The sequence below is a fragment of the Balaenoptera acutorostrata genome, chromosome 13 (genome assembly GCF_949987535.1).
Source record: "Balaenoptera acutorostrata chromosome 13, mBalAcu1.1, whole genome shotgun sequence".
Classification (NCBI taxonomy): Eukaryota; Metazoa; Chordata; class Mammalia; order Artiodactyla; family Balaenopteridae; genus Balaenoptera; species Balaenoptera acutorostrata.
The window spans coordinates 83,845,373-84,054,618 of NC_080076.1; the positions used below are offsets into that span (position 1 = coordinate 83,845,373).

Here is a 209,246-nt window from a genome sequence, read left to right on the forward strand (position 1 = left end):
AACTGTCATAAATGTGACTTGTTAAGGATCCACCACGTAAGAAAAAGCACTGAAGCAACTCCCCGCTCCCTGCTTGCGCAGTGAAGTTGTACTCATCAGAAGGGCTGAGAAAGTGATTTAAACAGTCAGCCAGTAGAATATGGAGAACTTGGCAAATCACAAATGAACAACCTTCTGTCATCACTTGGAAACCCCTCTCCTAGTGCAGTCGGGATACACAAGCTACAAATACTATCCATAAGATCTGGCTGCTCTGCACGATGCCACGTTGCTTGGGCTGGTGGTAGATTTTAGCTTGTTGTGATAAAGTCCATGGGCTTATCTAAAAATGGAAAGTCACTTTTAAAACATTTGAGGAAAGCTATTTTGTTTTCTCCAGGATAAAGCTGATTTATGTCGTGGTCATTCTGCTGTGTTACTTCTTGGCAGTAGAAGGGAAATTTTTCAGGAATTCCTTAAGACCCAGCTCCTGCTCTTCCGTGGTGCTGGGGGACATCTCAACTACCCAGAGACCTGGCCAACACCTGAAGCAAGTTTAGGAAGGCACCAATTGTTCTCTGGCAGGCCTCTGCTGCTGGCCAGTCCTCATTCTTGCTCGTGAAAATTCCTGAAATGGGAGTCCTAGAATTCTGCAACACATGTGGCTTTTAAAGTTAAAATTTTTAAATGACAGAGTGAAGTCGTAATAGGGAGAAAAGCCTTTCCCTTTAGGAACCCTGAGTTTTACCCCAGAGCCAAAGCCGAGTGTCTCCTCTGTGATGTGAAGTTGATTTCCTCCCCGCAAATGCAGTACTGTGGTCAGCCTGCAGCATGCAAAAAACATTCTTTGCATTTGTGCATTAGGAGACTTAAGGGAAGTTATATAAGACTTATTTTTTACTTTTTTTGTGGGGGACGGGGAGTGTGGCCTCTTTATCCTGATTAATGTCACAATCAACTCCTTTACATCCTCTTTGTATTTTTTAAAGGTAGTGGTAACCATTTACCACTTGATGGTAACCCTTCTTCTTGCATCCCTGAAACTCACGTGCCCTCCCCGGAATGCTGTCATTTACGATAGCAGTTTCGATCAGACATGAATTTTGAAAGCTGTACTTTCAGAGGCCAAAACCATTTCAGCATCATTTTAGCTAGTATACTTTTCGTGAACATCGAGTAGTCTCTCAATGTAATTCTGAAAGCTTACGAGAGCCCGAAAGGGGCTCTGCAGTTGGTTTTTAATCTGGATTTTGAATTCTTACTGCATTAAAGAAGCCCAGGAAGAGATGAACAATCTGTTGTTTTATACAGGATGACTGTGGTCTTTGGGGCCTAATATTGAACTGCTTCGGGTCAGAAACTTCTCACTGGAATCAGCTGCAAAATGTGGTTTTGGTACTTGGCACGGAGCTGCGCTGTTGCGGATAACATTTGTTACTCCAAGGCTAATTACCAAGCACGCGACGTGAACTAAAGAAGCTTTGCTTCTTTTCAGACCCTGTTCTAAATCCCCTGACCCAAAACTTTCAGATCCAGCCTCTCGAAGTAAATGCAGAGAAGTTTCTCCAGTAGGGAGTGGGGGGAGGGGTCCATCCAAGAGTGCAATCACCTGCAAGGTCTTGGACCGTGAAGGTGTACAACGCCCAGAATGAATCTACCCTAGTACTACACTATTGACGCTGCGATTCTTTTCAAAAGATCAAAGTGAGCCTATGGCACACTGAGCATAAACGTTGAATAGGAAAAACAGTTCTGACTTGGCCTCTCTGGAGATGTCTTTTGCCATCTTCTGCCTGGAAGAAGCAGCAAGTCCCAGACCAAACTTCCTTGTTCAGTTGTTTTCCTCACTTAAAAAGAAAGAGCAACTGAGATCCCTCCAGCTGTATCGATTTTTGATTCTAAATTCTCAGTCCCTTGGTTATGGCCCGATGGGCCAAAAATTCCGACTTTCGCTAGAGGGCTAGAAGAAGGCGGGTGCCATTAAAAGGAGGTGTTTCCACCACTTGAGAAACGTGCTTGTATCACTTTACATCATTACCATCGTGCTTCACACCAAAAGGCTGCGGCGCTAACTGAAAAAGAACGCAAACTAATTTCTGGGCAGAAGAACAAATCACGGAGAAAGACCTATAAGTGAAGAAGAAATGGAAAATTTCAGAAGGAATCAGGAGAGTTGCTTGCTTGGAAACACTCCAGTGGAGAGTGAATTGGGACTTATTACACACAGCCAGCGGGTCCTCCAGCAGCATTTTCCAGGAACTATCTTTCGTGAAGGACCTAGCCCTCACCGTAGCTATGCCCACTCACATTCTGATGAGTTTATGCTCACTCGGAAACTATGAGCCCAAAACCGTTTGCCAAAGGGACTGCAACAGAAGAGCCACGTCACAACTCCCCCACCTGTCCCTGGGGGAACAAATGAAAAGCCTCCTTTCAAAACGCACACCTCAGGAAAACAGCCTTCGTTTCATTTGTTTCCAGGCTGCGCAAAATCAACACTGACTGGCTTTGATCCCAAACAGGGCCAACTGCGGACGCCGAGATTCTGCAGCCTCCGGCGCCCTCCCCCCAGCACATTCAACTTCAATTACGTGGGAACAGGCCCAGGCTGGGGGCTGCCGCCAGATTCTCCTGGCCCGGTTGAGGAGGCCCCGTGCTGTGGCCCAGAATCTTTCCTAAAAGTCTATACAGGATCTCTCGGTTGCTGCCAATGCTGCACTTTCTCTTTGGCGAGATTCCTGGCTCTGCTTGGCCACAGTCAGGCTAAAGCTCTCTCCTGTTCCTTTTTTTTCCTGTATGCCGGGATCTCCTCTCCCTACGGCCCCACTGCCCCTCACAGTTGTAAATAAGGATGTTCTGCTGCTTTTCAGAACCAGAATAATCCCAGAAAGATAAGCCCCACTAAGCAGCGTCTCTCTTCTCCGTTAGCTCGCAGGAAAGGGCTGCCTTTTTGGTGAACTCTTAAAAACACTTTTCTTTCACCTTCTGAGAGAACATTCTTGTGGGAAGGGAGGTAACTGACACCAGAGAACCCTGATTGGATTATTGTTTGCTTGTGTGAACCCAAGTAGACTAGAAAAAAACCTAAAAGAACATCCCCTTGAGAGACCTCTTTTCCAGCCCTGGTTACCTCAAGTACACAATCCAGAGGGGCAGACCCCAGATCTCTGTTTTCTTTGGTAGGACCCAAAGCTGATAGAGTCACCTTGCTCTTGCCAAGAATTAGAAGCGGAAGCAAGTCCTGTCTTTGTTGAGGCGTTTGATTCCAAGGCAAGTTCGCATTTGTTGAATTCCAAACAACGTACCAAACTACATACAGTTACTGCGCTGGGTGCTTTCCTTGTACTCAACACCAGTCTGTAAGGTAGGTAGAGGTATCCCATTTTACAAATCAGGAAACGAAGGCTCAGTGGGGGATATTTCAGCACTGACTTGAGGTCACGTAGCTGAAATATGTGAAAAGGGCAGCGCCCCATCTCAGCATTGTCTGACCCCAAAATCTGGTCTCCTCACCACTCCGCTCTGCTGCTCCCCTAACGTTGGAACTTGGGAACAAAGGACACAGCCCCCAGTTCCTGTTTTGTGATCTCTTTGGGAAAAGAGCAGAGTACTGAGTTAAGATTACTTTTGTGTGAGGACAGCAGTTCTGCACGCCCACCCTCTGCAAGCCTTCCCCTCTCCTCATGGAACTTTCTGACTTCTCCCTGGCTCTCTCCCACTTTAGCAGGGCCTGAGCCAGAGCTGATAAAGAAGGAGGAAGAAAACAATGCCACTGCTTCCCCTGCTACACCCGAGGGCCGGCTTTGGGAAATTGTCTGTCGTGGCCCTTCACCCTGGGGGACTCGGGGTCCAGCCCACACCAAGCAAGTAAGCTGACATCTCAGTTCTTTTATATGGAGCTTCATGGGAGCCGAGGTGCTTCCCCAGCTGGAAAAGTTGCTTCTGGAACAAAACTATCTAGACCCTAAAGAGTCCTTTCTTTGAACGTGTAGACTCAGTTACTGCCCCCAAAGGCACAGTCAAACAGGCATAAGCAGGCTAACTGGAAACTTTAGATTCTGGAGGGATCAGCTTAATTTGTGGTTTCAATTTATTACAGAATAAATAGGGGAAAGAGAAAGCCTAGAACAAGATTTTTATAAACTACTGAGGGATATTATAAAGCAGTGTTAATTTGGCAGGTATAGACTGGTATATGTGTCTGTGCACAAATATTTCCAAGAGTTTCTTGTGTTTCGTTTTAATTGAAGTATAGTTGATTTACAATGTTGTGTTAATTTCTGGTGTACAGCAAAGTGATTCAGTTATACACATATATATATTTTTAAAATATTCTTTTCCATTATGTTTTTTTAAATAAATTTATTTATTTTATTTATTTATTTTTGGCTGTGTTGGGTCTTCATTGCTGCATGTGGGCTTTCTCTTGTTGTGGCGAGCGGGGGCTACTCTTCATCATGATGCGCGGGCTTCTTATTGTGGTGGCTTCTCGTTGCAGAGCATGGGCTCTAGGTGCATGGACTTCGGTAGTTGCAGCACGTGGGCTCAGTAGTTGTGGCTCGCAGGCTCTAGAGCACAGGCTCAGTAGTTGTGGTGCATGGGCTTAGTTGCTCCACAGCATGTGGGACCTTCCTGGACCAGGGATTGAACCCATGTCCCCTGCATTGGCAGGCAGATTCTTAACCACTGCGTCACGAAGCAAGTCCCTCCATTATGGTTTATCTCAGGATATTGAACATAGTTCCATGTGCTATACAATAGGACCTTGTTTATCCATTCTATATTCTTATATTCTATAAGAGCTTTTTCTTTATTTCTTCTTTTATATTATCACAAGTCAAACTTAGTTTGTTTATTTATTTATTTATTTTGGCTGTACCAGGTCTTAGTTGTGGCACGTGGGCTCCTTAGTTGCAGCACGTGGGCTCCTTAGTTGTGGCATGTGAACTCTTAGTTGCAGCATGTATGTGGGATCTAGTTCCCTGACCAGGGATCAAACCTGGGCCCCCTGTGTTGGGAGCGCAGAGTCTTACCCACTGGACCACCAGGGAAGTCCCCAAACTTAATCTATGATAGAGATTCAATACCAATTTTTGTTATGTAACTCACATCTCCACTTATTTCTACTTATCCTATTTACAATTATATATTCTAACTGCTGTACAACAGTAGTAGGAGCTTTCTCTTTTAAAACACATGAATAGGGGACTTCCCTGGTGGCGCAGTGGTTAAGAATCGCCTGCCAATGCAGGGGACACGGGTTCGATCCCTGGTCCAGGAAGATCCCACATGTCGTGGAGCAACTAAGCCCGTGTGCCACAACTACTGAAGCCTGCGCACCTAGAGCCCGTGCTCCTCAATAAGAGAAACCACTGCAAGGAGAAGCCCGCACACCGCAATGAAGAGTAGCCCTGCTCACCACAACTAGAGAAAGCCCGTGCGCAGCAACAAAATTTTAACTTGATCATCAGGGCTTCCCTGGTGGCACAGTAGTTAAGAATCCGCCTGCCAATGCAGGGGACATGGGTTTGAGCCCTGGTTCAGGAAGATCCCACATGCTGCGGAGCAACTAAGCCCGTGCACCACAGCTACTGAGCCTGCGCTCCAGAGCCCATGAGCCACAACTGCTAAAACCCAGGAGCCTAGAGCCCATGCTCTGCAACAAGAGAAGCCACTGCAATGAGAAGCCCGCACACCGCAACGAAGAGTAGCCCCCGCTCACAACAACTAGAGAAAGCCCGTGCACAGCAACAAAGACCCAACGCAGCTAATAAATTAATTAATTAATTAATTAATTTTTTAAAAAAGCCTTTAAAAATAATAATAACTTGATCACCTCTATAGAAACCTTATGTCAAACCAGGCTACATTTTGAGGTACTGGGGTTAGAATTTCAACATATGAGTTTGAAAGGGACACACTTCAACCCATAGCACGTGGTTTTGACTTGCCCAGCTTTTCCCACCTCTGCACATGCTGTTCTCACTGTGCAGAAGGCCCTCCCCACACCTTTGAAGGACTGGGGCCATCCCTTTCTGTCCCTGTCCTCAGAGAGGCCATCCCCTACCCTTGCCTCCAGCTGGATAATGAGTGCTCCTGAGCTACCCTGGGCCCAGCCATTTGCTTTATTCTTTGTCTCAACTCTGTTTCCTTCATAACATGTAAGACAACCTGCCATAGTTTTATTTCTCTGTCTGTATATACATTTTTCCTGTCTCTTTCCAGCGACTGGAAACTCCCTGAAGCCAGGCTTCATGCTGTCTCCTCACTGTGTCCCTAGTTTTCTGGAGAAAATGACTGAATAAAAGTAAACTTTACCTCGTCACACCACAGAGCTAGAATCAGACCCCAGATCTCTCGCCTCCAAATTTCCATGGCCTCCCACATTCCCTGCCTAAGAAAGTCCCTTTCCAATTGAGCATTACTACGAAGTGAGCCTCCAAAGAAGCTGTTTTGCATAATCATTACAGATAAGTTATTAAGCATCTGTGCTACCTGGGTTCAAATCCCAGCTTCTCCCCTTACCAGCTGTGTGAACTCGGTTCAATTCCTTACCCTCTCTGTGCTTCAATTCCATCTCTGTAAAAGGCAGGTAGTAATAATACACACCTGTTAGGGCCAGTATGAAGATTGAGTTAAAGTCTGTAAAGTCCCTAGCGCGAGCTCAGTAAATGTCAGAAGAAACAGGAGATCTCTTGAGTCAATATTAACATTCAGGAAATAATATTATCTCCTTGAATATTCAGCTAGTGCTCTCTAAGTGCAAGGTGCTCTGGGGGACACAGACGAGCAGCACAGGGTCGCTGCCTTCAAGGAGCTCACTGTGGATGAGCAGAGATCTGGTAAGTAGGCCACCGAGCCTGAAGAGGCGGTGTGGTGCAGAGCTTATGTGCATGGGCCTGGAGTTAGCCTGTCTGGGTTCAAATCCTAGCTCAGCTACTGTCTAGCTGTGTGATCTAGGGGAAGTTACTTGACATCTCTGAACAGTGATTTCATCCCCTGCAAAATGGATAATAGTGTCTGCCCCTTACATGACTTTTGGGAGGATTAAAGGAAGTAGGTCTTAGCTCAGTGGGCACTTTCTTTTTTTTTCTTTTTTGGTTGCGTTGGGTCTTCGTTGCTGCACGCGAGCTTTCTCTATTTGCGGTGAGCGGGGGCTACTCTTTGTTTCAGTGCACGGGCTTCTCATTGCGGTGGCTTCTCTTGTTGCAGAGCACGGGCCCTAGAGCGTGTGGGCTTCAGTAGTTGCAGTGTGTGGGCTCAGTAGTTGTGGCTCGCGGGCTCTAGAGCGCAGGCTCAGTAGTTGTGGTGCACAGGCTTAGTTGCTCCATGGCATGTGGGATCTTCCTGGACCAGGGATCGAACCTGTGTCTCTTGCATTGGCAGGCGGATTTTTAACCACTGCACCACCAGGGAAGTTCTCAGTGGGCACTTTCTGTGGTCTCTGTGTTAGAGCTTTCCCCACCCCTATTCTCCTCCAGGCTGTGTTAGGGGGCCCCATCCCGCTCCCTGGTGGCCGGGCTAGACAGCATGCATTTTGGAGGTGGGGACCATTTTCCTTCATCTGCACAAGGCCTGGCCCAGAGAAGCCCCTCAGCACAGGACTGTTGGGAGCAATGATTGAAGGAATGAATGAACAAAGGCCAGGCAGAGTAAACCCAAGCAGACTTCGCACAGCTGAAGGCAGGCACCGGGCGTGTTCACCCATATGATGCTGGCACCTAGCTCCTCCCCAGGAAGGTACAGTGCTTTAAGAATCCAGGACGGGCAATGAGAAGAATGCACAAAAATGCTGTGGGATTCAGAAGAGGGCAGGATGACTGTGACTGGGCATGCCAGGAAAGTCTCTAGGGACAAGGCTGCAGTTGAGAGGGACCTTGGAAGGACAGAGCCAGCTGGCCCGCCATGTGCCCTCTGTCTTTGGAGCCCTAAGGCAAGTGTGGAAAGTATTGCCTCGAGCAAATTCTGCCTGCGTTAGAGGATAGTGAGGATGCCTCCAGCTGCAAGTAATAGAATCCCAACTCAAAATGACTCATACAATAAGGGGATTGATTATTTCACAAAACAAGAATGGAGTTTGGTCAAGTTCTGGATTGGTTAAATGAGCAGCTCAACAACCTCACCAAAGACCTGGTACAGAAGCCCTCCCAGAGACTTTCCCCCACATTCCATGAGGACGATCATGATTCACCTCCCAAGACTGGGGATGGGACTCACCAGCCCAGAAACTCAGAGAGGGTGAATATCTGGACAGCTGTGCTGCTCTCTTAGCAAAGAGGTGAATCATGATTGGTCATAGTTGATCATGTCAATCCTATTCCCCTGTGCAAGAGATTGGTCAGAGATGGTCATGTGACTTTATTTTGTCCAATGAGATGGAGAAGGAAGTCTGCTGGGGATTTCTGGAAAAGGTTTTACCCCCTGAAATGAAAAACACGAAAATGAGAAAGCTGTTTTTGCTCCTGCCCCCTTCCTTCCTTCTTTCCTTCCTTCCTTCTCAGAATGCCTCTAGGCATTGTGAGGATATGATGCTTGGTGTCACAGCAGCCACTTTGTGATCCAGAGGGACAATGTTGCTGACATGCTAAGGATGGCAGAGCAGAAAGAGAAAAAGAACCCGGGCTCCTGGCATGCAGGGAGAACCAAGCTTGGAATTACTTATCTCCAGACAACTAATATACGCAATAAATAAACCTTTATCATTTAAGTCCCATCAGTAGGGTGTTCTATTACTTACACCCTAAAGCATTTCTTTGTTTTTTTTCTTTCTTTCTTTTTCTTTTTTTTTTGATGTGGACCATTTTTAAAGTCTTTATTGAATTTGTTATAATATTGCTTCTGTTTTATGTTTTGGTTTATTTTGCCACGAGACATGTGGGATCTTAGCTCTCTGACCAGGGATTGAACGCGCACCCCCTGCATTGGAAGGCAAAGTCCCAACCACTGGACCACCAGGGAAGTCCTAAAGCATTTCTAATTGATAGAGTCTCCAACTCTCTATCTAACCTTACTGCCCTCTACATACCACACATTCCTTCTTTGCTGGTAACAAATACATTTGAGGCTGCTGGTGACCATCTTTTCTCCCATGTGGGAAGAGACCACCCGAGAATAAAATCAATGCAGAAAAATGCAGAGGAGAGAGATAGAAAGGGGCCAATCCCTCATGTCATTGTCTGAGCTTCTGGATCCAGCTATGCCTGAAGTCAGACCTACTCCTGGACTTTGCAGTTACACAAGCCAATACATTCCATCCCCTTATTTATTTATTCTCTTAATCCAGGTTCTCTTGATTTTCTGTCACTGAAAGAGTCTTGATTAATATACTGTGCCCCAAAGTGCCACTTCAGGGCCTTCCCTCACATCACAGATCATCATAAAGTATTTGTAAAGGAGATGAACTCACTACTTTCCCTCCTCATTCCTGCTTCCCAGACTTTTGAATGCTACCTCTATCAGTATCATCAGTATCACTCCCTCAAGAGAGGACAGGAGAGGTGAAAGGAGGAGACCCCTGGCACTTCAGGGCAGTGGGAAGGCACCATTGCTGGGTTTCCATAGTGCGCGGAGCGTTACACCATGAATCCTTACAAAGGTAAAACCTGTATTAGTCAAGATTCATTCAGGCACAAGTGTCAGAAATCCAACCCCAACTGATAGAAGCAGAAAAGAGAATTGCTTAGCTCTTACCAAGGCCAACTTCAGGGGTGGAGCTGGCCTTCAGGACTGTTGTCCCACATCTACCATCTCACTAACTGCCCAGAGCTCTCTGACTGCTGGAGAGCTTCCTCCAGGTGGAGGGGGATGGGAGCCGCAGGCCCCTAGAGAGCCCCAGGCGCTGCTCACACGAGCTGGGGGGCTCCTTCTCTCTCCAGCCTCTATGGAAAATCCCAGGACTTCATTCTCTTTAGCCCGGTCTGGGCCACACACCCCTATCTGGGATGACCACTCTGGCTCTGACTGGCCAGGCCTATGCCATGTCCCAGAGCGCTGTGGCCTATAGGGCCACGTAACCACCTTGTGTGGGGAAGGGGAGTCCCCAGAGGAAGGATGGACGGGACCTGTTATGCAAACAAGGGGGTCAGGAATGTCCACCGGGCAAGGTGACGCAGCTGACATCCACCGTAAAGCCATCCCTCTACAAACTGGAACTTAAGAAATCTTAATGCATTTCACTAACAGTTGTTGGATTCAGCACATATTTTTTTGCACTCTATTTAATGCCACGAGCTATGTGTTGGGAGCCTGGGGCAATAAAGATGATCAAACAAAAAAGTTTCTACTCTAAAGACTTCAAGTGATCAGATCAAGTGATCAAACAAGTGATCAGATAATGTAAACCAGCTACTGTGATTCATTGTCATAAAATGCTAGGCTCTGGGAACAGGAGAAAGGGTGTGCTTCATTCTACCTGGTTTGGGGGTTAAGGGAAGCTACGAAAGAGAAGTGCAATTTGAGCTAAGCCTTGAGGAAGTGCCTCGTGGATCCTGAGAGCGGCAGGGGATGCCCAGCTGCCTAGAGCAGCGGTGTCACATGTTTGAGTGACATGTAGGGTGATGGACCCTCAAAGATGTCCACGGCCTAACCCTCTGAACCTGTGCAAATTACCTTATTTGCTAGGTACTGTTATCACCTCCATTTTACAGATAAGGAAACTGAGACAGAAAGAAAAGTGAGGACTTCCCTGGCGGTCCAGTGGTTAAGACTCTGTGCTTCCAATGCAGGAGGCACGGGTCTGATCCCTGGTTGGGGAACTAAGATCCCACATGCCGCACAGTGTGACCAAAAAAAAAGAAAAGAAAAAGAAAAGTGAGATAACTTGCCCATGATCACCCAGCTAGCAAAGAGTAGAACTGGCGTTCAACCCAGGCAACCTAGACTTGGGAGTGAAGTGATGCTGGCCAGGAGGAAGGGTAATGCATGTGATCTTGGACATGCAGACCTGAAGGTTCTGCAGGACTTCTAGGTGGACATGAATAGCAGGCAACTGATGGGATGGGTCCAGAGCTCAGAGCAGGAAAGATTGGGGGATTCATCATTGTACATGTGTGGCCAAGGCTATGGGTGTAAGAAAGAATGCCTGGAAGAGAGTGTAGATGTAAGACGACGTGAAGGCTTAAGACAGAGCCTGGAGAACAATGGCAGTCGGGCAGGAGTGAAAGAAACAGAAAAAGAGCATCCTGAGAGGTCAGAGGAGGGCCAGTTGGGAAGATGTCCAGAAACCACTCTTATCAGGGGAACAGGAAATGGTGGTTAGTGGTTTAGTATGTAGGCAAGAGGCCAAGCAGGATAGGGACAGAAGGAAGGCCACTGCACTGGGTGTTGGGTCACTGATGGCCACTGCTGGAGCACTTTGAGCGGACTGGTGGGCTGGAAGCCTGGTTATCCAGGAACGAGGAGGGCGCGAAAAGTTGGGAAATGGAGCAGCCTGTGTAGACTAGAAGTTTGGCAGCAAAAGGAAGGAGAGTGATCTGTAGAAGCTCAGGGGAGACGCAATTGTTCTGTTCTATTTGTAGGCTGGAGGAGACTCGGACATGTTTATAGGGAGCAGTAAAAGATGTTGCTTTCACTTTCTCCTTCTTCTAAGCACAGTTTTCCTTTGGGAAACTGTCTTTCCCCCGGTCCTTGATCTATAGCCTGCCCCTACTCTGGAAGTAGTCATGTGACTCAGGCCTGGCCAATTGGGACATTCTGACTCCCCAGCCACAGTGATAGGTTCATGAAACAACATGGGACAGTTCTGCCCAATGAGCGTTGGCCCCAGGACTTATTAAAAAATATTTATTGACTTATTTGGCTGTGCTGCGTCTCAGTTGCAGCACATAGGATCTTCGTTGCCTCGTGCAGGATCTTTTAGTTGCGGCATGCGGGCTCTTAGTTGCAGCACGTGGGCTCTAGTTCCATGACCAGGGATCAAACCCGGGTCCCCTGCATTGGGAGCGCCCACTGGACCATCAGTCCTGGCCCCAGGACATTTTTTTTTTTTTGGAATTTTTGAATTTTATTTTATTTATTTTTTTACACGGCAGGTTCTTATTAGTTATCTATTTTATACATATTCATGTATATATGTCAAGCCCAATCTCCCAATTCATCCCACCACCACCACCACCCCCCCCGCCGCTTTCCCCCCTTGGTGTCCATACATTTGTTCTCTACATCTGTGTCTCTATTTCTGCCCTGCAAACCGCTTCATCTGTACCATTTTTCTAGGTTCCACATATATGCGTTAATATATGATATTTGTTTTTCTCTTTCTGATTACTTCACTCTGTATGACAGTCTCTAGATCCATCCACGTCTCTACAAATGACCCAATTTCGTTCCTTTTTATGGCTGAGTAATATTCCATTGTATATATGTACCACATCTTCTTTATCCATTCCTCTGTTGATGGGCATTTAGGTTGCTTCCATGACCTGGCTATTGTAAATAGTGCTGCAGTGAACAATGGGGTGCATGTGTCTTTTTGAATTATGGTTTTCTCTGGGTATATGCCCAGTAGTGGGACTGCTGGGTCATATGGTAATTCTATTTTTAGTTTTTTAAGGAACCTCCATGCTGTTCTCCATAGTGGCTGTATCAATTTACATTCCCACCAACAGTGCAAGAGGGTTCCCTTTTCTCCACACCCTCTCCAGCATTTGTCGTTTGTAGATTTTCTGATGATGCCTATGCTAACCGGTGTGAGGTGATACCTCATTGTAATTTTGATTTGCATTTCTCTAATAATTAGTGATGTTGAGCAGCTTTTCATGTGCTTCTTGGCCATCTGTAGGTCTTCTTTGGAGAAATGTCTATTTAGGTCTTCTGCCCATTTTTTGATTGGGTTGTTTGTTTTTTTAATATTGAGCTGCATGAACTGTTTATATATTTTCAAGATTTGTCTGAGGGTTGTCTTTTCATCTTGTTTGTAGTTTCCTTTGCTTTGCAAAAGCTTTTAAGTTTCATTAGGTCCCATTTGTTTATTTTTGGTTTTATTTCCATTACTCTAGGAGGTGGATCAAAAAAGATCTTGCTGTGATTTATGTCAAAGAGTGTTCTTCCTATGTTTTCCTCTAAGAGTTTTATAGTGTCTGGTCTTACATTTAGGTCTGTAATCCATTTTGAGTTTATTTTTGTGTATGGTGTTAGGGAGTGTTCTAATTTCATTCTTTTACATGTAGCTGTCCAGTTTTCCCAGCACCACTTATTGAAGACACTGTCTTTTCTCCATTGTATATCCTTGCCTCCTTTGTCATAGATTAGTTGACCATAGGTGCGTGGGTTTATCTCTGGGCTTTCTATCCTGTTCCATTGATCTATACTTCTGTTTTTGTGCCAGTACCATATTGTCTTGATTACTGTACCTTTGTAGTATAGTCTGAAGTCAGGGAGTCTGATTCCACCAGCTCCGTTTTTTTCCCTCAAGACTGCTTTGGCTATTTGGGGTCTTTTGTGTCTCCATATAAATTTTAAGATTTTTTTGTTCTAGTTCTGTAAAAAATGCCACTGGTAATTTGATAGGGATTGCATTGAATCTGTAGATTGCTTTGGGTAGTATTGTCATTTTCACAATATTGATTCTTCCAATCCAAGAACATGGTATATCTCTCCATCTGTCTGTGTCATCTTTGATTTCTTTCATCACTGTCTTATAGTTTTCTGAGTACAGGTCTTTTACCCCCTTAGGTAGGTTTATTCCTAGGTATTTTATTCTCTTTGTTGCAATGGTGAATGGGATTGTTTCCTTAATTTCTCTTTCTGATTTTTCATTGTTAGTATATAGGAATGCAAAAGATTTCTGTGCATTAATTTTGTATCCTGCAACTTTACCAAATTCATTGATCAGCTCTAGTAGTTTTCTGGTGGCATCTTTAGGATTCTCTATGTATAGTATCATGTCATCTGCAAACAGTGACAGTTTTACTTCTTCTTTTCCAATTTGTATTCCTTTTATTTCTTTTTCTTCTCTGATTGCCACTGCTAGGACTTTCAAAACTATGCTGAATAATAGTGGCGAGAGTGGACATCCCTGTCTTGTTCCTGATCTTAGAGGAAATGCTTTCAGTTTTTCACCATTGAGAATGATGTTGGCTGTGGGTTTTTCATATATGGTCTTTATTATGTTGAGGTAGGTTCCCTCTATGCCCACTTTCTGGAGAGTTTTTATCATAAATGGGTGTTGAATTTTGTCAAAAGCTTTTTCTGCATCTATTGAGATGATCATATGGTTTTTCTTCTTCAATTTGTTAATATGGTGTATCACATTGGTTGATTTGAGTATATTGACGAATCTTTGCATCCCTGGGATAAATCCCACTTGATCGTGGTGTATGATCCTTTTAATGTGTTGTTGGATTCTGTTTGCTCGTATTTTGTTGAGGATTTTTGCATCTATATTCATCAGTCATATTGGTCTGTAATTTTCTTTTTTTGTAGTGTCCTTGTCTGGTTTTGGTACCAGGGTGATGGTGCCAGCCCCAGGACTTTTGATGGACTCTTGTCTTCTGGGACTGCCAAGCTGGTCAGAATGGAAGCCTGGGTCTTTAAGGGGCCATCTTTGCTACCATGGAAGAAGGACCTACCTGGGAATGAAGTCAACAAAGACGATAACAGAGCTGAGAAATAGAGAGGAACTTAAGTCCCAATGACATCGTTTGAGTCCCCAAGTCTAAAACATTCCTCAACCAGTTTGTGCTAGGTTTTTGTGCCACTTAAAACAGAGAGTCCTGCCTTAAATAGGGAAGAGGGGTATGAGTTGTACTGGATAGGGGTGACACCTGTTCTCAAGCTCACATGTTTGTTGGCCTCATTTCCTCACTGGCTGTCGCAGGCGGCTTTGGCTCCTTGCCATGTGGGTATGTCCACAAGTTGTCTGAGTGCCCTCATGACACGGCAGCTGGCTTTCCCCTGAGTGAGTTGTCTGAGGAAGAGACAACCCAAGATGGAAGCCACAGTCTTTTTAATAACCTAATCTAGGAAGTAACATACCATCACTTCCATCATATCCAATTTGTTTGAAGCTAGTCACTAAGTCCAGCCCAGTCACAAGAGGAGTAGAATTAAGCTCCACTTCTTAAAGGGAGGCATATCGGAGAATCTGTGGGCATATTTTTTAAACCACCATACCACCAGTCAAGCTTTCCCCTAACATATCATTCATGAGATTTGGGTCACATGGTTATACTTGAATCAGTCACTGGTAAGGGGAATAGATTATTCTAAGATTAGTCACTTCTGGGGCTGGGGACAGCTTCCTGGAAGCGCAGAGCTGTGTGGGGGAAGGGAGATGCCTGAATGAAATCTGGGAGAAAGAAAAGAATAGATGCTGGTGAGGAACCAACAGTGAGTGTTGTAGGCAGTCTGCTGGGAGTGAGTAACTGTGATAGGGAAGACGTTTCAAAGAAAGAGGAGCTAAATTTAATACTTAATTAAGTCCCAGATTCTTTAGTAGTATATATTTAAGAGAAGAAGGAGAATAAGATGAATGGAGTTTCCTTTCTGACTTGGAACTCTGTTTTGTCCCCTCTGCCCTAGAAATTTTGTAATTTGTGTTCTCTACAGAGACACACAATCCTTTTTATCACTGGGTCGTTGCAAAAATGCTAACTATTTCATAATGAAAGTCAAGGTTATGCAAATTAAAGGATCTAACATGAAGCAAAGACAGGGTTTTTTTCTTTTAATTGAAGTGAAATTCACATAACATGAAGTTAACCATATTAAAGTGAACAGTTCAGAGGCATTTAGTACATTTACAATGTTGTGCAACTACCATCTCTGTCTAGTTCCAAACCATTTTCATCACCTCCAAAGGAAACCCCGTACCCACTAGCTGTCACTCCCCAACCTCCCCTTCCCCCAGCCCCTGACAACCACCAATCTGCTTTCTGCCTCTATGGATCTGCCTATTCTGTATATTTCCTAGAAATGGAATCATATAATATGTGGCCTCTTTTTTTTTTTGGCCGTGCTGAGTGGCTTGTGGGATCTTAGTTCCCTGAACAGGGATCGAACCCAGGCCCTCAGCAGTTAAAGCTAGGAGTCCTAACCACTGGACCGCAAGGGAATTCCCAATACGTGGCCTCTTGTGTCTCGATTCTTTCACATAGCATAATGTTTTGTTTTTTTTAAAGGAAGGTATTTTATTTATCTATCTATCTATCTATTTATTTATTTATGGCTGTGTTGGGTCTTCGTTGCTGCGCGGGCTTTCTCTAGCTGTGTTGAGCGGGGGCTACTCTTCGTTGCGGTGCGCGGGCTTCTCATTGCGGTGGCTTCTCTTGAATTGTGGCTCAAGGGTTCTAGAGCGCAGGCTCAGTAGTTGTGGCGCACGGGCTTAGTTGCTCCGCAGCATGTGGGATCTTCCCGGACCAGGGATTGAACCCATGTCCCCTGTGTTGGCAGGCGGATTCTTAACCACTGCGCCACCAGGGAAGCCCCGCATAATGTTTTTGAGGTTCATTCATGGTGGTATGTTTCAGAACTTCATTCTTTTTTATGATAGAATAATATTCCATGGTATGGAATGCTACATTTTGTTTATCCATTCACCCAATTATGAACATTTGAGATGTTTCCACATTTTGGTTTTTGTGAATAGTGCTGTTATGAACATGCATGTACATATATTACTCTGAATACCTGCTTTCAATTTTGGGGGTTTATACCTAGGAATGAAATTGTTGGGTCATATGGTACTTCTGTGTTTAACTTTTTGAGGAACTGCCTAACTGTTTTCTAAAACATCTCCACCATTTTACATTCCCACCAGCCACGTACAAGGGTCCCAATTTCTCTACATCCTTGCCAACACTTGTTATTTTCCATTGTTTTCAATGTAGCCACCCTAGTGAGTGCAAAGTGACAAGACAGATTTTAGAGGTGCCCATCATTTTCCTAAATATTTATTTCAACAGGGTCAAAATCTTGCATTTGATTTTTCTAAAAAGAAAAAAAAATGCAAGGAAAAAAAACTAGGCTTCTACCTTTCATCCATTCCAATAAGGCTTGGATTTTGAACAATTTGAGGCTGGAAATACCCTCATAAATGCCCTTATGAGGTTAAATTCACTGAGATGTGCTTAAAAACAAAAACCAACAAAAGAAGAACAGTGGAAACCTATACTGACAACTTTGAACCCGGCTCCTAAGTAACTATCAGAAAAGTGGAAAGAATTGTGATATCCTTGTTACAACTGAACAAAGCAGAAAAGAAAAGAAAAAATCCAGAAGCCAACCTGCTACATGTATTTGTATTAATTTGACCATGATCAGAAGAATTTAATGGAAATGGACTCAAATATATCTAAAGTGTATATTTATCTGCCTATCTATATAAATATGGATACATATAAATATAGATGCAGATACAGATATAGCTATATCTGGGTCCATTTCCATTAATCCCTGTGTGTTATCTGTATTTATACAGATAGATATAGATAAATAAATATATCTTTTTTACCTTGTCAATCATTTTCCTGGTTCTCTAGGAGTGCATTCAAAAAGCACAGCCCACATACACACACACAGAACTCCATTTAAAATCCATTAATTTAAGTATTCATCAACTCAGTAAAGTATTTGTTGAGGGGACTTCCCTGGTGGCGCAGTGGTTAAGAATCTGCCTGCCAACGCAGGGGACATGGGTTCGATCCCTGGTCTGGGAAGATCCACATGCCGCAGAGCAACTAAGCCCGTGCGCCACAACTACTGAGCCTGCGTTCTAGAGCCTGCGAGCCACAACTACTGAGCCCACGTGCCACAACTACTGAAGCCCATGCACCTAGAGTCCATGCTCCTCAACAAGAGAAGCCACTGCAATGAGAAGCCCGTGCACCGCAAAGAAGAGTGGCCCCCGCTCGCCACAATTAGAAAAAACCCCGCACACAGCAACGAAGACCCAATGCAGCCAAAAATAAATAAATAAAATAAATTTATTTTTAAAAAAATTTGTTGAGCATCTCTTAAGTGTCAGGCAGTGTTCCAGGCACTACAAGCAGTAAAGTTCCTGCTTTCTAGTGGGAGGCAACAAATGATAAAGAAACGACCTAATATATATTTAGTAGTGATAAGTCGTATGAAGAAAAATGTAGCAGGTTAAGGGGGTACAGAGTGATGAGGTGGGTGCAATTGTATTTAATAGGGGGCTCAGGGAAGACTTCTCCAGTAAGAAGAACCCAAAATGAGGTCAAAGATCTGAATGAAGGGCATGGCCATATGTATACCCGAGGGAAGGACATTCCAGCCAGAGGGAGCGGCGCATGCATAGGCCCTGAGGCGGGGGTGGCCTTGGCAGGTTGGAAGACACTCAAGGAGGCCGGTGTGTCTGGGCTTAGGTGCGCAAGAGGAAGAGTGGGAGGAGTGGCAGATTGAGGAGGTAGTGAACGTTCAGATATTGAAGACCTTGGAAGTCCACGTGAGGCACGCAGCACTTACTGTGACGTGGGAGCCATCTGAAGACTTATAGCAGAGGAGCCACGCGCCATGGCTCGTGCTTTTAAAGGATTGCTCTGGACATTATTTGGAAAAGAGACTTATTGAGGGTAGGAGTGGAAGCAAGGAAACACGTCAGGAGACCCCAGCAACCATAAGGATGGGAGATAATGGTGGCTCGGACTAGGGTGTGAGTGATGGAGGTGGGAGGAATAGCAGATCCTGGGCATGTGTGGAGGTGAGCCAACAGGATCTGCTGAGGCACTGGAGGTGGGGATTGAGAAAAAGAGGAGCCAAGGACAGTCCATTGGTGGTGGTGGTGGTGGTGTGCCTGCGCGGCTGAAGACTGGTGGTAGAGTTTCCTGAGGTGCGGGAACCGGGACGTGCAGAGTTGAGCTCGGGCGACATGCTGAGTATGAGAAGTCTGTTAGAAATCTCAGTGGGAGATGTCAAGGAAGCAGCCTGGAGTTCATGAGCGGTCGGGGCTGGAGGAAACAACGCGGGAATCTTCAGGGACTTTGTGGTACTTGAGGCCTTAAGTGTGATTGGATGAGAAACCATCTAGGGCGTGTGGAGGGGCTGACCCGAAGGTGTGTCCATGCTGAGAGGTCAGGGAGGTGAGGAGGGACTAGTGAAGGAGATGGAGAAGGAGCCACCAGTGAGGGATGGGGAGAACCGTGGGAGAGTCAAGGCCAGGGAGCCAGGTGACCAAAGTGTCTCCAGAAGGAGGAGTGATCCATAAACTAAAAAAAATTTCATCCACGTTGTAGCCTGTGTCAGAATAGCCTTCCTTTTTAAGGCTGAATGTTATTCCATTGCATGGGTAGACCACGTTGTGTCTATCCATTCATCCACTGATGGACATTTGGGTTCTTATTGCTACTTTTTTCACTTAAAAAAAAAGTAATACTTGGGCTGTGGGATGGATTACAAAAGGGCACAAGGAAACTTTAGAGGGTTATGAATATGTTCATACCTGGATTGTGGCGATGTTTTATAGATGTATGTATGTCAGAAGTCATCAAATGAAACACTTTAAATATATGCAGTCTGTTGTATGTCAGTTATACCTCAATAAAGCTGTAAGAAAAGGCAGTATTTAAATAATTCAAATAGTTCCAAAGGGTACCCAGTAAATAATAGGTCTCCTTTTTTCTAATCTCCAATCCTCCTTCCCAGGGAGCAACCAATGTTAACAGTCTGTTGCTTTCCAGAGGTAGTCTAGGCACACGTGAGCTTATGTTTATGTTATTTCCTGCCCTACCTTTTCGAAAACCTTAATGTTAGCAGCCCGCACTCACTGTTTTTTTTTTTTTTTTTTTTTTTTTTTTGTAATTTTTCAAGGTTTGTTTTTTTTTTTTTTAATTATTTATTTATTTATTTTATTTTTGGCTGTGTTGGGTCTTCGGTTCGTGCGAGGGCTTTCTCCAGTTGCGGCAAGCGGGGGCCACTCTTCATTGCGGTGCAGGGACCGCTCTTCATCGCGGTGCGCGGGCCTTTCACTATCGCGGCCCCTCCCGTCGCGGGGCACAGGCTCCAGACACGCAGGCTCAGCAGTTGTGGCTCACGGGCCTAGTCGCTCCGCGGCATGTGGGATCCTCCCAGACCAGGGCTCGAACCCGTGTCCCCTGCATTAGCAGGCAGACTCTCAACCACTGCGCCACCAGGGAAGCCCACACTCACTGTTTTGAACCTTGTTTTTTCCTCTTGATAACATCCTAGAGACCCTTCCTTATTTATCTAAATACAGCTGCTGCATTATTTGCCATGTGTGCATCCTATTAGGCTGTTTGGGTATCTTACACTGCATCTAACTGGTCCCCTGCTGATGGGCACTGAGGGGGTTCCTGGTTTTGGTTATTGCAATGCTGCAGGAAATATCTTGGTGCAAATGTCTCTCTGTACATGGGTACAGAGGAGTTCAGATCTGAAACTCAGCATTCCATAACCTTTCTGCGACTGAGTTTTCTCCTCTGAAATACAGGGAAATAGTGGGTTGTGATATATACACAATGGAATATTATTCAGCCTTAAAAAGGAATGAAATTCTGACACATGCTACAACATGGAAGAACCTTGAAGACATCATGCTAAGTGAAAGAAGCACGAAGGTCACATACTGTATGATTCCACTTATATGAGGTCCCTAAAGTAGTCAAATTCATAGAGACAAAAAGTAGAATGGTGGGTGTTAGGGGCTTGGGGGAGGGGGAAATGGGTACCAGGTGTCAGTTTGGGATGATGAAAAAGTCCTGGAAACAGATAGTATTGATGGTTGCACAACAATGTGAATGTACTTAATGTCACTGAACTGGACACTTAAATATGGTTAAAATGGTCATTTTTGGGGACTTCCCTGGCAGACCAGTGGTTAAGACTCTACGTTTCCACTACAGGGGGCACGGGTTCGATCCCTGGTCAGGGGGAAAAAAAAGTCAATTTTTTGTATACTTTACCACAATAAAAAATAAAAAGAGTGGGTTGTGGAGATTAAATGACATCATCTAGGGACTTCCCTGGTGGCGCAGCGGTTAAGAATTCCACCTGCCAATGCAGGGGACATGGGTTCGATCCCTGGTCCAGGAAAATCCCACATGCCGCGGAGCAACTAAGTCCATGCGCCACAACTACTGAGCCCACGTGCCACAACTACTGAAGCTTGCGCGCCTAGAGCCCGTGCTCTGCAACAAGAGAAACCACCGCAATGAGAAGCCCGCGCACTGCAACAAAGTGCAGCCCCCGCTAGCCGCAACTAGAGAAAGCCCGCGTGCAGCAACGAAGACCCAATGCAGCCAAAAATAAATAAACAAACAAATAAATAAATAAAAATAAATAAATGACATCATCTATCTGAAGTACTTAGAAGGGAGCTTGGCAGAGCATATCAATATAGATCAAAAGAAAAACACTTGTTATTTGTTGGATGAATTCCTAGTGGAGGATGGTTCTGTTATTTTGTGCTCCCTTATCCTTTGCAATGAAAAAGGCCGGCTACAATTTCTGTATATTTTTGGTCATTCTACTCCAACATTAGTGCAGAATAGATAAAGGGGGTAGAGGCAGTAGTGGGGAGCACCCAGTCGAAGCGAATGAGGCTGTCGCTATTACAAAGAACAACCGACAATATGTGAACTTCCCTGCACAATGCTCGGGTCAGCCTAGTCAAAAGCAGTCCACAGAGGCTGCTCCCCAAGCTGGAGCAGCTCACGAACACCAGGCTTTGGATGGGGGTTGAGATTTTTGAACCCGCCTCCTCAGTCCTGGCTACGTAGGGCTTTCCCAACAGGCCAGTTTCACCTGAGTCACTCCTGTCTACCTGCAGAACATGGAACAAAACACTCAGTGCTCTGAATGCCAGGATACCCACAGCCTCCTTAGGCCTGAGGTGGGTAAGGTCAGAAGGGCTTGGCCCTGAGGGAGACATGCAGGCACAGGCCGCTCCGTGCCCCCGTCATCTCTCCCTTCCCCACAGCCTCTCCTGCGTTACTCTCTCCCTGGGCCGTGTAGGATACAGAGGTGTAAGCTCAGCCTAACTCTTAGTTTTCGTTTGGAAGGAGATGGAGATGAGTGTGAATTAGTCCATTACTAGAGGTCAAGCTAGAAAAAAATCACTCTCAAACCTTGGTATAACTCCAAAGGGTTACATACTATATGATTTACAGTATGTATGTATGAAATGACAGGCTTGTAGACATGGGGAACAGACTAGTAGCTGCCAGGGATAAGGGGACCATGGGTGAGGTGTGGCTAAAAGGGGCAGCATTAGGAATCATTGTGGTGACGGTAAAGTTCTGTATCTCAACTGTATCAATGCCAACATCCTAGTTGTGATTTTGTACTATAGTTTTACAAGATGTTACCATTGGGGAAAATGAGCAAAGGTACATGAGATCTCTGTATTCTTTCTTACAACTGCATGTGAATTTACAATTGCCTCAAAATAAAAAAGCAAAGAAACAAAACAAACAAAGAAAACCTTGGCATAATATAGCCTGAGTTAAAATGTAGTCTATCCACACTTTGGGGAATGATTCAGCCTCAAAAGACAAAGAAATTCTGACACCTGCTACAACACGGATGAACCTTGAAGACACTATAGTAACTGAAAGAAGCCAGACACAAAAGGACAAATACTGTATGATTCCATCTATATGAGGTATTAAAGCAGTCAGAGTCAGAGACGGAAAGTAGACTGCTGGTTACCAAGGGCTGGGGGAGGGGGAAATGGGGAGTTAGTGTTTAATGGGCAGAGAGTTCAGTTTGGGATGATGAAAAAGTCCTGGAGGTAAATGGCAGTGATGGTTGCACAATAATGTGAATGTACTTGATGCCACTGAACTGTACACTTAAAAATGGTTAAAATGGTAAATTTTATGCTATGTATATTTTACCACAATAAAAAGAAATAGCCCAAATGTCAGAAAGTAGTGGTTCCTAGGGGCTGGGGAAAGGAGGTAATGGGGAGAGATTGCTAATGGGTATTGGATTTCTTTGGGGGACAATGAAACGTTCTAAAATTATACTCTGGTGATAGTTGCACAACTCTCTATATACTAAAAACCAGTGAATTGTACACATTTATTTATTTATTTATCTGTATGATTCCACTTTTTGTTTTTAATTGGAGTATAGTTGCTTTACAATGTTGTGTTAGTTTCTGCTGTACAGCACAGTTAAGCAGCCATACATATACATATAGCCCCTCTTTTTTGGATTTCCTTACCATTCAGGTCACCACAGAGCACCGAGTAGAGTTTTCTGTGCTATACAGTCTGTTCTCATTAGTTATCTATTTTATACATAGTAGTGTATATATGTCCATCCCAATCTCCCAATCCATCCCACCCCATCCTCCCGTCTTGGTATCCATATGTTTGTTCTCTACTTCTGTGTCTCTATTTCTGCTTTGCAAATAAGTTCATCTATACCACTTTTCTAGATTCCACATACATGCGTTAATATACGATATTTGTTTTTCTCTTTCTGACTTCACTCTGTATAACAGTCTCTAGGTCCACCTATGACTCTGCAAATGGCACAATGTCATTCTTTTTTATAGCTGAGTAATATTCCATTGTAGATATGTACCACATCTTCTTTATCCATTCCTCTGTTGATGGACATTTAGGTTGCTTCCATGTCCTGGCTATTGTAAACAGTGCTGCAATGAACATTGGGGTGCATGTGTCTTTCTGAATTATGGTTTTCTCTGGGTATATGCCCAGGAGTGGGATTGCTGGGTCTTATGGTAGTTCTATTTTTCTCTTTTTAAGGAACCTCCATACTGTTCTCCATAGTGACTGTACCAATTTGCATTCCCACCAACAGTGCAAGAGGGTTCCATTTTCTCCACACCCTCTCCAGCATTTATTGTTTGTAGATTGTTTGATGATGGCCATTTGGACCGGTGTGAGGTGATACCTCATGTAGTTTTGATTTGCATTTCTCACTTCTCTTTTTTAAATTGAAGTACAGTTGATAGACATGTGGCCAAGTTGTCCTTACCACCTGCAATTGACATAGAGCCAACTGCCAGACATGTCAATGAGACCATCCTAGACCATCCAACCCCAGTCAAGCCAGCCCAGAATGGAAGAATTATTCAGTCAACCCACACAATTTTAAGAAATTTTAAAAAGTTAATTGTGTTAAGCCACTATGTTGGGGGTGGTTTGTTACACAGGGAATGCTGATGCACAAATACTCAGAATGTTCTTTAAAAGGCTTGTGTAACTTAAAAAAAAAAAAACAATGTGTCTAGATCATTAGAAATTGCAGTAATAGGATTTCTGAGTCATTTCCAGGATACCAGAAGCCTATCAATTGCTTACTGCTGCATGAAGACTTGTCCTGTATTGACCCTCTGAGGACAGAAATGAGCCACATGTGCAATGGAAGAGAACCCTGATCAAAGGAGAGTGAAACCAACTCTCATAGGGACTCAGCTCCGACCTCCTTCAAGCCTGCACAAGGCTGGTGACTTAGAATAGTTCCCCAAAACGCCCCTCGTGGTTTCTTGGCTCCAGTGCCTACAAGACCACATCACAAGCTATTAACTGCATTCATCCAGTGGGTGAATGCAAACTGGGCAAATCACATATGATGGAGACATGTGGGTAAGGAAGGCTAGCTGTTCAACTGTCCCCATTACTGCCTGGAAATGCTTGGGTCATTAGGGGGTGACCTTGATGTTGGCCCCATCATTGTGGCCCATGGCTGGTAGCCATCAGCAGGTCTGAATAGGAAGCATATGCCATTTCAAGCTCAAAGAAGCAAATGTGTATAAACTGAGAGTTAGTCTCTGTCAAATCAAATCAACTCAAGTTTATTAAGTGCTTACCACATACAGATGGACTCTGTTTGGGTGCTGGGAGTGAAGGGTTCTACCTGTTTCTGCAGCTCCTATATTTGACCAATATGGCATTTCAGCAGAAAACAATACAAACGTGGCAGAAAGGGATTCAGGGGTGAAAAGTTCCTGAAACAAGCCTTTCTTTTCCATTTCTATGTGACCTAGGATTGACTGCTTAGAGTTTGAGAATGGCAGTTTGTGGCTGAATAAAACAAAATTAGAGTGGTAGAGATAGTAATTGATCTTACTTTGGGAAATAAGAAAGGGCAGTACCCAAGGTCAGCAGCGAGTGACCTTGGATAGCTCATGCCACTTTTCTGTTCTGGTGTTGCCATCCCTATAATGGGGTCAGTGCCAAAGGAAACAATGCAAATAAAAGGGCTTTGTGGGAGTTCCCTGGTGGTCCAGTGGTTAGGACTCGGCGCTTTCACTGCTGTGGCCCTGGGTTCAATCCCGTAAGCCTCCCACAAGCCACGAGGCATGGCCAAAAAAAAAAAAAAAAAAAGTGCTTTGTAAACCACGAGGTGCTATACAAATATTAGTTATTCCTACTGATGTCCTAACATGTTATTTTGTTATTTTTTTGGAAAAGGTAATATACAAGGTATAAAAGGCATGGTAAAATAAGTTTTCAAACAGTGTAAAGGGTCCCTAGTTCCCTAGTGTGAATTTTTTGTGCCTCATTTAGAGATATTCTAGATGTATGCATATATACACAGTAAAAAAAAACCCCCCACACACAAACACACACACACTCACACATACTTCCCTTTTGTTTAACACAAGTAGGTGTATACCATACAAAATATTCTACACATTTATGTTTTGTTGTTTTGTTTCATTTTTTAATTTTCTGCTTTTTGGCTTAACAACAGGTCTTTCTTCCCCTCAGCTTTTTTGAGGTACAATTGACAGATAAAATTGTATATATTTAAAGTGTACAACGTGATGGTTTGATATATGTAGACTTTCCAAAGTGATTACTGCAGTCCAGTGAATTAACACATCCGTCACCTCACATAGTTACCTTTTTTCTTTTTTTTAACAACAGGTCTTAAAGATCCTTTCAGATCAGTGTAAAGATCTACGTTGAACAGCTGAGAATATTCCATATTCCATTGTATTTGGGACACCCTACAAGGCATTTATCTGTCTGCCACTGATGGAGTTTCTATTCTTTGTTCCAAACAACACTGCAGTGATTATCCTTGTACATTCATCTTTTCACCCTTATTGGGCCAAGGGGAAGGTGCAGTGTCACTTTTGATAGGCACTGCCAGCTTGTCTCTTGCAGATGGTGACTTTTACAATAGTCAGTTATTTCTCTAATCAGGAAACAGGCAGTAATCTGTAGTGCCAGCTCCCTAGAAGATTGCATTTGATGAAACCAAGGAGATTAGTTTATTTTTCCCAGAGAGCCAGCTTGGGCCATCACTATTTCAAATAGCAAAGTGGTTTAGAGTCCAGATGTTGGAGACAGACTGCCTGGCCTCAAATCCCAGCTCTGTCATTTAATGAGTCTAAGTTTAGGCAAGGTGACTTACACTCTCTGTGCCTCAGTCTCCCCATCTATCAAATGGAAATATAATAATCCTGTCTACTTCATAGGGTGAATGCAGGGTTTCTCAACCAACCTCAGCACCACTGACATTTAGGCCTGGAAAATTCTCTGGTGGGGGCTGTCTTGTGCATTGTAGGGTGTTTAGTAGCATCCCCGGTCACTACCCACAGGATGCCAGTAGCATTTCCCCTTCAATTGTGACATCCAAAAATGTCTCTCAAGATTGTTAATGTCCTTTAGGGCGAGGCAAAATTCTCCCCTCCCGACAAGAGTCAATGGATTGTTGTGAGGATTAAATGAGTTATTATGCAGAAAGAACATAGAATAGAGCTGGCACACGGTACCTGCTATAGAAGGGACTGCAATTATTATCATCATTAACATTCTCAAGTCCTGGCTTACCTTACAGAAAAGAAATAGTTTTGGTAATATGGGAGCTTAAGTAAGACAACGGGTATTGTTAAGTCTGTATGTGTTCCACTTCCAAATAAGAATCTAAGTCCCTCTTCTAAGATCATAGGTCAGCAATGTCAGTATTAATTATAGTCTGATCCCTCTGGGGTTCCACTGTAGGGCTCACAGTATCCTGTAGCAAACTAACAAGATCACATGCTAAAGGCCAGCTCAGCTGTCACCGGTGCTGCACGCATCCATTTTAAATCCCATCCTGCATTCTCCAAATGGTGCATACCTCACATCTTTGGCTTTCCATAAATCTGTGGACCCTGAAATCACAGGCTGCCCAGGAAATTCACCTCCCAAAAAGAGGGTGAATGAAAACAGAAAGGGAGAACCAGGAAAAACAAATGGCTGAGTTTCTTTAAATTTCTGGCTCTGCACAGCACAAGCATTTCCAGTGAAAAATAAATAATTCTTTCTTTTGTGTCTATTTCAGCCGGCATCCAGCTTTTGCCTTGTGAATAATGTCACCGCATCATTATTCTGTCCCACAAGGTAAAACAAAACGAGCAACTTAACAACCAGAAGTGTGCTTGTGTGGAGGAAATGGCTCATTTAAAAGCTTTTCAAATAATGTTGCTGTGTTCCCTATTTTGTCACACCCTCCTCAGTTTTTTCAAACCTATGGGAACGTCGTTACTTTGCACACAAGGTGTGTAAATAATGCCCTCCTGGAAGCATCATACCACACACTTTTTCTTTTTCTTTCTTTCTTTCTTTCTTTTTTTTAATCGCCTTTAGTCTTTTGGGATTCCTGGAGTGTCTACAAATAGATTAGCCTCTAAGAATTCTGAGTAACCATGGTTAGAAAAAAAACACTGGTTTAATTAGTGATGGTCCTATTTTTGAAATTACATCTGCTCTTTTTTTTTTTTTCAAGTCTATGCAAAAACTTGAAGAGGATGGGTTTGGGGGGTGCACGTTAGTTTTGATTTGAATTAATTTTCATGCTTTTGAAAGAGAAATCAAGAGTATTGAGTGAATAATGTATCATCATACATTAAGCATGTTCAAATGAAGACAGCTGAAAAGAAATGATTGCAGAAAAATGAATTGCTGGAAATACTGGATCATCTGATGTGTGCTGCTGTACTGAGTGATCACAAATCACTCTTCCCATTTCTGTTTTGCATGGCTACATCACTTTTTCATCTCCAAATCCTCAGACTTGATTACTCATTGCTGTGATGAAAATTAAAGGGCCGTGTGGCTCATTGAAGGGTCACTGAAAATCAGAAAGCAAGTATAGAATCCACAGGACTGGATTCCCAAGTTTGAAAGTCTTTCTCTATATGGTTTCTCACTTGATACTTCTTTCATTTCTGAAATAGTGGTTGAAATGGCCACAGCTATTTTTGAAGTATTTGAGCAATACTTCTCTATATCTGAACTCTTTCAGGACAATGTTCTTCACCGTCTTCGATGACAACTCCCCAATGACACTTGTTGGTTTTGTTTAAACGGCTACCTGAAAATCATTTGGGGTGGGGGAAGCATTCAAAAATTCAACTTCTATTGGATACAATGTTAGTTCCTGACTTCAGCATTTGTCTTTAAAGAATTCTGAATGTCTGAATGTACACAGAAATCATAGGAAATGCACTTTTTTGGGGGTTGTGTGTATTAGTTATCTATTTAATTAATTAATTAATTTATTTTTGGCTGTGTTGGGTCTTTGTTTCTGTGCGAGGGCTTTCTCCAGTTGCGGCGAGCGGGGGCCCCTCTTCATCGTGGTGCACGGGCCTCTCACTGTCACGGCCTCTCTTGTTGCAGAGCACAGGCTCCAGACGCGCAGGCTCAGTACTTGTGGCTCACAGGCCCAGTTACTCCGCAGCATGTGGGATCTTCCCAGACCAGGGCTCGAACCCGTGTCCCCTGCATTGGCAGGCAGATTCTCAACCACTGCGCCACCAGGGAAGCCCATGTTATCTATTGTTGCATAACAAATTATTGCAAAACTTAATGACTTAACAAGAGTTAGGAGTCTGGTACAGTTTAGCTGATTGTCTCAGGCACAGGGTTTCTAACAAAGCCTAATAAGGTACATTGACCAGGGCTAGAGTCATATCAAGGCTTGATTGGAGGATGATCCTCTTCCAAGCTCACTCACATGGCTTGTTGGTGACCATCAGGTTCTCACTGTGGTTGGAGACATCAGTTCCTTGCCATGTAGACCTCTCCATAGGGCAGCTCACAACATGGCAGCTAGCCTTCTTCAAAGCAAGTGAGAATGGGCAATCCAATACAAAAGGCACAGTTTTTGTAACCTAATCTTGGAGTGAAAACCCATAATTTTTTCCAACTTTTTGTTAGAAGGAAGCCACTAGGTCTTGCTCATATTCAAGTGGAGGGAATTTCACAGGGTCTGAACACCAGGAGAACAGGATCATAGGGGGTCACTTTAACGGCTGCCTTCCACACTATTTTGTCTTTTTTTGGGGGGGGGTGCGGGATTAGTTCCCCGACCAGGGATCAAACCCAGGCCCCCAGAAGTGGAAGGTCTGAGTCCTAACCACTGGACTGCCAGGGAATTCCCACACACCATTTTGTCTTACGGTGCATTATCCTGGCATTTTCATCTAAAGCTAAAGCCCTCTGACATCACAGTTGTTGTTAACCATGTCTTCAGAGATCCAGAATTCAGATGAAGGGTTTGCAATAAGTGATATTCCTTCATTTTGGGTGGTGATCCTCCTTCCACAAAGAAAAAAAGGGGGCTGTATAGAATAGAATCAACAGTAGAGGTTCCCTTGGTTTCTATTTTAATATAAAAACAAATCAAATTTTTTTTGTTTTTGGCCACGCCACATAGCTTGTGGGATCTCAGTTCCCTGACCAGGGATTGCACCCGGGCACGGCAGTGAAAGCCCAGAATCCTAACCATTAGGCCACCAGGGAACTCCCGAGAAATCAAATTTTAATGATAAACTCTCAAACATTCCAGGTGTGGATGTATTATAAAATGGCACAGTCACTTTGGAAAAGAGTTTGACAGTATCTTTAAAAAGTTAAATTTAAATTTACCATATCACCCAACATTCCATTACTAGGCATCTGCTCAAGAGAAATAAAAACATATGTCTACATGAAGACATATGTTTACAAATGTTCATAGCAGCATTATTCATAATAGCCCAAAACTTGAAACAATCAAAATGTCCACCAACTGGTGAGTAGATACACAAAATGTGGTATAGTCATCCCTCAGTATCCTCAGGGGATTGGTTCCAGGAACCCCATGGATACCAAAATCCGAGTATGCTCAAGTTCTCTGTATAAAATGGTGTAGTATTTGCACATAACCTATATACATTCTCCCGTATACTTTAAATCACCTCTAGATTACTTATAATACCTAATACAATGTAAATGCTATATAAATAGTTGCCAGAGCTTGGCCAATTCAAGTTTTGCTTTTTGCAACTCTTAGGAATTAAAATTTTTTGGGGGGGAAACTCCCCGGCGGTCCAGTGGTTAGGACTCAGTGCTTCCACTGCCAGGGGCCTGGGTTCGACCCCTGGTGGGGGAACTAAGATCCAACAAGCCGCACAGCGTGGCCAAACCAAACAAACAAAACAAAAAACAAAAACAAACCAAAAAAACCTGTAAGAAAAAAATTTTTTTCGGGCTTCCCTGGTGGCACAGTGGTTAAGAATCCTCCTGCCAATGCAGGGGACACAGGTTCGAGCCCTGGTCCGGGAAGATCCCACATGCCGCGGAGCAACTAAGCTCGTGCGCCACAACTACTGAGCCTGCGCACCTAGAGCCCGTGCTCCGCAACAAGGGAAGCCACCGCAATGAGAAACCCGCGCATCGCAACGAAGAGTAGCCCCCGCTCACCGCAACTAGAGAAAGCCCGCGCGCAGCAGCAAAGACCCAACGCAGCCAAAAATAAAATAAATAAAATAAATAAAATTAAAAAAAATTTTTTTCGATCCATGGTTGGTTGAATCTAAGTATATCCATACAATGGAATACTATTCAGTGATAATAAGGAATGAAACCCTGATACATGCTATGACATGGATAAACCTCAAAAACATGTCAAGTGAAAGAAGGCAAAGAACACATTGTAAAATCCCATTTATATGAAATGTATACAGCAGATAAATCCACTGAGACAGAAAGTAGATTAGGGGCTGCTGGGGCTGAGGATGTTCCGGGAGTAACTGCAAATGGGTAAAAAGGATTCTTTTGGGGTGATGGAAATGTTCTGCAATTAGTTGTGATGGTTGCACAACTGCGCAAATTTACGGAGAATCACTGAATTGTACACAAAATGGGTGAATTTCATAGTATGTAAGATATATTTCAATAAAACTGTTAAAATATAGTTTCAATAATAATAAACTTCAGCTCTCTCAGCATAAATGAAATCAAGTTCAGCTATATCAGCTTCAGGCCTTCTTATTCTACTTTCTTTTTTCCTTCTATCTGTGTGGAATTTGGTCCTAACATTGAATTTTGGGACCTTGGTCCCAGATATGGCTGTCAAATCATTAAACCAGAGAAAGTTGATTGTATTTCTATTATGGTCCTTCTATTTTTTTTTTTTTTTTCCTCATCCAGTTTTTTAGTCTGTTTCCTTTGGGTTAATTTTTCAAGGATTTTGCAACTGTTGGCTTAAAAGAATGCTCTTTCCCTCCTCAACCTCCTTTCTACCTCAGATGGAAGATGAAGTTGATATCCCACTTTTCAACTGTTTGCAGAGTATGATAATCATTTTTGCCCAACTATCTAGGAGATTTTCAATTTGGCTACTGGAGGCTCATGGCTTAATCATTTTCTAAGTTTCTCTATGTCTTTACCTTTATTTGACAATTCTGGGAGACTGAGGTACATGTTGGTGTTTCCTCCCTATCATTTCCTGAAGTAATTTCACTTTTTAAAAAACTAGATTCTTCACCAAGGGAAACAAAAGTTACCTAATCGCTTCCAGTTTAATTGCAACACAGTAAAAAAAGACAAAGAAAGAAAGAAAGAAAGAAAAGAAACACGGATTACTGTGCTGGCTACAAAACTAAGTTAAAGTAAAACTTCTAAAGGGGCCAAGGTCTAAAGTTCGCACATTCTTGTGAGATCTGTTCTGTCTCCACCGAAGGAAACCCCATTACCAATAGCTCTACCAATCATGTACACTTCTTTTTGAGTCTCATGAAGGAGGAAAAAGAAGTTCAAAGTGAGGGAACATGGGTTCAGATGAAGGTCAGATACCCAAAAGAGTTTTCTGGTCAGTGGTGCCAGGGTTGGAAAAGCGGGGAAAAGGTAATCAGATGTGGGTGGCCCCGGGAGGTTGTTCGATTCCTACCCTGTTGGTCTTGGCAAGGAAAGACAGGACGGCCTGTCTTTGACACCTGGCTGGCACAGTGAGAGCCTACTGTGTGCCAGGTGTCGGGGATACAAAGAAAACTATGGGAGGCTTGTGTTCCAGGTGCTTTATATGTAGGAAGACAGTCTCCGCCTTGAAGACACTCGCAGTCCATTTTCGAAGTTGCATCAGGTGGGGCAAACACGGATTCTCCTAGCAGCCTGAGAACGGTGAACGCTGCGCCGGTGAGGGGCACCCAGAAACACTGCGCTTGGGTTCTCTACACTAGGCCGGCCCTGCACGCGAACACAGACACTCCCTCTCCGAAGGGCAGACCCGCCTCGAAGAGGGCGGATCCGGGCAGGGCCGGCCGCCGCCGGGCCCTCACCCGACCCCAGCGAACGCAGCCCTGCGCGGCGCCCGCTCCTCACGTGTCCCTCCCGGCCCGGTGCCGCCTCACGTTCTGCTTCCGCCCGACCCTTCCGACTTCCGGTAAAGAGTCCCCATTCCGCACCTCCGCGCCCACCCGGCGTCGCCGCGCGGCCCTTCTGTGTGTCCGACCCCTGATGCGCTCGGCGGCCGCAGCTCCTCGGGCCCCCGCGGCGGCCATCGAGCCTCGTCGCTTCGCCGCGGCCGGGTGGCCCGGGAGGCGCTCGCTCCCGCGGCCGGCGCGGCGGGGCGGGCGGGGCGGCGGCAGCGGCGGGGCTTCGACACCGTATCCCTCCGCCGCCCCTCCCCCGCCCGGCCCCGGCCCCCCTCCCTCCGGGCAACGCTCGCCTCCCTCCGCCTCAGACTGTTTTGGTAGCAACGGCAACGGCGGTGGCGCGCCACAGCCCGGCTCCCGGCGGCTCCTCGGTTTCGGCGGGCCTCCCCGCCCATTCGTCGTCCTCCTTCTACCCCTCGCCGGCCCGGGTGCCCCCCCCGCCGCGCCGACCCGCGCCTCCCCGCTCGGCGCCCGCGCGTCCCCGCCGCGCTCCGGCGTCTCCTCGGCGCGCCCGGCTCCCGGCTGTCCCCGCCCGGCGTGCGGGCCGGTGTATGGGCCCCTCACCATGTCGCTGAAGCCCCAGCAGCAGCAGCAGCAGCAGCAGCAGCAGCAGCAGCAGCCCGCGGCCGCCAATGCCCGCAAGCCCGGCGGCGGCGGCGGCGGCCTTCTCACGTCGCCCGCCGCCGCGCCGTCTCCGTCCTCTTCCTCAGTCTCGTCGTCCTCGGCCGCGGCTTCCTCCTCCTCGGTGGCGGCGGCGAGCGCAGGCGGCGGGCGGCCGGGCCTGGGCAGGTGGGTGTCGCGCCCCAGCCCCCTACGCTTAGGGGCCTGGACCAGCCCGGGCCTCGCGTCCCCTCCCCCGCGGCCCGCACCGCGGTCCCCGCCCCGTGACTGCCTGGGCTGGGGGGCGGGGTGGGCTGGGGGCCTCCAGCGGGGGTGGCGCTCCCGTCTAGAGCCTGGTGCGGTAGGGTGAGGGGGCGCCGCGGAACCCCTCTGGGAATGTCAGGCGGTGTCCATCCTCCTGCAACATCCCCACCCCCTCTCCCAAACGGTCAAGATGGAAGGACTCGGCAGCCTCCCCCTCTCCATTTAAGTGTTCGGGAGGCTTCACAGGTCTCGGCGATTGTCAGCCCTTGATCACCTTCTTTAAGGCTCCTCCGCCCCCAGTGGGGGGATGCTTGGGCAGCGCTCCCACCTCCTTTAAATATTAACGTGGAAGGGTCTTGAGGTTTAGGTTGTCTCCCGAAACTTGCCAACTCCCCCGTTTGGGAATAACGAGGGAGGGGGGGAGAAAGTTAGGGCAGTGTCCCCCCCCGCCTGTTAAAGGGGCAGCCACAGTCTCAGCTGGAGTCATGAGGGTCTGTGCAGTCTCCTTACCCACGCCCTTCCCTGCCCAGGGAGAGATCGAAGGACCGGGTGGAGGTGGGTGGGCAGTGACCCCCGCACCCCTTCCCATTTAAGTCTGAGGCGGCGGCGGGGGCTCCAGAGCTCCGCGGGAATCATGGGGCTCTGTGCAGTTTCCCGCAGCGTTCCGCCCTCCCCCACGTGCGGAAGGGATGGGGGAGTGCCCGATCCCCTCCCGGCCTCCCTCCTTCCCCCGCAAGGCCTCTCTGGCGCGGGTGGCGGCCGAGCCGCATTGCTGTTCCGAGGCCGCGGAGGAGAAGGCGCCTTTGAATAGTGGTGGGCGAGGGCCGGCCCCAGGCGCGCGGCAGAAGCTCAGGCCGGACCGGGGACGTAGCGGGTGTTGGCGGCAGCGGGCGGGCACGCTGTGTGTTTTTTCCCAGTCCTTGCCCCGATTTATAAATTTCCAGAGGAGAGGGATGTCAGCAGGAGGCACGGTGGGGTTCCGGAAGGCAGAAATGCGGTGTTTACTTGCGTCGTCTCCCCCACTTCCCTCTGACCCAGGTTTGTGGTACAGACTGGGGGCTCACGTCGCCTCAGCCGACCGGGTCTGGCTCTGGAGGCCTGGTGCGGGGTGCGTGGGGGGAGTGGGGGGTTGTCAGCATTTCGCGAACTAAGAAAATGCTTAGTGTTCAGACGGGGCAGCAAATGTCAGTAGATTGCATTCCATTGTGGCCAGTGTCCTTAACTTGGGGAGTGCCGCCAGAGATCACCAAGGGCAGGCCAGTCCACTTCCCCTGTGCCCCGAGCCCATCCGTGTTGCCAGCACTGCCGTGCCTCCCCTTAGGCCTAGGCAGGGTTGGCAGGCTCGGTGATGAGTCCTCCTTAAGTAGACCTCCTGGCTTTAGCAGGTGGTGGGATAAGGGTATTTTTTGATGCAGAGTTTTCTCTTTTTCTTTTTCTCTTTTTTCAGAGTTTTCTTTTTGAAAACAGGTTTTTAGCAGGCCATTTCCAAAGAATTATCATTTATGGCAGGATAACTTATCCATCAAGATGATTCAGAGCTGATTTTTTAAAAATAAATTTTAAAATTTTATTTATTTTATTTTTGCCGCGGGCGGGCTTTCTCTAGTTGTGGTGAGCGGGAGCTACTCTTCCTTGCGGTGCCGGGCTTCCCATTGCGGTGGCTTGTTGCGGAGCACGGGCTCTAGGCACACGGGCTTCAGTAGTTGTGGCTCGCGGGCTCTAGAGTGCAGGCTCAGTAGTTGTGGCTCACGGGCTTAGTTGCTCCGCGGCATGTGGGATCTTAGTTCCCCGACCAGGGCTCGAACCCGTTTCCCCTGCATTGGCAGGATGATTCTTAATCACAGGGTCACCAGGGAGGCCCCAGAGCTGGTTTTTTAAGGAATTCTGCCTTAAGTGTGCGACAGTCAGGAACATTGGTTTTCTTGACTTATACCCTCTTACCACCACCCCCCCCCCCCGCCCCCAACTCTCAGTTTCGCCTTTGAAGCATCTACAATTGCTACCTATCAAAACTAGTTCAAATGAAGTGCTTATTTTCCCAGCTCTGTCCACATACGATTCTGTAACTTCAGTTCCCCTTTGCAGTGGCATCCATAGTAAAAAAAAAAATTTCGGAAAAAATTTAAATATAATTTTTATAAAGAAGGATGCACTGTTTTTTCCTTTTTGGGATCAGATAGAAATCTGGCAGATATATTTAACTTGTTTAAATAATTAAAAATGAAAACTAAGGCTTTTAGGTTGCATCAGTTTTCCTTAGGCTTAAAAATTATAACAGAATTTGTTCCAGAGTGGCTTGAGTGATCAAAAATATTTGGAATGTTTTAGTACCACAGATCTTTTTTGTTCCTTGAGACTTCACAAACAGTTAAGATTAGATTCTTGCTTGCTTTAAGCTCTTTTCTTTGAGTCATAAATTGTATGTAGCCCTTATTCTTTTTGATGAATATGCAAAGTTTCGTTTAATGTATTGGATTCATATAGTGTGAAATTTTGTTTTTGTACACGTTCTTTAGTTAATGTGCTTGTAGAATTCCTTTCCATTTTTAATCACTGTTACTGGGTTCTTTATAAACCAATTACAGTTTCTAGAGTTTCTTCACTTATGCTTGTGTGTATCAGCAGTTCAAATGTGTTTCTGGGACCAAAGGTGAATAAAAAAAAATGCAGCATTAGGTTTGCCATGTTTAGAGACAGCAAAATATTCTTGAAAGTCTAGAAATTCACATGTCTGCTTTAAATAATACAACATTTCATCATATTTGACTTTTGTTGTTGTAAATAGTGGATTTTCATGGCTTTCAAAAATTTATTGTCTTTAATTGTCATATGCTTTAGAAGGTGGCTGTTTTCTCTTAGATTAATGTAAACACAGTGTTAAAGTGTGAACATAATTTTACCTTAATCCAATTCTTATTTTTGCTGCTTTGATTTTTATGTGGTTTTAGTGATTGTGTATGTTATTTTGTGTTCAGCTTTTTTCTTCTTAGCACTGCATTATAAATTTTCTTTTTAAAGTTTCTGCTTAACCATTCTATTGTGGGGATTTGGGTTTACACATTTTTGCTATTATAGATGGTGGTGCAGTAAACATCTTTATACTAAGAGTTTTTTGCTTCAGTCTAATTATTTCCTTAGAGAAAGTTCCCAGGAGTGGTTTTACTGGGTCAGAGGGCTTCAAGTTTTTTATGGCTCTTGTTAGCTGTGCCATAATACTCTTCAGGAGACTTGTGTTAGTTTCCAGTGCTGAAAAGGTGGCTCTTTTATAGAACGGTTTTTTGTAGTTTGTCAAACACTTTGGGGGATTTTGAAGGGAAGAGTTGCATTTACTGTCAAGTGCATACATAATTAAGTGCTTTTATTAGTTACCTGTTTATCTTTCAGTTCGGTTTCTCTGAGGATTTAATAAAATAATGAATGTGAAGGTGGTTTGAAAACTGTAACTGTTAATACTAATGAGGATACATGGTATATCTATTGTGCTGATACTTCTACTAAGTAGAGGAATGAAAGTCCTGAGGAACTTATTGTAAAACTTTGTTTTGTTTTTGGTTAACCTTCCTCGTTCATCTAAAAGTATTTTTTATTAGCTGCTAGTATAAGATCAAATTATTTTTTGGTACCTTTTTTTGTAATTTCATGGCACTATTGGGAATTACCACTGGTTAAGCCGTATCTCTTTCTGTTCCATGTTTCCTTGTTAAAATATATATATATATGTGGTGCATGTGTATGTATCCATAGATAGATAGATGTAGATACAGGTTTATAATCCTATTACTGTATTCCAGACCCTAAAATAATACAGTATTAGAATTTCTTTGGATACAGGATTAAGTGTGAATGAAAACTTTCTTAGTAATTTTCAGCTTAGTACTTTCACTGCTCTTAAGGCATTGCAATTTAGAAATTATGCTGCAGTTCATTGTTATTGTTCATCATGCTTCCATTTAAATATTGGTGAGATTTTTGTCTCTTTAAATTAAGTTTCTTACAGAAGAGCCTAAAAAAAAACTACATTCATTCAATACATAAATTTATTGAAAATCTATGAACAACGGAGAGGTAGATGCTTGGGATATATTAATGAATAAAAGGAAAGATAGCTGCCCTCCGGTCGTTTACATTCCGGTGTGGCAATAAATGAGACATTAAATTAGCAAACTGTATATATTAGCAAACTGTACATATTAGTTAAGAGCCATAGGATTAGAGGAGAGCAGATTAAGGATATGATATGGGAGTGTGGGGGAAGGGAGTGGGTTGCAGTTTTAAATGGGTTGGCGGAGGCCTCTTGAAGAGATAACATTTGAGCAAAGTTTTGAATGTGAGGTAGTTAGCCATTTGCTTTTAACCTAGATTAATTAATCATATAGCCCCATTTGTAATTTATAAGGTTTAAACTGCATCATCCCTTGCTAATTCATTCTTTTATGTGGTTATTGATGATAGTCAAATTTGAAATTAATCCAGAGGTAAACTGTAGATGGCTGTTAAAAGAGGTACCTTTTTGTGTTTCTGTTGGGCTTTTTAATTTTACCTAATCAGTTTAATTTTCATCCCAAGTACCTAAAGAAAATATATGTTAAAAAAATTTTATTGGAATATAGTTGATTTACAATGTTGTGTTAGTTTCAGGTGTACAGTGAAAATACGCTGTTTAAGATTGGGCAAAAACCTACAACAAATTGCTTATCTTTGACAAAGGTAAAAGTAAGCCTATAGTTGCTTAAAGATTTTGCATTTTGAAAAGTCAACGCATTGCCTGGTATCAGTCATGGTGTTTCTTTTTTGGTTAATTGTAAACTTGTATTTTCTGTGTTTCTATACTTTTTACACAGGGGATGTTAACTCATATCATAGCTATTTAATAGCCATATGTTTCAGCTTTAAGGAGGTTTTTTTTTTTTGTCTAAATAGCTACAGCTGTGTTAGTACTTATTTCCACCATTGCAAAGTGTTTACCTTGAAAAGGATTTTAAGTTTTTATAAGATTTTTTCCCTAGAATTGTAATTTTCTATTTTGGCTAGATAATAATAGTATTTTGATATCATTTTAAAGAGTTAAGCCTAAACAAAACTCTCTCTTTGTAGCTATTTCAAATGATTGTGACTTCAGTGGAGATACAGTTTACTAACAGGCCTACCTGCTACTGTATTTTTTTAATTGAAAGTACTTGCCTTTTTTTTTTTTTTTTAAAGCCTATCTGGGTCATCTGTGAGTGTTAACCATACCAAGATTTAAGAGGTCCATATTTTTTAGCAAGAGTGTCATTAAAATAAAAGTAGATTGCTCTTTCTTCTTGAGGTCTTTTTGCCTCCTTAGATGTTAGATTTCAAAAATAAGGATGTGTTGGGACTTCCCTGGCAGTCCAGTGGTTAAGACTGTGCTTCCAATGCAGGGGGCACGGGTTCTATCCCTGGTTGGGGCACTAGGATCCTGCATGCCGCGGGGTGGCCAAAAGGGAAAAAAAAGGGGGGGGGTGAGAGTGTTCATCAGAAAATTTACTCATCAGTGAATATGAAGCTGGTATCAAGCTTTTGAAAGATTGTAGCACCTAAATCTAGAATTTGTAATGTAGACACTTTTGATCCCATAACTTTACTAACATTACTCATGATTAGAAACAGGTTGACCTATATCTTTTTTTTTTTTTTTAAATTAATAGCTACTCTATTTATTTATTTATTTATTTATTTATTTTTAGCTGTGTTGGGTCTTCGTTTCGTGCGAGGGCTTTCTCTAGTTGCGGCAAGCGGGGGCCACTCTTCATCGTGGTGCGGGGGCCACTCTTCATCGCGGTGCGCGGGCCTCTCACTATCACGGCCCCTCCCGTTGCAGGGCACAGGCTCCAGACGCGCAGGCTCAGCAGTTGTGGCTCACGGGCCCAGTTGCTCCGTGGCATGTGGGATCTTCCCAGACCAGGGCTCGAACCCGTGTCCCCTGCATTAGCAGGCAGATTCTCAACCACTGCGCCACCAGGGAAGCCCATGGTTGACCTATATCTTAATGTATTTTTTTATATCTTTAAAGTATACTTTTCTACTCAAAACTAATTTCTTTTATATATGTGTGTGTGTGTGTGTGTATGTGTGTGTGTGTGTATGTATATATATGTATATGAAATTTAACACTTTGGGGCATACAGACATGTATAGAATGTGGTCCACACTGCTTATATTATAATAGAGATAAGAGCTGTACTTAAACCAGTGTCCAAAACAGATTCTTCCTTCAAATTAATAAATTGAGAAAGTCTTTGTATAAGTATTACCTCATTTGTATTTGAAAGTTCTGTCTTTTATAATTTGAAAAACAGTACGCTTTAAATACTTAATGTAGAAGAGTGCACAGAATTAAAAAAAAAAAAAAGCCCAAACTCTTTTAAAATTAAAATCTCCCACAGTCTTTCCTTTGAGATAACCACTGTTAGAAATTTGGTGAACATTTTTTCCAGACTCTATGAAAATGAGATCATATGGTACCTACTGTTTTGGATTCAAGAGTATATATTGTCCTTTTAAAGATTTATTTTTTCCCTAAAACTGTAGAATTTTAGAGCATAACAAAATAACAAAGTCTTGTCTTAAAATAGAAGGGAAAAAATTTTAAGCTTTGAGAGGTGAGGGGACTTGCCCAAAGCAACATATTTGTAGAATTTCGTTACATCCTTCCCTTTAAATAAATGCAGAGATAAACAAGATCATACTGTTTGGGACTTCCCCGGTTGTCCAGTGGCTAAGGCCCCAAGCTCCCAATGCCTGGGGCCTGGGTTCGATCCCTGGTCAGGGAACTAGGTCCCATGTGTGCGCTGCAACTAAAACCCAGTGCAGCCAAATAAATAAACAAATAAATAGATCATGCTTTGTATTTTAAAGAAGACACAGCCACAGACAGTCCTTGCCCTTCAAGATAGCTTTTGTAACCTTGAGTTTGGCTGGATAAAGTAGAATGTCTGGTTCCTTATCTTTTTTTTTTTTTTTTAAATTTGTGCTTCTTTTTTTTTTTTTTTTTTAATTATATTCTTTTCTTTTTTATTTATTTATTTATTTATTTATTTATTTATTTATCTATTTTTGGCTGTGTTGGGTCTTCGGTTCGTGCGAGGGCTTTCTCCAGTTGCGGCAAGCGGGGGCCACTCTTCATCGCGGTGCGGGGACCGCTCTTCATCGCGGTGCGCGGGCCTTTCTCTATCGCGGCCCCTCCCGTCGCGGGGCACAGGCTCCAGACGCGCAGGCTCAGCAATTGTGGCTCACGGGCCCAGCTGCTCCGTGGCATGTGGGATCTTCCCAGACCAGGGCTCGAACCCGTGTCCCCTGCACTAGCAGGCAGACTCTCAACCACTGCGCCACCAGGGAAGCCCTGGTTCCTTATCTTTTAAAAAATGTATATAATTTTGTACATATGTGGTGTGAAATCTACTTAAATATGAAGTCCTTGGTTTTGTTAGTTGTAATTGTTGAGTATTGTTGTGGATCTGGGGGCTTTATGAAAATTTGTCACAACTATTAACCTTAGGTTTTATTTGCTAAAAATTATTTGCAGTTGTATTCATGTGAAAATTTGAAATTCCCTTTAATTTAAAATAATACTTAATGTAAATTGCTTGTACTTTAAGCCTTGAAATTGAGTTAAGTGGCCATACAGTAACAATTTCATGCCATGATTAGTAGCTAAATGCATTTTGGGAACTGGATAAAATGGCATGCTGTAATGGAGTCTTTGTAATTCTCACCAGTTTGTGGTATGTGGCTTTTTTTTTTTTTTTAATTTTATTTTATTTTATTTTTGGCTGTGTTGGGTCTTCGTTTCTGTGCGTGGGCTTCCCCCAGTTGCGGCAAGTGGGGGCCACTCCTCATCGCAGTGCACAGGGCTCTCACTGTCGTGGCCTCTCCTGTTGCGGAGCACAGGCTCCAGACGTGCAGGCTCAGTAGTTGTGGCTCACGGGTCCAGTTGCCCCGCAGCATGTGGGATCTTCCCAGACCAGGGCTCGAACCCGTGTCCCCTGCATTGGCAGGCAGATTCTCAACCGCTGCACCACCGCGGAAGCCCCGGTGTGGCTTATTTTTATTAAGAGTTTCAGAACTTTAGAATGTTGTCCTCTTGAAAGTATTACCTTGAGAGACTTTAACAGTGTTGTCAATGTCAGATATTTTTGATTGCCACTTTATGTTCATATTGCTTTTTATAAGTCATATGTTAAAAGATACTCTTAGCAATAATTGTTGTAAATGGAGTATCTTGATTATAGTTTTATTTTTATTTATTTTAAAATTTTATTTATTTATTTTTAAAAGTTTATTTATTTACTTACTTGGCTCTGCCGGGTCTTAGTTGTGGCACGTGGGATCTTCATTGTGGCATGTGGGATCTTTAGTTGCGACATGCATGTGGGATCTAGTTCCCTGACCAGGGATGGAACCCGGGCCCCCAGCACTGGGAGCGCGGAGTCTTAGCCACTGGACCATGAGGGAAGTCCCAGTTTTAGTTTTAAAGAAAGAAAAGGCTGGTTTTGAATCAAATCGTGCATTCTTCTTTTGGGGCTCATAAACATTTTTTGTGGACCTTGTGTAGTTACCTCCCTTTCATTCCTGAAACACACTTGAAAATCAGGTAGAGAAAAAAACTTAAGGTTGAAGCTTGTGCAGATTACAGAAAGGGGAGCGCTTCGGGGCCTTTTTCACTTTATACGTGATTCTGCTTAGCTTGCTTTTTTGATTTACAGATTGCCAGCAAGTAGAAAGGTAAAACTTTTAGGGGCAAACACACTGGTAGCGATGAGAAGTAATAATAGTATGATAGAAAGTTAAGAGATGGGAAAATTATAAAAAAACACACAAGAGCTCAGAAGTTTACCATCAAAGGCTGTAAGTGTATATAGCTCCATGCCTTAGTAGACCCCAGAGGCATTACTGTTTTATGGCATAATATATTTAATTGATGTGCTCATAATGGTGACTCATAAGACAAGGTTAAATTGTTTTTCATATCTTTCAAAGAAGTTATTTTTCAAAGGTTAGGTGATGACCCCTTAGTAGATTGTAAAATCACTTTAGTGGGTCATGACAAGCATTTTTAGAAAAAATGAAAAAAGAATAGAAGATATTACAGTGCATTGCATTTTAAGGGTAAGAATTGTTTTAAGGAACTTCTGTAATGTATATATACTGTGTTGCAATTTAAACTAATTTTTCATTGGTGTAGTCAAAGTCACTGATTTAGAGGCACCAAGATGCAGTAAAAGGATTGAGGAAGGGTTTTGCAGTTTTTTTCTACGCTAGGGTTGCCAGATTTAGCAAATAAAAATACAGGATGCCCAGTTAAACTTGCATTTTTTTTTTTTTTTTTTTAAGAATAGTTGATTTACAACGTTGTGTTCATTTCAGGTGTATGGCACAGTGATTCAGACGTATGTATTCTTTTTCAGATTCTTCTCCCTTATAGGTTATTACAGAATATTGAGTATAGTTCCCTGTGCTGTACAGTTGGTCCTTTTTGGTTATCTATTTTATATATAATTTAATTTTAATATATAATAGTGTATATAGGCTAAAACTCGCAAACTCGTAATTTATTCCCCCCTCCCCCCAACTTGCATTTCTGATAAACGACGACTGATTTTTTGGTATAAATAGGTCCCAAATTGCATGGAACAAAATTATTATTTATCTGAATTTCAAATTTGACTGGGTATCCTTTATTTTATCTGGTAACCCCAGTCTGGGCTAGAATTGGGATTCACCCCCTGGTGACTAAAATTTAAGCTCTGTGAGGGCAGGAACTTCATTTTGTTCACGATTGTATCCTAGTCTACTGGAACAGTGCTTGGCACTTAGTAAGTGGTCAGATGTTTGAGTGAATGAATGGGCAAGTTACTCTCAGGCTCAGTTTCTGTACTTATTAAAAGGGGGAAATAATACCTTCTTTAAAAAGTGAGATACTAAATTTTTATTACATGTCATTCTTGGCACATATTAAGCTCTCAGTATTTGTTTTGGCGCGCCACGTGGCTTGCGGGATCTTAGTTCCCTGACCAGGGATCGAGCCGGGGCCTTGGCAGTGAAAGCGCGCAGTCGTAACCACTGGACCGCCAGGGAATTCCCTCAGTGTTTTAGAATTATACAGATCTGGAGTTGGAGGTGGCTCTGCTGAGTTTTTACTTCTCATTCTCTTTACTGATGAGGAAACTAAGGCCACAGAGATATTTGCCAGAGTTCTCCCATCATCTTTGGCTGCATAGCTGGCTTTGGAATCTTGTTCCCTCTTCTTTGTAATATGTTTCTTAAGACTTATTTTCAAAATCTGATACTCATATAGTAATCTAAGAAAAGATCCACCTATCCAGAAAAACATTTTCTAAGTATTTCAATTAGCAAAGGGTCTACTCTGCTATTTTTTAAAAAATTTATTTATTTATTATTTATTTTTGGCTGTGTTGGGTCTTCATTGCTGCATGCGGGCTTTCTCTAGTTGCGATGTGCTGGGGCCACTCCTCGTTGCAGTGTGCGGGCTTCTCACTGTGGTGGTTCTCTTGTTGTGGAGCACGGGCTCTAGGCACTCGGGCTTCAGTAGTTATGGCATGCGGGCTCAGTAGTTGCGGCACTCAGGCTCAGTAGTTGTGTCTCATGGGCTCCAGAGCGCAGGCTCAGTAGTTGTGGCGCACGGGCCTAGCCGCTCCACAGCATGTGGGATCTTCCCGGACCAGGGCTCAAACCCATGTCCCCTGCATTGGCAGGCAGATTCCTAACCATTCTGCCACCAGGGAAGTCCCCTGCTCTGCTATTTTTTGTTTTCTGTCACATTTAAGTGGAAGAGTGTCTCTTTAGTCCTTTTAACTTAGGAACTTGAATCCAAAATGAAATTCCTCTGTTTCTACCAGGCATTCCTTTCCTCTGTGACTATCCTTTCTTAATCTTTAACCTAGCTGGCAAATAGGTTTCACTTTATCTGGTAATTATGATTGATTGTTGTGTTGTTTGGAGGATTCTGAGATTTTGTTTGGCTTTAGAGAAGAGATGTAGGTAGAGAAGGGAGTGGGTTGAGTCTTTATCATGGGCACCGGAGGGATTTGCTGACTGTAGCTTAGCAAACTTTCTGATTGGTCTCTTTATGCCTAGATACTTCCTATATACGCTATAGCCATAAGAATCCTCCCCCCAACCCCGCCCCTAGCAAAAAAAAAAAAAAAAAGAATCTCCCCCAAACATCTTTCATTGTGTACTGTTTCTATTAAGAAACTTTTAGTGGCTCTCATTACTAGCTGAATCAAATTGAGACTATTCATGAATAGTTTTAGTCAAGTCTCTCCACAGACTGTGCATACTGTATTCTCCAGAATAAATCAAATTATGTCAATCTAGTCATCTTGCCCTCTTAAGCATAAGATTTTGAAGGCTTAGCAAGATCTTTTCTTGCACAGTCTCTCACCATATTTACCCTAGGAAAATGGGATTCTTCCTGTGCCCCTGTAATTTTTGGCAAGTATCATTCCTGTGGCATTCAATGTACAGTGTCTTTTTTCCCCATAAATTTATTATTTATTTACTTATTTATTTTGGCTGTGTTGGGTCTTTGTTTCTGTGCGCGGGCTTTCTCTAGTTGCTGTGAGCGGGGGTTACGCTTCGTTGCAGTGCAGGGCTTCTCATTGTGGTGGCTTCTCTTGTTGCAGAGCACGGCCTCTAGGTGCGCGGGCTTCAGTAGTTGTGGCTCACGGGCTCTAGAGCGCAGGCTCAGTAGTTGTGGCGTACAGGCTTAGATGCTCCGCAGCATGTGGGATCTTCCCGGACCAGAGATTGAACCCGTGTCCCCTGCATTAGGCGGATTCTTAACCACTGCGCCACCAGGGAAGTCCCTCCAACGTACAGTGTCTTGCATTTAAGTGCAGCAGCTCCTCTACTTACAAACTTTCTCCTTAGGATGAACTCTGAGATTAGGAGCAGAGCTACACCACAGATCAAAAGTGGGTTCATCCCACCAACAGATGGCCTTTTTTTTGTTTTGTTTTTTCCTTTTTTGGGGTGGTTTATGGTCATTTTGCAGTCAGCCATTCTTGTCATTTAAAAATTCTCTATGTGTTTACTGTGTTTGAGCTTGTTTATCGTTGTTAAAGCTGTCATTTTCAAAAAGTGCAGCAGCAGTGAGTACTGATAGTGCCAGTCAGAAGAAATGACTTAATTATGGTAGAAATGAGAGATTTTTAAAAATTATAAGTAGTAGGAAAATGATGGCTTGGGATGGGACGAATTATTCTGAAGGACAAAGAGCAAAAAGTACCATGCATATTTACTCAGTAATAATCAGCAAAAGATAAGGAGAATTAGTGGATGAAATGGAAAAACTTGGAAGTTTGCAGCTAGTGGTGTTAATTTGGGAGAAGGCTAAAGTAGTTAAAATGCTATTGCTGAAATTTTTGTCAAGACCTACAAACAGTGCTACAGGTTCACAGTACTTTGAATAAAGAGTCTAAGGCATCTCCAGTGACGTTGGAAAAGATTATTAAGAGGTTGTCTTTTGGGAAAAGATGCCAAATAGAATGTTCGTATATTGGGTCTATGAGCGTTCAAACTTCCTCCTGTCCATTTTGGACTTAGGATCACATGGATGTACAGAGGAAACTTTAAAAATTTCATTGTTCAGTGTGCCGTGATTTAGCTTAAATTGCTAGACAGTTACTGTGATAGACTGTATTTTAATTAGACATATTGAAATATAATTTACAAAAAGTAAAGTTCACCCTTCTTAGTGTATAGTTCTTGAGTTTTGAAAAACGTACAGTCTTACACCACCACCACAATCAGAGTATCATCCTATAAATTTTCCTTGTGCCCCTTTCTCCAAACCTGGTAATCAGCATCTGTTGCCTAACATTATAGTTTTGTCTTTTCTAGAATGTCATATACATGGTATTATACAGTATACAGCCTTTTGTGTTTGGCTTCTCTCATGTAACATAATGCTTTGAGATTCATTCATGTTACTGCATGTTAACAGTTTCTTCTTTTTTTCTTGCTGAGTAGTATTCCATTGTGTGCGTGTACAATGTTTGTTTATCAAGTGATGCACTTTTTTTTTTTTTTTTTGAAATTCACGTTCTTTTATTTATTTATTTATTTATTTATTTATGACTGTGTTGGGTCTTCGTTTCTTTGCGAGGGCTTTCTCTAGTTGTGGCAAGTGGGGACCACTCTTCATCGCGGTGCGCGGGCCTCTCACCATCGCGACCTCTCTTGTTGCGGAGCACAGGCTCCAGACGCGCAGGCTCAGTAATTGTGGCTCACAGGCCCAGTTGCTCCGTGGCATGTGGGATCTTCCCAGACCAGGGCTCGAACCCGTGTCCCCTGCATTGGCAGGCAGATTCTCAACCACTGCGCCACCAGGGAAGCCCAAGTGATGCACTTTTAAGGTTAGCAGTTTTGGGCTATTATGAATAATGCTGCTGTGAATATTGATGTACAGGTTTTGTGTGGTCATAACAATTTCATTTCTCTTGATTAAATACCTAGAAATGGAATTGCTATGTTGTATGGCAAATGTTTATTTAATTTTAAAAATAATTGCCAAACTGTTTGCTAAAGTAACTGATTTCTAATTGCTCTAATTTCTTGGCAACACTTGGTATGCTAGTTTTTAATTTCAGCCGTTCTGGTGGCTGTGCAGTGGTATTTCATTGTGGTTTGAATCTGCATTTCCTTATGCCTAATGATATTGAACATCTTTTCATGTGCTTGTTTGCCATTTGTTTATCATCTTTGGTGATGAGAAACTATCAATATTTGGGATCTAACTTGTTTGAAAGTAAAGGAGCTTCTGTATTTGCATTACCTGCCTTCTAGATTTAGAACATCTTGAGGACAGGGACGAGTGCTTTGTACCACTTTGTATACTTAGTAAGTGGTAAATTCTTTATTAACTGCATGAGCACTGGTCTCATTATTAAGCAGACGAGTTTACCCTGCCAAGGAAAAGTTGTCATCTCAAATGGAACATGGCATTTATTTTATAGGCATACCATAGTTAAACTTTTTGAGTACCTCCTGTTTGCCAGGCTCTGGGGACACAGTGGTGAAGAAGCCAGATGAGGTCTTTCCCTTCCTGGAGCTTACGTACTAGTAGGGGAGACAAGGCAGAAAGTTCACACCTTTGCTTCCCCTTTTAGCATGCTTCTATCTTACACAATATGGGAAGTCTTCTAGATGAAGGGGGAAAAAAGCTTACTGCCTTATCAGAAGATAGGTCCTCTTACGAGTAGTCTAGTATGTTGCTAAGGGTCTTATTCCTTTCAATGCTTTTGGGATAGCCACTCACTAGTCACAGAAATCAGTATGTTTGAGAAGCCTCCTCGTCTAAGCTTGTGAAAGCTGACTAGGGTCATAATTGAAAGGGAGAGGGAAAACTGTATTTGAGTGGACCCACCATGAGTTTGTTCTGCTAGGGCATATACATACATTTTACATATATATAATATATATACTTTCTTTCTCATTTGATTATCACACAGTCCTGTTAGATAATCTGTTGCCCTATCGCATTTTACCCATGAGGAAACTAAGGCCCAGAGACGCTAAGTGACCTGTTTTAACTTTACTCAGCTAGAAAGTGGCAGAGATGGAATGACTTACTATTGTTGTATTTAGGATCTCTGAAAAGGTGTATGCAAGTGAGAATAGAAGAAAACTGGTGATGGATTTAAGGAATGTTACAATTAGTTTCTTACTTTAATTGACCAGAAACCTGAGTCACTAGCTTCCCTGGGTGAAGGAATGTAAGTCAACAGGCTCCTTAGGATGAAAAGTGGAAAAGAAAATGAGGAATTTGCATTTGTGACAGATAAGGAATTTAGTTATTCATAGTCTGTAAATGTTATATAGGAAGTCTGCATTAGTTTTAGCCCAATCTAAAAGGTTAGAGAATAAATGAGAATTCTTATTTATTATTAACACCTTTTTTCCTGTGGAAAACATGTTAGAAAAAACTAGCATTTCTGAACCAAATGGAAGCCATTTTTCTGAAAAAAAAAAAAGTTTAGATATGTATGTATGATGTGAAAACAGTTTATGAAGAGCTTTCTGTTTATATAATGATGGTTACCATTTATTTTGTGCCTGTTAGGTTTCAGGAACTGTGCCAAGTGCATTACTTATATATCCTTTAATCCTTACAACAGCCCAGCCTGTCAGGTTGGTAGTGCCATATCCATTTTAAAGATGAGGGAATGGCACTTCAGAGAAATTAAGGAACTTGCCCAGGGTCAAAGGGCTAGGAAGCGATGAAGCTGAGATTCTAACCCTGTAAGACTTCAGAGCTTTTGCTTTTTAGTAACTGTGCTCCACTGCTTCTGGTTAAGCTCTATGGCAAAACAAAAGCAGATAAAAATCAATGAAGAAAACAATTCAGTCATCATTGTGAGCCATAAAATGGCTTCCACTACCCATGCCTTAATCCTGGCAGTTCTATTTATAAATGAATCTGGTTCCAAAAGCTTAAGATTTTTATTTTTAAATGTGTAAACAATGTTATAAATGGTGGCTAGTTTTCTGCACCTATTTTATCAGATAGTTGTTACCCATAATTAATTTGAACTAAGTAGTAGCGTACTGTATTGTGGGTTAAGAAGGCATTTTTGGCTTGATCTAAGAATTCCAACACCACTTAACGATGTTTCTGTAGGAGAATTACAGTGCTAGAACCCATTTCTCCACTCTCCCTGTCTTAGTCAAGTTGGAGGCTATATAGCCCTGGGGCTAGAAAAACACACTGAATAAGACTTCAGCAGCACACATTAGTCCTCCAAAGAGAAGGGATTAAATAGTTGAAGAAATGATGCCTATATTTTGTGGCTTTAGGGAAGTTCCTGGCTATGCTGCAGTTATTTCTGTGGGCCAATCATGTTAGGCAATCATACATTTTATTCTTTTTTTAAAAATATTTATTTATTTATTTATTATTTTGGCTGTGCTGGGTCTTAGTTGCGGCATGTGGACTCTTAGTTGCGGCATGTGGGATCTAGTTCCCTGACCAGGGATCGTACCTGGTCCCCCTGCATTGGGAGTGCGGAGTCTCACCCACTGGGCCAGCAGGGAAGTCCCCATTTTATTCTTAATTTTTGCAACACATTAATTTTGCCCACCTGTTTAACCTAGCCTTCCTTTTGCTATTAGATTTAAACTCTACTTTTTTTGGGTAACCCCTCTGCTCAAAAATCATCCTATTCCCAAGCCTAAGGTCCTTTTCACTCTCAAGGCTTTCCATGATCTAACCCAGGGGTTGGCAAATGTCTTCTGTAAAGAGCCAAATAATAAATCTTTTAGGCCTTGCAGGCCACATGTAGTTTTTTTGCATATTCTTCTATTTAAAAAAAAAAAACTTTTTAAATGTAAAAAGCATTCTTAGCTCTGAGCCATATAAAAACAGGCCACAGGACCATGGACATTTGCCAGCCCCATTTTATCTTTCTGGTCATGTTTTCCATCAACTCTTCAAAACGTGACCTCCATTTAAATCAACATGGTCTCCTTTTCTCATTGCCTCTGCAGGTATCAAGCTCAGGCTCTACTGCCTGCCTGCCTGCTCTTCCATCAGTATTCTCCTTTTCCACATCCTCATACTTATCCTCTAAGATCTAGTTCAAATCTTCCATAAAGCTAATTCTCATTTATTTTTCTTTTTATTAACTCTTGTAGAACTTAGCTTGTCCCATATGTTAGCTTTCTTATTTGAGAACATGTTCCATGTTTTTTCATAGTAGCTTGCTATAAACTACAAGAATAAAAAGATTCACATTTTCCCTCAAACAATTTTCTGGTGAATGTCTAAAGTTACTATTTCTTTTCACAAGACAGTCTTCCTTCTATGTGGCATCCTATACTCCTCCGCCAAATCTGAATTTTAGAATTGGAAGCTTGCATTTGAGATCATCATGACTCATCCTCTTTATTTTGGACAGGAGCAGGAACTTTAAATGACTTGTCCAGAGTCGCATACAATTTATTTAACACCCTAGGCCTTTTCTTACTTAGTGGCTTATAGCAGATTATTTCATTTGTGCTTGAGTTTCTTCCTCTGTGAAATGGGGGTGATGAGGATTAAATGAATTATATGTATAAAGTGCTTAAATCAATGCTTGGCACGTGGTAAGTGCTTAATAACTTTCAGCTGTTACTGTTAGCATGTTTGAAAATCAGTAAAGGGCTTCCCTGGTGGTGCAGTGGTTAAGAATCTGCCTGCCTAATGCAGGGGACACGGGTTCGATCCCTGGTCCGGAAAGATTCCACATGCTGCGGAGCAACTAGGCCTCTGCCCCTCAACTACTGAGCCCGCGCTCTAGAGCCCGTGGGCCACAGCTACTGAGCACACGTGCCACAACTACTGGAGCCCATGTGCCTAGAGCCCGTGCTCCGCAACAAGAGGAGCCACTGCAGTGAGAAGCCTGTGCACTGCAACGAAGAGTAGCCCCTGCTCGCCACAACTAGAGAAAAGCCCGCGCGCAGCAATGAAGACCCAACGCAGCCAAAAATAAATAAGTTAAAAAAAAGAAAATCAGTAAAAACTACCTGAGCAAATTAAGGCTGAAAACTGCTTGTTGATGGGTTTGGGGTAATGCTATATTAGTAGATACAGTTTAGCATTTTGTTGAGCTTGTATGCATACTGTTGATTAATTCAGTAAACGTTTGAAGCTATCAGAGTGGGATAGTTAAAAGATGAATGAAGCATCTCTGCTTCCAAGTTAACCAGTGAGTGTAGTGGGGGAGGGCAGGATGCAGGTAGTATAAACTGGTAGCACTGAGAAGCGAGTAAATGACTGACTGCTTTGGGTGGGTGGTGAAGAAAGTGGTGAGTATTGAGATGGATCTTAAGAAATGATAAGCAGTTTCCAATGAGGCCGTGGAAGAGAAGAGGAAGTTCCAGGCAGGGAAAAGTTTGTGCCAAATTACAGAGATGCTTGTAAACATGGTTGTGGGTTGAAAAATTTGGTTCACGGTGTGGTAGAAGAATTGGAGGAAGTAAGTATTGAAAGCAGGGAGACAGATTTGGAAGCTCTTGTAGTTAGAGAAGAAACGAAGTGAGCTTGAAACAAATGCTAATGAGAATTTTTTTAATAAGAATTTTTTAATAGAAAATTTCAACATAGATAAAAATAGAACAGTTTAATGAGCCTATGTATCTGTCACTCAGTTTCAACCGTTATCAGTGAGTGATTCATCTTGTTTCCCCTTATTCCCCTCTTCCCCATTATCACTTGTAGTCTTTTGAAGGGGAGTGAAGTTGTTTTGAGGCCCTAGGAAAGATTAATGACCAGTGGGTAAAACCATTGGGAGAGAGAGTAGAGTTCACTATAAGGAAGCACTCTTGGTGTATTAGAGGGGATTGATGCTTTGGAAGGTAGATAGCACCTACTCTTGGAGAAGCTCAAAGAGAGGACTGGAACTGCACTGTCCAGTATGGTAGCCACTATCCATCCATATCTGGCTATTTACATTAAAAAAAATTTTTTTTAATGTGGCCTGCATTTTAAATTTGATTAATTAATTTATTTTTGGCTGCACCACACGGCATACAGGATCTTAGTTCCCCCACCAGGGATCCAACCCGTGCCCCCTGCAGTGGAAGCATGGAGTCTTAACCACTGGACCTCCAGGGAAGTCCTGCTATTTACATTTAGAATTAAGTTAATTAAAATTTTAAAAAAATCAGCTCCTCAGTCACACTAGCCATATTTCAAGTGCTCAGCCACCACATATGCCTAGTGGCTACCAGATTGGGCAGCATGGATATGGAACTTTTTTTTTAATTCATTATAGAAAGTTCTGTTGGACAGCACTGGACTTGAGCACCCAGGATTCCTTTTTATCCGAATCTTCCGGAGCTTTTGGTATGTCTAGGTCGTATCTAATTGTGCATGGCTTTATGGCTAAGCCCCCTTATCCCTTCCTCGAAGTAAAACTTCATTTGAAGAATTGTCCCTGCCCCCCGCCCTGCTGCACAATTCTAGTGTGTGCTGTAATATGAGGAAAATAATTGTATTAGCTAACAATTATTAAGCAGTTAATAATGTGCCAGGCATTGTTCTTAAGCCAAGTTGTCTATATGGAATATCATTTAATTTTCACAACCTAATGAGAAGTTATTATTATTTTTTTTGAGAACGTACTATTTTTGTCACCATTTTGTAGATCTTGAAATTAAGACACAAAGAGCTGAAGTCATGAGGTTAAGGTCACAGAGCTGGGAAGTGATAGGGCCAGAATTCGAACCCAAGGAGTTTGCAGCAAACTGAAATAAGTTCTTGTGGGGATGGTTCTTGAAACATTGATTCTAGATGATTATGTGGCTGCATTAATCTGGCGGTTGTTCTGTGTGAATTTAGAGTTGCCAGCCCTCAGTTTGCTAAAAAAACTCTAGCTTTTTATTATGTTTGGGTTGTCATGACCTGCTCCCTACTGCCATCTTGTTTGACTCATCTTTTCAGTGAGGAAGTAGTTATTCAATAAGTATTATAGAATTTCCCTTTCTAATAAAAAGACTGAAATGGGAAGAACAAAATGACTCACCTAATTGAGTTAACTTTAAGAACTGGAATTAGATTTCTAGTTTTTAGTTAATTGTCCTTTTCTCTTGACAGCTGTAGTTTTTCTGTACTATAAAGAGAAATTGAATTAGTCAATATTTGTCATAATTCACATAAATTATACTATATACTTAATTTATTCAACAATTCAGAGTACTTACTTTGTGCCAGGCTCTGTTCTTTTTTTTTTTTTTTTTTTTTTTTTTTTTTAATTTTATAGCTACTTTATTTATTTATTTATTTATTTATTTTTGGCTGTGTTGGGTCTTCGGTTCGTGCGAGGGCTTTCTCTAGTTGCGGCAAGCGGGGGCCACGCTTCATCGCGGTGCGGGAACCGCTCTTCATCGCGGTGCGTGGGCCTTTCACTATCGCGGCCCCTCCCGTTGCGGGGCACAGGCTCCAGACGCGCAGGCTCAGTAACTGTGGCTCACGGGCCCAGCTGCTCCGTGGCATGTGGGATCTTCCCAGACCAGGGCTCGAACCCGTGTCCCCTGCATTAGCAGGCAGATTCTCAACCACTGCGCCACCAGGGAAGCCCCAGGCTCTGTTCTTAAGTCCTGGGCACTCAGTGGTGAATGAGACAGAAGTGTTTGCCCTCATGAGGTATATATTCTGGAGGTGAGGGATGGACAGAGACAGAAAGAAAAAAAAGGAACATGTAATAAAATTTCAGTTATTAAGTGCTGTAATATACAAAGTATTAGTTACTTAAGTACTAAAACAGCAATATAATAGTAGTTGGGGAGCTACTTTTGATGGGTTGGTCTGGATAAGCCTCTCTGAGGAGGTGACATCTAAGTAACAAGAAGCAGTCAGCCATGTGAATATTTGGGGGAACAACATTATTACAACTCTATTGGAAGGGAGTTTGAGGTATGTCGTATTCTTACTATGTCAAAGAATATCAGTTGTATCCATACAAGTAGTCTGGTTCTAGAAATTTGGATCAGTGAAGTATTTTGACTGTGTACATTTGTCACACAGGCTTGTTCAAATAGTTGTAGAAAATGGTGAATGACATGTATAGGTGCCGTGTTGAAAGTGGTGACGAATGACCAGAATGGTGAAAAATGAAAAAGTAAACAGTTCTTCAATTACATTGTCTGTTGGGAGTACCAGTAGAAATTGCATGTGTTCCCCCCCCCACCCCCGGCCCCACCACAAATTTTGAAACAATAATGGAAGGGAATTTTATTCTTAGATTATTTAATGTGTTGCAGTTATCAGGTGTGCTCTTGGATTGTTTATATATATTTTTTATTTGATAATTCCAGTGGTGAATGAGACAGGTACAGTATACATATGAAAATATGTTTTTAATTTTCTGTCCTAGACATAACCTCTGAAGTGTAAGCAGCCGAAGGCAAGGCTGTGTTCATTTTGCTTAGTCAGTAAATATCTGTTAAATGTGAAGTTTTAAAAAGCCACAATTTTTGAGTGCTTCCTCTGCGCCAGACTCTTTGTTTTTAAATTTTACAACCTTAATGAGGTATAATTGACACACAGTAAATCCCACATTTTAAAGAGTACAATATAAGTTGTAATAAATTTTGACCAAATGAACGTGTATCTTTTGCATATTATTTGATCCTCAACAACCTTGTGACCTTTCTTATTATTTCCATTGTACAGATAAGCAAACTGGGGGCCACAGTGGTTAAGTAATAACCTTTCTGGGGTCACAGTAAGTGGCTGAGCCAAGATTTGAAATAGAGTTGTCTGAAAAGTGGCCCTTTGCCTTTTAGTATGCTCTCTGTTTTTAAGCACTGCACTCTGGAGTCCTAGTGCTTTCGGTTTCCCTTAGTCAGGGAATGTCTGAAATCTTTATAATTTATCCACAGTCCCTTCTTACTTGTTTCTTTTGCTCTTGGTGTATTGATGTTGTCATTTGCAGCAAAAAAGAGTTTTAAATCTTGATCTCAAGTCCCGTTTATCTATTTTTTCATCTGTTGTTTGTGCTTTTAGTGTCATATCTGAGAATCCATTGCCAAATCCATTGAAGATTTATTCTCATGTTTTTTGCCCTAAGAATTTTATAGTTTTAGCTCTTACATTTACATCTTTAATCCATTTTGAGTTAATTTTTATATATGATATGCAGTAGGGGTCCAGATACATTCTTTTGCAGGTGGATATCCAGTTGGACCAGCACTATTTGTGAAAATACTAATCTTTCCCCATTGAATTGTCCTGGCACTTTTCTCAAAAATCAGTTGACCATAAATGTAAGAGTTTATTTCTGGACAGTTAATGCTATTTCATTGATCTGTATGTCTGTCCTTACGCCATTACCATGCTGTCTTGATTACTCTAGCCTCCCTAGATGATTTTGAAGCAATTCCTGACATCATGACATCTCTTCTGTAAATATTTCAGTATAGTATCTAAGAGAATGGAAACCATTATCACATTTTAAAAAATTAACATTAATTCCTTAGTATTTTTTAATGTCCCATTAGTTCAGGTTTTCCCTTTTTTGTCTCTTAAAAGAAAAACAAAACTCCTTTACCGAGGTATAATTAACATACAGTAAAATTCACCAATTTTAAGTGTATAATATAATGAATTTTTAACTTCACATTTATTTGGTTATAATTTACATACCATCAATTTCAATTTTTTTTTTAATACTATATTTATTTATTTATTTTTGGCTGTGTTTGGGTCTTCGTTGCAGTGCATGGGCTTCTCACTGCAGTGGCTTCTCTTGTTGCAGAGCACGGGCTCTAAGCGTGCAGGCTACAGAAGTTGCAGCATTGCGGGCTCAGTAGTTGCAGCACGTGGGCTCTAGAGCGCAGGCTCAGTAGTTGTGGCGCATGGGCTTAGTTGCCCTGCGGCATGTGGGATCTTCCTGGACCAGGGATCGAACCTGTGTCCCCTGCATTGGTAGGTGGATTCTTAACCACTGCACCACAAGGGAAGTCCCTCAATTTTTTTTTTTTAAGTTTAAGTTTTAGGGTTTCTTTGGATCTGCCTTTAGTTTGGGGGGTGTGTGGCAGGTTTTTTGAGGTATAATTTACATACAGTAAACTCATCCTGTTTAAAGTTCTTTATAGTTTTGACAAATGTGTATAGTCATATTGTCAATAACACAATTAAGATATACTACCCTATAAAGTTCCCTCTTGTGCCTTTATATTAATTAAATCCCCTCCCTTGACCCTCAGCCCTTAGAATCATTGATCTGATTTCTACATCTGTAGTGCCTTTCCAGAATGTCATGTAGATGGAATCATGAATTATGTAGCTTTTGGTGTCTGGCTTCTGCTTAGTCAGTAAACACAATGCTTTTGAAATTCATCCATGTTGTGTGTAGTATGTATCAGTAATTTGTAACTTTATAACCGAGAAGTATTCCATTGTTAAGGATATGCTACCACAGTTCGTGTATTCATTCACTAGGGTAGTGGACATTTGGGTTGTTTTCAGTTTTTGGTTATTATGAATAAACTAGCTACTAACATTCATATTCATTCCTCTTGTATAATTACCTAGGAATGGGATTGCTGGGTTTTAAAAGTATGTTAAACTTTATAACAGACTGCCAAACTCTTTTCCGAAATGGCTGTACTGTTTTCCATTTCCACCAGCAGTGTATGAGAGTTTCAGCTTCTTGGTATCCTCACTAGCAGTTGGTATTGTCAGTCTTTAATTTTACCCAATAAATCTTATTTGGTTAAATGACTGTATAAGCCTTTTTTGCCCATTTATTGGGCTATTTGTCTTTTTAAAAAATATTTATTTATTTATTTATTTATGGCTGTGTTGGGTCTTTGTTACTGCGTACGGGCTTTCTCTAGTTGTGGAGAGCGGGGGCTATTCTTCGTTGCGGTGCATGGACTTCTCATTGCAGTGGCTTCTCTTGATGCAGAGCATGGGCTCTAGGCACACTGGCTTCGATAGTTGTGGCTCGTGGGCTCTAGAGCACAGACTCAGTAGTTGTGGCGCACGGGCTTAGTTGCTCCGCGGCATGTGGGATCTTCCCAGACCAGGGATCGAACCCGTGACCCCTGCATTGGCAGGCGGATTCTTAACCACTGTGCCACCAGGGAAGTCCAGGCTATTTGTATTATTAATAAGTTTTTTGTATATTCTGGGTTAGAAGTCCATTATCAGACATATTTTGCAAATACTTCCTTGTCTGAGGATTGACTTTTTATTTTCTTAACAGTGTCTTTTAAAAAATTCTTTATTGGAGTATAGGGGTGTTTTTTTTTTATACCGATAACATACATTTTACCATCCTAACCATTTTTTTTAAATTAATTAATTTATTTATTTGGCTGCACCGTGTCTTAGTTGCAGCACTAGGGATCTTCATTGCTGCATGGGGGATCTTTTAGTTGTGGCATGTGGGATCTTTAGTTGTGGCGTGCAAACTCTTAGTGTCGGCATGTGGGATCTAGTTCCCTGACCAGGGATCGAACCCAGGCCCCCTGCATTGGGAGCATGGGGTCTTAGCCACTCTACCACCAGGGAAGTACCCCAGAGTATAGTTGATTTACAATGTTGTGTTAGTGTCAGGTGTACAGCGAAGTGAATCAGTTATATTAAATACATATACATATATCCACTCTTTTTTAGATTCTTTTCCCATATAGGCCATTACTTAACAGTGTCTTTAAAAGCACAGAATATTTTAAAATTTGATGAAGTCTGATTTGTCAATTTTTTGCTTTTATGGTTTATATTTTTTCTGTCTTCTCTGAAACCTTTGCCTAACCCAAGATCATAAAGGTTTACAACTATCATATGATCCAACAGTTCCACTTCTAGGTATTTATCCAAAGAGAATGAAAACACTTGAAAAGATATATGTACCACATGGTCATTGCAGCATTATTTACAATAGCCAAGATATGGAAACAATCTAAGTGAAATATATGTATACAATGGAGTATTACTCAGTCATAAAAGAGAACGAAATGTTGCCGTTTGCAACAACATGGATGGACCTCAAGAGCATTATGCCAAGTGCAATAAGTCAGACACAGAAAGATATTTTGTAGGATCTCTCATACATGTGGTTATCTTAAAAAAAAACAAACTAAAAAACCAAGCTCACAGATACAGAGAGCAGACTGATGATAGCCATAGGCAGGGGGTGGGGGGGTGGAAGAAATTTTTTTTTAAGTTTTATTTAAACCTTTTATGATTAGATCATTGATCCATTTTGAGTTAGCCTTCTAAGCTTTCTTCTAGTAGGGTTTTTTTGGTAGATTCTCTGCATAATAATCGTGTTGTCTTTTATTAAAGACAGTTTTCCTTCTTCTTGTCCAAACATTGTGCCTTTTATTTCTTTTTCTTACATTATTACGTAAGCTAGAACCTCCAGTTCGAGTGTCTCATCATTTTATTTTTCTTTTACAGTTTGTTCTAATGAGGGCTCACATGAGGTTCACAAGTTGTTTGCTATGTCTCAGGTCTGTTTTAATCTACAGTTTACCTTACCTCTTCATCATTTTATCCTGGGTGCTTTTGATTTGGTGGTCACTACAAAGTCCTTGTCTTTCTGGAACTTGCTCATAGTATTGTCATCAAATGTACATTAGTAAAATACCTTAATTTTTTTTTTCCCCAATAGGTGGATCGACCTCAATTGAATTGCATTGTAAGACCTAAATATAATTAAATGAGAGCAAGAGTACTTTCATGACATTTCTCAATTATGTGTACATTAAACTTTTGTTGAAAGTATATAGTGCTAGTAAGTTTCTTGTAGAAGTACTAGTTTGTGTAAAACAGCAGTAGACTTTATTTTTTATTTTTTTTATTTTTTAGTTAATTTATTAGGCTGTGCTGGGTCTCCATTGCGGCGCTCGGGCTTCTCCAGTTGCGGTGCAACGGCTGCAGAGCGTGCAGGCTTAGTTGCAGTATTGTGGGATCTTAGTTCCCCGACCAGGGATCGAACCCGGGCCCCCTGCATTGGGAGTGCGGAGTCTTAACCACTGGACCACCAGGGAAATCCCCAGTAGACTTTATTTTTAGATTGCACTTATTGACATTGCAGCCACATTTTTTCAGTTCAGAGGTCAGCAAATTCTGCTTGTAATGACCCAGATATTTTAGGCTTTATGAGCCGTGTAACTTCTCTGTTGCATATTGTTCTTGGCTTTTTTTTTTTTTTTTTTTAACGCTTTAAGAACTTAAAACCATATTCACTCAAAGCCCAGACAAAAACAGGTTTGTGGGCTGTAGTTTGCTGATGCTTGATTTAGAGAATTATTACAGATGGTCCCTGACTTAGGACAGTGTGAAAGCAATAAGCGTTCAGTAGACACCCTACTTCGAAGTTTGAATTTTGATCTTTTCCCAGGTTAGCTTTATGTGGTATGATACTCTCTCATGATGTTGGTCAGTGGCAGCGAGCTGCAGCCACACGATTACAAGTGGTAAGCACTTACAACCATTCTGTACCCATATAATCACTCTGGTTTTCACTTTCAGGACAGTGTTCAGTAAATTACATGAGATCTTCAACACTATGATAAAATGGGCTTTGTGTTAGATGGTTGTGCCCAAGTGTAGACTAATGTAAGTGCTCTGAGCACATTTAAGGTAGGCTAGGCTAAGCTATGATGATCGGTAGGTTAGATATATACATGTATTTTCGACTTTCAGCTTACACCATAGGTTTATCAGGACATAATCCCATCATAAGTTGAGGAAGATCTTTACTTTGAAAGCTTTCATGTTCATTTTTTTCTTTCTTCTCTGACTGGGCTTGTTAATTCGTTAAATATTTATTGTGTATATCATATGTGAAGCACAGTTCCTCTGTGCTAATTTTGGTAGATGGTAAAAAGATGGACAAGATCCTGTCTGCCAGTCTTGGTTATTTAGCTTTCATTTCATCCAAGAGCTCCTGATTGAGGCCACAAATGGGTTTTGAAATCCAGGAGTTTCTTTGGCTACGTGATGTGCCTTTTGGGATGGCAACTGTTCTGGTACCGCCTAATTTTCTCAAAGGCGTTGGCTGCTGACCACACGGTTTTCTCTAGTGTGGGGCTGTGACTCCCTGGAGGAGCCATCATTATCTGCTTTGCACAAAAGCACCATGTTGTCAGGTGATGGCCCTGAGTAGTGGGCATATGATAGGTTCACTGGTAACTATAATGCAGAGCAGATTATGCTAAATTCCAGTCTAGAGAGTTGAAGAGAACACCATGTATTTGATTGGGATGGCATAATCCAAGGAAGGCTTCTTGAAAAGGTGGCATTTAAGGCTGGGCAAGTTTTTTTATTACAAAAATTTAAAGATATTTTGGACAATAAAGTAGATGGAAGTTAATGAATCATTCACAGTTCCTAATTTTAAAAAATTTTGTTTATAAATAACTTTAGAGTTATAGAAAAGTTGCAACAATTGTACAAAGAATTCTTCTATACTCTTCACCTATATTCTTCAAGGAACTTTTCACTCCATTTTTTCATTTTCTCTCTCGTTAAAATTAATACATACATACATAATTAACATAAAATTTAAGTAGTTTTATTAAACATATGAGAGACGTGCCCCTTAGTTCTAAATACTTCAGAGTGTACTTCCTAATAACAAGGATATTCTCTTACAAAACCACAGTACAATTGTCAAAATAAGGAAATTAATATTGTGCCAAATTATTATCTATTGACCTTATTCAGATTTTACTAATTGGTCTTCTAATGTTCTTTACAACCCCCGCCCCGCCCCCCCAAAAAAAATCTGGTCTAAGAACCAATCCAGGTTTATATGTTAAATTCAGTTGTCATGTCTTGTTGGTCTCCTTTAATCTGAAGTAGTCCCTTAGTCTTTCGTGATTTGACACTTGGATATTGCAGGTTATTTTGTAGAACTCCCTCAACTAGGGTTTGTCTGATGTTTCCTCATGATTAGATTCAGTTTATACATTTTTGGCGAGAATACTGCAGAAGTGATGCATGTGTTCTCATTGCCTGAGAGGAGGTGAATGATGTACATTTATCCCATTGCTCATGCTGTTAGCTTTGGTCACTTGATTAGGATGGTGCTGGGCTCCTTTCCTACAAAGTTATTTTTCACTTTGTCATTAATCAGTATCTTGTGAGGAGTTGCTTTGTGATTATGTAAATATCCTGTTTCTACTTTACTAGATTAGCATCCATTGGTGATTTTTGCCTGAAACAGTTATTACTGTGGTGGTTACCAATTGGTATCCTTCTAATTCCATCATTCCTTCTACATTTATTAGTTGGAGTTCAGTTGTCAGGTTGATAGTATGACAAGGAAATGGAGCATGAGACAACTCTCTAGGTGAAGGAGCAGGGCTCTGGGTCAGGATGGTACAGATAATTTCTGTGAAGAGTTCATCTCCATTGACCCAGGACTTAGGTGAAAATGGCACACAGAGTCCAGCTGGAATGCCTCTTCCTTCTTCCTGATGAATTGACCTTTTTATCATTATAAAATGTCCCTCTTTATCTCTAGTGATATTTTTTTTTGTATTAAAGCCTATGTTGTCTGATATTAGTATACCCACTCTAGCTTTCTTGTTTGATGCTATGTCTTTTTCCATCTTTTTACTTTCAATCTATTTATATCTTTCAGTCTAAAGTATCTCTTTTATAGACAGTTTGTAGTTGGATCTTCTTTTTAAATCAAGTTAGCCTATGTTAAGCAATGATTTTACCAATTTACTCTCAGTTGCCTTTGACCACAGTCTGCACTGTTTCTGAGAGCACCCTTAGGCATGAACTTCTCTACGCACTGTTGCAAATGAATTTCATTTGGAGCTTACCTTTTTTTAAAAAATTTATTTTTTTATGTTTGTTTGTTTGTTTATGGCCCCTGTGTGACTTACGGGATCTTAGTTCCCTGACCAGGGATTGAACCTGGGCCCTCGGCAGTGAAAGTGCAGAGTCCTAACCACTGGACCGCCAGGGAGTTCTCTGTTTTTTTAAATTGTGGTAAAATATACATAACACGGAAGTTACTGTTTTAACCATTTTTTTTTTTTTTTTTTTTTTTTTTTTTTTTTAAATTTTATTTTATTTATTTATTTATTTTTGGCTGTGTTGGGTCTTCGTTTCTGTGCGAGGGCTTCCTCTAGTTGCGGCAAGCAAGGGCCACTCTTCATCGCGGTGCGCGGGCCTCTCACTATCGCGGCCCCTCCCGTTGCGGAGCACAGGCTCCAGACGCGCAGGCTCAGTAATCGTGGCTCACGGGCCTAGTTGCGCCGCGGCATGTGGGATCTTCCCAGACCAGGGCTCGAACCCGTATCCCCTGCACCGGCAGGCAGATTCTCAACCACTGCGCCACCAGGGAAGCCCATTAACCATTTTTAAATGTGTGGTTCACTGTCATTAAGTACATTCCAGTTGTTGTACTACTACCACCTCTATTAAGTTCTAAAACATTTTCACCCCCAAAGGAAGCCCTATACACATTAAGCATTTGCTTCTAATTCCAACAGTCCCCCAGCCCCTGGGATCTACCATTCTACGTTCTATTTCTATGAATTTGAGTACTCTGTGTATCTTACATAAGTAGAATCATGTAATAGTTGTCCTTTTGTGTATGTCTTATTTCACTTTGCATGTCTTCAGGGTTCATTCATGTTGTAGCATGTATCAGAACTTCATTTAAGACTGAATAATATTCCATTGTATGGATGGTACCACATTGTGTTTATACATTCGTCAGTGGACATTTGGTTTTTTCCCACCTTTTGCCTTTTGTGAATAAAGCTGCTCTGAACATTGGTGTACAAATATATGTTAAAATCTCTGCTTCCAGTTATTTTGGGTATACATTCAGAAGTGAGATTCCTGGATCATATGATAATCCTATGTTTAGTTTTTTGAGGAACTGCCATACTATTTTCCACAGTAGCTGCACAGTTTTGCATTCCTAGAAACAGTGTACAAGAGTTCCAGTTTCTCCACATTTTTGTCAACACTTGTTATTTTCTGTTTATAATAGGCATTGTTTGTTTGTTTATAATAGCCATCATAGCTCATTGTGGTTTTGATTTGTATTTTCCTAATTACCAGTGTGATTTGAGCATCTTTTCATGTGCTTGTTGGCCAACTGTATAAACTTCTTTGGAGAAATGTCTATTCAAGTCTTTTGCCCATTTTTGAACTGAGTTGTATGTTTTTTTTGATGTCGAGTTGTAGGAGTTCTTTATGTATTCTAGATATTAACCCATTATGAGATGTATGCAGGTATTTTCTACTGTTCTGTGGGTTGTCTTTTTACACTCTGATACTGTTTTTTGCACAAAAGTTTTTAATTTTGATGAAATCCTTTTTATACATATTTTTTCTTATGTTGTATGCCTTTGGTGTCACAGTTAATAAATTATTGCCAAATTCAAGGCCATGAAGATTTTCCCTTTTTTTTTTCCTAAGAGTTTCATAGTTTTAGCTCTTAAATTTAGGTCTTTGGCGCCTTTTTTGGGGGGGGGCGGGGCTGCGTTGTGTCTTAGCTGCGGCAGGTGGGATCTTTCATTGCAGCGCGCAGGCTTCTCTCTAATTGTGGTGCATGGGCTACGTTGCCCCGTGGCATGTGGGATCTTAGTTCCCCGACCAGGGCTCAAACCCGCGTCCCCTGCATTGGATGGTGGATTCTTAACCAGTGGACCACCAGGGAAGTCCCCAGAATCATTTGTTGAAGAGACCTTCCTTTGAATGATCTTGACCCCCTTGTTAATAATCAATTGCCCGTAAATATGAGGGTTTATTTCTGGGCTCTGTATTCTATGCCATTGGTTTTTATGTCTGTCCTTAGGCTGGGACCACACTCTTTAGATTACTGTAGCTTTGTGATGAGTTTTGAAATTGGGAAGCCACACTTTGCTTTTGATTTTTGTGTATCTTTAAATGTATAATAATTTTTCCTGCATATTTTGTTTTCTTCACATGCCATTATTTGTAGAAGGAACTGTCATCTCTTAAGTCAAATTTACCACATTCTGGATTTAACGGACTTGTAACCTCATGGTATCAGTTAATTTACTCTTCTACCCAATGTTCCCTGTAAATTGGTAGATCTATACACTTGATTAAATCCAGGCTTCCATTGTGTCATATCCGAAGGCTTTTTTTTTTTTTTTAAAGATTTATTGATTGATTGATTGATTGATTACTATGTTGGGTCTTGGTTTCTGTGCTAGGGCTTTCTCTAGTTGCGGCAAGCGGGGGCCCCTCTTCATCGCGGTGCGCGGGCCTCTCACCATCGCGGCCTCTCTTGTTGCGGAGCACAGGCTCCAGACGCGCAGGCGCAGCAGTTGTGGCTCACGGGCCTAGTTGCTCCACGGCATGTGGGATCTTCCCAGACCAGGGCTCGAACCCGCGTCCCCTGCATTGGCAGGCGGACTCTCAACCACTGCGCCACCAGGGAAGCCCAGGCTTTTTTTTTTTGACTTAAGGAAATTGTATAAAGCAAGAAGAACGATATAATGAACCCCTGCACACCCATCACCTGGCTTCAGCAGTTACCAACTCATGCCAGTCTTTTTTCATTTATAGCCCCATCTATTTTCTCCCTCCTGTATTATTTTGAAGCAATATGAGCTCTTTATTATTATTTTTGTAAATTTCTTTATATTAATTTGACTAGCATTTTGAATCACATTTTAACCTCATGTTCAGTGGTTATTGGAAATTTAGAATCCTGGATATTGTTGTTTTGCTAAATCTGATCTGTCACATTATAGGTATATTTAGGACTAAGATATGATCTTAGCTTTTTTTGAGAGTCTTTTTTTGTTTGTTTTTTACTGTATGAAATATTAGAATGCTTTTCCTGAAATACTAAAGGAAAAGAGTAAAAGTCAAGCATAATCTGAGTGGATCCAAAATGAAAAAAACAAGAATGAACGTGGGCTTTACCAGTTTCAGAGAATGTTACTGTGGTATGCTAACATTCCCTTTGGGTGTCCACCCACCTCGTAGATCAGTGGAAATCAGTGGTTTCTATACTGATTTTGTACCACTTTTATATCACTCTGAGTCTTTTATTTTCCTTACTGACCAGTTTGTTCTACTAAGTAAACTGTATTGTTGAAACAATTGCTCTTTATTAGTCAAAGATACAACTGTACAATCAATAAAAAAATAATGTGACTTCTGTAACGGAGTTTTATGTTTTACATTCTTTTAAATAGTATTGTGGGGATGCTGCATAAGTTTAAGGGCACTTAATTCGTGTCATTTGTTTAAGTCTTTTAACTGTGGCATCACAGCAACCACTAGGATAAGATAAAATGGCAAGACGTAGCCATTATTTTATAGTCTTTGACGGGACTTCCCTGGTACTCCAGTGGCTAAGACTCCATGCTCCCAATGCAGGCGGCCATGGTTCAATCTCTGGTCAGGGAACTAGATCCCACATGCCGCAAGTAAGAGTTCGCATGCCGCAACTAAAGATCCCACACGTGGCAACGAAGATCCCGCATGCCACAACTAAGACCCAGCGCAGCCAAACAAATAAATAAACAAGTAAATAAACAAAATCTGTTTGTCTTTGGCTGCAGACTACAAATAAATAGAGAAACAGTACATTCAAATGGTATTTGAAAGATGTAGAAATTGGGTTAGGCTTTATTGTCAAGTTTATTCCTTGTGATACGATGTCAGAAAGGCAACATAACCTAGAAATGAAAAGTCTATACTTTGGATCACCTGGTTTAAATACCAGCTCTACTACTCTTGAACTGGATGATTTTGGTCAAGATATTTAGCTGCTAAGGCACAGTTTCCTTACCTGTAAAGTAGGGGAGAGATTTGACATAATGCTTACCATAGTGTCTGGTTTGTAATGTTTTATAAATGATAAATTATTGGTCATATTCCTTAGACTTTAGGAATTTCTCTATCTGTCCTGTGTGAGAGGTAGAATGTTAGAAGTGGAAGGAATCTCAGGTGATTTGATTGAAGACATTATTTTCTTTCTTTCTTTCTGTCTTTTTTTTTGGCCATGCCACATGGCACGTGGGATCTTCCCCGACCAGGGATTGAACCCACGCCCCCTGCATTGGGAGCACGGAGTCTTAACCACTGGACGACCAGGGAAGTCCAAAGACATTACCTTCTAGATGAGAGAAGGTAGATGAGGGTTGGAGACAAAATCAGCTGACATCAGAGTGCTAATATCAGTCCTGCTTTTCTGAGAATTGGCACCATTCATACTGCTGGGCTTTTTCACCTGAATTGTGCTTCTCTTTGAATGTTTGAAGTTTGTGGCTTTATTTGAGTGTTGTGATTATTTTATTAGAATGAGATTCCAATACTGTTACTCAAGAGTAACTAATTTTACTTTATTAATTTTTTTTATCATTTCATAAAGGGCCTGATTTTTTCCATTGGAGCAAGCCTTACAGTGTATTATGTTTTCTAAGTTCACTTGAAAATAGAGTTCATGTTACTGGAAATTACTTGACAACTGATGTTGGTGTACTGCACTATTTCAGAGGGAGGGGTTTGGCAGGGAAAGGCACTTGTTATATAGATCCTGACAGGCACTTATTATTTAAAGTGAAAGTTTTTTGAATGATTCAACTTATTTTCAAATGTCTTTCTGCAGTTGTAAACACAGTACCTATTTTTAGAGGTGAGGGAAAAATATGGGCAGTAACTTGATGTTAGTCAAATATGTCAGTTAAATCAGGAATATAATCTATATTTTGCTCCTGGGTAGCTTTTTATAACAGAGTGAGTGGTTACTTTTGGAGTAGAGATTATTATATTTGGTATTGGTTATTTCTTTAAATAGGTTGTTTTTATTTTTACTTTATTTCATTTTGATTGTGATCACATTTCTTTCCTCCTTCCTCCCTCCCTTGACCCCTACCTGTTCTGGGCCTCTGAGCCAGCAAAGCGCAGCGAGAGTCATACTTATGTAGCCTTTATACTTAATATTAGATGAGCCCTCCCCACAGATAGCCTGTGTGTTTTTGGATGGAATTATAAGATATTTCAAATTTGAAAAAAATTTTTAGCTTGTTTAGCTTGTTGAATTTCATAAATATAACATTTAATCTTTTCAGAGGCCGAAACAGTAGCAAAGGACTGCCTCAATCTACGGTGAGTAACTTTAATGTTACTTGTTTGGAAAAATTGATAACTAAAATGTGATTTCTAAACCACAGACCAAAAGCCAAGGCCAAAAAATAAATAAATAAATTGCCTTCTAGCTCAGATAACCTTTGCAGATTAATACAGTTAGCTGTAAGACCATTAGCTATATCTGTTGGGGTTTTTTTTAATATAAATTAATTTATTTATGGCTGTGTTGGGTCTTCGTTGCTGCTCACAGGCTTTCTCTAGTTGCGGTGAGCGGGGGCTACTCTTCATTGTGGTGCGTGGGCTTCTCATTGTGGTGGCTTCTCTTGTTGCGGAGCACGGGCTCTAGGCACGCGGGCTTCAGTAGTTGCAGCGTGTGGGCTCAGTAGTTGTGGCTTGCAGGCTCTAGAGTGCAGGCTCAGTAGTTGTGGCACATGGGCTTAGTTGCTCCGTGGCATGTGGGATCTTCCCGGACCAGGGCTCGAACCCGTGTCCCCTGCATTGGCAGGCGGATTCGTAGGACTTCCACCTGCCACCAGGGAGGTCCTATCTGTTGTTTTTTAATGGTGACTCCATGTGTAAAATGCAGAATTATCTGTAAATTATATTTTTATTTTTCATGCTTAATAATAACAACTCATTTGTTCTTTTATAAATGACTAAAGGCAAATATAAATGATTAATGAGATAAATGGAACACTAGGACTGGAGTTTTCAAAACTTTGGGGTTTTGTTTTTGAAATAATGTGCTATCTTTTATTTCTTTCATTTTTCTCCCTGGAAAAGGGCCTTCTGGTTTTAAATTTTGGAACTTTATCAGTGAAATTAAACTGGGCACAAAGGACAGAATGTGCAAGTTCCACAAGATGCAAGAACTATAAATGAGAAGTTGTCACTATTTTTTGAGACTTCGCCTTTATTGTGGACAGATTTTCTTCTTCAGAATCAGGACACATGCTTATGTAGTGTGTAATAAGGAGTGATGTGGTTTATTATACCTTAGAGCAATATCATTGATTCAGATATGCTAAGAGAAGATAGTCAAGGGTCTTCTACAGAGGTTCCCCTTCCACCCCATTTATTTTATTTTGTTTTATTTTTTTTTTTAAGCATAGGATTGATTGATTGATTTATGGCTGCATTAGGTCTTCATTGCGGTGCACAGGCTTCTCATTGCAGTGGCTTCTCTTGTTACGGAGCACGGGCTGTAGGCTTGCAGGCTTCAGTAGTTGTGTCTTGTTGTCTCCAGAGCTCAGGCTCAGTAGTTGTGGCGCATGGGCTTAGTTGTTCCGTGATATGTGGGATCCTCCCGGACCAGGGCTGGAACCCGTATCCCCTGCATTGACAGGTGGATTCCCAACCACTGAGCCACCAGGGCAGTCCCTACCCCATTTATTTTTTAAGGTATATTTAACCCTATTTAGTGTACAGTTCTGTGAGTTTTGATGTATACAGTTGTGTAACCACCATCACAGTCAAGGTAATAGAACAGTTTATCACCTCCAGAAATCCCTCATGCCAGTTTGTAGTGAATCCTACTCTTCAGTCATTGACCTGTCTTCTGTTCCTGTGGTTTTGTCTTTCCTCATATATGGAAGTTCACTTTTGCTTTTTTGTATCATGTATAGTCAAAACATTGTTAGTTGTTATGACTGATTTCACTTTTGAAAACTTACACTCCATAAGGAGGCAAAAGATTGTAGTAAACCAAATCTCCCTTTAATGAGTGTAAGGTATTATAAACCTAAGTAAATATTTTGTAACAAAAGAAGTGTTAACTTTAATATATATACAGAGATAAATAATGAGTTCCAATAATGTTTTTTCTTAATATTCCAGATTTCTTTTGATGGAATCTATGCAAATATGAGGATGGTTCATATACTTACATCAGTTGTTGTAAGTTATCAGAGTATTGGGGAGAAACTGCCTTGTGAGTGGAATAAAATAATTTCATGAAGTTAAAATGTGAATGATTCTCAAAGTAACATTTCTTAGTTCATGTTTAATCAGGATGATTTAGAAAACAGATGAGAACTCTATTCAAGCCATTGCAACTCACTATAAAAGCGTTCTTGTTAACCCTGCTGTGTACGAAATAATGTTACTAGTTGATTGTCTTTAGTGCATTATTTTGTCACTTAATAAAACGGGAGTCAAAAATACTAAATTTCACTACTTAAACTTATACTGCAGACTCTGAGCAAGGCCTCCTGAAGAATTTTGAGAATTTGGTGTATTAATGTTTTAAAAATTTTTTATTCTGTCAGTGGTTACCTAATATGTTGAATGAAGCTATTAAAAAGTAAAATGAAAGCAGTTATCCCCCATGACTGCATAGCACAGTGTTTCTTTGATAAATTAATTGTATGTTTTTAGGGATCCAAATGTGAAGTACAAGTGAAAAACGGAGGTATATATGAAGGAGTTTTTAAAACATACAGTCCTAAGGTAATTTTTACTTTTTTTCTTTGTTTTAAATGTAAAACCCCTTGAATCATCAACTACTGTATATGTTTGTGTGACTTCCTTGTAGTGTTTATTAGTTTCTGATTTAGCAGTTTATAGTTGTGAGGCAGGTATGTTTGTCACATTTTCATGCTTAGTACTTTACCTTTAATGTGCTTTTTAAAACCACTTTGAATGATTTCGCTCTTCAGTTTCAAGTACTGATTACTTTATAGACGGGTTTGTGTATTCAAAAAGACTTCTTGCTCTTTTTGCTTATTAAAATATTTTTTGTCTTTGCAAGTATTATGGACTAGAAGAGTGATCTGGCGTTTCATTGTTTTCCTCTTTACCACTATTGTGCTTAAGACAGACCATGGTAGTAAAGACCAACTTTTAGATGAGAGGATTTTTGAATATTGGAATAGATAGTAGATCATATTTCTGAGAAAAAGGTATGATTATAAGGATCTCTTGAGATAATTTTTTACCAAAGGCATATAAGAAATAGTACCTTGATGTGCTAAAGAATTCATGTCAGATTTTATTTTATAAATGTTTTGGATATTTACTTATGTTATTCTTTCTAGTGTGATTTGGTACTTGATGCTGCGCATGAGAAAAGTACAGAATCCAGTTCGGGGCCAAAACGTGAAGAAATAATGGAGAGTATTTTGTTCAAGTGTTCAGATTTTGTTGTGGTACAGTTTAAAGATATGGACTCCAGTTATGCAAGAAGAGGTGAGTTTTGATTTCCTAAATGTGCTTTATGGTTTATTAGATATATTCAGGCAAAGACTCTCTGCACTGATCATACAGACTTTTCTTTTTTCTTTTTCTTTGTTTTTTTTTTTTTTAAGAAATAAGGGCTTTTTTGATTAAGACAAATGGAAATATTAATGCACTTTTGCTGGAAAATATTTAAAACCTCGGGGGAAGATTCCTTGGTACTTTTGGTAGGATAAATAATGAGAGTTTGTATTCTATTAAAAAACAGTTTGTAAAGAATTTTCTAAAGATGTATGATCAAGAATGCTACTGATTATACTCAACTAAAAATTTCTTGTCCCATTTGACTTACAGTGTTTTAGCTTATACGTTTTTAGTTTTATAATGTTTATAAATAATACTTATAGTTTTACTATGCTTGTTGTTCTATAAATACTTCAGTTTTTTAATTTGTAAAGAAATCAAAGCACAGGGCTAAGGGAGAAGGGCAGAGAGCTATGGATAGAAAATGATTGTCTAATGAAGTTGAAAAACGTAAGGAAGTAGAACACGTATACTGGAAGAAACATTCAGAGTATGGGACTATGTTTTAAGAGTTTAAAAGCAGTGATGTAGTTATGTTAAAATTTAGTCTGTTTCAGGTGTCTATTGAGGAGGAAAATATGGGCATTGCTGATACTCATTTGGAGAGCATACTCTGCAGTATTGAGTGTTCAATAACACATTGAAAGGCTCTCCTGAGCAATTTTGAAATTGGTTCTAAAATTCTCAAATGATTTTTTTGGGGGTGGGGTTCATATTCTGTAGTCATTTCTATTGCAAATTATAACAGCAGTTTTTGATTTTCATTATTCAGTCTATACCAACAGTTGTTTTCATTGTTGCACTGATTCTTCTATGCTGTTATTTAGAAATTACAAGCCTCCAGAAAGTTAAAGCCTTTCTCTTGGACCTCTTAATAAGGTTTTCACCTTTAGTTAGATTGCTTTTTCAGAAGCTAGCCAGGCTAGGTACTCTGAAACTGCTTTTGCATTGCTGATGAAAGAAAGCACTGTTCTTCTCTTGTATTTCCCTAATTGTCTGTGTCTTTGATTCACAACTCTTTGTCTAAGAGTCCTTCAGTGGCCTGTACAAGGAAACAAGTCTTTTTTTAGTGACTGCCTTTGGAGTTGATTATGTTTATGTCCAGGAGCACAAAATTATTTATATTTATACTTACACTATTGAAGTATTTCACTGTTTTAAATTTAAAAAGTGACTTGGGGCTTCCCTGGTGGCGCAGTGGTTGAGAATCTGCCTGCCAATGCAGGGGACACGGGTTCGAGCCCTGGTCTGGGAAGATCCCACATGCCACGGAGCAACTGGGCCCGTGAGCCACAATTACTGAGCCTGCGCGTCTGGAGCCTGTGCTCCGCAACAAGAGAGGCCGCGATGGTGAGAGGCCTGCGCACCGCGATGAAGAGTGGTCCCCACTTGCCACAACTAGAGAGAGCCCTCGCACAGAAACGAAGACCCAACACAGTCATAAATAAATAAATAAATAAAAGAACGTGAATTTCTAAAAAAAAAAAAAAAGTGACTTGGATCATAAGTCAAAAGGAAAAATAAAATTTTAGTTGAATTTATCACTTAGCACTCTGGAAAAAGTATTGGCAACAACAGCAACAGATGTTCCCTGGTCTATTGGGTACCAGGCCATTTAGCTAAAAGCCATTCACAGTATGCTTTGGTTTTTGTTCTTAAAGGGAATTGGCATTTCCCAAGTTTGGACTTTGTAAATATTACTTGAAGACATGTATAGTATCCATCCCATTCATTGATCCTCTGAAACATTTATGTCTTTAAATTTTTACTTTATTTTGTTTATTATTTTATTATGCCTTTATTTCTCAGGTAATTTGTGTTTATTGTAGAAAGCCAAGAAAATACAAATCAGAGCAACAGCTTTGACAGCGTTCAGTACACTCATAAGGGGATGAATGTATTTTACTATGTACATAAATAGTTTTTTTGATGAGGACATCTAGTAGTGGAGTAATTTCAGGTATTTTATTTAAAGACTGTAGTGGTTTAGTGAATTGTACAATTCTGTCCAGTGCATAGTATCCTGAAAATAGTATTAAGTCATGTGTTTAGAATTTCAGTTCTCTTAATCCTGATTCTTAACACTATCCTGGCAGAAGTTGCCTCTATAAAAGTATTATTTTGGAGATACTATAGAGAAAAATTTTTTAGAGTAATTAATTGGCATGATTTATTGTGAAAATTAAGGCACTTAGTACTGCTTTTAGATTTATATTATTTTGTGTTAAACACATACTCAGATTTCTAGTCTCCTTGAGTAAAGGAAGGTAGGATTTAACTAGTGATTCTTAGTGCTGGCTTCACATTTTAGTCTCCATGGGTTTTAAAAATTGCCTAGTTCTCACTTTTGGAGATTCTGATTTCATTGTAATTAGCCTGGGTGAGGCGCTGAGTATTTGATTCTGAGGTGTAGTCAGGCATGTGAGCCATGAGTTGCATACGATAAGATCCTAAGAATGGCTCTGTTCTGGAGGTCATGAGGATTTGTACTTTCTCTCCTTACCTCACAGTGCCCTTTCTGTCTCAGAATTGTAGATTATCTTGAATAGTCCCCACTGGTATCAGTTTGATACCACTTTGCTACGTTTTAAATGGGTAGATGGATTGAGGTTTTTTTTTTTTTTTTAAGGATTAATGGAAGTGAATGAGTGATAAGAACAAAAAAACTAATATTACATCGTAGCTTCCTAAAAGAAGAGGGAAATTTGTTTCCTTTCTGAGCTTTTATCTTATAATTCTATTCTGTAATAGTACTGTCAAAATCTTAAGTTGATCATACGTAACTAAAATCAAGTGTCTATTCTATGTGTTGGACTCTGTGCTAAGCATTTTATGTGCATTTTTTCATTTAATCATCACAACTTCTTTCTGAAATGGGTGTGATTATTATCCACATGTTGTAGGTGAGGGAACTGAGACATGATTAATTAACTTGATAAAGTGAGGACACAAATCCAGATGCTCTCTAACTCCAAGTCATGTTATTAAACGTTGTCCTATAGTGACATAAATTATGTGGTCTAATTTATTGTTTAGCTGAGCTGGTTCAGAATTAATCTGGATTTACCTTAAAGGATTTCCCCACAAATAAAGCCAAAAGTAAAACACAAAATTCTCATGCAGTATAAATATGCAGATTATTATATTGTTCAAAAATTCTTTTCCTTTTTTTTTTTTTTTTTAAAGTCTTTTTAAAAATTTTTTTTTTATTTTTGGCTGTGTTGGGTCTTCGTTTCTGTGCGAGGGCTTTCTCTAGTTGCGGCAAGGAGGGCCACTCTTCATCGCGGTGCGCGGGCCTCTCACTATCGCGGCCTCTCTTGTTGCAGAGCACAGGCTCCAGACGCGCAGGCTCAGTAATTGTGGCTCATGGGCCTAGTTGCTCCGCGGCATGTGGGATCCTCCCAGACCAGGGCTCGAACCCCCGTGTCCCCTGCATTGGCAGGCAGATTCTCAACCACTGCGCCACCAGGGAAGCCCCCTTTTCCTTTTTAAATGTTTGGCTTTCTTTTGGGGAAAACTTCTTAGAGTTAGTAAGGTCAATGTGGCTTTTAAGTTTTTAATGCTAACTTCATTGATTTTAATAAGGTTTAAAAGTCATTCATATACATATGCAAATGAATAATAGGCGTAGAAATAATTGATATCTTAGGATATGGTGAATAAGTTTCATCTGACCTCTTGAATGTTGTACACATACCAGTTTGATTTATGGGCACAGTGAAAAGTAGCTTTACATCTTGCAAGCCGTGGGTTCATTTTGCACCTGTGTAATTAGAAGAGACCATCAGATTATCACTGGAAAATTAGTGTGTGTTTTATCTTTTATCTGAATTCCAGTGCAGACAGATCTGGGATGCTCTCATTTTCCCCTTTTCATTTTGCCACCTGTTTTTTAGGGCATTCAGCTGCCTTTGTGTCTGTCTACCTTGGAATTGGCATATTGTCGCTACTCAATTTTTACTTGGTTTTCTGTCTCCTTCCAACTTCCCTTTCTCATCTCCTTTTTCCCTTTATTCTCTTTCTGCTCTTCCTATTGCTCCTTTATTCATATTTTGCTCTTTGATTTTATACCCCAACTCAAATGTATTTTAGTTCTGTGGCTTCTCTTCTTTTGTACTTCCTTATTCCATTCTCTCTCATGCTTCTTTCTACTGCTTCATTTCCTTTGTACTATTCTCAGCCTGTAGAACAGAGATCAGCAGACTTAAAGCCTGTGGACCAAATCGACTCATCAATAAATAAAGTTTTGTTGAAACACAGTTATGCCCATTCATTTATGCATTGTCTGTGGCTGCTTTAATGCTACAGCGATAGAGTTGAATAGTTGTAATAGAGACTATACGGCTTTCAAAGCCAAAAAATGTTTACCATCTGGCCCTTTATAGGAAAAGTTTGCCAAGTCTAGACCTAGATTATTTTCCCTACTGCATTTCAGCTGTTATGGTTGTTCAAAAATACATATTGTACCAGCTTTAGTGAAATAACACAGAACATATTTTGTCTCAACACTCATCCTTTGACTCTAGATTCATCTAGTACAGTGTAATTTCATCTAATTCCTTATTTCAAGTTAGATTTAGTCTTCAGAATCACTTTTGCTTGCCAGCTCCTTTGTCACAGTAAGTGAAAAACCATACATGAGAAAATTGGTTATTGGGAATGCTCTCTATCATCAACTGTCTGTCCCCTCCCCCATCTATAGATTTCTCTTCCCCCTTGCCATCATTGTTCTCTTTCCTTTGGCTTTAGTAGAGGAGATATCTCACTTCCTGTTTAATCCCAGCTTCTCCAGTCATGCCCTTGACTCTGTCCATTTTACCATTCCTGGGTTCTTGCTCTTTTATGTCACCTCTCTGTGTCCAGACTCTTCAACCTCTTCCTTTCCACTTACTCTTTCCCTTTAGCCTGACAACCGGTTCAAGTCCTTCTCATCCTAAAAAGGATCCCTTTTTATCTTGAATTCTTCTAATTACTGTTCTGTATGCCTTTCTTATCCAGACTTCTTAACTCGCATTTTCTACTGACTCCTCCCATGAGGAGTAGTCTGCCTTTTATGCTCACAACTTGGAAACTTCTGAGGCTACCAGTAACCTCTAGTTGCTAGATCTTTTGGACTGTTTCAGTCTTTTTTTTTTTTTTTTTTTTTTTTTTATTATTTATTTTTATTTATTTATTTATTTATTTTTGGCTGTGCTGGGTCTTCGGTTCGTGCGAGGGCTTTCCCTAGCTGCGGCAAGTGGGGGCCACTCTTCATCGTGGTGCGGGGACCGCTCTTCATCGCGGTGCGCGGGCCTTTCACTATCGCGGCCCCTCCCGCTGCGGGGCACAGGCTCCAGACGCGCAGGCTCAGCAGCTGTGGCTCACGGGCCCAGCCGCTCCGCGGCATGTGGGATCTTCCCAGACCAGGGCTCGAACCCGTGTCCCCTGCATTAGCAGGCAGACTCTCAACCACTGCGCCACCAGGGAAGCCCACTGTTTCAGTCTTTACTGCTGCATTTGACACTGTTGATTTCACCCTCCTTTAGAAGCTGCTCCTCTGTTTTTCATGGGTCTTATTAATCAGTTCTTTCCTGCTTTATTCTTGGGCTTCATTTCTGTCACACTGCCCTTCAATGTGTTTGTGTTCCCCTAGTGTTTTCTTTTTTTCTTTCTTTTCTTATGACATGAACTTTTTCTTTTTACTTTAAAAAAAAATTTTTTTTTAAAAAATTTTTATTTATTTATGGCTGTGTTGGGTCTTCGTTTCTGTGCGAGGGCTTTCTCCAGTTGTGGCAAGCGGGGGCCACTCTTCATCACGGTGCGTGGGCCTCTCACTATCGCGGCCTCTCTTCTTGCAGAGCACAGGCTCCAGACGCGCAGGCTCAGTAATTGTGGCTCACGGGCCCAGTTGCTCCGCGGCATGTGGGATCTTCCTAGACCAGGGCTCGAACCCGTGTCCCCTGCATTGGCAGGCAGATTCTCAATCACTGCGCCACCAGGGAAGCCCGAACTTTTTTTTTTTAATAATTTTTTTAATTGTAATTATTTGCTTGAGTGTCTCTGTCTCACTTTTTCCCACCCCTTTTTTGTTTGTTTGTTTGTTTGTTTTGGCCATGCTGCGTGACATGCAGGATCTTAGTTCCCCGACCAGGGATCAAACCTGTGCCCCCTGCAGTGGAAGAGCACAGTCCTAACCAGTGCACCACCAGGGAATTCCCTGACATGAGCTTTTAAGGTTTAGTCTCTTTAACAACTTTATTTATTTTCTTTCTTTCTTTTTTTTTTAAATTTATTTTTTTATTTTTGCCACGCCTCGCGGCTTGCAGGATCTTAGTTCCCTGACTAGGGATTAAACCCGGGCCATGGCAGTGAAAGTGCCGAATCCTAACTACTAGACCACCAGGGAACTCCCTTTCTTTCTTTGCCCAGTGCTCTTACCCACATGTCAGTCGCTTATATACTCTCATAATATCAGCTATCACATAGAAGCCTCCGCTCCATCATTGCCCTTATATCATGTTGTATTATAATTAGATGTTTCTGTCTCCCCCATTATGAGTTCTTTGTGTACGGATACTGTATTTTTTTCATCCTTGGAGCCTAGTATGGTGTTTTGTCACACAATATGCTCTCAATATAAATGTCTTTTTTTTTTTTTTTTGGGGGGGGGCTGCATTGGGTCTTTGTTGCTGCGTGCAGGCTTTCTCTGATTGTGGCGAGAGGGGGCTACTCTTTTTTTTTTTTTTTTTTTTTATATATATATTTATTTATTTATTTTTGGCTGTGTTGGGTCTTCGGTTCGTGCGAGGGCTTTCTCCAGTTGCGGCAAGCGGGGGCCACTCTTCATCGCGGTGCGGGGACCGCTCTTCATCGCGGTGCGCAGGCCTTTCTCTATCGCGGCCCCTCCCGTCGCGGGGCACAGGCTCCAGACGCGCAGGCTCAGCAATTGTGGCTCACGGGCCCAGCTGCTCCGTGGCATGTGGGATCTTCCCAGACCAGGGCTCGAACCCGTGTCCCCTGCATTAGCAGGCAGATTCTCAACCACTGCGCCACCAGGGAAGCCCGGGGCTACTCTTTGTTGGCTGTGTACGGGCTTCTCATTGCGGTGGCTTCTCTTGTTGTGGAGCACGGGCTCTAGGCGCGCAGGCTTCAGTAGCTGTGGCACATGGGCTTCTGTAGTTATGGTGCACGGGCTTAGTTGCTCCGCAGCATGTGGGATCTTCCTGGACCAGGGATCGAACCCGTGTCCCCTGCGTTGGCAGGCGGATTCTTATCCACTGCGCCACCAGGGAAGTCCCAATAAATGTCTTTTGAATGAATGAAATTAGGGCCTTCATATACTTTTAAAGAAGCAGTTTCATGCAAAGAACAAGAAAGCCATAAGTTGTCTTATGTCTGCAGCCAGGCAGCAAATGCTTACTGAGCTCTGTAATGTATTCATTGCTATGCTAATTGCTATAGACAGTACAGAGAAATTCAAGACCTAATATATTTTGGGTCCCTTTTGAGAACTTAGGGATGCTGTATACCCTCACCCTACACAAAATGCATACACAGAGACTTCTACATTTAATTCCGTGGTGTTCACTGTTTCCTAGGGAGTTCAAGTACTCCATGTTAAGAAGCTCTGCTCTAGACATTTTCAGAGTTGGAGATACCAAAGCATGTGAAAGAATTCAGGAAAAAATGGAAAGTTGAAATTGGTGGCATTGAATCCCAAATGGAGTTCAGAGACATGAAAAATTGTGTATGTTGTAGTAGTTGGAGGAAGTCGGGTTGTGAATGTGTGATTAGAGAGCAGTGAGAAATAAAACTGTACAGATTATTTTATTCTGGTGTTGCACTGTTTTGTTTTCATGTGGTCATCCTGTATGTCTGATAGGGTGGGGTCCTATGAGTAACAAAGAGGGATCTTTTCTGAAGGGCATGACATTAGGAATGCCATGTCAGTCATCTAAGGAAGAGGCAGATCCCAGAGCAGGATATGGCCTGAGAATCCTTAGATTCTGTGTTCCAGATTCATTCCTGGGTGGTGCTCTAGTATGGCGGGGCTGGCCACAGCCTTGCAGCTGAGTAGGCACATTCTTGGAGCAAGGAGTGCAGTAGGTTCTATAGATGGTCAGGAGGTGCTAACATTGGACAGGCAGGCAGCTCTAAAGCTGGGGAAGTGATTGGGATCGACAGACAGCCTGCCCTTTGGGCAGGAGGTAGGATAGGCCCTGTGGTAGGCAGGCAGGTGGGGTGATAGATAGGCAGGTGGTCTTGTGGCTGGGGGCTGTCCAGGAAGCTGAGCAGGAAAGCCCTGTCAGGGGGTTGTCTTGGGCCTGTGGGCTTTGGGAGTAGCTTTTCTAAGTAAGTCCATGTTCTAATAGTCTTCTGTTAAAACTGTACCATTAGAAAGTTTACTGCCTCAACCTTGCTGTGGGCTAGTTAGAGAAGGATGTATGTCCATGCCGGGGCCAAATAGTAAGTGGAGATCCATCAGCATTTACTGAGGCCAGTATGGAGGTGGCACAGAGTTTATTGAGATTAAAAAAATTAAACAGGTATGGTGGAACAGGTGATGGAAACCTAAACAGTAGTTTGAGGTACATAATAGGGAAGTATTGCATGTTTATTAAAATATATGCTTTCATTTATTAAAATTTTATCTCTATATGTTTTTAGAGCATACAGAAATTATCTGCTATATTCTTCATGTTTATAACTCTTCTATTTTTAGTTTTTCAAGGAACCTCCATACTGTTCTCCATACTGGCTGCACCAGCTTACATTCCCATCAACAGTATAGGAGGGTTCCCTTTTCTCCATACCCTCTCCAGCATTTATTATTTGCAGACTTTTTGATGATGGCCATTCTGACCAGTGTGAAGTGGTAGTTTTGATTTGCATTTCTCTAATAATTAGTGATGTTCAGCATCTTTTCACATGCTGTTGGCCATCTGTATGTCTTCTTTGGGGAAATGTCTGTTTAGGTCTTCTGCCCATTTTTTGATTGAGTTGTTTGTTTTTTTGATACTGAGTTGTGTGAGCTGTTTGTATATTTTGGAAATTAAGCCTTTGTCCGTCTCATTATTTGCAAATATTTTCTCCAATTCTGTGGGTTGTCTTTTCATTTTGTTTATGGTTTCCTTTGCTGTGCAGAAGCTTATAGGTTTGATGAGGTTCCGTTTGTTTATTTTTGCTTTTATTTATTGCCTTGGGAGACTGACCTAAGAAAGCATTGCTACAATTTATATCAGAGAATGTTTGTCCTGTGTTCTCTTCTAGGAGTTTTATGGTGTCATGTCTTGTATTTAAGTCTATGAGCCATTTTGAGTTTATTTTTGTGTATGGTGTGAGGGAGTGTTCTAACTTCACTGATTTACATGCAGCTGTCCAGCTTTCCCAGTACCACTTGCTGAGGAGACTGTCTTTTCTCCATTGTATATTCTTGCCTCCTTTGTTGAAGATTAATTGACGGTAGATGTGTGGGTTTATTTCTGGGCTCTCTATACTGTTCCATTGATCTATATGTCTATGTTTGTGCCAATAAAAAAGGTAGCATTCCTGAACTCCCTCGTAGGTAATTCAGACAAGTCTAGGACATTTTCAGGAAGACAGTTTACTTGGTAATATTGTCTAATGCAAGTATACCCAGTTACTGTCTGATTTTTTTTTTAATTTTTGTTTGTTTGTTTATTTATTTATTTATTTATGGCTGTGTTGGGTCTTCGTTTCTGTGCGAGGGCTTTCTCTAGTTGCGGCAAGTGGGGGCCACTCTTCATCACGGTGCGCAGGCCTCTCACTATCGCGGCCTCTCTTGTTGCAGAGCACAGGCTCCAGACGCGCAGGCTCAGTGGTTGTGGCTCACGGGCCTAGTTGCTCCGTGGCATGTGGGATCTTCCCAGACCAGGGCTCGAACCCATGTCCCCTGCATTGGCGGGCAGATTCTCAACCACTGCACCACCAGGGAAGCCCTACTGTCTGGTTTTAGTTTTATTTTTTCTCTTGCTCTGCACAGTCTCAGTGGAGTCTTATGAACACCAAATATATTAAAAAACTAGTAATAAAGCAGGGCAATAAAGGAGTGTGGATAAATTGTCTCCACCTTAATTTCTATTCCTTCTGACTGTAAACAGAAATTGATTGCTTTTTTACCCAGATCAGACCTGGCAAATAGTTTTAAGTGAGAATGTGCACTTGAACAGTTGGTCTTCTAATTTATACTACAAAAGAACAGTCTGAATCTGTAAAATGTTTTATATATCTGCCGAGGAAACAGAATGGTGTTTGTATAGCTGTTTAAGAATTGGAATTAATTTTGTCTACTAACTTTTTCTTAACCTATTGCCAAACACTTCTGCTATAAGTTTAAGAGTTAGTTGTAAAAAGACTACTGTATTGGCTAATAGTATTGGAAGACAGTTCCCACATTCTGTTTTCTGATTCCTGAATATTTCTGAATTTACCTTGGATTTTTTTGCCCTAAATCTTCTATAAAATCACTTTCTTTCCCCTTTCCTTTCTCTGTCTTCCCTTAACTTTTGAGATGAAAACAGTACCTTTTATTAAAAAAAACCCTCAAACAAAATTAGACCATCTCATTCTTTCGGATGGCATAGGCTAAAGGCTCCTTCTCCCCCCTCAAAATAGGGTACTGAACCAGGAGCCTAATGGAGAAGCTGAAAACAGAATGTTCACCTCTGGATACCACTCTGCAAAGTGTATCTTTCTATTGAGGTCTTTGTTAGAATTTTGTCTGACCTATTTTGGAGATAATATAGGAATTAGAAATCTAATGTTCTGTGGCATCTATCACCTTGTTTTTTAAATACAGCAGGCCTCACAAAGTGGACTTCGATTTTTCTCTTGTTCTTCTGTGCTACATTAATCTGGCTTTGCTGTAGAATTGGTTGTGCATTTGATCCTGTGGAGTCTTGACTACTGATCTTCATTCAGATCTTTCAGAGGAATCTGGTTTGTGGGTTTAAAATTTTTTCCCTGGTATTTGGTTGATTTTTTTTTTTTTTTTTTTTAATGAAAGCTTCTTTATTTCTTTATTTATTTTTGGCTGTGTTGGGTCTTCGTTTCTGTGCGAGGGCTTTCTCTAGTTGCGGCAAGCGGGGGCCACTCTTCGTCGCGGTGCGCGGGCCTCTCACTGTCGCGGCCTCTCTTGTTGCGGAGCACAAGCTCCAGACGCGCAAGCTCAGTAGTTGTGGCTCACGGGCCTAGTTGCTCCGCGGCATTTGGGATCTTCCCAGACCTGGGCTCAAACCCGTGTCCCCTGCATTGGCAGGCAGATTCTCAACCACTGTGCCACCAGGGAAACCCTTGGTTGATATTTTAAGTGAAATACAGCAGCATTTTTTTTAAGGTATTTTCAATTATTTTATTTTATTTTATTTATTTAATACATCTGTATTGGAGTATAATTGCTTCACAATACTGTGTTAGTTTCTGTTGCACAACAAAGCGAATCAGCCATATGCATACACATGTCCCCATATCCCCTCCCTCTTGAGCCTCCCTCCCATCCTCCCTATCCCACCCCTTAGGTCATCGCAGAGCACCGAGCCGATCTCCCTGTTCTATGCTGCTGCTTCCCACCAGCCAACTATTTTACATTCGGTAGTGTATATACGTCCATGCTACTCTGGCTTCACCCTCCCACCCCATATCCTCAAGTCCATTCTCTATGTCTACCTCTTTATTCCTGCCCTGCAATTTGGTTCATCAGTACCCTTTTTTTTAGATTCCATATATATGCGTTAGCATATGGTATTTGTTTTTCTCTTTCTGACTTACTTAATTCCATATGACAGACTCTAGGTCCATTCACCTCACTACAAATAACTCAATTTTGTTCCTTTTTATGGCTGAGTAATATTCCATTGTATATATGTGCCACATCTTCTTTATTCATTCATCTGTCGATGGACATTTAGGTTGGTTCCATGTCCTGGCTATTGTAAATAGTGCTGCAGTGAACATTGTGGTGCGTGTCTCTTTTTGTTTTTTGTTTTTTTCACACGCACACACTGTATTTTATTTTTACAAGAGATAAATAAACTGACACCAAGCATTGTAAATGGATGACCACAACAAAAGCAACAATGATTGCAATTACCAAACACAAAACACACTCATACTATGTCATAATATTGACATTCAGTCCAGTAATCCTCCACTGTAACAGCTCCTTTACTTTGCAGTGAAAATTGATTTGTATATTTTTTGCCTCTGAGTCCTTGTGGGATTTTTTTTTTTATTCAAACAAAGTCACAAAAACTATAATCATCCTCATCAGTTCACTCAGTCCCATGTAATTGATTTTTTCTTGTCTTGATCTTTTGTTAGCACTTTTATGAATTCATCAGTTTTCCATTAGAGTTCTGAAAATGCTTATTCATTCAGTTCAGCAGTATAGTCAGTTACCAGAAACCTGTACTTTTCAGAGTCTTTTCCATGAATTCCTTGAAGATGAAACCTTTTTATAGGCACATTTTTGCAAAAGCATCAGAGTACACCCAGAACTGTCTGTAAATGACAGAAGACTTAAAAATGACCACGGTTAAAGATATGATGAAAGTTCATAATAATGCAATTGACAAGGAAATTTAGTTATTTCTGAGATATACATTTTAAAGTAATAACTAGAATTATGACTTATAACATTATACCAGAACATATAAGATTTTTAGAAATTTCATGTAATGTTAAGATTTTTAGAAATTTCATGTAGTGTCTGAAACATTTATATTAACATATTTCCATACAAATAAACCAAAGAAAGTTTAGTATTAGTTGTTTTTTTTGTTTGTTTGTTTTTATATACTGCAGGTTCTTATTAGTCATCAGTTTTATACATATCAGTGTATACATGTCAATCCCAATCTCCCAGTTCAGCACACCACCATCCCCACCCCACTGTGGTTTTTTCTCTTTTTGAATTATGGTTTTCTCAGGGTATATGTCCAGTAGTGGGATTGCTGAGTCATATGGTAGTTCTATTTTTAGTTTTTTAAGGAACCTCCATACTGTTTTCCATAGTGGTTGTATCAATTTACGTTCCCACCAACAGTGTAGGAGGGTTCCCTTTTCACCACATCCTTTCCAGCATTTCTTGTTTCTTTCTTTTTTGATAATGGCCATTCTGACCAGCGTGAGGTGATACCTCATTGTAGTTTTGATTTGCATTTCTCTAATAATTAGTGATGTTGAGCATCTCTTCATGTGCCTCTTGGCCATCTGTATGTCTTCCTTGGTGAAATGTCTATTTAGGTCTTCCACCCATTGTTTTAACTGGATTGTTTGTTTTTTTGATATTGAACTCTTGAGCTGTTTGTATATTTTGGAGATTGATCCTTTGTCTGTTGTTTCATTTGCAAATATTTTCTCCCATTCTGAGGGTTGTCTTTTGGTCTTGTTTGTGTTTCCTTTGCTGTGCAAAAGCTTTTAAGTTTAATTAAGTCCCATTTGTTTATTTTTGTTTTTATTTCTGTTATTCTAGGAGGTGGGTCAGAAAAGATCTTGCTGTGGTTTATGTCAAAGAGTGTTTTTCCTATGTTTTCCTCTAAAAGTTTTATAGTGTCTGGTCTTACATTTAAGTCTTTAATCCATTTGGAGTTTATTTTTGTGTATGGTGTTAAGGAGTGTTCTAATTTCATTCTTTTACATGTAGCCGTCCAGTTTTCCCAGCACCACTTATTGAAGAGGCTGTCTTTTCTCCATTGTATGTTCTTGCCTCCTTTGTCATAAATTAGGTGCCCATATGTGCGTGGGTTTATCTCTGGGCATTCTATCCCGTACCATTGATGTATATTTCTCTTTTTGTGCCAGTACCATACTGTCTTGATTACTGCAGCTTTGTGGTATAGTTGAAGTCAGGGAGCCTGATTCTTCTTTTTTCCTCAAGATTGCTTTGGCTATTTGGGGTCTTTTTTGTTTCCATACGAATTGTAAGATTCTTTTGTTCTAATTCTGTGAAGAATGCCATTGGTAGTTTGATAGGGATTGCATTGAATCTGTAGATTGCTTTGGGCAGTATAGTCATTTTCGCAATATTGATTTCTTCCAATCCAAGAACATGGTATATTTCTCCATCTGTTCATGTCATCTTTGACTTCTTTCATCAATGTTTTATAGTTTTCTGAGTACAAGTCTTTGGCCTCCTTAGGCAGGTTTATTCCTAGGTATTTTATTCTTTTTGTTGAGTGGTAAATGGGAGTGTTTCCTTAATTTCTCTTGCTGATTTTTCGTTGTTGGTGTATAGGAATGCCAGAGATTTCTGTGCATTAATTTTGTATCCTGCAACCTTACCAAATTCAGTGATCAATTCTAGTAGTTTTCTGGTGGCACCTTTAGGATTTTCTATGTATAGTATCATGTCATAAGCAAATAGTGACAGTTTTACTTCTTCTTTTCCAATTTGTATTCCTTCTATTTCTTTTTCTCTTGATTGCCATGGCTGGGACTTCCAAAACTATGTTGAATAAGAGTGGCAAGGGACTTCCCTGATGGCGCAGTGGATGGGAATCCGCCTGCCAGTGCAGGGGACACGGGTTCGAGCCCTGGTCCAGGAGGATCCTACATGCTGTGGAGCAACTGAGCCCGTGCACCACAACTACTGAGCCTGTGCTCTAGAGCCTGCGAGCCACCACTACTGAGCCCACGTGCCACAACTGCTGAAGCCCGTGTGCCTAGAGCCCGTGCTCCACAACAAGGGAAGCCTGTGCACTGCAATGAAGAGTAGCCCCCACTTGCTGCAACTAGAGAAAGCCCGCGTGCAGCAACGAAGACCCAACACAGCCAAAAATAAATTAATTAATTAATTAATTAATTAAAAAAGAAAAAGAAAAGAGTGACAAGAGTGGACATCCTTGTCTTGTTCCTGATCCTAGTGGAAATGCTTTCAGTTTTTCACCATTGAGTATGGTGCTTGCTGTGGGTTTGTCATATATGGTCTTTATTATGTTGAGGTAGGTTCCCTCTATGCCCATTTTCTGGAGAGTCTTTATCATAAATGGGTGTTGAATTTTGTTCACAAGCTTTTTCTGCATCTATTGAGATGATCATATGGTTTTTATTCCTTAATTTATTAATGTGGTGTATCACATTGATTGATTTGCATATATTGAAGAATCCTTGCATCCCTGGGATAAATCCCACTTGATCATGGTGTATGATCCTTTTAAAGTGCTGTTGGATTCTGTTTGCTAGTATTTTGTTCAGGATTTTTGCATCTATGTTCATCAGTGATACTGGTCTGTAATTTTCTTTTTTGTGTGATTTTTTTTTTCTGGTTTTGGTATCAGGGTGATGGTGGCTTTGTAGAATGAATTTGGGAGTGTTTCTCCCTCTGCAGTTTTTTGGAAGAGTTTGAGAAGGATCTGTGTTAGCTCTTCTCTAAATGTTTGATTGAATTCGCCTGTGAAGCCACCTGGTCCTGGACTTTTGTTTGTTGGAAGATTTTTAATTACGGTTTCAATTTCATTACTTGTGATAGGTCTATTTATATTTTCTAATTCTTCCTGGTTCAGTCTTGGAAAATTGTACCTTTCCAAGAATTTGTCCATTTCTTCATGTTTGTCCATTTTATTGGCATGTAGTTGTTTGTAGTAGTCCTTTGTACTTCTGCAGTGTCAGTTGTGATTTCTCCTTTTTCATTTCTAAATTTATTTATTTGCGTCCTTTCCCTTTTTTTCTTGATGAGTCTGGCTAAGGGTTTATCAATTTTGTTTATCTTCTCAAAGAACCAGCTTTTAGTTTTATTGATCTTTGCTGTTGTTTTCTTCATTTCTGTTTCATTTATTTCTGCTCTGATCTTTATGATTTCTTCCCTTCTACTGAATTTGGGTTTTCTTTGTTCTTCTTTCTCTAGTTCTTTTAAGTGTAGGGTTAGGTTAGATTGTTTATTTGAGATTTTTCTTGTTTCTTGAGGTGAGATTGAATTGCTGTAAACTTCCCTCTTAGAACTGCTTTTGCTGCATCCCATAGGTTTTGGGTCGTCGTGTTTTCATTGTCATTTGTTTCAATGTATTTTTTTAATTTCTTCTTTGATTTCTTCAGTGATCTCTTGGTTATTTAGTAGCGCACTGTTTAGCCTCCGTGTATTTGTGTTTTTTACAGTTTTTTTTTCTGTAATTGATTTACAGTCCTATAGCGTTGTGGTCAGAAAAGAAGCTTGATACGATTTCAGTTTTCTTAAATTTTCTGAGGCTTGATTTGTGGCCCAAGATGTGATCTATCCTAGAGAATGTTCTGTGTGCGCTTGAGAAGTAAGTGTATTCTGCCACTTTTGGGTGGAATGTTCTATAAATATCAATTAGATCTATCTGATCTGTTGTGTCATTTTTTTTAAATTTTTATTTATTTGTTTATGGCTGTGTTGGGTCTTCGTTTCTGTGCAAGGGCTTTCTCTAGTTGTGGCAAGCGGAGACCACTCTTCATCGCGGTGCGCGGGCCTCTCACTATCGCGGCCTCTCTTGTTGCAGAGCACAGGCTCCAGACGCGCAGGCTCAGTAATTATGGCTCACGGGCCCAGCCGCTCCGCGGCCTGTGGGATCTTCCCAGACCAGGGTTCGAACCCGTGTCCCCTGCATTGGCAGGCAGATTCTCAACCACTGCGCCACCAGGGAAGCCCTGTTGTGTCATTTAAAGCTTGTGTTTCCTTATTTATTTTCTGTTTGGATGATCTGTCCACTGGTGTAAGCGGGGTGTTAAAGTCCCCTACTATTATTGTATTACTGTCGATTTCTTCTTCCATGGTTGTTAGCATTTGCCTTACGTATTGAGGTGTTCCTATGTTGGGTGCATAAACATTTGTAATTGTTATATCTTCTTCTTGGATTGATACCTTGATCATTATGTAATGTCCCTCCTTATCTCTTGTAACAGTCTTTATTTTAAAGTCTATTTTATCTGATAGGAGTGTTGCTACTCCAGCTTTCTTTTGATTTCCATTTGCATGGAATATCTTTTTCCATCCCTTCACTTTCAGTCTGTATGTGTCCCTAGGTCTGAAGTGGGTCTCTTGTAGACAGCATATATATGGGTCTTGTTTTTGTATCCATTCAGCCAGTCTGTGTCTTTTGGTTGGGCCATTTAATCCATTTACATTCAATGTTATTTTCGATATGTATGTTCCTATTACCATTTTCTCAATTGTTTTCGGTTTGTTTTTTATGGGTCTTTTCCTTCTTTTGGCATTTCCTGCTTAGAGAAGTTTCTTTAGCATTTGTTGTAAAGCTGGTTTGGTGGTGCTGAATTCTCTTAGCTTTTGTTTGTCTGAAAAGCTTTTGACTTCTCCATCGAATCTGAATGAGGTCCTTGCTGGGTAGAGTAATCTTGGTTGTAGGTTTTTCTCTTTCATCACTTTAAGTATATCTTGCCACTCCCTTCTGGCCTGCAGAGTATCCACTGAAAAATCAGCTGATAACCTTATGGGGATTCCTTTGTACATTATTTTTTGTTTCCCCTTGCTGCTTTTAATATTTTTTCTTTGAATTTAATTTTTGCTTGATTAATATGTGTCCTGGTGTGTTTTTCCTAGGGTTTATCCTGTATGGGACTCTCTGTGCTTCCTGGACTTGGGTGACTATTTCCTTTCCCATGTTAGGGAAGTTTTCCACTATAGTCTCTTCAAATATTTTCTCAGACCCTTTATGTTCTCTTCTTCTGGGATGCCTATAATTTGAATGTTGGTCTGTTTAGTGTTGTCCCAGAGATCTCAGAGATTGTCTTCAATTCTTTTCATTCTTCTTTCCTTATTCTGCTCCTTGGCAGTTATTTCTGTCATTTTGTTCCAGCTCACTTATTTGTTCTTCTGCCTCCGTTATTCTGTTACTGATTCCTTCTAGTGTATTTTTCATTTCAGTTATTGTGTTGTTCATCTCTGTTTGTTTGTTTTTTGTTCTTCTAGATCTTTGTTAAACATTTCTTGTATTTTTTCAATTTGGGCTTCCGTTGTATTTTCGAGATTCTGGATCATCTTTACTATCATTACTCTGAATTTTTTTCAGGTGGATTGCCTATTTCCTCTTTGTTTATTTGGTCTTGTAGGTTTTTACCTTGCTTCTTCATCTGTGACGTATTTTTTTGCCGACTCTTTTTTTTTTTTTTTTTTTTAATGAGTGGGATTGTGTTCCTGTTTTACTGGTTGTTTGGCCTGAGGCTTCCACCACTATTGGGTAGAGCTGGGTAGGTTATTGGGTAGAGCTGGGTCTTGGTGCTGAGATGAGGAACTCTGTGAGACCTCACTCTGATGAATATTCCCTGGGGTCTGAGGTTCTCTATTAGTCCAGTGGTTCGGACTCGGAGCTCCCTTCGCAGGAGCTTCTGCCTGACCCCGGGCTCATGAATCAAGATCCTGCAAGCCGTGTGGGGCAGCAAAAAAAAAAAAAAAAGAGAAGAATTAAAAAGAGAACAGTAACAAAGTAAAAAATAAAATTAGACTAGGAAACTAACAGATATGTTAGAAAGAATGTAAAAATAATAATATAGATGAATCAGCAACCGGAAGGTTCATCAGTACCGCAGTAGTAAAAAAGAGAATGAGGGAAAAGGAAAAAAAAAAAGGGTTGGGGGAAGGCCTTGGCCATGGAGAGCAGGGCCTAAACAAGGGCGAGGTTTGGGTGGTGGGCGGGGCCAATGCTCAGGACCCACAGGGCTGGAAAAGGCCCTGTGGGGGGTGGGGCTTAGGCTCAAGGAACAGAAGGGGCCCAGGCGTGCCCCCCACCCCTGATGTCAGAGCAGGGGACCTCACCTGGGAGCCCAGCAGCCTTCCTGGGCTCGAGTGGGCAGGGCAAACGCCCTCCTCTCCTCTCACCTGCTCCTCTGGTCTGATGTCAGGGAGGGCCCCTCCCGCCTGCCTCTCCTGATCTCTTGGGCCTCCCTCCTATGTCCCCAGGACCAGTGTGGCTGCATGGGGGTGGAAGGGAGGGCCTTGGAGGGCAGGGGACTGGCCTGGGAGCTCAGCAGGTTCCCCTGCCCCCAGTGGGCGGGGCAGTCACCCTCCGCCCTTCTCCTGCTCCCCCTGGATGGCCCCTCCTGCCTTCCACTCCTGATCTCCCCGGCCTCCCTCCTGTGCCTCCAGGACCCACGTGGCCTGGATGGGGCTTTGGACGAGGGGAACCGGCTTGAGAGCTCAGCAGGCTCCGCTGCCCGAGTGGGCCAGGTGATCGCCCTCTGCTCCCTTCCCACTCTTCCTGGAGAGCCCCTCCTACCTGCCTCTCCTGATCTCCCTGGCCTCAGGGGCACTGATCTTGTTTGGCCTCCACTTCTCTCCCCTTGGTCCCCCTACGTCCTACTGGTTCACTCAGGGGTTCCTCCTGTCTCCTTGGGGGTCAGAGTTCCCCACCAGCAGCCGGCAGGCGCCCTAGTTGTAGGGAGATGCTAAGTCCACGTCTTCCCACACCACCATCTTGACTCCTCCCCCCAGCAGCATTTTAAGTGACAAAATTTCTGAACAATTTCAGCTCAACTTTTAATTTAGCCAATTTAAGGTTTTAAGAAAATTGCTTTTCAAATGTTAAATTACTAATTACAGTGCCTTTATGTTACATAAAGGGCCTAGTAAAACTAAGGTGAAATATTTTATCTTAAAAATGTTTTATCTGAAGTTTTAACTAGGGAATCCAATTTGTACATCTCACAAACACAGTTTATTAGTAGGGGAAATAACAACTATTGCATATTTATTTATTTACTTTTGGCCATGCTGCGCCACATGCGTGCATGTGGAATGTTAGTTCCCGGACCAGGGATCGAACCCTTGCCCCCTACAGTGGAAGTGCAGAGTCTTAACCACTGGACCGCCAGGGAAGTCCCCAGAACTACTGCTTTTTAATATTTAAGTAGGATATATTTTTCTCTCAGGAATATTTTTTTTATCTCATTTTATCATAGTACTATAAAATTTTGTAGTTCGTTTTGTATAGGAAGAATATCAGGTTTCTTCATTATTGATGCATTCTGGTGCAGATTGGCGCTGCCTAAATAGAGCTTCTGGGTCCAGTTACTTTATTCAAACTTGTGATAAAGTATATTGTAACATCAAAAGCATTTGTATGGTTGTTATTGTGGAAGCCCTGTATCCTTTGCACTTTCTGAATGGTGCACCGATCGAGATGTCTGTCCTGTTGTTTAGTCATATTCTAGGCTTTTCTGTTGGTTTCCATCAGAGGAACAGAAACACAAATTAATTTGCAAATTGTATTTTTAACAAAACAGAACTTAGGTATTTGCTTTTCCACATCAGTTGATTCTTTCCAGACTTTGGTCAAAGGGGTGCCTGGGTCAGATCTCAGAAAAGAACAAAAGAAAATGATTTGGGTGGTTTGGTTTGATTCTAACTAGAAAACCATAGAGTCTCTCTTTAAATTTTTAATTAATTTATTTTTAACACAAGGAGTGATGTTTGGACTGAAAATAAGAGACTCTTAACATGATACACTGTACTTTTCCTTGGAGCTGCTTATTGCTCAGGAAAGAACTTCTTCACGTGGCGTACTGTGTTTCTTAGAGCTCATTATTGCTGCTTTTCCTCTCCTGTATTTGCACTTTGGAAGCTGACATCCTTGAGCTCTCTTGTCTACTTCAGCTGTTCCAGTAGTCTCCATCTCAGTTCTCTTGCTAAGGCTCTCATTTCTTCCTTGAATGGTAAATTTACTTTGAGTTTCAGGACTCAGAAACTTTCTGTGATGATCACAGTCAAAATAACTATTGCTCTAGGCTATATTGTTTTGTTGTCAGACATCTCATCCCTTGTTAAAAAATCTACAGTGACCACTGTGGCTTACAGAATAAAGTTGGGATGCCATACCTTGGCATTCAGGGCCCTCCCCAGTGGAACTTCTCTTTTTCAACCTCATCTCTCATTATTCCCCAGTATTAATCCACTTCTTGACCTAAGGTGGCGTTTTCTGCATGCTAGATATTCTTCTCTCCATTTTTGAGCTTGGTTATCTTACTGCTGGATTTATTCTCCACTCTGAATATCTTCCTTCCTAACTAGAATTTTAGATACTTTTTCAAGACCAAGCTCAAATCTCCTTTCCTCTTTAGTCTTCCCTGACCTTCCCAGCTCACTGTGGTCTGTTTTGATTGCCTATAACAATGGCTTCTGAGCTTTACTACATTTTATTTTCAGCACAGAATAGTTTGTTCCCCCCTACCCCCAAGGAAATCTCATGCTGAATCCCACTTATAAGGCAGTGGTGGGGGAGGGGATTGGGAATTATCCTAGAACCTTATTTATCAGCTTTTGCTCTGTCTGCTCAGGTACCTTTAAGAAATCAGGTTTCATGGAGCACAGTTGAAAAATCAGTTGTCTTACCCCATGTACTGAACATTCAGCTTTACAAAGCAGTGTATATCTTTTTGTGAGTGTTATTTTGTCTCTCCCAATGCATTATAATTTTCTGGAGTTCAGACATCATGTTTATAGAACCTAGGGATGTGTATACCCTGTGGTATCTAGCATAATGCCTTACAGATATGTAGTAGGTACTCAATGTATACTGATTCTTTCAATTGATATTTTTAAAGTTTTATAGGTCTTTACACACACTACACCCAAGCCAGGGAAAAACTAGTAGTTTTTGGTGTTTGTTTTTTTTCTTTCTTACATAGACATTGCCATAGACAACTGGTAATTACCACTCATTTCCAGGAAACTCAAGAAAGCAGTTACTCCTAGCCAGACTAAAAGCAGCTTTCCTACAACATGACATATCCAGAGTATATTTTTTCTGACAAAAGGTTGCTTCTAGTAGGCATTTTAATACCCTTTTGAAATACAGAAAACAAAATTCCAGGTGCTAACTTTGAAAACAAGGCCCAAATGATTCTGGTACAAGTGAGAAAAGTCAGAAGCACAGGTAAGGGAGTGAAGTATTAGAACATGCATGTGGGCTATTTTTAAGGGAGTGAAGTATTAGAACATGCATGTGGGCTATTTTGAAGGTCTTTTAAAGTAATTAATTTGCCTTAGTTGCTGTGTATGTTAGAAATGCATACATACTTGAATTTATGTCAAAGGACACAATGTATTCATTTGTGAAGAACAGTATGAAATCAACTTTACTTCGGTTCAGTTTGAAATCACATGAGTAAAAGATACCACACCTTAGAGATTAGCTTATTTTATTTTAGTGCTAACCAGGGTAGAAATAAACCCCTTTCTACTTATGGGTCACAAAACTCATTTTCCTTGTTAAAGTACCCTAGAGGCAAAGATATGATTAGGTAGTTCTCTGTTTGGAAAAATGACATTCTTTTCTAGTAAGATAAGAAATTATTTTTAAAATTATTGAAAATTTTGAGTAAAATGCGGGGTGCAGGTGGTTGGCCTATTGTTCTTAATTTTGTCGTGTTGGTCTCTCCTGTTCTGTGGAATGTTGTTAGGTGTTGCATGGATTTGCTCACCAGTGTGTTCTTTATTGTAACATCTCCATCTACTAGAAAGTCATGGTTTTGCCATTATTGGCTTTTATTTTATTTGCACAAAAGCCTTTTTTTTTTTAATTAAATTTAATTTTTTTGGTTGTGCCCTGTGGCTTGCAGGATCTTAGTTCCCCGACCAGGGATTGAACCAATGCCCTTGGCAGTGGAAGTGCAGCATCCTAACCACTGGACTGCCAGGGAATTCCCCCAGGAGACTTTTAAAGACAGGTGTTTGGTCACGAATTCTAGCTGCTGGGACAAGAAGAGATTATGAGCAGGGGAGGCTTTGTTGCCTGTTCGTAGGGGACATGTGCTACAGAGATGAATCCTAATTTTCTGTCCTGACCTTATCATGTGTGAAGTCAGGATGACCTATGTTTTGTTTTTCAACACTTTATACTAGTTCTTCCTGATTCATTTTCTCCTTTAAAGCTTAAAGTTGAAGAAAAAACTGACTTTTGTGGATCTAACCTCAAAGACCTGAATTTTGTGGTTACGTAACTGTCATCATATGGTGTATCAAACAAACCACTTCCAACATTTTAAATATTAAATAGTTCTGCTTAACAGGCCCAGAATTATGATTAGAAAACAGTTGTGGTTGTTCAAAATGAACATTATCCACTTCTGCATTTTTTAATAGGCAAGAGCTATTGTCTGATTCATTTTGTAATATAATTATAACTTCTTGGTATTTAGAACAGAGGGGTATATACATTTGGAATGTATTTAAGTTTCCCATAGTTTTGTGGCTAAGACCCTTCTTATATCTTCAAATGTTAGTTTGCAAATGGTAGATTCTGCAAAATTTTATTTTCAAGTTGATCATTTGGAACAGAACACTATTCCTGCAGAAATTTAGCTCTGTTACTTCAATATCATTCATTTCCATCTTATTTTAGCAGCCTGCTTTCATGACTTTGTCATCACTTGTAACTGCTTCTCTTCCAGAATGCCCTCCAAGGTCTACTCTGACCATAACCACCTTGACCTTTACTCTTCTACTCCTTTTCTTGTTACCTCTCACAGGGCTCTCTGACCCTTCCCTGGCCTTCCATTTTTAAACTCCTCTCTGTCTACTCCTTCAGCTAAGTAAAGGAGTGTGGCTGGGGAAAATACCATTGTGGTGCTTGTTAGTTAGGAATGTAGGGTTTCTAGCTCTTGGCTGGAGCTTCAGCTCAGCAGACCCTTTTCTAACCTGTTTCTGCAACCCTAATTAATGACTACCGCCTCCAGTTCCTTACTCTGTTTACCTCGTTTCCTATATCCACAGCAGAATGCTCTTTCTTCCTGCTTTATAGAACACATAGCCAGTGTTCTTAACCTGGATCCATGGATTTCCAAATGGTTCATGGATAAGACTCAGGGCATTGATGAACTTGGGTGGGAAAAAATATCACATCTTTATTTTCATTAATCTTTGATTGAAATGGAGCGTTTCTTTCCGTTATTAATGCAGACAACAAACCACTAGTGTTAGCAGTATCTGTGACTTCCATGCCTATAGAATTCAGTTAATTTCATATCACTTGTATAGATTTGGATTTTTTAAATTAATTAATTAATTAATTTGGTTGCGCTGGGTCTTAGTTGCGGCAGGCGGGCTTCTTAGTTGTGGCATGCAAACTTTTAGTTGCAGCATGCATGTGGGATCTAGTTCCCTGACCAGGGATCGAACCTGGGCCCCCTGCTTTGGGATTGCAGAATCTTAATCACTGCACCACCAGGGAAGTCCCTAGATTTGGTTGGGTTTTTTTGTTTTGTTTTGTTTTGTTTTTAATTTTAAAATTTTTATTTTTTTATTATTTATTTTTGGCTGCGTTGGGTCTTCATTGCTGCACACATGCTTTCTCTAGTTGCAGTGAGCGGGCTTCTCATTACAGTGGCTTCTCATTGTGGAGCGTGGGCTCTAGGAGTGTGGGCTTCAGTAGTTGCAGCACGTGGGCTCAGTGGTTACGGCATGTGGGCTCTAGGGCGCTCGGGCTTCAGTAATTGTGGTGCATGGGGCTCAGTAGTTGTGGCTCATGGGCTCTAAAGCGCAGGCTCAGTAGTTGTGGTGCACGGGCTTAGTTGCTCCGTGGCATGTGGGATCTTCCCAGACCAGGGCTCGAACCCATGTCCCCTGCATCGGCAGGCAGATTCTTCACCACTGCACCACCAGGGAAGCTCTCCTTTGATTTTCTGTGTATTTTTTGCATTTAAATCCATAGGCTTCCTGCAAATGCTGAAGGGGTCCATAGATCAAAGAAAAAGGTTAAGAATCCTTAATCTAGAGGCTCCCTGTGCCCCATTTCCCTGCAGTTTTCTCTTTTTTTTCTCTCTCTTGCCTGAGGACAACACCTCCACTTGTCCCTTTGCTTTTGTTGTTCCGTTCCGCACACCCTGGGCCCTTACTGTGTTCATTATTCCCATCTTATTTGTTTATCCTATTCTTTAATACTGTGTTCTTTAATATTATCTGTATAATAAAATACATGGTTTAGTATATATTCATAGTGTAAAAACTTACATAGAACGTAAAAGTATAAAATAAAAAGGGTAGTCTCTCCTCTGGCCTCAAATTCCATTTCCCTGGGGGAATCCTATGGACTTGTGTGCAATTCAGAAAAATACTATTTTTAACTCTACTCTAGTCTGTATTAGAACACCTTTTACTTCCCCCTAAATTATATTTTAGCACTTTACACGTTAGATTCTAAAAGATTTACTCCGCCTCTGTAATTATTCTCCCTTAGCTGGGAGCTTCTGCAGGAAAAGACGGGGATTGTGCCTCAGTCAAAAATGAATCCCCAGCTCATCCAAACTGAATGACCAGCACGTACATTATCAGTACTCAGCAATGCTAAAATTGAATTAAAAATGGCCTCTTAGTTGCTAGGTTGGTACCCACTGTAACTGATGCTCTGTTGTGTATAGATTGGTCCATATTAAAACTCATGGTACATGATGAGAAAATATTTTTTTATTTTTTAAAAAATTATTTATTTATTTATTTATTTTTGGCTGTGTTGGGTCTTCATTTCTGTACGAGGGCTTTCTCTAGTTGCGGCAAGCAGGGGCCACTCTTCATCGCGGAGCGCGGGCCTCTCACTATCGCGACCTCTCTTGTTGCGGAGCGCGGGCTCCAGACGCGCAGGCTCAGTAGTTGTGGCTCACCGGCCTAGTTGCTCCGCGGCATGTGGGATCTTCCCAGACCAGGGCTTGAACCCGTGTCCCCTGCATTGGCAGGCAGATTCCCAACCACTGCACCACTAGGGAAGCCCGAGAAAATATTTTTTTTAATTGTTGAAAAATGTCACAGTATTAATAATTGATCAAAACAGAACAGTATCATTGAAATAAGTTTTTTTTTTAATTTTATTTATTTATTTATTTATTTATTTATTTATTTATTTATTTATTTATTTTTGGCTGTGTTGGGTCTTCGTTTCTGTGCGAGGACTTTCTCTAGTTGTGGCAAGTGGGGGCCACTCCTCATCGCGGTGCGCGGGCCTCTCATTATCGCGGCCTCTCTTGTTGTGGAGCACAGGCTCCAGACGCACAGGCTCAGTAATTGTGGCTCACGGGCCTAGTTGCTCCGCGGCATGTGGGATCTTCCCAGACCAGGGCTCGAACCCGTGTCCCCTGCATTGGCAGGCGGATTCTCAACCACTGCGCCACCAGGGAAGCCGAAGTTTTTTTATTTATCTGGAATTTCAGTGTTTGAGAAAAAGTTTAATTGAGAGGTGAAATGGGTAGCTGAGGATTTTGGTGAAGACTTTTCTGAAAGTACATTTGAGGGCTTCTGATGTCAAGTCTGATAATGATTTTTTAATTTCATTCACTTTTATGTCATTTTGTAGTTTTAATTTTAAATTTATTTTTATTAACTTAAAGCATGTCACTAGCACATTACTTTTTTCACCACTATTCTGGCCATTTAAAAAAAATCTCAGACAACTTCGATTTTTCAGAGTCCTAATTGACTGAGGATATATTGATAGAAGAGGAAAAGTTGAGCAGAGAACATTTATTTCCTGGGTATGGGGCTGAGGAATGCCTAAGAGAGAGGCTGCGCATTGGTTGAGACATTTCTTCCTGACTACCACCAGGTGGCAGCACTGACTCAGAACGACTGGGTTTCTGCCCTGAATCAGAAGGAAGGGAAGGTTTAGAGGCAGGGGACAATATTATGCCCTTTCCCTCTGTCTCCCCCTTTCCCTAAATTGGATGTCATAAGGCAGGGAATGAAGCACATCTTCGTTATATTTTATTATCTGATCATTTTATTGTTTTTTTCTTTCTGTGCTTGTAGTTCCTTCAGAAACAGGTAACGTTTTTCTGCCAGTCACATTGTATTCTTGCTTCTTGCTTTTATAATGCTTTTGCTTCTTATCATAGAGGATAATGGAAAATTAATTAATATATTCTGACTTTATGGCATTGGAAAATCTGCACACAAATTCACACAATTGCAATTAGATTATAGCCAGTTGATTTTCTGAATTTTGCAGAAATCCTGGCAATAACATTTTACTATTTAATACCAACAATGATTTTTCAAAAATCCAAACATGGCTGTTAATAAAATAACATATTGAGGATTTACAGTAGTAGATACTGGTAATAGTGTAGAATGGAATATCCAGGTCTCACTTCCTTCTAACTAATGATACTATGTTGACCTGAAATACAGTATTTAGGAGCAGGCTTTTCCCTGCCATCTTGACACTTTAGCCTCATTTTGCTGATTCTCTACTTCTGCACATCTTATGCACGTCTTTCCCTAAACCGTTTGCTTATCTTTATTTATTTATTTTTTGGGGGGTATTTATTTCAACTTTGCATATTTTTTATGACATGTGCATTATTGTTTCATCGCTTTCAAATCTGCCTCATGTTTTTCACAGTTAACTTTGATTTATTCTTGTGAGCAGACTTGAATCAAAGCACTACATTTACTAATGATGGTAGATTCTTCTGAAGCTCTTTTTTAAAAAATCTTTATTGGAGTATAATTGTTTTACAATGGTGTGTTAGTTTCTGCTGTATAACAAAGTGCATCAGCTATACATATATCCCTATATCTCCTCCCTCTTGCGTCTCCCTCCCACCCTCCCTATCCCACCCCTCTAGGTGGACACAAAGCACCAAGCTGATCTCCCTGTGCTATGCAGGTGCTTCCCACTAGCTAGCTATCTTACATTTGGTAGTGTATATATGTCCATGCCACTCTCTCACTTTGTCCCGGCTTACCCTTCCCCCTCCCCGTGTCCTCAGGTCCATTCTGTATGACTGCGTCTTTATTCCTGTCCTGCCCTTAGGTTCTTCAGAACCTTTTTTTTTTTCTTTTTTAGATTCCATATATATGTGTTAGCATATGGTATTTGCTTTTCTCTTTCTGACTTACTTCACTCTGTATGACAGTCTCTAGGTCCATCCACCTCACTACAGATAACTCAATTTCGTTTCTTTTTATGGCTGAGTAATATTCCATCGTATATATGTGCCACATCTTCTTTATCCATTCATCTGTCGATGGACACTTAGGTTGCTTCCATGTCCTGGTTGTGGTAAATAGAGCTGCAGTGAACATTGTGGTACATGACTCTTTTTGAATTATGGTTTTCTCAGGGTATATGCCCAGTAGTGGGATTGCTGGGTCACATGGTAGTTCTATTTTTAGTTTTTTAAGGAACCTCCATACTGTTCTCCATAGTGGCTGTATCAGTTTACATTCCCACCAGCAGTCATTTGCTCATGTTTAAAAAGGGACTTTCTTTGGGGGAAATTTTTAAATTAAGGAATATCATTCCTTACTAACAGATACATACTTTTGTGTTTTCCCTCCCCTGCTTTTCTGCCCTGAAAGGAAAATGTGATGCTAAGTAACAACCTGTGAACAGTTAATTCCTTTATAAGGTTGGTATTGTAAACAGAAGGTTTAAGATGAAAATGTAGCATTAAAAAAATTAGGTTGTTTAATAATGGCCTCTTAATACCACCTAAGTTGTAATTAGCAGAGTATAGCATGGTTCAGTGAAGTTTTAAATGCTTGCTTTTTCACATTGGCTCCCTGTTTGGGATTCTTTTTGATTTTGTTTAAAATAATACTGATAGAAATATATTTAAGCTATTTTTAGTGTATATTTCAGTTTTTCAATTTGAGGACAGCTTGGCTCAGTCCCTAGTCTTTCCTAAATACTTTGACATAACACACGTACCCTACAATGATAAAAGTCCATTTATGTGATCTGTTAAAAAAAATCTTCTATTGTTCTGGGTTTTAATTTCTTGAATAAAAAAAATATTTAATGTTGGGTTTCCATCTAAGTAAATGCTTTACTCATTTAAATACATGCTTTTCAAAAACTTGTGTGATTAAAACATTAACAGAATCTTAAATATGAATTAATAATCCCACTACTTCTTATAGAACAGCGGTCCCCAACCTTTTTGGCACCAGGGACCAGTTTCGTGGAAGACGATTTTTCCAGGGGTGGGTGGGGGATGGTTTTGGGATGATTCGAACGCATTACATTTATTGTGCATGTTATTTCTATTATTATTACATTGTAATATATTATGAAATAATTATACAACTCACCATAATGCAGAATCATTGGGAGCCCTGAGCTTGTTTTCCTGCAACTAGATGGTCCCATCTGGGGGTGATGGGAGACAGTGACACCCGAAGTGTGTTGCTTATGTCCAGTCTACTCTGTGATCTCGTTTTGGTTGCTGTCACTGCAGAAAATCCCGCTTCACAAAGATAGGATGTTGGAAATGGAAGCAGGCTTTTCAGTGCTTTTGTGGCAATCTCAGGATATTGCACCTTGACTTTAATAATCCAGAACGTATGGAGATTTGAAGTTGTCTCAAACATACTTTTAAGGCCATTGTCATTTGCGATCTCAAGCAGTTGATCCTCTTCTAGCATGAACAAAGTTGATTCATGTCGTTTATTTACAAATGGGTCGTGGATCCATTCCTTCCCAGTTCGGGGGTCTTTTGTGTTTGGGAAGTAATGCTCAAACTCTTTTGAAAGCTGAGATAGGTGATCATGCACCAGCTAGGAGAAAGAAGACCCTGGCTCAGTTTCTTTCAAAATCTCTGCTAATGTTTGAAACATGTCAAAAATCCCAGTGTTCACTTGTTGCCCCCATAATTCCAATTCAGCTTTGAATGCAGCCACTTTATCTGCCGACTTGAACACAGTTATTCTCCCTTCAAGTGACAGATTGAGTTTGTTGAGCAGGTTGAATATGCCACACAAGTAAGCAAGTTTTGCGACCCATTCTGTGTCACTGAAATGTGCTGCCAGTGGTGACTGTTTTTCTAAAAGAAATCTCTGGAACGGCTCTCATAACTCAAAAACTCTGGCCAGTGATCTACCTTTAGAAAGCCATCTCACTTCTGCGTATAAGAGAAGACGTGTGTGCTCTGCGTCCATCTCCTCACAGAGCTGCGTGAACAGACGTGAGTTAAGGGCATGTACTTTAATGTGGTTGATCATTTTAATCACATCCTGCAAAATGTTAAGTTCAGGTGACATTTTTTGGCTAGCCAGCATTTCTTTATGGATGACACACAGTGTATAGACTCACATTCAGAAGAAACCTCTTTGATCCGACTAGTGAAACCAGAAAACCGTCCAGTCATGGCAGTCGCTCCGTCTGTGCATATACCGACACAGAATGACCAGTGGAGTTTTCCTGATGTGTAATCATTCAAAGACTTGAATAGTTCTGCAGCTGTGGTGTTGGTTGGCAACAAAAGTGCACATAACATATCGCCACGCACATCCTCCTGAAAATTATATCGCACAAAAACAAGCGTTGTTGCCTTGTCAACATCGGTAGACTCGTCAACCTGGATTGTGTACCACGGCGACTCATTAATCCTCTCTAACAATTGTGCCTCAACATCCTCTACTATTTCATCAATTCATCTAGTTATAGTGCTAGCCGAAAGAGGAACATGTGCCACGTTTTGAACTGCAGCCTCTCCTAAAAGTTCACGACAAATGTCCTTAGCAGCAGGCAGGATCAACTCTTCACCAGTAGTAAAGGGCTTCTTAGCTTTAGCAATGCGGTTTGCCGCTAAGAATGATGCTCTCAGTGCAGACACATTTGATGAAGTGGTGGCCTTCAGTAATTGCTTCTGTTCTTCGTGTTCACGTTTTTTTTTCTTTTGAAAAACTCCAAAGGCTTGTCTTTTAATGCAGGGCGCTTGGTCTCCATGTGGCAAAGCAGTTTTGAAGGTTTCATGGCTTCGTTGGATAGCTGGTCACCACATATTATACAAGTGGGCTTGGAGAATGTGAATCACCTGTTGCAATGAACCCGTAATTTAAGTAGGACTCTTGGTATTTTCTTTTCAGTGCAACTTTCTTTTTGTTGGCAGTCTCAGAGTCTTCTGCTGTCTCATCATTGGGTCTTTCCCCCTTTTCAAAGAAGCTCTCCAGTGATGTTTGTTTTCTACTCATTTTGGCTAGGGTTAGCTTGTGGGCTTACCAAAACTGTGACTGAGACAAGTGCACAGTGCGGGAAAGAGGCGCAGACGGAAGTGGTAATTAAAATAATGGGCGGGTCACGCACGGACTAAAATAAGTGTCGGATTCTGACTTAAAGCCTGCCACCAGATACAGCTGTACAATTGAAGTACATCATCTCACTTGCCCCTATAAAGCCTGCCACCGGATGCAGCTTAATTGTCACTTGCCACTCACTGACAGGGTATTGATATGAGTCTGCAAGCACTTATGGTCTCTGTGCAGTCAAACCTCTCTGCTAATGATAATCTGTATTTGCAGCTGCTCCCCAGTGCTATCATCTCACTGCCTCAGCTCCACCTCAGATCATCAAGCATTAGATTCTCATAAGGAGCATACAACCGAGATCCCTCGCACGCGCAGTTCACAGTAGGGTTCGTGCTCCTATGAGAACCTAATGCTGCCGCTGATCTGACAGGAGGCGGAGCTCAGGCGGTAGTGGGAGTGATGCGGAGTGGCTGTAAATGCACATGAAGCTTCTCTTGCTCGCCTGCCGCTCACCTCCTGCTGTGCAGCCTGGTTCCAGTACCGGTTCATGGCCCTGGGGTTGAGGACCCCTGTTGTAGAAGATAACATGACTGGTTTGTAATTTTTCTGTGGTCTAGTTTTCTGTTCTAATTTTGTGAGAATTAAAGTAGGGAATTTCAGCCACCTAATGTAAGTCATTATTTGATGTTTTTCTTGGAGCATTTCACATTCTTGAAAATACATATGGCAAAATCAGTTTTACCAAGAATTTCTGTAACTTTAAGATGATGTAGAGTAGAACTTTACTCAGGCAAGTGTCATATAAAGCCAAGTTTTTAGGACCATCAGTGGCTTACAGCTGAAGATGGCATTATGAAGATAACATCAGTGGTGAGAACCTCTTAGCTTTTCCAAAATGCAGTCATCTTCCAGTGAATGCTAATCCCACTCCCAGCTGAGGCATGCTGCTTTGGGGATCCCCCTTGGTACGCTCTTGGCTCTTATATAATTGCTAGCAACGGGAGCCATGCTGCCTGATGGAGCTGGCAGCTAAGCCCATAGGTGCAGTTATGCTTTTATTCCCTAGTGTGCATGAATACACACCCACATCCGCTTACCCACCTGTAGTTTGAGATGAGAGGAGGTAAGAGCTAGCTAGGCTTATTATAGTGCCATGCCTAAATTTGCTGGCTCAAGTTTCTTATTTCACCATCACCTTGCCCACTGGGGAGCCAGTGACAGTTATAGAAAGAGTACCAAATCAAAAATCCATCTGGAATTATCTCTTTTGAAGGAGACACAGGTGTTGATTTTTTCCCTTCCTCCTCCTCCTTGATGGCAGCTTGAAGTAAGGGTGAGGGTATGGTGACTGGGAGCCAGTACTCTCTAGCAGAGCCAGATCAGCAGAAGTATTAACGCCGCAGCCCTGTGCTAGGTGATACCTTATAGGTCCAGACATCTAAATGTAAGCTGGTATCTCCAAAGCATTTCCTAACACTGTCATTGCCCAAGTAGACTTTTATTTAGCTGGGTCCTAACTTCCAACTAGAGATTTTCTTTTCTGGACAGCAGCTATGATATAGATAGTTCCTGTCAGGTGAGCATACTAATGCCATTCTGCTCTCACAAGCTAGTGCTCCTCAGTAACATTAGCAGAGGAGGAGAGGATACATTAGGTGAGAAAGTATTGACAGGAAGTCCAGGTAGGCCTGCCACCTGAACCTTCTGGGGACAGATAACACTGTGGGGCCTGAGCTTTGTATTGGAGTGGCTCTAGGGAAATATGGGTTCTGTGTGGGGGTGGGTCACTTCGAATGGCTTTAGTTACTTAATGGCAACAGTATGTTAGGATACTGACCCCTGCATGTAGATGTGGATTTGGAAAGTTAAAAGATCAACATACGTTTGGCTGAAGGAGCTCTGAGGGCATATCTAATTACTGGGTCTGTTAAACAAAAGAGATCTTGTTTTAGATGGATTGATAGAAAATTTCTGGATGAATTCTGAAACACAAAGCAATTATTTTTAATACAATTTATGACTTGTGTGAATACATTATAACATTTCATGTGGCTTAAAATTATATGGGTAAAACACACCTTCACCAATAATCATCTGTGATGCCATTTACTGAATTAAGTTTTTTGAAGGTTATAGTATTAGAAGCATTACACATCTGAAAGCATACTGTTAATGAATGCTATTCTTTCTGTATCAGAAATTCACTTTTCATAATTATCATTTAGCATACATCTCTGTTGATAAATCCATGTATGTATTCACATAGCCCATTGTCTGGTTGTATGATCTTTCAACCAAAACCATCCTTTGCAGATGCTTTTACTGACTCTGCTATCAGTGCTAAAGTGAATGGTGAACACAAAGAGAAGGACCTGGAGCCCTGGGATGCAGGTGAACTCACTACCAGTGAGGAACTGGAGGCTTTGGAAAATGATGTTGTAAGCAAAATCTTTTCGATTAGTCATGTGATGTGGTCATGTGATATGGTATGACATCCTATCGCTTGGTTTTAATTTAAGTATGTTGTTGTGAATATATTTAAAGTAGCAGTTTTATTGTGTAAATAGAGACTTTGCCCTAGGCAGTATATACAGAAAAATGTTTCTTTGGGATGCTTATGAATTATTTGTATGTTTTTAAAGTAAGTCCTAATGAGCAACTTAAAAATTTAAATTGGAAACCATGGGAAACTAGAAATGCTGGCATGTTTTGCTTTGAGTACTCTGCAGAATAAGGCAGCCTAAGAAAAGTGGTGTCTTGTCTGTTGACTTTACCTAGCGGTGAGGTCAAAGTGTGACTTTTAGGCTTCTTGTCTGTCAGGGAGGCACTCATTATTAAGATACATTGTTAGATTACATTAGAATTAAAGCAATAAGTAAATTTCTTTGTCTCAAAATTAGGAACATTCTCTACAAAAATCTATTTCCAGAAGCCTCTTGGCATATATTATTTTTACTTTTCGCACAACACATCATCTATAAATCAAATACTTAATAATGACTCTGTCATTAGGATTCTGTAAATTCTGTTTCTAAACTGTGGAGATACAAGCAAAGTCTCTTGCCAAAAATGAGTGTTTAGATAGTAAAATTTGAATGGGATGGGGGACTTCCCTGGCGGTCCAGTGATTAGAACTTCACCTTCCAATGTAGGGGGTGCGTGTTTGATCCCTGGTCGGGGAGCTAGGATCCCACGTGCCTCATGGCCAAAAAACCAAAACATAAAACAGAAGCAATATTGTAACAGATTCACTAAAGACTTGTAAAAAAGTGGTCCACGTCAAAAAAAATCTTTAAAAAAAAAAATTTCAAAGGGATGAAGAATCTTTCATTGAATATTACAGAAAAGTCTTATTCAGCAAATCTGCGTTTGATGTTTAAGTCATTGTCTAGTTGCAAAACTGGAAATACATAGTCAGCGTATCATTATTAATTTTCAAACTTTTTAAAGAAGCATATATAACTGATTGTGAAGGTTCTCAGGTTTGTGCAGCACATCACCTCTGTGGAGGATATGGAAAAGCAGGCACTCTTTTTTTTTTTTTCTAATTGATAGCGAAGCAGTTAAATTGATAGACGCTTTCTAGAGAGCATTCTGGCAATGTTTATCAGAATTTAAAACACACATACACTTTATTTATTTAATCTACTCTGGGTCTTAGTTGTGGCACGCGGGCTTCTTAGTTGTGGCATGCGGACTCTTAGTTGCGGCATGCATGTGGGATCTAGTTCCCCAACCAGGGATCGAAGCCGGGCCCTCTGCATTGGGAGCGTGGAGTCTTACCCATTGGACCACTAGGGAAGTCCCCACACATACACTTCGGTACAGCAGTTCTACCTCTGAGAATTTATCCATAAGACTTTCAAATAATTATGTATGAGGATGTTTTTAACAGCATTTTATTCTAATAGTGAAAAATAGGAAACATCCTAACTGTGCATCAATAGGGCATGGGTTAAATAGATTTATTGTACCTCCGTTCAGTTGAAGTACTGTATGTCCACTGGAAAGAAAGATATTCTGGGAAGATATCTAAAACTTATTAAAAGAAAAAGCAAGTTGCAGAGAATTTTCAAAAAAGAGAGCTGATGATAATAATCATATTCTTACATATGCACAGAGAATGTCTGGAATTATGCCCAAGAAGTTGTTAATGGTGGTTATCTGTGCACACTGGGATTGTCAGATTTTACTTTTCACTGGATGTCTTTCTGCACTGTTTAAATTTTTTACATGGAGTATATACTAAAAGAGCATATTTTAAAGCTTCCATAAGTAACTGATTTCCTACCCACGTGTGTTTGGCCGAAGTAGTTGATTTAGTGGTGGAATTACATTATAGTTTTATCTGGAGTAGCACAGAGGGAGCCAAGGTTAATGGGTGACCTTAGAGGCAAGTTTTAGTCTTGAAATTGCCATCAACATTGCTCAGATGATGCTGTGCCCTCTTCTGACATGGATAATGATAACCCCTTTCTATCCGTCAGACCTGATGATCAGTCAACTCAAAGAGGTTTCAGGTAAATACCTTGTAGAAAGGTCACCGTTAGGGAGTAGGGAAAGGAGAGAACCCTGACCTGAGGCTATTTTATGAAGTAACTAAAATGTTCTGAACTTTTACTAATAACATCTCAAATAATTGTTTCGTATACAGTTGACCTTTGAACAGCACAGGTTTGAACCACACTGGTCCACTTATATGCATTTTTTTGCAATAGTAAATACTATAGTAATGCACTATCCCAAGGTTGGTTGAATCTACAGATTTTCGACTATTCCTGGAGTCAGTGACCCTAACACCCCACCCCCTGAATTGTTCAAGGTTCGACTGTAGTTATTTACCAACTTGTAGGGGCTGATGTGTAGAAGAAAGTTTTTCCTTAAGACATTTTTAAAGCAAATTTTTGCCTGTTTTTTAATTTTGCTAGATTTTGCTTGAATAGTATGAGATATTGTTAATGTAGATATCGACTATAACTGAATTAAAGAAGACAAATACTGTGTCATTTTGAAAAATGAGCTTCATTTTCTTCTAGTCTAATGGATGGGATCCCAATGATATGTTTCGATATAATGAAGAAAATTATGGTGTAGTGTCTACATATGATAGCAGTCTATCTTCATATACGTAAGTTTTAAAAGTTTGCTTTTGTTTTAATACATATTTGCCTTTGATTTTCATCAACTTAAATTATGATGTTGAATAAATGTTTCTGTTGGATTTTAAGTTAAACGATTATGTGAAAGAATTATCCTTTTACTACCTACGCTGATAAATTCCCATTAAAACACGGAAATATAGTTTACTTATACCCTAATTTTTTGCTCTAAATAAATTTTGTTTCCTTTTTACACTGTAAAAACTCTAAATTGGTAAGTGCAGAGGTTATGGGGGACTAGTCAACCAGTTTTGGAAATGTTATATTCCTCTAGGGAAAAGGTAACAGAAGAAAAATCAAGTTTTGATTTATAAATAAATAGATGACTGTAGCTCTCTTACAGTTTTACCAGCATTTTAAACTCTGAACTCTCTTAATAGTTGATTGTGACAGATATGTAAACTATGACTTAAAGAAACTCACTTTGCTTTTTCTTTTCGTCATGTTCCAGGGTGCCCTTAGAAAGGGATAACTCAGAAGAATTTTTAAAACGAGAAGCAAGGGCAAACCAGTTAGCAGAAGAAATTGAATCAAGTGCCCAGTATAAAGCCCGGGTGGCCCTGGAAAATGATGATAGGAGCGAAGAAGAAAAATACACAGCAGTTCAGAGAAATTCCAGTGAACGTGAGGGCCACAACATAAACACTAGGTATTTAAAGGAAATCATGATGCAGTATTTTGGATACACAACTCAAGGTCTGTGTGAGAAGGTGTATTATTATTACTATATTTCATCTGCCTTTAACCTAGCTTAGGTAGAGAATGCAAATGGAGTTGGTTTCAGGTTCTGTTAGAGAAAAGATTACAGTAATCTTGGAAAGTATTTTTTGAGCATCACCTCTGTGGAGCCAAGTGTTGGATATACAGTGATGAGCAAGTCAAGGTCTGGAAGAGCTTGTTAAAGAATAATGAAGAGGTTGTGGGGGGAGTACATATAATTACAGTTCATTATGATTTCCTAGATTAGAGGGGTGGTCAAAGTACTAGAAACATGCAAGTGAGGAGGAACTAGCATAACTTCGTGGGGTGAGAGAATGCCTAACAGAGGAGGTGATGTTTTGTGATGGGATAGTAGATCTGTCTGCCACTCAAAGAGACATAAAACGGAGGAGTTCCTTGCATGGTGAAAGAACTTGTCCAGTTCAGGGAAAACCTAGTTGTTTCATATGTCTGGAATACAGGGTGTATGTTGAGGTTGCAGTGGTAACAGTTGGTGATAGGAACTGAGGTAGTGAAATTCTTCCTGTGTCATGTTAAAAAGCACCCTGTAGATAGGGGATGGCATGAACCAACTATGGGACATTGAGAACTGGCTGAGACATAGAGATCAGTTATTGTATTGAAATAGTTCAAGTGTGAGAACTTGGTAACCAATGAGACCAGAACCAGTGATAGAAAGGTTAGAAAAACGAGGGATGACCCTGAGTTTTATTTGATAACCAAGCAGATTGGTGGTTGTACTGGTAATGGCGGTAGAAAACATGGAGCAAGCTTGAGGAGAGATAGAGTGAGTCCATTTGTGCAATTTTACTGCATTTGAGGGGCTCACAGGTCTTCTGTGCATTTATTCATAAACATGTTGAGAAACACCTGCTACATACCTGGTAGAATAAGATACACATTCTGTCTTCAAGGCACTCACAGCTTAGGAGTCGTGATTTGAATTAAAGTGTTCAGGGAGAGATGTTGAGACTGTGAGACTGACAGTGTGGATTTGGGGGATTGATGTTGAAGCCATGAATAACTAATGAACAGCCACCAAGAGAAGAGATCACAAAGAAAACGAAGTAGAGAAAACCAAGGAAGATCAGTTTCAAGAAGACAGATGATGATTGATAGAAACAGCCATAAAGAGGCCAAGTGGATAAGAATGAATACACATCTGTTATATTTTGTCCTTAGCGGGATTATCTGAGGGAAAGGAAAGGCCAGAGGCTAGAGCTTAGAGTAAGATGGAAGAATAGGGGTGTCTGGAAGTGGGGCCGTTTGGTTTTAAGTGTTTAACCTTTTAATAACAAGCATTCCCTTCTGCCTAAATTACTTTTAGATATGTTTCATTGGCCTGGTATCTATTAGGATAAAATGATTTAAAGGATCTCTCATTTTCAGGGAAAATAAATATATTCCTCCTGGACAAAGAAATAGAGAAGTCATATCCTGGGGAAGTGGGCGACAGAATTCACCGCGTATGGGCCAGCCTGGATCGGGCTCCATGCCATCGAGATCCACCTCTCACACTTCAGATTTCAACCCAAATTCTGGTTCAGACCAAAGAGTAGTTAATGGAGGCAAGTATTTTGACCAGATTTGTCAATGTCATTCATCAAATACAGTTTTCTGAATATTTACAGTTTTACATCGTTGATAAGAACATGCATACCTTTAATGATTTCTGTGGAGTAGTTTTCACTTAATTTAAATTTGCCTTTGTGGATATCAAATTAGTAAAATTAGTAAAAATTAGTATGTTATTGGCATATACATCATTTAGCATGATGAAATACTCATGTATTAAGATAAAGTGCTAAATGTAACCAAAGACATTCACTTGGCAAAAAAAACACTTCACATATGTGAAGAAATTGGAAACTTTGGGTAGGTTCTCAATTTTAAAAATACTGGATGATAAAATTATTTAGATATAGTTTACATGGAAAATCCCAATCTGTGTGAAACACTCAGTGGTTAATATAGATTCATTTTTATGAACTGTTTGTTTATATATTTATATTCTGCTTACTTCAAGAAAGGATTTGAGGTAACTTGCAATACAAGACACAACCAAGAGTCATGTGAAGATGGTGAAGAAAAAAAGTGCTTAAAAAAAAATAGAAACAACTCTTAGTGTAAGGGTGAATATTGTAGTTTAGCTTAAGTAAAATACAGAAACTTGTGTCTTTAGTAGGAAGATATTTTTTTCTATTCTACCTCTGTATCTAGGTTAAATATAACTCACGGGTCATGGATCTCTCATACAAGTCAGGGGTATTGGAAACAGCAGTGCCATAGACTGTATGGAACCATGGTAATTAATGATACTGTTGGGGGACTTCCCTGGCAGTCGTGCTCCACTATTTACAGTAGCCAGGACATGGAAGCAACGTAAGTGTCCATCGACAGATGAATGGATAAAGAAGATGTGGCACATATATACGATGGAATATTACTCAGCCATAAAAAGAAACAAAATTGAGTTATTTGTAGTGAGGTGGATGGACCTAGAGTCTGTCATACAGAGTGAAGTAAGTCAGAAAGAGTAAAACAAATACCGTATGCTAACACATAATATGGAATCTAAAAAAAAAAAAAAAAAACAAGGTTCTGACAAACCTAGGGGCAGAACAGGAATAAAGACGCAGATGTAGAGAATGGACTTGAGGACACAGAGAGGGGGAAGGGTAAGCTGGGATGAAGTGAGAGTGTCATGGACATATATACACTACCAAATGTAAAATAGGTAGCTAGTGGGAAGCACCTGCATTGCACAAGGAGATCAGCTTGGTGCTTTGTGACCACCTAGGGGGGTGGGATAGGGAGGGTGGGAGGGAGACGCAAGAGGAAGGGCATATGGGGATATATGTATACATATAGCTAAAAAAATAATAATAAAATGGGAAGCTTTTTAAAATTTATCAGCCTAAAATTAATTTTATCTTATTATTTGAAAGTAGTTATAATGCCAACTCATGGGATTCTATTTATATTACTATTAAAATTGTAATTACTCATGGGAAAAAAAAAAGACTCGGTGCTCCAATGCAGGGGACGTGGGTTCAATCCCTGGTTGGGGAACTAAGATCCCACGTGCTGTGCAGCACAGCCATAATAATAATAATAATAATAATAATAATAACAATAATACTGGTGGTGTGTTAGTTACTAACTCAGGGCTAACAGTGGACATTCAATTTTAGGTATTTAAGTTTGGAAAGTTAGAAAAATAGAGAACACTAAGTTTCCAATTTCATTTGTTTTCATTGAGTCTTTCTCCAGAATTCCTCTCCAATGAACACTCTTGAGTATTTTCTATACATTTGTATTGGGGGTGAAATTTCTTTGCTCACTGAGTAAAGAATTTTAGTTGTTCATGAACAGAATTTTCAAAATAAAAAACCTGAAAGGGGCTGGGAAATGTATGATACTCAAGTGTGTGGAACCCTATGGAGAGGAGACCTGGACTGTTTCCTAAGATTAAGGTAAGTGATATGTCATGTTACATGTTAGCTGTATTTTGACCTGTGCATATCCCTCAGTGTCGGTTTATTTGGTGATGACTGCTTTGTAGTTGCATTGTTTATTAAGCAGTCTCTTAGATGAATGTTTAACTGCATAAATTATTTAGAAGGTCCCCTTTTTCTAATTTGATAAGATTAAAATATGTGTTTTGAAAAGGCAATGAATATTAACCTGTCACTCCTGTGACTCTAGAAAATAGTAGAAGTAATGTTCTATTTCTACTTAAATGTACCTGCTTAATGAGATTTCAAACTCAACCTTACATTAAAGTATAAACTAGATGAAAACCACAGACAGTTATAAGAAACCAGCATTTTTAATGAGGTATAATAGCTGATGTGTCAAGCTAAAACTTTTAATAATAATCTTACTCCTGAGTTTTGTGATTTATTGTGTGAAATTATCTGGTGTATGTTATAATCCTTTTAACAATTGATTACCAAGAAACAGTTACAGAAGCAGAATTAATAGGCAAAGTCTTAACTGTCTTCTTCAGTAGTATGTGTAGATCCTAATTAACCCTTTGGGAACGTGTATTCATTTAAACAGACTTAATTTTAAGGAGGTTAAAGTAAAATGTGAATTTATGTCAGTTAAGTTATGCTAAAACTTATCACAAGTCAAATGACTGTCCTCAAAGGGTTAAAATGTACAAGAAATCATTTTTGTCATTTTACTTTTTTTTCTGTTTACTTTTTTCCCTCATTTTTTTCTTTAGTTTTTATACTTTCCTTCATATCATTTGTTCTGTCAGGTGTTCCCTGGCCATCGCCTTGCCCATCTCCTTCCTCTCGCCCACCTTCTCGCTACCAGTCAGGTCCCAACTCTCTTCCACCTCGGGCAGCCACCCCTACACGGCCGCCCTCCAGGCCCCCCTCGCGGCCATCCAGACCCCCGTCTCACCCCTCTGCTCATGGTTCTCCAGCTCCTGTCTCTACTATGCCTAAACGCATGTCTTCAGAAGGTACAATACCACAATTTGTTCATGTTTTTGTTTGTCTTTGTTTAACTCCTATGTGAGTTTATAATTACAAAATAGTTTCCTCTTCATTATTTAATAACCTATAATTTCTGTGTTTTAACTTTAGTTTATTAAAACTATTTCTATTAACCTTTTGTTCATTAGAGAGAAATTTGATAAATGCTGTGTGAAGCTATGAACTATCCTGAATTGTAAGAATGAGGGTTTTGTCTCTGCCTGGTAATGATGCTCTTTTACAGCCCAGGGCCTTCTCCCTTCCACTTTACAGTGTATACAGTGGTTAATGGTAAACAGTGAATTTTCTTCATCAGTCTTGGACTTTTTGTAGAACCTATCATTTTATAGCTCCTTGGCCAAGGTACTAGTGAATTTGCCTGTTGGCCATAGGCAGGAGTGATGGTTTAGGGGTCCTTTTTGAGAGGGACATTACATGTAGCTGCCTTTGTGTGTTTACTCTTAGATTACAATACGGAGTTTAATTTTGTGTTTGGGGAATTAAAAAAAAAATAGTTTTGTAATATTTCATAGTGAAAGTCTTTAATCTGGAAGAAGTTCTTGATCTAAGATAAAATTTTTATCTTAGAAAGCTATGTATGAATCTTTAGGGTTTTATTTATTTATTTATCTATTTATTTATTTCCCATGTCAATAAAAAAGAATAAAATCCTGTAGTTCTCATTCATTGATGCTAAATCCACCATTGCTACATATCAGATACATGGATGTGTTGTAGAAAGGTCACATTTTAATCTAAATGTCGTGCATAAGTAAAAAAACTTTTTTCTGAATGATAATGACCTTTGACATTATTTTGGAGTATTTGATATGTTAAAATTTTAATCGGATTTGTTCATTAAAATTACAGTTGATATTGCTTATGTTGAGACTAATACAGTTTTCTGGCATAAAATGCTTCCCTGGAGAAAACTAAGTTGGCTTTTTTTTTTTTTTTTGGGTGTGTTGGGTCTTCGTTTCTGTGCGAGGGCTTTCTCCAGTTCCGGCAAGTGGGGGCCACTCCTCATCGCGGTGCGCGGGCCTCTCACTGTCGCGGCCTCTCGCATTGCGGAGCACAGGTTCCAGACGCGCAGGCTCAGTAGTCGTGGCTCACGGGCCTAGCCGCTCCGCGGCATGTGGGATCCTCCCAGACCAGGGCTCGAACCCGTGTCCCCTGCATTGGCAGGCAGACTCCCAACCACTGCGCCACCAGGGGAGCCCAAGTTGGCTGTTTTTTTAAATTTATTTATTTATTTTATTTTTGGCTGTGTTGGATCTTAGTTTTTGTGCGAGGGCTTCCCCTAGTCGCGGCGAGTGGGGGCCACTCTTCATCGCGGTGCGCAGGCCTCTCACTGTCACGGCCTCTCTTGTTGCGGAGCACAGGCTCCAGACGCGCAGGCTCAGTAGTTGTGGCTCACGGGCCTAGTCGCTCCGCGGCATGTGGGATCCTCCCAGACCAGGGCTCGAACCCGTGTCCCCTGCATTGGCAGGCGGACTCCCAACCACTGCGCCACCAGGGAAGCCCAACTGTTTTTTAATAAATTGTTGTCATCCAGTCAGGGAGGTCATGTGATCTTGACTAAAGCAGCTAACCTTGTTAGCTGTTGAACAGCGTGTTCAACATGTTGAAAGCATGTTGAACAGCATGATTTTCAAGGTGACTTCCTTACTCAGAAGTGCCTGTGATGGTGGCCTCTAAATGAAAAGCTACATTCTGTTGACATATTTGTTGTGGTCTATTGTTTGCATAAGTGATGTTCATGAGAATATGTTAGATAAAATAGAACTCATTAGCGAGTGTGAGCGTGTTCACGACAGTTAGATGTAAGGACTCACACAAACGTACACCTTCTGCATATTCAGGGATGCTGTGTTATTCAGTTTTTCTTTTTAAATAATTTGAATTAAAATATGTTTTCTAGTCATGTAGTTAGGTGACGCTGAAGCATTTTTAAAATGTGAACTTCAAAATTAAACTATTAAATATAGTGGTTTTCTGTGTTTAATATAGAGAATATATTTTGTTTCTGAAACAATTTTACATATTGCCAAAGACTGAATTTTTTTAAGTTAGAGTTTGATTTCATTGAGCTATGCCAGCCGTCTTTCTTGGTCTTTTTCTGTAAAGGGACGTAAAAATTATGTATAAATATGCAAATACCCAGTTCTTAACTCATTCTTCAATATAAATTGTATCTCCAGTTGAAAATTATATAACATTAACATTCTTTGTATGATCGTGCCCATGATTGAATTCCTACTGAGGACACAAATTAATTTGACATTCTAAAGAGTTTGGCAAGGGACTTCCCTGGTGGTCCAGTGGTTAAGACTCCACACGTCCACTGCAGGGGGCACGGGTTCAATCCCTGGTTGGGGAACTAAGATTCTGTATGCCACGTGGCGCAGCCAAAAAAATAAAGAGTTTGGCAAGGTAAGGGTAAGGGGCCTTGGCTTTGGCATTAGGAATGAGTTTTGCCAGTTATCACTGTCAGGTTTCTATGGTAAGAGTCATTGTGTCCACTGTTTTCACCTGACTGTTTTGTTTGAATACACAGTAGACTTCTTTATAAATAGAAATTGCTAATGGGGTGACAGAATTGATTGATGTGGAATTTTGACAATTCGTACAGTGCAAATTTCTTCCCCAAATGTCAGTTATTCTAGTCTATAAGTCATGCTTTAACAGTAGAATTTTCAGTTCACAGCCTGTTAAGTATGAGACACTTCCTACAGGTGAGGACTGTTGTAAGACATGGGTCGTGAAATTGTTCACCATGGCAGAAGAGGTAGATAAATTAAGGTTTTGGAGAAATTTAAGAAGGAAAATGTGCATCTTTTTACTAGTGCAAAGACATATCGTGGTCAATAGTTTGTTGTTTAAAATTTTTTTCCCCGAATTTTAGAGGTAATATATTGTAGAAAATTTGAGGGGAAAAACTAAAAGTATATGTTAAAATAAAAATCATTGCATCATGTAGCTATAACTCTATTAACATTTTATTATATTTATTTTTATATGCCTACGAATAATAGGTATAGATGAAACAAATTGCTAAGATCTTTGAAGAGTTATGACATCTTATTGTTTGATTTCTTACCACCAACTGCATCCCTCCCTTTCTTTAAAAATAAAGGGAAATAAAATAAAATTTATTTGTAAAATTTTATGGCATTCCACAAAATAATTCTGAAAGAGTATGGCCAAAAATATATGTGGTGTTTGTTTCCTTTTTCTTAACCAAGAAGAAATGAGAGAGAGAGGGGGAATGTGTGTGTGTGTGAGTGTGTGTGTGTGAGAGAGAAAGAGAAAGAGAAAGAATGGTCTATGTGTATTTAGCAAAAAAGTAGTACTGATGGACATTGTGGCATTCATGTGATGTTCACTGTTTCTTTCTTAGGGCCTCCAAGGATGTCCCCAAAGGCCCAGCGACACCCTCGAAATCACAGAGTTTCTGCTGGGAGGGGTTCCATTTCCAGTGGCCTAGAATTTGTATCCCATACCCCACCGAGTGAAGCGACTGCTCCTCCAGCAGCAAGGACCAGTCCCGCAGGGGGCACATGGTCATCAGTGGTCAGCGGGGGTAGGTCACACTTGGCTTGAAGCATAATGATAATGTTCATTTTGTTATTCTACTAGATGTAAAAAGGGCTGAGCTTGAGCTATGTTTGAGGAACTCTAAGTATATATATGAAAAATAGTGGAGTAACCAGGAATTGGGAAAACTATTTTTTTTTCTGGGCTCTACCACTTACCATATGTTAGGGCAAATCATGTGATCATTCTGAATTTCAGTTTTCTCAGTGAGTAATCTTTAGCTAATCTACTTTATGGTCTTGTGATGAAATTCATGTGGGGTTCATAAATAAGAATATACTTTATAGTTTTATAAAGTACCACTCAAATGGAAGGCAAATACAGTACGTAACATTTGGAGGGATCATATTTCGTGTCTTCTTAGCAACTTTGTTCATTGATTCATGCCACAAACATTTATTTTGGGCTTACGGTGCTGTGTGTTCCCCCCGCCCCCCCCCCGTTTATTCATTCCATACATTTTTATTGACATCCTCCTTTATGCCAGGCAGTATTCTGGGCCCAGGTCCCTGTGTTTCTGTAGCACCAATATATGGCACTAATTCCTGACCATATTTCCCTTTTAAGGACTAACAAACACGGGGGCCCAAGTTTTATCTGTGATTAGTCTGAAGAATGTGCTGATGGCAGCTATAAAAGTGTGAAAAATATACTTTGACAGGATCTTACAATTAAGTTAAGACTGCTTTTGCTACTTAATATTGATGTTTTGCTTCCATGATAACTAGAGTTTGAGCATGCGATGATTGTGGTTTTCGGTCATAATCTATCTTAATCAGTGCATAGAACTTATAAAAGAAAAAGATCTTTAAGCTTAAACAAACAAAAATATACCCAGCTCCATTAAATATCTTTAGTTGGTACACATTGCTCACCTTCATATTGGTATAATTTTATTGTAAATTCCTTTGAACTTTCTGTTTTCTTCTTTGGTCTTCAATTACAAGGAAATGATTCAATTAACAAAAAATAGAATTTCTAAAATCTTTATTTCTTTAGTGTACCATTAATTGTTTGACATTACTCAGATGGTCTGGAAATGAATTTTGAAAGTGACAACATGATTATAGAAGTGAAAGAGTAAAATCACAGTTTTGGAGATACAGAACTGTGTTATAGGTTTGCTCTTTATACTAATTAGAAAAATGACAGTTGTTGAATAATACTTTCCTTCCATGACCCTTTTGACTTAAAAAAATAAAGAACCACTAAAGTGAAGCAAATTGAACCATTTTTCTCTAAATCTTTGACTCTGAATAGGTTTATAATGGCATATGAAACCTATTAGATATTTATTTTGAAGTCATGTGGAATTTAAACCCCTCCTTGGATTAGCTTCCCCTTTGAGCTAAATTGAGTTCCCAATTTCCTTAGTTACTGCAGAGTGGATTTTGATGTGGTAAGAAAGAGCATGTAGGATTGGCTGCAAACTGCTAAAAGGTGTTTGAGTTTATTATTTGAAGGAGGGCCAAATAAGCCTACTTCTTAGGGATTTCCGGCCCCCCCACCCCCCCCCCCCCGACCACCACCACCACCTATTTTAAAGAAACAGTCTCACTTTTTAGTAGAGAATGTTATCTGTATCCTAAAAAGTAGCATTTTTCCTGCCTTAGAAATCCAGTTTCTAAATTCATTTAAAATACTTTGTTTTAGAATTAATATAATTAGTTAGGAGGGAAAACTACTGTTGGACATAGGTATTAGTAATTGCTTTCATTCTTCAGATATTTGTATTGTCCATCATCACTGCTATTCCTGAGACTTTGAAAAAGAAAACAGGGTGATGGGATAAAAAGTAATTGGGGAGGAGGTCAGATAGAACTATTTTACCTAGATCTTCAGAAAAGCCTTTTTGAAGAAGTGACATTGAACTGAGAACATAATGGGTAACTTTTCTCTTTCTTGTAGTTCCAAGATTATCCCCTAAAACTCACAGACCCAGGTCTCCCAGACAGAATAGTATTGGAAATACTCCTAGTGGGCCAGTTCTTGCTTCTCCCCAAGCTGGTATTATTCCAGCTGAAGCTGTTGCTATGCCTGTACCAGCTGCATCTCCTACGCCTGCCAGTCCTGCATCCAACAGAGCTGTAACCCCATCTCTTGAGGGTATGTAAGAAAGGGCTTCCAGATCCACAATGACATTTGTGAAGTTGAGTGTTAGAGGTTTAAAAGTTTATGAAAACTGGCTATGTTGTTTTATTCATAGGTATGTATCAATATTTGAGGGTACATTTAAAATTTTATGTAAATGAAGTTAGTTGTTTAAGTAATGCTACTAATTTCATATGTTATTCTTGAATGTGTGTTGTTAAGGTAGTTTACATTCCTGGGTAGTAAATGTCAATATAAATAAAATTATTAGTGTTTCATATGTCTGCAAAATTGGAAAGCCTCTGTTTAAATGTTCTTTTCCAAAAACATAGGATCAAATTTGTTGAATATTTTCCCCTTTTACTTCTATAGCTCCTATCTAACTTTGAGTTTTTGTAAAATATTATTTTCTAGCTAAAGATTCCAGGCTTCAAGATCAGAGGCAGAACTCTTCTGCAGGGAATAAAGAAAATACGAAGCCCAATGAGACATCACCTAGCTTCTCAAAAGCTGAAAGTAAAGGTTAGAGCTTTAAAAAGTCTTTGGGTATAACTGTAGAGATAAGAAGGAATATGTCTTACTCTCATGCCCAATACAGAGTATTTTTGGTCAGTACTTTTTCTTAGGATTGTGCATATTTAAATGCATAATTTAACATGTCAAAATCTATAATTAACATATTGAAATTTTTATTATTTTGATAATAGAGTTTATTTTCATTTCTAACATCCCATCCTAAAAGAATTTTAAATTAAAGATTAGAAATAAATCTGGATCTAACACTTCTTAATTTTACAGGTATATCACCAATTGTTTCTGAACATAGAAAGCAGATTGATGATTTAAAGAAATTTAAGAATGACTTTAGGGTAAGTATCGTATTGACTAATGAATTAGAATTTAAAAAAATTTTTTTTAAGCATTACTAAAAATTCTTATATCATCCATTTACAAAAATGCATTATAAAAAAAAATGCATTATATATACACCCAGAAAAATCAAACCATGTGTGTAGAAAGCTAAACATCTTTTTCTTTTTTTTTTTCCTTTTTAATTTATTTATTTTTTGGCTGCGTTGGGTCTTCGTTGCTGCAGGCGGGCTTTCTCTAATTGCTGGGAGCAGGGACTCCTCTTCGTTGAGGTGCGCGGGCTTCTCTCATTGCAGTGGCTTCTCTTGTTGCAGAGCACAGGCTCTAGGTGCGTGGTCTTCAGTAGTTGTGGCACGTGGGCTCAGTCGTTGTGGCTCGCGGTCTTTATAGCGGAAGCTCAGTGTTCTTTATCCATTCGTCTGTCGATGGACACTTAGATAGATTGCTTCCATGTTGTGGCTATTGTAAATAGTGCCGCTGTGAACGTTGGGATGCACGTATCTTTTCAAATTAGAGTTTTTGTCTTTTCCAGATATATGCCCAGGAGTGGGATTGCTGGATCATGTGGTAGCTCTAGTTTTAGTTTTTTAAGGAACCTCCATACTGTTGTTCTTAGTGGCTGCGCCAATTTATATTTTGAGTAATTTTATTATTTTTTTTTAAATAAATTTATTTATTTATATATTTTTTTGGCTGCATTGGATCTTCGTTGCTGCGTGCAGGGTTTCTCTAGTTGCGGTGAGCGGGGGCTACCCTTCATTACGGTGCGCGGGCTTCTCATTGTGGTGGCTTCTCTTGAGGCGGAGCACAGGCTCTAGGCACGCGGGCTTCAGTAGTTGTGGTGCACGGGCATAGTTGCTCTGCGGCATGTGGGATCTTCCCAGACCCGGGCTTGAACCCGTGTCCCCTGCATTGGCAGGCGGATTCTTAACCACTGTGCCACCAGGGAAGTCCCAATGATCTAGGTTTAAATCTTGCCCTCTGTACAACATTGAGGCATGTTGTCTGCATCTCCCAAGCCAAAATGGGATAATTGTAGAACCTACTTCATCGTGTTCTTGTGAAAATTAATGAGATACTGCCTGTAAAGTGTTTAATATAGTTCTTGACACATAGTATATACTCACTAAATATTAATTTTTATTACCAAAATATAGATGAACCAAAGTTGTACCGGCAATCACAGGTTTCTTTTTCTCTGAGTCACATAAGAATTTTAGTTTTCCCATAAAAATGTCCATTCTACCCAAAGCAATCTATGGATTCAGTGCAATCCTATCAAAATTCCAATGGCTTTTTTCACAGAAATAACGCGAACAATCCTAAAATTTGTATGGAACCACAAAAGGCCTGAATAGCCAAAGCAGTCTTGAGAAAGAACAAAGCTGGAGGTATCACGCTCTCTGATTTCAAACTGTATTTCAAAGATAAGGTAATCTAAACAGTATGCTGTTGGCATAAAAACAGAAACAGATCAATGAAACAACAGAGAGCCCAGAAATAAACTCATGCATATACAGTCAATTAATTTATGACAGAAGAGCCAAGAATATACTATGGGGAAGGGACAGTCTCTTTAATAAGTGGTGTTGGGAAAACTGAACAGCCACATTCAAAAGAATGAAACTGCACCACTGTCTCTCTTTTTTTTTTTTTTAATTATTTATTTTTTGGCTGCGTTTGATCTTCGTTGCTGCGAGCAGCCTTTTTCTAGTTGCGGTGAGCGGGGGCTACTCTTGTTGTGGTGCGTGGGCTTCTTATTGCGGTGGCTTCTCTTGTTGCGGAGCATGGGCTCTAGGCATGCGGGCTTCAATAGTTGTGGCTCACGGGCTCTAGAGCACAGACTCAGTAGTTGTGGTGTGTGGGTTTAGTTGCTCCGTGGCATGTGGGATCTTCCCGGGCCAGGGCTTGAACCCATGTCCCCTGCACTGACAGACAGATTTTTAACCACTGTGCCACCAGGGAAGTCCTGCACCACTGCCTTATACCATACACAAAAATCAACTCAAAATGGATTAAAGATGTGACAGTAGGATCTGAAACCATAAAATTCCTAGAAGAAAACATAGGCAGCGAGCTCCTTGACGTTGGCCTTAGCAGTGATTTTCTTATTTGACAATAGAAACAAAGGCAACAAAAACAAAAATAAACAGCTGGGACTACGTCAGATTAAAAGTCTTCTGCACAGCAAAGGAAGCCATCAACAAAGTTAAAGGGAACTACCAAATGGGGAAAGTATTTGTAAGTCATATATCTTATGAGTTAATATCCAAAATGTATAAAGAACTCATACAACTTAAATAGCAAAAATACAATCTGATTTTAAAATGAGCACAGGATCTAAATAGACATTTTTTCCAAAGAAGATGTAAAGATGGCCGACGGGTCCATGAAAAGGTCCTCACTAATTATTAAGGAAATTATTAAGGAGATGTAATTATTAAGGAAGTTATTAAGGAAACGTAAATCAAAACCACAATGAGGGGACTTCGCTGATGGTCCAGTGGTTAAGAGTCTGCCTTCCAATGCAGGGGATGTGGGTTTAATCCCTGGTCAGGGAACTGAGATCCCATATGATGCGGGGCAACGAAGCCTGTGCACCACAAATAGAGAGAAGCCTGCCCGCTATAACAAAGAGCCCACGTGTCACAACTAAGACCCGATGCAGCCAAATAAATAAATAAATAAACAAATATTTTAACAAAAAACCACAGTGAGGAATCTCACACCTGTTAGAATGGCTATTCTCAAAAATACAAAACAAGAAATAACAAGTCCTGGCCAGGATGTGGAGAAAAGGGAACCTCTGTGCACTATTGGTGGATAAATTGGTGCAGCCACTATGGAAAACAGTATGAAGGTTCCTCAAAAAATTAAAAATAGAACTATCATATGATCCAGCAGTTCCACTTCTGGGTATTTATCCAAAGGAAACGAAAACACTAACTCGCAAGATATCTGCATGTATATGCGCACACACAATGGAATTACTCTTCAGCCATAAAAAAAGAGTAATTGCCATTTTTGACAACATGGGTGGCCCTTGAGGGCATTATGCTAAGTGGAATAAGTCAGAGAAGTTCAAATATTGTATGATCTCACTTATTTGTGGAATCTTAAAAAAAAGAAAAGAAAACAAAACCCAAACTCATCAGTACTGATTGGTGGTTGGCAGAGGCAGTGGGTGCAGCAAAATGAGTGAAGGTGGTCAAAAGGCACAAACTTCCAGTTATAAATAAGTCATGGGGAAATAACGTACTGCATGGTGACTGTAGTCAGTAATACTGTATGGTATATTTGAAAGTTGCTAAGAGAGTAGGTCTACATAGTTCCCACCATAAGAAAAAAATTTTTAACTGTGTGGTGTAATGGCTGTTAACTAGACATTGTGATCATTTTGCAATACATACGTATATTGAATCACAATGTTGTACACCTGCAACTAATACGATGTTATATGTGAATTATTTCTCAATAAAAGGAAACAGTGGTTCAATTTTGAAAAAATAAAAAGAAGAATAATCTCAGTTTTCTTTTATGTTTAGTATATTGCAGATAGGAAATACAGAAGAATGTTCAAAAGCATGAATTGTGCCTTATTTTCGTCATTTATAAGATTGCGCTAATAGTATGTACATCAAATAGGGCTGTTATAATGACTGAATGATGAGTTTGTAAATAGTTTAGAACAGTGTCCAACGCGTAGTGAGTACTATAGGTATGTTTGCCATTATATGAATAACAACATCAAAAGCCTTATTTTTGCCTCGCTCAAGGACCCTTGTGACAAATATTTAAAGTTTTACGCAGTACACAGTTGGTCCGTTACGCATATAGCCTCTACTAAACATTAAGTACCTATATTGTGACTTAAACTCCCACTGTGTCCAAATGTTGCTTTCACCTTCTGCCATCAACTACTTGGAGACTTTATATTGGTGATGCAGTGAAGCTTGAGAAGCCCCTGAGATGTGTGGTGCTGCTTGCCAGGATACCAAGGGCTCCAGTAGTGAGACTTTGACAGTGGTCTGCCTTTCCTGAGGCTGAAGAAGTAGTTTGTCTCTCTAGTCTTGCAGCCCCTTCTGCTGTACAATTGCTCTTCAGCTTATTCTCACTGCCTAGGGCTGCTGCTTGGATTTATTCTCATTTCCACCATGGCTCCTTCTACTTGCTGCCCTTTTCTTCTCTTTTTCTTGTCATTTCCTTCAGCTGTTCCTGTTTTCTTTCTTCTGTGGAGTAGGGCATCTTAAATCATCATCAGACAGTAGTAGCATTGACTGTTTCTGTTCTGCAAACTTAAAAACCCCATCACTTATTTTACTAACGTTTTTGTCTTCTGCTCTTCTTGTTGGTGCTTCTGTTTTGTGGTTTCCTTTATGGGTTACAAGGTCTAACTGACGTACATGTCTAGCCAGGTCTCCCTCTGAATGCACCTACTTCAGACTCCAACTCACCACTTCTCAAGGTCAAGCCCAGGTCTTAGTCCAGCCGCCATAATGGTCTCTCTACACTCTTACTTGGCTTCCTGCAGTTCATTTTCCACAAAGCTGCTGTGCCCATCTTTGTGAACTATTAATCTTCTCAGTCTGTACCTGCTTAAAATTCTTCAGTGACTTCTTCTTATGCTGAGAACTAAAAGTTAGAGTTCTTAACATAGCTTTCAAGTTCCTTTATCATCTCATTCCTCCTGGGTGAATTTGTCATTTCTTGACTCATCTTGTGCCCACCAGTACTTTTCTGTTCCACAGCGGGGCCATCTTCTCCCTTTCCTATGGGTCTTTAAACATGCTGTTTCTTGTACTTAGACTGTTAGTGCCTTTTCCAAACTCCCCCGCAAACCCCCAATATCTTTCACACTTTAGACTAGATGACATTTCCATTGAGAAGCCTTCTCTTTCCGTGAGTTGCTTTTCCCCGTGAGATCCTATAGCATTTACCCCAGTTTGTCAAGTGTCTAATCTCATCCAGATGGAAAGCTTTGGGAGGATAGGAACTATTTCATATTTCCATTCCTAGCACACACAATTTCTGACACATGGTATGTACTCAATAAATATTTAACTTTTCAGGCTAGGACATTTGAGTGCTTAGATGACTGTAGTTGTGTTGTATAGACATTTTGTTATTGTTGCCTTATAATGAAAACATTACTCGTAAAGTACGAAAAAAGCCTTATTCAGTTTGTGCTTGTGGAAAAACATTGATTACTAGAGTTATTTAAAATATTTAAGTATAATTATTTCCTTTATTTAGTTACAGCCAAGTTCTACTTCTGAATCTATGGATCAGCTGCTAAACAAAAATAGAGAGGGAGAAAAATCAAGAGATTTGATCAAAGACAAAATTGAACCAAATGCTAAGGATTCTTTCATTGAAAGTAGCAGCAACTGCACCAGTGGCAGCAGCAAGCCGAGCAGTCCCAGCATTTCCCCTTCAATCCTCAGTAACACAGAGCACAAGAGGGGACCTGAGGTCACATCCCAAGGGGTTCAGACTTCCAGTCCAGGATGTAAACAAGAGAAAGATGATAAAGAGGAGAAGAAAGACGCAGCTGAGTGAGTAAACCTGGAATTTAGCACGACTGTTATTTACTTAACTTTTCCTTAAGGTGTCCAGAGCCTTCCAACTCAAGAATCTATCTAGAGTTTTAGACTGCTTTATAAGTAGCTCTCAACTTACAAAAAATTGGTCTAAACAAATGACATCTTAAGTCAATTAGGTCATTGCACCCTATACTCTTCTTCCCTCCTCCACCGTTTTTCCACCCTGTGGCAAAAAAACCCTATGCATAAATTAAGAATGGCTTATTTATAAATGTACAGGGAGTTGAAAAATCTCTGGCTTTGGGACTGATATCCCCTGTATGCTAGTCAGTACCCACCTCCTGGCTGTGCTACTCGACTAAGAACTTCCACTGCCAAGAAGAGAGAGAAGTCTCTGGTGCCCCTACTTGGAATTCAACGTGTTTTCCCTCAAAAAAAAAAAATTTTAGTTAATAGTTAGATTTGTTAAGATAGAATTAATTCTGCACATCCAATATATTATCAGTTAAATGGGCTTTTGTGGGCTAGTCTTGGAACCTAACTACACCACCATTGATTTATTTGTTCTGGGTTCCGTACAACCCAGTTACAGATGAACTATTGGAATGCAAATGTTGATAAGTCAAGGAGCACTTATTCTTAATTTGAGGCAAAAATTTTTTATTAGAATCATGATTTTTCCCAAGATATTTCACATAGGAAACAATTTATCACATAAAAAATACTGCATGCTAGAGAATTGGTATATTAAGGATTGCTTTTACGGATATTTTATAAGGGGCTACTGTCTTTTCAGTTCAAGTTTTGTTGATTGCTTTTGAGAAAAGCATTCGTATTACACTTTTTAAAAAATTTGTCCTTTTTTGGCTAGTAATTATCAAAATAAGGGGTGGGGATTATGTATATGTGTGTTTTAATGAAGAGAATTAGTGATCTTCTAGTGAGAATTGTTTAAATGTTTAGCAATTTAAAAAAAACTGTCAGGTATAAAAGACTTTACAGTAGCATAAGTTCCATGCAGATTTCACTGGGCTTTATTTTTTTTCCGGTTTAGGCAAGTGAGGAAATCAACGTTGAATCCCAATGCGAAGGAGTTCAACCCGCGTTCCTTTTCTCAGGTACGTTTTTCTCTCTCTCTTTGGAATAATCTAGCCTCTTAAAAAAAAAATTATTAGTAGTAATATTCCCTTTCCCATACCTGCCATCTAAATTCAGTTATAGTATTCTGAAACAACTTTTAGTTTAAGTTCTTTTTTCTTCTGTAGTCATTAATGCGTATTTTTGAGCCACAGGAAAAAATGCTAGTTTTGTCATCAGTTAGATGTGGTCTGGGGCAAAGTTTTTAATCTTTCTGACTCAGAATTTGAAGATGGTTGGCCAGTGAGGCTCTCAGGTTCACAGATGTACAGTTATTATTCTACTGACTTTGTAAGATGATGTGTTTATTTTTTAATTTTTAAAAAGTATCCAGTTCCTTAAAAATCACCACTGCTATTTTTAATAGCATTGTTGATTAATTGGTAACAGTAATCAACCAATAATACTTGGTAATTGGTAACATAACCAAGTATTTTTTTTCTTTTATTTGAAACATGTGGAAGTTTATTTTCTGTGAGATATTTTCATTAAGAGGTACTACTAATCAACAGTGAGTAAAACTGAGAAAGATGGGGGGAATCAGTCCTCAAATTGCAGTAATGGTTAACTTTTCACCTTAAGGTAGTTGATTTTTGTTTTTGTAGCCAAAGCCTTCTACCACCCCAACTTCGCCTCGTCCTCAAGCACAACCTAGCCCATCTATGGTGGGTCATCAGCAGCCAACTCCAGTTTATACTCAACCTGTTTGTTTTGCACCAAATATGATGTATCCAGTCCCAGTGAGCCCAGGAGTGCAAGTAAGTCATAGAATTTGGTGTTCATTTACCCTCTCTAAGTTATTTGTATTTGACACCAAGCACTCTGTAGGTATGCAGTGATTTGAGGCAGTGATGGTATAACAGAGGTATTTAAAAAGTGGAAGCTTGCAGTGTGGTGTGTTGTTAGTATAAGGACCTAAATCTGAGAATGTTTCTGGTAAGAAAGATGATTTAGATTTACTGTAGTTTGGGGTTTGTCCTTTTAGCTGTGGGTGTGATTTTATTTTTTAATGACTCATAAAGAATCAGGAAACCTCAGAGCTAGCTCTCTAGCAATATGCAACTAAGAGAGAGTGGTAAAATACATTCTTAATATCTTGAGAGCCTAATCTTCAGTTTTTGTTTTTGTTTTTTTTATTCCCTTAAGCCTTTATATCCTATACCTATGACGCCCATGCCTGTCAATCAAGCCAAGACATATAGAGCAGGTAAAGGTGAGAATAATCCTGCCTGTATTTGCTTGTAGTCTGCATGCTGCATGAATTAAATAACTCAATTTATAACGAATAAATATTTGTGGTTCAGTTTTGACTTTCAGTGAAGCTGTTCATTGACTTCTGGTGCTCAACGTTACATCAGGTGTTTAGATGCATTTTTATGAACAAAAACAGGAGGAGAAAATACCCATCAGTTGTGAATTTCAGGATCCTCTTCACAAAAAATAATTTAATTTTGAAGTTTTCAATGTTAAATTTGGAAAGAGGGTTCGCTACATTAATTAACTAGTTGCTGACGTTCTTGTTTTATATAATATATGATTTTTTTCCCCAAAATTCAGAATTTCTTTTTGAGCAGAGATGGCTCACTTCAGAAACCATCAAAATGCTATTAGAGGAATGTTTCCTCATCTTTAAAATGAGAGTGTTGTATAATCTAGTATTCTCTGTGTAGAAGAGCCTTCATAGAAAAAAAACACATATTTATCTTAAAAGGAAATTTCTTAACGTTGAATAATGCTAAAGGGTTCCCCTCTTTTACCATTTAGGTAATTGAGAGCAATTATTTGCTATAATTTTATTGAGACTAGAAAGTTGAATGGTTTATATAGTAAAGTCATTTCTCAGTGCCCAATTATTACCCCCATCACGCAAATTTCACTTCTTTTTTTCTTTTCCATTATAGTTTATTGCAAGGTATTGACTGTAGTTCCCTGTGTTGTCTGTCTCTTTCATATATGATAGTTTGTATCGGCTAGTCCCAGGTGCCTCATGTGTCCCCACCGCGTTCCCCTTTGGTGACCATTTTGTTTTCTGTGTCTGTGAGTCTGTTTGTTTTGTAAATAAGTTCGTTTATATCATATTTTAGACTCATATACGTGATATCGTATGATATTTGTCTTTCTCTGCCTGACTTCCTTCACTATTGGTATGATAATCTCTGGGTTCATCCATGTTGCTGCAAATGGCATTATTTCATTCTTTTTTATGGCTGAGTAATATTCCATTGCGTATATACCACATCTTCTTTATCCATTCATCTGTTGATGGACATTTAAATTTAAGTTGCTTCTGGGACTTCCCTCGCGGTCCAGTGGTTAAGACTCTGCGCTTCCAATGCAGGGGGCGCAGGTTCAGTCCCTGGTCAGGGAACTAAGATCCCACAAGCTGTATGGCACAGCCAAAAAAAAAAAAAGTATATCCTTTATCTTTCCTTAGAACACTGGAACCTATTGGAAGAACTCTACCTTAGATCATTTGAAGTTATCTAGTTATAGGGTTAATCTTATTCTGAGGACCTGCCATTTCATTTCTACATACTTCGTGTGTATCATATATAAAAGTATGGATATTTTTGTTAGATAGCCAGAGTCTGTTATCACACTTTATAAAAATAAACAGTAATTCCTTTTTATCATCTAATAACCATCATAATCAGATTACCCTGACTGAGCCAAGAATATATTTTTACAGTCCGTTTGTTTTGAATATGGATCAAAATAAGATCTTCACATTATTATTATTTTTTTTTAATGAGATTCTTGTCTGCTTACATTCTTTTTTTTTAAAATTTATGTATGTATGTATGTATGGCTGTGTTGGGTCTTCGTTTCTGTGCGAGGGCTTTCTCTAGCTGTGGCAAGCGAGGGCCACTCTTCATCGAGGTGCGCGGGCCTCTCACTATCGCGGCCTCTCGTTAAAGAGCACAAGCTCCAGACGCGCAGGCTCAGCAATTATGGCTCACAGGCCGAGCTGCTCCGTGGCATGTGGGATCCTCCCAGACCAGGGCTCGAACCCGTGTCCCCTGCACTGGCAGGCAGACTCTCAACCACTGCACCACCAGGGAAGCCCAAGATCTTCACATTATTATATTTGTTACATGTCTTTGTAGTTCCCCTGCTGTTTTTACCCCTGCTGTTGCTTTGTGACAGAAACCAAATATTATGTAGCATGTCCTGTATTCTAGATTTGTCTCTTTACTTCTTGTGATGTCATTGTTTACATTCAGGTTTAACTTTTTTACGGGAAGAGATAAGAATACTTGATAGATATTTGTGAGTACTCTATATTGGATCATTCGAGAGCTGTACAATATCTGGTCCTACTTTGAGTTATGGTAAGATTTATTAAGGGCTCAGGTGGTGATAGCCTGATCCTCCCCTCCCCAATCGTAAAGTTTTCTATTAGTCTTTCATCTAATTCATTAATGATTGATACTTAGCATCATCTTTTCATTGGGCTGTGGTTCTCAAAGTTTAGTGTACATTAGAATCACTTAGAGAGTTTGTTAAAAACACCAATTGCTTGGCCCCATCCCCAGAATTTCTAATTCAGTAGGTTTGGGGCATAGCCTGAGAATTTACTTTTCTAGTGCAATTTATAAAAAAACCAATTCCCTAGTGATCCTGCTGGTATAGGGCCATACTTTGGAAATCACTGTAATTAGGAGTTTGAAAACAGCGATTTCTGAATTTCTAGTATTTCTTCTCCGTTTATTAGCTAGAATCATTCTGTAAGGGACTGTTCTTTTTAACGAGGGCTGTTTGGGTATCCTGAAATAGTTTGTACAGGAAAGTTATGAATACATGGATTTTCATATAATTTTATATATTCATTGTATTTCAGTCAATTATTTTTTTTTTGCTGCTCCCATTGTCCCATCTTGGATTGATGGTAATCCCTTCAAGTTGGCTCCTGTGTCCTTTGGGTACTACTCATTTGTCTCTAATAGCTTCCTTTCTGCTACAAATACGATGTCTCAGGCTAATCTTCTAACTCTAGACCTGGATCAGTAATCCTCCAAGCAACCCTCATTCTCTTTGCTGGGAAATAGTATTTAGAAACCATTTTCTGGTCATTGGATATATTCGTTGCTATTGAGTTAATAATATCTGTCTTTGAACAAATTACCACAAAGCTTAGCTGCCTAAAACAACAAACATATATTATTTCACTTAGTTTCTGAGGGTCAGGAATCCAGGAGCTACTTAGCTAGGTGGTTCTGCCTTAGAGTCTCTTAAGAAGTTGCAGCCAAGATGTTGGCTAGAAAAGTGGTTATCTGAACTGGGGCTGGTGGATCTGCTTCCAGATTCAGAGCTGTTGGCAGGATAGTTCTGGTCATAACATGGCAGCTGGCTTCTCCCACAGTGAGTATTCAGAGAGAAACTGACCTAAATGGAAGCTACAGTTTGTTTAACAATCTAACCTTGGAAGTGACGTATCTTAACTTCTGTCATTTGCTGTATAGATCAAGCAGAGCAAATCTGGTGCATGTGGGAGGGGACTGCATAAGGGTGTGAATACCAGGTGGTGGGGTCATTGGGGGCCATCTTAGAGGCTGGCTTATTTACATTTTCCTATAATGTGTATTAGATGTTTCCAAACTATTTGTTGTCTAACTCCTGGACTACAGAATAAAATTTAAGGTTTCTTTAGTATCTATTTCACTAAGAATTCTTTAAGTGCCAATTTTCAGAGTCAGGAGTTGCTACCCTTGTTACTTCCAAAATACCGTTTTCTATAGTCACTGAGTTATGTCCACAGTTTGACACATAGGTAGGTTAACCTGATTGAGTTCATTATCATTTGTAAGGATAGTTTTTTTATTAATTTTATTTCTTGTGTGTGAAATATATATTTTCAAAGTGGAAATTACATAAAAAGATTATTCAGAGAAGTCTTGCTTTCATCCCAGTCTCTTCATTTGTCCTTTCCTCATCACTTCCATCCCAGATGTGGATCATCCCTTCCATCACCAGCAGGTGATCATTTAAAGTTACTTTCTATGTATCCTTGCAGTGTCTATTTTTGCAAGTATACATTTGTTTCTTTGCAAATAATATGTTCTATTTTTTTTAAATGGTTCTATTTAGATATATAGTTGACCTTTGAACAACCCAGGGGTTAGGGACACTGACCCTCTGTGCAGTCAAAAACTGAATATAATTTATAGTTAGTCCTCCATGTCCACAGTTCTAGATCAACCAACAGTGTATCGTTTAGTGCTGTAGTACTTACTGTTGAAAAAAATCTGCGTATAAGTGACCCACACAGTTCAAACTTCTATTGTTGAAGGGTCAACTGTAATTCGAATGCCATAAAATTCATCCCTTTGAAGTATACAGTTCAGTGGGTTTTAAGATATTCTCAGAGTTGCCCAATCATCACCACAGTCAATTTTAAAACATTTTCATCACTCCAAAAAGAAACCTCATACCTTTTAGTAATTGTTCCCCTCCCACCCCATGTGCATATACACTCATACCGTAGACATGCTAATCTACCTTCTTTTCTCTGTAGATTTGCCTATTCTGGATATTTCATATGAATGAAATCATATTGAATGCAGTCTTTGTGACTGGGTTCTTTCACTTAGCATAATGTTTTCAAAGTTCATCCATGTTGGAGCATATATCAGTACTTCATTCCTTTTTATGGATGAATAATATTCCATTGTATAGATACCACATTTTATTTATCCATTCATCAGTTGATGCTTCTTTGGGTTGTTCCCACTTTTGACTATTGTGAAATAATGCTGAACATTAGTGTACAGTTTTTGTGTGGACTTATGTTTTCATTTCTCTTGGAGTGGAATTAGTGTTGAAACTGCCACACTGTTTTCCAGAGTGGCTGCACCATTTTTTATTCCTACCAGTAGTGTACAAGGGTCCCAATTTCTCCACATCCTCACCAGCACTTGTTGTCTGTTATAATCCTAGTGCTTATAAAATAGTATTTCATTATGGTTTTGATTTGTATTTCCCTAGTGACTGATGATGTTGAACATCTTTTCATGTGTTCATTGACCATTTGCATATCTTCTCTGGAGAAATGTTTATTCACATATTTGACCTAGTTTTTAATTAAGTTATTTGTCTCTTAATCACTGAGTTGTAAGAGTTCTTTATATAGTCTGTATACAAATCTTTTATCAGATACAGGATTTACAGGTATTTTCTCCATTTTATGGGTTGTCTTTTTTACTTGCTTGATGGTGTCCTTTGCAGCACAGAAGTTTTTAAATTTTGATGGAACTTCGATTTATTTGTATTTTTGTTGTTGCTTTTGCTTTTGGTATCATACTAAGAAACCATTTCCTGACTCAAGGTCACAAAGATATACTGTGATTTCTTCGAAGAGTTTTATAGTTCAGCTTTAACATTTAGGTTGTGATACATTCTGAGGTAATTTTTGTGTATAGCATGAGGATGGGGTCCACATTCATTCTTTTGCATGTGGATATCCAGTTATCCCAGCACCATTGGTTGAAAAGACTGTTCTTTCCTCATTAAATTGTCATGACATCCTTGTCGACATTTATTTTTCTTCCCTCATACACAAAACGAAGCACACTATATGTACTGTTCTGCACCCATGAGTTTTTTTGTTTGAAGACATCATATTCCTAGAAGTTACTATATATCACTGTATCAAGATTTTCCTTATACTTTTTTTAATTGAGTTATCTTACTGAGTTGTAGGAGTATGGGTTAATGCAATTCCTTTTTCTGTATTTCAAACATTTTCTTGTAGTCTGTGGCTTATTTATTCATTTTGGAGTCCATTTGATCAATTTTTCTTCTATAGTTGTGTTTTTGTTTCCTATATTTGCATACTCCAAGGTTGCAAAGATTTTCTCCTGTGGTTGTTTTTTTCCTAGAAGTGTTATGATTTTCTGCTGTGATTTACCTTTTGATTTTTTGGTTTATGGTTTTTAAGATTTTTGCCCACTCATGTGTAGTAAAAGAATTCATATGCTTTCTAGAATTTATATAACTTCCTCTTTTTTACATTTAAATTTCTGATTGATTTAGAAATTACCTTATACACAGTGTAAGGTATGAATCCAGTTTATCTTGTTCCAAATGGCTATCCAAAATTTTTAACCAGTTTTATTGTTCTGTAATTTACATACAACAAAATGTCTTTCTTTGAAGTGTATATTTTGATGAAAACTCTACTCCAATGCCACCCACTCCAGGCAACTACTGATCTACTTTCTCTTACTGTAGATTAGATTTGACTTTTCTAGATATTTTTTATTTAGTAAATGGAATCGTGTATTGTATTTTTTGCGTCTGGCTTAAACAACATAATAATTTGAGAATATTTCATATTATCATCTATATCCATTTATTCCTTTTTATTGCTGAAGAGCATTCCATTTTTATGATTATACCACAGTTTACCCATTACCAGTTGATGGGTATTTGGATTATTTTCTGTTTCTGGCTGTTCTGAATAAAACTGTTAAGAACATTTTTGTACAGGTGTTTGTGTGAACATTTGCTTTCATTTCTCTTGGTTAAATATCTAGAACTAGAATTTTTGAGTTGTATGGTAAATGCAATTTTAAATTAATAAGAAACTGGTAAATTGTTTTCCAAAGTGATTGTGTCATTTTACATTTCAACTGATCAGCCATGTATGAGAGTTACAATTGCTTTGCATCCTTGCCAACAATTTTCTGGCTTACTTATTTATTTATTTATCTGGTTGCACCAGGTCTTAGTTGTGGCAGGTGGGCTCCTTAGTTGCAGCTTGTGGGCTGGGCTCCTTAGTTGTGGCTCACCAGTTCCTTAGTTGCGGCATGCGGGCTCCTTAGTTGTGGCATGTGAACTCCTAGTCGGGCATGCATGTGGGATCTAGTTCCCTGACCAGGGATCGAACCCAGGCCGTCTGCATTGGGAGCATGGAGTCCTATCCACTGCACCACCAGGGAAGTCCCTTGTCTGTCTTTTTAATTTTAGCCCATCTGATGAGTGTGTTACGCTACCTCACTGTGGTTTTAATATGCATTTCTTTAATGATTACTGATTGTGAACATCTTTTCATGTGTTTATTGGCTGTCTTCTTTTGCAAAGTGTCTGTTCAAATCTTTTTCCTTTATTTACTTTTGGTTTGTTTTCTTACTATTAATTGTAACCGTTATTTATATATTCTGGATACAAATCCTTTATCAGGTATAGGTATTATGAATATTTTCAAAGAGCCTGTGTTGTTTATTTTGATGAAGTCCCATTTATCATGTTTTTCTCTTACGATTCATGCTTTGTTATAACCAAGAAGCCTTTGCCTGCCCCAGGTTGTGAATATTTTTATGTTTCTTCCAGAAGTTTAATACAAGTTTTAGCTTTTACAATTAGGTGTATGATCGACCCGAAGTTAGTTTTTGTGCAGGGCATGCAATTCGTTGTTTTTTTTTTTTTTTTCCCCATGTATATATATCCAGTTTTCCCAACACCAGCCTCTGTTTTGCTGTTAAATTATCTTGGCATCTTCATAGAATTCAGTTGTCTGTATATGTGTGATCTATTTCTGAACTATTTTGTTGTGTTAATCTGTGTATCCTCATGCCAGTACTCGCTTTTTGATCATTGTTACTTTATAATAAATCTTAGAATCAGTTCATGGAAGTCCTCCAGTTTTAGTCGTCTTTGTTAAAATTGTTTTAGCTATTCTAGGTTCTTTACATTTCCAAATAAACTGTAGAATCAGCTTGGAATTATCTGTGTCTGTATCTGAAGATCAGTTTGTGGGGGACTTGACCCCCTTTAACAATATTTAATTTTCCAATCCACAAGCATGTTGTATTTCTCCATTTATTTAAGTGTTCAATTTCACCAGTATTTTGTAGTTTTCATTGTATAAGTTTTGCATTTGTTTACTTAAATTTATCACTTAGTATTTCATATTTTTTATGGCGTTGTAAATTTTTCAGCATTTGTTTACCTAGTATATAGTGATACACTAGATTTTTTACTATCAACCTTGTGTCTTGCCACTTTGCTAAACCCATCTATTGTTTCTAATAGCTTCTTTTTAGACTTACTTAGACTTTTCTATGTACACAATCATAATCCAGTCAGTATATCTGTCTTTTTTTTACCGTACTGCACTGGCTGGGTCTTCTAATACATTACTTACTGAATAGAAGGGATGCATTCCTTACCATGCCCCTGATCTTAGGGGTGAAACAGTATCTTTCACCCTTTGGTATAGTGTTAGTTGTGGTTTCAATTCATAACTTGCTGAGGATGTTTTTTGTTTTGTTTTGTTTTTTAGTGATGAATGGTTATTGAATTGTCTCAAATACTTCAGCATCTCTTATGCTGATCATATGGTTTTTCTGATTTGCTGTGTTATTTTGAAGAATTACATTGATTTTTTTTAATTGAACACCTCAGTGGCTTTTTTTTTTTTTAATACATTTATTTATTTGTGGCTGCATTGGGTCTTCGTTGCTGCGCGTAGGCTTTCTCTAGTTGCAGCGAGCGGGGGTTTCTCTTCATTGCGGTGCATGAGCTTCTGGTTGCGGTGGCTTCTCATGTTGCAGAGCATGGGCTCTAGGCACGCAGGCTTCAGTAGTTGTGGCATGCGGGCTCAGTAGTTGTGGCTCGCAGGCTCTGGAGCGCAGGCTCAGTAGTTGTGGCACATGGGCTTAGTTGCTCCATGGCATGTGGGATCTTCCCGGACCAGGGCTTAAGCCCCGTGTCCTCTGCATTGGCAGCGGATTCTTAACCACTGCACCACCAGGGAAGTCCGATTGATTTTTGAATATCGAACCAGCTTTGCATTCCTGGCACCCCATTTATACACTTAGTCATGGTGTATTATCTTTATATGTTTTCCTGGATATGACTTGATAGTATTTTATTAAAGAGGTTTTTGTCTGTGTTCATGGTGGATGTTGGTCTGTAGTTTGCTTTGCTTTGTAATGTCTTTGTAGGATCTTGATACCAAGTTAATGCTGGCCATCTCATCTAATTTACCAGATTTAATGGCATAAAGTTGTTCATAATATTCCTTTATCTTTTTAATGTCTTTAGGATCTGTAGTGATGCTCTGTCTTTCACTTCTGGTATTGATAATTTATGTCTTTTCCCCCTTTTTTATTGATCAGTCTTGTTAGAGACTTATTGACCTTTTCAAAGGCCAGCTTCTATTGGCTTGGCCAAAAAAGTTCCTTCGGTTTTTAAGTAAAAATAAGACACAGGGAATTCCCTGGTGGCCCAGTGGTTGAGAATCTGCCTGTGCAGGGGACAGGGGTTAGATCCCTGGTCCAGGAAGATCCCACATACCGTGGAGCAACTAGGCCCATGCGCCACAACTACTGAGCCTGCGCTCTAGAGCCCGTGCTCCGCAACAAGAGAAGCCACCACAATGAGAAGCCCACGCACCACAACAGAGAGTAGCCCCCGCTCACTGCAACTAGAGAAAGCCAGCACGCAGCAACTAGGACCCAACACAGCCAAAAATAAATAAAATAAAATAAATAAATTTATTTATTTTAAAAAAAGACACATTTTTCATTTTCACCAAGAACTTTATTTGAACAACATATTCACCATTTTGTTCCACTGCCTTCTGCCATTTTTCAGGCAACTTCATAATTCCAACTTCCCAAAACTTTTTACCTTTTTGAGCAAAGAACTGTACCAGGTGCCTTTTACAGTCTTTGAGGGAATTGAATTTTTTTTCCATTAAGAGAACTTTGTAAAGACCGAAATAAATGGAAGTCCGAAGGTGCAGTGTCTGATGAATACAACAGATAAATCAGAACTTCCCAGCCAAGCTGAAACAATTTTTGCCTGGTCATCAAAGAAACATGTGGTCTTGCGTTATCCAGATGGAAGATTACGCTTTTTCTGTTGACTAATTCCAGACGCTTTTTGTCGAGTGCTGCTTTCAGTTGGTCTAATTGAGAGTAGTACTTGTTGGAATTAATCGTTTAGTTTTCCAGAAGGAGCTCATAATAGAGGACTCCCTTCCAATCCCACCCTTTACACAACATCACCTTCTTTGGATGAAGACTGGCCTTTGGTGTAGTTGGTGGTGGTTCATTTTGTTTGCCCAACGATCTCTTCCATTCCACATTATTGTACAGTATCTACTTTTCATTGCCCATCACAATTTGTTTTAAAAGCAGAACGTTTTCATTACGTTCAAGTAGAGAATCGCATGTGGAAATACAGTCAAGGAGGTTTTTTTCGCCTAACCTATATGAAACCCAAGCATTAAAGCGATTCACATAACCAAGCTGGTGCAAATGATTTTCATCACTTGATTTGGACATTTTGAGTGTATCGGCTATCTCCCACATGGTAGAATGTTGATTGTTCTCAATTAATGTCTTGATTTGATCGCTATCAACCTCAACTGGTCTACCCGACCGTGGAGCATCATCCAGCAAGAAATCTCCAGCACAAAACTTCGCAAATCACTTTTGACACGTTCAATCAGTCATAGCACCTTCTCCGTACACTACACAAATCTTTTTTTGCATTTCAGTTGCGTTTTTACCTTTCTTGAAGTAATAAAGCATAGTATGCTGAAAATGTTGCTTTTTTTCTTCCATCTTCAATATTAAAATGACTACACAAAAATTCACCAATTTTGATAAGTTGTTTTAAAAATGCATGCTGATGTGACAGCTGCCACAATACAATCTAACAAAATTGTTTCGAGTGAAGTTATAGGCAGCTAAGTGCTACTAGAGCCATTGTACAGAACAAAACCAAAGAAACTTTTTGGCCAACCCAATACTTTCATTGATTTTTCTCTTTATCATTTCCTTTCTTTGTTTTCTTTGGATTTAATTTTCTGTTCCTTTTCTAGTTTCTTAAGGCAGTTGCTTAGATCATTGATTTTTAAACTTTCTTTATTAGAATAGAAGCATTTAAAGCTATACATGTCTAATCATTGCTTTAGCTACATCGCTAAAACTTGATGTGTTTTATTTTCATATTTCATTCAAAATATTCTCTGTCTTATGATTTCTTCTTTGACCAGTGGGTTATTTAATAGTGTTTTGTTTTGTTTTATTTTTTAACATCTTTATTGGAGTATAATTGCTTTACATTGTTCTGTTAGTTGCTGCTGTATAACAAAGTGAATCAGCTATATGTATACATATATCCCCATATCCCCTCCCTCTTGCGTCTCCCTCCCACCCTCCCTATCCCACCCTTCTAGGTGGTCACAAAGCACCGAGCTGATCTCCCTGTGCTACGCGGCTGCTTTCCACTAGCTAGCTATTTTACATTTGGTAGTGTATATATGTCAGTGCCACTCTCTCACTTCATCCCAGCTTACCCTTCCCCCTCCCCGTGTCCTTAAGTCCACTCTCTACGTTTGTGTCTTTATTACTGTCCTGCCCTTAGTTTCATCAGAACCTTTTTTTTGTTCGATTCCATATATATGTGATAGCATATGGTATTTGTTTTTCTCTTTCTGTCTGACTTCACTCTGTATGACAGACTCTAGGTCCATCCACCTCACTACAGATAACTCAGTTTCATTTCTTTTTATGGCTGAGTAATATTACATTGTATATATGTGCCACATCTTTATCCATTCATCTGTTGATGGACACTTAGGTTGCTTCCATGTCCTGGCTATTGTAAATAGTGCTGCAGTGAACATTGTGGTACATGACTCTTTTTGAATTATGGTTTTCTCAGGGTATATGCCCAGTAGTGGGATTGCTGGGTCACATGGTAGTTCTATTTTTAGTTTTTTAAGGAACCTCCATACTGTTCTCCATAGTGGCTGTATCAATTTACATGCCCATCAACAGTGCAAGAGGGTTCCCTTTTCTCCACACCCTCTCCAGCATTTATTGTTTGTAGATTTTTTGATGATGGCCATTCTGACTGGTGATACCTCATTGTAGTTTTGATTTGCATTTCTCTAATGATTAGTGATGTTGAGCATCCTTTCACATGTTTGTTGGAAATCTGTGTATCTTCTTTGGAGAAATGTCTTCTGCCCATGTTTGGATTGGGTTGTTTGTCTTTTTGATATTGAGCTGCATGAGCTGTTTGTATATTTTGGAGATTAATCCTTTGTCAGTTGCTTCTTTTGCAAATATTTTCTCCCATTCTGAGGGTTGTCTTTTTGTCTTGTTTATGGTTTCCTTTGCTGTGCAAAAGCTTTGAAGTTTCATTATGTCCCATTTGTTTTTTTTTTGTTGTTGTTTTTATTTCCATTTCTCTAGGAGGTGGGTCAAAAAGGATCTTGCTATGATTTATGTCATAGAGTGTTCTGCCTATGTTTTCCTCTAAGAGTTTTATAGTGTTTGGCCTTACATTTAGGTCTTTAATCCAGTTTGAGTTTATTTTTGTGTATGGTGTTAGGGAGTGTTCTAATTTCATTCTTTTACATGTAGCTGTCCAGTTTTCCCAGCACCACTTATTGAAGAGGCTGTCTTTTCTCCATTGTATATTCTTGCCTCCTTTATCAAAGATAAGGTGACCATATGTGCATGGGTTTATCTCTGGGCATTCTATCCCGTTCCATTGGTCTATATTTCTGTTTTTGTGCCAGTACCATATTGTCTTGATTACTGTACCTTTGTAGTATAGTCTGAAGTCAGGGAGTCTGATTCCACCAGCTCCGTTTTTTTCCCTCAAGACTGCTTTGGCCAGTTCCTTGGATGCCCCTCCTCTCAGCTCTCCATGCCTCTCTCCATGGTCTTTCCTCTTCCTGACATTTCTCCATCCACCAACAATTGCTCTCAGGTCCTATCCACCTACTCACTGGAGTACTTATGTGCCTCGCCCTTCGGAAATGTAATATTTGTTGAGTGAATGAATAAATGTTTCAAGAATTTTACCTCTTTAAAATTTGGTTCTATCATTGCTATCCCTAGAAAGATCTCCCATCTTACCCTGGTAGACTTAGTGCTCCCACCTTTTGCTTCCATAGTAACCTCTGTGTTCCTTGTGGTAGGTTGTTTCAAACTCACTTTAACTTACTTTATTTATCTCTCTTTCTCTACCACGGACTGTGAGTTCCTTGAGGACAGGGATGGTGACTTGGTTTTCTGTGCAACCCCAAAGTCAGGCATAGGATAAGTCTTAAACAAACGTTTGTTGAAATAAAATGGGATGAACCAAAAAAAAAAAAGACTGCTTTGGCTATTTGGGATCTTTTGTGTCTCCATATAAATTTTAAGATTTTTTGTTCTAGTTCTAAAAAAAATGCCACTGGTAATTTGATAGGGATTGCATTGAATTTGTAGATTGCTTTGGGTAGTATTGTCATTTTCACAATATTGATTCTTCCAATCCAAGAACATGGTATATCTCTCCATCTGTCTGTGTCATCTTTGATTTCTTTCATCAGTGTCTTATAGTTTTCTGAGTACAGGTCTTTTGTCTCCTTAGGAATGTTTATTCCTAGGTATTTTATTCTTTTTGTTGCAGTGCTAAATGGAATTGTTTCCTTAATTTCTCGTTCAGATTTTTTGTCATTAGTGTATAGGAATGCAAGAGATTTCTGTGCATTAATTTTGTATCCTGCTACTTTACCAGATTCATTGATTAGCTCTGGTAGTTTTCTGGTAGCATCTTTAGGATTCTCTATGTATAGTATCATGTCATCTGCAAACAGTGACAGTTTTACTTCTCCTTTTCTGGTTTGGATTCTTTTTATTTCTTTTTCTTCTCTGATTGCTGTGGCTAAAACTTCCAAAACTATGTTGAGTAACAGTGGCAACCTTGTCTTGTTCCTGATCTTACTGGAAATGGTTTCAGTTTTTCACCATTGAGAACGATGTTGGCTGTGGGTTTGTCATATATGGCCTTTATTATGTTGTGGTAGTAGTGTGTGTTTAATTTCCAAATATTTGGGTATTTCCGTTTTTTATTTTTCATTCCATTATGATCAGAGAATAGACTGATATGAAATGCCATTTTCATCATATATTAAGTGTCCATGTGTAGTTAAATCTATATCTGGATTTTCTCTTCCATTCTGTTAAACTATCTATCTGTTAAGACTACTTTCCCATCCATCCACTCACAACATTGATTTTTTTCCCCCCTCAGGTTTTCTTGACTTTTTTCTTTCTTGTTTATTTTTCCATATGAACTTGATATTCAGGTTGACTACTAAAAAAAAATCAGTTGGCTTTTAAGAATGTTTTTATTCCTGAAAATTTCAAACATATACAAATAAGCAGTTAGACTAGTACAGTAGTGTAAAAGTACTCATCGGTCAGCTTTAATAGTTAGAAACTCATGGCCAGGACTTCCCTGGTGGCGCAGTGGTTAAGAATCCGCCTGCCAATGCAGGGGACACGGGTTCGAGCCCTGGTCCGGGAAGATCCCACATGCCGCGGAGCAACTAAGCCTGTGTGCCACAACTACTGAGCCTGCGCTCTAGAGCCCACGAACCACAGCTACTGAGCCTGTGTGCTGCAACTACTGAAGCCCCTGAGCCTAGAGCCCGTGCTCCGCAATAAGAGAAGCCACCGCAGTGAGAAGCCTGCCCACTGCAACGAAGAGTAGCCCCCCCTCGCTGCAACCAGAGAAAGCCCGCGCGCAGCAACGAAGACCCAATGCAGCCAAAAAGAAAATAAATAAATAAATTTATTTAAAAAAAAGAAAGAAAGAAACTCATGGCCAATTTTGTTTCATCTACAGGACCTCTCTCCTGTCAGATTGTTTTGAAGCATATCCCGGATACACCATTTTATTTGTAAATACTTTATTTTAAAATTCTTAAAGATAAGGGGTCTTATAAAAACAAACATAAAACATTACAATACCGTTATCACACCAAAAAGACTTAACAGTAATTCCCTTATATTCTCAAATTTCTGTGGCTATTTTTTAAAAATATATTTTTTTACAGTTAATTAGTTCCAGTTAGGATCCGAATGAGATTTACAAATTGCATTTGTTTATCATGTTTAAGTCATTTTTTAAAAATTGTTTTATGTTGTGGTAAATTTTTATTACGGCAGTTTTAAAGATGGGTTTTGTTCATTCATACCCTCACAGAGTTGTGGACTCTTTCTTTTTTTAAACCATAGTTAAGATACCATTTTTCACACCTAAAAAAATTAGCAGTTATTTCTTCCTATCAGATGTGTAGAGCACAAGTTTTTCTTACTGTCTTATGAATTTTTCTTAATAGTTGGCTTGTTGAGCCACAATCCAGAATCCGCACTTTTCATTTGATTGGTTACTCTCTCTTATAGGTTTCTCCTTAGTTTTTTCCCTTTCTATCTTATTTAAATCTAATTTGTTTTGTCCTATATTCTTTCCCACCATCTGAATTTAATGGATTGTGTCCCTGTGATATTGTTTAAAGTGTTCCTCTGTCCCCTGTAATCCTTGTGAACTGATTGTAGATAAGAAAGATTAGTTTGTATTTTTTAAAACTTAACCTGGGGGCTTCCCTGGTGGCGCAGTGGTTGAGAATCTGCCTGCTAATGCAGGGGACACGGGTTCGAGCCCTGGTCTGGGAAGATCCCACATGCCGCGGAGCGGCTGGGCCCGTGAGCCACAATTACTGAGCCTGCGTGTCTGGAGCCTGTGCTCCGCAACAAGAGAGGCCACGATAGTGAGAGGCCCGCGCACCGTGATGAAGAGTGGCCCCCGCTTGCCACAACTAGAGAAAGCCCTAGCACAGAAACGAAGACCCAACATAGCAATCAATCAATCAATTAATCAATAAAAAATAAATCTTTAAAATAAATTAAAAAAAAAAAAACTTAACCTGGATTATTTCATAGATGATGTGTGTACTTTTATTAGGAGTCAGTGTCTTACCTCTGTCTTTTTTTTTTTTTTTTCTGGATAGTAGGAGTAACTTGGCTGCCTTATCTATCCAGGATAACTTTTCATACCAGCTCTTCTCTGTTTTAGCAGCACTGACAATCACTGTCTAGCGCTAGATTCATTATTTTATTAAGGATTGCAAAATGGCATTCTCATTCTGTCATCTCTTTTTCAATTATTAGCTGGACTATTTCTATAAAGAAAAACTTTACCTTGTCGAACTATTTGGTTACCGTGAGGTACAGTTTGTGAAAGAAAGGCAGCTAAACTGCCCATCATTTCAAGGCAGTTCTCAAAATAATGAGTTGGTTTCCTATTGTCCCTAAAGGTTGACCAGTGAGGGTTTGTTGTTGTTGTTGTTGTTGTTGTTCTATTAGTATGAACTCCTGGGTTTTAATATTCAGTTTGCCAATTGGCGTTTTCATTAGAACCACATTAAGTTTATAAATATATAATTTAGAAATTAACTTAGAGGAGAATTGCTATCTTTATATTGTCTTCCTATCCACGAACAAATGATGCCTTTCTGCTTGTTTAAATCTGCTTCTCTACCTTCAGTAGTTGTTTTGTTTGTTTGTTTGTTTCTTTTTTTATTTATTTGTTTTTATTTTTGGCTGTGTTGGGTCTTCATTGCCGTGCACAGGCTTCTCATTGTCGTGGCTTCTCTTGCTGTGGAGCACAGACTCTAGGCACATGGGCTTCAGTAGTTGTGGCACGTGGGCTCAGTAGTTGTGGCGCACGGGCTTAGTTGCTCCACGGCATGTGGGATCTTCCCGGACCAGGGCTTGAACCCATGTTCCCTGCATTGGCAAGTGGATTCTTAACCACTGTGCCACCAAGGAAGCCCCTTCAGTAGTATTTTTAAGTTTCTCTTAAAGGTTTTATGTGTTTCTTCAGTTTTTGCCTTAGGTATTTTCTTTTTTTATTGTTAATGTAAAGTGGGTTCATCTTTTCCATTGCATCTTCTATGTATATGAAGGCTATTTGCCATCTTTATGTTTGTTAATCTTATATCCTGCTGCTTTACTCTTCAAATAACAGGGAAAATTAAGGACTTGCTTCTGAAATGCAGTCATAGATCATATAAGGCATATCTTTCCTTCATGATAGTAGTGCCTTTTTGCACAAAACCACCTCTTTGTCTTCTTGGTGCGTAATGCAGTGTTATCATTTTTGCGTCCTGTGAGAAAAATTGAGTTGTATTTGAAGATATGCTGAAGTCAGGAACATTTTGGGACAGATATTCTTTGTGTGTGGGGTTAGACTGGGGTGGGGTCTGTGCATTATAGGATGTTTATTAGCATCTCTGGCCTCTACCCATTAGATGCTAGTAGTATCCTCCCCTTCTCTAATTGTGACAACCAAAAATGTCTCCAGATGTTGCCAAATGACCCTTGAAAGGCAAAATTGCTCCCAGTTGAAAACCATTGACATAATGAAATGGCTGAAGTATGGCCAGTCTAAACTGTGGTTTAAGATTAAGGTAGATTCAGTTTGGGTGGGTGAGGGGTAATACAACCATAAAACCAGGTATATCTCTGTATACTTTATCTTTTAAGATTTTGTTCAAGCATTGTTTTTTTTGTTTTGTTTTTCGTTTTCTTTTTTAATTTTTAGTTTTTGGCTGTGTTGTGTCTTCGTTGCTGCGCGCAGGCTTCTCATTGTGGTGGCTTCTCTTGTTGTGGAGCATGGGCTCTAGGTGTGCAGGCTTCAGTAGCTGCAGTAGTTGCGGCTCGCGGGCCCTAGAGCACGGGCTCAGTAGTTGTGGCACACAGGCTTAGTTGCTCCGCGGCATGTGGGAATCTTCCTGGACCAGGGCTCGAACCTGTGTCCCCTGCATTGGCAGGCGGATTCTTAACTACTGAGCCCCCAGGGAAGTCCCAAGCATTGTTTTTATAACTAGAATTTTTTATTTTTAAAAATCAGTAAACTTGAATGGCTTTTTGAAAAAAAATTTTAATATGTGAGGGTTGTAAAGTATGAAAAGAAATAGTGATAGTGAGTAAGTTAAGCTTATTTAGCTTAATTAGACAAACTTTCATGTGATAAAAATGATATTTGAGTTTGGGGTGGCTTTTCTTTACGAGAAGGGTGTGCTTTTTCAATATGTGGGAATCTCAAGATTAAATTCAGAACAATATTACCTAATTGGTTTTCTCTGTTTTCAAGTTTGCTTTTATGACTAGACAACACAGTGTATAACTAGCTCTCCTAAGTATCAGCAACAGTCATTAAATTTTTAGCAAAAAATTTCAAATATTTTTTAAAAAAGACAGATTCTGTCTCTACATTATCAGTTACCTGTGTAGTCAGTTTTGATGATTTTGTGAACATATGAAGTTACACATTCTTTGTGTCTTGCTGTAAGCAGTGGTTCACAGCTTCTTCCCTCAAGTGGCTTGGTTAACATAGCACCATAAACCCATCACAGACAAGCGTCAGTGCTGTAATAAACATGTGAGGAAAAGGTACACAGAGCATGCAGCTAGCTCTTTTGTGGGGGACTGGGAAAGATGATACAGAGGAGATGACAGTTGAGCTAAATTGTTAACTAGAGCTTTAATGGAGCGGATTATAGGCAGAAATTTGTGTGGAATAATAAAAGACAAAAAGTAATGTTTTAAAAGAGCTATTACAATTTTTTAAAAGCGCTACATGGTAGTGTGTGATGCTATGTTTGAGAAGGCAAGAGTTCAGTGGTAGGAAATTTAGAAAGATGGAGTTAAGATAAGTGTTGGTTCTGTTTTGCCTTTTTTGTTGTACTTTTGTTTTTCTTTGAATAAAATCCAGTGCCCTTCTCTAGCAATGGCATAATTCAGTGTCTCAAACAGGGATTATATGAGAAGTATGAGGGAAATGTTGTTTCGTAGTGCTGTAAGAGTCTTGTAATTACAGGGAGTTGATGAAGTCTGGGGGTCATCACAGAGTATCTCTCTGAGAATGTTGCTTTCAAGCTGACACTTGATGGACAAGTAAAAATTTTCCAACCTGGCAGTAGGGGATTGGGGTTTGAGTCTGAGGAATAGCATATATGATAGGAAAACAGCCCATAGTGGCTGAAGGGGGATGGGTGTGGTAAAACATGGCATCGGAGAGGTAGGCTTTGACCCAATCATGCAGAGCCTTATGGACCATGTTCGTGTATTTTATGCTAATAAGGAGCTGCTGTGTTCTAATATTACGTCGTTTTTTCCTGCAGTACCAAATATGCCCCAACAACGGCAAGACCAACATCATCAGAGTACCATGATGCACCCAGCCTCAGCAGCAGGCCCACCAATTGTGGCCACCCCACCAGCTTATTCCACACAATATGTTGCCTATAGTCCTCAGCAGTTTCCGAATCAGCCTCTTGTTCAGCATGTGCCACATTATCAGTCTCAGGTAAGTCTGATATGACCTAATAACTCTTTTTTTTTTTTTTTGAGGTTGAAGGTGATTTTTATTGTCTCCTTTTTTTTTTTTTTTTTTTTAAGTTGTGGTTTGTTTTACTTCATGATATAGTTTGACATAAAAAGCATTCATACAATTAAAACCATTGATCTGCTTTTGTACTTCATAGACATGATTTTATCACATGCCCCCTAAAAGAATGGCTTGCTTATGTTACCTAAATGGGCATTTTAGAGTTTCCATTTGTTAACAGAGTTATTATTAGGTTTCTTGTGAATGATAGAAAACCCCCCAAAACAGTGCCTTAAACAAGATAGTTTTTTTTCCTTCACATAATGACCTAATAACTCTTAATTGTTGTTCCATTGAAGTAACTTTTAGTATGGTAAAGGGGTTTTTCCTTTATATTTTGTGCTATGCGTTATCAGTGGGGTAGGCAGCTAAGGATTTGGGGGTAATTTTTAACCTAATAGAAAGTTGCTGATCAATGTAAGTGTTTCAAAGGCTAAATCCTTTCTAGCCAAGAAAGGATTTAGAATTTTAGGCGTTGTTTCTGGAAACCTGGAAACCATGGAGTTAAGACATAACTAAAATCTACTTGACTATGTCTGGTACTTTAATGTTTTTCTCTTTATGTTTTGTTTGAACACAGCATCCTCACGTCTATAGTCCTGTAATACAGGGCAATGCTAGAATGATGGCACCGCCAACACATGCCCAGCCTGGTTTAGTATCTTCTTCAGCAGCTCAGTACGGGGCTCATGAGCAGACGCATGCGATGTATGGTAGGAAGCACTTTGTTTGTCTTTTTCAATGTGTGTGACTATTCTTACTGTGTTTTTAAGCTCTGAAAAGATGCTCTGTTTAAGAATAACTCTGCCTTTTATGACATTGAGGGTCAAGAATCTAAAGAAAAGATGAATCCATTTCTCTCTCCGACCTGCTCTATAAGTCTTGGCAAATCATTTCTACTTTGAAATTTCTCTCTGTTCCATTGTCTCTCTTTAACTAAAATGTAATAATGTGTGTAAAAGCATCTTTTGTGGAGAAAGGTATCTTTCTCCTCTTCCTCATCAGTAACATCATTTGGTATACCCTTCCTAAGGCATGCAAGAAAGTTTTACCGTAATGAAAGCAAGAAAACATTCTGCTGCACTCCTTACCCTGGGGGTCACTGACATTGCATATTTTATTGCTATTTGTTACAATGTCTGCATCATGCTTTATTTCAAGTGGTCGGAATTGTGTAATATTAGATCTGCTTTTGACAGATTCATACTTTAAATGAGTATACAGTGATAAAATGAAAGGTATTCTATATAAAATTAAACGATATATATGAGTAATAAGCTAAAATTACCATCTTAGTTTTGTGGCCGGAGAACTTTGTGCAAGTCAACTTTGCAACTATCTAAAGTAATAATATTGTTTTCAGTGTTAGAATTTAAAATAAGATTTCCGCTTATATTTTGTAATATAGAATTAATGGGTCGTCCCATATTATATTTTTCAAAATGCACCTTTAATTAGTACCAGTTTTATTAAGATCTAAATTTTGTTTTGAACTTTTCTGAGGACTCCTGTACTGTCATTTAGGTTTTCCCATTGGCATTTCAGTTTTTTGGAGAGGGAGAGAAATTTAAGTTTATTCATACAATTGAAAAGTGAACCACTTTGAAAATGAAATTAATATTACATGTAACTACATGGACATTTCATTTTTTAAACCTCTTTAAACTTTTTGAGTGACTAATAAAAATATAAAGGCTTTCATTTTTTTTTAACTTTAGATAACAGTTTATAACATTTTGTAGGTTTATAGGAATAGGACTCAGGCAGCAACAATCATTCTTCTCACCTGGAACCCACTGCTAATGTTTTCTTTCTGGAGGCATGCTCCTTTACCACTGGTTCACAAATGATAGGAATGTTACATGATTAAAGGCTTTTTTTTTTTAATAAAATACTTGTCAGATCTTAATTTTCCACACTTAAAATTTTCTCTTGTTGATTATGCTCTTTAAATTAAAATGATGTGATTGCTCCATTTTGAAAAACATTTCTTTCAAGAAGCCCATCTATAATTTAATTGAAAGATTGACATACTGATTTGGCTTATGATTTTGGTTGTGATCTCCTATCATTGGCTTGTCTTTAGTTGTCTTAACCAGGACTAAGTATGTGTGAAAAGGCACCACTGATTTATCACACCAACTTTTATGCAATTTGTATACATTTCAATAATTTTCCAGTTTGCTAAAGTCTCAGGTGACACAGTTTATTAAGATTGTTTATTATACATATTATACATTTCTGAATACATCTTGACGTAACAAGTGGAAAAAACATTTCTTTCTTCCCATTTTCTGGGATACTCCCCTTGGAATAAGATCTGAAACTTGAGTTAAAATTTCCATTGCTTTTAGAGAATAGCTATTTGTGTGCCCACACCTTTGAGACATTATAGTAATACTGTGATGTCAAGCAGAATCTTTCTCCTCAATGTATATTCACTCACTACCAACATCTGACTTTGTCTTTTGATTGGATGTTCATTGGTTTGAAACAGCCAGTACAGTAAATACTGTATTTGAGGCACTAATGGTTTTTATAACTACCTTCCCAGAATATTTCCATTTGAAAAGCAGTTGGTCTTGGACCCTGAAGTCCATTCAAGTGTGGGTAAATAGTAAATATTGCAAAGAAACAAAATACTAGACCTAATGTCCAGTGAAATCTGGAATGAATTAGTCATCAAAGCTAGTTCTTTGATACCAGGAGAAAGTTGCTCAACCAAATCTGAATTACTCTCCTGCAGTTTACACAGATTGCATTATATTTCATTGATGGGTGTTGATGAGGGCAGCTAGGGGCAAAGCTGTAGATTTGCTATGATTGTTGCTGGTTCTGTTTTGGATACTTCATACCCTAAAGAGAACACTGGGAAATGAATTGGTTTGTTCCTTACCACAATAAGCCATAATTTAATCTGCTGTAGCAAGTTCATTAATTCTTCAATAATTTATTTCAGTTATTTTAGATCTTCCAAATCCAATTATGCCAAATATAGACAAATTTTAAATACGTTATTTTAAACTATAAGACAAAACTTGCATAGAAATGCTAATTTTATATTCATTTCCCTTGAACAGTTTATATTTTATATTCTGAAAGGAACCAAATATTTTGAGTATGAATTATATTTATTCTTAAGCTACATCCTATCTAGGTTTTTTTAAACTTTTAATGCAAACAAAAGAATATGCACCCAGATGTTAATGACAATTGTATGTCACCTTTTTGTCATTCATTAATTGTTATGGTCATAGCAAAAGCCTTTGCGAATAGAAATGACTACAAAATGAAAGCCTGGTTATTGTTTTTAAATTTTTTGGTGTATTTAATATAAATATGCTAACAGATCACTGAACATTTAAATTATTAGGAGATACATTCTAAGAATTGTTGACCTTGTACTCTTTCTAGATATCTTAGGAAGGACTTTGATCACAAACTTCATCTCTTTGACCTTAACTTTAACTTCACTTTCATCATTGCCTCTGCCCTCTTCCTCCTAATAAGTTACTCTTTGTTTCCTTAACATCTAGTCTTATAATTCATCTCATTTTGTTTCATTCATCTAACTTTGTTTTCCCTTTTAGAAACAGTAATAATGAAATTTTCTCTACTCAGGAAGAGTTCAATCCAGAATCCTTTTTTTGGTTTATTTTTGGTAGTTGAATGCGGATAAATTCAAAAATACAGTAGGCAAAAAGATTTAAAATGCACCTATTAATCATCTCCCTTACAATCACCGGTTAACATTTTGGTGCATTACCCTTCCAAGTGTACTTAGATACACACACGCACACACCTTTATGTAGACAGTTTAATAAGAAATGATATCGTACCCTTGTTTAATATTACTATGTTTCTGAATTTTTGGATCCGTTACCAGATGCCTAGTAAACACCTTACAGAATAAGGTGTAAGGTGACATTTCTATTAATGATTTGCAAAATTGGATTAGTCTTTTAAATTAAACTTGGTAAATATTATTTTGTTTTGGTACATTATTTATATCAAGGTTGTTCAATGGAATGCAATGTTGGTCTTTTTATTAGATAATAACTTTATTCCTTTCATTTAAGTAAGTGAGCATGTGGTACTTGACAACCCAATACAGAAGAAAAGTGTCTTTTGCTTCAGCCCTATCTTATTTAATTTTGTAGTGATGTTTAAAGTGCTTGTCATCTCTTGTAAAATAAGAAAAATGAGTTATGCATGAATACAAAAAGAAATTACTAAATATGTCAACCTTTCCAGATAATTAGGAAAATGCACACCTTAAAAGGCTAATTAACCTTTCTATTTCCCAAATTCAGCATGTCCCAAATTACCATACAACAAGGAGACAAGCCCTTCTTTCTACTTTGCCAGTGAGTTGGGTTTTTTATACTAATTTTAATTGAACAGTAAAACACTTTTTAAAGAATACATGTTAAGGGAGTAGACTTGTTGAGCAATCTTTTCCTTGTGCCAGACAAAATCATTAAAAATATACATATATGAAAATAATCCAGAGTTTTTAAAAAGGAAATATAACCCAGCTTAAGAAAGCTGGAGTTAATTTAAAAATTGAGTTGTTTCAGAAATTAATTTTTGCATACCAAGCAAACATGTGACTGTTTTGGAAATGCCTAATACTCTCTTTGTTCAGAGAAACTTTTCCTGAACAGCCGTTTTTAAAACAAAGCAAAGCAAGCCACCACAAGCTTAAAACATTAGGGTTTTTTTTAGTATCCTGGTAAGAAAAAATTTATCCTTACAAGGATTTTTAATTGAATAGGGTTGAAATACTAGGGGGGGAACGTTTCTGTATTTTCAGTCTTTGCATGACTGCAGGTGTATGATATTCAGGTAGCAGACACCTCATGGATGTCTTGAGTTTAAGCAGGAAAGCATGACCTAGCAACTACCAGAGATTATCTTTGGCAACACCAGCCCCCTCTCACCACCAGTGGAAAGGTGAATGATTGCTCCTAAATGGAGAAAGTCTGAGCAGGGATTGCTTTTGGAAATGAACTCGTAAGGTTTTCTCTATTTGTAGGGAAATTTTTAAATAAGGCTTATTCATGGGCTTTTGGTATTTGGATGGGAAAGTCACTAACTTGCAGGAATCCTTTAGAAATGTATGACAGTATAATATATGTCACTTTATGTGAAATACTATATTCTAGGGGATATTAAGGATTAAAATTTTATGTTAGAGACTAAATTTGAAATTATTTTAGAATGACTGAATGTCTGAGTATACTAGATGCCAAATTTTAAAAAGCATTTAGAAAACATTTTGACTTAAATTTTCATTAATTGTGCCTTGACTTGGTATCCAAAAATAAGTGCATACATATTATTTATTTGGTGCTAGGAAATGTTAACAAATTTAATCCTTTAATAGATGCTCTTTAAAAAGGAGTCTTGCTGTATATATAACTGTTAAAGGGAAACTATGTATGTGGTATAGTATATAAAAGACACTGTCAGTAATTCTATTATGTACTCAGTTTGAGGTCTCAAATGTAGTTATCCTCACCATCTTACTGTCTCTGTTGGTAGTTTTGGAGTCAGTTTCCTGGTAAGTAGCTAAAAGGTCCTTAATCATCACACCTAAGCATTAACTGCCTTAGCACAACTTTCCCTAAAAGAGAATATCAGTACTTTTAAAAGAAACTAACAGTGGGGCTGCTATTTGTAATTTAATTTGCTGTTTCATACCCCACCCCCACCCCCTTCTAAGCATTTTGTCCTGGTTTGTTTGATCTAGTTGCCTTTTATTCCCCTTTTAAAGAGTTTTCAACTTTTCTTTACTTCCTTTTTTCTGAATTTAACATCAGATTTAAAAGTTGGGAGATTTTGTTTTGTTTCATCTTTAAAGGTTTGCTGTGCTGGTGTTCTCTCATGTCTTGTGCATCCAAGGTCAAAAATGACAAAACCTAGTTATTAAATTAGGTTTAATTTAATAACTTCTATATTAAATTAAATGCACATCTCTATGGACTGCATTGGCTTCAGTAAGATCATGGCTTAGGAAATGATTTTTGGATTGTGGTTAGTGTTTTGAGGATTTGACAAATCACATAATTAGAGTTTTAAACATTTATATCGAGGAACACAGTGAGCGGGAAACTTCTGGACTGGGTCTGGCCCAAAAAATTGTTATTTCTTTGATTAGCTTGAACTAATCCAGGTTTCATGAAGGCAACTTAGGTTTTATAAATAGAAGTTTAACTGATGGATAGCTAAATCAGAATTTGGAAGAAAAATCACTTTATTTTTAACTTCTCTGGAATCTTTAGCTAATGAGCATGTATAATAAAAGCAGTTAAATGATAGGCTTAGCTCAGGAAAGCCCAGAATTTACTGCCTGTCACGCTCCACTTCTCCCTTTCCCTAATTCTCTTAGATTTTTCCCCTCATTTACTCTATCTTCATTCCTTTCTCTTATCTCTCTCTCCCCTCCTCCCCTCTTCCAGCCTTCCCCCCTGCCCCTCAGCCTTTTAATTTCCCTCTTATCCTACTTGTCTTTGTCTCCTTCTTAACTGGCCTTTCAAGGAACCAAAGTATATTTTTGTTGTTTTTACTATTAAAGTGTATAAGTTCCACATTTTCCCCAATTAGCTACTCAGTTTTCATATTTGAAGGAGGAAAAGAATGCCTGGGTAAGGTACTTGCTTAGCAAACATCTTTAAGCAAGATGATGAACAAAGGAAGATATTTCTAATCAAACATCCTCACATTTTATTTGTTAGCCTATGATGTATGTTTAAATCTGCTTAATTTTTTTTATAATGCAATGCATTGCAGTTTATTGGTGCTCAGATAGGGAAAGGATGGTTTTTTTAGACAAAAGCCTATGTAGATGCATTCAGCTTGGATTACTTGAAGTATTTATGCTATGAATGCAAATGACATATAGATTAGAATACTCTATCTTATAGCCTTTCAGTATTGGTAAACTATCACAGAGATGCCTTTTTAAAATGCATAGTAAAAAATACTTCCATCTTTAATTCTCTCCAAATAATTTCAAGATTTTAACATTTTTCTAATTGATGAATAACTTAATTATGAGACTTCATGGGTGTAATTATTCTCTTTGTGATGGCCATGCTTTTTTATGTATGCATATTAATAAAATAGCACCCAGCTAGAGTTGATTATTGTTACTTTTTATTTCCTTAATACTTTGCTTAAAAGGTAATTAAAAATGAAATTTAAAACTTTGGTACAAAAGTTTCTTGAATAAATAAGGTTAAATAAATAGAAACTTTGAGATTCTGTACTCTATGAAACCTCATAAGTAGAATTTGGATTCGGGAGTTGCATTCCCCCAGACAGATTAGAACTGTTACAAATGAAACATTTAAGAATTTATAGTAGGGAGGATTTTAATGCAAGTGGCTTGAAAATAAGGGAGCATGAATGACTCTAGATATCACTATTCAATAAAACTTTCTGTGATGAAGGAAATGTGCTACAAATCAGCAGCCACTAGCTACATGTAGCTATTCTAATTATTTAAAAATAAATTTGAGGGCTTCCCTGGTGGCGCAGTGGTTGAGAATCTGCCTGCCAATGCAGGGGACACGGGTTCGAGCCCTGGTCTGGGAAGATCCCACATGCCGCAGAGCAACTGGGCCCGTGAGCCACAATTACTGAGCCTGCGCGTCTGGAGCCTGTGCTCCGCAACAAGAGAGGCCGCGATAGTGAGAGGCCCGTGCACCGCGATGAAGAGTGGCCCCCGCTTGCTGCAACTGGAGAAAGCCCTCGCACAGAAACGAAGACCCAACACAGCCAAATAAATAAATAAATAAATAAATAAAACAAAAAATCACTGCTAAAAAAAAAAAAAATAATAAATAAATAAATAAATAAATTTGAAAAATAAGTGTAAGATTTTTACAAGAACAAGGGTTCAAAATTTATCTCAAGTCTTTTAGACTAACTAAGTCAGTGCCCAGACAGTTTTGGGGGTCAGAAGCTTAACTTAATGAATATGATGGTGAAGAATGGCCTTTTAATAAGCCAATGAATTAGAAAAAAAGACACTGACTACTTTCATAGATTCATGGGACTGTGAAACTCAAGAAAGCTGTTAGCACATTAATTTTCCCATGTCCCAGAAAACTGTCACTGACTTCTTGAGAAACACCCAAAGAATACGTTGCCAGTTTTCCTTGTTAATATGTTCCAGTGTATGTTAACTGTTACAGCTAGGGGATTTTCCCAGTGTATAAACAAAATGCTTTGTTTAATCTAATCTGGAAGTTAACTTAGTATAGATGCCCACTGTGGTGTTGGCAGTGGATGCACAGGTGATGCTAGCGCTGCTCTTTGCCTCACCCTTCTCTCTTTAAAGGATACATGTACAGTTGAGGAGATGACCAGTTGGGCTGGAATGTTGGTCCTTGGCCCTACAATGTCAGGCATTATAGAATTGTTTCATGTGCCTAACCCTCTGCATAACATTTACATTGGACTCATCCAGAGTCATCTATGCTGGTAACTCTCAGCAGCCAGCCTGTTAGACTGCTGTTGTTAGGGTACCTGATCCCAGAGCAGTGTTTGCTTCTCCCCATCAGTCCCCTATATGTAGCACCATACGAAGAATGTGAAGAACTGTTCTGGAATTGACACATTGACTTCCAAGAGGAGATACATCTTGAGAACATTGTCCTCAGCTCATTGCCACATCATGGTTAGATTTGTATCAGTGTGCTATCAGTAGTCACTGGAAGCAATGAACCCATCTTGTGCTTTTGATTCTCAAATTGCTGTTTGGGGATGACATGAACAAATGAATTTATACCTCATATCCCTGTTTTGTGCCAAGGTATGGTCTGTGCTGAGATTCACAAAGAATTGGCTTTGTGTTCTTAGCTTTAATGAACACATTTTTACTTAAACTAGCTCATCGTATTTCCTTTGAGGTTACTCTAGCTAGTAAAATTCTTTTTAAAGGCTAGGATGCTTTGAAGGGAATTCGTTTTTCTACATAGTTTAGGTAATCCCATTTACTAGATTTTATAAAGCAAAGGTGAGAGATCTTGAGCCGGGAGGCCCAGAGAATGAACTGAGTGGCAGAGTGGCTTCTATGATCAGCTGAGAGAGATTGTGGTCATTTGGCCCTGAAGATAGAGCCCTGACCTTGCCACACACCTTATCCAGCCCCTTACTACAGCCCTGGTATATATAGTCTGTGTCCACGGGATACTGCATCAGGTCCAGGGCAGTAGCATGGTGAGGTTAGCCAGATGATGGCCTTGAGCTAAATGTGTGTGTGTAAGAGAGAGAGAGAGACAGAGAGACAGAGACAGGTCGCAGAGAGGGGATTGTTTGAATTGTTTCTGTCTATGCTTTTAAGTTGCCTTTTCAGGAAACCTAGTGACTGTTTTAGAAGTAAATTTAAACTAATTAGATTTTGATATAATGTGTACAGCTATGTTATATGAATAAAATGCTAGTCTGACTGTTAAGCAGTAACTTCCCATTTTTTTAAGAAGCGGGTGGTTTAAATGGAGTCAAATATAGAGATTGGTTAGGCATTGAGCATCAAGAAGACTGGATGAGCTGAAAGTTGATGAGGCATAGAGGAGCGATTAAGAGCATGACACCTGTCAATTATACACATTTCTTTTCCTTTCACTTTAGTTTCCACTGGCTCCCTTGCTCAGCAGTATGCGCACCCTAATGCTACCTTGCACCCTCATACTCCACATCCTCAGCCTTCAGCTACTCCCACTGGACAGCAGCAAAGCCAACATGGTGGAAGCCATCCTGCACCCAGTCCTGTTCAGGTAAGGAGGAACTGAGAGACCTTCACCAGAATTGCTTCATCGTTCTGTTTATTGAGTGTTTTCTTCAGTGCCAGGCAAGATGCTAGGTACCACGTGATCAAAACACCGAGCAGCCCTGCCTCATGGAGCCAGTGTACAGCTCTGCAGGCTGTGCCCCCAGGTTTAAATCACCTTAAGGTACATATTGAGAATAAGGTGATGGGGTAAGTTCTGGAAACTTAACCAATATTGAAAAATCTAACATAAAGTAAGGAATTGGCTTGGGACTTTTAAAAATCTCATTTCTAATGTTTACATGAGAAGGGTGTTTGTTGTTTTTGTTTTTGGTTTTTTCCTATTAGCTTCTTTAATCATGTTTGTTAAGAAGGCGCTTAAGGAGCTCTTTGACATCTGTCAGGCCCCTGGAGCAGTAGTTCTGTTTTACCACTGCTGGTTGAGGGCTTGTAGGCTGAGAATCAGGCTTGCAGCCCAGACAGGAATGTTTGTGAACAGGAGGCACCCCCCACCCCAGCCCTGCTTCTACTCCCTGTATATTCTCTGGTACCTGCCATTGCCCCTCATCTTAGATAGGCCCAGAGGGAGCCTGTTGTCATATGCAAAACTCAGCTTTGTGTGTGACCCTTAAACTGCTCTTCCTTAAAGAAGATTTTCTCAATTCTTTCCTGTTACTTTGCAGCACCATCAGCACCAGGCCGCCCAGGCTCTCCATCTGGCCAGTCCACAGCAGCAGTCAGCCATTTACCATGCGGGGCTCGCACCAACCCCACCTTCCATGACACCTGCCTCCAATACACAGTCGCCACAGAATAGTTTCCCAACAGCACAACAGACCGTCTTTACGATTCATCCTTCTCATGTTCAGCCGGCTTATACCAATCCACCCCACATGGCCCATGTACCTCAGGTAAACCCGCTTTAGCCAACTTTCTGTGAAGACCAAGTAGGAAATGAAGGTGGTCAGATAAGCAGCAAAGAGCCAGGTGCTCTTCAAGCCAGGAACCCCTGTGTGTGATGCCATTTGCTTGTCTCCTTTTTTCCACTCAAATACATGTGATCTGGCCCTAAATGAATGTTTGTGTGGTTTTGTAATGGGATCAGTGAAGTTGCTGATTGGTCAGTCTTTTAACGTTTCCCAACTGAGACCTTAAAAATATCTTTGACTCTGGAATGCAACCTAATTCTTTCCTTGCTGTATCTGCTTTGCTATGTCTATATAGCTTCATTGCTATATATATGTATACATACATATATTCTCCCCACCCCCAACACACACACATACACACACACACATGCGCACGCGCGCGCGTCTGGCAAGGAGGATGGGATTTCACAAATTCTCAACTCTGAGGTGACTACGCTGGGCCTGACCACTTGAATGTTAGTCACATGAGTTCCTAAGAAATATCTGTACTTGTTTTCCCTGGCTGTTCCTACATCCGCTTTGACCATATGTTGTACTTCTTGAAAGGGCTTGGCCTTGTACGTTCGTGCAGTGTAACTTGAAGCTGGAAGCACCCAGGTGTTCCCATTTTTCTTAAAGAGCAGCCCTGGAAGCCCTTTGGAGCTCACCTCCAGCATAAGCTTCTAAAGGTTGAAAGGTGTGGTTGCTTTCTGCATCAGCTGCTGACAAAAGTCCAATGCAATCCAGGGCCAATTTGGATTGTCTGAATGAGGAGAAGGAGCTGCACCGAAGTTGGGCTCCAACACTGTCCTTTTAGGCCCTCCCTGGAGCTGTTAAGGGTGAATCGGCTGTATTTGTTGTCTCTTTTTGCTGCTTTCATAACAGAACTCTCTTCTGGGTCTCAGTTAGACTGCCTCACTGAACTCTGTTTCATGTCAAGCAGTGCACCACTGAGGCTCTGGCGTGGTGGGGCTGGAGATGGTGCTCAGTTGGAGCTGACTCTCAGGAGGCGGCCTTGTAACTAGCGTTCCACAGCTCTGGGAAGTTTGGGCATTCTCCCCAGCAAACGTGTAGGTTCTGTAGTGTGGCGCACTGCAGTGGATGATTTGCTTTTGATGGTGGGGAGGGGAGCCGGTTTGGTCAGGTGTGGGGCAGCATGGTTTGGCTGAACCAGGAGCTTCATGAGATCAGGGGGCCTGTAGATGTCTAGCAGAGGCTGGTGGCTAAGTAGGTATGTGAATTTACATGTAAGTTGGGGTTCCTAAAACCTCACTTTTGTGCTTTTGTGCTGAAAGAGCAAAAAGGTTAATATTTGCAGGGAAGCCCAGATATGCCCTGGGTCCCTTTGAATATGTAAGAGTCAAAACAGCATTTCATTCAAGGCTTATCCTGGTCTAGAACAGTGCACAGCATGGGAGGCAGGAAACGAGGGCTCTTCCTGGCTCTGCCAAATCCCTGCAGAGCTGCGATCCAGCTATTTGGGCTTGACTAAAACCTTTCCAGCTTGACAGTGAGACCAGGTTGAACTCACTATCACCTGGTACAGAGAGACACTGGGCTGGACCAGATAATTTTAGATTACCCGTTCCCACCTCACTGGAGCCATTCACTGCAACTCCTTCTGCTGCTCTATCGGCGTATCTTTCAGCAGAGCAAAGGGGCATGAGTCTTTTCTCACTGCCTTGACTCATTGTTCACTGAGGTGTGCTGGTGAGCAGGCAAGAAGCAGAGGGGGAAAGGCAAAGAGAACCTAGAACAGAAGTTAACAGTCCCTGCTTATAATGTAATAATCTGCTTTCTTACTTGAAAGAGATGTTACCTGTAAAACTATTCAGGCCCCACATGGAAGCCAGAGTCTAAAGCCTCATTGCAGGTAGCCTCCTATTAATTTGAGAAAGCTGCGCTTGGATCAGGGATCTTTGTGAAGACCTTGCCCCATACATAGAATCCAGTCCTCAGAAATGTTGAAGGCTAGGACACTGCAGCCCTGACTGTTACCCAGGCTCGCTGGGTGCCTGCTCCCTCAGCCTTGCAGGATCTGCCAAAGGGTGAAGCATGTCTATAGGTCAACTGAGGGATCCACTAGGGAATGTCCCCAGAGGAAAGAAAGGGCCCTGAGGGCCCACTGTTGCCCTTTCCTGAGAGCCCCAACCCAGTGAAAGGGACACAGTTGACATGTTGTTTAAGCTGGAGATGTTGCCTGTATGCGTAAAAGAGCTCTCTGTTTCAGGCTCATGTACAGTCAGGAATGGTTCCTTCTCATCCAACTGCCCATGCGCCAATGATGCTAATGACGACACAGCCACCCGGCGGTCCCCAGGCCGCCCTCGCTCAAAGTGCACTACAGCCCATTCCAGTCTCGACAACAGCGCATTTCCCCTATATGACGCACCCTTCAGGTGAGGCGTGTGTGTGCAGGGGCCGCCGGGCACCCCAAAGCATTCTGCTCGCACAGGTCGAATGGCAGGCAGGGCCAGCGCTTCAAGCCCCGCATCTGAGAACTAGCAAGCCCGTCAGAGTGTACACAGTAGGGACTGTGATGATCAGTTCAGCGTCAGGGCCTGAGGCTTCCGGGAGCCTAGTCTGTGTGTATTCTGATGGTATACAGGATTTGGCTTGATGAGAAGCAGCAGCAGCAGCATTCTGTGTAGCTGATGCATGCTTAGGACTCAGTTGGCCTTCCTTGTTATGATAGGTTGGACAGGGCAGTGTTTTCCTTCCTGAGTCCCAACAGTCTGACACGTGGGGGGTTACTACCATGGCAGAGTTTGATTGTAGCTCTGGAGACTACTACTGATGAGAAAGTGCTGTGTATGGATTGGTTTTGAGTATAGTATTAGCTCCAGTCTATGCCCTGACAGGTAGAGAATGCCCCGTGATTGTGCTCTAATACTTGATGGTGGCCATGGCGATATTTCACAGTCTAACCTGTTATTCTGAAAGCAATACTGGTGCTTGGCTATTATTTGGGGAGGGGATATGTTAAGGCCTTTTTTGTACCCCATGAGCAACAACTCTTCTGGGAGTTTTATCTGAAATGGTTTTATGTCTGACTGGTTTGTTTCTACCCACCCACCTACCTTCTCCCCCTTTTGGTACAGATGTGGGGGGTGGGAAGGGTAAAGAGTGAATTAAATTTTGAGTCTTGTTCAGGTAGCACAAGGATAGCTTACAGACATGTGCTGCAGAGACACTAGGCTAATGTGCGGTGTTGCCAGTTTTCTGTTTAAATATTCACTTTTCTTTTTTACAGTACAAGCCCACCACCAACAGCAGTTGTAAGGCTGCCCTGGAGGAACCGAAAGGCCAAATTCCCTCCTCCCTTCTACTGCTTCTACCAACTGGAAGCACAGAAAACTAGAATTTCATTTATTTTGTTTTTAAAAAATATATGTTGATTTCTTGTAACATCCAATAGGAATGCTAACAGTTCACTTGCAGTGGAAGATATTTGGACCGAGTAGAGGCATTTAGGAACTTGTGGGCTGTTCCATAATTCCATACGCTGTTTCCAAGTCCCGCAAGTACCCCAGCTCTGCTTGCTGAAACTGGAAGTTATTTATTTTTTAATGACCCTTGAAAGTCATGAACACATCATCAGCTAGCAAAAGAAGTAACAAGAGTGATTCTTGCTGCTATTACTGCTTTAAAAAAAAAAAAAAATCAAGACTTGGAACGCCCTTTTACTAAACTTGACAAAGGTTCAGTAAATTCTTACCGTCAAACTGACGGATTATTATTTATAAATCAAGTTTGATGAAGTAATCACTGTCTACAGTGGTTCAAGTTTTAAGTTAAGGGAAAAACTTTTACTTTGTAGATAATATAAAATAAAAACTTTAAAAAAATCAAAAAATAAAAAAAGTTTTAAAAACTGATATCAAGTTAATGTGTGTTTGTATGAGCTATTTCCATTATAGGATACTGAATATCAGGGCAGGAGGGCTGACTCTGCTGTCTTAATACCCTCGAAGGTTAGCTGTCAAATGATTTTTCTTCTTCACCTTTAGTTCTGGTTCAAGGTATCTCTAGAAAAAGACAAGACTGAGAGATGTTCTCTTTGGTGGCTAGAGGTCTGCTTCAGAAGGAGGAAGGCTGGCCAGAGTTGGGCAGTGCCGAAAGTCCACATCCTCACCCTGACGCTGATTCTGTAAGCTTCCTTTTTAATATCTCCTGAACCCAAATGAGTTAGTCAGAAGTTGTCCTGATTTAGGCATCTGTCTGTTTTACCAGTAGGGGGCAGGAGACACACACACAGACACACACACACATACCTGTAATAAAGAAATCCAGAGGGCTGAAAAGATGCAGCGATGTACAAAATAGCGTACTCCTGTAGACCCCTAAGCATTTGTTAATGTCTTCAGTTTGTGGGAGGAGGACAAACAGGAAAAGCAAGTGTTTTGCAGAGACTATAGTCATAATAGATAGATAGAGCCTTTAAATACTGTGGTACCAAATCAAGATTCTGAAAACTTTGTTTTAATTCACATGTAGCAATTTGTACATTTTAGCAAAATTTGCATTCTTCAAGAATAAGTTACTTATACAGTACATAAACAATACATTAAAATTTGCCAAATACCTTCTGCCTATAATGATACAAGATGAATCCATTTTCTGTGTTGTCATTACAATGTGCTGCTTATTCCGCTAAACACTGGATGTCAGATGTGTCCTTGTTAAGAGTCAGTGGATAATAAACTATCAAGTTCCTCTAGCCTGTGGGAGATGTTAGCGCTCACATGACATTTGTGATAACAGACTTAGCCCTGAATAATAGCATAAAGGAATCTAAGGCAACCCTCAGGGAAGGGTTCAAGGCCTTGATTTTAAGTTAAGAAACTGTTATGTAAAAATAGTGTTTTCTGGTTTAAGATTTTAATGATTGCTATTCCTTTCTCCTACACGGTCCAGAAATGATCAAAGGCAGAAGATTTATACCAGATAAAGCCATATGGATTGCTGGTCTAAAATTCAAGGCAGGTTAGTTGACTTAATTCTTTGGTGCTGGTGACTGTTAGTTTGTAAAAGTTCATTGAAGTCAGGCGAAGGAAGTGGTGATGCTGGGAGCAGTTAAGCTATCCTTGTTGTCTGTAATTAGAGACAACTGGAGGGCTCGTGATACTTACTGTCCAACTGGCACTCAGAGTCTGGCTCTCAGTAGAGGCTGCCGGCTTGGCCTCTTGCTGCCAGCAGTGGTCACATTGAGGCTGGAAAGAGGGTGGTGGAATGTGCTATGACTGCGGTGGGCTGGCTGCAGCCGTCAGGGTTGCTGCCTCACTGCCTGTGACGGCATCAAGCCCAGGGACCCACTGCTCCCGTTCCTCCAGCTCAACCTGCTCTAGCAGAAAGAAAAGGCATTGACTTAGTGTCGCTTCTTCCCAGGCCATGAGGGCCTTTTTGTCGGAATGTATTTGAGCTGTCCTGGTAACTCAGACACATTTAGTAAAGAAATGTTTTTCGTGAACATTTTACACTGAAGCAGTCTGGAAGTGGGTGACTCTGTCACAGATTCTGAGCTTGTACTTTGTAGCCAGTCGGTCAGAGCTGCTGGCTTGCTGTGCCTGGCTTGCCTCTTGGCACTACCTGAGAATTGTATGTTGAGAGACTGTTAAGAAGTGAGTGCCCCTGGCTTGTGGATATCATATCCCAGATGTTTGTTTACCCTTCTGGTTGGAGGGAGGGAACTTACTTGTTTGGTTCATTGTCTGCTTGGCCCCTTTCCTGTGCAGACAGGGGAAAATCTGTACCAGTGACTTGTCAGCATTGACTTTCTATGATGAGCTTTCTCTTGTAAAAGAGAAATCCAAAACAGTGCTTAACTCCTGGTCTACACTTTGCTTAGCATTCATTAATCAGACCTGCTTGATGTGTAGAAAATGTTGCCCTTAGAAATAGACCGTAACTCTAGATCAGGGTTGGTTATGCTTTACCGTCTGTGAAAACACCCAGGACTGTTGGTTTTATCTGTATATATAAGGTGGGGGGAGGGGCATGCCACACAGCTTGCAGGATCTCAGTTCCCCAACCAGGGATGGAACCCACGCCCCCCTACAGGGGAAGCACGGAGTCCTACCACTGGACCACCAGGGAAGTCCCAGGAGTGTTGGTTTTAAAAGTGGAAGAGAGGTGGCTCCTGGCCTCCCTGCCCCTCCCGAAGTCTGACCTCTGACCTCTTGGAGTACAGAGAATGGCTGGAGGGAACAGACACACGCCTCACCCCAGATAAGGCAGGCAAGTAGTTAGTTTAGGCCAAGATTTAATTTTAGCTTTTGACTTATGTATCTATAAATGTTAAGCTGTGCTGAACTCCCAGTTTCCTAGAAGCCACTTCGATGAGCCCAGAGGCTATACTGAACGGCTCTGCTCGCACCCAGAAGCAGCTGACTCCACTCGGTCACTGCCTCCCTTGTTTCTGAGCCTCTGCATGAAAGTTCTGGGAGGAGCCAGCCCCCTATGAATTGTATCACTTGTGAAAGGCAAGTACAGATGGAGATTTGACTGCAGGACCTCCCTGCATGGTAGAGGTTATGTGTGCCTATGTATACATGCACACACATGCTTCATCAGATGAAGCAGTGGTTACTATTGGAACAGAACACTGATTGTGGGCTATTAAAGGAGTTTCTCATTAGCTGTGGCACCAGATTCCTAGCTTCCATTTTGGCTCAAGAATGAGCCTAAAACCTTGTGGGATAATTTAATAAGCCTTTAGACACTTGGAGGCTCTAAGCCAGCCCCGTTGGTGAAGGATTTACTAGAAAGGGCCCAGCAGCCCTTTTTTCCTTTTTGCTTGCCCCTCCCTTACCCCTCAGTTTAACTCACCATAAAGCTGCTGTAAACCAGAATCCAGTTTTTTATTCATAAGGCACCAGGGTGGTATTGTTCCTTGCCACCCTCCTATTTCAGTAATTGCCTGAATTTCCCTGAAAGGGTGACACACTTCACTTCTCTACATTTAGGAAGGACAGTGGCTCCTCAGCAACAGGTGACTGTCCTGAGGATGCAAAAGACAAGGAAGCCAGGCATGCTGGCTCGAACCAGGAACTGGTCAAGTAGGATTTGCATAGCTGTCTCTGACTACAAAAATCACGTGGGTATTAGTTCAAACAGTGCAATGAAATAAGCAGTGGTTTAATTTTGAAACCTGAATCCTTTGAAAAATTAATCTGAGGTAAAAATGTTTAAAATCATTTTTGACCTTTAGCTTGTCCATCTGCCAGAACTTTGTCCTAAAGTTGAGAGTCGAAGCAGGATAGGTGTTGTCACCTGTGGCTTGGGTACAGCAGACCCACCACGTGGACTGAAGCTATAACGGGAAAAACCACAGGAGAATCCAGGGCTTGTTAGTGTTTTGGGCTTCCTGATGGGCCCCCCTCCCCCCTCCCCAAGTAGAAAGTCTGCCAGCTGGGACAGTGTCAGTGAAAAAGAGAACAAGTTTCCACTGCCAACTCTGGCCCTCACCCCACCGCCCCCTCTAAGAGTGATGGGGCCTGGTCCTAGGGACCCAGGGCAGGAGCTGGCGACATCCACGAACAAGAACTACATCTGTAAACAATAAGGAGAAAGCCAGGTGAGAATGGAACTTCTAGGAGGCCCTTTAACAGGCCTAATTGAAGGGTCACATCCAAACTGGAATGAACAGTTAACAGTGTCCCTTAAATCTCTCTCTGGAAGGAAGGAAAGAAAGTTACATTCAGAAGTTCACATCTCTGCTTGCTTGTGCTCCTCGGGGGCCTCTGGGAGGCCTGTCAGAGAGGCGTGTACTGATTGTCTATGGCCCGCAGGTGGCTCCGAGAGGAGGAGTCCATTTCATAGTCCGAGTCCCGGGCTCGACTGGTGGGCTCGGGCTCCAGGTGCCGCAGGCTGTTGGCCAGTTCCTCAGGCGAAGGCACCAGGTGGAAGATCTGCTCTGGGGGTGAGGACCGGCCTGGGAGACCCTCTGGGCCGAGCCCCCGTGGACAGCCAGAAGCGCTAAGGTGGGGAAGGCCCAGCTCTGAATCCCAGCGAGAGAGGGAGAAAGGGAACAGGACAGTGTTGGAGGAACCTGGGGGACAAGTGACCAAGAGAGAGACCACACTGTCAGTCTTAACGGGGTGGAGGCAAGTGTTGGAAGGACACAACACGAGGTCTCGGTTCCCAGTGCCACCACCCCCTTTATCAAGGGGCATTAGGGTCACACCTGGCGGCTGGGAGACGACTACCACATAGCTGGACAGCCGGACGTCACAGGCAGCCCCGCACTCGAGTGGGATGGGTGAGCGCTGGAAGTGGTGGAGCATGTCCACGACCGAGGGGAAGTGGAGGTGTTGCACGCGGCACTGGCCCCGCTCGGTCAGTGACAGGCGCAGGTGCTGCAGGAGAGGAGGGCGGTAGGCTCAGGCATTGGCCCCTAAGGGCCTTGAACCTGGCCAGGGTGCGGCCCACCTGCCTCGCCCCATACCTTGGCTATGCCCTGGAAGTTGAACGTGAGCACGTACTCCCCACGCCGAGTCTCACTCTGCCGTACCAGGAACACTCCGTGAGCGTCAGGACCCTGCAGCTGAACCAGCTGAGCTGCCTTCACTCGGGAGATGGGGCCATGGAACCAGGGGTAGCAGGACAGGAAGTGATCTGTTTTCTGGCAGGCTGGATCCAGCAAACCCCCAGGAGAAGCACCTGATAGAGAAGGAGACGGGTGATGGTGATCCTTTGTGTGTGCCTTATGTCCTGGGCTGAGTTCTGACATACCGGAGGACAAAGGCCCTGACCCCTCACCTTGGTTCAAGGAATCTGTGCTTCCCCTTGGAGAGTTAGATGTGCCGGGCTCTAAGGCTGAGGGAATATGCATCTCTGGGTCTGTGCTGAGTCTGCTGGAGAAGGGTTGGGGTTAAGAATCTGGGTAGGTCAGGAGGAGCAGTAAAAGCTGTGCCAGGAGTGGGGCCCTAGGGTCTCACCCTTGGCCTGCGCACTCCCGGAGCTCAGCCATCCATGAATTCAGCTGCTGCTCATCTCCCACATCAAAGATGATGTCTGTCCGATCCTTCACCTGGCAGGGAGGAAAGGGAGAGCTGTGTGGGATCCCTGAGGTCTGTGTCTATTCCTCCCGGGTGTGGAAAGCTGTCACTCACCTTCAGCACAAAGGTGTAGAGGTTGTCAGGCATCTCAAGACGTGTGCATCGCCGAATCTCCTGGATGCTGGAGCAGGCTGCTTGTAGCTTGGGCTTTGAACTCTAGGAGACCAAGGCAGACATTCAAGGCCTGTCCCTGATGGCCCTTCACCCACCCAGGCCTCTGCTCTTTTCCACAGTCTCCCCAGGGGCTAGCTTGCTGTGTGCATGCTCGTGGTGCTGCTGAGCAGGCACCCCAAGCCTGGAGTGGGTTCTAGCATTCTGCCTTGCAGGAGCCTGCAGAGGGCCCTCTGCCTATAGCCACAGCACCGTCTCCCCCGGCCCGCCCCCCCCCCCCCACACACACACTGAGCTCCCCAGCACCCGACGTGGCCTAAGGGCCAATCTCTGCTTCACCTGGACCTGTGGACATTACGGCTCTGACGTGTCTGTTGGCTGACGCCTGTTTCTCTTCCCACTGGTGGAGCAAAACCCCCCAACCCTGGCCAGTCACAGTGGCTGCTGGCCGCCTCATCGCAGTAAACCCAGAGAGGGAACGTGAGGGTATCCAACCCAAGTTCCCTCTGTGGTGCTGGCTGACTCTGCCTGGCGGCCCAGGACTTTATCATACCTTCAGCTCCGCTCCTCCCCGCCACTGGCTCCCCACCAGTACGGGTCTCTCCCAGCCTAACAGCAGGCTTAGGAAGCAGATACTATCACCACATCTTAAAAAGAAGAAACTCAAATCTTGGAAGTAAAGTCATTTGCCTGAGGAAGTGGCGATCAGGTTGTGAACCCTTATCCAAAGCATACAGCCTACCTAGAACCTCAAATTCCCACACCTAGCTGATCTGTCCTGCCTTCAAGTCTTAGGACAAGGAGGGGGTTGGCAGAGTAGCTTAGCTATGGGCTCTTGGGGCTCTTTTGCCAATGTGCCCAAAGGGGCAAAGCCTGGCATGGCTGGCCTCAATTACAGCCAGCCAGAAACCCACACAAAACCTGGGGCCCAGCAGTCTCCCATAACACTGAACACACGTGGGGTTCAGAGTGGGTGGGAGATGACCCCCTACCCTTTTGCCAGCAAAAGGGTCCTGACTGAACCTGGCTGACCCTGCAGATGTTTGTTCCCAGGGCCCAGGAGCTCTCATCGTTTGCTCGGAAAGGAGATCACCCCTTCACTGCCCCCATCTCCTCCACTTCCTCCTGTGATAAAACTGGTAAGATTGTTTCTCTGGGGTCATGAGATGATCGATGGCTGCTTCCAGCACAGGCCAAAAGAAGATAAGAGTGTGGGGGAAGGAGCAAGATGTGGGGAATGGACAGAGGAGACCCAACTGGGCCCTCCTCCCTCCAGCAGCTTTTCCTAAGAGCCAGGAGACAGACAGCAAGGCGCACCTGGAAATACCACAGCTTCCACCAAGGCAGTGCCGGCTGGGGAGGAGGAAACAAGAGGCAGGAGCAAAGGTGAGTTCCAGGCACAGTGGCTTTGGCGGACCTGACCTCCATGAGGGGCTGACTTTTCAAAAGGTGGTGCAAGAGTCAGTCCTCAAAGCCATACGCTTAACCATGCTTCAGACACACAGGTGCCAGGGTTCTGATAGAAGGATGGTGACCCCAGGACTGGGCAGCCTGGCAGGAGAGGGTTGGTCAAACTGGGGCTCTTCCTGGTCCAGGCCCACCCCCAGAAGGTCTTGGAGTTGCCAGTCCTGCCCTGGTGGTTGGACACAGCAGTCTGGGGAGAACAACTCTGGGAACAAGCTCAGAGAGGTTGCACAACTAATAAATCCCAGCCCTAAGTGACCAGCACCAGCCAGGGCATCTTCACCCTTCAAGTTCTTGTATGTCCCCCACGACCGAGTTCCTCAGCCTGGGAGCCTTGCCTGGCACCTACACAAGCACTGGACACGCCGGAGCGCTTGGGAAGCAGGGCCTCTGCTCTCCCAGCAGCTTTCACTCTCAGCCAGCCCCTCTGTCTCTATTTCCCGTCTGCAGAACGGGTGAGGTGCAGAGGGCTCCTTCCTTCTCTTGCTTTTGCGGTTGGCCCTGCCTGGACCCCCAGCCTCCCCACTGGCTCTGGGCCCTCAGCATCACTGGGAGGAAGCAGGCCAGGCCGAGAGGGTAACAGGCCTCGCCTCCCTTTCAGTTCCGCCCTGGGCCCTGGGCCCTGCCCCCAGTGTGAGTGCCAAGATGACTGGCAGAGCCTGGTTTCACTCTGAAAGTGGGGCCCTCCATGCCAGCTTCACCCCCGGCAGCTGAGGAACCGCTGACCTGACAGGCAGTGAGGAGAGCATTCGCCTCCTCTCCCCACAGCCAACCCTGGCCGCACAGACGGTGGCAAAACTCGTCCTGGCTCCCCTCTGCCTGCTGGCTGAGCGTGATACGGGTTCTTTGGTGTCTTCGTGGTGGCCCAGGCTCACACAACTCCAGAGGCTGAGCCGGGGGCTGAACCCCAGCCTGCCAAGGACCAGAGCCAGTGCATCTAACCTACCATGCTGCCAGGTGGGGGAAATGCCAGGGGCTCTGCCCAGATTGGAGGGGCAATTGAGAGCACAGGGACAGACATCCCCACCTATGGCCACAGCCCTAGCTGGACAGTCCAGAGCAGGACTTGTGAGCGCTGGTCACTGTGTGGATGGACCAGTGGGTGCCTTTCTCACTGAACAATGTGATGGAACTGAGCTGTGGTGGAGAGAGCCGAGCCCGAACCGCAGCCGCAGGAACACTTGGGGCTTCAGGTTCCCCTCCTCTCACACACCCTCTATTCCACCTGCAGCGCAGAGCAAGCCAGGCCAGCAGCTGCTCTCTGGACCCACCTCAGAGTCACGCTGTGCTTGGGTGATCAAAATGACCAGACCATCCCAGTGTTTGTAGTACAGGCAGTAGACTGTCACCCGCCACGTCCTGCAGCATCCCTCCTGGGGAGCTGGTCTTCTCCTTCTTAGCTCCCAGCATCCAAAAAGCCAATGGCCACTGGGCCTCCAGTGGTAATCCATTTCTTTCTTTGCTCTGGCTGCTAGGAAGCGCAAAGACAAAGATGTAGACCAGCTCTGACGCTGTCCTCACAGTAGGGCTTGCGTTTCTAGAGCTAACTAACTTTATCCAGGCTTTTTAATTTTTCTTACTCTTCTAGGCACTAGGGTTCAGACTTGACCCTACCCTTCTTGTATAACCTTGGACAAGCGACTCAGCCCTCCATGCCTTAGTTTTGTCATATGTATGTATGGTGGAAATATTTAATAGTCCCTCTCTTTTCACAGGGTTGGTATGGTGATTGGGTGAACTATTGCAAGTGAAAGAAATACCTGATAAACAGCTGTTGTTAAATTTCCAGGCTGGGGTCTGAGGCCAGCCAAGATGGGAAAAGCCTGCTTGGGTTGACTGCAGCGTTACAGTGCTCCTGTGTCACGTACGGTACCACAGCTTCCCCTGAGCACACCCCTGCTTCCTCTCAACCTTACAGACCCTGTTTGTGATGTGCTCCCTTTCTACCTGCAACGAAGTTGACACACAATATAACCTCCCTCCCTACATACATACTCTACATAAGATAAAGGGAAGTAATGGAATGTAATTGATACTAAAATAAAATGTATTTCACTGTGACTATGCATACACACAATGAACTACTCAGGTGCTTCTGGGTTTGAAGAGATCAAGGACATGAAGGTGCCAGAGGGTAGGGTGAACCCTGAAAGGACAATTAGTCTGTTCAGTGGACGTGGCGGGAAGTTCCATGTGCTTCTACATAAGACAGAGCAAAATTCTGGCCCTAGGTTTGTTCTCGTGCTTTTGGAGGGCGTTTTGGTCAGCTCTGCCTAGCCCGCGGGTTCATCCGGTCCTCCTCAGCTCCCACTGTCCAAGGACTCCTTTCTCCCGTGGCAGGGGGCCGGGGGCGGGCGGCCTTTGGGCCTCGAATCTGCCTGGAGGGGATGAGAGGATGACTGGGACCAGACCTGGCCTTTCTCTGGAGGCCCTGCCTTCCCTAAACCTGCTGCCACTCCCTGTGTGCTCAGGGGCGGGGATGGCCCATCCAGAGTCTTCCAGGGTACTGGGCTGTACCCTATTCTGCCGTGTACTCATGGCCATTCATACCCACAAGACCCCGGCAGAGGTGCCGGTGCCCCAGCAGGAACAAAAATACACACAGGATCACAGAGCTTCTGAGAGAGCTCCTGGAGAAGGGAGACAGACACCCAACAGGCAGGGGGCAGTAAGGGCCAGGACAGGCGGGTGGGAAGGCAGTGAGCTTCCCAGGTGCCAGGATGACCCTGGCAAAGGCCCTGAGGTGGGGAAGCACAAAGGCACAGTGAGACTGGCATGCAGTGAGGTGGTCCCCACGGGACCTTGAGGCTGTGGGAGTCCGTCGGCTTATTCTAAGGTGGAGCTGTGGAGATGGGCAGCTGATGCTCACATTAAATACTTGGGCAGAAGCAGGCCAGCTAGTTGGGCCAGACCCCGCTCATACCCGCCGCCTCTGTGGGAGGCTGGAGGGGAAGACAACATCCAATTCACACCCAAGCAGTAAAGGGCCTGGCACGGAGGGTTCCGTGGTATGGGCAGGCTGAGCCCTCACAATGGCCTTATTCCATCCACTGTAGGGGCCTTTATCCTTCAAGGGAAAGCCTTGAGGGGAGACCTCCCACCACCATCTGGAATCCCCCAGGCCACACCAGCCCCTTAGCAGTCTTGCCTCTCCCAGGGTTTTGGGATCCTCATTCCTGTCCTATGAAGAGCAGCAGTGGGACAGGAAGTAGGACATAGTATACGGCTGAAGGTCTAGGTCCAAGCCACACTCCTGCCATGGCACTCATGCCCTCAAGGTAGCATCCCCGTGGCCTGGAGGCAAGGTCAGACGAGCCCTAGCTCCACCACTTATTACCTTTGGGGTCTTGGGCGTGGCACTAACGGCAGCCTCAGTTTTCTCTTTGGTAATGTGGGGACGGTGAGCAGACTCCAGGAGGAGGAGGATGGGAGTGCAGTCTTCGATGGGGGCCTGAAAACTGAAGGGCTCAGAAGAAATTCTAGATCCCAGTCATGGATGACTGAGTCCCCCAACCCCAGGCCACAGCCCAGAATCGATACTGCCTGTATGGATGAATGAATGAACAAATGGACGAAAAAACATTATGGGAAAGGCTTAATCATGTCTTACTGATTGTATCAAAACAACCTTAAAAAAAAAAAAAGAGAGAAAATACCCTGTCTTGTTCCAAAAATTTTAGTTGGGTTATAGGGATACTCAGAGTGGGAAGGGAGACAACTGCTAGAACACAGACCAAAGTTTCACTTGCCACCAATTTGATTCTGAGCTTCCTGGCAGCCAGTGCAAAGAGGGATTCCCCAAGAGAAGGCAGCTTCTTGTGCATGGAGAATCACGTGCACAGTAGTCCATTAAAGGCTCTGAGAAGACCTGAAGCAGAGAAACCTGAACCCATGTATTCCCCAGACTTTGGCCACCCTGTGTCCTGCTCAGAAGCCTCTCTGGGGTCTGCACAACCACCGCAAGCAACATTGCCATCCTGGTTTTTGGGAATTAGACAGTCCTGGCCTTGAGTCCCAGCTCTGCCTCATCCTCCATGGACAAGTGACTCACCTCTCCTAGCCTCAGTCTCCACTTTTGTAAGGTGGGGTAATAGTGCCCCTACCTTCCATGAGAATTTGGCAATACAGTGTGTGCAGGGTATGGAAAGGTCCCTGGGGACACGGCACAAGGTGGGGATGAGCACAGGGCCTTAGGAATGCAGTCTTAGGAATACCTGATCTGCTCAGAAGCAAACAGCCCCTCCTGAGGAAGCTTTCAGCTTTCACAGCTATCTTTCCACAACAAGACCATGAACCCAAGGCGGCCTCCCTGCTCCCTTTCCATCTTTGTGTCCTCTGCAGGGCATAGAGTTAGCGGCTTTAAATGTTTGCTGAGCACTCTCCAAAGTAGAGAAGGTGGAGGAAAAGGCACTGGAGGCTAAGGGTACGGCAAGAGCTAACATCCAGAGACCAGAAAGTACAGCCAAATCCACAAAATGGCAGGGGAGTTGGCTGTGGATAGAAACGGTACTAACAGACCCCCTCACACCACCCTTTAGTGAGCACCTACTACGTACCAGGCACTGGGGCCTGGGCTATCCATCCAGGACGCCTTTGAACTGTTGAATTCAGAGGCCAGCACCATTTCCAGAAAGTTCAAATTTCAAAGAAAAGAGCATCATAATTGAGGAACAGAGGTGCCAGGACCAAAGAAGTAGGAAGGTCATTGTTCCAGAGTGGAGGGCAATCCTTGACATAACTATGGTGATACTTTGAGACCATCCTGCTCTGGGGCACCTGTCTGAGGAACAGTGGTGGGTGCCTCCCATGACCCCCCCCCCAACAGCCCATGAGGCTGGTGTTTTTATCCCCACTTCACAAATGAGCCAAGGCTAAGAGAACCTCCCGGAGGGACTGGTCACAACACAGAGGATGCACAACCAGCGGGCCTGGATCCTCTGGAAGTCAGCCCGGCATCTGTGTTTAACGTGGGCCCTGGGTGCGTCTGGAACCCACAGCATCTGAGGGGAAGGCTGGGCAGGGGGACCATACCCACTTCCCTCCCCTGCCCCCCTTTCCCCAGGCACAAGAGACTTGGAGGAGGGAGGGCTCAGTCCATCCCACAGCGGCAGAATGGTGGATGCTGGGGCAAGGGCTCTGGAACCAGCCGGACTGGGGGCAAAGGGGGCGCTCACAGGGAGCCCCCACTAAGTGTGAGGCGTCAGAAAACAGGGTAACACCCTGAACCCCCTGCGAGATGGGCAGCATCAAAATTGAGTTGCTGTCCATCAGTCCTGCCATTGCTACTCCCAGACACATCCAGAATACAGCTACTTCCCATCCCCCTCCTCTGCTCAAAACTCTCCTGGGGGCCCCATCTTGCTGGTCCTCACCGTGGTCCATGAGATGCTGCATGACCTTGTTCTTGTTACCTCCTCAATCTCATCTACTGTTCCTCTCACTCACTCCGATCCAGCCACACTGGCCTCCACTGTTCCTGCGATGTACCAAGCACACTCCCACCTTGGGGCCTTTGTACCTGCTGTTCCCTCTGTCTGAAAGGCAATTTGCCCACATTTTCACAAATCGGGCTCCTCTCGGATTCAGGTCTCAGCTCAAGGGTCACCTCCTCAGGAAGGCCCTCCCTGACCAGGTGTCTAAATACGCAGAGTCACCATCACAGAACCCCTTTACTTCCTTCACTGCACTTATCAACCTGTGAAATGCACTCTGTGGGGACTTGTTCTTGTGGCATCCCCGGTACCAAGCACAGTGCCTGGTAGGTTGTAGATGCTCACTTTCATTCCTATACAAATATTCATCACAGCCCCTTTGTTTGCCAAGTATCGTGAGTGCTGGGGATAAGTAGGGCCCAGGATATGGCCCCCACTGCAGACCGCCCATCGCCATGAGGGCTCTGGAGGAGTGGCAGGGATACGTCAAAGCAGGGTGATCGGGGCGAGGACGGAGGACACGGGGTTGGGCCACCAGAGGCTCAAGCCGGCCAGCGGAGAGGACTGGCTGAGAGGAAGGCTCTGGACACCTCACGGAACACATGGAGCTCGTGTTACAGATGGAGGAACGGGGACCCTGAGAGGCAAAATCACTTGTCCCCGGCCACGGAGAACGAAGCCAAGAAGAGCTGGGACTTGGACCCTCGTCTGCCCAGCCCCAGAGCCCACACCACCCGCCCCCATCCAGCCCGTTCCTCCCAGCTCATGTTCTCTCCCACCACCGGGCCTGACCCAAACTGCGGGTCTCAGCAGAGAGAACCTCCCCTCCTCCAGGGAGCCCTCTCTGATCACCAAGTCGTGGTCAGTGCGATTCCTGTGCCTCTCCCTCGGCACAGGGCTTATCAGCCCCGGCCATAATTTCCTGAAGGTGCAGCTGCCCCCACCGCCTGCCTGGGGGTTCCTCGGGGGGTGGGGACAGGGCACCAGGCCTTGTTCCCAGCTGGGGCCCAGCACCGGGTCCAGCCCAGAGGAGGTACTTGGAGAGGGTTTGTCAGATGGATGGGTAAGTAGCTGCTAGGTGCCTGGGGCCCCAGCCCTCATGTCTCGGGAGCAGGGGCAGATGCGGGGGGTGTGGTGAGTTATCTCACCCCCTTGTTCCCCGGCTCCCTAGGGGGCAAACCGAAGGCAATGAGCCCGTTCCAGGGGCTGAACAAATGTTGGAACTACCGGCCACAGGTCACTTCCTTCCTCTGCCCCCAACCAGAGCCCCGCAACACACACACAGGCCCTTCGAGTGCCTGCTTCAGCTGCTTTTTCTCCACGTGAGCCTGAGCAAATCACTTCCACTTCTCTGTGCTTTTGTTTTCTCATCTGTAAAATGGGGGTGATGTTGGAGTGCACCCCCAGGGCTTCTGTACGTGAACCTGCCTGTCGCCCTGAGTACACGGGAGTCTCCCAGGTCTCCCCCTTGGTCTGCTCCCTGTTGCCTCAAGCTCCCTCTCCCCATGGGGGAACAGGAAAGGGATGGGAGAAGCTTCCATAAAAGCCACATGGATCAAGTCAGCTTCCCCTTTCTGGCAAGTGAGAGCCCGCCAATGCCAGAAGCAGAGCTTCTCCAGAGCCGATACTGACAGGGTGAGACATCCCCCAAACATAACCACCCTGCTCCGAGTCCCCATCATTTCGCCTCCCTCCTCTGGGTGGCAGCCCCAGATCCCACCCTGAGCGACCAAGCCTGAGGGTGGGGGCCTGCGCCCCCCACTTTCGGGCCCAGAGAGGCCCTTTAGGAGGGGTAGCCAGCCAGAGATGCTAAAACAGACGGGCTGGGGGCTCGTCTGAAGCCCCACCTGCAGTGAGCTCCCCCTCAAGCCTGTAAAAGTCCCCCCACCCCGACATGTCTGAAAGACAGACTCTCAGTGACACAGACACAAAGCCCCCTCTGAGAGAGATGGCGACCACCCCCCACACACACAATCACAGCGACCGGGACACAAAGCCCCTCTCAGATGCTGGAGCAACCATCCCCTCAGAGACAAACTCCCGGAGACAGAGACCCCCATAGAGAGAGACAGCCCCGAACACACACACACAACCAGTCTGGGATCCCCTGACAGCCACGCAAACCCCTCCTGAGACGTGGGTGTCCTAGTTCACGCCGAGTGGCTGAGTGTGGATGACCCAGCTGTGAAGACGGGCAGGCACTTCCGCTCTGAGGGCGGCCGGGTTGGGGGGTCCGTGGCTTAAGAGGGACCACACCTGGAAGTCCCACTCCCTGCACCCCGTCACGGGCATGGATGAACTGGCGAACCAAGGAGCTTACGGACCCACCGGCACCTTCGCTAGCTGACCTCGCCTCCCCCCTCAGGGTGACAATGGTCCAGGCCACATGGCCCAGCCTGGGGAGGCATGTCCTGGGATGGGGCCTTGCAGAGGCGGGAGCAGAGGAGCCAATGCCACCACCCTCACTAGCCGGGCCACATGACCACAGCTCCTAGGCCTCTCCCCGCTACACCTTTCCTCCACGCGGGGCACCACTCCTGGCCAAGACCTTTGGCAAATTAGGACCAACCACTTTACAGGGCCTGGAGCTGCTCAGCAGCCAGCCTCCATCAACTCCCCTTCCGTCAACTACCCGCTGCCCTGCCTGAGACGGTCTTGAGGACAGAGTGGTGTCTCTGTCTGGGAGCGCTGAGCTGGCACTTGGGCCTGGGCCGACCGGGGGTCCGGAGCAGGGTCGGGGCCCAGCCAGAACCCCCACCCCCACCCCCAGCCCCCCCGCCGGCTGCAAACCAGCTGCCACCAGCCCACGCCTTGGGCGACCACATCCTGCTCCCAGCATCCTGCCAGGAATCCTCCCTGCCCCACACGGCCGAGGAGCCGCAAGGCCCGTGCACCCTGTCCCCGTCCACCTTCACGCAGGCTATGCCTTCCTCTTGTGGTGCTGCTCCGGCTACCTCGGTGCCAGGACACCCCGGGCCTCGCGTACCGGGCTCCCCGCCACGTGCCCAGGCCCCGAGCAGGAGGGGGCACGCCCGGCCCCGAACCTGGCACTGCTCCCCAGGCTTTCCTGCTGCACGGGAGGGTGTGCTCAGTGCTCTTGAGGGGAAAGCAGAGGAGCACCTGAGTCTCACAGGGCCAGGGGTCCCGGAGCTGGCCAGCCCCCCAGGGCCTTTTGCGGTGGGCCCACCTCCCGGCCCCTCTGCGGAGCCAGCCCGGTGGGGGAAGCCCCTCGCCCCTGCAGCACAGCCCTCAGCTGCACCCTGGGCCCCATGTCTGCTCCACGCCTGGTGAGAGTGGAAAAAGATGTGGTTAAGAAACAACAAATAACCTCTGTCACGGGCCTCCGGTAGGGGAGTGCACCGGAGGGAGGGGGGGGGGGTCTCGTCACCACCAAGATCCCCAAAAGCCCCGACGGTGGCCACCGCCTGCCTTCGAAGAATGATGATTCAGAAGAAGAGGTGAAAGCGAGGGCCTCTGGGGCTCAAGGGGCTGCAGGGACGCCAGCGAGGCTCAGAGTCAGCTGAGCAGAGCCTCGGGCTGAGCTGACAGGGAAACCAGGGCGAGAGCCCAGGAATCTCCACCCTTCCAAGCTCCATCTGTCGTGAGCTGTTGTCATTATCCTTAGCCCACGTTTAGTGATATGCCTTGACGCACAGCATCTCACTGACACCAAAAAACAACAGGAAACTGCACCAGCCACAAAGAATAAAAGCTGGCTGGATTAAATAATTAAATGTGAAAAATAAAACCAAGACAAAACTGGAATAGAAGAACCTAAATAATTATCTGATCCCAGGGTCGGGGAGGCCTTTCTAAGCAGAAAAAGCAAAGAACAAAATCATAAAGGAAAAGATCACTGTATTTCACTGCCCAGACTTAAAGACCTCCATAGGCCAAGATACTCAGGACCAGCTGAAAAGCCAAATGGCAAACTAGGGAAATATTTGCAACGTGTGACAGAGTGCTAATGTCAGTGTAAAGAGCTCCTGCAAGTCAACAGGAAAGAGGCAGGCAGTGCAGGAGAGGAGCACACAGAGTTAATGGCCTGTAAGTCACAGAAAATGTCTATGACCAAGAAACATTGGAGAAAGAGTCAAAATCCACAGGGACAGAAAGTAGGATCAGTGGTTGCCAGAGGCTGGAGGGACGGGGATGGGAATGGGGACCAATGCTAACAGATACTGGGTTTCTTTCTGAGGTGATGGAAATGTTCTGGAATTGGATAGAGGAGATGGTTGCACACACAGTGAGTATACTAAGAACAACAAATTGCACTTTAACATGGTGAATTTTATGTTATGTGAATTATATCTCAGTGTTTTTAAAAAAGAAAAATGGTTTGTTCCATTCATAAGCAGAAAGGACAAGATAACCACTTCACCTAGAAGTTGGCAAAGGTTTTTAAAATAATAGCCAGTGTTAGCACCACTATTTGAAGATAGATGGGTATAACCTTCCTAGAAGGCTATTTGGAAAGGATATATCAGAAGCATTAGAAATAGCTAGTGAGCACATGAAAAGATGCTCAACATCATTAGCCATCAGGGAAATGTAAATCAAAGCCATTCACACCTGCTAGGGTGGCTACAATCAAAAAGATAGATAGTAACAAGTGTTGGTGGGACTTCCCTGGTGGTCCCGTGGTTAAGAATCCACCTTCCAATGCAGGGGGTGCGGGTTTCATCCCTGGTCAAGGAACTAACATCCTACATGCCGCGGGGCAACTAAGCCTGCACGCTCTAGAGCCCGCATGCCACAACTAAAGAGAAGCCCGTGTGCCGCGATGAAAGATCCCACATGCTGCAACTAAGATCTGACGTAGCCAAATAAATAATAAAATAATAAAAACAAGTGTTGGTGAGGATGTGGAGAAACCGGAACCCTCATACATTACTGATGGGAATATAAAATGGTGCGGTACTCTGGAAAACAGTTTGGCAGCTCTTCAAAATGTTAAACGTAGAGTTACCATATGATCCAGCAATTCCACTCCTAAGGTATATACCCAGGGAAAAATGAAAACATATGTCCACACAAAAACTTATTCACGAATGTTCGTGGCAGCACTATTCACAATCGCCCAAAAGCGAAAACAACCTAATGTCCATCACTGAGGAATGGATAAACAAAATGTGATCTATTCATACAATGGAATATTATTTGCAATAAAAAGGAACAAAATACTGCCACAAGCTACAACACGGACGAACCTTGAACATGTGATGCTGAGTGAAAGAAGACAGTCGCAAAAGACCACATATTGTCTGATTCCATTTATATGAAAAGAACAAACTAGGCAAACCTATAGAGACAGAAAGTATTGATAGATTAGTGGTTGCCTGGGGGTGGGGGAGAGGAGGAATGCGGAGTGACTGCTGATGAGCACAAGGTCTCTTTGAGACGATGAAAGTGGTCTAAAATTAAATCGTGGAGATAGTTGTTCAGCCCTGTAAATATACCAAAAATCACTGTACCCTTTAAACGAGTTAATTTTATAATTTGTAAACTATATCTCAGTAAAGCTTTGAGAGAAAGAGAAAACATAAGAAGCGCTCACAAAGCCTTCCACCCAGCACTTCCCTTCTAGGAATATGCTTCTAAGGAAATAATCAGAGATGGGCATCAAGATTTACGTACAAGATGTTTGTCACAAGGTTGTCCAGTTGAGGGCTTCCCTGGTGGCGCAGTGGTTGAGAATCTGCCTGCTAATGCAGGGGACACGGGTTCGAGCCCTGGTCTGGGAAGATCCCACATGCCGCGGAGCGGCTGGGCCCGTGGGCCACGGCTGCTGAGCCTGCGCGTCTGGAGCCTGTGCCCCGCAGCGGGAGGGGCTGCGATGGTGAGAGGCCCGCGCACCGCGATGAAGAGTGGTCCCCGCACCACGATGAAGAGTGGCCCCCACTTGCCGCAACTGGAGAAAGCCCTCGCACGAACCGAAGACCCAACACAGCCAAAAATAAATAAATAAATAAAGTAGCTATAAAAAAAAAAAAAAAAAAAAAAAAAAAAACAAGGTTGTCCAGTTGAGCAAAAAAATTAGAAGTGATTGAAATAGGAGTCTAGATAATCATAGATAAATATATCATGGCCTATCTGTGTCAACGAAATATCGTGCAGCCAGTATTTTTTTTTTAAGACATTCTTGAAAAATATTTAAGAGAACAGAAAAATGTTCAAGACATGTTAAGTGACAAAAAAGCAGGTAACAAAAAAGTAGGATGAGTGTCAGTCCCACAAGGGCTGGGGGTTTTGTCCAAAAGCTTCTGCCTATGTTTCCAGCATACCTGGCACACAGAAGGGGCTCCCTAGCTAACTGCTGAATGAAGAATCAGTGAATGTGGACGGAATTGCAATTTGGGGGAAAAGTTAGAGAAAGAAATACAAGACAGAAGATTACAAAGACATCTAGTGAAATGGAAATGCTCGTTCTCTCTGAGTAGTAGGATTGTGGGTGGTTTTTCAGTTACTGTTCTATAATTTCTGCCATGAGCTTTATTAATTGAAAAAAACAAAACCAGAAACACTAGGAACTCAACTGTGGAGGCCCTCGGTAAGGTAGACAGTTTCCTAGATTACACGAAGATTTGCAAAGAGACACAGTGGGGCCTCCCATTTCAGATGGTTCCCTGGAGAGAGGTTTCTCTCTCTGCTTCGCCATGGACTTCCGACTGGGCCGCAGTCAGGATTCAGGTCAGGCCCAGGAGGGGAGGATCAGCCACAGTGAGGGAGGACCCAGAGGCCAGGTGCAGCCGTGATGGGCCCCCTCCCCCGTACGCCGTCACCCACCGGTGCCAGATGCTGAGCAGTCAGCGGGGTCCACGGCCTGAGGAAAACAGTGGCCTCTTCCCCAGCCCAGAGGGGAGAGAGGAAAAAGGGGTGTGGGCCCCCAAAAAGGAAGCTGAGGCGGCCCCTCCAGCCTTGGGGAAGGAAGCTACCTCCGCCTCCACCCCCGGGGAGGGCCAGCGCTCGGAACGCAGAGATCTCTGCTGGTGCCTTTTGCTTTCCTTTTCCATCCGCAAAGAAGTGGGTGGGGGATTTCCAGCAGGCCCGCCTGGCGGGCCCGCTGTCGGCTGGTGCCCGGTCCAGGCTACTGGGAGTGCTGGCCAGGTTGTTGCCCATCCCAGGGAGGGCATCTGGGGACCCACCCCTGGGGTCTGGTGACTTCCCATGCAGCAAGCCCCTTCTTCTGCCTCTCAGGGAGGAAACACATCGTGTCAGGCCCTCTCAGAGCCTATTTTTGACTCAATCACCCAGCAAGGCTGGGTTTCTTCTAAGCAATCACTGACATTCCACTTTCCAGAATGGGAAACTGAGGCTGAGACAGGCCGAGTTCTCAGCCCAAAGCCACGTAACAAGGACACAAGAGCCAAGATCTGAACCCAAACCTGTCCATCTGCCCTTCTCCCCGGCCGCCAAGCCCACGGCCCAGACTCTGCAGCTTTGTGTCTCAATACCCAGTCCCCCAAACAAAGGAAAACAGAAAAGCAACTTCCAAGAAGCTGGCAACAGCTAACAGGCCCCGAGGAGCAAGGGCGTGGGGTGGAAGCAGCCCCCAGAGGCTCCGAGGTGGGGGGGGGCGGTGATGATAAATGACTGTCGTTCGCCACCCTCCCCCTGTTGGATTCGGGGGCACTTTCCAGTCTCTGGATTCACAGAATTTGAGCTGAAAGGAAGCAAGCCGATACCATCTGCCCGTGGTTTCAGTGTGGTTGGGGGTTTCTTCTAAGCAGCAAAGTACTTTTCAAAAAATGACCTTACATGAAAGCCCAATAAGGGGCAGATGGGGCGGCTGTGTGTGCGGCTGGGGGCCCCACGGGAGCCACGGGAGCCCTGCCCACCACCACCCACTCCTCCCTCCCCCCACCAGCCCCGGAAAGCCCAGATCAAGCCCCCTGGTTGCCCATTTCACAGCTCAGAGAGGGGCAGGGACCAACCTGGGTCACTAAGCAGCCCGGGGCAGAGCGAGGACGGAAACCCCACTCTCATCCTGGGAGCCTTCAGCCCCTGGTCCCCCTGGGAGAGGGTGGGATCGGGGAGCCACTGGCCTCCGACGCACCTGTCTCCCCCTGGGACATCAGGGCTCTCGCCGGCCCACGAAGACCTACCAGGCTGTAGGCAGAGGGTGGGTGGTTTCTCGGGCTGCTCAGGGGCTAAACACACCCCCTGGCCTCGGCAGGCCCACACCGGCCTCCATTCCTGCTCTTCCATCTCCCAGCTGTGTGGCCTTGGGCAAGTCTCTCTACCTCTCTGTGCCTGTTTCCTCATCTGTGAGATGCCTTCATCACTGTTCCCACCTCCCAGGGTTTGTGGTAATTGCATGGGATGTGTCAAATGTAGTGCCCATCGTGCTGAAAATGACTAATAAAAAATAACAACAACTACATGGGACTTCCCTGGAGGTCCAATGGTTAGGACTCTGCGCTTCCACTGCAGGGGGCACGGGTTTGATCCCTGGTCGGGGAACTAAGATCCTGCATGCCGCTCAGCCAAAAAAAAAAAAACTACAGCAGCTAAGACTTGCTGAGACCACCTGCGCCGGGCACGGCTCCCAGCACCATGAGGACAGCAGCTAGTTCACCATCGCCCTGATGTGGGTGCCGTCACTCAGCTCTTTTTACTTGAGGAAAATGAGGCACAGAGACGGTGAAGTGCCTTTCCCAAGGTCACACAGCTCAGAAGGGGCAGAGGCAGGACTCAGGCCCAGCTCTGTCCGGGCCCCAGGAGGCTGCCCCTCCCGCCCGCCCGGCCGCTTCCTGCCCAGCACTCCTCTTCCTCCTCGCGCTCCTGCCTCCGAGAGGAAACCGCCAGGCCCCCCGGCGGACGTCCCTTTCTTTCTGCTTCCTCTTTCCCACACTTGGGGCACGGGCTCCGGGCTCGGGCCCCCAGGGTCCAGCAGTGTCTCCTTCTGTGTCTCAAAGCCTCAGTGTTCTCATCTGTGAAGCAGGCACAGTGGCCATGCCTACTTTGCAGAGTCAGGGGAGCATTGAGGGGGCTAATTCGGCACCACCCTCGCCCACGGTCAGTGCTCAGGACACTCAGCCCCTTCATCAGCCGGGCTGCTGGGAGCACCTACTGCCCACAGGCTGCCCGGCCACACTCACACCCAGGCCCCTCACCTACCCAGTCAGCACGTACTGTATCCGCAGCCTCCCCGACACGTGCAGGCACTGGGACCACCCCCATTTTACAGATGAGGAAACTGAGGCCCAGTCACTTGCCCAAGGACAGCTCAGAAGGAGCAGAGGGGGAACAGCTCTGAACCATATTGCCCGACTGGCCCCCGGCCTAGGTCAGCCTAGGTCAGGCTCTCCCTAGTACCAGCAGGTCCAGCCACTGCCAACCAGACCACTTCTTCCTGGGGGTACTAGAGGCCTGTGGTGCAGGAGGGGAGCTCAGGGATGTGGGGTGAGTCCCCTGTGAGTCCCCTCCCCCTTCCTCTACCTCTTCTCTGGGCGGAGCAGCAGAGGCCAAGGGCAGAGCACACTGGGTCCACCAAGTCTTACATGCTGGGTGAGAGGGGTACTGGCCAGCCCCCTCTGGGCCTCAGTGTCCCCATCTTTAAATTGGTGGCACTAGACAAGATGGCCGCAAGGAGCCTTTCCTGGTCTGAGAACTCAAAACAGACGCACCCCCCACCCCCGCCAGGTAGGGCCACTGGCTAAACACCACCAGCACCACCACCCATGACAATAAATCCTTCTGGAGACCTGCTAGGCACCAGGTGCAGCCCGAATACCTGGGTCCCAACCCCATCTCAGCTGCTCAGAGCTACGTGACCTTGGGCAAGTCACCTACCTTCTCTTAGACTCAATTTCCCCATCTGTGATATGGGGGTAATCACAACAGCACCCTCACAGGGCTGCTGTGAGGATTAAATGAAGCCAAGGCAGTAAAGTGCCTAGTATGTAACAAGTGCCAAACAGATGCTGGCTAAAAAGGCATTTTTTCAACAACAGCTACTAGAATTCCATCATTACCCCCACTTTAGAAATGAGAGAAGTTGAGGCTCAGCCCCCAGACCCAGTAGGGCTGGCAGGGCTTTGAGACCATCTCAGCCAAACCAGGCTTGGACATGTGGGGAAACTGAGGCCCAGAAGAGCAAAGGGCTGGCCCCAAGGCCATGGCCAGCCCAGATGTGCTCCATTGGAAAATGGACCCCCAGCTCCCGGCAAAGCTCTGCCCTAAGGCCAGCCACCCCGGGCCTGGTGGCTGGTCCTGTGATCTCTCCCTGACCCTGGGACAACCCCCCGACCTCCCAGTCAGGCTCTCCCTCCACAGGGGCCAGGCTGGGATGCACGTCGAGTGATCCTGGCCCAGCACTGCCAAGTCCACCAATTTATAAGAGAAACCAGAAACTGGGTTCTTATATGAAATCTTTCCATTTTATGGTTTTTAACCATTGGCAACCAATCCAACTTTCTTGTTTTTAACTGCCGAGTGGGATGGCACGTCTCAGGCCTGGCCGGCTGGAAGCTACTGCTCTGCACCCCGTGGCTGGAGGGAGCCATTCACAGTGTGGCTGGGGGCTCAGGAGCAGCGACCTGTTGGATCAGGGGCTCCGATCTCCTTAGCACCATGATCCTGAGCAAGTTTCTTTGCTCTCCCAGCCTTGGTTTTCTCATCTGTCAAATGGGCCAACAAGCTTGACCTCATGGGAAGGACTTGAGGTCAAGTGTTTAGGGCAATGCCTGGCGCACAGCAGGTGCCTACTTAAGGTAGTAAACGTACTGTTCCCCCATCCCAGCCTGGGCTCAGAAATGCCCAAGGAGAGGGAGATGCCACAGGACAAGCGGACATGGGGACCAGAGGGTCTTCTAGGAGAAGAATCATGCCACACTCTCCCAAAGGCCAGAAGAGCCTAGGCAGCCCCAGAGGGCTCCTCTAGCCCATTCCTACTGCTGGATAGGTGTCCCAGCCCCTCTGGCCCTAAAGCCTCCAAGTGCTCCCACTGCTCTTCGTGTAAAACCTAAAATCCTCACCATGCTCCATAAGGCCCCAAATAATCCAGCCCCATCACCTTTCCAACCTCATCCCTCATCCCTCCTTCCTCCTTCTACTCCAGCCCCTGGCCACCTGGTTGTTCCTCAAAGTCTCCTGGTTCGTGCTCACCCCAGGCCTTTGCACTTGCCATTTCCTCAGCCTGGGACTCCTTCACCCAGATCTTCCAGGATCGGCACCTGCGCTCATCCCAGATGTCACTGCTTGCCAAGGGGCCTTTGATGACCACCCCCCAGCCGAGGCAATCCCTAGCTTCCCCCGAGGGCCAGTGTGCAGTACAAGGAAGGGTTGCCCCATCTCCCGTCCATCTGCAGTGATGTCACTGAAACCAGACTTCAGACTTTGGGAACTAGTCACACATGTCTCCTCCAACCGCCCTCCAGCCGCCCACTGCAGCAGCCTGTGGCCTCCGCTTACACTCCGCCTGTCGTGGCAAGCTCCCTCCCACCACAGCCCTCACGGTGACCCTTGACCCTTGGCTGCTGCTATCACCCCTACTTTACAGGTGACTAGACTGAGGCTCCGAGTGGGGAAGTGACTGGCCCAAGGTCAGAGGTTCTGGTCAGAAGCGGAGCTGTGACCCAAGTCCAGGTGAGGCTGACCCATGAGCAGCTGGCCACCTGGCCTCAGACTTCTGGGTGGCGTTAGCTTGGCTGAGGCCCGAGTGATGTCCCTGGGCAGCTGCCTGCTCTCAGATCTCGTCCTCCAAGCCTCTCCCCACTCTGGGCAGCAAGGGCTTCTCCAAACAGGTGCTGAGCACCCTTCAAGTGACAGAGCTCGGGTATGAACCCAGAGCTCAAGCCCTGGCTGTCAAACCTTCCTTTGCCTATGTTTAAAGCTGCTCCCATAGACAACTCCAGGGTCAGAGGCTGGAGGTCAAGGCTACCCTCCAGGCAGGCACACTCAAGATTTCTAGTCTAGGTATCCTTGGCCCAGAGACTGGACACTCCAAGTCACTCCAGGAAACATTCAGGAAGAGCCCCAGACTGTTCCAAGCACAAAGGGAAGCTGTCAGAAGCCGACGGAGCTGGGGCCTGCTCTGTCAGGCCAGGCACTCTGTGGAGGGGACGGGAGAGGCCCCACCAGGGCTGCTCACTTGGTGGGGGACACCCCAGGTCACACAGCGACCACCAAGCCTGTGGCAGAGGCCCAGGCGGCCTGGAGAGAGGGGCGAGCCTCAGGGGCCCAGCTGCCACTCCGGGTCCTACTTCTCCAAGGCCAGATACCACTTCCAAGCCCTGAGGACTCTGACCAGGGCCCCACCCTCAGGGTTCCCAAAGAACAGGAGCCTTGATCATGCATCCCAGCTGGGCACTAAGGGCCCAAACCAGCACTAGAAATAAATCTGCATCCTTAGCCCCCAAATCATTTCACTACCATGACAACCATAATAACAAGGAGGGCCAGTAACAGTGAGCCTTCCCTGTGCCAGGCGCTCAGCAGATGTGCCCTCCCAGTTATCACAACAGCCACACAAGGTGCGAACTCTGAGTAGCTCCACTGTATAGAGGAGGAAACTGAGGCCCAGAGAGGTGACGTCACTTGCCTAAGGCCCCAGAGCTGAGAAAGAAGCTAATCCATTGTTTGAACCTGGGTCCATCTGACTCCTGACACTGGGTTTTCCAAGATGGTTTATTTTAAGCAGCAGCAGTTGTTTTAAAGTTTTATAGGGAACCCCACCTTATCATGCAGATAAGATCATGTGTCTGGGACGTTATTTGCCTTTCATGGTGTCGGAGCCTTGAGACGTTTTAAAAACGAGTAAAGTTTTTATCTGCACTTGCGTTTTTCCAAAGGCTTCGTGTTACACTTGGAATAAAATACTGACTCCTCACAGGACCCTCTACCCGCACATCCTCCCGCATGCCCCATCTTCCCCGTCTGTGCTCCCAACACACTTCTGTTTTTCTTTCTTAAAAACATGCAAGGGACTTCCCTGGTGGCGCAGTGGTTAAGAATCCGCCTGCCAAGTCAGGGGACACGGGTTCGAGCCCTGGTCTGGGAAGATCCCACATGCCATGCAGCAACGAAGCCCATGTGCCACAACTACCGAGCCTGCGCTCTAGAGCCCGTGAGCCACAACTACTGAGCCCACGTGCCACAACTACTGAAGCCCACGCGCCTAGAGCCTGTGCTCCGCAACAAGAGAAGCCACCACAATGAAAAGCCCGAGCACCACAATGAAGAGTAGTCCCTGCTCGCCACAACTAGAGAAAGCCCATGCCCAGCAACAAAGACCCAGTGCAGCCAAAAAATAAATTAATTAATTAAAAAAGAGAAAAAAAAAACATGCAAAATGCTGGGGACTTCCCTGGTGGTGCAGTAGTTAAAACTCCATGCTCCCAATGCAGGGGGGCCCAAGTTCAATCCCTGGTCAGGGAACTAAATCCCACATGCATGCTGCAACTAAGAGTTCACGTGCCACAACTAAGGAACCAGCGAGCTGCAACTAAGGAGCTTGCCTGCCTGCCACAACTAAGACCCGGAGCAACCAAATAAATACATAAATAAATAAAAATAAATATATAAAAAAAAACATACAAAATGCCTTCCCATCTCAGCACCTTTGCCTATGTTGTTCCCACTGCCCAGAGATTCTTATCTCAGTATTAAGATCTCAGTTCAGAAGTCACCTCCTCAGTGGGAATTCCCTGGTGGTCCAGTGGTTAGGACTCCGTGCTTTCACTGCTGAGGGCACAGGTTCAACCCCTGGTCGGGGAACGAAGATCTCATAAGCTGCGTGGCGCAGCCAAAAAAAAAAAAAAAAAAAAAAAAACCTCCGCAAGACTCACTGTTAAACTTCAGTGATTAAGAGAGTGTGGTGTGGGCTTCCCTGGTGGCGCAGTGGTTGAGAATCTGCCTGCCAATGCAGGGGACACGGGTTCGAGCCCTGGTCTGGGAAGATCCCACATGCCGCAGAGCAGCTAGGCCCGTGAGCCACAGCTACTGAGCCTGCGCGTCTGGAGCCTGTGCTCCGCAACAAGAGAAGCCGTGATAGTGAGAGGCCCGCGCATCGTGATGAAGAGTGGCCCCCACTTGCCGCAACTGGAGAAAGCCCTCGCACAGAAACGAAGACCCAGCACAGCCGTATATAAATAAATAAATAAAAATAAATAATTAAAAAAAAAAAAAAGAGAGTGTGGTGTTAACATAAGAACAGACACATAGGCCAGTGGAACAGAAGGAGGGTCCAGAAGCACAGATATACACTAGATTTAGGATCAAAGTAGCATTGCATGCAATCCAATAGGAAAGAAAGAGTCACATCAGCATGTATTACCAGAAGTGGAAGAATTGTGACCCCCACCTCACACCACACACAAAAACTAATTCAGGATGGATCTTGTGAAGGCCCATCAATATGATTCAGCCCAAACAATAAAGCTTCTAGAAGAAAAGACAAGGGACATCCCTGGTGGTGCAGTGGTTAAGAAACTGCCTGCTGGGACTTCCCTGGTGGTCCAGTGGTGAAGAATCCGCCTTCCAATGCAGAGGATGCAGGTTCGATCCCTGGTTGGGGAACTAAGATCCCACATGCCGCGGGGCAACTAAGCCCAAGTGCCACAACTACTGAGCCCACGCGCCCTGGAGCCCTCAGGCCACAACTAGAGAGAAGCTCGTGTGCCATAACAAAAGATCCCACGTGCCTCAACGAAGATCCCGCATGCTGCAACTAAGACCTGATGCAGCCAAAAACAGAAACGAAGAAAAGAATCTGCCTGCCAATGCAGGGGACACAGGTTCAAGCCCTGGTCTGGGAAGATCCCACATGCCACAGAGCAACTAAGCCCGTGTGCCACAACTACTGAGCCCACGTGCCACAACTAATGAAGCCCGCGCACCTAGAGCCCGTGCTCCGCAACAAGAGAAGCCACCGCAATGAGAAGCCCGCGCACTGCAACAAAGAGTAGTCCCCACTCGCCGCAACTAGAGAAAGCCTGCGTGCAGCAACGAAGACCCCAACGCAGGCAAAAAAAAAAAAAAAGAAAAGACAAGAAAGATCTTCATGACCCTGGGTAGGCAAAGATTCTTTAAATGGGACACAAAAAGCACTAACCATACAGGAAAGCAACCGATAAACTGGACTTCGTTAAAGTTAATAACTTAGGTTCATGGGACTTCCCTGGTGGCGCAGTGGTTAAGACTCTGCGCTCCCAATGCAGGGGGCCCGGGTTCGATCCCTGGTCAGGGAACTAGATCCCACATGCATGCCACAACTGAGAATTCGCATGCCGCAACTAAGGAGCCCACGAGCCGCAACTAAGGAGCCCGTGAGCCACAACTAAGACCGGGAGCAACCAAATAAATAAACTAGTAAATAAAATGAATATTTTAAAAAAAGAACTTAGGCTCATGAAAAGATTCCATTAAAGGAGTAAAAAAGACAACCACAGAGCAGGAGGTCATATGTACGATACAAAGAAAGTGCATTCAAGTGTGCTGAAGTACATTCAGGTATAAAAACTTTTATAAATCAATGAGGAAAGGACAGACAACTCAATAAAAATGGCAAACACTTGAAAAAAGAGTCAATCCCAATGGCCAATAAACACATGAAAAGGTACTTAACCTCATGAGTCATAAGGGAAATGCAAATTAAAGCCAAGATTTGAGATACCAGTATACATCCACTAGAAGGGCTGGAAAGAAAAAAAGACTCATACACTGCTGATGGGGATGCAAAATTGTGCTGCCACTTTGGAAAAAGTTTAGAAGTTTCATATAAAATTAAACTTGCACTTCCCATATGACCTAGCACTTCTAGGAATCTACCAGAGGGAAATGGACGCGTGTGTCAATACGAAGACCTAAGAGCAAATTTCATTATAGCATGATTTGTACAAGTCCCAAAGTGGAAACAACCCAAATATCCATCAACTGGTGAATGGATAAATAAACTGTGGTACATCCATACAACAGACTGGATTTACTCAGCGATAAAAAGAAACAAACTCTGATGCACCCAAGAGCATGGACAAATCTCTAGAACATGCTGGGTGAAAGAAGCCAGACACAAAAACCAATACACTATACGATTCCATTTATATGAAGTTCGAAACAGAGAAATGCAATCCGTGGGGGTGGGAGTCGATGTGTATGGGGGGGAGGGGTGCTGACATGGAAGAGGCATGAGGGAGCCCCTGGGCCACTGGGCCACCGGGTGTACTAACACAGGGACACTCGTGGAGCTTCAAACACACTTCACACGCCTCAGCATGTGCATGTGACTCCACAATGAAGTTTAAAAGGAAAGGTACTTCACATAAGGGGATTCCTTGACAACACCCCATCCCAACCCCCAAGTTAGGGCCCCTCAGTTATCTTCCCAGAGGCCCCATTGCTTTCCTTCAGAGCACAAAATACAATTGATAATTTCATGTTCATTTGTAGGTTTAGTCCTTCAATAGCCCCACCAAGATGCCAGCTTCCCCAGCACCTAGTGTGTGCCTGGTACAGTGTAGGTGCTCAACAAGTATCTTTTGAATGAATGAATAATCATTTGGTCTCCTCCACCCAGACCGTGACCCCTCAGGTCTGGGATCTGCTTTGCTCACTCTCTAGACCAAGGCCCTAGGACATAACAGAACCACAAAGAGAAGAGAAAGGAAGACCACATGGTCCCATCAACTTGACACATCTGGCCAAAGATGGAGTCCGGCAGGTGTGTAGACCACAGTGACCTTCAGCCTCAACTGCACCGCCGGAATTAAGTGGGATGCGAAGGAAAAAGACAAAAAGATTTAAACCTGAGAGAAAATAAGACATCCACAAAGCATGGGAGGCTCCAAGGAATTCCACGACGGTTTTGAACTCCCTAGGAGAAATCCTCCTGTTTGTCAGGGTCAGCTGGGTCAGGGGTTTCAAGGACCTTGGACCAGGCTGCCACTAGCCCACATGATGCCCATGTATGGTGTCCCTGGACATTCTACAAAATCCCTGACCAGTGCTCCTCAAAACTGTCAAAGCCATCAGAAACAAGAAACGCCTGAGAAACTGTCACAGCCAAGAGGTGCCTAGGGAAACATGACAGCTAAATCTAACATAGTGTCCTGAAGCAGAAGAGGGACATTAGGGGAAAACTAGTGGAATCCAAAGGAACCTCGGAGTTCAGTTAACAGTAATGTACCAATGTTTGTTCCTTAATTATAAGACGGATGTACATGGTACTGTAACATGTTAACATGAGGCAAAGCTGGGTGCAGTGTATAAGGGAACTCTGTACTATCTGTAAACGGAAAATGATTCTCAGAGGAAAAAGTTCACTTTTAAGAAGGCGCGCTTTCCGCCGGGCACTTTGTAGCCGCCTGCTGGAAAAGTGTCACCACCCGTACCCACGTAACCACGTGCGAGGGGTCTTACCTTGGGCGGGTCGAAGAGCTCCAGCAGGCGGTCCGCGCCGTCGGGGCCAGCGCGCCGCAGCGCCAGCCGCCCCCTTTGCCAGCGCGCCCCGCTGTCCATGGAGGCCTCGTCAGCCAGGCTGTACCGCAGCGTCGCCTCCTTGAGGGCCTCGGGTGGCGGCTCCCGGGCCAGGCTCCAGGGCAGGAGCTTCCTGGCCAGGCCGGGCCTGGCCGGGGCCTCACCTGCCTCCCCTGCGGCCGCGCTGGGGGCCGCGGGCAGCTCCCCGGCCGAGCGGTGGCGGAAGATGTGGCGGAGACTGTGGCGCAGGTGCTGGAGGGAGCAGGCGGCGGCCGGCCGCGGCGGGGCCAGCTCCTCCGAGCTGCGGGCCTTGGGCAGGCCGGGGGCGGGGGCTGCGGGGCCCAGCTCGGCTGGGGACGCCTCGGCCTTGGCCGGGGGCCCGCGGCCAGTCTCACGGTAGTCGCGCGCGGGGGCGGCAGCCCGGGTGCCCGACAGCCCAGGCGCCCGGCCCTCGCGCACCTCGCGGCAGAAGTAGCGCTGGAAGAGGTCGGTGAACTGCAGCGACACAAGCTCGGCGCGCAGCGGCGCGTGGTGCGGGTGCTCGCGGGCGAAAAGCCAGTACTGCCGGGCCAGCTCCCGGGCTGCGGCCACCGCGTGCAGCTCGCAGAACTCGCTCCAGCCCCGCGGGGATGGGGCCGTCGCCGCCGAGGAGGCCGAGGATGCGGAGGAGGCCGAGGAGGACTGCAAGGTGGGCCCGTTCATGGCGGAGACCAAGGTAGAGCGGCCGGGCTGAAAGACACAGTGGGGAGTGAGTGACAGAGGAGGGAGCGGACGGGTGAGCAGACACCCACTTAAAGCCACCGCCAGACACGCTAGTCACCAGGCACGTCAAAAAGTGAAAATTACTGTTAATACCCAGTGCTGGTGAAGATGCAGCAAAACGGGCACTCCCTTCAGTGTTGCCGGTACTGTTAGAGGTACAGCCTTTTGGGAGGGCAATTTGGCAGGATCATTTTCAGACCTAGTAATTCCACTTATAAGTATTCAAGGAGAAATAGTTGCCCCCATGCGCAGAGAGGCATGTACAAGACAATCCTCTGCTAGGCGTTTCCTGCCCCAACATTTATAACAGGAAAAAATAAATACAACCTAAAGCCCTATCAGTCAGAGACTGGTGAAATAAACCGTGGTACATCTGCAGGCTGGAATATGCTTCAGCAGTGGAAAAGGAGGACGAAGATCTATGCTACCACCTTGGGGAATCTCCAGGGCACAGCGTTAAGGGAAAAAAGCAAACCACAGAGCAATACAAACCGTGCGATCCCATTTACATGAACACACAAAGCAAAACTACCAATTCTTATGTATACATAAATGTATTTAAGTGGTGGGCAGGAAAGATGTGGCTGGAGCAACACCATCCAGAAACAGTGGTGACCTGTGGGGAGGAACCAGAATCGGGGGTGCAAGGGGGGAAGTAACCAAGGAAAACTGTTACTACTTGTCTCTAGAAAATATGGCTAAGAATATGGCGCCTGGAGCCTGGACTCAAATTCCAGCATGAACCACTTACTAGTTGTGTCACCTTGGGTGTGTGATTTCTTTCTGCCTTGCTTTCCCCATCTGTAAAATGGGGACCATGATTACCTCATAGGAGTGTTATGAGGATTCATTGAGTTAATAAATGTAAAGGGCTTAGAACCTAGGAAAAGCCTAATAAGGCTTGTAATGAATGTTACAATAAGAGTGTATTATTAGTGTCAATGAAAATAAATATAGGGGCTTTCCTGGTGGTGCAGTGGTTAAGAATCTGCCTGCCAATGCAGGGGACACGGGTTCAAGCCCTGGTCCAGGAAGATCCCACATGCCGCAGAGCAACTAAGCCCCTGCGCCACAACTACTGAGCCTGCGCTCTAGAGCCCGCGAGCCACAACTACTGAGCCCGTGTGCCACAACTACCGGAGCCCACGTGCCTACAGCCCCTGCTCCGCAACAGGAGAAGCCACCACAATGAGAAGCCCGCGCACCACAATGAAGAGCAGCACCCACTCACTGCAATTAGAGAAAGCCCGTGCGCAGCAACAAAACCCAACGCAGCCAAAAATAAATAAATAAAATAAACTTATTTTTTAAATAAATAAATATAAAACAACGAATAAAAAGGGATAAATTAACAAGACTCACAAGGAGTGCAAAGGTACTTCCTGTTCTGATGGGGGAACATCAGGACAGGCAGACCCTTGCCTGCTCATCCCAACTGGGGCTCCCACACAATCAAAACGCAGAAGCCCCCTACCCTCTGCTGTCCACGGTGCTGAACCCTGGACCTCTCTAGTTACCACCAGTACCGTCCGTCCTTCCAACGAAGCCTGGCTGGGCCCGGGCCCCTGCTGGGGACCACACAGTCATGGCTGCTCATTCACACACACACACACACCCACCCAGATATTACTCAGGGCCTACTGTGTGTCAGCCACTGTGCTAGGCCCTGGAGATGCATCAGTGAACCAGAAAGAAATTCCTGCTCTCCTGCTGCTACATTACACACACACACCCACACACACAAGTATTGGCTGTGTGCCTCTGACTGGACCTCTCTGAACCCCTGTTTCTTCATCTGTCAAATGGAGAGCAGCACAGTATCTACCTCCTAAGATGGCTGCAAGGAGTCCTTGAAAGGGGACTCAAGGTGAAGATCTGAACCTAGAAACTGGGGTTCTTTCTGCCACACCCCACTCCACATCTCCAGGCCGTGGTGGTGACCCTGCAGCCGATCACAGCAAGACAGCCCAGACGGCACAGAGTGGGTGCCACTGTACCAGCTGGGAGGGTGCTGTGCACACACTTGACGTTTTTGCATATCACAGGGTCCTTGGCACCTATATACCGCACGTACTTTGTACACAGTGGGCAGAAGGGAAGGGAGAGGGGCCACATGTGCCCTTGGCCACCACGCTCTGCCAAGAAATCCACCCCTGTTGGTGAAGAGGAGGGTTTTACCTGCATGTGTGGGCGACCTGTCCTTGGTTAACCCCTCGGCCACCCCACGCCTTGACACAGGTGAGGCCAGCACTGTCCTCACAGGTTGGGGAAACCGGATTCCAGACCCAAGCTCCTGTCCCACCCACGAGACCCCGTGTGATGTGCCCTCACACCAGCTGCCTCTGGACAACTGCGTCAGGTGTCCCTTTGCCCTGCCTGCTCCCAGTCTGCTTCCAATCTCACTCAAGAGAAGCCTTCCCTGAGCTCCCTGGCGACTGAGTCCGGAACCTGTCTTTCAGCACACTGGTCACGTGCTCTCATTCAATGCCAATGATTGTTTAATTAGTGACTATCTCCCCACCAGACACTGAGCTCCACTCGCCAGGAGCCACTCCCAGCTCCATCCCCAGTTCCTAGCATGCAGCAGGAGCCCAACAAATGCCTGCTGAATGAATGAATGTAGGAATGCAAGAGGTCGGCTGGATTTGCAACCTCTGGCTCCTCTGGCAGATGTGTGGTGGCCAGCACCCACCAGTGACCACCTCTCGCTGGGCCAACCCACCTCCTGGGCACCCAGGCCTATCCCTTTGCCTGGAACACCTGACCCTGTCTACCCATGTACATCAGAGTCCTGAAGCCCAGCTGCAGGACCAAACCCTGGTAAGAGCCTTCTCATGTGCCTGCTCCCAGCTCCCTCACCGCCCAGGCAGTGGCTGGCAGCCCTCCTCACCAGGCCCCCTATTCCAATTCTCCATAAGAGTGGTGTGTACTCAGCACATGCTATACCTCAGGCGTTCTTCTAACTGCTTTTGCAAAACATCAACTCTCCCAAGCTTCACAACAGTACTAGGAGGTAGGGCCAGTAATTGCTCTCATTTTACAGGTGGAGAAACTGAAGCACAGAGGTCCCACACCTAGCAATTAATGGAAACCCCAAACACAAGGCCCCCCCAAAACACCTGATCAATGCCCAAATGCACACCACAAGGAAGACTCACTGCCCAGTCAATGTTTATTCAGAGGAGGGGATATAAAGGTCTCATTCAGCTCCTGCTGGAGTCAGGAGGCCTCAGCTCCTCTGTCCAGGTCATAAACGCACCAGGTGGTTGGAAAATAGCCACAGGGCGAAAATTTTAGAACAACAATAAATGACACTATTTCACGCTTTCTATGTGCCCTGTTCTGTGCTAAACACTTTGCATTTATTCACTTGTTTATTCCCCACCAGAGTGGGCATTCCTAGCATTATGCCCATTTTATGGATGAGAAAGCCAAGGTGTGGGAGGAATGGCTTGCCCAGGGTCACGGGGCCCTCGAGGGGCAGAGCTGTGATTAGAACCCGCTCGCTCTGCTGGAAGCGCCAGCTATACATGAGCAATACTGCTCACTGCCCATCTCCCTCAGCCCGGGGTGTCTGCCCCCAGCAGGCCGAGGGCCATCGCACTCCTGCGCACTCTGCAGGGCCTGGTCAGAGCCGGTGCTCCAGAAATAACAGTTGCATGAATTAATGAACTCCTAGGGTTGAGGCAGGCTGCTATTTGACAGTCGTACTCCTGGAATCATGCTCCTGACCTTTGTGGACTGACAGAAAAGGCTGAGGGGCTCCGAGAAACCCACCACCACAGATGACCTCTCTACAGTGGAGCTACCAACCAAATCTGGGTTCACATCCTAATTCTGCCACTTCCTCGCTGTGTGATAGAGAAGAGAGGGCTTCCCTCTCAGAGCCTCAGTGTCCCCATCTGTAAAGTGGGCTAATGTTCTTGGCATTCACTAGGAGCATTCTAAGAACTGATGTCTGAGGGGTGCTTGGCACAGGGCTCAAGAAACAAGTGGCTGTTGCTATTTTATTACTATTATTGTTAGAAGAGAGGAGCGCCTGCTACAGAGAATGTCAGGCCTGCCTGCTGCAAGAAGCCACAGGCAGAGCCTGGCTTCATGGGCTGGGCCAGGCAGGGAGGGTCACGGGAGCCCGAACACAAGGCCTTTCAGGGGTGAAGCACTGCTCAGGCAGCTCCGGGCAGGAGCTCGAGGCAGGAAGTCACCAGCCAGAGCACTCAGCTGTGGCCTGTGCCGGGGAGGGGGCCATGCCTGGGAGGTTTCCTGGCCGGGGCAGGCAGCCAGGCCACAGGAAGGTGGTCCCCTCCTTGGGCCTCGGCCCAGGTGGAAGCATTTATTGAGTGTTTACTATGCGCCAGACACAGAGGAAGAGCAATTGATCAGATCACGCCAATCCTGGGAACAGGGCCTAAAAGCTCTTGGTAGGAAGCAACTACTAATCACCTGGGGGTTCCCAGGAGCCCCCAGGCTTCAGCTAGTGGGTACAGGGAGTAGAGGGATCTTTGGGGCATTTCTATCCCCTCCGACACCCCACAGGAGCATCTGGGAGCCTGGGCGGCCAAAGGGGTGAACAGCCTTCCACAGAGAGGGACCTGCAAATCCAGGGGGTCCCTCCCATCTCCTCATCCTGGGCTTTTGGGGCAGGGAGATCTGCTGGGTAAGGGAGTCGGAGTCCAGGATTTCCCAAAATCCCACAGCAGGGTGAGGGACAAGGATGATGTGACGTGGAGCAGGGAGATCAGACTGCATCCCAGCAACCCCCCGCCAAGTCCCCACAGCAAACACATGGAGATGGAGGCAGCTACCTCTGTGCCCATCCTGGGGCTCACGTCAGGGCAGGGGTGGGTCTGCCTTTCAGGACCCCAAGTTCAGACAATTGTGTCCACAGAGTCCCTGCTCAGGGCAACCTGGTAAGGGCTTTGAAGCCTTAGCCAGTACCTGGTGTCCCCTGTTCAAGCATATACATCCTACACCAAGCCGGGGAGAATTCAGGCTCTGAACAGCTGGGAATCCTGGCTCTGAATTGTGGGGCTCACTCTAACCCAGGACCCCAGAGATCGAGGCTCATCAGCCTCTCTTCTATCCAATCACCCTGGGTAATAATGTAATCTTGGGAAGCTAATATTTCCTGTTTAATTATCAGGCCCAGGTGCAGAGAAGGCCTTTACCCACCTGTGGGAATTTCACCTGCCAAGGCTTGGGGAGAATATTTTAAATTGTGATAAGTGAAGTTAAAATGAGCCAGTCCAGAGCCTCAATCCTCCCCCAGGTCCACAGCTCACAGATGTTTGGGCAGGAAGTCTTATACCTTCAGAGGGAGACACCTCCTCCAGGGAGCCCTCTAAGTTCACTCCAGGCTGCTGCAAGTATTTCTGCCTTTCCTACCCACAGCACCAACTTCTCCAGGAGCCGAGACCACCCCCCCTCCCCATCCAAGGAGGCCCAGAGAGTTGAGGGGATTCCAACACACACTGCCTGGCAGGAGGCCCACTGCCCTTTCACACCACTCGAGCTGGCCAGACTGTGTAGAAGCCTACAGGCAGTACAGAGCAAAGGTTCTGGGGCCCTGGGGAGGCTGAGAAGTGGGTTCTGCTCTAGCCCATCGGGCAGCCAGGGGGCCCTGATGCACTCTCGCCGGGGTCACCTAGTGCCTGAGGACATTTATCACACCAGCACAGTCTGCCAGAACAGGAAATGTCCTCTGGCTTCCTCTGCCCCCACCCTCAGCCTGACACCCTGGCCAACAGCCTTTGGGAGGTGGGGAAAGCCAGGGCCACCGAAGAATAGGCAGAACTCTCTAAGCCACCCCCATCCCAGCATGTGACTTCTTCCTTTAACTGCCCCTGGGTTGAGGGGAGAGAGGGGAAGCCTCTCAGTCAGCTCTGCACACCCCACGCCCCCAGACGGTGTTGCTTCCTCAGGGTATCAGGACGGGTGCCCTCAAGCCCTCCTGCTCCTGCGATGCTCTCCCCACACTCATCACCCTCTCGGGGCCTCTCCTCCCGCGAGATGACACCAGAGTGCCAGCTCTCAAAGGACAGATCCCATGCCGAAGGCCCTCTTTTGTGTCCACTCCCCTAATTGCATTTCCAGTTCCCCAGCCCCTCAAGGCCAAGGCCTCCCCCTCAGGCACCCTTGTGAGTCAGCTCCCGGGTGAGCAGGGCACAGACTTCCTCCCTCCCAGGCCTCCCTGGGGATCCATGGGGCAGTGGCAGGCTGCCCTTGGCCAGCCGGGATGGGGGCCCACATCCGGACAGGCCCCCAGGGGCTCCAGGCCTGGTTCATGAGGAAGCCTGCAGCCCGGCCCCCCTAGCCGACCCCTGACAGGGTGGCGTGGGAGGAAAAATCTTCCAGCCATCTGCGCAGCTGCCGGGTTTCCGGGCGGGGCGGGGCCGGGGGACGCCAGGAGGACTTGCTCTCCTGGGGAAGTGCCCCTTGCCCCTGCTGGGAGGAAGGATGCTGGGCTGAGCAGCCCAGTGGTGGCCAATGGGACCCCGGAGCCCCAGCTGAAGAATGCTGGTCGTCCAGGCTTTGAGGCCCAAGTAAGTGGGTGTCCAGCTGTGGTTTGGACCTGCCCAGTCCCCGAGGGACCTCAGGCCCCGGAAGCCAGGGAGCTGAGGCACAGGGCTCCTGGGTCCAATTAGGACTGACTCAGCGAGTGACCCCAGCTGAGTCACTTCCCCTGGGCAGCCTGCCCGCCTCAGTTTCCTCAGGGAGGGCGGGTAGCTGGGAACAGGGTCTGGCTGGGAACAAGCAACTTGTATTACACCTCTGGACTCTCCAAGGCAGGCTTCTCTGTCTGCCAGATGGAAGCAGCTTCCTGCTCCGCCCAATGATGCTGAACACCCAGAGCCCCTAGGGCCCATTTTCCCAGGAAACCTGGCAATTAAGTGCCAGCCCCCCTCTTGGGCATTAACAGCGTAGCTCTTATTGAGCGCTGACTGCATGCCAGGCACTCTGCATGCCTCTTCTCAAAACAACCCTATTAGTACTCTCATTCATAGATGAGGAGACCCATAGCTCAGAGAGGTTAAGGGACAAGGCCAAGGTCACACGGCCATAGCAATTATACCCAACACAGTTTGAGTCGCTACTCTGTGCCAGACTCATACACTTCACATATGCACTCACATGCAGGCTCATATACCGGGGAGAAGCTGGGACTCTTGGCCCCCGCTGGGCAGGTGCGCCCCAGAGAATTCAGGTAACTTGCCCAAGGCCTCACAGCTAGAAGCTGGCAAAGCTCAGATTTGGCTCCAAAACCCATGCTGCTACTGGGAGAAGTGAGAACTGAACAGAAGAGACCTCTCATTTTAATAATAACAACAACAACCATATCTATTATTAATTGAGTGCCAAGGCCAGCACTGAATGCTTTATGTGCCCTGTCTCCCCCACTCGGCGTGGGCAGCACTGAAACTAGCAGCTGGGAGGTCCCTCCAAGTGTCTCCAGCCTTGCCCCCCCCTCTGCCCTCGGGGAGACTCCATCCAGGAGGTGGCACAGCCAGACCCAGATATCCAAGGGTCCCCACAGGCTGAACTGCTGCAGGGCTACCCAGTACCTGCTGGGCCCAGGCTACCGCCATATCTGGAGTGGTTCTACAGGATCTAATTTGTATTAGAGAGTTCTGTTTATTGGAGAAGGATCAAGCCCAGGGTTCAGAAGAATGGGGGGGTGGGGGGTGGGTGGATCTGGAAGGAAAACGAGCAGAGCTAACATCCACAACAAACAAGATAATAACAATCTCATCCTTATTACTATTCTTCCTGCTGACCAAGCCACGCTAAATAAACACTTTGTGAATTCACTCATTCGTGGTTCCAATGACCCTAAAGAAGTAGGTACTATTATCACACCCATTTGACAGATGAAGAAACGGAGGCTGGGGTGGTTAAGCAAGGCCATATAGCCAGGAAGCACCATCACCTCATCCTGCCTGGGTCTCCAGAATTCTTCTCCCAAACACTCAGGAAACCCCAGAGCTGCACGTGCAGGTGGTGCTCAAGGGATGCTGATGAACAAACATTCCACAGCCAGTAACAATAACACTAATGGTGGTAATGATGAAAACCACCACCACCACCACCACCACCACCTGGAACTGAACCCTTTCTATGCCAGGCTTATTACATACCCTACCACAAACCTATTATTACCCCATTTCACATAGGGGAAACTGAGGTTCACAAGCATCACTTGCCCATGCCCTCAGCTGGAAAAAAGGCAGTGAGGGAATGGAACCTAAGCTTCCAGGACTCTCCTCTGCCGCTGCTGAGCCCCTGAAGGTCCTCAGACGCCAGAAGCTGATACTTTAGTCCAGCCCCTTCCCAGCTGGCTGCCTCTGTGGCCCACGGGGACTCGCACAAGTTCTAGGAATGTTCACCCTTTGGCTCAGAAGGATTTTTCCCTCCCAGAGGGGGGTTGTGGGAAAAGGCTCAGTAAAAGTGTATTAAAAACCCTTCCAACTTCCCAAAACAGGCCCTGGCCTCTCATCTGCTGACCCCAGCCTGACAAGGCGGCCTCAGCCGGCTCTCCCCCCATTAGAGCTGGGTCTCTGGCCCCCGCAGGCCCCGGAGAGCCTCCAGGGCTGTTTCCGCTCTGGCAGCCAGGTCAGCAATGGGAAATCCAGATACAACTCGCACCCACAACCCCGGAGATCCATACACCCACAGCCCTGACAGGGGCCTCAGGGTTGGACTGTAAATGGGGATGGGCCGGCTGCCCCAGCTGAGCCTGGCCGCTGGTGGGTGTCAGAGGAGGCTCATCTCCCAGGCCAGGGGGTGCGGGTCAGATCTCTGCCCCTCCTGCCCCCAAAGCTGGACCTTGGCCCTTCAGACTTGGCCTTGCCAGGCCCTCTGTTCCGAAGCCCCCCGCCTGTAGCCCAATTTCACTTCCTCCCACTCAGTCCGGCCTGGCCATTCCCCTCCCTGGAGGCCCCCAGCTGCAGGCAGTGACCTCCTCACCTACATCATTGTGGCCCGGGAATGGGGAAGAGAAACAGGAGAATGAGGAAACTCAGGAAAAAAAGTGGAATGGCAGACAGGCCCCCCCCCAGTTCCTCAAATGCAGTCCCCATTGCCCCGAAAGCCCCCAGGAACAGAATGAGGGAAGGGAGGGGATTTCTGCACCAGGCATTAAGGGCCTCTGAAATACCTTCCCAGCCCTGCTGACCTATTAGGCCAATGACCTGTGTCCCATTTTTTTGGTGGGAGGATTCCCCTGGAGCCCCAGGTCCAGGGTGGGAGGGTACCAGCCCAAAGAGACCTGAGCTGTGAGAGCCCTAACCCTTTTGAACCCCCAGATTCTATAGCATGGGGGTGCCTGGGCCACCCCACCTCCCTGATGCAGGGAATGGGGAGAGGGGCTTCTGGAATGGGGGGGAGGACAACCCTCTTAGCCACACGGCCTGGCCTGGGAGAGTGGGGAGGGGCCTGCGCCCCACTCCAAGAGGACTCTTCCATTCTCATGGGCTCAGTTTCACTACTTTCACTTTCAAGGTACCAAGCCGGGCCGCCCGGGCCGCCCCCCCCCCCACCACGCGCAAGTTGACTGGTTGGGCTACGTTAAGAGGCGGACTGGGAGTATTAGCCATACCCTCTCTCAGCGCCTCCCCCACTGCCTCAGCTACCCCCATTACATCCCCAACACGTGTGTGGCTGGGGGTGTCGGCTGGCAGGGTGTCGCAGGAGCTGGGGAGCGGTCACCCCTGAACACCTCCATCTGAGTTAGCTTCAGGACAATATTTTAGGCTGTTGTGGGAGTGCGCAGATACTGGGCAGAACTGGACACGGGGCCTCCTCTTCCCCCATTAAAGCCCTCCCAGCCCCGGAGGAGGGGAGCGCTGGGAAAGGCGGGCTTACCTGAAAGAGAGGGGGTCCGGGCCCGGCCGGCCCATGGCGTCGCGCGCCCCCGGCCCCCCGAAATCCCGAGGGAGCGGGAGGGCCCCCGCCCCGGGCGCGTTCTCTCCCGCGCGCCGGCTCCTGGCTCGCGGCTCGCTCGAGCGGGGCTCAGGCAGGAAACCCGGGCTCGGAAAATGGCCAGCGCCTCATCATTTCCGCCGCCAGCGCTTGACAGTTGCGGGAGGATGCGCCTCCGGGCCGCCACCGGGAAAACTTTGCTGAGGCCGCCGTCTCCACCGCGGGCCGCGACAGTCCGGGCGGGCGGCCGGGCGGAGGCGGTGGCCCGAGCCCATGCCGCCCCGCGCCGTTATGTAAAGAGGAACCGGCTGTGCGAGCGGAGCCCGGCGGGGGAGGGCGGCCACGGCAGGGGCGGGGCCAGGGTGGGGCGGGGCCTGGTGGGGCGAGCCAGACTTGGCAGGGGGCGGGGAGAAAACAGGCCCAGGGGCGGGGCCAGATCTCGCCCCGCCCATCAGTCCTGCTCCTCTGCGACTAACCAGGTCCTGGGGTCTCAAAAGCCAGCCCGGGGAGAGGCGGGGCCTTGTAAAGCCACGCCCACAGATCACCCACCCGATTTCGTATCGCACAACCTAAAGAAGGGAATGAACGGCAGGAGGGGCGGGGCAAGCTTGGCCCCACCCACCTAGCGCCAGGGGCCACCGGGTGCCTCCACACTGCGGGGGCGGGGCCAGATGAAGGAAAGGCGGGGTCTGAGGGCGGGGCCGGGCCGAGGCGCCTGGCCTCGAGGGGGCGCGTCCGTGCCGACTCCCTCCTGCAGGGCCTTATCTGCGCGCGCCGGGCCGGTCAGTGCAATAGCGACCGCAGCTTTCATCATCACCCGGGGAAAGATCCCAACCCCGCCCGGCCCCGACTATCCGCGACTGTACTGAGCAGACCCCCATAGCGCCACCCTCAGCTCTGCTCTTGTCGCAGCCCATGCCCCTATAGACTGGCCTCTATGGGCCCATCCGTCCCCCAACTCCAAGAGTGCATCTTTCTCCAGGAAGCCCTCCCAGATCGCTTGCTCCCATAGCCTCTGGGCCTCCCTCTCTGCTCTCCCCGGGGCTACTTTCATTTTATCTATGAGCCTTATGTGGGGTGAGGTTCACAGGGGGGTCCCCACTAGCCTGAGGGGGAGCATACACCCAGCCAGCCCTTCCCCCAACACATGGGAGGGAGGGGAGAGAGGAATGTCTGCTCCTCTCTCCCTCCCACAACAGGAAACAAGTCGCTCACGCCCCCAGCTTTCAGGAGCCACATCACCCCTTTCCAGACAGCACACTCGTCCATTCGCCTGCCTCCCCCTCTTACTAACCTTGGGCAAATGACTTGACTTCTCCGTACCTCATCTATGAAATGGAAATAAGAGTACCCATTTCACAGGGTCGTTGTGAGAATTCAGTGAGTTAATGCATTAAAGCACTCAGCAAGGGGCTCTGCCCAAGGGAAAACACTGCTGCATGAGTGTTTGTTAAACAATCAGGCCTGAGTCCTGCCGTTGGAGCTACAGGAAGGGGTTCCCCCAGAAGGTGGGGATTTCCAGATTTCACCCAGATGGCGGAAGGGGGCCTGTCGGCTGTAGGATCCTTATAGTTCAATAACCTTGAAGTAACTGGCCACAAACATGTGCTTTCCACAAATATGTATGTCAGGCATTGTTCTAGGTGTTGGCGACACAGCACTGAACAAGACAGACAAATATCCCTGCCCTCATGGGCATCCCTTGTCCTCAGCTGACATTCTTTGAGGGGACACAGAGCTTAAATAAATAGGTAAATGGGATAATGTACTATGAAGATGACAAAACAGTTACAGGATGGAGAGCGCTTCCCAGGCTATCTTAGACTGGAGGCTTGGAGGACCTCCTGAGGAGCTAATATTTGGGATAAGACCACCTCTCCCCTCCACCCCACGATAAGAAGGATCCAGGAGTGATAAGGAACAGCAAGTGCAAAGATCCTGAGATGGGAATAAGCTTGGTGCATTCAAGGAAAGTCAAGAAAGCATTGGTGATGCCTAGACTGATAGATGGGAAGAGATGAAGGCAGGCCCATCACATGGAGACTTGAAGGTCCTGCTGGCAGGTTTGGGAATTATTTTGGGAGCAATAGGGAGCCATGGAGGGTTTTGCACAGAAGGACCTGTTGAGCTTTGCATTCGAGCTGCAGTGTCTGAGTTGGCAACCCATTAGGAGGTGCCCCAGTGATGTTCACACAGCAGCTGAGGATGGGGGGCAAAGGGAGTAAGTTATCGGGGAAGCCTAACCTGATCACCCCATATTATTATCTCTTTCTTATACTTGGGGAGACTGAGGCCCAGAGAGAGCAATTACTTGACTGCAGTCACACAGCTGCCAGGTGGCACCAACAGAGCAGCCAGGTACACAGCAGTTGTCAAATGGTTGCTGAAATCTGCCAGCCACAAGCACTTTCCCTCTCACAGCAGCTCTGCTGACTTAAATGGAGACTTGTGGCTCTTCCCCTTTTTAATCACAGTGCAAGCCTTCTCTCGCGCCAGATTTCTCTGCGCCCCAAAGTGGTTTCCTTTCTCATTTAATTTCTTCTCACCACGCGTCCCCTCCAGAGTCCAGTTTCTTGTTTCAATGCTCACCGCGATCGAGACTTCTCACTCTGTTTTTGTTTCTCCTTAGAAAGGCAAAGGGTTTACAGCGAATACCCCTCCACCGCCTTGCCCTAGATTTGAGAACATCACGGCTCCTAGCAGCGATTTCATCTTCTCCGCGCGTAGGCTGCCCGGCCTTGGCTCCTCCCACTTCACAGGTCATTGGGGCCCAAAGGGAGAAAGAGGTTTATTCGAATTCCCCGGAAACAAGCAAAGCGGTCCTGGGGGAGCAGACCGCCCTTCCTTCCGACCGTGAAAAACGCTGAGTTGGAGCGCACCTACTGCCTGCCAAGTTCCAGGGGTCAGAGACTCTCAGGACTAATAACAGTAACAAAACAGTAGTCAATAACTATTAGTAAATGCTTATTCGGACTATTAGTAGTGATATTAACAGCTGATATTAATAACAAAACAAAAGTTAGCCAGTACAGGGTTAATAATAAAAGGATCGATAGGGACATCCCTGGTGGCGCAGTGGTTAAGAATCCGCCTGCCAATGCAGGGGACACCAGTTTGATCTCTGGTCTGGGAAGATCCCAAATGCTGCGGAGCAACTAAGCCCGTGTGCCACAACTACTGAGCCTGTGCTCTAGAGCCTGCGAGCTGCAACTAGTGAGCTCGCGAGCCACAACTACTGAGCCTGTGTGCCACAACTACTGAAGCCTGCATGCTCTAGGGCCCGTGTGCCACAACTACTGAAGCCCACGCGCCTACAGCCTGTGCTCTGCAACAAGAGAAGCCACCACAATGAGAAGCCCTTGCACTGCAACAGAGAGTGGCGCCCGCCGGCCACAACTAGAGAAAGCCTGCGCCCAGCAACGAAGACCCAAAGCAGCCAAAAAAATAAAATTAAAATTTAAAAATAAATAAATAAATAAAAGGATCGATAACAATAAATATAATAATGTAACAATAATTATTAGATCTAATTAATAATACTGTTAACTATTACAGGATTAATAGCAAATATAAAATAACAATAGGATATTAGTAGTAATAATAAATATAATAATAACAGTTAGGTCTAAGGTTAATAGTACTAATAGTAGCTTATAATAATAATGGTGATAGGATTAATAATAATAAATATGAAATAACAATAGAATAGTAATAAGATTAATAATCAATGTAACATCATATTAACAGTTCTAACACTAACAATAATAGCACTTAATAGTATATTACATATTAATAATAAATATAAAAATAACAGGGACTTCCCTGGTGGCACAGTGGTTAAGAATCCCCCTGCCAATGCAGGGAACATGGGTTCAAGCCCTGGCCCGGGAAGATCCCACATACCGCGGAGCAACTAAGCCCATGCGCCACAACTACTGAGCTTGTGCTCTAGAGCCCGCGAGTCACAACCACTGAGCCCAAGTGCCACAACTACTGAAGCCCGTGCGCCTAGAGCCTGTGTTCCACAACAAGAGAAGCCACCGCAATGAGAAGCCTGCGTGCCACAATGAAGAGTAGACCCCGCTCACCGCAACTAGAGAAAGCCCACGCACAGCAACAAAGACCCAACACAGCCAAAAACAAAAAAACAAACAAACAAAAAAACCAATAGGCTAGAATAGGATTAATAGATATAATTACAATAGCTAATGATCTAGGATTAATTATAATGTGATTAACAGTTTTTGAGGCTTGCTTCATGCCATGTATTGCTCTCTACCAGTGCTGACAGATGGAACTTTCTGTGATGATGGAAATGTTCTATCTGTGCTGTGCAACATGGTCATCACATGAGGCTACCGAGCACCTGAAACGTGGCTAGTGTCACTGAGGAACTGAATTCATAACCTTATTTAATGTTAATGAATTAAAATTTAAATAGCCACACGTGGTTAGTGGCTGCTGTACTAGCTCTGAATGTTTTACATATGTTAACTCATTTAAATCTCACATCAGCCCTGGGATAGGTACTATTATTATTATTATCCCTATTTTATGATGAAGAGACTGGGGCACTGAAAAATTAAATCATTAGCCCTGATAAGAGTCTCTCCCCACTTCAAGGGCAGGAAGCCATCGTCTAAGGGGGCCCATAATTAAGAATGAAGGCTCTAGGGGTCACTCAGACAGGTTTAGAATTGAGTGTTCAGCATCTTCTTAGCTGTGTAATCACTTAGACTCTCTAAGCCTCAGTTTCCTCATCTGTAAAATGGGAAAAATTACAATTACCTCATTGGGTTGTGGGGGAGAATTTGATGCATTAAGAGCTTGGGAGGTTGGGTGGCACTTCCGCAGAGCATGTGCTCAATAAAGAGTGTTGATTATAATCTATAATTGGATGTGAGTCATACATCCCTCAAGGGTTGTGAAGAGTGGTGGCCACACATGAGGACACTGAAGCTTGAGAGTCAAGACTGTTGCCCAGCCAATGAGTGGAGGCCTTGGTGTCCGCATCTGTAAAATGTGCTTCTGCAGACTGTTCCCTCCCTACTGAGAACAAGGTCTGGGCTGCAGGTGGGGAGGGGGCCTGAGTGGCTGGTCTGCTCCCTAGCTGGGTAATGACTGGTATAATTGCCTGAAAGTTTATATCCCCCCAAATCCATGTTGAAATCCTAACCACCAAGGTGATAGTATTAGGAGGTGGAGCCTTTAGAGGTGATTTGATCATGAGAGCAGAGATGTCAGGAATGGGATCAGTGCCCTTGTAAAGAGACCCCCTAGAGAGCCCTCTCTGCTTCTGCCATATGAGGTTACAGCTAGAGGACACCACTTTTGAATCAGAAACCTGGCTCTCACCAGTCACTGAATCTGTCAAAACCTTGATCTTGGGCTTCCCAGACTCCAGAACTGTGAGAAATAAATGTCTGTAGTTTATAAGCCACCCAATTTATGGTATTTTGTTACAGCAGCCCGAACAGACCAGGACAGAACATCGGTACCAAGAAGCGGGGGTTCTGCTGTAAGAAATACCTAAAAACATGCCAGCAGCTTTGGAACGGGGTGATTGGCAGACACTGAAAGAGTTTGGAGGTGCGTGCTAGAAAAAGCCTACACTGCCATGAACCCACCATTAAGGGTGATTCTGGTGAGGGCCCAGAAAGAAAAGAGGTATGCTGCAGAGGCCTGTCCAAGACAATGGAAGAATGACCCCACAGGCCTTTCGGAGCTCATCAGGGCTGCCCTCTCATCACAGGCCCGGAGCGCAAGGGCCTGGGTGGGAGGAGGATTTCGGAGGAGGGGCCTTCGCTGCAGGGCTCCTCTCTCCACACAAGGTGGGGGGACCGGGCACTGCTCCCGCAGGCCCCGAGCAGTGCAGCACGCACTGCAACTAGCCAAGCTGTGGGGGGCATGGCTGCCTCCAGCCGGACGTCGGAGGGCCGTCAGCCGGGTGGAGCTACCTGTGCGATGTTCCAGCCCAGGAGAGCCCAGCAAAGCCATGGGAGCAGCATAGAATCTTGGGGCCCAACTCCTGCCCAGCAAAGTTCCGGGGGCAAGAACACCACCCCGTGTGTCCAGAAGGCAGGCCAAAGAGGATTATTCTGGAGCCTTAAGGTTTTGGACTTGCTGGGGACCTTTCTTCTTTCCTATTTCTCCCTTTTGGAATGGGAGTGCCTGTCCTATGCCTGTCCCGCCACTGTCTTTTGAAAACACATAACATGTTTGACTTCACAGCTGGGAAGGAATCTGCCTCAGAATGAATCATACCTTGAGTCTCACTCATAACTGATTTAGGTGAGACTTTGGGCTATAGACTTTTGGGTTGATGTTGGAAGGAGTTAAGCCTTTGGGAGCTCTTGGGATGGAATGAATGCATTTTGCATGCGGGAAGGACGTGCATTTGGGGAAACCGGGGGCAGAATGCAATGGACTGAATGTTCATGTCCCTCCAAAATGGACTAAGACAGCTGGTGCTGGAGCTTTCCAGGCCTGGGTTTTTATCCCAGCACTACTGTGTTACCTCTAGCAAGAGACTTCCATTTTCTGAGCCTTGGTGTCCCCAGTCTGTAAAATGGGCATCAAAGTAGTGGGTAAAGGAAAGTGAAATTGTGTAGGACATTTAGTCCTTAGTGGGCACTCAGTGAATGCTCTGTATCTGATTATTGTCGAGGGATAACTGGATCACACTGGGCTCCTCACCGTTCCTCAAATATACCTTCATGTTCCCACTTCAGAGCCTTTGCACTGGCTATTTCCTCTGCCCAGAATGTCCTTCCACCAGATGTTTCCATCCCTCACTTCATTCACTCCCTGGAGGTCCCTGACCACCAAACCTGGAACAGACCCCTCCCCACTGCTGTCACACTCTATCTCTAGCTCTGCTTCTTTTTCTTCCAGCACCTCATGAGGACACTCAAACAGCTTTGTTGGGCGGCCCACGTGGTGAGGAACTGAGGCCTCCTGCCAACAGCCAGGAAAAAACAGAGACGCCCTGGCAACAGGCACCTTCTTGGAAGTGGATCCTCCAACCCCAGTCAAGCCGTCACATGAAGGGAGCTCAAGCCCATGTTTTGACTACAACCTCATGAAAGATCCTGAGCCAGAAACACCCAGCTAAACTGCTCCTAAATTCCTGAAATCACATGAAATAATAAATGTTTACCATCTCAAGCCACTAAGTTGGGGAGTAATTTGTTACATAGCAATAGTAAACTAATACAGAGCTCAAGACAGCTCTAGGGGTGTCCAACCACCACGTTCCCCACCCATCAAGGTCCAGCTGAGGCTGGAAGGTTCAGGAAAGGGCATCCTTGGCCAGAAAAGAATTATGAAACTGGGCCCTTCCTCTTTCCTCCTCGGCTGTCAGAACTCTCAGGGCTAGATTCCTGGGCTGGGGTCTAATCTGCTGAGCCCAGGTGCCTGATGCCATCTACACCCCCTGCTTCCTTGCCAAAGATTTAGTTCCCTTTTCTGTCCTCCCAGTGCTTTCCAGTCTAAAATTGCCCAAAGTCCCTGCCTAAAAAAGGAGTCCAGTTTTTATAATCTGGACTCCTTCTCCAAAAGTGTGTGTCCAGCTGAGACCACCACCGGCAATATTATATCTCTCCAACCCCTCCCCACTGTGAATGGTTTGCTATGAATTTCCCTACTTTTCAGATGATGAATCTGAGGCATAAGACAGTGAAAAAAGCCACACAACTGGCAAGTGATTGAAGCAGCTGGTCAAGACTCAGGTCTATCTGATTGCAGAACCGCAGCTCTTAACTACCTACTATACCCAAGTAATAATAACGGTGATAGTAAAAACAGAATTAACTATTATGAGAGCAGTATGTGCCAGGCATCATTTTGAGGGCTTTCTATGGGTTTAATGATCCCAGCAAACTGTATGGAGAGAATGTTGTTTCCCTCCATCTGACAGAGGAGGAAACTGAGGACGAGAGAGGCGAAGTATCCTAGCCGGTAAGTGGCCCAGCACTGATTTACACTCCGGCTCCAGAATTCAGACCTTGACCAAAATCATCAGCGCCGGCCCCGCACCCCACGCCCACCCCAAGGACCCCCAGCCCAGGGAGCCGCGAGCCGCCCCCTCTTCCGCCCGGGGAATCTGGTTTCTGAGGGGAAGTGACTCAGTGGCCTGGGGCACCGCAGATAATTATTCACTTCCAGTCCCGGTAATTAAAGGTCCTAATGGCTCTGCAGAGGACGTACAACCTAGTTACTCCAGCGATCCCCACCCCTGCCCGGGGATCAGCGTGGGGCGCACGAACTTCCCGGGCACGAGTTTGGCCGGAATCCCAGGCGGCGACCTCACGGGCTGCAGCGAGTTTGCTCGAGGCTCCGGCGCCCCCTGGTGGCCCTGGGTGGTGGAGGGCTGGGGAGCTGCTTCCTGGGCAGCCTTAGGCCCCCCAGTCGAGCTGGTCGCCCACCAGGAACCCCTACGAAGAGTAGCCCCCGCTCGCCGCAACTAGAGAAAGCCCACGCAGCAACGAAGACCCAACGCAGCTAAATAAATAAATAAATAAATAAATAAATAAATAAATAAATAAATTCATAAAAGTAGCATCAAAATGTTAACTAAAGTTATAGACCTCAAAGAATTGAAAACACGTACTCAAACAGATACTCGTACATGAACGTTCATAGCAGCACGGTTCACATAGGCAAAAGGTGGAAACAACCCACATGTCCATCAATGGATGAAGGGACAAACAAAATGTGATCTACCCTCAGCCATAAAAAGGAATGAAGTACTGACACATGCTACAGTGTGGATGACCCCTGAAACATTATGCTGAGTGAAAGAAGCCAGACACGAAAGATCATATTGTGATTCCATTTGGATATTATTCCATTTACGTGAAATATCCAGAATAGGTAAATCCATAGAGACAGAAAGCAGATTGGTGGTTGCCAGGGCCTGGGAGAGGGGAAGACATGGAGAGTGACCGCTGATGGGCACTAACGGGCATGGGGTTTCCTTTTCGGGTGACGAGAATGTTTCGGAAGTAGACGGAGGTGGTGGTTACACGACACTGTGAATGGACTACGTGCCACTGAGTTGTACTTTAAGGTGGTTAATTTTATGCTATGTGAATTTCATCACAATTTTTAAAAAAGTAAAGAAAAAGTGTTAGCTAAAGGAGTGAGGATCTGGAGGGAGTTTGGGGATGTGCCCCTCCTATTTCTCCTGTTCCCCACACACCCCCATCCCCCCAGGCTGGTTTTGACCCCAAAATGGGCTGCTGGAGGCTGGGAAGTTGCTCTCTTACCCCTGTCCTGGCAGAAGCTGCGGATGGTCCCACTCCCACAGAGGATGTACGGGAGT

At 43.2% G+C, this 209,246-nt stretch overlaps 2 protein-coding genes across 17 annotated transcripts; one reads left to right on the forward strand and one right to left on the reverse strand.

The window, feature by feature from the left end:
* The first annotated feature begins 32,596 nt into the window (after nucleotides 1-32,596).
* ATXN2 (ataxin 2) lies at nucleotides 32,597-168,467 on the forward strand. Of its 13 annotated transcripts, none has more exons than XR_009005102.1 (28): nucleotides 32,597-33,352; nucleotides 67,004-67,040; nucleotides 68,859-68,918; nucleotides 69,399-69,470; nucleotides 70,058-70,208; nucleotides 103,519-103,643; nucleotides 106,242-106,333; nucleotides 106,816-107,013; nucleotides 108,474-108,652; nucleotides 111,355-111,564; nucleotides 114,978-115,160; nucleotides 117,083-117,280; nucleotides 117,680-117,787; nucleotides 118,064-118,134; nucleotides 123,389-123,690; nucleotides 124,733-124,796; nucleotides 125,421-125,573; nucleotides 125,962-126,028; nucleotides 144,806-144,990; nucleotides 145,652-145,784; nucleotides 149,385-149,438; nucleotides 154,714-154,859; nucleotides 155,536-155,763; nucleotides 159,771-159,910; nucleotides 160,678-160,746; nucleotides 165,984-166,069; nucleotides 166,207-166,316; nucleotides 168,110-168,458. XR_009005102.1 is itself a non-coding variant. In XM_057527111.1 (26 exons), the coding sequence occupies exons 1-25, from the start codon at nucleotides 32,646-32,648 to the stop codon at nucleotides 160,709-160,711; spliced, it is 3,897 nt and encodes a 1,298-aa protein (XP_057383094.1). In that variant the 5' UTR covers nucleotides 32,597-32,645; the 3' UTR covers nucleotides 160,712-160,746; nucleotides 165,984-168,467. The 13 variants fall into 13 exon arrangements, 10 of the variants coding, with proteins under 10 accessions (XP_057383094.1, XP_057383095.1, XP_057383100.1 ...); XR_009005103.1 differs by having other exon boundaries at nucleotides 168,184-168,458; XR_009005104.1 differs by lacking the exon at nucleotides 165,984-166,069.
* On the reverse strand, nucleotides 160,206-200,254 carry SH2B3 (SH2B adaptor protein 3). Of its 4 annotated transcripts, none has more exons than XM_057527123.1 (8): nucleotides 199,865-200,254; nucleotides 189,185-189,970; nucleotides 164,874-164,975; nucleotides 164,700-164,791; nucleotides 164,521-164,615; nucleotides 164,207-164,421; nucleotides 163,946-164,117; nucleotides 160,206-163,072 (listed from the first exon to the last, which is right to left on the reverse strand). In XM_057527123.1, the coding sequence occupies exons 2-8, from the start codon at nucleotides 189,941-189,943 to the stop codon at nucleotides 163,029-163,031; spliced, it is 1,479 nt and encodes a 492-aa protein (XP_057383106.1). In that variant the 5' UTR covers nucleotides 189,944-189,970; nucleotides 199,865-200,254; the 3' UTR covers nucleotides 160,206-163,028. The 4 variants fall into 4 exon arrangements, with proteins under 4 accessions (XP_057383106.1, XP_057383105.1, XP_057383104.1 ...); XM_057527122.1 differs by having other exon boundaries at nucleotides 160,206-163,810; XM_057527121.1 differs by having other exon boundaries at nucleotides 160,206-164,117; nucleotides 164,521-164,612.
* Nucleotides 200,255-209,246: the final 8,992 nt, after the last annotated feature.

Excerpts from the sequence above, each read along its gene's own strand:
- SH2B3 (XM_057527120.1), bottom strand. The coding sequence starts at position 189,943 with ATGAACGGGCCCACCTTGCAGTCCTCCTCGGCCTCCTCCGCATCCTCG. Across the intron at positions 164,616-164,699 it reads CGGGAGTGCGCAGGCCAAGG|CAGACTCAGCACAGACCCAG; the intron begins GTGAGACCCTAG and ends ACCCTTCTCCAG. Across the intron at positions 164,422-164,520 it reads CACAGATTCCTTGAACCAAG|GTGCTTCTCCTGGGGGTTTG; the intron begins GTGAGGGGTCAG and ends CTTCTCTATCAG.
- ATXN2 (XM_057527109.1), top strand. The coding sequence starts at position 32,646 with ATGCGCTCGGCGGCCGCAGCTCCTCGGGCCCCCGCGGCGGCCATCGAG. Across the intron at positions 69,471-70,057 it reads TTAAAACATACAGTCCTAAG|TGTGATTTGGTACTTGATGC; the intron begins GTAATTTTTACT and ends TATTCTTTCTAG. Across the intron at positions 155,764-157,990 it reads ACATGGCCCATGTACCTCAG|GCTCATGTACAGTCAGGAAT; the intron begins GTAAACCCGCTT and ends TCTCTGTTTCAG.